Raw genomic sequence first — 288,358 nt, forward strand, 5'->3', positions numbered from 1 at the left:
GGCAGTGTTATGTAATATGTTCACATGATTTTATTTTTTCATGGGGCTTTTTAGATCAATGTTTCATGATTGAGCTACATCACTGATTTACTTATTGTGCATCTTGTACTCTTCAGTAGTGTTATGTAATGTGTTCATGTGTTTTCACTTTTTCAGCAGAGTTTTTATTTTCAAAATTTCTTATTCATTGATTAAGTTGTTTTGCTTGTTGCAATCACAATGCAGACTATGTTTTTGTGAGTCCCCTTATAATCATGCACTGAGCAAGGTAACTACACCAGTCTAGTATTGGACTTGTATTTGGGAGGACTTAATTGCCCATCTGGCCATTCTGGCTTGGATTTTCCATGCTTCCCCAAGTTGCCAAGATGAATGGTGAGATAATTCCTTGGCTTAGACCATGGCTAACTTCCTGCCCTATCCTTAACTAATTGTCTCCTAACATTTTATATATGTGCATATTATTTGTGTACTGTATCTTCAAATGTCAGATACTGTTGTATTAAATAATCTATGGGCGAATAAATAAACAAATAAAATGGAATGGCATCAAAACTGCCGCTGTGCCAAGGTATCAGTATAATTTGTTGTGGATGATGTGAAAACCAAACAAATTCTCAAGACAGCTAGTCATCACAAAGGTCACAGTGTTTCCTCATGCACCAGGAAGTGTTAACCTGCAGATTAGTAATGTCACAGAGAATCATTTCTAGAAGCTCTAGAGAATTCTGTACTCAATAAAAAGCCTGTAACCAGACTCCAAGATGGGAGAGCTGCCACTTTTTGTTCCCCCTTGCTGTTACCTGTGTCAGAGTACATAACTCCTCTCCGAACCCAAGACACATAAGGCAAAGTCTGTGTGACAATTATTTTCTATCTGGTAACGTGGTTATGTAAATTGAAGTTCAACTGAAACTTAATTTTTTTGTAACTAAAACTACTAAGAGGAGTTAGTGCAAGTATCCCAAGATCCTCAAAAGGTCTTCTACAAGATTAAGGTTACCTACTTTATACAATATTGTCTGTGTCCACTCTGCTGGATAAACACTATATTTACCTGAGGTGCACTGCCCAGGAAGAAAATTCTGTATGAGTGAAAGGAATGAAAATATGCAGTATAAGCCAATAAACTATTGTTTAGGCCAAGACAATAAGAGATGCTTCTAGGAGCAAATCATACTCAATTGTACGTCTTGAGCAGTTTATTTATATGTTTACTCAGTTTTAACTTGTTACCAAAAAGGACTCAAAAGAAAAATCAGGAGGGTCTTGGCATGTAATTACAAACTAATACCCCACTGTTGGATATCTTAATAACCTCACTCATAACAACATTGTATAACACTAATAATTTTGGTCTGAGGTAGTCAGAAAAACAAATGGTAGTGAAATGCGCTCCCACACTTTATGTTGCCCATTTATACGAGGGCGGTTCAGAAAGTAACCTCCGATTGGTCACAGTGCGGGTTGTGGGGGGATTAGCGACGCCATCTGTGCGTTCACGCACTCAACAGGTCAGTCGGCATCAAGCCGTGGTCGAGTGAACGTCGTACCTGCGCTAGTTTAGTTTTTGTGGCAGTTTGAAATGTGTGCTGCAATAGAAAACCCCGCCAAATGTGAAGTGCGTGCTGTCATAAGGTTTTTTACAGCCAAAGGATATTCTGCAGCAGCTATTCATCGTGAGATTTGTGCCGTGTATGGACCAAGAGTTATGAGTGAAGGAGTTGTCTGTGAATGGGTACGTTTATTTAAAAGTGGACGAGAAAACGTTCATGATGAAGAGAGGAGTGGTAGACCATCATTGGTGACGGACGAACTCGTTCAGACAGTTGATACAAAAGTTCGTGAAAATCGACGTTTCTCAATGTCGGAGTTGTCTACTGGTTTTCCACAGATTTCTAAGACTCTCTTGTACGAGATAGTGACAGCAAGATTGGGTTACCGTAAGTTCTGTGCACGATGGGTGCCCAAAATTCTTACCGACCACCACAAAACTCAAAGAATGGCCTCTGCATTAGACTTTCTGTCACATTATGAGGACGAAGGAGAACCATTGTTAAACAGAATCGTGACCGGTGACGAAACCTGGATTAAGTACGTGAACCCTGAGACAAAAGAACAATCAAAGATGTGGGCACATTCAAATTCGCCTACCAAACCAAGAAAAGCCTCGCAAGATTTTTCTGCCAGAAAACTGATGGCAATGGTGTTTTGGGATGCCAAAGGGGTGTTGTTGGTTGAATTCATGGAACGTGGTATGACCATTAATCAAGACATGTACTGTGAAACAATAAAAAAGTTACGATGGGCTATACAGAACACATGCCGTGGTATGCTGACTTCCGGTATCGTTTTTTTGCACGATAAGGCCCGTCCTCACTCTGCTCGCAGAACAACGGCCCTTCTTGAATCCTTCAAGTGGGACGTTATCAACCATCCACCTTACAGCCCAGACCTGGCGCCAAGTGATTATCACCTCTTCATGCATTTGAAGAAATGGCTCGGGTCACAGTGGTTTGATGACGACGAAGAGCTCAAAGATGCGGTCCAGGCACAAGCGGGTGATTTTTAAGCAGAAGGAATTTCAAAGCTTGTGAAGAGATACGATAAGTGCCTCAATCGCTATGGAGACTATGTAGAAAAATAGTGCAAAGATGTAGTTGTAAGATGTACATATTAAAATATTTTTATTTAACTTGGTGTATTTTTTTAAATCAACCGGAGGTTACTTTCTGAACGGCCCTTGTATATTTTTTTTTATATAATATACCCCAGCAACTCATGAAGCTTTTAACTGAATAGCTTTTTCAGAGCCTCCCAGCAACTGCTGTAACACCACCTAAATATCCAGTCTTGCTTAGTATGCATACAATATCATAATTTCATTTAAACTTAACAACCTCCTATACTGTGACTTACAGAAATATATCATGTTACGGGAAAGGTGGAAGGAATAAATAGAAAAGGGAAAACAACTTGAAAGCAATATTTTAGAAAGAATGGGGATGTAGATGAAGATGAACTGGAGATGCTACACTTTGACAAGAATCTGGCAGAACTATTTATTTATTTATTTATTTATTTATTTCTTGTTCCATAGATCCAGTTAGTGAGTCAATCACAAGGATATGGAACGTGTCAAATTGTACAGGTTTCAATTTAAACTTACAATAAATACAAGGGCATTTCAATGGCAAATTGTACATAGTTTAAGTAAGACATACTATAAATACAGTAACAGATACAATGTCAGCTAGATAACATAACTACCATTTGACAGAAAAAGGAGCTTCAAATAAAGGTTAAAGATAAGAGCACAAAGTTAAATCAGATATTAGGCCTACAAGAGTAAATACATGTACAGCCATGTTACAAAAAGTGTGCTAATGCCCAAATGCACAATAAAATCAATTGAACTACTTCTAGACATAATACGTTTAGTGATGGTATACATTTTCTTTCAGGTATTCATCCACAGTATAATGAGATTTCTCTGTCAGGTAATCTTTGAGAACTTGTTCAAATTTTGGCAGTTCTGTATGAACACATTTGATATGTAGTGGTAGAGCATTGAACAGCTTAATGCTGCAGTAGTAAACTCCTTTTTGTACCAGAGTGAGACGTTTCATTTCTAAATGTAGATTGTTTTTGTTTCTGGTGTTATAACCATGGAATTTATTGTTGTCTTGGTAGATGGAATAATTTTTGCACACAAAGGTAAGCAAGGAAAAAATATACTGTGAGGCAGTTGTTAGGATACCTATCTTCCGAAACAAGTGCCTGCAAGAGTGTCTTTGATGGACCCCACACATTATTCTGATTGCTTTTTTTTGGATGGTGAAAACTTTTTTTGCAAGTGGTTGGTTCCCCCAGAATATGATAGCATATGACATCAATGAGTGGAAGTAGCCAAAGTAGGCAACCTTAATAGTGTCAACTTCAGCCACTGAAGAAATTACCCGTAATGCAAATGTTGCCGAGCTAAGTTTTTCTACATAGATGAAGAATGTGAACTGACCAATTACATTTACTGTCTATGCAAGCACCCAGGAATTTTGTGTCTTCAACTTTCTGTATTGGTTGATCTCTACATTTTATGTTAATTTCATCGGGATTACTTTGTGATGTATGGAACCTCATATAATGAGTTTTATCTGCATTGAGCGAGAACCATTTGAGGAGAACCAATTTAAGATGTCATTAAAAACAGTATTTGTAGTTTTTTCAAGATCATGATCAATCAAATCGTCAATTAGAATTGTGGTATCATCGGCAAACAGGGTAAATTTGCTGTTAGTCTCAGAACAAAGAGGAAGATCATTAATAAAGATGAGGAAAAGCAGTGGGCCCAAAACGGAGCCTTGAGGCACACCACACGTTATCGTGCCCCATTCAGACGAGGCAGGTTCTCCAGAAGAGTCATTTAGCATTACAGTCTGCTTCCGATCCTGTAGATATGATTGCAGCCACAAGCCAACAGTACCACCTAAACCATAGTATTCTGCCTTTTTCCAAAGAATTTGGTGGTTTACACAGTCGAAGGCTTTCGTAAGATCACAAAAAATACCCACTGGAGACATTTTTTTGTTAATGGCTTCCAAAACTTGGTTGCTGAAAGAGAATATTGCCTGTTCAGTATAAAGACCGGCACGAAACCCAAACTGATTCTAGCTTAAGATACTGTGGAAGTTGAGATGGTCTACAATCCTCCAGTGCGTGAGTTTTTCTAGAATTTTCGAGAAGGTAGTTAATAGGGATATTGGGCGATAGTTTGTAACAATGCTTTTATCCCCTTTTTTAAAGAGAGGAATCACTACAGCCAACTTAAGTCTGTCAGGGACAATCCCATCTTGTAGGGATGCATTGTATATGTTGCATAAGACGGGACTAACAAATTTATAACAGTGTTTCAGTATTTTACTAGAAATATTGTCCACACCAGCAGAATTTTTATTTTTTAATGATCTAATTACTCTTATGACTTCGCTTACAGTAACTGGAGGTAAGGATATCTGTGGGATTCTGTTACTAATAGCTTTCTGTAGGAGGGACAATGATTCTTCCATAGAACCATTACAGCCTGTCTTCTCTGCTGCTCTCAAAAAGTGGTTATTAAATATTTCTGCAACCAACTCAGGTTTCTTTATGATACTGTCCCCTGTATTAATCTCTACCTGAGACATGTTCCCTGTTGTCCTGCCAGTTTCCCTCTTTATTACATTCCATATAGTTTTAATTTTATTTTCTGAGCTTTCAATTTCTGATTTTATGCACATACTTTTAGATTTATTTATAACATTCTTGAGAATGCTACAGTAAAGTTTGTAGTGTTGTCGTTTCTTTGGATCATTACAAGTCCTGAGAGAACTGTATAACATCCTCTTTGTTCTACAAGATGTTATTATCCCTGTAGTGATCCAAGACTTCTTGGCATTGCCTATATGACTATTTCTAACTACTTTTTTGGGAAAGATGGACTCAAATACAGACATGAATTCATTTAAAAATGAATTGTACTTTTTGTTTACATCTGTTTCCCTATAAACTCGGCTCCAGTCTATCTCTTTTAGGCTATCATTGAATTTTTTAAGGCCCTGTTCATTTATTATCCTAAAAGATTTCCAAGAATGCTCGGAACTGTTGCACACACTGATGTAATTGAGCCTAAGCAATTGACCACCATGATCAGAAAGGCCAAGGATTGGATGTACAGTGATCTCATTGCATTTAGACTTATCTATAAATATATTATCTATCAGACTTTTACTGTTAACAGTAATCCTAGTTGGGAAATCTACTATTGCCATCAGATTATAAGACTCCATTAAATGTACTAAATCAGCTTTACTATTGCTCTCATTTAGGAAATCAACATTAAAGTCACCAGTAATTATCAAGTTCTTGGACTTTGAGTACAGTATGGATAATAAAGAATCTAAGTGCTTAAGAAATACATTCAAATTCCCTAAGGGAGATCTATACAGTGCTAACACTACAGCCGTGAAGTCATTTACAGTAATCTCAACACCACATACTTCAATTTGTTGCTCTATACAATGGCTCTTTAAATCTAATGCATTGTAAGATATGTTGTTTTTTACATAAATTACCACTCCACCTTTTTCCATTATGGTTCTAGAGTAATGCGCTGCCTGACAGTAACCACTTAGCTGTAACCTTTCAATATCTTTCACATGATGTTCACTAAAACATAATACATCAGTATCTTTTATTCCTTGTGGTTCCTCTAACAGAACAGTAATGTCATTTACTTTATTACCAAGTCCTCCCACATTTTGGTGAAAAATCGTCATTTCTTTGGAATTAGAGACAGATCTAAACTTTTGCCTAAAAAATTATCGGTAGCTACAGACACAGTACGTTCAATACTAACAATTTCCTGAAACATTTGAGTTTGAAACCGAGTCTGACTTGATGGTTGGAGCCATTCAAGTGCTATTGGTTCCAACTTTGGGGTACATTTGTGGGCTTCTTCCAATATTTTTGTTTTTAAGAGGGTACCTAATGCTTTTTTTCCTGATCTGTTCAGGTGCATACCGTGTCTTGTAAGTAATTCTCGTCCAAAACTGCTTACATCTACAACACAAGTATTTTTAAAATGCTTACACAACTTTGCTAACTTAGAGTTCATTTGTGAGATAGCCTCATTTACACAGGACTGTGGAATTAAGTCATGTCTCTTTGGAATGTTCACAACAAATACCTTAGACTGATGAAGCGCCGATATTTTCTTCCTGAGCGACTGTATGGCATCATTCCCTTCATTGCAGGCAACGTTGTTTGAGCCACCTATTAAGATCACACACTCGTATTTTACTTTTTCAGGATCACACCCCGCTACAACTTCTTGAAGTTTAGCACCCGGCTTCACAATTCCACAAACATCGGCAGCATTAAAACTGCTTTTCACTATATCAGCCATGCCTCTACCATGACTATCAGCGAAAATGTGAAAACGATTTGTTGATGTTTCACTCACAGCAGACTGGATCACACCACTGCCACTTTCATTGCTGTTAACTGAACGTTGTGGCTTTGGAAAATCAAACCTAACCTTTTTCCGATAGTTTATCGGCACACTCTTCGTACGATTGTTTTCACTTTTAGTGAGACTATTACTAGAACAAAGTACATCAAAATTGTTTACATTCTCGAACCTCGAAACATTTGCTGTACACGAATTTTTAGTGCCGATTGTTTGGCGCTTGTTGTGTACTACCTTCCATTCTGATGATTTATCAGCGTCATTTTGCATCAATGTAGCCATGTTCTCGCGAAAGTTTTTGTCCTTCTGTCTGTCTTGAAGCAATGGATCCATGTTTCGCTTCGACTTCAGTTCCATATTTTTGGACTTCAGGCTGTCGATTTCTATTCTTAGACTGCTGATTACACATTGTAAACTAGCAATACGCTCATTATACTTTAATAATTAACTTTTGCAACTTACACACGAATTTTTAACGGCTTCACTGTAACTTATTTTTGGAGTAAAATCGCGGATATCTACACACGCCGCCATCTTGAGAAACCAAAAATGAAACATGACACCTGCAGTGGACAACATTTCTTGGGACAGCCAGCCATGACAAAGCTGTTTCACCTGGTGTGCAAAACATATGAGACAAGGCAAACCCTTCAGACTTTAAGCAGAGTGTAATAATTTCAATTCCAAAGAAGGCAGATGCTAACAGGTGTGAATACTATCAAACCATCAATTTCATAAGTCATGATTGCAAAATATTAACATAATTATTTAGAGAAGAATGGAGAAACTGGTAGATGGTGACCTCAGTAAATGTCTGTTACAGATATGAAAAAAGGTAGGAACACATGAAGCAATAATCTTCCTATGACTTATCCAAAAAGACAGGTTGGAGGAAGCACACGTAAGTTCATAGTACTTGTAGATTTTGAGAAATCTTTTGACGATATGAACTGGAATATACTCTATGAATTTATGAAGGTGCCAGAGATAAGATACAGGGAGCAAAAGGTTATTCACAATTTATACAAAACCAAACTGCAGCTATAGGAGTCAAAGGACTTGGAAGAGAAGCAATAACTGAGAAGGGAGTTAGACAGGGTTGTAGCTTATCCACAATGTTATTCAACCCATATGGTGAGAAGACTGAAAGGAAACCAAGGAGAAATTTGAAAAGAGAATTTAAGTTTTGGGAGAAGAAATAAAAAATTCAAGGTTTTCCAATGACACTGTCATCCAATCAGAGACAGAAAAGGACCTGGTGAGCAGTTGAATGCATGAACACCCACAGAAATATTTCCAGTGAGTGGGGGGTAGGGGAGGTCAAGACTCTAAAATTGTCGTTCTTTATAATAATGAGCTGGTCAGTTTTGATTCATGTCATGCCATAAAAACTAATTTTTATGGGTGGTGCAAAATAACTTACTATATCCCAAAGAGTTCGTTTATCCAATCAATGTATGAATAAAACCTCTGGATCCAGATCCATGGGGGAAGGGGGGTTTGGGGGGCAGTACATGCCCCCTCTTACCCCCTTTGCAGATGCCTATGGTGAACATAATGGATAACATCTTGAACAGAGATTATAAGATGAATATCAACAAGGGTAATAGACTGCAGCTGAGTTATATCAGGAGATGCTGAAGGAATTAGATTAGGAAACGAGAAACTAAAAGTGGTAAATGAGTTTTGTTGTTTGGACAGCAAAATAACTGATAATGGCTGAAGTAGAGAGGAAACATAATGCAGACTTGCTATAGCATGACAAAGATTTTTGAAAAATTGGAATTTGTTAGCCTCAATATAAATTTAAGAGTCAGTAGTATTTTGTGAAGGTAGTTCTCGGGAGTGTGGCTTTCTACTGAAATGAAACGTGGATGATAAACAGTTATGGCATGAAAAGAATAGAAGCCTTTAAAATACGGGGCTGCTGAAGAATGCTGAATACTATATTGGTAGACCAATCTAATTAAGGAGATACTCAAAGAGATTGGGGAGAAAAGGAATCTATGGCTCAACTTGAGTAAAAGAAGGTATTGGTTGGTAGCACACATACTGAGCTTCCAAGGAAGCATCAGTTTGGTTGTGGAAGGTGGTGTGAGTGGTTAAAATTGTAGAGGGAGACCAGGAGATGAATACAATAAGCAGCTTGAAATGGTAGTAAGTACAGTAGATATTCACGGATGAAGAGGCTTGCACAGAATTAGACTAGTGTAAAGACTTGCATCAAACCAGTCTTCAGATGGAAGACCACAACAACAAAGTCTCATTTTTCCTTGCATTAGAAGTGAGTTTCACTGTCTCTAACTGATATAGCAGGATTTGATAAACATGCCTTGAGAGATCGTTGTTTTCACAGTTTTTGTATTTGCTGCTGTTTTGGTGGTCAGTAAGTATATTGAACTCTTCTTTAAAATGTTGTTGTTGTTTATCTATACTTTGATACTACATAAAAGTCAACTAAATACATTTCCTAGATAATGTTCAGTCATTACTAAAAACTCTACATAGATATTCTAAATATGTAAAATATACCTGGTAAAGCATTGGCCTATGAATTTAGAGAACAGCCATTGACCTCCTTAATCTTGCTGTTGTAATAGGTATATGTAGCCACAAGAGAATAATGAAATTATTTTAACTATGTTTAGCTATATTTTTAATTATATTTGGTGTCTGCATCTCTGAAACACAATTAAGGTATATTTATAAGCTGATCACTTGTGTTGTGCTGTGCATTCATAGAAGTGCAATCGCTGTATGTAAGACACGGTCACTGCCTTCTCGAGCACTGTGTGCCAATTCTCCAGCACATAATAGATCAAAGTGCTTACAGGAGGTGGGAGGGTGGGGGGCACAGGAGATGCAGCAGTCATACTGCAGGAGTCGATGGAGCCAATCAGGATGTAACCCCACGTGATTATGTCAGGCTGTTATGGCCTCAAAGGGGAGTCATCTGGTGGACCTCCTGGAGTATGGAGCAGATCTTCTCTCAGTCATGAGGTTGTTACTGTGATAGTGTTTAGAGGAGACAAACTTTTGCTACAGACATGGATACAAGTCATTACACTGAGTTATGTTTCACCTTGTTTTCAGAATAAATTTTCTAAGTTGTAATTAATTCTGACTTTCGATTTAGTAATTTGTACCTGGGACACAACGACTTGTTGTTCTTATTTCATTAAAATTTGTATCTTTAGTTCAGAAAAGTCGAAAAAGATTCAATTAATAACTCTGCAACAATGTTTATTTCAACTTGTGTCTCCTGCAATTACTGTCATGTGGAAACCAGTCCAGGGGCAGCAGTGTAGATGTAGTAAGTGAAGTGGCATTCAGCAATATTTTTTTCTTGCAACACTTTTAAAAAGTTTATTTATCTACTATGCATGCTGGTTTTTACTCCAAACATATGTCCTTGTTTGTATGCATGGAACTCTCTTGTAGCAATAAGAGGCTATCCCCTCTCATGACCCAGCCTCATGGCTGGAACCACAGGTCATACATGTGTGGTATGCTGTGGCTATTGTGAGCTATTGTGACATCACCTGCTTGACTTTGTCTGTGGAGGGGTCATGCAGTGAGATAGATAGAAATTTTATTCCCAGCTACTTCTGGTTCCAGATGGTAGACTGTAAAGCAGTGGCTGGTGCTTCCATTTGTAGAGTGTTTAGTGCTGTATGTTTTAAATATGAATCCTGCTATACCCGGGCCACTGAAACATGTGACTTGAAGGTCACTTCCCAAGCGCCATAGAGTTGGTAGTATAGCTAACAAACAAGTGAGGAATGGGAGGCGCCGTGTCTTCTGAAGCAATAACAGTACGGAACAATAGCCAGTTCCAGCATCAACACTACCACGTTGCCGGCTTCCGTGTAAACATTGTATGTTAGTGTGCGAACACCTGCTGTTGCGTTGTGTTACCGCCTGGATTACAGTTTTTGTTTATTAAACAATGTCACCAAAACAATGTTGTTCACCAAGTGACAATCTGTTGCGCCGTGGAGTGCCATTAAATAGTCAGTCTTTGGAATTGCTTAACCAGCAAGAAAAAGAATTTGTTTCTGTTCATGGGTATGCATCAGTTCCAGGCTATAAAGTTTTAGAGCATACCTCAAAAACTCTAGGACTCAGTGAAAGAACAATTATAAGGAAAGGGGTGCTACTTCAAGACTTACAAGACAGTGAAGTAAACAGTGTGGAAGAAAGCCCCTGTGGAAGAAACAGTTTGTTTTTAAGTACTCCAAGAAAGAAAAAAAAGCAGCCTTGTCCTGTTACAGATATTGATTCTTTTGAATCTGATGCAATTCGTCGACACATATACAGATACTATAAAAGGAAAGAATACCCTACAATAGCAAAGCTGCTAATTTCTTTAAAAGAAAGTGAACTTTTCTCATGGGGGAAAACATCATTTAAAACGATATTAAAAAGTATTGGGTTCCATAAAACTGTTACTAGAAAAAGCTCATGTCATTGCAGCTTGTAGCATTTTCTTACACAAAATTGTAGGAAAGGACATACACTCAGTCACATGGTTAGACGGAACCCGGGTCAATGCTGGAGAATAAGTTAAGAAATGCTGGACAGATGGTACTCCGAATAGCAGTGGTCATCAGCCAACAGGAAGAGGATGCCAATTAATTGTGGCCCAAGCATGATCTTCAAACGGCTTTTAGCTTGAAGGACTTCTAGTTTTTCGATTGAAAAAAACCAGTGACTATCATGAGGATATGGACCACTCACAGTTTCTACAGTGGTTTAAACATTTGTTGCTACAGTTTAGTGTTCTGACAGTTTTTGTGATGGACAATGCATTGTACCATTCAGTGATTTTAGATAAAACTCCGACCACTAGTGACTGTAAAGAAACTATGGTGCAGGTGTTGCAGGCGAGAGACATTGCTATGGACATGACCATGATGAAGCTGCTGTTATACTCGCTCGTGAAACAAAATAATCCTGTGTCACCTAAATACATTGCAGATGAAATTGCCAGCAAAGAGGGTCACTTGGTAATTAGGCTACCACCTTATCACTGCCATTTTAATGCAATTGAATTGGTTTGTAGTGAAGTGAAGGTGTACATTAGAAGCAACAATAAGACTTTTACTATAACAAAAGTGGAATGACTGCTATGTGAAGGAAAAAAACTAGACCATGTTGCTAAACTGATAAGAGAAGCACAGACTTAGATGGTATTATAAATGATTAATGATGTCTCTTAATGATGATGATGATGAAGAAGACAACGGTTTTGGTGCTGATTCCAATGATAGTGAAGGAGAACTAGATGAAACTGTGCCATTGACATTGTAAATTTGTGAGTGTAAATGTATGCAAGTTTTGCTTTATTTATTTTTATGAGTGTGGATAGTGTGTTATTTGGTATGCTTAGATTTACATTATTATATGACGTTTTACATGCAGCTTTACTGTAACAATTTGGAACGACTTGTTGTAGACATTGTCATTAGCTTTGGGTGTTTTTATTTCTCGGTTTCATACACCATCAAATGCCTAGTCTCACCATTCTCTCCATTGTTAGAAAAATGCACTTTGTTGCACTTATGTTAAACGTTGATTGTAGCTTACATTTACAAAATATACTTCGGAGTTGTGGGCTTATAATAGTGTGTCATTTTTTTCCACATTTCAACATAAAAGTGATGAGCTAGACTGTATGTGGGTAGCAGTAAAAGTGAGTGTGTTCAGTGGCCATTTACAAACTGCAGAAAAATTCGTTTTGAAGCATCAGTACTTCAAACAAATTTGCAGGTGGTCAAATGTCTGGTGATAGCAATTAAAGATATACTACCCTCTGACTGCTACGGTAAAAGATTTCCTAGCACAATTTGAAATACTAGTTTACAAAGCCATTAATGAACTTCCTTTATGTAACAGCAGTTGATGACCTAAATATAAATACAGTGAAATTGAGCAGTTGTTGAAAATATTTTGATGATATTGTTAATACACATAACAAGAAGCTGCAACTAAATATCCAACAAGGAGCACTGAATCATCAGACTTGTTAATAGATAATGTTTTTACAAATGTACCTTTAAACAAATTAATGAGACACCTAATTAACAAACTCATTCCAGATCTCCATGGTCAGATAATTGAACTACAAAATAATAAAACCTGGACTGGAAATATGGTTCGAGTGCAAATGCTGACAAATGCTGAAACTCTGAACATATTGGAAATGTATCTCAGAGGACTGGAAGGCTGCATATAACAATGAGGTACATCTACATCTAAATCTATTCTCTGAAGACCACTATAAAATACATCGCAGAGGGCATTTCTCATTCTACCACTTATTAATGGTTTTTCTCATTCCTTCATTTTCAGTTACATTTTTGTTTTCCATTTCCAATTCCCATAGCCTTCTTGATCAAATAACAGTACCTTAATTTCAGCCATGTCCAATTTCACCAACCACACTTTTTGAATGACAATCTTCTTTTTGGTTTGCAACTGGTCCGTACTTTTCTGAATGACAGTCTTTTTTTAAATTTACAATGTCAGACTGCTACCATGTCAAGAATGTTTATTTAGAAAAAAGTAAATGCATATACATCAGTCTTGACACAGTGACCACATTAATACCACAGAACTAACTCAATAACTGTTGTATAGTAAAAAAATAATAATCACTGTTGAGATCCCTATTGACACAGCCAATATTGTCAACATAAATCTACCATGTTCCAACAGGTTAACAAGAATCTGAATATATTTTTGGTAACAATGGTGAACTATGTGACAAAATACGTAAACCAATGTGTAAACAATGTATTAAATGTTTAGATAACAATTTCAGTTAGATAAATTACTCACTGTACTGAATTTTTGTTAATTGTCTTTTCCCACACCTTGCAAAATCACATCACTGAGAAACATACATGCAGAGAACATAGATGACATATCTGCAAAAGTAATTAAACACTGATCACAGTATCCAGCAAAACAACTGGTAATCCTAGCAAACTTGGAAGCATCTGTCCCCCACATGTCTGAATTCAGTCAAAGTAGCATCAGTATATAGAGGCAGTTACATTGGGATCCTGGAAACTATAGATGTACAATGGTTATATCCACCTTATCAAAAATTTTAGAAGCAGCTATTAAAAACAGAGTTATAAAGCTCACAGAAAAATAAACATCCTGGATGAAGCACAGCACTGATTTAGAAGCTGGTCCAATGAAATCATTTGTGGAAAACAGAGGGTAATGTGTAGACTTAAGATACAAAGTAAACAATACCGTGAGAGCCTTTTAACCAAGTTTTAAGGTAGTAAGTTACAGGATAGCACTTGAATCAATACTCAGTCCATAATATCTCCACTTTATGTGAATTATTTCACAGAAACCATGAAAGAAGCTCACTGTAAGTTATAGTTTGTTAAATCATTTAGAAATAATAGCTATCACAGCCACTGAAAGGGCAAACAAAAATTTAAGTGAAAGCAATCTAATTGTACATAAAAAGGAAACAATCTACTTGGAAATACTTGCAAAGAGAAGAAGAAATGAAAAGGAACTAAACATAGGACATCGCAGATCTTGATATTAACTGACAATGGATGGATTTATGGCTTGGGAAAATCAAATGCAAAAGACCTGCTCAAAAGTAAGCAGCAGTATATTTTAAATGAAGAAAATGTCACACACAGTTGATATAGCTGCACCGTCAAAGCTGTACTATTGAAGAACTCATCCAAATTTATTGTATAATATAGTAATACAGGAGAGTGAAGCAAAAGTGCATATCAACAAATTGCTGAAGCTGCAACAAAAGCAGTCAGGTGTACTGGACGACTGTCCTCTCAAAACGTATTACAGGAATTTAAAATTTTAACAGTCCACTCTATGTATGTATATGTGACACTCATGTATATCCAATTAAATTTATGTGTCAGTGTTAAACACAGAACTGCATAATTACAGAACAACAATCAAAGATGATTATTACATCACAGGCATTTGGGGAACAGTAAGCACAAGAGCATTGTGATCAGATAAACCAAGGTCAGTGTTATAGACCTCCACTTCATTGGAATCTATGTTTGAGAATATATTATCTATGAGGGTCTGTGATGTTTGTGTTATTCACGTAGGACGTCCGCCGCTCGTGGTCTCGCGGTAGCGTTCTCGCTTCCCGAGCCCGGGGTCCCGGGTTCGATTCCCGGCGGGGTCAGGGATTTTCACCTGCCTCGAGATGACTGGGTGTTTGTGTTGTCCTCATCATTTCATCATCATCCAGGAAAGTGGCGAAATTGGACTGAGCAAAGATTGGATAATTGTACGGGCGCTGATACCCACGCAGTTGAGCGCCCCACAAACCAAACATCATCATCATCATCTATTCACGTAGGACCTATTACATGGGGTAAAATGTTAAAACTCTGTAAAATATTCAGAAATTTATCTTTAACCGTATTATTGCACATAAGATTTATCTTAAAATCCCCACAAAGAAGCGCAGTAGCTTTTTCATTGTACCCAATGTTTAACATAATTTCTAGTTTTGAAAAAAAAATTTCTATATCTGCACATGGTGACCTGTACACAATCATTACTATCATTTTCCTTTGCTTACCATACAACTCAATAGCAGCTGCTTCAAAATGCTTTTCTAGACTTAACTTTTCAATATCACATCTCCTTTTGAATTTTTGTATAAATACAGACACCAACTTTTGAATTTTTGTATAAATACAGATACTACCACTTCTGGCATTTTCCCTACAGTAAGAGCTAGCTAGTCTAAAAGGGTGTATAATGATGTTATTTAATTCATATTCCGTAAACCAGTGCTGTAAAAGACACAAGTACTCAATGTTAAACTCATCTAAAGCAGCTTCTAGTTCAAGGTATTTATTTCTTAGAGACTGAATATTTAGATTCATAACTTGAAAAGAATTTGATGGGAGCCTTGATTTAGTTACACTTACAGTTTGTTTTATCGAACTGGTTGTAGAGAAGTTGGTTGTCTGCACATTTGTTGAATGTTCTATACTGCAACTATTCCTGTTCTGGGGTAGAAAAAATCCTGGTCCATTCTTGAAGGTCGTTTCGGTCTTAAGCTCATTTTTCCAGTCTTTGGTGTGTCGGTTGTCACTATAGGCTGCACTGATCTTGTTTTTCCGTTATCCTTGCAACTACTTGGAATAGCGGAGTGTTTCCCTGAATTATTGATCTTGCTTTCAGACTTCTGTGTGCTTGTTCCAACAGGAGTGAGCTGTACTGCATTTGTTATTACATTGGTTCTTGAAGCTGTTGGAGTACATAATTTGTTTTGGACTAGTCCTTTAGGCACAGCTTTCATAGCAGAGGTGCCGTGATTGTTACCTTCATATCTATACACATATTAGAGTACTGTGTTGGGTCTTCTGCTTCCATTTGTAATATAATAGGATCATCATCTTTCTTGTCAATAAATTTCCAGATGAACTTTTTTATTTGTGTACAGACATATTGCTTTCACATATTATTCAAATGCATTCCATGTCTGGTATAATGCACTCTTTCTAAGCCGTCAAGTTTTAAAAACAATGTATTGGGGAAGGCTTTGGTAATCTTTTCCAGTTTTCTGTTCATGACTTCAATTTCCTTGTTTACACATGAACTTGGAACTAGATCTTTTCTGACTGGTATGCTTGATAACACTACATTTAGATTTTTTTAAATTATTCAGGGCCCTTCTAGCAGATCTAATGGCTTCTCTGGTATTGTTTTGGTAGACGTCATTTGCACCACCAAATATTAAAACAATGTCCTTTTTAGTTAGTGGGCTTGCTAGTGTTTTGCAGTCCTGTGTGACTTCATTCATTGGAGCACCTGGCTTAACTATACCGGTACCAGTTGCATTAGCTTGTTTGCACTGTTGCTTATATCACCACACTCCATAACACACACACTTGAGTCTATTGCTGTCGTATTTAGGCTTCTGAACCCTTCATTCTGCATTTCTTTTTCACTGTTTACAGTTTCCGTAGGTTTGGTTTTGGATGACCCATGGAATTTCTGGTAACTTAGCAGTTCAGTATTTTCATTTCAAAGTTTTATTATATTACTCTTTAAAGAATGAATTGCTGATTGCATATTTACGATACATTCTTTTAGATGTTCGATATCAGCTACACATTTAGCACATGGCATATTTTTACCTCTTACACCATAGGTATTGTTAAAGAAGGGAAATGTTGAAGTTCAACCCCTAGTTGGGTGAAAAAGGGGATGACATATTTTTTTCAAAATATAGCACTAATAAGGCAATTTTGAAGACAGGCCTATGAAAACTGATATTTGGTTCCTTGGTCAGAAATATAGAAACGTGTTTCAGAATTTTTGGAAATTTAACTTCTATAGGAATAACGTAGTGGGTAAAATGTTTTGTGGGAAATAAATCATTATTAAAGAACTACTATGAAAACAACATCTATGAGAATTGGTATTTGAATTCTCAGTTAGAAATAAAGGAATACTTGTTTCAATGTTTTTGGAAATTCAACCAGTAATATTGAAATGTTTTATGAAACTATTTCATTGTGAAAGCATTTTAAGGCAAAATCTATAAATTTTTAATTTTGCTACTATGTTGGAAATAAAAAAATACACTTTTCACTGTTTTTGGAAATTCAGCCCCTAAGCAGGCGAAACATGGTTTGACCATTTTTAAGAAAATATTTTGTTACATCAAAAATTTTTGAAACCTATTTTATGAAAGTCAGTACATAGCTTCCTGGTTGGATATTAAGAAATATGTGTCAGGGGATGATAGTTTCTATGGAAATATCACTGCAAGAATTCAAAAGGTATGGTTGACAAAAATGTTGGAATCCATCTATTACAGTTACTTTTTGGCCAGAGATGCATTCAGAAAAGACTATGCTTCTAGGCCCTTACGTAGTGTGAAAAGTTTAGAAGGTGTTGCAGTTGTGAATAACATAAAACTTCAACTAAAGAGAAACAAAAATATTTGCAAACCATGCAGTCTACATGAGCAAAGGAGCAGGCAATAAGGTAATTTATACATATAAGTGTATGTAAAACTACTGTAAAATAATATAAGTGCTGAAGTTGCAATTTACCCTGTACCTGTGAACTGTAAATGTGCTCTGCTATATCCATTATCACACTAAACAGTGATCCAATCCTGAATAAAAAAATAAATTTTCAGAAGTGAGTATTAAGAGTGCACAGTGAATAAGACACTGCACAAGTGAAACTCATACGGCTACTTTTGCAACACAACCTTTGTTTGCTGCCAGACCACTTGGAGCACTGTAGATTTATCAGTCCATCATCTCACATACCATTAAGAATAATTGATTTTTAAAATATAATGTAACTGAATTGATAACAAAGCTATTCTGCAAGTGGAAGCAAGACAAAACACATATAAAGGTATTGAAATTTCCAATTTCCTGCCAAACAGGGTTCTTCTTCTGGTAGAAGGGTTGAAGGGGAAGAAAAATGGTTCAAGAAAAAGGTCTGGTGAGATTTAGGGAGAGTTGAGAAAAGTCACTTGAAACCCCAGATCAAAGCACACTTACTGGACAGATTGCAAACCCCAGTCTTTCCTTCTCATCCCATGTGGTTAGTCTCCCCTGACCTGGGCTTCTGGCCAACTTTTCTGATCCCTCCACACATCCTGAAATTCGTCAGTCCTTTTCCTTCAGCCATATTTCATCCCCTTCAACCCATCTGCCAGACAAAGGAGCCAATGGCTTCAAAATCTTGCAAATTTAAATACCTTGCCCTAAAGAACAGACACTATTGTGATGATGCAGCCACTATGAATCAAGCCACAAAGAAATTAGTGTTGACATCAGCTGCAATTGGGCATTGATTTAAATCAATAGGGAAAGGTGAAAATTTGTGCTGGACTGGTATTCGAACCCTGTTTCCTGCTTACTAGGCAGATGTGTTGTAAACTGTAGCATATGGACACAGTGGTCATTGCAACTACAGGGAATACCCTCACACTCACATGCTGTTGATTGTACTCCTTGCCCATTATGCTCATTCCTCATGGCATTTCACTGAATCCTGTAAGCGTTTGAACATGTTGTGCATCTGCACTTTCATTATGTTTGTGGAGTCTGTTCTATTCAACATTTCAGGACTGTCCTGAGATAGAGGTGGGGCCATTACACCCTACCCTTGACTTGTGAAGTGTAGATTTGTTTGATAGACCAAATAAACTTCCATAATATGGACTGAACAAAGACATACTTTAACAAAAGACAAAGAAATCAGAGAAATTAAGTCTATATTGACATAAACTATAACCATCTTGCCTAATGTTATACATGTTAATGCCAGTTACATTAATCAGTGATTTATAAACAAAGCTACTACTTTAAAAATACTGGCACATTGCCAGTTTCATCTCCTACTGGTAGCATAATATTTACTTGGTATCACTAGTGCTTTTAAAGGAAAATAGTTATGTACAGCCGTAACTACTGAGTCCTGCTTGCAGTACACTACTTTTTCACTAGAAAGACTGATATTTGCACTGTGGCAAACAGAACTTATCAGTCCTCGAATCTGGATACTCAGATAATTTGTGGAAGTAGCTAATGAGGAATATTTTCTATCTTATTTTGAACTGGCTGGAATTCCTAGTTGTGAAGTAGCCAGTTTTTTATATTATCAACTTTGAGAATCAGACAATGTGCTATGCCTCAGGAACTAAATTTGACAAGAAGCACACAAAACATATTGTAACTTCAGCAACTGATCATTATTTGTTCTACCATCTACAACATTTTCTTTGCTTTAAAAATACATCTTATCACCTTAATGGCTTTATTTCATGTTTAATGCTCTTTTTATGCTATTTGGCTGACTGAACTGAAATGGAACAAAATGTATTTTGAGAATAACCCTCTTGAGGCTTGGTGACATAAAGCATAATGTAGGACCCACAAACAAGTAGATGAATGTAAGAAATCTTTCAAAACCACCCTCAAGTTGGCCTGTAGTAACTACTATTAACAGCCTATGAGAGAAACTAGTAAGTTCTCATCTCCTCAGATTGTCATGCTATTGCAAACTCAGGACAACTAGAAAGCAAAATTTGTTACTCTTTGACTGCATTTCATGCTGTGTTACAACTTGAAAGGAAAATAAGTTCAATTACTGGAGAGGATATCATTATGACCTTGAAAATTTACACTTTTTTCCTCACTGATGGTGCATAAAATGAGATTTACTGGTTCAACTGAAGCATCTGGACTCATACATTAAGTACAGGTGACTGTGTTCTTAAGAGACCACTGTAATACTTTTGCCATATAAAACTGAAAGTAGAATTTATCAATCAAAATCATATTACACATGCAAGCTTCTAGAGCCAGCAACTCATCCTGATGGCAGAAGGGATAAGGAGAAGGAAGAGTGGTGAAGGAAAAGGACTGGTTAGGTTTAAGAAATGGAGGACAGTTTGGAAAAGTCAGACAGAACTCTGGTTGGGAGAACTTGCTGGATTGGATGAGGAGGAAAGACCATAAGCATGGCATAAGCTTCTTACTCTGTCCAATAAATGTCCCTGACTGGCTTTCTTGTTGACTTCTCCACACTTTGCCTCATTCCCTAAAACTCGCCAGTCCCTTTCCTTCACCCTTCTTCATTGCCCGTCATCCATTCTGTTGGAAGAATGAAACACTGGCTGCAGAGCATTGCTTACATAATACATCATTCATGTGTGTTCTCCTGACATTGCTTGGTAAGTAGGTTTTCTATCTGCCCAGTTGCATTATGAAAGTAGCATTTGCAAAGCATCACTGAGTGTCTTTGTACACAGATGAACAGTAACCTAGTATTGAAATTCTGTTGTGTATCCATGGGAGACAGCATACTTCAAGAAGCTGGGGACAGTCACAAGGCATGCACAGGGCTGCTGTGCTTACGTTTTCCTGGAATCCATACCACAGGGTGTTGGGTCAGTCCATTTCTCAGTTCAAAAAGAGCTGCATGAGGATGAGACAGCAAAAACAGTGGTGATAACATTACAACACTCTCCTGTAGAGATTCACATCCATATTGCCTGCAGATGACACTAGTGTAATAATGGGCGATGTTAATGAATTCCTGCCCAACACAACTGATATAGACCTCAAGTCATTGCAGTTAAGGTTCAGTGCCCATTAGCTGTCCCATAATGTGAAGAAAACAAACTGTATACAATTTGGGAATGTTAATCAAAACCAAGATCTCCTTCTGGTACTGGGTGGAAATGAGTTGGAAAAGCAATGATGCATAAGACTTTGAGGAACGTATGTTGACCAAGACTTAATCTGGAAAGACTATGTAATCAAACTTTTTCAGAAACTCAGTTATGCATGTTTTGCTCTGAGAATTATTTCTAAGGTTTGCTCCTCAATTTGTGCCAGAATGGCTTATTTTGATTACTTTCTGTTTCTTGTAGCTTGTGGAATAGTTTTATGGGGTAAAATCAATAGTCTGTTAAATGAAATTTTTAGATCACAGAAAAGGGCTGCTCAAATCTTGCCACAAAGTTCTGCTAGAGCTCAATGCAAGCCCTTAGTTAAAAGGCCCTTAGTTAAAAAGCTGTGTTTGCTTACGTATATAAATGTGTGTTGATGATGAGACATAGACTTGGTGACCTACAAACTATCTTCGGTTTCCACACTTACAATACTTAAAAGTGTGGGTCACTCCACATAGAACAAGGTAGAACAATCCCCCCCCCCCCCCCCTTCCCCTCAAGTTCATGCAAGCCACTTCCATATCATTCTTCACAATGCACTGCCAACACACATAAAGAGGTTGGAGATGGAAATGGCTTTTAGAGCAAAGTTAAAATCATTTCTTTTAAGAGGTGCCTCTACAGTATAAAAGGAAAATGAAAATGACCATATGGCATTGTTGGCCGTGAGGTCCCTATTTGGGTAAGTTCAGCCACCAAGTGAAAGTCTTATTTCAATCAATGCAACATTGGATGACTTATGCGCTAGAATGAGGATATTATGATGATGAGGACAACATAACATGCAGTCTATGAGCTGAGAAAATCTCCAACCTGGCCAGGAATTGAACCTAGGCCTGCTTGCATGGGAGGCGAGTATGTTACCATCCAGCTAAGCATGTGGAAATATGAAAGAATATTTTAGCTTATAGACATACTAAGCCCTCATTTCTTGTTAAGTTCTTTTGATTCACTTAACTGATGTACTATCTACGTCCCTGCAGAGAATGTTCCACTGTTGCTTTTCTGTGGCCTCTGTTCAGATGCAATGCAGTACACCTTCTCTGAAAGGGAATGTGATGCCAGCGTAGTTGTGGCTGATATAGTGTCAGCAGGTGTATGTGCATTATACTTTCTGTCAGTGTTACATAATGTTTTCAACATATTTTTTTTCCTGGGTATTTTTAGATCAATGTTACATGATTTAGCATCACTGATTTACTTATTGTGCATGTTGCACTTTTCAGCAGTGTTATGTAAAGTGTTAATGTGTTTTCACCGATTTTCAAAATTTCTTGTTCACTGATTTCCTTCTTGTGCATTTCCATTTACAACAGGAGGCAGCTGCATGAGCACTAGTGGTCATGCTCACTTGCTACCTGGGAGGTGAGGGCTCATAGTGAAATGTATCCATCAGACGTCATTATGTAGTGTGGGGGAAGTGCAAAGAGTGCACTGTCTGTAGAAGAATGAGAGTATGTTAAGCCTGCCATAGTTTTATACACAAACCTATAGATAATGGTGCAGTGCTGAAAGTGGAGAGTAGTTCTTTTAAAATGTAATGAAAAGCAGCAGCATGGCCAGGTTAGGAACTTCAAAGTAGAGGTCAGATGCACCAGTGTCACATTATAACAGTTTAGTGCATCTAGCTACAGTTAGAACTTATAGTACTGTATGTGACAGGAAGTTGAGTAATGAGATTCATAAAAGAATAATTCTCATTGACTCTTATAAAAACTTTTTCAACATAAGTTTCCACAACTTCACCAGTTTACAGCTAAATTTATGTCAATGTCAGCCCTTATATGTTTGTGTGAGCAACATTTCCCCCCCATGAAAAGAGTGACATCTGCTCACAGAAGCTCGTTGACAGACTAAACTTAAGAGCTTGTGTTGAAATTAGCAATGCTCAAAAAAGTAGTACCTGACATTAATTCCTTAGTGAAAAGCAAAATAAGCAGTATTCCCTGACAGGAAATGTTTCTATATTTATTGGGTGAATAAAGTAGTAACAAAATGAAGTAGATATCAATTTAAACTTAATCTGAAAATGACATTCATCATACAGCTGACTTAACAAATGTCATATCTAGTATATAGCTGCTCCGTATTCTTTGCCTCACCAATAAAAAGAAATGTAAGTTTCATTTCATTGTAATTTCTCACCAGTACATCAGTTTTAAGATATAAATCTGCAACAAAAGGCATTAATTAGCCACCTAGAAATTGACATCTGCTTAGAACTGTCAGAGATAGTAGGATAGCCTCTTTGACAACAACTTTTTGTGCTGAGCTGCCTACTTCCAATCAATCCTCCCCTCCCCTGCTGTAGCCCTACCAATACTTACTATGAGTCAGCTGGTAGCTCACTACTAAGACAAGAGCATGAGCCTGCTTGCACAAGCAGGTAGGTGAACAGGCCTAATATAGACTATATATTTCTCATCCCCTTTCAATCACGTACCAAGTGAGGTGGCTACACCAGTCTTAATGCACTGGGCTCACATTTCAGCACCAGAGTTTATTCCCTATCTGACAATCCTGACATGTGTTTTCTATGGTTCCCCCTTGTTGCCAAGGCAAACACTGGGAATGGTTCCATTGATGAGGTCATTTGGCTGACTTCCTGCCCTGTTCTCACCTAATACTATCCTACTTTGTTAATGTTTTGTATCTCTACATATATCATAACTGTAATGCATCTGACATGTCTGAGACTTCTGCACTAAGTAGTGTATGGATGAATAAATAAATAAATGAAATGAAATGGAATAGCGCCAAAACTGCCACCATGCCAAGGAGTCAACATAAATTTTTTGTGAATAACATGAAAACTGAAATATACCTAAAACAGGCAGTCATCACTAAAGTCAAAGTATTTTTCATTGTGCCAAGCAGCATTAATCTACACATTAGTAGCTTTGCAGATGCTACTGCCAGAAATTCTAGAGATTTCTGTACTGAATAAAAATCCTTTACACAAATTCTGGGATGGGGCAAGTGCCTTCTCTTGCTCCACTCTGCAGTTGCCTATGCCACAATACGTAACTCACGATTGAACCCAAGGTAAAGTCTAATGAAAATGGGTATTGTCGTGTACTGTGATTAGGTAAATTGGAGTTCACTGGAAATTTTATTTTTATTGGAGACAACAAAATCTATTAAAGAGTGGACCTAAATGTACAGGAAAGTGAGTGTAATTATTCCAAGATTCTCTGAAGGACTTCTACAAGATGTGTAGTTATCTACTTCATATTATATTCTCTCTGCCCATTTCTATTGAATGAAAACTTTATTTACTTGAGGTGCATGCCCCAAAAGATAATTTCATAAGACAAGAAGGAGTGAAAATATGCAGTATAAGTCACACTTTTTCCTTAGACCAAGACAATGATAAATGCCTCTAGGAGCAAAACATTCTGAACTGAATTTCTTGGCAAGTTTGTGTACATGTTTACTCAATTCAAATTTGTTTCCAAACACAATCCTAAGCAAAAGCCCCCAGAGTTTTGGCATAACTCAATTTCATTGACACATATTCTTGGTGTCACAATTTTCTGACGCTGTAGTGTACAATTTTCAACTACTGACAGTGAGAGACTGGCCATAGAAGATTTTATATTCTACAAAATGGAATATGATGTAGTTCTCTAACACTGAAGGGTGAACCTCACACTTATTAGCAAACCATTCCACACTGATGTAATTCTCTGAACAGTCTCCAGAAGGGAAAAATTTGTGACAACATTCTAGAGTACTAAGATCTTTGGTGTGTGGTACTCAGCAAACAAACTTTACTGTAATGTGTTCCAAAATTGCAGCCCATTTGTTCTGCCATTGCTTTTGATACAATATATCATGGCAGTCTATTACAATCTTAACTGAACAGCTTTTTCAGTGACACAATGCAAACCTATAAACAACTCCTATAACATATCTATATATCCAAACTTACTTATGCTGGATACTATACCATAGTTTCATTTAAACTTAGCCAACTCTGATATTTCAAGTCACAGATATGTCTCATGTCAAAGGAAAGATAGAAGGAATAAATAGAAGGGTTATATAAGAGGAATGAAGCTGACAGCAATATTTTAGAAAGAGAAGAGGAAGTAGATGAAGATGAACTGGAAGACACTCTCAGTTCAATTCAATTCAATTTATTATCATCCAATTTATGAGATACATGATATAGGAATTGTCATATAGAAAGAGAGAGAGAGAGAGAGAGAGAGAGGGAGGGGGAGAGAGAGAGAGAGAGAGAGAGAGAGAGAGAGAGAGAGAGAGAGAGAGAGAGAGAGAGAGATAGCATGATTTATATTTTTAACAATTAAGGGAAATAACATTTTCTTAGTTACACTTCACATATTTTGTCTTATTTTTACATGCAAGATGAAAAAAAGATTACAAGCTTTATACAAAAAAAAAAAAAAAAAAAAAAAATCACTAAGGGAAATAACATTTTCTTGATTATATTTTAATGTTTTCTTGATTATACTTTACATATTTTGTCTTCTTTTTACATACAACCTGGAAAAAATGAAAGTTTATGCAGAAAAATCGGAAGAGGAGGACTATCTGTTTAGATAGCAAAGAAATTCATCAACATTATAGAAACTTTGACCTAATAGTAGCCTCTTTAATTCTTTTTTAAATATATGTAAGTTTTGTATGCTTTTTATTTCTTTTGGTAAGGCATTTAGATTAGATTAATTATTCATTCCACAGATCCACAAAAGAGGGAATCCTCCTGGGTGTAGAACATTTCAGATAAACACACTACAAAAGTGTAATTAGAAGAACTTGCGTTTCCTCAGTCAATAAACAGTAAAATTATGTATGTGAATTAAAATTAAACTTCCACTATTTATAGACTTAAGAGTTACATTTGCTTTCCACACATCCATCATTCACACAGTAGGTAGTGACTGTTACAATTAAGTATTGTCAGAAATTAAAGTATAATAATTTTTTATTGAAATGATATACTGCACTTGTTGAGAAATTCATGGATGGAATTGAAGGAGTTTGCCACCGAAAGTTCTTTTAAATTATGTTTAAATTGTGCCTTGTCTGAAACTAAACTCTTAATGGTTGCTGGTAACTTATTGAAAATATGCATTGCTGAATACTGGACTCCTGTCTGGGCAAGAGTAAGTGATTTTAAATCTTTATGTATATTGTTCCTATTCCTAGTATTGATACTGTGTACTAAGCAGTTAGTCAGAAAAAGAGATGTATTATTTACAACAAACTTCATTGAGGAATAAATATACTGAGAAGCTGTGGTTAGTATGGCCAGTTTTTTGAATAGATTCATTAGTATGTCGCTCACAACTGAATTTACTATTAAGTTGTAATCCCAAGAATTTTACACTCTCAACTTCCCCTATTTCCATGTCATCATATTTTATACACACACCAGAAGCAAATCTCTTGGAGGTTCTGAAGTGCATATAGTGGGTCTTTTCAAATTTTAATGGCAGTGAATTGACTATGAACCACTTATTAATGGCGGTAAAAATTTTGTTATCTGCCCTTTCCAAATTTATATTCTATTTACTATTTATTGCAATGTTTGTATCATCTGCAAATAAGACAAATGCGGTATCTGGTAATGTAACAGATGATAGGTTATTAATATACACAAGAAAAAGTAGTGGACCTAGTATGGAATCTTGGGGAACACCACATGTAATTTCTTCCCAGTCAGATCATATCTGATTGCCTGCTGCTGAAGTGTTACATAATGGCACCCTTTGTTTTCTATTATTAAGATATGACTGAAACCACCTTACAGCACTAACAGTGATGCCACAATATTTTAATTTACTTAAGAGAATGCTGTGATTCATACAGTCAAAAGCCTTTGACAGGTCACAGAATTTGCCAGTTGCCTCTAATTTGTGTTGTCTAATGAATTAGACATTTTCACTGTAAGTGTAACTAGCCTTCTCAATATCAGAACCCTTAAAAAAACCCAAACTGTGACTTTTACAGTATGTTATTTTCACTAACGTGCTTAAGTAAGCAGTTGAACATAACCATTTCAAAGATTAAAAAAAAAAAAAAAACTGACAAAAGTGAGATCAGTCAGTAATTTGATGGCATGTCTTTGTATTCTTTCTTGTGGAGAGGTATATTTAAGCCAGTCCGGGAATGTTCCTGTGATAAGTGATTGATTACACAAATAACTTAAGATATGACAAAGCTCACAAGAACACTCTTTTACTAACATTGTTGATATGTTATCATAAGCACTAGAATGCTTTGATTTCAAGGACTTTACAATGGATTCCATTTCTTTGGGTGAAGTAAGTGTCAATTCAATTTTACTGAGATTGTTTGTGTGCACTGGTCTCAGGTATTCCATTGCATTATTTACTGAACCTGACAACCCCATGTTATCAGTAACAGAGACAAAATACTTGTTTAAATGGTTTGCAACACAACATGCATTTGTCACAAGGGTTTCCTTTATTTTTAGAGCTATTTGTCCTCCTCATTTCTGGTCCTTCCTGTCTCTGACTTAACTATACCCATACTGTTTTTATTTTATTGCTGGATGTGTTTATCTTCTTCTCGTAATGCAGGTGTTTAGATTTCTGGATAACATTTTTCAGTATTTTCCAGTAATTTTTGTAATGAGCTATAATGGTAGTATCAAAGGTGTTCCTACATATCAGATAGAGTTTCCTTTTTTTCTCACATGATATCTTTATCCCTTGTGTGATCCATGGTTTCTTATTAGACTTCTGCTTAATTTGAATTACCTTCAGCGGAAAACAAATTTCAGGTAAGGTGCTAACTCTATTCATGAATGTTTTGTGTTTTCCATTTGTGTCTTGGATGCTGTAAACATCCAGTCAATTAATTTCTTTGATAAATCTCCTAAATTTCTCAGTTTTTCACTGTTTTATTGACCTTATGTACACAGTTCTGATAGAATTTTTTACCCTGACAATTTTCAGAATTTAATGTTAGGTGTTGCATGTCATGGTCAGATAGCCATGTGGCTTAGTTGCCTAGAATTGTCTATAAAGATATTATCAGTGGCAGTCTTAGAACATTTGTATGTTCTAGTTGGGGAATTTACAGTAGAAATTAAATTGAATGACAATGTAACTGATTTCAGTAACAGTTCACTGACAGTGTTTTTCAGGACATCTATATTAAAATCACCAGAAACCACTAGTTCTTTGTTTTTTAATTTTAGATGAGATAATAGATCTTCAAGACCATTTTTAAACAGGTTAAAATTTCCTGAAAGTGCTCTGTATATGACTACTATTATAATGGACCTATTATGAGATTCTATCTCTGTTGCACATGTTTGTAAGTGCTGCTCTAAGCTTAATTTATTAATGTCAATATTCTTAATTTAAAACTGTTTTTAACAAATGTGGCAACTCCTCCTTTCTCCATAAATTGCCCACAGAAGTAAGAGGCTAACTTAAATTCTGTAAGGTTTAACATATGCATACCAGTTGTCATATGATGTTCAGAGAGACAGATTGTATCAACTGGGTTCAATGACTCTAATTCATCAATGCACATTAGTAGTTCATTAATTTTACTTCTAAGCCTACGAATACTTTGATACACTAAAGATAGTTAGCATTTCACATTTACTGAGATAAAATTGGGCAGAAATGAAATTTCTGCTGATTGCTGTAAATTTTTAACCAACAGCTGTGTTCACTGATCCAATGTGCAAGGGTTGAACATTATTTTGGGTAGACACATCACACTATTTTGGTACAGGGATTTTGAATGTATGTTTCTATGGAAATCATGCATGTTTCTGGTTTGATAGTCATGTTATTTACTGTTTAGGGAAGAGAATTCTTGATTTGACTTCAGAAAACTTACTTGTTCATCGATGAATGAACTAGGGAGACTCAAAATTTTCAACTCCTTAAAGAGTCCTCTACATGGATCTCTGTAGGCAACACCCTTCAGAATACGAATAGCTGTCTTTTGGAGCTTAAAACAACTTTTAGTGAAACCTGTATTCCCCCAAAATATAATACCATACCTTAGATTGCTATGTATGTAAGAGTAGTAGGCACATAGTACTGTTTCAAAATTGCAGTTTTCTTTAAGTTTTCTTGATATATAACAGTATTTACTAAGTTTTTCATTTCATCGTTCAACATGTTTTTCCCATCTCAAGTTATTGTCCAGCCATACACCTAAAAATTTCGTAAAAGAAGTTTGTTCTGTCAGATATTTCCCAATCTCTACTCTTATGTTATATTTTACTTAGTTCCTTATGTGCCTAAAGTTCATCTGAATGTTTTTTTTTCATTTATAATTAAGTAATCATCCTTGAACCATTCAGCTGCCTCATTCATTGTTGAAGCTATTTTTTCTTGTAGGTCAGCTTCACTAACTCCCTTCATAGAAAGGCTCATATTGTCTGCAAAAAGTACTGATTATGCTCTTGTTAGATTGTTAGGAAAATCATTCATAAAAACTAAGAAGAGCAGAGGGCCCAGAACCCTGGGGTATACCACAGTTGACTTTCAGATATGTTAAGTAATATTTTGTGCCATTATGTATTATTTCTACACTTTGATATTTGTTGCACAATATGATTGGAACCAGCTGTATGCTTTTCCAAGTACTCCATAGCAATACAGTTTCTCTTGCAAAATATCATCGCTGATGAGGTCAAATGCCTTGGATTGATCTAAAAATATTCCACAGATTAAGTCCTCATTATCCATTGCAGTTAAAACCTGTTCCAAGAAGTGATATACAGATGTTTCTATAGACCTATTTTTCCTGAACCCATTCTGTGCATTGGTTAGAATTTTGCATTTGTTTAAGAACTTCAACAGTCTCTCATACATAATCCTCTCAATTACTTTATGGAAACCTGACAGTTGTGACAATGGTCTATAATTTTGTGTGCTATATGCACAGTATTTTTTTAAGTGGCTTTATTATTGGTTTTTAAGTACAGAAGGGAATTCACCAGTTTTAAAAGCTGTATTAGTAATATCAAATAGTTCAGTTATTATTTTGTTTGCACTATGTTTTATGACCTTATCAAGAACACCATCACATCCACAGGACATTTTATTTTTCAGCTTATTAATTGCATTTCTTACTTCTGAATGCGTAACAGGGTACAAAAATATTGTCTTTTCATTTGCTGGAAATTGTGACTTACTACATTTTGAGTTCTACAGGTTCTTGATAAGATTTTGAGCACTGTTAATGTAGTAGTCATTGAACATATTGGCAACACATCAAGGGTCTTCAACAACTTTTCCTTCCTTTTTTTATCATAAGGTTACTGTTTGTCACTTTGAATTTACCAATGTTATGGTTTATGATCTAACAAACTGATTTGGTTTTATTGCTGCCTTTTCTGATAGTTAAATCATTGTTCAGTTTTTTTCTCCATGAATAACCTTTCTGTAGACTTTTTTTGTAGCATCTAAGATATGGTTTTAATGCTGCATTACACTTTGAATGCCAACCCAGGTTTCTTAGAGTACCTGCAGATTTCTTAATTTCTGCGGTTAACAATGGATTAGATTTGAGAGAGAATTTTCCTTTTTTGAGGGTGAAAGCGACATCAAAGCAGAATTTATAATGAGAGAAAAATGACTCATATTTAGTGTCCACAGTTTTGTTTGGGTCTGTGTCCCATTCAATGTTATGCAACACGCTATGAAAATTCCAAAGGCCACTATCATCAATGTACCTTGTTTCTATGTAGTTTCCACTGCCATGTTTCTTCCTAACCATATTTTTTACTAAGAGCATGATTGCCATGTGGTCAGAGTACCCAGTATCTGTTACTTCAACTTCATAACTATAGGTCTCTTTGTTGGGGTTAAAGATATGGGCATTAAAATATACAACCACCTCCCACCAGACATAAAAAACAAGCCAAAACCCAAAAATAATTAGAATTAAACTAAAGGAATTGCTACTAAATCGCTCTCAATTCATTCAATTGATCCTCAAGATATTTTTAAAATAAAGGAGTATTCCCAGAAGGTGACCTATATACACAGACAATTACCAAACCACAGTCAGTCAGTTTGCAGACACAGTATTCAAATTCTTTTTCTATACACTTTACTGTGCTTAACTTTACTTCTTTAGAATTAAGATTGTCTCTAACATAAATACAAACACCTCCAAATCTGTACTTTTCTCTGGAAACACTGCTTATGATTATAAATTTGGGAAGGGCTGCTGTACATATTTGAGAGTTTTGCACTATGAGATGAACATAACTGCAGCTGTAAGAGTCAAAGGACATGGAAGACAAACAGTAAATGAGAAGGGAACTGGACAGGATAGTAGCTTATCCTCAATACTATTCAATCTATATAGTAAGTAAACTGGAGAAGAAACCAAGGAGAAATCTGAAAAAGGAATTTAAGTCCAGGGAGAAGAAATAGAAACCATATCAGAAATAGAAAAGGACCTGAATGCATGGACACCCACAGGAATGTTTCCTGGGAGAGGATTTGGCAAGACTCTAAAATTGACATTTTATATATAAATGAGATATTTGTTAGCCTGAATATAAATTTAAGTGTCAAAAATATTTTCTGAAGGGTGTTCTTAGGAATGTACCTTTGTACTGAAATGAAATCTGGATGAAGAACAGTTCAAGGATGAAAGGAATAGAAGTTTTTAAATTGCACTTCTGCAGAAGAATGACGAATACTAGATCGGTAGATCTAGTAAATATTTGATTTGATGTCATTTGATTTATTATTGGTCCTGTAGACCATACAATTTCTACAGCAAAGCACATCATGATATAGGACAAGTCAATTTGAAACATTATGTTAAGATGGTGTATGACAAGAGATGAGAGTAGTGGCACATAACTCACATGGCAGAATACATATAGGATATATAGACAAAATATAAAGAAGGTGGTGTGTGATGAAAGATGACAGTGGTGCATACTGCACATAGCAGAATACATATAAGAGATACAGACAGCATATGAGTAACAAACAATAATTAAATTATCTTACTAAGTAGAAACATCTACAAGTGAATATGCACCTTATTACAAGTAATTAAAATATTGTGGTACATAGTTCACATATACGAGATACAGACAGAGTATAGATAAGATACAATAATTATCTTAATAAGCAGAAACATCTACAACTAAATAAACAGCTTATTGCAAGTAATTAAAATTTTGTTTCAAGAAATTCATGTACAGAATAGAAACAGTGATTTATTAGCCATTCCTTTAATTTAATTCTCATTATTTTTGGGCTTTTGCTTGTTTTTATGTCTCTTGGGGGGTGGTTGTATATTTTAATGCCCATACATTTAACCCCATTCACATATAATTTTGTGTTGTGGGCTATAATTTGTAATTGTGTTTTGTTTCTGGTGTCATGTGTGTGGCGGTCTGCATTTCTGTTGAGGGCATCCAAGTGCTGTAGTGTAAAACAAGCTAGTTCCAATGTATAGAGGCATTGCAGTGGCAGGATTTTTAGCTGTTGTAATAGTGGTTTACAGTGTTCAGTTCTTTTTTTACATTTCATTATTCTTACCGCTTGTTTTCGTAACTTGAAAATTGTGAGAGAATGAGAGCTCTTTTCCGAGAAGATTAGAGGAAGTATTGAACAGAATTTGGGAGAAAACAAATTTATGTCATAGCTTGAGTAAATAATGAGATTGCTAGATGGTACATGTCCTAAGGTACTCTATTAAGGAATCATCAACTTGCTAATAGAGGGGAGAGTGAGTAGTAAAAGTAAAAATTGTAGAGGGAGACTATGGTTCCAGTTTGGTAAGCAGGTTGAAATGGATATAGGTTGCAGTAGTTATGTCAAGATGAGAAGGCTTGAACAGGACACACTAGTGTGGGGGCCTGCAGCAAACGTCTCCAAACTGAAGACCGCAACAACAATAACAGTGTCTCATTTCTCTCTTGATTAGAAGTGTCTCACTATTCCTGTTGATCCAACAGGATTTGATACACAGGCTTCAGTTTTTTTCTTTTCAAGTTTCCTATCTACTGCCATTTCAGAGGTCTGTAAATATACTGTGTTTTTCATTTGAAATGTTTCATCTGTTATCTATACTTTGATGTGCATAAAATTCAATTAAACCCATTTACTGGATGCTGTCCAATGATTACAAAAAATGCTGAATTGATAGAATATATATGTAAAATATGTATGGAAAAATATTGTTCTATTAACTTAGAGAACAGCCACTGACCTCCTTAAGCTTGCTGTTGTTATGGATTTATGAAGCCATGAATAAGAAATTATACTATTGTAGCTAGGTTGGTTGGTTTGGGGGTGGGGATTAAAGCGACCAGACTGCTATGGTCATCGGTCCCTTGTAGCTGGGTGTTGCTATATTTTTTCTTATGTTTGCTGTTTGTGTGTGTGAAACAGAAATAATGTATGATTATAAACTGATCACTTGTTGTTCTTATTTTATAAAAATTTGTATATTTAATACAGAAAAACTGTAAAAGATTAAACTGAGAATTGTAATATAATTTTTATTGCAGACAGAGTCCCTTGCAATTGCTGTTATGTGGAAACCAGTGCATGAGTGGCTATTCAGATGTAGTGTGTGTGTGTGTAGCTTACAGGTTGGCAGCAGCGAGTTTATCAACATTCAGGTGTAGTAAGTGAAGTGGCATTCAGCAATAGTTTATCATGCCACACTTTAAAAAGGTTTATTTGTCTTACCAGTTGTGCTGCTTTTTACTCCAACCATAATCCCCTTTGTATTGTGCAGAAGTCTGTTGTAGCAGCAAGCATGTGATTCTGACCAAGTAAAGGAAAGTCTCCTTCCTTCCTTGCAGCTCAACCTCATGGATGGAGCCACAGGTCGAGCAACTGTGATGTCACCTGCTTGAGTTTATCTGTGGAGGGGGCATGCAGTGAGATAGATGGAAAATTTATTCCTGACTACTTCTGGTTCCAGATGGCAGAGTGTAAAACAGTGGTTGTTGTGTGAATGGAGCAAGCTTCCATCTGTAGAACATTTAGTGCTGTGTGTTTTAAATATAAAACCTGCTTGTGATATAGTGTGTCTTTTATTAGAAACACCCTTTTCACATTGTATTTAGCCTTATGTTACAAACTTTTGAATGACTTTTTGATGGAAATGTGTGAGAGATTTCATGATAGTCAAAAGATTTAGTTTGCCTTGTTGATACCACATAATTTGAAGAATACCACATGTTTTCCTTCTAGTACACTTGAAATCTTGCAAAATATCTTTGAGCATCTATTCTCCAAAACATAATGCTTCAGAAATGGATTTTCTGTCTTGTATGTTGATGAGAATAAATAAGAATTTCCACCAGAAATTTGTCAGAAATGCTTAATGATAACAAGAACATCTTTAAAGGTCATTATAAACTCTTCTCCTTTATTCTGTCCATCTCTTCGACTGCAGCATTGTCAAATGAAGCTTTTCTTGGCTGAAGGATATAAAAACATACCTGAAAAAGGCAATATTTTCTTCATAAAATATTGCAATTGAGAAAGAATTTATAGCACAGGTAATATAATCAGCCATTCTTTGAAGGCATCACCAACAAATTGGCAGATTAAAAGGACCAAAGGACTGTTTTTAGTGTATGAGAAATAGGGAAGTTCAGTTCTTTCAATAAGCTTATGTAATTATAAGTATATTTCTCTTTTGTGCTAGCTCTTGACTTAACTTCCCAGTTATGAGCCACCACTCATGCAGTTGCAATCTACTGCAAAAGAGCCATATGACAAAAATATATATTTTTATCATATTTATGATCAGGTTTTCCCAAAGACAGATCATGAAACAAATCAATGTTAAAGTAAGTAAATAAAGTTCCACATTCTAGGCCTAGATGGGCCAATTGGACCCAGTCAACTACCTTGTCATCCATTGTCAATGGTGTCAACAGGTGCAGTATGAAGGTGCATATGGTTAACAGACCACTCTCCCAGTCGTTGTGCAGTTTCTTCATTTACATCTACATTGTACTCTACAAGCCTAGATGACAGATGGTACTTCAGGTACCACTAACTGATTTCCCCTTCCTTGTTCCAATTGCAAATGGTGCATGTGAAGAGTGACTGTCAGTAATCCTCTGTATTGGCTCTAATATTTTTCAGTCTTCTCTTCAGGATAATTACATGAGATGTATGTGGGAGGAAGTAATATGCTGGTGAACTGGTCCTTTGGTATTGCATGCATGTCCAAAGGGACTTTGCATCATAATTAGAATAATTCTGGCACTACAATACCATATTTATCTGCTAATAGCGGGCAAGTGACTTTCAAGTAAAACATCTGACCTCTATGGGAATATACATAATGGATGCAAGAGTTCACGCTGTAGACGCATGATTGACAACATATGGAAGTTTGTGTCTGGCCATGAGTTGTACATGGACAGCCAAATGTTATGGTGACCACTCACAATATGTGGGAAACACGGGTTCAAGTCCAAATATGGCAAAAATTTTCATTGTCATCACTCCATTCTCCAGCTTATGGTAGTCATTTGCAATTGTGAATTCATTTGATGTACATATCAGTCCAGGGTCAAATCATTGTCTTCATAACTTATCCCTACCAGTAAAAAACTGTTATTTTGTCTACCCTAATAGTTCAAAACTGAGCTGTTTAATTCAGAGTCATACTGATTGTGAATCAGTAGATGTTACCTGATTTTTGAGCACTCAAATGTTGAAACCTGTAGAGATTTACAGCCAGAAAAAGGAAATTAATGAGGGTAAAGTAAAGAAGGAACAAAAAGTTGTATAAACTGGTGCAGAACAGTCAACAAAGAATGAAGAAATGGGCATGATGAAACTGTGTCTGGACATCCAGCAACTGTCACAGACAATTGGAAGTATCAAGAGAAGAACACAGCTTATGGACTCCACAGCTTATGGAGGTACAAGAAGTGATTTAAATAGTAGAGGTGATTAACAATAATCTTAACAAAAACCATATGCTTTGTAAATGACATAGCTTTGTAAACAAAATATATTTCTGGAATTCAATAGAGCCAAATGGCCTTTAGGTCCCAGATTACCCTCATATATCATCAAAGTGTTCAGTATGCCTTTAAAAAAAGAAGCAGAGGAGATAGAAGCATTACTTGCTGCTGAGGAACTGATTATATTTATAATGACTGGCGACTGGAATGACTGAAAATGAAATAAAGATGTACAGTTTTAAAGCTTACAGTGTGTGTTACAGTTTTACAGATTTGAACATAAAAGTGATGAGATAGATTCTACATGGATAGGCATAAAAGTGAGAATGTTCAGTGTCCAATTACAAACTGTAGAGAAATGTGTTTTGAAGAAAGAGTAATTGAAACAAATTTTCAGTCGTGCAAATGTGTAGTGTAAGGAATATGTTGCTCTCTGAGAGCTAGGACAAAAGATTTCCTAGAAGAATTTGAAATACTACTTGACAAAGCTGTTACTAAATTATCTGGTTTTAGTAGCAGCTGGTAACCTAAATATAAACACATTGAATCAATGGTGGTTGGGGATGGCTCTGTGGACAGCCAACATAGCTCACGTTTCTCTCATGGCCATTGGATTGGCTTCTGTTTTATATATTTGACATGCTCCTCAGTCTGTGTCACCTGCTGTTTCTCCCTTCACAGCCCCCTGATTTATCTGTCACCCTTTTCTACATATGATTAGTACGTAGAGAAATGGGACACATACAAAAATGTCTGTGACAACACTTCTGAGCTTTTGGGATTATTGATGCTATTTTATGTCATGATGTACCTGTCATAGATATTGTCAAGAATGTATCAATTCCTATGTCTGCTCACCCCTTTGTTGAATCCATCTTCTTTAATGTTCTACAAAATATGTGAGCAGTCATACAAAATGTTTTCATGGTGTTGTTAATACACATAAGAGAAACCTGCATGTAAATACTGAACAAGGAGCATTGATTCATCAGACTTGTCAACAGATAATATTTTTGCAGATATGCTTTAAATCAATTGACAGTACATGCAACTATCACACTAATTTCAGAGCATTAAGGTCCAATAATTGAACTACAGAATAAGAAAACTGAAACTGGAAAGGCTGACAAATGCTGAAACTCTCAACCTATTTGAAATGTCACTCAGATCAGAAGACTGGAAGGCTTTATATAACAATGAGGTACACCTACATCTGGATCCATTCTCTGAAAACCACTGTTAAGTACATGGCAGTGGGTATTTCCCATTCTACCACTTATTAGCAGTTCTTCTCATTCAATTCACACATGCAAAGTGAGAAATGTGACTGTTTAAATGCCACTGTGCATGCTGTAGCTATCATAACCTTGTCCACATGATCCTTATGGGAGTGATATGTAGGGGGTTGTAGTATATTCCTGGAATCATAATTTAAAGTTGCTTCTTGTACAGTGACACACACTTGTATTTCCAAAAGGTACATGCGGCAGTGTGCCCCCCCCCCCCCCCCCCAGGTGTGTGTGTGTGTGTGTGTGTGTGTGTGTGTGTGTGTTTATGTGTGTGCGTGTGTGGTATTGCTAGAGCTGTAGGTACACGTAATTGGTTCCTGCTGAGTGTTACTTAAATACTGTGTTTATGTTGTCAGTGCCTCTGTGGAATAAAATGTGTTCAGCCTACTGGTCATTTGTACTTGTACCTAATTACAACATCACTGGCAGTAAGTGTGGTCCCGATCTGTGCACGGATTTCTACACTCGTCATCCTTCATTTATTCTCAAGATGGCTGATGGTGTTACAGAGCACATTTTACATTGGTCAGAAGAATCATTTGCCATTGCACCACTGATCACAGGCACTGGACAATCAAACACAGGTACGTCAATCATTGGTTTCTGTTTTATATATTTGACATGCTCCTCAGTTTGTGTCACCTGCTGTTTCTCCCTCTCCCTTCACAGCCCCCTGATTTATCTGTCTCCCTTTTCTACATATGATTAGTACATAAAAAAATGGGACACATGCAAAAATTTCTGTGACAACACTTCTGAGCTATTGGGATTACTGATGCTATTTTATGCCATGACTTGTTCCTTTCACGGATATCGTCAAGAATGTATCAATTCCTATGTCTACTCGCCCCTTTGTTGAATCTGTCTTCTTTAATGTTCTACAAAATATGTGAACTTCTTTCAAATAACTACTGCAAATATACTACATTAATGCATCTTGGGTTGAGTTTTACTGATTCAAAAGACAACTACATTAATCCTACTGATCATGGGCAGCTTAAGTATTGTGTTCAAATTGTTAATACTTCCATGGAAAAACTTGTTTAGTCTACCTATCATGTTGTACTTTCACCTAATTACGTCATCTTGACACTTTGTAATTAGGCTTTCTCAAGACAGCTTACAACTATCTTTGAAACTGTGCCACTTCAGTTCTTTTAACATATCTGTGACAGTCTCCCATGCACCAAATGAACTTGATCATTCATGTTGCCCTTCTGCATGTTTAATGTCCCCTGCAGGTCCTGTTTGATATGGGTCTCACACACTTGAATATTGTCCTAGGATGTGTCGTAAGCACTCTCCTTTGCAGACTGAGTGCATTTCTCTAGTATTCTACCAATAAACCAAAGTCTGCTACCCAATTGGCCCATGGCTGTGTGCAATGATCATTCCATTTCATATCCCTACAAAGTGATAAACTGATGTATTTGTATGAATTGTCTGACTGATACTGACATCACTGTCATAGGACACAAAATTTATCAAGTGCGCAATTTTACATTGCTGGACATTTACTAGCTACCAATTTTTGTATCACTTTCTAGTCTTTTCAAGATCTGATTGAATATTTATGTAGTTTCTTTTACACTCTACCTCACTGCAGATAACTGCATTATCTATGAAAAGTCTGAGATTCCTGTTAATACTGCTCACAAGGTCATTAGCACACAACATGAACAGAAGGGGTCCAGCACACTTTCCTGTGGCATGTCTGATATTGCTTGTGCATCTGTGAATGACTCTCCAAGTCAGATAACTTGCTATGCCATCCCTACAAAAATTCCTCAGTTCAGTTACTAATTTGGTTTCATATTCCACACAATCATATTTTCAAGTGTAAGAAAACTGTAAGACAGCCCATTGAAGCTATAGTCATCACATTAACATAGCTTGTTGAAATGTCTGCAGAAAGATAAATCTAACAAATAGTAAGACATTAATCACCAAGGAAATCATGAATGCTAGAGAAGATTTAAAAGATCTGTATGGAGGATAATGGAAATGTGATAGACAAAATATTTTGCTTAAAGTGCATTTATGGAGTTCCAGAATCTTCTGCTGTGTGCTGCTTTTAGATATTTATTTTCAACAGTCTTAACCAGTTGATTGATAGCTTACAGTAGTCAATGAAAATCACTGATTTTAATGATATATTTTACATTGAATATCTAAATTGATTTGTTTCTAATTTGCAAAATGGAAGGAAAACTTGATGTTCAGGAAGACTGACCTGTAGTGAAGCCTGAGGCTTAGGTTGGATAGGAATGTCACAATTTGATCATGACATTCTGCATCTACAAAGCAATATAAGAAACCATAATTTTCCAACCTTTCATATTTTAATGTCAAACAATTTGTTTTATACAAATATTGCAGTACTCACAAATCATGCTTATGACTGCGAGTACCATTGTAACAGTTTTGAAATCTACTCAAATAGATCACACTGCAGCTAATATCAGGTTGTGTTCCTGAGCTAATGTACTTAAATCACTATTCAAAACAGACACAAAAGAACATATGGGGAACTATTGCCCAGTCTATCTTCTTCCATCACTGTTGTTTTTGTGGTATACAGTCCTGAGACTGGTTTGATGCAGCTGTCCATGCTACTCTATCCTGTGCAAGCTTCTTCATCTCCCAGTACCTACTGCAGCCTACATCCTTCTGAATCTGCTTAGTGTATTCATCTCTTTGTCTCCCTCTACGATTTTTATCCTCGACGCTGCCCTCCAGTACTAAATTGGCGATCCCTAGATGCCTCAGAACATGTCTTACCAACCGATCCCTTCTTCTGGTCAAGTTGTGCCACAAACTCCTCTTCTCCCCAATTCTATTCAATACCTCTTTATTAATTATATGATCTACCCATCAAATCTTCAGCATTATTCTGTAGCACCATATTTCAAAGCTTTTATTCTCTTCTTGTCCAAACTATTTATCGTCCACGTTTCATTTCCATACATGGCTACACTCCATACAAATACTTTCAGAAACAACTTCCTGACACTTAAATCTTTACTCGATGTTAACAAATTTCTCTTCTTCAGAAACGCTTTCCTAGCCATTGCCATTCTACATCTTATATCCTCTCTACTTCGACCATCATCAGTTATTTTGCTCCCCAAATAGCAAAACTCCTTTACTACATTAAGTGTGTCATTTCCTAATCTAAAACCCTCAGCATCACCTGACTTAATTCAACTACATTCCATTATCCTTGTTTTGCTTTTGTTGATGTTGATCTTATACCCTCCTTTCAAGACACTGTCAATTCTGTTCAACTGCTCTTCCAAGTCCTTTGCTGTCTCTGACAGAATTACGATGTCATCGGCAAACCTCAAAATTTTTATTTCTTCTCCATGGATTTTAATACCTACTCCGAACTTTTCTTTTGTTTCCTTTACTGCTTGCTCATTCTACAGATTGAATAACATTGGGGAGAGGCTACAACCCTCTCTCACTCCCTTCCAAACCACTGCTTTCCTTTCATGTCCCTCAACTCTTATAACTGCCATCTGCTTTCTGTAGAAATTGTAAATAGCCTTTTGCTCCCTGTATTTTACCCCTGCCACCTTCAGAATTTGAAAGAGAGTATTCCAGTCAACATTGAAAGCTTTCTCTAAGTCTACAAACGCTAGAAATGTAGGTTTGCCTTTCCTTAATCTATTTTCTAAGATAAGCCGTAGGGTCAGTATTGCCTCACATGTTCCAACATTTCTATGGAATCCAAATTGATCTTCCCTAAGGTCGGCTTCTACCAGTTTTTCCATTCGTCTGTAAAGAATTCGCGTTAGTATTTTGCTGCTGTGACTAATTAAACTGATAGTTCGGTAATTTTCACATCTCTCAACACCTGCTTTCTTTGGGATTGGAATTATTATATTCTTCTTGAAGTCTGAGGCAATTTTGTTACCTCATACATCCTCCTCACCACATGGTAGAGTTTTTTCAGGACTGTCTCTCACAAGGTGGTCAGTAGTTCTAATGGAATGTTGTCTACTCCCAGGTCTTGTTTTGACTCAGGTCTTTCAGTGCTCTGTCAAACTCTTCACGCAGTATTATATCTCCAATTTCATCTTCATCTACCTGCTCTTCCATTTCCATAATATTGTCCTCAAGAACCTCGCCTCTGTGTAGACCCTCTATATACTCCTTTCACCTTTCTGCTTTCCCTTCTTTCCCTAGAACTGGGTTTCCATCTGAGCTCTTGATGTTCATGCAAGTGGTTCTCTTTTCCCCAAAGGTCACTCTAATTTTCCTGTAGGCAGTATCTATCATGAAACTTCCTGGCAGATTAAAACTGTGTGCCTGACCGAGACTCGAACTCGGGACCTTTGCCTTTCGCGGGCAAGTGCTCTACCATCTGAGCTACCAAAGCACAACTCATGCCCGGTCCTCACAGCTTTACTTCTGCCAGTATCTCATCTCCTACCTTCTAAATTTTACAGAAGCTCTCCTGCGAACCTGGTAGAGCACTTGCCCGCAAAAGGCAAAGGTCCAAAGTTCGAGTCTCGGTCGGGCACACAGTTTTAATCTGCCAGGTAGTTTCATATCAGCGCACACTCTGCTGCAGAGTGAAAATCTCATTGTAGTATATATCTTACCCCTCATGAGATAAGCCTCTACATCCTTACATTTGTCCTCTAGCCATCCCTGCTTAGCCATTTTGCACTGCCTGTCGATCTCATTTTTGAAACATTTGTATTCCTTTCTGCCTGCTTCACTTACTGTGTTTTTGTATTTTCTCCTTTCATCAATTAAATTCAGTATCTCTTATGTTACCCAAGGATTTCTACAAGCCCTCGTCTTTTTACCTACATGATCCTCTGCTGCCTTCACTATTTCATTCCTCAAAGCTACCCATTCTTCTTCTACTGTATTTCTTTCCCCCATTCCTGTCAATTGTTCCCTTATGCTCTCCCTCAAACTTTGTACAGCCTCTGGTTCTTTCAGTTTATCCAGGCCCCATCTCCTTAAATTTCCACCTTTTTGCAGTTTCTTCAGTTTTAATCTACAGTTCATAACCAATAGATCGTGGTCAGAGCCCACATCTGCCCCTGGAAATGTCTTACAATTTAAAACCTGGTTCCTAAATCTCTGTCTGACCATTATATAATCTATCTGAAAGCTTCTAGTATCTCCAGGGTTCTTTCATGTATACAACCTTCTTTCATGATTCTTGAACCAAGTGTTAGCTATGATTAAGTTGTGCTCTGTGCAAAATTCTACCAGGTGGCTTCCTCTTGCATTTCTTAGGCCCAATCCATATTCACCTATTATGTTTCCTTCTCTTCCTTTTCCTACTGTCGAATTCCAGTCACCCATGGATATTAAATTTTCGTCTCCCTTCACTACCTGAATAATTTCTTTTATCTCATCATACATTTCATTGATTTCTTCATCATCTGCAGAGCTAGTTGGCATATAAACTTGTACTACTGTAGTAGGTATGGGCTTCGTGTCTGTTGTGGCCACAATAATGCATTCACTATGCTGTTTGTAGTAGCTTACCCACACTCCTATTTTTTTTATTCATTATTATACCTACTCCTGCATTACCCCTATTTGATTTTGTATTTATAACCCAGTATTCACCTGACCAAAAGTCTTGTTCCTCCTGCCACTGAACTTCACTAATTTCCACTATATCTAACTTTCACCTATCCGTTTCCCTTTTTAAAGTTTCTAACCTACCTGCCAGATTAAGGGATCTGACATTCCATGCTCCGATCCGCAGAATACCAGTTCTCTTTCTCCTGATAACGATGTCCTCTTGAGTAGTCCCCGCCCAGAGATCCGAATGGGGGACTATTTTACCTCCAGAATATTTTACCCAAGAGGACGCCATAATCATTTAATCATGCAGTAAAGCAGCATGCCCTCGGGAAAAATTACGGCTGTAGTTTCTCCTTGCTTTCAGCCGTTTGCAGTACCAGCATAGCAAGGCAGTTTTGGTTAGTGTTACAGGGCCAGGTCAGTCAATCATCCAGACAGTTGCCCCTGCAACTATTGAAAAGTCTGCTGCCCCTCTTCAGGAACCACAAGTTTGTCTGGCCTCTCAACAGATACCCCTCCATTGTGGTTGCACCTACAGTACTGCTATCTGTATCGTTGAGGCACGCAAGCCTCTCCACAAACGGCAAGGTCCATCATTCATGGGGGGCTTCCATCACTATCAGAAATACATGAAAAGGTAGTCACCATACAAATTCACATATCTATCACTGCCAGAGTTAAGTGGAGAAGAGCCTCAAGTAGAGCAACGAGCAGGAAATGTGCAGCACACTTCAACCAAGGCCAAGAAGCCTAGGAATGTACAAAGTGTTAAGAAGAAGCAAGTGCTACTGCTAGGTAATAGCCATGGTTGAGGTGTAGGCCCTCAGTTACAGGAAAGTTTAGGGGCAGTGTACCAGGCCACCAGTATCTTCAAGGCAAATGCAGGGCTAAGTCATGTGATAGAGGACGTAGGGTCCTTATGTAAGAACTATGCAAAAGAGGACCATGTAGTGATAGTGGGTAGGGCAGGAAACAGTTTGGCAGGGATGGGACATGTGACATAGGTGGTGACCTGGACAATGTAGCTTCCCTGACTCGTGGCACCAACGTTCACTTTGTTGAGCTGTTCCGGTGTCATGATCGACCACACCTTGATGGAGCTGTGAGGTGAATCAATGTAGGTTAGGAATGGCTCTGAGGACAGCCAACATTGCTCATGTTTCTCTGGTGCCCATCAGGACTATCAACAGATCGGGTTTGACTAGGCATGGCCTACACCTAAACAGGACTGGGAAGGGAAGTTTGGTACAGCTGATTCATGAAAGTATAGGGGGTGGATCTCAGGCCACACATGGTCAAATATGTCATAGGTAGGAAAAGTAGGTCTTTTTTAGGAAAAATCTAAAGAGTATCTCCGGCACTTTAAAAAATACTGAAACAATTACTCATAAGACAGATTTTAACACCTCAACTATCACGTATATTAGATGTCACAAAGAAAAACAAAGCATTGGAAAGAGTAGCATGGGGCATTTCACAGACTTAACAATCCTCCATCAAAACATGCAATCAATAAAAAATAATATACAACTATTAGAAGTTAAGCTCCAATCTTTGAACTGCACAGTGGTTTTTATTACTGAGCACTGGTGTAGGGACACAGAAATCCAACATGTAGTATTATCATTGTATGAAAAGGCAAACTCTTACTGCAGAACTACTTCAAGGGGTGGAGGATCATGCATTTATATCAGAAAAGGAACACAGTTCAAATCAAGCCATGACCTCAGTACTGTAAGTAAAGAGAAACACTTTGAAATATCAGCTATTGAATTAACAGGGCTTGATATCACCAAGAAATTAATCATTTTGTGTGTTATAGATCTTCAAGTGGTAGTGTGGACACTTTTTTCAATAAGTTAAGAGAAGTTCTAGATAAAGTATCAAGTACAAAGGTCAACATAATTCTGGGTGGGCACATTAACATCAACACTAACATCATAAATGAATCCAGCAGCACCTTCATAAACATCATTCAATGTTTTGACATGTTCCTATTGCTCAATAGTGCAACAAGGGCTATGACAATGACATCAGTAATTGACCATGTGGCTTCAAGTATCGACAGGGAAAAATGTGATGTAGCTGTAAAAGATCTCAGACTATCAGACCATCTTTGCCAAATAACAACAGTAAAGTCAAGCATTGTATCATTCCCTAAACTACAAACCTACAAATGACATCTATCAGAAATCAAAATAAAAGATTTTTCAAAAGAACTAGAAAAACAAAGCTGGGATGAAGTGTATAAGGAAACCAATGTGAATATGAAATTCTCTAAGTTCTCCACATTGTTTAAATTGAACTTTGAAAAGGCATTTCCAAAGGTATGCATGTCTGAATCAACATCTCACAAAAACAGATGGATAACAGCAGGTATTATGAGTCCTCCCAAACGCGTAAACACCTCAGTTCCACGAAAAATATTCCCAATGATCCAGAATTCTTAAATTTCCATCACAGATACAAAAATATCTATAGGAAGGCTGTGATTGCTGCAAAAAAGTCATTTAATGACAAAATAATATCTAATGCAGAGAATAAAAGCAAAGCAGTCTGGGATGTTATACAAAAGGAAACAGTGAGAGGCAAACAAATGCAGAATAACATACTGCTAAGGAAGGGTATAAAGTAATAAATGATCCACAGCACTTAGCAAACTATGTAAACGAACATTTTTCAAATATTGCAGAGAAGTTACAGCAAAAATTCCTTTACACCTGTAAATAATGTTGCACAAAATACAATGATGTTACTTCCACACACAGACAATGAAGTCAGTAAAACAATTAAAAACTAAAAACAAAAAGTAAGTAGGCTTAGATGAGGTACCAATGTGTGTGCTGAAACAAAGCATAGAGATTATACAATGTCCCTTAACAAATGTAATAAAAGAATCTTTCACATCAGGGACATTTCCAATGCAGTTAAAACAGGCAAGAGTTGTATCTTTGCTTAAGAAAGGTAATGCAGAAGACATAGAAAATTACCAGCCCATTTTCCTGCTGTCAGCATTCTCAAAAATAATAGAAGCAATTATGAATGACAAATTAATGAATTACCTGAATAAATACAATCTTTTAAGCGAATCACAGTTTGGTTTCACACATAGTAGAATTCACAAAAGTTGCACTTGTTGCCCTTGATAAAGACGAGTGTGTCGCAGGCATATTTTTGATCTTTATAAGGTGTTTAGTACAGTTGACCACAATATTCTATTAAATAAATTAGAAACATTAGGAATAAAATGGATAACTAATGACTGGTTTTGATCATACCTAACAGATAGGGTACAAAGAGTAGAGATAACACATCCTTCAAATAATTCTAAACATTTAGTAAAACACTTATTAGAACCAAAATACATTAATACAGGGGTTCCACAAGGTAGCATATTAGGACCAATACTGTTTGTTCCTGATATACATAAATGACATTCCCAGTAGTGTTACTCATGGTGAAAAAGTCCTCTTCGCTGATGACAGCAATATTATAGTCACTGAGCAAACAAGAGAAATTCTTGCTGAGAAAGCAAATGAAACTCTCAAGGAAATTTGTGATTGGTCAGTGAGTAATGAAGTGGCATTGAACATAAAGAAAACTACTGCCATGAATTTCAATTTGAAGAGGAAAAATGACAATGTTAAATTAAATGTAGATGGCACCTATATAATACAAAGGTACCTGCAAACAGAATGTCATCAGCATGTTATGCCCTTAGAATCCTATCATCAGTGTGTAACATGCAGTGTCTTTTAGTTACATATTATTCATATGTACACTCAATTCTTAGCTGTGACATTCTTTTTTTGGGGAACAAATGCACAAAACATGAGCACAATTTTCAAACTCCAGAAAAAAGCCATGAGAATAATAACCAAAAACACTTGTTGAGCTCATTGTAAAGATCTGTTGAGAACACTGGAGATTTTAACTACTCCATGTGAATACATTTACCAGTCAGCTGTACACATCAAAATAACATTGGTAATTACTGCACAAACAGCTCTGTCCATGACCACACAACAAGAGATAGACTCAACTTACATTTACAAAGAAAAAAATAAACATAAAACTCAAAACATCATTTTCTATCAAGGATTGGAACTGTACAATAAATTACCAAAAGAGACTGAAGAAATTGCAAAAATACACTTATTTAAGAAGGCAGAAGAAAAGTACCTGTTATGCAATACATTTTATACATTGAAGGATTACTTAGTTAAAACAGAGTAGGGGTTTGATAAAAAAATGTTATACAAATAAATAATAATAATAATCATTATAAAATATCCAACATTCCACATAACACCCTCACTTTATGTTTTTTTTCCTTTCTAGAAATACTTACCCCCAAGCTATGCATAGCACAATGCTAACACCTCTTCCTCTTTCTGAGATCAGCATCTCACTCATTATGGAGGGACGCTGACTCAGCTTTTCAGGATAGCAAATGGGAAGTTGCAATACAGAAAATGGCCCAGAGATCACCAGTGTATGTATGTGTGTGTGTGTGTGTGTGTGTGTGTGTGTGTGTGTGTGTGTGTGTGTGTGTGTATGTGTGTGTGTGTGTGTGTATGTGTATGTAGTGAGTGAACTATTTTGAAACAATGTGTGAATGTGTGTATACAGTGTGCAGTGACCGATTGTGAGATATGAGTGAAAAATGTGGCATTACATTATTTAATAAGTAATTTGTAAAAAAATGTATTGTATACCAGGAGTAGAACTAATGATTGTCTCTAACTAGAAGTCTGTAAAGATATGTGTATGTGAATTAGCTTATTTTAAATTTATCTAAATTTGTAAATACTTTGACATGTCCTATACCCATGTAAAAAGAGATCTACGGATGAATAAATCTACTACTACTATTACTACTACAAATTCACAGTTTCATAGAAAAATTTAAAATAATCACAAAAAATCTGTATGGATTTCAAAAAGGCAAAACCACAGTATCTGCTAAAATAGTTTTGTTGATAAAATTAGCTCATCTCCAGACAGCTCACTGCATGTCACAGGAATTTTTGTGAGCTATCAAAAGTCTTTCATAGTGTGAATCACTCCTTGATACTCTATAAACTGGAAAAGTGTGGTATTAGAATGCTTTAAGTCCTATCTAAGCAACCAAAGACAAAGAGTGGTTATATCATCAGAGAGAGGAGGTTATACTTCAAAATGGAAAACCATTTCTGTATTGACATGAGTGATCTGCCACTTAATATTGAGTGTCAGTCAGTTTTACTTGCAGACGACACATATTTAATCATTGAAACTAACAGTACTGATCAAATTCAACAAACTGTATTAAATACTTTAGAAAAATTAGATAACTGGTTTGATTTAAATGGACTAAAATTAAACATGGAAAAGACTCAGTTAATACAGTTTAAAACAAAACAAAAAAATCAAATGACATTCAGGTCAGTCACAGAAACCAGGATTTGCAGGAAGCTAGCTGTGTGAAATTCCTAGGAATGCAACTAGATAAAAATCTATCATGGGGATCACATATACAGTACCTTGCAAACAAATTAAATACCCTAGCATTTGCAATGAGGATATTGTACAACACTACCAGTGTGGGGATAAGAAAAGTAACACAGTACAGCTACTTTGAGTCAGTAATAATGTATGGTATTTATTTTGGAGTAACTCAAACCATATGTGTTGAATATTAAAACTTCAGAGAACCACCATTAGAAATACGCACAATGCAGGGCAAAGGAAACCATGTCAACCACTCCTAAGAAATGTAAGCATATTAAGTGTTATCTTTGTACACAATAACCCTGATTTATTTGTAGCAAATCATTTTCAACATGATTACAACACCAGAAAACAAAATAACTTTATGGTGCCCCCAATTTAAAAATTTATACTCAATTTCCAACTTATATGGGTGTGAAAATTTATAGAAAAGTGAAAGGAAGTGAATTGATCAGCATAAATTTAGAAACACTGAAAAAGTCCTTATATCAGTAACTAGTGCACAAATGTTACTATTCAGTAGAGGAAGTCATAAATGAAAACCTGAAAATTTGCGCAGGTGGCAAAAAGTACTTAGAACTGAATTTTTACGTTTTTTAGTTTTGAAGAAAAATTATTAATTGCTTAATTAAGTAATTATTCCATTCTGTATATTATATTACTGGTATTATAAGGAAAACTGTAAACTAGTTTTTGTGTTTTGACAAGTCTCTTGTACATTAAGTCAATGGCTTGAAATTGTTTGTTACAAGACAATGAACTTTTATTCTATTCTAGAACCAAAATTTTCATCTTGTGCTATTTCTAGTTTCAAATTTTCTTCAACTGGACTACTGCATAACTATGAATGTTCAATCTGATATTTCCTAGTTACAGATTTATTATAGCTCTCCTGACTCAGTATAATTATAATTAATATTTATCCCAAAGATAATACTTTAATTCATTTAAGCCTTTCATCTGAAGTCACAGGATAACAGAGTTTTGATTTCTAATATTTCCCCCTTACAACAAATTATTTGCAAATCACTAACAACCACAATTATAAAAATAACATAATTTGTAGTCATAAATACATACAGGAATTAATAACATTTACTTCTTTTAAAATCCTGACTTCTTCAAAACTCATCCAACAATCATACTATGCTCCAGGACTTTCCGTCAAGCCATATGATGCTTTCAGTAACTCACAAACACTATTGTTTCAGCCTTATGTACTGGTGGTTGCACCACATAAAGTTATGAGAAAAATAATGCAGACTGTACATCCATTTCTTCTGCAATGAAAGCCTTTTGACAACAGAATGACAAAAGAACTTTCAGTGTTTGTATCAAAGCAAGTGGCAAATAAATATCATTTCTTTTTGCTGTTCTTCTGCCACTGCCCATTAACGCCAAATTTTGACATACTGTTCTGACAGATATATTTTCTGTATGTCCCATATTGCTTTCTGTGGACCCAAATTGTCAGCAAGGCACTGTGTAAACTGGTGGTGGCTCCATAATGATGTGTTCTGTGTTTACATGGAATGGACTGGGTCCTCTGGTCCATCTGGTTATGTTCAGCTACTTGGAGACCATTTGCAGCCATTTGTGAGCTTTATATTCTGAAAGAACAATAGCATTTTTATGGATGACAATACACCAGGCCACAAGGCCACACTTTTTCATCACTGATTTGAAGAACATTCTAGACCATTCGAGGAAATGATTTGCAACACAGATCACCAAACATGAATCCCATCAAACATTTATGGATAATTGAGAAATCAGTTCATGCACACAATCCTGCACTGGCAATACCTTCACAATTATGGATATCTATAGAGGCAGCTTGGCTAAATATTTCTACAGGGGACTTCCAACAATTTGTTGAGTTCATGTAACATCAGGTTGTTGCACGATGCCAGGTATAAGTAGGCCTGACATGATATTGTGAGCCTCAGTGTATATCCACTGGTTCAGTTACTCGTTTTCATATTTTATTCTTATTTAAACATCCAGTTTCCTTACCCAGAGCTCACTTACAAATTTCTGACTCATTACTATTTATTACTTCCTCAAAATTCTCTGGGCTATCAGCACTACAGAAGTTTTCAAAAGAGAGTTACTCATGACACAATCATCAAATCAATCAGGCATCCTGTGTGTTTTAGTTGAGCTTCTCAACCTTTGTTCCTGTTCTTATTTATGATTGCTTGTACAGTTTTTGATACCTCTTGCTTCCATTTGCTCATTTACTGATTCTTTGTATATGCCTCTCGCTCAGAACCACTAAAATATTCACAATCTTATTCAGAGTCCTTAACATCAATATATCTGACATCATCTTCTGCAACATCAACATGTCTGGAAATAATTATCTTTTTTTAAGTCAATACTCTGCTTCCTACATCGCTATACCCTATTAAAATTCCTTAGTCTGCTTTGTAATTCAGAATTGTCTTTCCCAGATGTTGTGGCAAATGTACAAAAACCCTGCTTCAACACTATTCAAGGTGATGATGGAGGGAGGAGAAGGAGAAGGGAAGAGAAGCAACCAATAGACAATGGGACAATGAATGAAAATGTAAGCCAGACTGGGACTTGAATATGAAATTACTATGTAGCTGAATTAGCTGCTGCACCATCTAAGTGCAATGTTTACCAAATATGCATTGACTATTTTGACACACTCCCAGACCAACCCACATTCCCATTTAGTGCCACCTATCCACAGCCCCATCCACTTCCCCTATGCTCACTAATTCAGTATAACTTTAAATGTTTAGCATTAGATTTCTTTTGCAGACAATGTTTCATAAGAAGTTTTCTTTTCTATGGTATTAGCTAAAGTTCTGTTTTTAAGATATGAAACTGCACAAACTACTTCAGGGCAAGTCTCCTGTCTGCTCTTGCTTCAACTAACAGGAGTCCTGATATATCTAAAACTGACATTTTTAGCTTTCAGTTGCACTATTTAATTTGTGTACATAAAGAGGACATGCATTTAAAATGATACCTTTCCCTCTTATAAACTGTTACAGACCTGAATTTTAATATTGGTTCCCATTGTTAAATCTCAATTTGGTAATATTTTTTCCTAGGTAAATTTGCAGTTTCATTAACATATTCCACAAAACAATCACAAACTTGATATTTAGGTTTGAGAGTGTAGACTCTAGCTGCTTTACCATAGTCATCAATAAAAATGAGAAAAATCTTTCACCAAGCGAACCATGAATTGAGTGAGGCCTGCCTATTCAGATCAGTATGAATAACCTCCCATGTTTCTTTTGCTTTGTGGCATTGTTTTCAAAAGATAAATTGCACATTTTGTTTTCACTACAAATTTGATTTCTTAAATTCTGATTCTAAATTTCTTGGCAATCCATCGGCTAACTGATGTTTATGTAATGTATTCAAATAGTTAAAATCTACATGTTGAAGAGCACAATGCCATTTCTCGTTTACAGACATGCTACCCTTACTACTGACACTGTAATGAAGCAAGCTGGGATCTCTTTGCTTCCTCTCTTGTTTTGCCATCTGCCTCCATAAATTCATTTTTTTCATTTTTAACTAATTAGCAATAACATACATGAGTATAATCTGCATCTCCATAAAAGAGAGAGGTTGGCCCACAGTCTCAAGGAATATAGCAGACTAGGTCTAATTTTGTGCTTAGTTTTGTGTATGTAATTAATTTCCTAATTTATTTTGACCATTCCTAGTTAATATCTTTTCCTACAGATCATTATAGGGTGACATCAGTTGTTATTTCATGACTTAGATTCTACTGTTGGCTTATAAACAAATATATATTCTGTACTAGTTATAAACATTTGAAAGAAGAACAACTAGCCTTCTTAAAATATTTATTTGGGTCTATTCAAAAACACATTAGCAAAGCCAGCCCTTAATTAATTCCAAAATAATTACCAGATTTGTCAAAAGTATTGTTTGTATAACTATATCAGCTAAATTCATTATTTAAACAAATAATTCAGCCTAACCTTTCGGTAGAAGGAACTGTTATAAAGAAGGAATTTTTTGATGTATTCATTTAACTGAATGAGTGACATTTTAATTGTAATTTCTGTAACTTAAACATCAAACAATATATAGTTTTAGTGCCTATTATTGTGAGGATATATAAAGGACCAGTTTTGTCCAGAGACAGTCAGTCCATGGCTGATTTTCAGAAGTGACACATTTATTGGTTAGATTAACAACAATGCATCAACTTAAAAGTGGAATAAGTGTAACACAAATAGGCCACATGTTAGAACAACCAGTGACAATGTCTGCTAAATTTATTTGAAAAATAGTGTCACATCTATCATATTATTCTGCAAGAACTGCAAACTGTGTGGTTAGGTTTTTACTGTTCATAGATGTTCAACAACAAACTAATGTAGCACTGTCCTGATGTTGCCTGCAACCTATTAATGACGCTTATCAACATTTACCAATCAATGAATCTTTGGCCAAGATTATGGTTGCAGGCATTACAAGTGTTGAATGCAGCAGCCATTCTCGAATGAATCCCATTGGAGCAGTCATTATGAAGGACAGCTGCAGCAGCCAACCAGGAATCAAGCTTGTTGGAGCAGCCGCAGCAGGCAATCAGGCTGCCAACTGGACTCAACTCACCTGATATAAACAAATGGATTCTGGATGAGTGGGAGTAACTGAAGCAGCACTGGGAGACAAGTGAATAAAAATAAGGTAATTAATAGCAAAAGCCATTTTATATTAAATGTTACATAATGAGTGGCCTTAAAAAGCAAGACAGTGTGATGGGGGAGAATGGACAACAGAGGTTAAGTTTTTAAGTGAAGAGAAAGACTTAATGGGGACTGATTTTTTAGATGATAGTGGTCATAAATCAGACATGAATGTAACTTTGAATGATGGGGACGAAGGTCATATTGTAGATGTGATGATAGAAGTATCATCTACATTGTGTGGTGATGTGAGCAAAAATGATGTAAACAGTGCTGAAGTGGGTGAAATTGTTAAGGCTGAGGAGGAAGAATCTAGTATCTAAAGCCAGCAAACGCAGTAGTTTATGGCAGGCAGAAAATTAGAAGCTATGTTAAGGCAAATTATGAGTAGTTTGAGTAGTATGACTATGAGAGAAGACAATAGTAGGGTGCAAAATGAAACTGATAGCATTAAAACTGACCTGTCTAGCTTAAAGGATGAATTGAAGAAAAAATTCAAAAGGAAATTAAGGTATTCAGCTCTAATCTTTCAGAAGTATATAAGAAAGTTTTGGTTGTAGTGAAAGATTGTGATGAAAGGGTAAAGAGAACAGTACAGAATACTAATCAGAAATTAACATTAATGAGTAGTAAATGTATAGAAGAGAGAAAGAAACATTGAGAAGGCTAAAGTAGGTGGATGGAGGCTTTTGAGAAACAGTGTAAAGATGAAGTCACAGCAGCCAGGAAATTTTGTGCTGAAACTTGGTTTGAACTTTAGAACCAAATCGAAGACATAAAAAATGTTTTAGAAATAGAGGTATAAACCAAGTGTTCAGTAGTGGTAGAGGAAAAACTAGTAAAAGTAAATAAAAACGAAGATTCAAAATTGGTTGAAATGGAGAAAAAGGTGGAAGAGGTACAAATTCTATAGCATAGAGTGTGTAGTGTCTCAAACATGCCTTCACTTGTTAGTTGCAAGAAATTTAATAATTTGGATCATATGGGGAATTGCATCCATTGGATTTCATTAGAGAATTTGATGATTTGCCTGAAACATGAAATGACCAAGAAAAAGCATCATTTGTGAGAGGCCTTTTGAAAGGGGAAGCTTATGGATGGGCAGCTCAGGTAGCTGACAGTTGTACTTTGTGTCACAGCTTTTAGAAAATATTTTTAGATGAATATTGGTCCAAAGAGATGCAACAGAGAATTTTGAGGAGGAGAGAGATTTAGCTCTAGGAAGGGTAGTGTGAAAGGTTTCTTTCAGTTTTGGATAAGCAAACTGAAATATGTGGACAAAGAGCTAGGTGGTGAATCAGTAATTATGGAGTTAGAAACTAAGTTGCCTCAAAAAGTTAGGGAATTGTTTGTACTTGCCCCTAGGGGTAATATTAGTGATGTTTTGAATTGTGTTGATAAAATGGAGAGGGTGAAGCTCTCAGTGGAAGATTGTAGGAGGAATTTTGAAGATAATAATCAATCAGGGAGAGCATTTCAGGTAAATAGGATGAACAGAACTAATTCTAGTAGAAATTGGAGGTATAGAAATGGAGGAGAAGATGGAAATTGTGGATCAAACCATTTAAACTAGGTAATGCTCCAGTTTCAGATCACACTAGAGCAGGTAGTCATGAAGAGCCACATGTGTATAAATGTGGTGTAATCGCAGTCAAGGGTAATGTAAATGATAGTAGTAAGACAAGAGTAATTTCTAATTCTAGTGAGATGTTGAATGATGGTGCATGTAACTATGTTTATCCTGTAAAAGGAGAGGAGCAAGGTTCTATAATAAAACTAAGTGATGAAACAGAGTGCGTGCTGTTGCTCAGGATGCCCAAAGTATAAAAATGGATGGTAAATTTTTAAGAGACATGAGAAATTCAGGTGTTTTGCTTTGTGGTCCAATAATGGAATCAAGGATCAACTAATTAGCCAAGTATTTGAGGAGAACAAAAGTGACAGTATGTCTGGTTCTGACAGTAGCTGTAATGATGATAGTAGAGATAAATCCAGCAGTGATGAGGATGAGGTATTTGAATTTATAATTATGGCAATGTGTTAAGTAAAAAAGAATAAAGGAGGATAATATTAGGCTTAATGAAGAGTTAGAGTTTGAGAGTGGTAATGAGGATGAGGTCCATGCTATCTGTCATTTTACTGTGTCTGATAATTGTTTTGGTAAGCAGGATGATAGTTTTTCCAGGAAAAGAATTAATGAGAATTTCTTGTACACATGGAAAATTAAAAGGAAGTGTGGCACACTGTAATAACAGCAAGTGTAAAAAGTATGCATGTTAAGCATTTACTGGACAGTGGTAGTGACTTGAATGGCATTTCACAGGCATTTTTTGAATCTATTAAGAACACAGAGGTTATAGTGGTGATGCATGTTTCTGAAATAAAAATTATTAATGCAACTGGTAAGCTATCAAAGAGCGTGAAATTATAGGTACAATTAACAGGAATAGGCAGGACAGCTGTAAGCTGTAGGAGTGCAATTACTTGATGATTCAAAATTTCAGCGTTGATGTAATTTTTTTTTTTTTTTTCATCAGTCTACTGACTGGTTTGATGCGGCCTGCCATGAATTCCTTTCCTGTGCTAACATCTTCATCTCAGAGTAGCACTTGCAACCTACGTCCTCTATTATTTGCTTGACGTATTCCAATCTCCGTCTTCCTCTACAGTTTTTGCCCTCTACAGCTCCCTCTCGTACCAAGGAAGTCATTCCCTCATGTCTTAGCAGATGTCCTATCATCCTGTCCCTTCTCCTTATCAGTGTTTTCCACATATTCCTTTCCTCTCCGATTCTGCGTAGAACCTACTCATTCCTTACCTTATCAGGCAACATAATTTTCAACATTCGTCTATAGCACCACACCTCAAATGCTTCGATTCTCTTCTGTTCCGGTTTTCCCACAGTCCATGTTTCACTATCATACAATGCTGTACTCCAGACGTACATCCTCAGAAATTTCTTCCTCAAATTATGGCCGGTATTTGATATTAGTAGACTTCTCTTGGCCAGAAATGCCTTTTTTTGCCATAGCGAGTCTGCTCTTGATGTCCTCCTTGCTCCGTCCGTCATTGGTTATTTTACTGCCTAGGTAGCAGAATTCCTTAACTTCATTGACTTCGTGACCATAAATCCTGATGTTAAGTTTCTCGCTGTTCTCATTTCTACTACTTCTCATTACCTTCATCTTTCTCCGATTTACTCTCAAACCATACTGTGTACTCATTACACTGTTCATTCCGTTCAGCAGATAATTTAATTCTTCTTCACTTTCACTCAGAATAGCAATGTTAACAGCGAATCGTATCATTGATATCCTGTCACCTTGTATTTTAATTCCACTCCTGAACCTTTCTTTTATTTCCATCATTGCTTCCTTGATGTGCAGATTGAAGAGTAGGGGCGAAAGGCTACAGCCTTGTCTTACACCCTTCTTAATACAAGCACTTCGTTCTTTATCGTCCACTCTTATTATTCCCTCTTGGTTGTTGTACATATTGTATATGACCCGTCTCTCCCTATAGCTTACCCCTACTTTTTTCAGAATCTTGAACAGCTTGCACCATTTTATATTGTCAAACGCTTTTTCTAGGTCGACAAATCCTATGAAAGTGTCTTGATTTTTCTTTAGCCTTGTTTCCATTATTAGCCGTAATGTCAGAATTGCCTCTCTCGTCCCTTTACTTTTCCTAAAGCCAAACTGATCGTCACCTAGCGCATTCTCAATTTTCTTTCCATTCTTCTGTATATTATTCTTGTAAGCAGCTTCGATGCATGAGCTGTTAAGCTGATTGTGGGATAATTCTCACACTTGTCAGCTCTTGCTGTCTTCGGAATTGTGTGGATGATGCTTTTCTGAAAGTCAGATGGTATGTCGCCAGACTCATATATTCTACACACCAACGTGAATAGTCGTTTTGTTGCCATTTCCCCCAATGATTTTAGAAATTCTGATGGAATGTTATTTATCCCTTCTGCCTTATTTGACTGTAAGTCCTCCAAAGCTCTTTTAAACTCCGATTCTAATACTGGATCCCCTATCTCTTCTAAATCGACTCCTGTTTCTTCTTCTATCACATCAGACAAATCTTCACCCTCATAGAGGCTTTCAATGTATTCTTTCCACCTATCTGCTCTCTCCTCTGCATTTAACAGTGGAATTCCCGTTGCACTCTTAATGTTACCACCGTTGCTTTTAATGTCACCAAAGGTCGTTTTGGACTTTCCTGTATGCTGAGTCTGTCCTTCTGACAATCATATCTTTTTCGATGTCTTCACATTTTTCCTGCAGCCATTTCATCTTAGCTTCCCTGCACTTCCTATTTATTTCATTCCTCAGTGACTTGTATTTCTGTATTCCTGATTTTCCCGGAACATGTTTGTACTTCCTCCTTTCATCAATCAACTGAAGTATTTCTTCTGTTACCCATGGTTCCTTCACAGCTACCTTCTTTGTACCTATGTTTTCCTTCCCAACTTCTGTGATGGCCCTTTTTAGAGATGTCCATTCCTCTTCAACTGTACTGTACTGTAAAGAAGAAGAATGGTGGTGTCAGGTTGGTTCTGGATGCCAGGAACCTAAATGAAATCATTATAGGGTCGAGTGATTGACCAGCCAACATAGATGACATTTTGCAAAAGTTCCATGAATGTAAGTTTCAGACTTCTTTTGATGTGACTTGTGGCTATTGGAATATCAGTTTGGCCAAGGAATCTAGGCCATGTACAGCATTTTTATATGAAGGTAAGTGTTACCAATACTGTGTGAAGCCATTTGGTCTGAACTTGTCTGTGTGTGTGTTTATCAGAGCTATTGACAAGGTGCTAGGTGAGATATTAACCAATGAAATAACAGTCTATGTAGATACTATCCTAATAGTGAGTGCAGAATGTTTCAAGCACTGTAAGATTCTGAATGAAGTACTGAGGGCTATGTATAGAGGAAGCATGAAACTAAAATTAAGTAAATCTGAATTTGTGAATAAGGAAATTTCATTTTTGGGTCACAGGATTAATGAGAAAGGTATACAGCCTGATGCAGAAAAGTTTGCTGCCATTGCAGGTTTCCCACACCCCCAAAACAAGAAGGATCTTAAAGCTATGATTTGCTTGTTTGGCTTCTACCGAAAGTTCACATCAGATAAGTCATTTAACTATCCTTGTCTTGGTAATTTGTTGAGAAAGAATGTGGTATGGAATTGGACAGAGGAGTGTGAAGATGCATTTCATAGTTTGAAAAACGAATTAGTAAATAACAAGATGCTAGGACTTCCAAATGTTTCACTGACTTTTTCTATGTGTACTGATGCAAGTTTTTTTGGTTTGGGGGTAGAAATTTTCCAATTAGTACCTACTGAGATGGAGGCTGAACACAAAACTATTGCTTTTGCTAGTAGAACATTACAGCCACATGAAATGAACTATTCCATTTCAGAATTAGAGGCTTTGGCAATTAAATTTGGATTTCAAAAGTTTGAGTGCTATTTGCTTGGACATAAGACCATAGTGTATATACATCACAAGGCTTTGAGTTACCTTCAGAAGAGCAGGGTGAAACACACCAGGTTAACTAGGTGGGCTTTGTAATTCCAACAATTTGATTTGGAGGTAAGGTATGTAAGACAATATTGTGCCTGATGTGTTATCTAGGATGCCAACAGGGGAGAAGGATACTGACAGTAGTGAGAACCATGAAGAACGAGTACGGTTGCTTTATTTGCAGAGAGTGAAGGACAAGAAAATTAGGAAAATTTGCAAACCAATGAGATGGTAGCAGAATGAGGATACAAATTTAAGGTTGGTTAAGCAGTATTAAAACATTCCAAAGGTGAAACAGTACTATAATATACACAAAGGGTTGTTTTAGGAGGAAAAATGTGAATGATCAGGACTAGAAGTTATGCTTCCCTACCAACATGTTGATAAATTTATTGACTACTGGCATGAGAGTTATGGACATTATGGGATCAGGAGAATAGTAGCTAAGATACAGGAAACAGTAATATTTAACAACTTGTGGAGAAGGGTTAAGCAGAGACTGGAAAAGTGTGATAAATGTCAGAGAGTAAAGACAACTGTTGTGCTATCAAAAGGCTTAATGCAGTCTGACCGTCCTAACGAACCTAAAGAGATTATAGCAGGTGACCTTGTAGGAGCATTGCCTGCATCTACAGGAGGTTGTAAGTATATTTTCATTGTTTTGGACACATTCTCAAAATATGTAAAACTGTATCCAATTAAGAAGGCAAATACTAACACTATAATGGAGAAGTTGACATCTGATTACTTCTGCAATGTAGTGGTACCAAAATCACTTTTGTCTGACAATGGCCCACAATTTGTTGCAGAGAGTTTTGAACACTGTATGGCAATACAAAAGATAAAACACAAAAATTTCTACCTATTTTCCACAAGGTAACATGAGTTAAAGGGTTATGAAGGAAATTAATAGACTGTGCAGCACTTATTGTAGTAAGAAACACTGCTTGGGCAGGTCATATTTGGCATTTTGAAAATATTATCCACATTTTATGGGACAAGTCAACAGAATATACCCCATATGCACTTATGGTCGATGAGAGACCCAGCAACATCATCAGAGCAGAAGTGGATTTCCCTTGGGTAAGATGAAAAGATCAAATTGGCTAAACAGATGATGACAAAGAAAGCAGCAGGAAGGAAGAGAAAGCATGGCAAAGGGGGGAATCCAGTGTGTTTCAGAATAGGTGACCTTGTCCTCATCAAAACCAAAGAAAAATATAACAAAGTAATCCGGGTTGTTCTTTTCCAAATAACAGGAACATTTGCATAATCAAAAACTAGCCTCCATCTGACAAAGATCAGGAGCCGACCAGAAGACGGATGTCTTTGACCACTTTTGTGTTTCCTGTGGCAAAGCTGTGCCAAACTGGGAACACAACATTCTAGTGTGAAAAAAAAAAAAATCTTTGTTATATACACACAAAGATGAGGTGACTTACCGAACGAAAGCGCTGGCAGGTCGATAGACACACAAGCAAACACAAACATACACACAAAGTTCTAGCTTTCGCAACCAACGGTTGCCTCATCAGGAAAGAGGGAAGGAGAGGGAAAGATGAAAGGATGTGGGTTTTAAGGGAGAGGGTAAGGAGTCATTCCAATCCCGGGAGCGGGAAGACTTACCTTAGTGGGAAAAAAGGACAGGTATACACTCGCACACACACACATATCCATCCACACATACAGACACAAGCAGACATATTTAAAGATATGTCTTATACAACCTTCATTTTCACCCCATTGAAGTCCGATATTAACAGTAAGTAAACGATATGGGTCTGTAAGATTAGTTCTCGATGCTGGAGGTAGCAATATGATTTTAGTACTAGTGTGCATAAGACCAGACAACTTGGACGAATGTTTTCTAAAGTTGTACAATACTAAATATTTCAGTATACTTGATCTCGAGGCATTCTGCTGACCAATATAGCCACAAGATGAAAGCCAAAAAAGTACAGCATTTGTTTGTGGTGGCAGAAGTTACAAATTCCATGTTCTACTTTTGGATTGAACATATGTTTATATCTGCACTGGACAAGGTGTTAGGACCACAATTGCATACCAAAGTCACTGTTTATGTAGAGGAAATGCTAATAGCGACACCCACTTGGTTAAACATACCAGGCTGATAGAAGAGGTACTTCAACGATTTTCAGATTATCGAGTAAAAGCCAATTTAAAAGTCTAGTTTTGGTAAGGAGCAAGTCAAATTTTTAGGACATGTTGTGTCAGAATAAGGTATATTACCTGATTCATAAAAACTTGATGCCATATGTAATTGTCCAGCTCCAAGGAATAAAAAACAACTAAAGCCTTTTGTAGGACTAACATCCTTATTTCGTAAATTCGTACCACAGCAGCTGATGAACAGTGACGCATTACTCAACTTGTCACAAAAAAATAGGCCGTGATTGTGGGAAGTTAAGTGTCACGAGGACTTTAACAATATTAGGCAGGTATTAGTCAGGGCAAACATTCTTAGGCACCCTGACATGTCCAAGGATTTTTGTCTATACACAGATGCCTCATTTCAGAGGCTGGGGCATTCTTGTTCCAGATGCAAGAAGAAGAAGGTAAAGAAGTACCTAAGGTCATCTGTTTTGCTAGTCACACATTATCAGAAGCAGAAAGCATTTACTCTGTGTCAGAATTGGAAAGCTTAGCTATAATATGGGCATTTAAAAATTCTGAATATTTTTTGTGGGGCAAGAATGCCAAAGTTTGCTGTGACCATCAGTCACTGTCATTTCTTCTAACATGTAAACTGTTGCACCGTAGATTAGCTAGGTCCTGTCTATATTTACAAGAATTCAATTTTGGGATCATTTATATCAAAGGAAATCAGAATGTTATGGCAGATGCCTTATCTAGGTTACTGCAAGGTTTAGAGGAATTTGGTGGATTAGCAGAGTAAGATGCAGAAATCAAAACGTTATTGATGAAAGGTACAACATAAAAACCTGATTACCATAAGTTTTGTAATCAAATGAAAATTATACAACAGCAAGATCGCAGATGGAGTAAAGTCATGCAAAACCTTAAGCAGGATGAAGGTCCCGCGCCTGTGTTCCCGGGTTCGATTCCCGGCGGGGTCAGGGATTTTCTCTGCCTTGTGATGACTGGGTGTTGTGTGCTGTCCTTAGGCTAGTTAGGTTTAAGTAGTTCTAAGTTCTAGGGGACTGATGACCATAGATGTTAAGTCCCATAGTGCTCAGAGACATTTGAACCATTGGAACCAGGATGAAGGTGGAAAGGTAAGTCAATGGTATGAGAAGTACAAGGGCGTTTTGTTTAATAGAAAACATGAAAAATCTGATCAATGGTGTGTGTGTGTGTGTGTATTCCTGGCGATTATATCAACGAATTTATAAGACACACGCATGAAGTATGGGGCCATTATGGAGTAGGCAAATCTACTGAAAAATTGCAACACTTTGTTACTTTCCAAATTTGAGAAGGCAAAAGGCAAGCCTATTAAGAAAGTGTGCAATATGTCAAAAATCAGAACAGTCCAGTGTGTCAAAATATACTGATCTACACCCAGTTCTCACAAAAGAACCCTCTAGATATGGTATGCCTGGACATAGCTGGTCCATATCCAAGGAGTAAAGGAGAAGTAAGGTATGTAGTAGCACTATACGATATTTTCTCGAAAGATATTGAAATGTGTGCTATTAAAAATGCAAAAGCCACAAACATCAGAAAAACAATTGAGGGACACTATTTGAGAAGAGTAGATAAACCAAAATGATAATGCTTCATATTTCGTTGGGCAAAAGTGGAAACAATTTACAACCTCACATGGCATAGAACATATATTAGCAAGCTTTTTTCACCCAGAAGCAAGCCCAGTAGAACGACTCTTTAAAGAATTTAACCAGTTCATTAGGACATACACCCCTCACAAACACACATGATGGGTAGAATACATAACTCCTTTCATGCAAGTTGTCTATAACCTTCCACATTCTTCAACAGGTTTCACAACTAACGAATTGATGTTCCGGACAAAACAAAGAAATGAGTGGGAATCGCCAATACCAATGATACCCACAACAGAAATGACACTACAAGAGAAAATCAAACAAGCCATGGTTACACTAGAAAATAGGGCCGAGTATAGGAAGAAAACTTATAATGAGAAACGGAAACGTGTTACACAGTTTTTTGAAGGGCAACAAGTCCTCTTATGAACACACCCTAAATCGACCAAATTTGGCAAACTGAATAAGAAGTGGCAATTACTCTGTTCGGGACCATATGCAATTTCCAAAATACCATACCCTGGGATGTGCAGATTAGTCTATGAGAAAACAGGGAGAGACAAGTGTTTCCACTATTACAAAGATATAAAAGCCTTTATAGAATGATGAAACTAGGCAGTATTGTTTCTGTCTATCACAATATAATTGTACTTAGTGAACATAACTCTAAGTATAATTTTTCTTCTGGATTTTATTTTAATATAAAGTAACGTGTATAGGCCTTATGGCTCAGTTGCATGCACTCAACAATATGCGACAGGCTGACAGAAGGCACAAACAAATAGGAATGCGATGTGTACAAGTACCTAACTTAAATTCAAAGTAATTAAATACTAAGCAATTGCTTATACTGTCTAAGAACTAAGGAATCTATTGATTTAATTAAATACTAAGCTATATACAACATATTTAAAAGTAAAATGAAGCATTATGAAAAAATATACGAGACGTGTAAGCTAAGAAGAAATGACAAAATACAGTAAGAAATATCAAGTAATTTTCTTTGCAGGGTAAATGATGATAATAGGTAACAGAATAAACGAATGTCTATGAATTTAAACAAAGTATGGAACTATTTGAGGACAGATGTAATGACAAAATGCTTCAGTGGCCACTGAGCTATGTAATGCAATTAGTTTTAAGTTAGTTTTAAATTTGTCTTTATTTCAGTGACCAGTGTATCATCACAGTGCAGAAGAAGAGAATTACGTTGAGTGTAGCAGGCACCAAATAAAGGAATGGGCTGAATCTCGAGTAATCAATTTAGCTATAAGGATATTTATACAAATGTCATAAGGCAAATGAGAAATGAAAGTATGCATTGTCACAGTATATCCCTGTGACATTTACCAGTACCTGTCCGCTGCAGAGTACACATAAACATTTAAGTATGTGATTTTGCAAAAACCAATTAATTTTTATCGTGTCATATGAAAGCTTAAATAATGACATTTTCAGGTATTCAAGAAGGATAGGTCTATGATGACTGAAACTTCTTGATATTTCACACTAAGCTACGTGTGAATTGAAGTAAACAGCTCCAGCATGTGAAGAAACAACATGATACTATGTGATTGATTAGTGAGTACACATTATTTCCATGAAATAAAAATTCCTTGGCATCTAGTCCATGACTGTACAAGTAACGTTTACTCATAAATCCTTGAACCAGTAGATGAGTATTTCCTTTGTTCCCTCCCAAGCAAAGGAGGCGGCGCCAAGCATAGTTAGGCTACCAGTGGGTTATATTTTAGTCCTATTTCGAATGTTATTCTCCCTCCTCTACCTAAGGAAGAAATGAGCTTCCATAAGTAGTAAAAGCATATCTGTAAAATGATCAGATGCTTGTATTGTATCATAATAATGTGATATGTAATTAATTTGTACATGTGATTTGAATGAAGATAAGTTAAAACTAACAAACAAACCATAGTAACTGAAACCAGTAAATGAAAAATCTGTGACGTTTTGAAACCTAAGAAATTTATGTTCGTAACATAAGTGATGGATGGAATGTCAGCCACCGGTATACGCTATCATGTATGCATATTGTTACGATTCAATACATGTATGAATTTTCATTGGAAACCAAACTCCATGTGAAGGAATGAACTTCAAAGACAAGCAGTTTATACAATATTTTGGTGGGCTACATGTGTCTTTCAACAAGTAGACGGTCAAGTGTGGTGACATTAACATACGTGTGGAACAAAATGATTTCTGAGTATTGTGGCTCACAACTCTTGATACATTAATAAGTGAACTATAGCTGCTCGAGCCAGTACTTACTTCATCGACGGATGCTGTTGGCCAGGGTTCTCTCCGCTGAAAATGCGAGTACGACGGGTAATAATGACGCCCGGGCCATAAATATGGAGATCTTCTGCCACAGCGTCGGATTTTGAACAATAAGCACACACCCACTGCGCCCAGATTGAAGACAAAAGCCACGGCAGTTCTTTAATATGTAATACCCAGTTGAAAGTGTGACACTCAATGTCATATCAACAAAAATAAAACGAGTGCATGCACGTGCGACAGTAGCAGGTAACATGTTGACCGTTAGCGACTAGTGCTTAGGCGTCAAATCTGATAGTGTGCAACTGCAAAACTCACCAGTGAGGCCAAATCAAACTGAACATTATATTCAGCACGCTAAATTCAAATATGTAATGCACTATCATGTTGCTAATATAATCTTTCAATTTCTTGTAGAACTTTAACATACATAGGGTAAGCTGGCATATCCATTCCATTAAATAACAGAGAAGCCATCAAATGAACTGCATCAACCCCTATTGGAAAATGTAAACATGTACAGGCAAAAAAACACCGTACGTCTCCATACCATGTCAACATACAGTGTGCGGGCAATTGTGTAGGTACATGGTGAAAGACCCCTGGATATCGTAAAGATAAAGTTTACTGACAACAAAAAATGAAACTGCGAGCGACCATAAGCGTCGGCAAAGACATTAATTAAGAATGCACGGTGAGGCACAGACAAATGAAAAAAAACCATCATTCATTTTTCTTTGTACATGATTTTGTTTTTCTCACTCTCTTGTATGTAGAAGGATGATGAAGATGTACTGCTTAAAGTATGAACTATTATAAGTGCTAGGTGTTATATGTGTATGTGAAAAAGATAATACTTAACATCAGTATTAAGTACACTACCGGCCATTAAAATTGCTACACCACGAAGATGATGTGCTACTGACGCGAAATTTAACCGACAGGAAGAAGATGCTGTGATATGTAAATGATTAGCTTTCCAGAGCATTCACACAAGGTTGGTGCTGGTGACGAGACCTACAACGTGCTGACATAAGGAAAGTTTCCAACCGATTTCTCATACACAAACAGCAGTTGACCGGCGTTGCCTGGTGAAACGTTGTTGTGATGCCTCGTGTAAGGAGGAGAAATGCGTACCATTACGTTCCCAACTTTGATAAAGGTCGGATTGTAGCCTATCACGATTGCGGTTTATTGTATCGCAACATTGCTGCTCGCGTTGCTTGAGATCCAATGACTGTTAGCAGAATATGGAATCGGTGGGTTCAGGAGGGTAATACGGAATGCTGTGCTGGATACCAACGGCCTCGTATCACTAGTAGTCGAGATGACAGGCACCTTACCCGCATAGCTGTAACGGATCGTGCAGCCACGTCTCGATCCCTGAGTCAACACATGGGGACGTTTGCAAGACAACAACCATCTGCAGGAACATTTGCAGCAGTGCGGACTATCAGCTCGGAGACCATGGCTGCAGTTACCCTTGACGCTGCATCACAGACAGGAGTACCTGCAATGGTGTACTCAATGACGAACTTGGGCGCATGAATGGCAAAATGTCATTTTTTCAGATGAATCCAGGTTCTGTTTACAGCATCATGATGGTCGCAGCTGTGTTTGGCGACATTGCAGTGAACGCACACTGGTAGCATGTATTTGTCATCTCCATACTGGCGTATCACCCGGGGTGATGGGTACACGTCTCGGTCACCTCTTGTTCGCATTGACGGCACTTTGAACATTGGATGTTACATTTCAGATGTGTTACGACCCATGGCTCTACCCTCCATTTGATCCCTGTGGAACCCTACATTTCAGCAGGATAATGCACGATCGCATGTTGCAGGTCCTGTATGGGCCTTTCTGCATACAGAAAATGTTTGACTGCCACCATGGCCAGCACATTCTCCAGATCTCTCACCAATTGAAAACATCTGGTCAATGGTGGCCAAGCAACTGGCTCATCACAATACGCCAGTCACTATTCTTGATGAACTGTGGCGTTGTGTTGAAGCTGCATGGGTAGCTGTACCTGTACACGCCATCCAAGCTGTGTCTGACTCAATGCACAGGTGTATCAAGGCCGTTATTATGGCCAGAGGTGGTTGTTCTGGGTGCTGATTTCTCAGGATCTATGCACCCAAATTGTGTGAAAATGTAATCACATGTCAGTTCTAGTATAATGTATTTGTCCAATGAATACCCGTTTATCATCTGCATTTCTTCTTGGTGTAGCAATTTTAATGGCATGTAGTGCATTTTTATTGAAGTGAAGTGGAACCAAGTAAGGAGGATTTTCTTCATTTTTGGACATGCACTGGTGTCCTTGAAGTTGGCTGGCTGCATCTACAATCGAAATGTAAGAGAAAAAGTCTGACACCCTAAATTCATACAAGCAGAGCATTTCTAATGACGCAATTACATTAGCCTTAAAAAATTTTCCCACTCATATATGCATGTAAAACGTTTCAGCCGGAACACTACGATCACTGACCTATTATCAATATAAACCCATCCAGGCACCAGCAGCATCACCTGGTGAGGAATGACTACTGGTCAGAGACACTAACGGAGCATGTAGTATCAGTGAGCTTGCTATACATGCAGTGAATTGAGAAGGCACACGATCTGTCAGAGTTTGACTAAGGACAGACTGTGATGGCCTGGGGGCTCAACATGAGCATTTCGGAAACTGCACGACTTGCTGGGTGTTTGAGGAGTGCTATGGTGAGTGTCTTCAACACATAGTGAAACCAAGTACAGACATCATGGGGTGGGCAGCCACCCCTCAGTACATATGTTAGACATCGTAGGCTGGGCAGACTGGTAAAACAGGGCGGGTGGAAAACTGTGGTGGAACGATCATTGGGCTTTAATGCAGGGCACAGTGCGAGTGTGTCTGAACACACAGTGCACCAGACACTCCTAATAATAGGACTCCACAGGCGACGACCCATGGTATGCCAATGTTAACACCATGACAGTGGCAAGTGCGATTGAAATGGGCACATGACCATCAGAATCAGACATTGGTGCACTGGCAGAGCATTGCACGATCTGATTAATCCCAACATCTTCTTTATCATGCCAATGGGAAGACATGATTCTGTAGTCTTCCAGAGGAACAGTTTCTTGATACCAGTTCTGTGGGATGCAGACAATCTAGCAGTAGCTCCATTATCCTCTGGGAATATTCACTTGGGCATCCATGGTTCCAGAGGAGCTTATGCAAGCACTGTGACGGCCAAGGAATATCGTACACTGGTTGCATATGTACACCCCTTCATGACAATCATGTTTCTCGATGGCAGAGGCATTTTCAACACGATAATGTGCCATCTCACAACACCAGCCGTGTGCTGGAGGAGTTCGAGGAATGCAGTGGCAGAATTCCAATTGATGTACTGGCATCCTGACTAGCTAAATCTGTACTCAATCGAACATATCTGGGATGAGATTGAAAGTGGCGTCAGAGCTCATCGTCCTTCTCCCTAGAATTTACAGGAATTAGGTGACTTTTGTGTGAATACATCTTGCCAACTCCCTTCAACGAGCTACCAGTGCCTCATTACTTCCAAGCCATGATACATCCCCACTGTTACCCATGCTAAAGGGGAACATACTGTGTATTAGCTAGGTGGTCATAATGTTCTGGCCTATCAGTGTACATGTTAATATCCCAACTCTAGGGAATGGAACACAGCATGAGTTTCTTGGTTTTGCACCACAAATTATTCTTACAGCCTTATTCTGTAACTTTAAAAGCTTATGAAGATTTGCTTCTGTTGTGGCATCTCATATTTCTGTTCCACTCTTTATAACAGAATACATTGACATATGATAAGCACAACACGGTACATGGGTATTGTTTCACTATTTGATCTGCCAATTTATTGAAAATATATTTTAAGCCAGTTTGCTTGCCAGAGAGTGAACATAAGCATCCCAGTATTGTTATACCCAGTATTTTTATATAGTTTTCAAAATCTGTCTTTTGGGGTTAAAGTCCACTACTGCTGTTATCTTGTGCTGACAATAAGATGAGTTTCATTTAAGTACTGAATTATTTGATCTGTAATACAGTTTCATAGTATTTGTAGTTGTTATGATCTTTATGCTTGCATGCAATAGATGCAGCGTCAGCATGCAGAACTATTTGAATTTGGGGAGTAGTACTTTATTTCATTTAGATACATAAACAAAAGAAAGCATCCCAGTAGAAAAGCTTGGGAACCCTGCATTTCATATCAGTAATATTAGATCTTTGTGTGCCATTGCCACTCTTAACAGTAAAAATTGATTTCTCTTAAATAATATTTTATTGGACATGAACAATTATCAGAATAATTACCCAGCCATTTTTTCAGAGTATTTAGTAAATCTCTATACAAGCAATTGATGGAGATTACATAAAAAATATCTATACATGCAGATGGAGGTCTGTCTGTATCTAAAATTGTATATTTTCTTTCCCTTCTATAGTTTATCACAGCTTCAACACATAAAGAACTTACATCTTCGGGGTGCTAGTTATTACCACTTTTGCAAATGTTGAAACATCACCATAAGGCTCGATCTCCCTACTGAAAATTGATCAGAGATTATTTGTTAATGAGTGCATAATAAGATTCTTCTTTGGTATACCAGTGTTCAGTAAGAAGTGAAACATCTGGTTTATTAACGCATGCTATACTGTCCAAACCACTGTGCTTATTTCCTAGGCTTGTAAAGTTTTGGTGGATAATTCTGAAATTGTATTTGGATTGGTGGATCATATATGCTGATTTAACTCCAACCTGTATGTGAACTAATTTTGCTGGTTGCCTTTTTTTTCTTTTTCTTTTTTTTTTTTTTTTTTTTAAAGCCATAAATATCCTCATTGAGCAAGGCAGATGTACTTGTCATACTTAATGTTCATTGATGATTGATGATATTTCTTAACGATCTGGATTCAGGGCCAAGGCACCCTATCCACATTCCTTCAGAACCTCAACACCCTTTCTTCTTTCACAATCTCAGTACTCTTTCTCCTACCTGCTTCACCTGGTCCTCCTCTATACAATGTGCCATCTTCCTGGACGTTGACCTCCACCTCTCTGATGGCTCCATCCACACCTCTGTCTACATCAAACTCACTAACCACCAACAATACCTGCATTTCGACAAATGCCACCCTTCCACACACAAAATTCCCCTACATACAGCTTAACAATTTGTGGCTGACATATCTGCACTGAGGAGAACTCTCTTGCCCTGCATGCTGGAAGGGTCACAAAGATCTTCACAGACAACATCATTCCACAAATTTAGTTCATAAACAAATTTACAGTGCTATATCCTCACAACCCCCCAATCCTCCCACCACCCCCCAAGAATCATCTGAATGGGATGCCCCTTTTCACCCAATATCTGTACTGGAACAAGTGAATCGTGTCACTTACTAGGACCTTATTGCTCTTCCTGTCCTGAAAGAGGTGCATCCTAACCAAGACCAGTCACACCTCTCCTAATGTGGTGTTTCATCGCCTGCCCCACCTGCACATCATCCTAGTCTATCCCTACGCCATTCCCACTCCCGACAGAATGGCACAGGGATCACATACATGTGGCAGACCAAAGTACAAGACATGCTTAATCCACTCACCCAGCATCTACTTCTCTAGTCCTGTCACTGGCTTACCCTACGCCATCAGAGGCAGAGTAACCTAGAAAGAAGCCGTCATATACCAGCTCTGGTGCTATCACTGCATAGCTTTCTGTATTGTATGACTACCAACCAGCTTCCACCAGAATGAATGGCCACCCCCAAACTGTGGCCAAAAGCAAAGAGACCACACTTGTGGCACAACATGCAGTTCAACACAAAATGCTTGATTTCAATAGCTGCTTCACAACCCAGGTCACATGGATCCTCTCCTCCACCACTAGCTTTTCTGAACCACACAGGTGGGAGTCATCCTTACAAAAGATTCTCTGTTTCTGAAATTATCCTGGTGTCAACCTACAGTAATATACTATCCCCACACCCTCCAGCCAACAATTTCTGTCCCCTCAGTCCTATCACCCCTCCCAAGTTAAGTCGCGTTCAGCAAGTGCCTCTTTCTGCTGGCCACTATAAACATGCCAGCCCATATACCTGCCACTCCCCCCTCCCACATTTCTAGCTGGCTACTTACCTCCCACCTCCCTCTCCCTCCACCCACTCCACTTGACACTGCCCCACCACAATCAGTTCACTTGGCACAAAAGCAAAATAGCGCTGACACTGTCAGCCCAGCTGGCACTATGTAGGGACATGCAGAGAGAGATAGATGGAGAGAGAGAGATAGTGTTTTTTTGTTAGTCTAGTTCGTCAAAGGGTAAATATGAAATCTAGCAAGTTTTCTTTCTTTTGTTTGTGCCTATCGACAAGCTTTTTGGAAAATGGTCTCCTTTAATACTAAAGGGTTTATCTTGTTTAAAATAGTCATATGAGCGTCTTTGAGCAGGATTTCACTAGAATTTTTGTTTTGTTTTTTATAATAGATGTCTTCAAAAGATGAACTGTTTTTCATAAAAACCGAAAAATAAAAGATTAAAAAAATTGAATCAAGGTGAGGGGGAGGCAGACGCTTATCCACTAGGGGAGGCAGCTTTTCTGTTTTTCACTACTACATCCAGTATCAGTATTTTCCTAAAGTTTCAAAACCTTATAAATTATTTCCCCCATTTTTCTTAATTTTCCTGATGTTAAGAAAGGCAGTAAGCTACAGGCTACCCATCGCCTGATATTCTTAACTGTTTTTTAAAAAAAATATTATCTCAAAAAAGTAACACACATAAATAACTATCAACTATATTCACTGAGTAACACATATTTATAACTGTGGGTATGGCATGTCATTAACAACATGGCTTAACTCTGTATTAATATTAGCAGGCACAAATCGCTCCATTGCTATCCAAACACCCCCAAAAATTCAAGGTAAGGACATTATCATCCTTTATTTCCCTCAGTCTCCTTCATGAATTGGAGAAGCAAGCTACTTGAGAGTATGCTAACTATCCTTTCCAGCCATAGGTTTTAACAAGTTTTATTTTTATTGCATTTATATCCCTTTTCTTGCAGAAAGAATATAATTTGTTTAGTTCAGTCTTAGAATTTTAAGTTATTACTTTAGATTGTTGTAACAAATTTTACATATACATAATACATATAGCTAAGGATAAGACAAGAACACTGAATTTATAAGCGGTACATGTATAGCTTATGAAAATGTGATAATAAAATGGCAAGTAAACAATGTTATGCCTTAGTGTAGTTCCTCAGGTCCCAGCCTTAGCTGGGACTAATCTTTTCCTTACTAGTATGAAAAAAATGGTCTGCCACTGTGTCTCACAAACAACCCAATCTTTGTTGTTTTTTATCTTCTTCAAAGTTGCTAATATTATGCCAGCCACCCTTTTTAGTGCATTACTTCAGCAATTATCACTATCTCGTAAATCTTCACTGTTCAAGTTGATCTGACTCTATCCTCTCAGGTAGCCTACATCAGTTGTGTTGTGCAGTTGGCCAACATCACCCTTCTGCTTTCCATCTCAGGTCAACCTCTGTGGTCATCCACATGGGATGGCTGTGTCTCTCATGTTGTTGAGAGTGGTCTTTAATTTGGGAGGCTGCCATGACACCCATCTATGCAATGACCTGCATCAGTCATGGCTTTGCTTGTGGTGGTCGGTGGCAGGCTGCTCAGCAGGTGGTAGGTCTCCTTCAGTAGAGAACAGGCTGCTTCCAACTCAGCAGATCGTGTGCTCCTCACAATGAAATTGTATAGCATTCCCTATTCAATATGTCAATGAGTGTGACAATTTCATCATAAATAGGCTGAATCCATGTTCACTTATGGTAACTTTACTAATGAACTAGAAATATGTAGTTTAAAGATGTGTCTTAATTTAACTATTATTCAACAGAACTTTATAAAATCAACACAAGACCATCCCAACACCAAAATGATAGTAGTAATGTAGTTCACAGAAGTTACCACACCCAGTTCAACTACTGTGTATTGTCTCAACACTGTCAGACTATGCCAAAATATTGATACTGATTGGCTAATGTTCATGATGTTATAAGGTAATTTAGCCAATTTGGAATGCTGCTTTTTTTGCAACGACTGCATTCAGCATTTGTAATTGTGAAATTGACTGTAGAATTGGCTGGAATAATGATTTCATTCTGAGAATTTCTATGTATGCTTGATGAATGTGCATAAAGTACAACAGAAGACGTCATTAAGTGCTCCAAGGATGACTACATGTTTTTGGCTTATTTGAGATTACATTGGCAGAAAAGTAAGTTACAGTTGTCCTAGAAAAATGGCTGTATTCCAACTGTGGGATGGTAAGTACCATTGTAAAATAAATAGCCTACAGTGTGCACATTTAAGGTAGTTTTATTTTTCCTATTAACAGGTGAAGAGCAATTCTTGGTACATTTCTTGAGTTTCATCCTTTGAGACCATTATTCTGGTGCATTTTTAAACTCCTGTTGAAATGTGTATATAATGGTTTTTCTTTCCTATAACACTCTAATCTCTGAAGAATTTGCTTATCTTCTAAATTAAGGTCATGAACATACTAATCAATGATGGTTAGTGTAGTGTCTATTCTTGATAGCTGATAACAGTACTCACTGTAATTTGTACAATATTGATAGTATATCTACACATTGTACTGCAATCTTTAAAATTTTTACTGATTTATTATTCAGTTGTGGCAAAGGAAATGCACCGAGAGTAACAATGAGCAAAATGTGGAATTGTAATTGTATTGAACATTACATAATCGAGATTTTATTACTCTACCATTCATTGTCTAATGTTCTAGGTTCAACTTGGTTTGCAGGAACCATGGGCATATTGGATTAGTAACACCACTGACAAAGTACTACCAAAGGATGTGAATATTGCCTTGCGGGATTATCTTGTGCATCTTGCTTCCTGTGTTGAAATATGTATCTAATATTCTTTATTTTGGGAAAGCAATTTCTAAATAGCCAATTTTTAATCAGTGGTTTTGTAACACTGAAATAAAAAAGATCACAAACATACAAATCTGCTAAGAATGATAATATTACCTAGAAAACCTAAATATTAGGAGCCCATAATGATTAAAAATTATTTTCTATTTAATGATTTTTTTTGTATAAAAGTGCTGAAGTCTGCAAGTTATGCAATACCCCAAGTAACATGTACAAGACCATTGTATCCTAGTTTCCTTTGGTCGCAACGCAATTAAAATGAAACCAGTATTTTCTTGGCCAATGTCCTTGCCGCAGTGGTAATGATAGTTTCTGTCAGATCACCGAAGTTAAGAGCTGTTGGGCTTGGCTAGTACTTGAGGCCAATTAAGGAGCTGCTTGACTGAGAAATAGTGACACCAATGACGAAAGCTGACAACAGCTGGGAGAGTGCTGTTCTGACCACATGCCCCTCCGTATCTGCAGCCGGTGATGCCTAAGGGCTGAGGATGACACAGCAGCTGGTCAATACTGTTGGGCCTTCAAGGCCTGTTCAGATAGTGTCTTTTTTAAATATTTTCTTGAACATGCTGGAACCATGTTAGAAATGGTTCTACATCCACTGACTATTTTATCAAATGTTTGTTGATTGTAAATATTAGATCTGAGAATAGGTAATGGAAAATAATAGAGATACAGATGTATATTTGATGCCCTTTAGAGGAAACTCTGACAATTTTTACTGATGCATAAATCCATGAGGACATCACAATGTTACAAGCATTGGCTGTAACTGTAATGGATTTACTCAGGAAACTTGGATATATTTTGTTATAAGTCACAGTTTCCATTACATTTTGTTATAAGGCACAACTTCCATCCATTTGAAACTGCTTACAGTAGTCAAACATTGGTGCGCCTCTGTAATTTTTACCCCACACTGTTCCCTCTAGTACCAAATTGACTTGATGATTCCCCAATGCTTCGAGGTGTGTCCTATCAGTCAGCCTCATCTTTCAGTCAAGTTGTGCTATTAATTTCTCTTCTAACCAACTTGATTCTGTACTACCTATTTAGTCATCCGGTATACCCATACGTTTCCAGCAATTCTCTGTAACACTGCATTTCTGAAACTATTTTCTTACACAAATGAATTTTCAGTTTGTGTAAACAGCTACTTCAAAACATGGTTCTGAGCACTATGGGACTTAACATCTGAGGTCATCAGTCCCCTAGAACTTAGAACTACTTAAACCTAACGAACCTAAGGACATCACACACATCCATGCCCCAGGCAGGATTCGAACCTGCGACCATAGTGGTCGCGTGGTTCCAGACTGAAGCGCCTAGAACCACTCAGCCACACCGTCCGGAAAACAGCTACTTCATCTCCCTAAATGAACACTGACATAACAATGTTGAATAGGCATTTTGGTGTTATGGCTGATCTGCAGAGTAGCCTGAGGACTAGGTTAGGCTGGAAGGTGACAGTTCGGTTGCATGTGGCCAAGCTGAATGTGAAAGCAGAGTGTTAAGAGTCAAATAGTATTGTATGGGTGGGTAAAGTGAAAGTGGTGAGGGTTTCATTGTGTGTACATACTACCCAGTAGGCGGATTCAGTTGAACAGATGAAGTCTACTCAAAAGCAGAACTTCTAAGCTACAGTTAGTGAGTCTGCAAAACATCTTACAGACAGCTCATCCCAGTGCAACTAATAATGTAACTAACTGGAGTGTCTAACAAAAACAACCACCGCAATAGCAGTTAACACAACTGCTGATAGTGGATGACACACACTCCTCAACAGATTACTGGAGACTGAGGTGGTCACTCCTACAGAACAGTAAGGTAGATACACCTGGAGCTGAGAACAAGAGTGACTCTGTGTGGATGCCAAGTTATTTTGAGCTACATGTAACATATTGATTTTAAAGTAGCATGATGCCTATATTCATGCCATATTTAATGCACTTTTTGTTATAAAAATGAACTGCATGGTAAATTTAGAAACCATATACAAAGTAATAAACAAGCACCTTGTGAGTGCATAACATTTATTGTACATAAACTACAAAAAATACAGTGAGAAACTGGCATACAGTCTTTTAACCACAGACAATAAACAGTTGTAGTTTATTTCATGATAAATAGTTGAGAACATCTAACTTGGATTATTACATGACTTCAGTAAAGTTATCTCTGGTTAAAACTTTTACTATTGTAAACAGCAGTGAAAATATTTTAAGTTACTTGATAGATTTGGTAAGGTAGATACCACTCATTGTAAAGACTAGCATTCCAATTTTTCACAAACAAAGTTAAAATCTTGTGGAAATAAATAACTTACAAGATAATTAACATTAAAATTAAGAAGTAGCCACATTTTAGGCAGCAGATTTTGACTCAGTGCATTTAGATTTCATCTTTGGTTGCTATACTTCTGCTACTCCAATTTTTGTGCACAAGGTGGCTTACTTCATTAACTGATTGATCCATTAGTTATGAATTTTGCATAATCTACTTCTTCTGTAGTGGTCAATCCAAGGATTAGTTTGCAACAGCTACAATGGCAGCTTGTCTCCATTCTGTGCATCTTTCAAGTTTTCTCTTCATTTCTTTACAGGTGTTACATCCCACATCTTTCACGATTTGATCCATGTACCTCAGTCGTGGTCTTCCTCTTGGTCTTTTTCCCTCGACATATCCCTCTATGATTGTGTTCAGGAGTCCTTTATGTCTTAATAGATGGCCTGTAAAGTGCACTCTTCTTTTAACAATGAAACTCCAGAAGCTTCTCTTCTCACCTGCTCTTCCCAGAACCACTTCGTTTGTGACCTTGTCGATCCATTTTATTTTGAGCAAGCGTCTATAGCACCACATTTCAAAAGAATTTAGCCTTTGGTCTTCCTCTGTCCCGTGAGTCCATGTTTCACACCCATAGCATGCCACACTCCACACTTATGATTTCAAGAATCTTTTCCTGATTTCAAGGCTGATGCTCTTAGATTTTTCTTCTTGTTAAAAGCAGCCTTTGCATAATCTACTATGATGTTCAATATTGTACTTGTATCCATAAACAGGTACCCTTTCAAAGTCCTACGCTACTACACTTTTTACAAACCAAATTACTGTTGATAATTACAGCCTACCTTGAGTAGCAATTTTACCCTTTGATGTTAAAAAATTGGTCATCATCCAACAGTAGCACCTTGAAGACAATATGTAAAAAGTGAAACCAAAATTGTGGTGGTGTCTACATTTTTCAACAAACACCATCCTGTATTCTTTAAGATTTTCAGCTTTATGACGGCAGACTGTAAAGGGACACCTCCTCTTGCTTGTTAACAAAGTGAACGGAGACAAGGGTAGGAGTGATGTAGAAGTGAAAGCTGTAGAACATAGCCAGGACATGTTTGAGCTGAGTGAAAGCGTATTCAGCAAAGTAACAGTAAAAAATGACATTTTTCATTTAATTTTGGCAAAAATAGAGGAAATGAAGACCGATAACAAAAGCAAATTTAGTGCAGTTAATGATCAGTTAACTGAAATAAGAACAGAAAATGATAGCAAATTTATGTCTCTACTAGGACAATTAAATGACCTAAAAACTGAAAACAATAGTAAAATGGATAGGGTATAATACCAAATAGACCAACTTAGCAATCAAGTTTCAGAACTAAAAAAATGGATTGTCATAGGGATTAAAAAGTCTGACTGGGAAAGTTAATGTTTTACAAAATAAATTTAATGTTTTGGAAAACAGTTAATAATTGAATTGGCAAGACAGATGAAGAATGTTAATGACATCAGGGTTGAACAGAAGGCCATAGTGGAAAAAATGGAACACAACAACACTAGTTTAGACAAAAAGTTTTAAATGTTGAAAACAATATGCAAAATAATGTAAATGTTTTAGACAAAAAATTTCAACAATTCAGGAAAACTGAATTCATAAAAATTTAAATTCAAATAATGGTGGAGTCCAGTACTCCAATCAAAAGTTTTCCATCACACAATTTATATCCAGTGGATTCGGTGCCCCACTGTTGAGATAGTTTTGTGTCAGATATGAGTGGGAATCAAAAAAATAAAATTTATTGTCAGGTGTCTTGAAGGGGAAGCTCTATAATGGGTAAATTTAATTTTACACCAGTGGAAACATGTCAAATTAAAAAAAAAAAATACATTTTGGTCAGAAACAGGGGAGAATTAAAAACAAATTTTTGAATAGTCCTAATTATAGGAATAGGGACAGTATTCAGAAAGAGTTTTGTATGAACCAACTTAAGACATTAACACATCTTGATAACCATTTGATGAAATGACATTGCTTGATGCACTCAACAGGAGATTACCAGAAAGGATGCAGTGAGATTTAGTACTCGGACCTGATGATTGTCTTGAACAATTTTTACGACTTGTTGACAGGCTGGATAGGGCAGTGGAAAGAAGTATCTAACATAACAATCAGAATGATAGAAATCACAATGGGAATAATTACAGAAACATAGATAATGGTAACTTCTATCAGGATTAAAATGTAAACAGAGACAGAAATTTAGAACATCAGCAGGATAGGATTTTATGGGGATAACTATCGGCAATTTAATAGAAGAAATAATCATAGAAGTAACTACTTGGGAACAGCAGTCTGCCTCAATGAAGGTCCACTGCTCTGTGGTGAGAAAACACAACAAGCACAGGACCCACAATTTACACATCCAATTAGACAATAATAACAGTGTGAATGGTGTGGCACAGGTATCTGAAGTTTAACAGAAGGAATATCAGATTTCTCATTTATGTATTGATCAAACGTTTCAGGACACTATGTTTAATTATGGTGAACTAGGTACCAATCACAAAACAGAATGTTACAGCAGTGAGAATTTTTATGTAGGCACTAATGATTTCTGCATGCTCAGAAGAGAGTGTTATTGATGTATGTAAATCAGGTGATGACTGTATTGGATCTGAACTAGGTGATATTTTTGATATAGATGTGAAAGAGAGCTGTGAAATAACTGAGGTTGGTAAGTCTGAGATTGACAGCACATTACAAATGAATGTAGATGAGGTCAGTGACTTTGAGTTGTTAACAACGTTGTTGATGAAGTAATTTTGGAATAATATGATGATGATGATAATGATGGTGATGTTGACAGGTTTCAGGTATTAAGTTATCTGTGAATAATGTCGACAGTACAGTAAGGCAAGTGAGGTATGTGATGATGTGAGTGAGAATCCTGGAATACCAGTCCAGTCAAAGCAGTTTTTCACTACTTACATGCAGAGCAATGATTCAAACAGTAAAGGTGACTTATGTGTAAGCATAGAGAGTAAAGGTGAAAATATTTTGAAGTTTGTTCAGAACCAAATTAATAATAAGGTAGATAAATGTACATTGTGGAATAAGTTAACTGTGGTTAGTCAAAATGTGTATCCATATTGGTGGACTGAGGTAAAAGAAGATCTAAGCTGGAAATATAATTTTGACTGTAATGTATTTTGTGTTCTTTCGGTAATAAGTGATGTTAGTTGTGCTCGTGAATCCATTCATCATTTTCAATCTTTACCTGACAATGTGAGGTTGCTGTAAGTAGTGCTGTAATACCAGTAAAGTTGACAAAACCCTGTAAAGACAGTGTGGATGTAGCAATTGATGAAACTGAAAGCGATCTTTTATGTGAAGTGTCTAATAACAGAGATGAGGATTTAGATTTTGGGTGAAGATTTAGATTTTGAGGATAATGTTTTGGGTAAGACAAAGATTTAGGAACCAGGTTTTAAATTGTAAGACATTTCCAGGGGCAGATGCAGACACTGACCACAATCTATTGGTTATGAACTGTAGATTAAAACTGAAGAAACTGCAGAAAGGTGGGAATTTAAGGAGATGGCACCTGGATGAACTGACTAAACCAGAGGTTGTAGAGAGTTTCAGGGAGAGGGAACAATTGACAGGAATGGGTGAAAGAAATACAGTAGAAGAAGAATGGGTAGCTTTGAGGGATGAAATAGTGAAGGCAGCAGAGGATCAAATAGGTAAAAACACGAGGGCTGGTAGAAATCCTTGGGTAACAGAAGAAATATTGAATTTAATTGATGAAAGGAGAAAATATAAAAATGCAGTAAATGAAGCAGGCAAAATGGAATACAAACATCTCAAAAATGAGATCGACAGGAAGTGCAAAATGGCTAAGCAGGGATGGCTGGAGGACAAATGTAAGGATGTAGAGGCTTATCTCACTTGGGGTAAGATAGATACTGCCTACAAGAAAATTAAAGAGACCTTTGGAGAAAAGAGAACTACTTGCATTAATGTCAAGAGCTCAGATGGAAACCCAGTTCTAAACAAAAAATGAAAAGCAGAAATGAGTTAAGAGTATATAGAGTGTCTACGCAAGGACAATGTACTTCAGGGCAATATTACGGAAATGGAAGAGGATTTAGATGAAGATGAAATGGGAGATACAATACTGCGTGAAGAGTTTGACCGAGCACTGGAAGACCTAAGTCGAAACAAGGCCCGGGAGTAGACAACATTCCATTAGAACTACTGACAGCCTTGGGAGAGCCAGTCCTGATAAAACTCTACCATATGGTGAGAAAAATGTAAGAGACAGGCGAAATACCCTCAGACTTCAAGAAGAATATAATAATTCCAATCCCAAAGAAAGCAGGAGTTGACAGATGTGAAAATTACTGAACTATCAGTTTAATAAGTCACGGCTGCAAATTACTAACATGAATTCTTTACAGATGAATGGAAAAACTGGTAGAAGCCGACCTCGGGGAAGATCAGTTTGGATTCCGTGGAAATATTGGAACATGTGAGACAATACTGACCCTACAACTTATCTTAGAAGCTAGATTAAGAAAAGGCAAAGCTACGTTTATAGCATTTGTAGACTTAGAGAAATGTTAACTGGTGTGCTCTCTTTCAAATTATGAAGGTGGCAGGGGTAAAATACAGGGAGCGGAAGGCTATTTACAATTGGTACAGAAACCAGATGGCAGTTATGAGAGTTGAGGGGCATGAAAGGGAAGCAGTGGTTGGGAAGAGAGTGAGACAGGTCTGTAGCCTATCCCTGATGTTATTCAATCTGTATATTGAGCAAGCAGTAAAGGAAACAAAAGAAAAAATTTGAAGTAGGTATTAAAATCCATGGAGAAGAAATAAAAACTTTGAGGTTAACCAATGACATTGTAATTCTGTCAGAAACAGCAAAGGACTTGGAAGAGCATTGAACAGAATGGATAGTGTCTTGAAAGGAGGGTATAAGATGAACATCAGCAAAAGCAAAACAAGGATAATGGAATGTAGTTGAATTAAATCGGGTGATGCTGAGGGAATTAGATTAGGAAATGACACTTAAAGTAGTAAAGGCTAGCAAAATAACTGTTGATGGTCAAAGTAAAAAGGATATGAAATGTAGACTGGCAATGGCAAGGAAAGCGTTTCTGAAGAAGAGAAATTTGTTAACATCGAGTATAGATTTAAGTGTCAGGAAGTCGTTTCTAAAAGCATTTCTATGGAGTGTAACCATGTGTGGAAGTGAAACATGGACACTTAATTGTTTGAATAAGAAGAGAATAGAAGCTTTCGAAATGTGGTGCTACAGAAGAATGCTAAAGATTAGATGGGTAGATCACATAACTAATGAGAAGGTATTGAATAGAATTGGGGAGAAAAGGAGTTTGTGGCACAACTTGACTAGAAGAAGGGGTCAGTTGGTAGGACATGTTCTGAGGCATCAAGGGATCACAAATTTAGTATTGGAGGGCAGTGTGGAGGGTAAAAATCGTAGAGGGAGACCTAGAGATGAATAAACTAAGCAGGATCAGAAGGGTGTAGGCTGCGGTATGCACCGGGGGATGAAGCAGCTTGCACAGGACAGAGTAGCGTGGAGAGCTGCATCAAACCAGTCTCAGGACTAAAGACCACAACAACAACATACTTTAAGATTGAGACTGTCGAGTGGGGAGGTAAATGTTCGATTGATACACGTAGCCCGATTTGTGGTGTATCTGAATAATTTAGAGACAAGATTGAGTATAGTACGAATTTTGTGGAAATGTCCATTGTGGGTGTAAAGATAAGAGGAGCTACAGGTAAGCAAAGCAAATTCATAAAATCTCAGGTACTTTCAATGTTTAGTATAGTAAACAAAACCTTTGAACATGGATTTTAAGTGACCCCTAGCCTGGAAGAAAATATAATTCTCGATATTGGTTGAATAGTGAAAGTTGTGGCTTATTTTGGATGGAATTCTAAGAAATTGTTTGTTTTGGAACCTAAAAGTAATACTTATGTGAAAACAAATTTCTGTATTTTAAACTGTGGGAAAAGTTGTAACTGTTTGCAAAACATTGTGAACCAAGGTGAGTACCAGGTGTTTGATGAGACTGAGGATCAAGATCTTGAGTGTATAGTAGATTCTTAAGTAAGGGAAGCTGCAACTCTTAATGAACAACAACTTAGGAATTTGTTGTTGGGATTTAGAAATATGCTTAGTAAAAATCCAGGGAAAGTGAATGGCTGTCAGTGAATGCTTTACCTTATAGATCATCAGCCTGTCTTTCTCAAGCCATAAAATATACCATTTTCAAAAAGAAAACTTGTAGGGAAAGAGATTCACAAAATGGAGACATGGGGTGTAATTGAGGGAAGTAGGAGTGATTTCAATAATCATTTACTCGTGATAAGTAAGAGAAATGGTGGAGTAAGAAATGTTTCGTACTCTAGACATCTTATTAAATTTCCTATCAGAGAGAATGGCCATCCTTAGAACATGGATGAGCTGATACAAAATCTGATTATGTAAAATACTAGAGTATCTTGGACTTCAACTCTGGATTTCACCAGATAACACTTGAAATTAATTCTGCAAGGAATACAGCATTTTTGCCTGGTGGTAAGTGTTTTCAATACTGTGTTGTGCCATTTGGGCTAAATGTATCTGCAGCTGAATTCATGAGCTCTGCATTCTGTCTTGGGTAGTGAAGTGAATTAAAAATTAATTGTGCATGCTGATGACATTCTGGTCATAGTAACGACTTGGGAACAATTATTTGGTGGTATGGCTGTACTCTGCTGGACCAGTCAACTTACAAGAGATATTAGATGCTGAGTAATGTACTCATGCATCTCTCAACTACATCAGTGTTGTGACTGAGATTTGTAAATTGTTAGCCAAGACTGCCAAAGGGAGTGTTATTCCACATATATAGACGTTTCTTTTCAAGTAGAGCGACTGACATCCCAATATATTATATAACTTTCAATCAGTATGGTTTTCCCTTTTTTCTTGTTTTTCTTTTTTTACCAGTTGTAAATGATTCTATTAGGCCTTTACATAAGTAGGTTTATTTGTATGAACAACTAGCAAATAGTATGGAAGACATTACAAGTATAGACAATATAACATGATGCAGATATGTCAGCTTTCATACACTGATTTTTGTCCTCAAGCTACTTGATTATGTCATCATTCAGAAGCTAATTATGACTATGTTCACCTGTTTTTTATCCTGAGTACTGCAATATTGTATCTGACTGTAACTTTAATTGTGGGCAAACTCATGCTTAACTCTGTTTCGGGTACCCCTTGTCATCACAACCGTGTGTGTGTATTCAAGGAGAGCATGCAACAATTGATTGAGGCTAGATGCTTCTTACAATTATTCTTTACATATGATTGAAATGATTGTGAAATTTATTCATTTAGTTGTGTCGAAAGATTTTTTGCTGGTTTGTACATGTGTGGCTTGAATTCATGCATTGGTCCCTACATCGTATGCTTGTTGTTGTTGTTGTTGTTGTTGTGGTCTTCAGTCCAGAGACTGGTTAAGCCCTAATATTTTATCATTAATTTGTCCTTCGTGCATCGACATACGAGGGGCGTTTGACAAGTCCATGCAAAAATAAAAACTATTTACATCTGTGGGGTAAACATTTTTTATTTTTCAAAATAGTCTCCTTTTAGACTTATACTCTTCGTCCAACACTGTTCTAATTCGTTGATCCCTTCTGAATAATAGAAATTGTTGAAGTCTGCAAAATAGCTATTAGTTGCTGCAATCACCTCCTCATCTGAATAAAATCTTTGTCCCACCAGTGCTTTCTTCAAATTGAGAAACAAATAGTAGTCTGAGGGACTGGAAAATAGAGGGGATGTGAAACGAGTTGGAATCCTATGTCCATTAATTTTGCGACCACAATGGCTGAGGTGTGTGCTGGGCATTGTCGTGATGGAAAAGGACATTTTTAGCGGTTCAATCGCCGGTGTTTCTCTTGTAGCACGGTTTTCAAATGGTCCAATAACGATGAATAATATGCATATGTAATAGTTTTACCCCTTTCCAGATAGCCAATGAGGATTGTCCCCTGTGAATCCAAAACGACAGTCACCATAACCTTTCCAGCCAAAGGAATGGTCTTCGCATTTTTTGGTTCAGATTCTGCCTTGGTAACCCATTGTTTAGATTGTTCTTTGGTCTCAGGAGTATAGTAATGTATTCATGTTTCATCCACAGTGACGAAAGGGCGCTTAAAGTCCTGCGGATTCTTCCTGAACAGCTGCAAACTATCCTTGCAACACTTCACACGATTCCATTTATTGTCAATCGTGAGCAATCGCGGAACTCATCTTGTGGATAGCTTTCTCATGTCCAAATGTTTATGCAAAATATTATGTATCCATTCATTCAAGATGCCCACAGCACAAGAAATCTCACACATCTTAACACTTCTGTCATCCATCACCATATCATGGATTTTATCAATGATTTCTGTAGTCGTAACCTCCACAGGGCGTCCAGAACATTCAGCATCACTTGTGCCCATATGGCCACTTCGAAAATTTTGAAACCATTAATAAATTGTTCTAAACGAAGGTGCAGAGTCGCCATGATGTTTATCAAGCATCTCTTTAGTCTCCTGAGGCGTTTTGCCTTTCATAAAGTAATGTTTAATCACCACAAAAAATACTTCTTCCCCCATTTTTTGACAATCACTCGACTGCTTTGATTCACAAGAATGCCGAACACAAAGAAATAGACCAATACGGCTGAAACTTGTTGTTCGCTCTTTCCAAAGATACTACTAACTAAACATAACCTCGATACCTGCCGATGATGCCAACTCTTGGACTTTGCATGGACTTTTCAATCGCCCCTCTTATCCTTAAATACTCGGCTTCATGTGGCTGATTGATTTTGTGCTACATTCCTTCTCATGAATGAGTATATTTTTCTGATCTGTACCCGTCATTGTGTTTTTCGAGTCTGCTCACTCGTCTTACAGTTAGGCTCCGAATTTTTTCTCATCTCCTTTGAAGATTTGAAGGTTTGATTTTTATGGATGTAAACTTGAAATTTGTAATTCTAGTAATTTATCTTGTCTCAGTATTTGTTTCTACAGTTTAGTGTTGTAATGTTGTAGTTTTGATTTTGCATTATTTGTCTTGGGGCAGTATGTTCCATAGATCAGAGAATCGGAATACCATATCCTGCTATATGTATAGTAGATATTTCTTTTATGTTTTCTGAAATGTGTTACATATCAGATACTTCTATACAACTGTATTCTGGGGCAGTATGTTCCACAGATCAGAGAATCGGAATACCATATCCTGATATATGTATAGTAGATATTTCTTTTATGTTTTCTGTAATGTGTTACATATCAGATACTTCTATACACCTGTATTCTATCTTTTGACATCATTCTGTCACTGTTTGGCAAACCTTATAGTCCATCACAAAATATTGTAAACACATTGCTTCCACATTTTGTGAGGAGGAAATTGTAAAGGGACACCCTCCTCTAGCATTAGTTTTCAGAACAGAAGTAATCGGTATCAGAAATAATTACATTTTAAACTGGTCAGTATTATCTCAGCTGTTTTCTGAAAGAATTACACATGATTTTGTGCATGTTATGTTATATTTCAGACTAAAATGTGATCAGACATGTTTTAATTTTTGCAATAACAATGTAATTTCTGATTTTGAATTGTAGATTGTAAAGACAGTGAAAATGTAAAAGAATAAGAATTACAGATGCAGAATTTTCTGCTCAGGCAATACTTCAGCATTATTTACATCAATTGGAATCATGAGAACCTACAATGTCAAAAATTTCAGCTTCAGGAATGAGCACCTAGACATGAAGAATTGGAACCAAGTGTGAGCAAACGAGATAAGTAAAAGGGTTATTGTAAGTCTCATTCCTCTCGAAGCTTATTAAAAGAGTTGATTATAAAGTCAGTGACAATCAGCAAATGATGTAATGGAGGAATGAATTACAAGACTGGTGTGCTGCTGAAGAGGCATCACAGAAGAGACTACATTAATCAGGTTGTTAGGGTTACAGTCCTTGGGCATTACAGTGGCCTTGGTGTGGGTGGCAGAAGCATGGAAACAGCAATTGAAGCAGCTGCACTGTTACAGTGAATGTTAAAAATCATAACTATATTTTTGCACTGTACGCCAGACACTAATACTGAAGCATTTGCACAGTCCTGAGAGAAAATTGACTATTTTTTTGCGTAATGAACTAAGGACAGGATATATATTCTTGGTGACATAAATACTGATTTAAGACTAAGGCAATCACACATTTTAGTTTTCTTAAAATGCTAAGATTGGGTAACTTGTACTGAATTAACGATAGTTTGTAACAATTTTTCTGTCATGATCAGTGTTCATCAACAATACTTCTTAGAATGGCAGAGTTATGACTACCTCTCATTTTGTCCTGGGATGAAAAATATTTCCCCTCGCTTAGACCGTCAGTGAGAGCGCACCACGAGTTCCTGCTACTAGTAAGTCGAGTACACCATTCGCTTGTCACATATTTTTACGAGCTTCAGACAGGAGCGACTGCAGTAATGGATAGGAACTGTGATTGTTGTGTACAGATGCGAGCTGAGTTGGCGACCCTTCACTCACAGCTCCAGGCTGCATTGGATTCTGTCACACAGCTTGAGGCTGCTGCCAAGGGGCGTCGCTGTGGGGGATCGAATGCGGGGATGCGAGGGACGTCGAGCACGTCCCGTATGTCCTCTGACTGGTCCACTGCTGTGACCGCCCTGGGTACTGCCTGCACTGAGGTTGGCCCCACACCCATGCTCAAGTGGGAGATCATTCCAAAGTCTGGCAGGAAGCGAGAAACTTCCCAAGGGGCCGATCATAGGGCCTCCCTGATTCGTTTGACGAACAAGTTTTGGGCGTTATCTGTGGCTGACGATGTCTCCAAGTCGGATGCAGTTGTCCACCATGTTCCAGAGGAAGCTTCTCAGCCCGCAAGGTCTGAGCATTCACAGAGGGTGGGATGGCTGGTAGTTGGGAGCTCCAACGTTAGGCTCATAATGGGGTCCCTTAGGAACATACCTGGCAAGGAGGGAAAGGAAGCCAGTGTGCGCTCTGTGTGCATTCCGAGGGGAGTCATTCCGAATGTGGAAAGGGTGCTTCCGGATGCCATGAAGGGTACAGGGTGCAGCCAACTGCAGGTGGTGGCTCATGTTGGTACCAATGATGTGTGTCACCTTGGATCAGAGCAGATTATGTCTGGTTTCAGGCAGCTAGCGGAAATGGTGAATACTGCCAATCTTGCTTCCGAGATTAAGGCGGAGCTCACCATCTGCAGCACTGTTGACTGTGGTCCTTTGGTGCAGAGCCGAGTGGAGGGTCTGAATCAGAGGCTCAGGCGGTTCTGTGACGTGTAGGCTGCAGATTCCTTGACTTGCGCCATCAGGTGGTGTGTTTCCAGGTTCCACTTAATAGGTCAGGAGATCACTACACACAGGAGGCGGCTACACGGGTAGTAGGGGCTGTGTGGAAGGGACTGGGCGGTTTTTTAGGTTAGAGGGTCTCAGGAAACCACAGAAGAGGCGACCGTCTAAAAGTGGGCATGTAAAACACAGTAAGGTAGTTGTAGAAACAATTGGTATTGTAGTTGTAAATTGTCATAGCTGTGTTGGGAAAGAACCAGAGCTTAGAAAGCACTGAAGCTCAAATAGTTGTAGGTACAGAGAGCTGGCTAAAGCTGGAAATAAGTTCAGCCGAAATGTTTTCAAACAATCTAACAGTGTTCAGAAAGGTTAGATTAAATACAGTTGGTGGTGGACTATTTATTGCTGTCAGAGGTAGTTTGCCTTGTAGCGAAACTGAAGTAGATAGTTCGTGTGAAATAGTATGGGGTAGAGGTTATACCTGACAGTCGGACTATAGTATTAACTGTATTGTTTTACCGATCCCACGTCTCAGAAGATATAGTTTCTGAGCGATTCAAAGACAACTTGAGTCTCATTTCAAATAAGTGCCCTGCTCATATAATTAAAGTAGGTGGTGACTTCAATCTACCATCATTATGCTGGAAAAATTATAAGTTTAAAGCCGGCGGAAGGCATAAGACGTCATCCGAAATTGTGTTGAATGCTTTCTCAGAAAATTAATTTGAACAATTGGTCCATGAGCCCACTCGAAGCGTAAATGGTTGCGAAAGCATACTCTACCTTATAGCAACAAATAATCCTGGACAAATAGTGAGTATGGTGACGAATACAGGGATTGGTGACCACAAGGCAGTTACTGCTACGCTTAATACCATAACACCTACAACCATCAAAAAGAAATGCAAAGTATATCGATTTAAAAAGCTGATGAAAATGCTCGTAAAGCCTTTTTAAGAGAGACTTCACTCCTTCCGATCTGATCATGTAAGTGTAGAAAAGTTGTAGAATGTTTTCAAAGAGATAGTTCAAACGGTTCAAATGGCTCTGAGCACTATGGCACTTAACATCTATAGTCATCAGTCCCCTAGAACTGAGAACTACTTAAACCTAACTAACCTAAGGACATCACACACATCCATGCCCATGGCAGGATTCGAACCTGTGACCGTAGCGGTCACGAGGTTCCAGACTGAAGCGCCTAGAACCGCATGGCCAAAGAGATAGTATCGACACCATTTGAGAGATATATACCACATAAATTATTAAGTGATGGTACTGATCCCCCATGGTACACAAAACGGGTCAGATCGTTGTTGCAGAAGCAACGAAAAAAGCATGCTAAATTTAAAAGAACGCAAATTCCCCAAGATTGGCAAAGTTTTACAGAAGTTCGAAATATAGCGCGTTCTTCAATGCGAGATGCTTTTAATAATTTCCACAACGAAATGCTGTCTCAAAATCTGGCAGAAAACTCAAAGAGATTCTGGTCATACACAAATCACACCAGTGGCAAGACGCAATCTATACCTTCACTGCGCGATAACAACGGTGAAGTCACCGAAGACAGTTCCACTAAAGCAGAGTTATTAAACACGGTTTTCCGTAAGTCCTTCACCAAAGAATACGAAGTAAAATATTCCTGAATTCCAATCAAGAACAACTGCCATCTTGATAAACATAGAAGTAGATATCCTCGGTGTAACAAAGCAGCTTAAATCACTTAATAAAGGCAAGGCCTCTGGTCCAGATTGTATACCAGTCAGGTTCCTCTCAGGGTATGCTGATAAAATAACTCCATATTTAGCAATTATGTACAACCACTCGCTCACAGAAAGATCCGTACCTAAAGACTGGAAAATTGTTCAAGTCACACCAATACCCAAAAAGGGAAGTAGGAGTAATTCGCTGAATTACAGGCCTATATAACTAACGTCGATTTGCGGTAGGGTTTTGGAACATATACTGTATTCGAACATTATGAAGTACCTCGAAAAAAACGATTTATTGACACGTAGTCAGCACGGATTCAGAAAATATCGTTTTTGTGAAACACAACTAGCTCTTTATATTCATGAAGTAATAAGTGCTCTTGACAGGGGATGTCAAATTGATTCCATATTTTTAGATTTCCAGAAGGCTTTCGACACCGTTCCTCACAAGCGTCTTGTAACGAAACTGCGTACCTACGGAGTATTGGCTTAGTTGTGCAACTGGATTCGTGATTTCCTGTCAGGCAGCTCACAGTTCGTAGTAATAGAGGAAAGTCATCGAGTAAAACAGAAGTAATTATCCGGCGCTCCCCAAGGAAGTGCTATAGGCCATCTATTATTCCTGATCTATATTAACGACATAGGAGACCATCTGAGTAGCCGTCTTAGATTGTTTGCAGATGATGCTGTAGTTTACCTGTCTTGTAAAGTCATCAGATTATCAAAAAGACTTTCAAAATGATTTAGATAAGATATCTGTTTGGTGCGGGAAGTGGCAATTGACCCTGAATAAAGAAAAGTGCGAAGTTATTCACATGAGTACTAAGAGATATCCGCTAAATTTCGACTAGGCGATAAGTCACACAAATCTGAAGGCTGTAAATTCAAGTAAATACTTAGGGATTACAGTTACAAATAACCTATATTGGAACGATCACATAGATAATTTTGTGTGTAGAGCATACCGAAGATTGCGATTCATTGGCAGAGCACTTAGAATGAGCAACAGGTCTACTAAAGAGACTACTTACACCACGCTTGTCTACCCTATTCTGGAGTATTGGTGTGCGGCGTGGGATCCGCATCAGGTGGGACTGATGGATGACACCGAAAAAGTTCAAAGAAGGGCAGCTCGTTTTGTATTGTCGCGAAGTAGGGAAGATAGTGTGACAAACATATGTGGAGTGGCAATCATTAAAACAAAGGCGTTTTTCGTTGCGGCGGGACCTTCTCGTGAAATTTCAGTCACCATTTTTCTACTCCGATCGCGAAAACATTTTGTTGTACCCACCTGCATAGGGAGAAATGATCATCACGATAAGATAAGAGAAATCATGATCGCAGAGAAAATTTAAGTGCTTGTTTTTCCCGCAAGCCGTTGGAGAGTGGAACGGTTGAGAGACAACTTGAAGGTTGTTAATTGAACTCTCTGCCAAGCACTTTTTTTGTGAACAGCAGAGTAAACACGTAGAGATAGATCCTCCGCATGCCACTTAGGGCGATTAGCGAAGGGTACCCAGTAGCACTGCTAGTCATTTCCTTTCCTGCTCCACTCGCAAACACAGAGTGGGAAAACAACTGTCTGCATGCCCCCGTATGAGCCCTAATTTCTCCTGTCTCATCTTCCTGCCTCCCTCCCTCCTCTTCCTCCGCCCCCCCCCCCCCTCCCGCTGCAATGTATGTTGGCGGCAGTAAAACCGTTCGGCAGCCAGCTTCACATCCCAGTTCTCTAAATTTTTCCAATAGTATTTCTCGAAAAGAACGACACCTTCCTCCAGGTATTGCCATTTGAGTTCCCGAAGCAGCTCCATAACACTTACGTGTTGTTCGAATCTACCCGTAACAAACCTAATAGCCTGGCTCTAAATTGTTTCGATGTCTTCCTTTAATCCGACCTGTTGCGTATCCCGAACACTCCAGCGTTACTCAAGAATAGGTCGCAGCAGCGTCTTATATGTGGTCTCCTTCACAGACGTGCTGTTTGTTGTCGGAGGTTAGGGAAGACACAGACTGATAGGGACTAGATTATTCAAGTTTCTTTTCCTAAATTCCGTACTAAAAAATAGTTACATACAAAGAAATAGATTTGACGACAAAAAATTAATTTTCTTTGGAAGATTTATTTTATTTAGTTTCGTTGTCTGATTTATCTAAAGGTAGTGGATCATCAATCACATCGGTAGGTATCATTGTGCGAAGAGCAACTTAACGTTAGAAATGTGGGTAGATTTGTGAAGAAATAGGTGACTATTTCCGGTTGTTCGTGTTTATCTCTGACCACATACAACTTGCGTTCACCTGCTGGGATACTTAAAAATAAAAACATTGCGGCGTGCTTTTTCTGATGTTTCAAAAGTGAATGTAGGCCTCGTAAAATCAACTATGTTTGCTATCATCGTTGGTTTTATGAACCATTCGTTAAACGATTGATGGGGCAATTGCAGCGATGTTTGTTGACTTTTATGTTTTGATAGGGCGTGGTTTGGATGGGTGGAGATTAATAATTGATGGGACAACTGCGCCGTCCACGTGTGCGCAACGTTTTACTACCCACATAAATGGAGGATGGATGTAATCATCAGAAGAGGTGAGACTACAGTGCGTTTAAAATTAGTTGCGACTTTTGACGTTTGGCTCAGCGGCGGGGATGAGACGCCGTTGCCCAGGTAACAGCTAAGGCAGCCGTCTTTCCCTACCACGCCACCAGCAATTCGGTTGGTAAAGCGCCCCTGTTGTCACGCCGAGCGTAAACATTACGAAGTGGTGTCGTGCATCAGAGGCACCAGTGTTCATTAGCTCTCGTTGTAAAGTGATATCTTCTGGCGTTGAAGTGTTCTATAGTCGCCAGGTATCGTGAATGAGTGTTTTGTGCCGGTGCTGTTTTAATGATAACAGTGCATTACGTCTGAAAACTTACTATTCATAATAAAAATGGACGTTCAAGAAACACATTCACTGGCAGTGAAAATAATGTTCTGCTGCCAAATATGTCTCTGAATTCGACAATAATAATGGATGTTGCGCAATACCACTCTGTTGTCAAGGATAAAGCTACAACAACGCAGTAAATGAAAGCGGATATTTGGTTCCAGGTACAAAGAAATGTTCCACTGTATAAAGTTGAACATAGCATGTACAAGGTGAAGTTAATGGAGCCTTAAATGCTGTACGAGCAGAAAGCCCCACGGTACCAGGTCGACAATCTGGCTGACGCCAAAGGACATAGTTTAATCTTCCTTCATCCGTATCACGCTACTTTAAATGCGACTGAGAATACGCTCAATGAGGCTAAAATGCTGAAAGAAGAAGCCATTGGAAATGTTACACCATAGGACATGTCTCGAGTTGTCAGCCATACCAAGTAGGTAGTTGAGGAGAGATTGATTCACAAAGAACTATAACTTCTCTTGTTGCCTTGTCGTTGTTATAGAGTCGTAAAGTTAAATGAGTGCTGAAAAATCTGCAGTTGAGATACCAGAAATATTCAAGCTAGAGATGAACCTTTATTTATGTTTGTTTGGATCACTAATTTCAGAAGCATTATAGACAGAAAAGTGTAGGTAATGGACTTGTACCACTATTGAAATAAGCCCTTCATATTATATGACGACATGCACATTCAGCATCAGTTATGGTTGGTCAAATACTGCTGTGACTCTGAATGTATTATATTAATAAGAAGCAACATTGCCTTTTTCTCCTGAAAATATCAAGTAACGTAACAAATGTGTTTGATTCTGCTTCCAATATGACAGTTTTGGTTAATACTCCACATGCCTACAGGACTTTGCAATGTTAACACAGCAGAACTCAGACATCTGTATAAGTGTAGAGAAATGAAAACAGTCATATGAATGCCTCACTTTTGTTCCGACACAGTTCAAGACTCGGGAGAAAAGTTTTACACCTGGTGTTCTACATGGCAACTTCACACACAAGAACTTTTTGCCGACACTACTACCACCTACATAAGCAAGCCTTTCCTGTGTCACTTTCAAGTAATGCACTTAAGCTATTCCTGATTTAACTGGAAGATCTGTACTTCCCACTTTCATATCAACAGCCTCAAAATGCATATTGTAGACTTCGGGATATGTTACAGGTCAGTGTCACACCAAGATTGTGGAAAAGGGGGGGGGGGGGGGGTGGCGGCATGTCACTCTCCAACAAGTGTTTACCAATAAATAAGTGGCGGAAAATTACGGGTATAGGACGGCTTAACAGGTGGAAAATGAGATTTTTATTATTCACTCAATGTATTTAACATTTATTATTCCTTTAAAATCGCACAACAACTTCAATAAAACACTTTAATCAGTGACACACTTATTTCATAATTATCTCACTTTTAAACTGCAAATCCTCTAAGAGCTGTCTTGAATCTTCACGAGTCTCTCTCAACAGCCTTGATGTGGATAGATATGTACAGCAACCAGTAATCAGTCAGAACTGCGTCTGCAAAAACACAAGGATTATTAAACGATTTTTGCTGTCACTAATTACTAGCAATATAATTGACAGAGTAGATTGCTAATATTTGCTATATCACATTTGCTAATATTTGCTATATCACATTCGCAAGAACGATCTCACTGAAGCAATTAAGTCCATCAAAACGCTTAGAAACTAACCTGTCGTCTGACGAAAACGGTCTAAAGACTGGCAATTTCTTCAGATCTGTTGACAATGATATTTTGAATTATCACTTTACTGAGTGACTGAAATGTAGTTCAGGTACCTATGAACATAACAATATGTTAGAATTCATTTTCTAAACACGAACTATTACGGTACTGTGCGGCTACTTACATATTAATTACACTATTAATATTTTCACAGTTGTTTCTTTAATACAAAATTAAAGCCAACGGAAGAATAAACGTAAAACATACTTACCAATGACAGGTTTGCTGAGATGCAATTTTCTGTGTGGACAGATGTAACTTTATCATACGGTGGTACGTCGCAGAAATCGCAGGAGTCACAGAAATCGCGGAAGTAGCAGTGGCGGAGGAATAAGCGACTTAGGTTCCTTAACTGCGACAAATCACAGACTAACAGATACTGAAGCGTAGCATTCACAGAAATCACTGATATCGGAAAATCGCAGTTTAGCCCATCACTAGTTCACTATAAAGCTGACGAATTAACATGTTTACATAATTATGCGTGAAACTCATGATAATTTCTATGCAATCGTCGTGCCGTAGAGTAATATCAATAGTATATAATAATTCCAAGCATGTGATTAAACCTTGGCTGTTGGCTCTGTCTATATCAATTTTGGGGCTCATCGGCCCTTTCAAAAATTTCGAACATTCGAGAACGGTGCTTGACGATGTGCCGTGGGAGATTTGCAGTACACACAATTATATATAGACGCAGGATTTGGTGATTTGAATGGGTAGAGATGTTTTCCTGGTTCTTCAGCCACGGTATATGTTTCCGTAATAGTAAATGCAATTAACAATATATATATAAATTATAATTTCCTGTCTTACATTCAGCAATTATTTGCACTTTCTCCGTTTTTAAATTATATATGGCGTTGTAACACTGAGCTACCAGTGGCGCCGCTCAGCGCCGGGAAAGGGATTTACTTCGGCGTCAGATCGATGCGCCGTTCTAATACTGAGCTACCAGTAGCGCCGCTCAGCGGCGGGAATGGGAGTTATTTCGGCGTCAGACCGCAGCGCCGAACCGGGAGTGCAGTTCTGAGGACAGGGCGGATGGTTGCACGATTCTTTCCTACTTACGGACGGAGCTGTGGTCTGACATTCTGACATTGCGAATGTCAACGCTGCCTTGCCTGCAAACATCGCAGTATCTGAGAAGAAACACGCTTCGCGTTCGTTAAGCATGTGAATCCATCTCCGCCTCCTATAATTACTCTCATTAATTAAGTTCCCTCATGCACCCGTGTCCCCCCACCCCAAGCATCATTCACATTCATCACTGACTATATTTCAGATCTTCAAACAAGTTTTGGTATTTTCCACATATGGTTTTTTTTAACGAAAAATCTTCGATTATTATCATCTGCTTTTACGTAAAAATCGTAAGTTTCTAACACCAATGTGGTTTTTACAAAAATCTTTTGTTATCGTCACCTTTTTATGTATTTTAAATATCTTTGAAACGCAGTAAATGCGACCTTTGGCTGAAATGCGGTTTTTATCCGCTGCTAAGCCGCCCTCTTTGTGCGGTAATCAAACTACAATTAGCAAGAGAACACAGAATTCCTAACGTTTCTTCTCTGCACAGTATTTATTCTCACTTGTGTAGGTCATTCACATTTTTAATGGAAGAGACAGGTTGCAATGTGCCAAACCGTTTTCAGCACGAAAAAAGCGCATCACTTGTTTCTATCGTCTCAACTTAGTATCGATTGGTATGTGCTAGAAGAATGAAGGGATTAGAATGTTGTAGATATGTGACACTTGATGGTCGAGAAGAGCTGTGTCCTGTCAAGTCAGCGAGTTTGCAATGCCCAGCCGATTGCTGGATCGCGGCGTGCGGCAGGGATGACAACACATTAATTGTTAAAGAAAGCATTAGAGTGGTTTGTTTGTTCGCAGAGGACGGTTCTAAGCTTATCCTTTTAGCATTTTAGTGGTATTCGAGTAGTATCCGAATATCTTTCGAGTAGTGAGCCTCGAGAGAGATTATCTCAAGTGGGTGATGAGATCGGCTCACACGTACGATACATCAACTAGTCTGCTATGGCGACAGAACTCAAATGTGTTCAAAGCAGTTCTAAGTCGTTTAGAGAGGTATTTTGAGAAGATTATCGGCTTATGAAGGAAATGATTAGTTCGCCTGTTTTTGGTGAGGTGTAGACTCAGGAAAAGCTCCGATTTATTGAAACATGAGATTAGTTTCCCCTAGTTGTGATTAATGGTGCTGAACCATGAATTTACTTTCAAAACTTTTTTTTTTGTTTTTTTTTAGAATTTGCTTTATTTACTAGCGATTCATCAAGAAGATTATCACATTTAATCACACTATGTGAGCGTGGAAGTAGTTGCCAGTGGGTAACTGATGAAAAAAAATCAAATTTGTTTCAAGAAATGGAAATTTTAATCCTAAAAGCCTTTTTTTTTAAAAACAGATTTAAAATTATAATCAGAAAGCACCCTCTAAATATCAAGTTACAATTTATTCAGAGGCAGAAAGAACAATTTTTGACTGTAAGAGCTTTCGGGCTGAGAACCTTGTCGCTCCTTTTTGACACGGCCGTAGTCATGACCGCTCACAACATCTTCTGAAAGATTACACTGGTGCAAATCTGCAACACACCAGATTACTTTAAACTAAAAAATTTAACAACTCACACAAGCACATAAACTATACACCCCGTGGGAGGGATGGAAATGGTACAAAACACTAACACTAAAAGATTAACTTGCCACCGAAGGTGCAACTTGATTAAAAAAAAACTCTTACGGTGGAAGGGTGGCAACTTTATATGCTAAAATGACCATTTAAATAAAAACCTATGAAATGCAGTCTTACATAATATATACAAGGTTGGCCAAACATGCTCTACATTACACATATACCGCCTCTAAAGATGATAGGCAAGATAAAAACATATTTCAGGAATTCGGCCATTACACTTCAAGCAATAAATTCGTTAACACCGAATCCGACAAATATGACAGAGGCAGCTATTAACGTATGGCAGATTGACAGGGAGATTACCGAACAACCCGAACCGCAAGTTGCTCTAACACGCCCCTACTCCACAAGAGAAAAACAGACCCCTAATTCATAAATAACCACCATCCTGCGGGTGGGCAAACGGAGAAGAATGGTGGGACGACCCCAAAACAAAGCGACTGGTGACCTCACCAAGAAAACAAGTAGAATCTAACAAGTAAATGAAACAACATATCTCCAATCACTTAACTTGTAATAAACTGTGATTTCTGGAGAAGACCTGACACAGCACCGCCAAAACGCTCTTCCAGACCGTCCGCTGCCAGCCGCTTCAACGGATGCAGGAAGGCGCGCCGATCTCCCGTCTCACGGCGTCGCAGCTCGCGCCGGCCAAACCGATGTCGTGGGTTGACTCCTGTCGCTCTCATGTCGACCGCGAAACCACTACCCCTGGCAATACGGCGCGGCCCACTGGACTCTCGTGGCGAACTCACATGCGCCGCCGCTCAAGGCGGACAAGTTATCAGTGCGCGATCAACCAACCAATCTATCCAACCGCCAATGACCGTTGCCCGAGCAACTCGAGCAGACTGGCGGCCTAACGCGCAGACTCAGATGCAGGAACTAAGCCCCGACCGAGCGACCACTAGCTGAGTTCTGTTATTGGCGGAGTGGCAAGACTCTCATTTTGCCGGCTTTAAAGTTTGATCCAAACGACAGACATACTAGCACTCCGAACGACAGACAGACACTAACTGCCGCACAAATGCGAACGAGAGACAGACCAGCAACTGGTGACAAGTGACTGACCCAGACTCACTCCGACTGACCAACTGACACTTGGCGAGCTCGTAGTGCCCCTTAAATGCACGTGAACAGGCAACCTTTCCCCTTTCCCACCAGAGGGAGACTCCAAAGCTGCGATTGCCACAGCGGCGTCACCGCCAGAAACGGAGGGCGACTGCTTCGTACAATGCGCTGTGGCGCATTCAAAACATCAATTTTTCTTCCACGGCTCCGGTGCATTCCGCTGTTTCATAGCCTCGCGATGGTATGAAACAGTATTTCAATATTTTTGTGAGATTTTCCGTTGATGCTGTATCTGAAGAGACGTGTTCACTCGAAGTCACTTAGTTCTTTTGTGTCTGAGGATTAAAGCACGCAATAAGGTATAGTCAGGCTGCATTGTATTATTGTGGTTGTATAGGTATAAGCAGGCACTACGGTGTAGTGACTTAGTGATGTTTGGGTTAGGATTTATTGTGTGAGCTTTTCAGTATAGTAAATTCAGTAAATCTCATTGGACGCACTTAATGTGTAGTCTATATTAAAGAGAACCGTCGCCCTACACAATAGTTATTGCGGATGTTCACTGAGAATGTGATAGCTTGCCCCTTTGGCCCTACTCGACAAATTAAGAACCATTTAAAAGAGAATGCGCTAATTCTCTCTGAAAGAGATCATCGAGTACTTTGTTTGGAAATTTAAATGTTAGTGGGTCGCAGAAATCAACGCCTGCAGTGGTTGAGCTTTGTCTGATTATCTGAACTTCACATAGCTGAGAAGCGGCGGTGACATATGGGTTTTTTATTTTATTTTTTATTGTATTTCCGCTTAGTGGGGCTTTGAAGAGACAACCAACACTCATAGAAGAAAACGCTGACTTGGAACTTGTGATATTCGCTATTTTTGACTTCATTAAAACAGCAAATACGAGTAGTTAATACTTTAAGCCAGAAGGCAAATACTTGTTTGTAAATAATGTTTAATGTATAATGAGGCGTCGCATAGCGACGGTGGAATTTTCTAGTGATGTAATTTGTCGTCTTTGGGCGGCAATAAAAACAGAAAAATACGGATAGATATACGATCCTTCACTATTTTGTTCGCTGGAGAACAAATGAAGCCTTGAGCGCTAAGAAGACTTTTACTGTTTTTCTCGAGTAAGACGGACGCAGATTTGTGGCGGTCTGATCTAATTATTTTTACTAAATAAATAAAAACGTGTTCCGTCTAAGTTTTGAGTGAAGTGTAGGAAGAAGAACTGTTGTAACTTACCGTGACGAAGCACGAGCGACTCAAGAGGACAATGGCTATATAAAAGAGCGCTCAATGGACATGATATGGACATAAAAATCTACCGTCATTGTAGTATTAAGCTTAAGGTACGATATATGTTTTAGTTATAATAAATATTTGTTCTGGGAATACTGAATCATTTAGCAGTGCTCATTTCTATTATCTCCTCAGTATTATTTTCATTTTAATTATGCATTTTGCTAATATTACAGACTCCAAGATCAGCAGTCTAATGTGCGTGTTACATTGATAAAAAGAAAACTGTTTTATCGTCTTCTTGCATCAGCTTTAATATCGAATTTCCCTTTTGTGTGATGTTACCGTTGTTTTTGCGCCCTTAAGAACTTTCTGGTCCCTTAGGAAATTTTTTTTGTCATAACAATAACTTCACAACCGGGTATAATCGTATCTACGATCATGAAGTAATTAGAAAGACGATAACGCAACTTCTTAATCAATAGCACGCTAGTTGTGACTGCCTCAAGCCACGCGAAACCGCAAGTAAAAACTATTCACATCTCATAATGCAATATTTTATGACAATGGTCAATCCATGATTCTTACGCCAATTGTGATTGATAAAACAGTTAAATCTCAATTTCCAACTTTCCATTGAATAGCAACATCACTTCTATTTTGTAACATCACACTTGGCGCCCGAACAGGGACTTGACCAAAAATTAGTTCAAATTCTTGGAAAATTTTCTATGTGCTTGTGTTAATAAATGTTCTGTCGTTTCATGTACACATCATCTCTCTGTGAGTAAGGCAGAAAATACGCTGGTCGATAACGCGGTTTAATTACCGAGTGGAAGGAAAAAAAAAAGAGACGTGAATTTGCTGAGACAACATAGCGGTATTCAAGCCATCAAAAAGTAAGTCAGAATTTTGCATACGCAGTGTAGTGCTTCAGTAGCAACGTTGCTTTTCCAAGTCGATCCACATTCTTTCTATCTCCTTCCCGCTATAGAAAATCTGCTTTATTTTATCTTTCAAAGTAAAATTCTTCGTAGTCTGATAATAGAAATTATTTCTCCCCATTGTTAGTATACCTGTATTGCATTTTCAACATGGTGGATAGTGTGCGCAATTTGCAGTGAAGAGCATCTTCATTCATTTGTCTGAAACGGTTAGGTTCCATCTTGTCTTCTCGCCAGATAGAATTTCATTTGTTGCTCACGCGAGAGCGGTGCTCTTAGCGGACTCACCACGTCACTGACAAACGACGAAAGCCTTGCGTAGCACGTGGTTTACTGACGAAAATGACAGATAGTAAACAGAGACAGGTGACAACAGGAGACGGGAGTGAAGACGTTAATAGTATCCCATACCCTTTACGATCGCGAACGGTAGGTTCCCGTGTGGAAACTGAACTAACCATGTCTGTAACAGGGGAAAGTGACCCTGAAGTCCAAACTCGTCCCGCTGCAGCTACAAATGACCTCGGTGCGTTAATGGAAATGCTGAAACAACAGTTTGACGCAGTAAATGAGAATAAAAAAACACAAAATGAGACTATAAAAACACAAAATGAGACTGTTAACGCCCGACTAGATGCTGTAAGCGAATCATTAAAAACAGAGCTAGGCACAATCAAAACAGATCTGCATAAAGAAATTACGGCTGAATTAAATACCCATTTGGGTGAGGTGCAAACTAAGATCAGTGATCAAATTCAGAAAATGCAGAAACAGGTGAAAAGCGAAATAGCTGAAGTATCTGGAACATTAAACACAAAAATTCAGGCAGCTACCAAAGAAATAAACTCAGTTAGAAATGCAGTATCTGACATTGAAGGTGTAGTAGAGGATCTGTCGAGGCAGATAGACTCAATCAATATCGAAGAACAGGTTAAGAGCACCGTGAAAGCACACGCGGAGGCATTGTCGGAACACTACAGTGAATGGATAAAGGGTAAAGATATTTTTATCGAAAAGAAGGTCAGGGAGGAGCTTAGGGAGACTGTCAAGGATGTAACTTATGAAATCTTAGCTGCTCCTGGTAAGTCTGGAGACACAGTGGTTTCTGAATTGGGACAGATTCGGAGGACACTTTCACGGGATCTTCCCGAGTGGAAGCAGCAAGTAGTGGACGAAGTCAGAATGCTGAGAAACTGGGTAGAAAATCCGCACACACATACGCAAACTATAGGGAACAACTCTTTAGACGGTGACGAATGTCAGTCAACTCCTTATCGTTCACCGCCTGATTACATGCAAAACAACAGTCCTGTTGAGTCCCGAGTAGGGAAACTAAATGATCCGCCCACAATTGTGAGTTTAATGCAAGAGGAAAGTGTGATTAAGCATCGCACTTTTCCTGTTTTTCATCCGCAGAAGCGAGAAATACACCCCATCGTGTTCCTAAAGAATTTTTCCGGCATATTTCCCAGGAGCTGGACAGACAGACAGCGTATTCAGTTCGTCACTGGCTTTATTTCTGGTGATGCAGCATTATGGGGAACGGAAATGGTAGACACGTGTAGGAATTATGAAGAGTTTGAGAAAATGTTCTTGGCAAAATTTTGGAGTAATGGGGTACAGCAAAGATTAAGGAAGGAGGTGTATGGTGCGGAAATTTTCAATGAGAAGCATGGAAGTCTCCGGCGATACTTTGAGAAGTATCTAGCAAAAATTAAATTCTGGGATTCTCCGATTTCTTCCAAGGACGTAATTATGATTCTCAAAAGCAAACTCCCTGTGTCTATTAGAGAGAAATTAGTAAATGTGTCCGAAGAAGACACGGATGTATTCCTTTCTGTGCTGGATCCCTTAGATTTAATTAGCGAGGATGTGCGCTCCAAGGTTGGCAGCGGCAAATTCTTCCCTGGCAGCCAGCAGAATCCATCGCACGCGGACAACAATGCGCCCAAGGAGAGAGCGAGCTACTGCGACCGCTGTTACCAACCTGCCAGCCGTTATGAAAACGCAAACGGCAATAACTTTAAACGGAAGCAGAAACCCAATTACAGTAATCAGCAGAGATACCACCCAATTTACAACCACCAGGTACAACATCAGTACGGAAACCCACCCTTTAATTCTGCGCCTGAGCAGTACGGAAATTCTCCACAAACGATTGGTAATTTTTCAAATGGGCCAGTGTACAATCAAAGTTATAGGTCGAAATATTGCAAGTGGCATGGGCAAGGAGGAGGCCACCCAGCACAACATAAGAACAACTATTCACAGGATAGAGGACCGCGGAACAATTTTCAAATGGCACCAAATGCGAACTTTCCTTCACAAGGAAATGGTTCTGCCGGCGACCAAAAGATCGGGTGACAGCCGCCGTCTCAAGTATTTTATTCACAAGTGAATGCACCCAGTGGATTTGACCCCTTTACACCGGCATTTGTACCACATAACCAGCACCAATATGACACGGAACAAACACTTAAGGCCATGAATGACAAACAGGTTAAACATCCTGCGGAAAATTAGAGGCAGCGCCTTTCAGCCTCCTAGAGGTCGCTGCCGGTTCCAGTGGGGGTACTAACGAATACTCTGATTCTGAGTATGTTAATGCGATACGGTACGACCATGAGACCGACTTACGAGATGACCTTGCACCTGACCTAGAAGCTCAAGACATTAATGACAGTTATGATGAACAGGTCCAGGCTTCGATTAAGATTTCTATTACTAACATTCCTGTCACAGCCATTGTTGATACAGGAGCAAACATCAATGTGATGTCATCATGTCTTTTCAGACTGGTGTCTTCTGTTTCAAAAGTTTTATCATTGCCGATTCAGGGTTGCTCCATATCGGGAGCGACTGGTCCATTGAAACAAAGAGTTAGTTTACAGACACAGCCTCAACTGCAGATAGAATATGTTTTGGTTTCTTACCTCTTGCTTACTGGAAATTTCCTTGTATGAACTGTTAATGATAAGTATTGTGTTGAACAGCGCACTGACTACATGGTAACGGCTATTACATGTAAACTTTAAGTATTAAATGCTATGTATGGAAAAATTGTTTATAGTGATGGACATGAACTGATATTTCTTCAACAAGCTGAAGCAGGAAATTGAGGTTGCACCAAGAATTTCAATTTAATTTTAAGTTAGTAATAAGAAAAAAAGTGCTTGCGAGGTGATTGCCCGGAGCTAAATAAAATATGTAAAGGTGAGAAATGGAGGAGGATGCGTAAATAAGCACTTCTCTCAAGGTACAAGAATATTTATAGATTTATTTTTAGTAATGTAAGTACTTGAAGTTCTGTAGTAAAAGCCCAAATTACCTGCTTAAAAAAAAAGGGTACATGTTCAAACAGTCCAGACAGTGGACAGGAGTAGAAGAAATAGCTTAAAGTTCAGTTAAAGCGTGCTGTTAAATGGAAAAACAAGTGGTAACCCACATGTGTTCACGCAAGGAGACAATAAGCTGTAGTAAACTAAGTTAGGTGAAATACAGTACAAATAGAGGCAAACCATGAAGCATCAATAATGTAGCGTAAGTACTCCACGAGGCCACTAATTGCTATGAAAGTAAACTATTTCCCTGTGATCTGAGCCCAATGTAAAGAGTGTATGAGAAATGTTAGCTGACGAATTGATTTCAGTAGAATCGAGGTACTAAATAACCACACAGCAAGCCACCTGTATCATAAATAAGTCCAAGTAAAGATCTTCAGAAGATCTGTAGTGTAATCTAGCGACCATTCAATACCCTAATTGAAGGCTAATCTAAAGAACAAGCAATTGCAGTGATATTTAAACTTAATATTGACTATAACCTGAGTAAGACGTAGAAGTAGCAAAGCATGCTGTAATGAAAGACGTTGAAATTTATATATGTGCCTATGTTTATTATGATAATTTTATTTACATGCAGATTTTATTGTAAAAATGTCTCCTAAGACACTCCTCTTATGAAATCCATTTTCCTTGTGCCCGTTCCTTTTGATCCTGGTTCATTAACCCAGACCAAGGGTCGACTTGTAAAAGGCACGTGTGCTTCGAAGCAAAGCAGTGCTTATGAGAAATGAGACACGTAGCGTGATGAACTTCGCTAGCTTTGGTAATGTTTGTTATGGACCGGTTGCGTAAACCCAGTGAACTGTCGGTAATTCCATTCATGCAAAAAAAAAATAGTAGACACGCGTTACCCTATTTTTTTTTAACAGAGAACGATTGCTGAGTACATGAAGCGAAGAGGGAGAACTATTGTTATCCAGTCTGCCCTCAAATATAAAAAAAATTTGGCAAGCACAAAGGAAAGCACAAAAAAAAAAAAAAAAGATTCAGCGTTAAATGTGTACTCGTTAAGTAGTAGATATGCTGCGTGGCAGTAGAAAATGATCTTGGGTGCACTAAAGAATAAATGCAACGAGTGTTGCGAAACCTGTAGTTTTCATAATGAGGAGATGAGCCCTTAAAAGAAAGTTTGAAAGAATATTTTTAGGTTCGCTAGTGAAAGTAAACCTTGAGATATAAAGAGTCCATTCATAAAGCAGTTGTTCACTGGACTTAACAAAAGGAGTGACCATTAATTGTAAATATTAGCTCGTAAGTGATATTTTGTAAATAGTAGAATATAAGTCTTTCTATACCAGTGGAGGAAACGTGCAAAATTGATTGTTTTGTAAATGAACTCCATCGGCGAAGGAACTAAGCACGAATGCTGTGTGAAGATGCACACTAAAGTGCGACGTGCATAATAAAAATAACTGTTCACTGTATACTAGTGGTAGTGTTGTACTGCAAGTGTAAAAAAGGAAGTCAAGGCTACGACAACAGCTGCAACGCAAAGTTCAGTGTTGTTCTAAGTGCAGCGACAGCTAAAACATTCGTCGTCACTTACCTGTGAGCCTCATGGGAGGCAGTTGACAGAGAAGTATGGAGGCAGCTTCAGTGTCTGGCTCCTCCGATGGAAAACGCGCGCGAGGTGTTTGTATCGATGCACTCGTGTGATACGAAGTTCACAAAAAAAAAAAAAAAAAGGAGCACTCGACGACCAGCAGCTCTGTTACAGCCTGAGTGCGAACGGATACTGAGTGTTGGAGCTCACGCAACACTGTGCAGCCGCTGTGAGTGGCTGACGTGTGGGTGACGAAACAATCCAAACTTTAAACTGCTAACCGCCATGACTTCAATCGTACATACTGGAGGAAAGACATTTGTACACTTGTGTGACTACATTTTCATATGTAAATTAAGCAATTTTCTTGAGTTGAAGTTAAGATGAGTGAGAAGTAGATTGTTAGATTACTCAGGCCTTAAAGCCATTAATACCGGCAGTCCTGAACACTGCTAAAATGAATTATAATCCTGTCTCTTGATGGACAAAGAAAATGAATGTGCACTATAGGAAGACCCTAAACTCCAGACCAGTCCCGATCCTTAACAAATGTATCCAGTAGCTTGTAAGTCATACTAATAATTTTCCACTTCTTCTGTTTCATATTGTAAATAAAAACCCGGGAAGCCACTTGAATTCCTGGCACCACAGTGGAAAGGACAGATGTACTGCATGATTAACGCCGTAGACAGCTAACACAGAAAGTGAAAGCATCACGAAGTGTAGTGCTACGTTATTAAACTGTAATTGAACCACAAGGAGTCAACAGATGCTCGAACATTGTCCACTCTAGTTTAGTGAAAATAAGCACTCACTGTACTTATGTATTAGTTGTTAAGCTCAAGAGAAAGTAATTCCTGAATTCTATCCCCTGAAGTGCGAAATGAACGTTCACTTATTGTTATAAGCAAATATGGACCAAACTTAAAAATGCACATAAATGTTAGTCTTGGTATTATGGAATGAAGTGACTGATGAACAAAGAATGAAAAACTTTATTTTGAAAAATGATAAATATCTGATATATGTTTATAAATGTAATTTCAATTTATGTACAAAGTACGCCAGTAACATTATGTAAATGTCACACCAAAAATCACGAATATCTCATGAGGACATGAGGATCGAGGTAATCCTTCGGCATTCCCTCTCTCCTCATGGGAGGCAATGTGATATTCGCTATTTTTGACTTCATTAAAACAGCAAATACGAGTAGTTAATACTTTCAGCCAGAAGGCAAATACTTGTTTGTAAATAATGTTTAATGTATAATGAGGCGTCGCATAGCGACGGTGGAATTTTCTAGTGATGTAATTTGTCGTCTTTGGGCGGCAATAAAAACAGAAAAATACGGATAGATATACGATCCTTCACTATTTTGTTCGCTGGAGAACAAATGAAGCCTTGAGCGCTAAGAAGACTTTTACTGTTTTTCTCGAGTAAGACGGACGCAGATTTGTGGCGGTCTGATCTAATTATTTTTACTAAATAAATAAAAACGTGTTCCGTCTAAGTTTTGAGTGAAGTGTAGGAAGAAGAACTGTTGTAACTTACCGTGACGAAGCACGAGCGACTCAAGAGGACAATGGCTATATAAAAGAGCGCTCAATGGACATGATATGGACATAAAAATCTACCGTCATTGTAGTATTAAGCTTAAGGTACGATATATGTTTTAGTTATAATAAATATTCGTTCTGGGAATACTGAATCATTTAGCAGTGCTCATTTCTATTATCTCCTCAGTATTATTTTCATTTTAACTATGCATTTTGCTAATATTACAGACTCCAAGATCAGCAGTCTAATGTGCGTGTTACATTGATAAAAAGAAAACTGTTTTATCGTCTTCTTGCATCAGCTTTAATATCGAATTTCCCTTTTGTGTGATGTTACAGTTGTTTTTGCGCCCTTAAGAACTTTCTGGTCCCTTAGGAAATTTTTTTTGTCATAACAATAACTTCACAACCGGGTATGATCGTATCTACGATCATGAAGTAATTAGAAAGACGATAACGCAACTTCTTAATCAATAGCACGCTAGTTGTGACTGCCTCAAGCCACGCGAAACCGCAAGTAAAAACTATTCACATCTCATAATGCAATATTTTATGACAATGGTCAATCCATGATTCTTACGCCAATTGTGATTGATAAAACAGTTAGTTAAATCTCAATTTCCAACTTTCCATTGAATAGCAACATCACTTCTATTTTGTAACATCACAAACTGTAAGTGATTTAATTGCAAGTAGTAAAGAAAACGGTTTTAAACTGACAAAGTCAGTACCCCACTTGTCCTTTATCTACAAACTATACACGAAAAAATAATCAGAGGCTTATTTGAAAACGGACTAATATCTGGAATATATCTTTTCCGAATAAAGTAACTGCAAAAGCCAATAAAGAACTGGAATATTGCTAAAAACAAAGTTGAAGGAAATTAAAGATAAGGTGTGGTATTTTCCATGAAAGACTTGTAAAGAAAAGAAAGATAATTAATCGTTGGCAGGGGAAGCCTCTTATGGAAAGCTGATTAACTATAAATGAAAAGTTATTTCATTTAATTCTGAAAGATTAATATTAACGAAATAGAGTCAAGGATATTGTAGAGGTTATCGTTGATTGACAACGAGACATAAACAGTATACAATTATATCTTTGCCTTGTGAACGTATTCTCCAATATGGGTTGCTGTTATTGGTAGGGTAGAAACATCATTCCTACTCCGCACATAGCCTAGACTCCAGCATTTAGTATTTTTCTGGTGTTTGATGCCAGATTTTGGGGTAGTTCATCTTTCGAACCTAGTGATAGTCAGATGCGTTCTTGTAATTAATATCCAGATAGCTATCACCGACCCGACTATACCGCAGAAAGTGTTTTGTGTCCATCCTTTCGTACATAGTGACGTCGTAGCGGGCGGTAGTGCAGATTTATAGCGCGAACGTAACGTCGTGTTAGTACAGACGATTATTTCGTCACACAGACTATGTCGTTGAGTGTAGGCAGGATGTTGTCAAGACAGTTATTACGAGCTTGAGCTACATTGTCCGACGTTGCTTTTCACATACGTATTACAGGCTGTTTCTACAGTACATGTCCTACGATTAAAATGATGCACAAAGTTGGCGTTAGAGGCATCTAAAGGACGGCGCAGTACAAGGTGCCCCTTTTAATGAACACCGTCCTCTTTTTCAGTCCCTTTTGACTATTCTTTTCTCCTTGTCGTTACACGTTGGTCTTTCCGATTTTAATTTTTAAAAAATGAAAAAAGAAGAAATACAACATTCAACATATTTTATGTAAACAGCATCACCATGACGCAGTTATCTTCTTATACTTCAAAAAGTACTGTTTTTAAGATTTGGGTGGTTAAGTTTCATAGTAATGTCATTATTTACATCGGAAGAGTGGGATATTCAGATGCTGGCTAGCCACACCAGCTCAATTGTGGCGAGTGGGATGAAATAATACTTAAAAGAATTTATTTCGTGACCGTTCATTAGAGAATATACTGTTTAAGATGAGACATCAGAAACTTTCCCTCGGACATTCAACGTAAACCCCAGGACTGCAAGTATTACCTCCAGCCTTTACCTGAAATTGGAAATAGCATCAATAAACGTTGTTCTGTCAAATACGGTTGTCTGTCTCGTTCTCTCACTATTTCAGAGTAATGAAGGAATTTTTTCGAAACTAGTGAGCAAAAAAGGGAAAGAGAGAAAATACAGGGCGAGCACAAGATCTTTCCCTGACTATGAAAATTTTACTTCCTCAGTTAAACTACAATGTGCGAAGCAACCGCACGGAAATGTGGACGTGTGTCGTAGACTACCATTTACAATAAACAGCATTTCCACGTGTGGGATAATTGCTAAGAAATAAATTTTTGTGTTCAGGCAATGACTTCACGCTCTCTTTGTATTATGCTGGTTATTCACGTAATGCTCCCAAGATGAAGCTTGAATAGTTTCTTTGATAAATATGAAATGCTATTCAGAGTTTAGATGAAATGGAAGGAACACTTTGCTAAATCTGTTATTAATATTTGTTTTTGGTTTTTAGGCGGTTTCCCACATATGGGTTTGCCATATCTAGGTGGGATCCCGTCATGGCACTCTGAGATGGGGGCGTAGAAATGAAGTAAAAATTTTATTTAATATAATTATTTTTTATTTAGAACAGAATGACATGGAGCTTGTATCAGAAGTAGTTGGTACACCATATTTTTCGGAAGATTTCACCTTTCTCAGCAAGTCTTTTTTTTTCTTTTACGTACTTATGAAACTCCATGCAAGTCAGTCTGTAGTTAAACTGGTACCTTAAGAATGATTGAACACAGTCCCTGGCAGCAGTCGATTTCTTTCATCAGTCCACTGGTCCGACATCAGCGAAAATATTCTTTTCACAGTGGCGTTGTGTGCGGGAACAGAAAACAAATACACGCACTATTTTAGCAGCTGGCGTCTGCGTTCAGGATTTGCGGTTTCCGTGAGAAAGTAAATCCACCTTTCTTCCACGCAGTGTTTAGACTTCCACTTTTCCAAGTTACGCTTAGTTTCTAAAAAAGCTTTTCAGATACATATATTTATGAAAACAATTGTCGCACGAAATATTCGCACCCTTATTAGTCAGGTATACAATAGTGCTCTCATTCACGACCCAATCTGGGGTTCAAGTAGCCCCATCCAATCAGATACTTCATATTTGCTAAAAGAAATATCTTTTTTCTGCGAGTAATCAAATGCTATGGTATAAAAATCCATTGTGTCCTCCTCAGATTTCGAAATCAAATTAATTATTTCTCGATTAGGGTTCTCATTCTTTCATTTGTTCAAATTCCTCCTGGTTTGCATGCCAATAAAACTGGCAATCTTGCTTTCATTCAGATACCTTTGACGATGAACATATTTCTTACTTCATCTACTGAGACTTTATTCATTTTCCACGCTATGATAAGTTTATTGCACAATAACGCTTTAGTGATCGGAGTACAAGTCAATATAGTCTTCACGCTCTATATGCTCGCAGTAAACACTTCAAACATTACTGACTTGCTCTCGATCTTCGTATTACGTTTAGAAAGAATCGTCAGCTCGCTATATCGCTATTCAAATGGGAACTGCCTGATTCTTGCACGTCACGCTGCTTAAAACAGTTCCAGCCCTGTACTACTGGAGAAGTCTGGTATTTTCTCAAATGATGGTGCTTCATCTAGAACAGCGCTTCCCAACCTTTTCAGCTGGCGGACCCCTTCTTCAGTCGAAAATCCATGGGGGACCCCTAGTCAGTCAAGAGCACAGTAACTTTAAATTTCAGAGCGAAACCCATGGCAACTGAAAGCTTCTTAATGTAAGTGCCATGTTCCCAATGACCCCTCCACCCCCCCCCCCCCCCCCCCCCCGAAGTATCAATAGTCTTTGGTTTAGAGATGACTGAAAACAACTTGAAATTAACGATCCAATTTTAATTCCCAGTTGGTATTTGAAATTTTACACAATGGAGCTGTCTTCCTCCAAGAGCAATCAACGTCACGTCCAAACTGTTCGCTGTTGACAAGCTGCCGCTTATGGTCTGTTCACTTCCACTATTTGGCTACTGCTGTGTAAGGAGCATGCATATGTGTGTGTGTGTGTGTGTGTGTGTGTGTGTGTGTGTGTGTGTGTGTGCGTGTGTGTGTGTGTGTGTGTGTGCGTGGTTTTTCGTGAAATCCGAAGAAAATATTCAAATGTATGTAAAGTCTTCCTTTGGCCGTCCTCCCTCCTCATTCATTTCAACTGGAAACTTCCCTTGTTGTGTAGGCAATGGAGAAACTGCCCCTTCTTCAACGATCCTGACTTCAGCCACTGATCCATCTTAGAAGTAACAAACTGGTCAAAAATCGACTTATGAAATAGGTAGCGCACTGACAAAGCAAGTTTAACATTTAATGATGCCTGGGGCCGCACACGTGCCAGCGAGCGCTGTGATTGGTCGACAAAGCTCGCTCCGCGCATGCGTAAAAGGTTTCAGCGCATCTAGCGCCGTGACATGGGAATGCGACCTGAAGTAAAAGTACACACGTTTTTCACACGAAAAAAAAAAACACAGTGATGAATTTGATTTTCACATTTTTATTCAATAATTTTACTCATTATTTTACACTATTTGGTGAAAGGTGGCCGCGGACCCCCTAGAAAGAGCCGGCGGACCCCTAAGGGGTCCGCGGACCACAGGTTGGGAAGCCCTGAGCTAGAAGATGCTTGTATCGTCGATACAGGATATGCAACATGCAGCGCCATCTGTGGCACGACCTCGTCAACATAAACCTGTTAATAAATAAAACTAACTGACAAGGTAAACTCTCAATCGCACCTCTGGCAGATTTAGTGGTAAGATGACCCAGTGAACAGCCTGTCAAAACTTGGACGCAGATCAAGCATGAGAACAAGGAGAAGGTATACCAATCTTAAGAAAAAAACGCAAAATAGAACTGTTGGACGCTCGAAGGACAAGACATGCAATAGAGAGTAGCTCTGTATTCAAATTTGTCCTGTGTTGTGGTGTAACGCCCGTTTACAACAGTGAGGTGTAAGGAAGGGACCTATAACGACAGCTGATTCTACACAACTACTCTATTAGCAACCGAAACGAAGTGGCTTTCGAATGGGAACCGCAAACCTTTGATGACAAGGCAACAAGTCAACCGAGCCCTCCGCTGCGAAACACATCTGGTATGTCACTCACGTCACTAGTGACAGTACGTGTGTCACATGACAGGAATCTCTTACCGACACACCTAATTTGTACGCCTGGTAAGTGAGTGAGATGTGACTCCTTATCCAGTTTAGGTGTTCATTAGAATGTGAGTGTAATCACTCTCAAGGAAATGATGAAAACACAATAGTTGGTCACATAAACTGCAACAGATGAACGTAACAGTTGCACAATCACACAGTTTCTCTGTGCTCTGTCAAAACAAATATTTTAACATTTTGCCGCGCGGGATTAGCCAAGCGGTATCAGGCACTGCAGTCTTGGACTGTGCGGCTGGTCGCGGTGGAGGTTCGAGTCGTCCCTCAGTCATTGGTGTGTGTGTGTTGTCGAGGTCATCGGTCTCATCGGATTAGGGAAGGACAGAGAAGGAAGTCGGCCGTGCCCTTTGAAAGGAACCATCCCGGCATTTGCCTGGAGCGATTTTGGGAAATCACGGAAAACCTAAATCGGGATGGCCGGACGCGGGATTGAACCGTCGTCCTCCCGAATGCGAGTCCAGTGTGCTAACCACTGCGCCATCTCGCTCGGTGTGTCCTTAGGATAATTTAGGTTAAGTGGTGTGTAAGCTTAGGGACTGACGACCTTAGCAGTTAAGTCCCATAAGATTTCACACACGTTTGAACATTTTTTTAACGTTTTTGAAGTTGCGTTGCGTTTCAAAGCTTTTGGCGGCCGGAGTGGCCGTGCGGTTCTAGGCGCTGCAGTCTGGAACCGAGCGACCGCTACAGTCGCAGGTTCGAATCCTGCCTCGGGCATGGATGTGTGTGATGTCCTTAGGTTAGTTAGGTTTAATTAGTTCTAAGTTCTAGGCGACTGATGACCTCAGAAGTTAAGTCGCATAGTGCTCAGAGCTAATTTGAACCTAGTTAAGACGTAATGCTACCTCCTATGGCACATATTTTTCACGAATTTATCGTGAACTGAAAGTCATAATCTAACATCAATCTAGGAACTTTCACACTAGGCCTAGATTGTAAAGTGACTAAATAATGCTAGAGGCAAAGTTTTTGTAAAGTCGAGCCTGGCTCTGGAGGGCAAGTGCGCAATGTGTGGGCAGATATGACGTGGGACTTACCTCAGATCAGACGAAAATACAATTGTTGCCAGAAACCTGAAGAAAGGTACATATCAGTAAATAGAAATTGGAACTATGTATTTGGTGAAAGAGACTGGTGAAATCCAGCACGAATCAAAATCCAGTTTAGACTGAACTGAATACGTTAGTGCTTGTGTACTAACCGAACAGTTACTTTAAACAGTGTAAAAAACTGTGAATGTGAAACTGTGACTACGGACAGTGAAGTGCAAGTACTGAACGTTCAACAGCGATGAGTACGCCAAACGCCAAAATTATGCACGAAGAACTGTGAGTGGTCTTATAATTGTAAACTGGTAACGTCAAATGAACCCAGAACCAATATTTTCGGGAGAGACTGCATTTTCATTGAATACAACAATGTGAGTTTGGAATGTGATGCGTGGGCTGTTGCAGAAACAGCAACTGCAGAATCATCATCATCAGTGTTCTGCCAAAAGGCAGGTTTTCACATGGTAGTTCTCCAGGCTGTCCGGTCTTCTGCCATCCTCTTCAGGTCTGCATAATTTCCTCTTCCCCTTATGTCGTCTATCATCTTGTATCTCCCTCTTCCTTTAAGTCTTCTCCAACAAACCAGTCCTTCCAAAGCATCTACTAGCAAGCATTCCCTTCTCAATGAATGTCCCAACCAGTTTTTTTTCCTTTCTCTTACAACCTTCAGCAGACATCTTCTCTCACCAACCCATTAGAATACTCTTTCATTACTCACTCTTTACATCCAGCTTATTCTCTCCATTCTCCTCCACATCCACATCTCAAATGCTTCTAACCTTTTTTCACCCTCTCGTCTCAGCGTCCATGTTTCTGCCCCATATAGTGCCACACTCCAGACAAAACGTTTGCAAGCCTTTTCCTTAGTCCTTTATCTAATTGGCACATAAGAGTCTCCTCTTTCTGTTGAATGCCTCCTTCGCTATGGCAATTCGAGTTTTCACCTCCTGGTGACATCTCGAGTCTCCAGTTATTGTGCTTCCAAGATATTTAAAGCACTTACTATTGTAATATTGGACAGCCTGCGTCTTGTACTGATGACCATACTCTTTGTTTTTACTGTGTTTATCTGCATCCCATATTCCACACAAGCTTCATTCAGATCTTTCAGCATGTTATTCACTGTCTGCTCACTTTCTGCCAGTAATACCATGTCATCAGCAAATCTAATACACTCTGTTCTCTTTCCACCAATACATATTCCTCTTTTCCCATCTAAGATTTTCACAATAATCTCTTCAAGGTATACGTTACACAACAGTGGGGAAGGCAACAACCTTGTCTAACATCTCGTCCAAGCTGCTTCCTTCTGTCATTTAATTTCCAATCCTTATCCTTACTTTCTGGTGTAAATATTGATTCTGTATCAGTCGTCTCTCTTTCCAATCTACTCCTTTCCTCTTCAAAATATCCATCAGCTTGTTCCACTGAACTCTGTCAAAAGCCTTTTCTAAATCTGTAAAAACAGCAAAGATATCTCTACCATTTTTCATATATCTTTCCCCTATAGTTCTTAACAGGCCAATAGCATCTCTTGTTCCTTTTCCTCTTATAAATCCGAACTGATCCTCTGCAATCCCTCTATCCAGCTTGCCATATAATATCCATATAAAAACAACTGAAGAAGTAACGAATGTTTCGTGCTGAACTCGTATGTGGACGCCTAAAAGTGCATGCTAGTGCAGTGGAAACATTAAGTGATCTTAACAAAACCAAAAGTGACGTATAACGAAAACTGTGTCGTATCTAAATGGTAATCTAGGAAAAAGATCCGTGTCATGTTGTTCTGCAACACAATGCTAGCTTGACGCTCGGAAACGTGAAAGCTTCACAACTGTCGCATTAATAAACGTTCCTCTCCCGCTAGCCCCAACGTCTGCAGCGGGACGAAAATATTACGTTGTATACGTGTGTGTTTCATGTACGACGCCGGAGATGCGTAGCTGAGCTGAATCCTGTCGCGAGCACAGGGGGAGGGGGGCTGAGAGGGGGGGGGGGGCGGTCCCCATCCCACCCCGTCACGCCCGGCCGCAGACAGACGCGCATCGCCTGCTGCGCGGTCGATCAGCTGATTCTGACGCTGCACGCCGACGGGAGCCACACCTATGCCACAGCGGGCGCTGACCTCTCTGTCGCTGCAGGGACCCACAGTGCAGACACAGGCGTCTAAAGCTAGCGAAATGAGGGATGCTCAACTACCGGACCTACCGATAGATGGCTCTAGCGCGTGCCGGCAAGAGGTTATATAATTGAGTGTCCGCCATATCTGAATTTGGCAAAAAAAGCGAAGTGTCAAAACACGGATAAAAATGTTTTTCGTTCTGCGCCCTCGTAAGTATTTTATATTGGATGTTCTAGATATCTACACATCAACATAATGAAGTGTTTCTAATCTAGCGAGAAAAAACAGTGACAGTTCTGCTATGAAATTCCTACATTCGAGTGTGTTTTGAAAGTTTGACAAGCTGACCTATAAATTGTTTACTATTTTATGAGTGCTTTACTTATTTGCCCGTTTTAAAACACTATTTAAGATTCAATGGAGATCAACAAATTACCTTACTTGCCGAAACTTTTAACTACTGGTATAATTCGGAAAATCAAGTGTGGACAACAGTGAAGACGTCTCTTGAAAAAAAGTTGACATCGTTTGCTGAGGGGTATCTTTACTGACAACAGAAATTACAACTGAACTATTAAAGTATTACGTATAAACAGAAAAAATCATTATTTCTCTTTATCTGAAGTGATGCATTACCGATCTGCATATATGCTGACACTGTAATTGCAACATGCACTTACGAATTTGGCTCTCCCTTTGATCAGTAATTTAAATGCCATGATTTTATTAACGCCTGTACATGACACGGTGTATTTAAACTGAGTGATATGGTAGAAGCACCAGTTTTTAACAGTGCTTCAGTCTTCGATACGAGACAAAAAATACATTTAAATGAGATAAACACAAAGCCCAACGTTAAGGCTCCTCTTAAATGCATGACTTGTATCATTTGGAAGTTAAGTCTGATAATAATATTATATTGGACTGATCCATGATGATGTAGGAACTGAAGGAACTTGTTGAAAATAACCTCGACCACAGCTGTTAATTTTAAGGTTGGCGTGTCTTAAAACTGTAATTTTCCAGTCTGACACCCAAACAATTTTAAAACTGAATTCAAAACATGTCAGTGAGCAAAATTAATTACACTTTGACTTACAACCATAGAATTCTATTTCTGTGAATCTTGGTTCCAGTCTTTGACATGGTGTCAATCACTGGAATGACTGGTTGTCATTATACGGCCCGAGCAAAAAACAAACCTGAAAGTGAAAGCTGCAGAAGCTGGCTAGACAGGCACCCCAATGGCTGCTACAATCTGTGTGAGACAAGGGTGACATTATATTGCAAAATTATTGTAAAAAGCTCCATATTGTCTGAATTTGTCCTATACTGACAGGACAATCTAGTCCAGTCGATTTTCTTATCTGCAAAAGTACACTAGCCAATACCAGTGGCACAAAGGTAGTGCCACATTACAAACTATCTGGTAAAAAACAGAAGTATTGGTGGACAATGTACAGTAAATAATATGCAATAATCTGAGAAATTCAAAATTGGTTTGAAGAAATAGGACAGTATTTGGAAAGAGAGTAACATTTTGAAAATAACAAATGACGCAAGTAGAGTTTTCAGTTATGAAAGCTCGCTTAAATTTTTTTCCCCCCCTCTCTCTCTTCGATTATCATGGGAAAAATGTGATAACATAAAAGTGCAAGAAAGTTGTGTACAATGTTGGAAATGATAAAAAGAAAATCTCACTATGCTTCCTCCTCCATGTGAAGAGTATTCCTGTAATAATAGCTAATAGCATACCAAGAACATGAGGGTGTCACAGTGGAGATTTGTTTTCTGGTACAGACACCTGATACAACTATTCCACAACAAAACGTACTTTCAATAGGTGTGGTACCAGTGCACTCCCATAGGATAACAGAATATTATGTCCTTCAGGAATCACATTGGGTACACCACATACAGCATAAACTGTACAGCAACTACAATGCTTTGTGAGCAAGTAATAACAGTCAGTATCTTTAATTTTAACATAACTCTTGACTCCCATAATTATCTGCTTATACGTGTGCTTGTACTACAGGTTATTGGTAAAGCAAATACTAATTGAATACGTCTTCACACTTTTAATACTTAGCAGAAATTCTGAAAAAAGTAAATTGTTTTATTACTGTATCACCTCTATGGCGAATTAAGAGGTACTGACTGGTTTCTTTGAACATTTAATAGAAGCCTTCCTTTTTACCTGTTATTGATAAAGAGCCATTCCAAGTTCTGTACAGAACAATCTCTCGCATTTTTCATGAGGTTTGTTATTCTGTACACTAATATTTCTTCTTCTAAATGGTAAATAATGCATCCAGACAGTGCTGGTATTAAAGGTAATTCATGAAATAAATTATATTTAAACCAGAAAATTAAAGGTTCCACATGGCACATGAAAAGTACCTTGCTACACACATGTATGTACAGATTCCAAAATGTCTGTGAATTTGAGTTACAAACTTTTTTAAATAGAAATATGAAGATCAAAATACTTTGGGTCTGCAATAACTCAAACGTAAAATACTTTAGTTCCCTATGGGAAACTTTGTTCTTTACGTGACTCGTGCAACTGCTTTCACTCTTAATGGAAAACTAAATGGTTTATGTTAAAGTTAACTAGCATAAAGTGTAACCATTGTTACATAATTTCTGTGAAGTAAGATTCCTTAATGTTATTTCCTTCCTTTGTCGTCATAACTCGATAATTTCAGTTCCGTATGGGACATATGAACTAACAAAATGAAATGCTTTTATTACTATGACCAAACAAAATCTTTTTAACATGTAGTACACAGTTCAAATCAGCAAAAAGTGTAACCGTATAATTAAGGTAAATGTTGATGAAAATTAGGCATGTAACATGAATACTGAAATTTCCTAGATTTCCACGTGTACCTGTAATCACTGTACTCTGTACTTTGTAGTGCTAGAAAGATAATTCTATATGATTATTTGCATTCTCCCCCCCCGCCCCCCCCCTTAACACAGGAAAATATAATAGAAAGACATCCTAATAAAATAAGGACAACATTCAGAAAATTAGGTTTTGCCTGACTCAAGTCCCCATATTCTAGAATGGTTATAAGCTTATGCGCTCTCCAACTTCCATGTACCTATTTTATTTGTCTGACAAACCCTGTTCTCAGGGCTATATTTTATTTGACTAATAAAACTATGCAGATGTTTGTAAAAACGATAAGGACATATCGCTTCATGTTAATGTAATACTGCCGTCTTCTGAAGAAGATAGATTTATATCTATTGAAACCTAGGTAAAGATTACTTTATCCTTTGCAACTGGTCGGCTGCTCTTAATCTAATTTTATTGCTCTTATGTTGCAGAGTATCCACAAGCATTACTGTTTGAAATATAGGGTCACTGCATACTTCATTAGATCACACCCATCCTGTGATTAAACTGTTTTCTTAAAGTGAAAAATTCAAGTTAACATAGTTATTGAGGGACATATTTTCTCACACTGAAAGCCATCTGTCAAATAAGTCTCAGAACATTTTTTCATTAATTTCACAAAAATCACCCGTTTTTAATGCAAGTGCATATTTTGTAACACCAAACATCTTAAAATAAGCTTGTATAATAAACAATTATAATTTTGTTACAATATCTACACAGGATGTAAAGACTTAATTTTACTTCAATGTGATTCATCTTTTGAAGTTCATCATTACACAACAACAAATCTATGGACAAAATAGTTTTAAAAAAGCTGTCAAAATGTCACACCCATCTGCATGGAATGTCCCATTACATAATTTTTCCAATTTGAGCACTATACATGATTAAACAATATGAGTTTATTTAACTTCTGCCTTATACTTGATTTGTTGTTTAAAATTTTCTCAGCAGGCTTTTTTTCCACATGTTTTTAAGCATATGCAGGAGTATAGGGATGCAATCTTACAAACAAGTTGAGTCTGATGTAAGTCCTCAATCCTAATTTCATAACGGTAATCATGACCAAGAGCAGGAAATGGGTAATCTACAAATTTATTTTTAACACAATGCAAAATCTTGGCCTGTATATGTTTCTGTCACATATCCCCAGCAGTCACAAACATCTGAAACAGTTTCTGAGTATTCTACAACAGAGTACACGCAGTCACTTGTTTTAACCAGTTTTCCCCATTTAACAAAATTTACAAATGCATTTTTATTGGCCATATTGGGAAAAGCATAGAGAGAATCACATTCTAATGCAGATTTAACTACTGGTGGCTTCAGTATGTGAAGTGCACACCACTCCTCTACTTCATTTTCTGCAGCACTTTCATCACTTTCTACTACATGCTTTCTTGCATGAAAATCATAAACAGGTGGCAAACAACACACATTAAAATTTGAGCAATTCCCATTCATTGCAGTGACACTGTTACCCAAGAGCAACTTTCTCATGGCACATTTGAGCTGGTATGCATTTGGATTATTGTTCCAACCACATCTGGACCGAATGCAGGGGAAAAAAAGCTCTATGTGGTCTTGTGACAGTTTATATGTTAGCAAATACTTCAAAGGAGATTCAACACGAAGCATACTTGTCAGAGTTATGTGCCTTACTGATTGCACATTGAAAATTATCCCAAAAGCAAAAGTATTTCTTGCATGGAGCAGCAATGGAACACCAATGATTTTTAAGCTTTTGATATAATTTTCAGTGTGTCTGAAAATACCAACGTGTTGACTGGGTGTTGTGTGATGTCCTTAGGTTAGTTAGGTTTAAGTAGTTCTAAGTTCTAGGGGACTGATGACCATAGATGTTAAGTTCCATAGTGCTCAGAGCCATTTGAACCATTTTTTTTAATTTAATTTTTTTTTTAAATACCAAGCCAATATGATTTGTTATCAAGTCTCAGGGGGCTCTTATACCCTTTACCTAATGGATTTCTGGAGTTCAGAATATCAAAAATCCTATAAATATTATACAAAAATTCTACTGTTGCTTCACTTCCTTTAATATTTGGATCACCAACCCTCCTCAAACACTCTATACTATCTGCCACACTAGAACTCAGTCTGTGGAGCTAATGAAACATTCATTTTTCTATTTACGTAACTTATATGTTGTCCTGATAGTTTTTTGGCAAATGTCATACCTTCTTCTTGTTGTACCTTGTTCAATTGCTCAACGAAATGCCATCTAATAATGCCAGTTGGAGATGTTGTACCTTGTTCAATTGCTCAACAAAATGCCATCTAATAATGCCAGTTGGAGACTCAATAGCAGATACTTCTGCTAGAGCATTTCTGGCAAACTTAATCGTATAACATGTCCAAGATACAATAAACATTGTAGCTCTTAAAATCACTCTTGGAAAAATTTAAAGTACAGCCAAGTGTACGTAAAGTGCTTATATTTACCTTGCAGCCATCACATGTAACACACCAAACCCTAATGCCAGAACTATGCAGCCTCTCTAAAGCGGATTTTATCAGTGTGGCCTGATTATTTGCCTGTACACCGTTGATAAAGAAATATGCGATCGGGCATATAAATTTGCCTTTAATAGAGACAAGCATGAAAACCAGAGCCTCAGATGCCTCTATTACTTCTTTTGACTGAGGCACTTCCCCACCAAACTCTAAAAAACCTGTGTATTGCTTAGTTCCTTGGTCCCAAACTACTTGCTTCCTGAGTGCCACATTGTCTACAATTAGACACGAATCGCTGAACTGGTCCTTTACAATTGGGTTCGATTTAACGTAATTAAAAACATCTTTTAAGAAGCCAGTTTCACAGTCGACACTTGCCCCCCTTTTGGAAATCAATGATTTATGAGTCAGAGGCATTAATTTTTGCAGGTATTCATATGCTGCTGGTGAATAAAAGTACACAGTCATCGCAAACATTTTGACATTTGTTGTGTATCTATTACCCTTTGACGAGAGAGAGTTGTCCACTAAATTGCACACTAATTCCACTTGTGTTCCTTTCTGATGATTGAGGAAGTTATATAACTTCTCAGGAAGATGCCCCTTCTCCTTCAATGAACTTATGATGTCATCCATGGAAAACACTTTCTTCTCTCTTCTTCGAAGTTTTTCACGGACACACTTCAGTTTACGTTTTAATTCGTGCACAATGTCTGAGAAAAAATTGCAAGTTTCGGTCGCCTTGTCTTCCATTTCTACTTTCGACTGTATACCACAATCAATTACTTGAGAACCAACTGCACTCTGAAATAAAGAAATAATTTCGTTATATATGACTGAAATAACTCAAGGCTTGATGAAAAAATATTATAAGAAAACTTTGGGGGTGTGAAAACATCCTTATACTAACGATTTCGACACAATTCGTAGCTTCTGCATCGGATAAATGGGTCATGCTTTCCACGCAAGAATTCTCATTGACAACATTCTCCACGCAATCAGTAGCTTCTGCAGAGGGCAAATCAAGCACGGATTCCAGGACAGAACGCTAAAAACAAAAATATGGAACTGTATTACAACATTGCTTAGACCTATGTAGCCCATTTGTGTCCGTACGAAATAAATTCACAAAAGTCAAAACCACACACATAGCAAGGAAATTAACTAGCTACCTCAAATGAAGAAGCATCGTTGTCACTCAAAATCCTAACATGTCGTCGTGGCTGTTTGTTTGGTGGCATCAAATGTGTCGGGAAGTCAAAAATTGATGGCACTGCTTCGGGTCTGAGACGTTTCTTCCACGTTCCAGGGCTCACTACGTAATCATCTTGTCGGAAAAGGTTTCCGCAAAGAAAACTGCAAGACGTAGGTTTAAAATCTTTCCGCTTCACGGAAGTAATCCACTTCTCCAGCAGCTCTGGGTGCTTTAGAGGAAACCTGTTCAAAAACATCGAATTAGCAAACGCACTAAGTCTGTATTGTTGTCGTATTGTATCGGTAGTCCTATTACCTGTGAAATGGTAATTCACTTTCCTTACTCCATCGCTTCGTACAATTGCAAGCGGAACAAGAAATCACCATTTCGATAATCCTTAATTCCTTATACACCGTACAGACCGAGAGAAACCTCTTGGCGGGCAATACAGACGACAGTAATGAGCTGGTAGAGCCATCTATCGGTAGGTCCGGTAGTTGAGCATCCCTCATTTCGCTAGCTTTAGACGCCTGTAGTGCAGACCACACCTACCGGCGCTCCCACGAGCTGAACGCCATGACGTAGAACACCAGCAACACCGCAACAAATAGCTACAGAATCTGTGATACTGTCTCATACACGAGGTTTGTCTGGAAAATACGTATAAAAGTTGAATAATAACTTTACTTTACAATTATTCAGGTATTACAATATGGTCTCCTTCAAAGTACTCGCCCTGAGACGCTATACACTTCTGCCAACCCCGTTTCCACTGTTGATAACATTGCTGAAAGTCTTCAGTTGTGATGTTGTTCAGTTGCCGTGTCGCTTTTGCCTCGATGGCTTCCACATCTCCCAAGTGCAGCCCCCAAAGTACCATTTTGCATTTCCGGAACATGAAGAAGTCACACGGGGCAAAATCTGATGAATAAGGCGGGTGGTCTATCACGGTGATTGAGCTTCGTTCCAAAAACTAGCGCACAACGAGCGACGTGTGAGCGGGCGCATTGTCGTGATGAAGGATCCACCTGCCTCCTTTTGCCATCTCCGGTCGAACTCGGGCCACACGAGCTCTGAGACGTGTCAGAACTTCAACGTAAAAATTTACGTTCACTCTCTGGCCAGGAGGGACAAATTCCTTGTGAACAAGGCCCCTAGAATCAAAGAAAACAATCAGCATTGCCTTCACATTGGACCCCAATTTTCGCGACTTTTTTGTTCTCGGTTCTCCTGTTAGTTTCCTTTCCTTGCTTTGAGTTTTGAGCTCCACATCGAATTCGTAAAACCAGGACTCGTCTCCAGTGATGACTCGGTTGAGAAAGTCCCCTCGTTCCTCTGCTTCCAACCTATCATCACAGCACACGACCTTCTTTGCTTTCTGTTCTGGCGTCAAGAGCTTCAGTACGATTTTCGCACACAGTTTCTTCATTTCAAGTTTTTGTGTCAGGATTTCGTGAACGATTGTTTTGGGGATTGACAGCTCGTCAGCAATCATTCTGACTGTCAATCTACGGTCTTTAAGAACACAAACCCAAATTCGTTCAACATTTGCATCGGAACTCGATGTCGACGGGCGTCCTGGGCGAGGGTCATCGTTCACTTCTTCTCGGCCATCCCGGAACCTATTTAACCACTTGTTCACGGTCGGTTCCTTCAGAGAATTGTCTCCGTAAACCTGTTTCAAAAACTCAAAAATCTCACGGCCATTCTTGCCTAGCTTTGCAAGAAACTTGATGTTGACCTGTTGTTCTTCAATCAGTGAGAGCTCCATGTCGACGGCAGGTGAAAATGGGTAACTGTCAACAAGCTGCCGCACACTCCCACCTTCACGCAGAGTGCTCTGACTCGAACTGGGCGTTGATGGGATTGATTACAGTAGTAGTCCCACCTGGCGGGGACTGCAACCTGTAACATAAAGACATTATTCAACTTTTATACGTATTTTCCGAACAAATCTCGTACAAAAATTCTCTTACGGTGTATCTATTGTCGTTATAATGTCATTTCTTTTGCATACTGTCACAAATAGGTACCCATTAACATATGCTCATTCAAAATTCTGAACTGACATCGTATAAATAATTAATTGACAACAGCCAAAGCGGGTTAGTCTGTCGCTCCACCTAGTTTTACCCTAGGGTTTACCTCAAGCCGCGCCGAATGGGAAGCGAACAGTTATTACTCCTGGGACTGTATAAATATCAGACTAACTCGTAGTTGTGTGCCAACAAATACTGCATAAACTGCAACAGCCAAAATGAGCAGCCAAAACGACAGTGCGACCTTGAGATGAAAACCCAATCTACAAAATGATTAAAATAATATATGATGAATTTCAACTTGATTGTATATTATTTTCATTTAGTTCCTGACTACATTGTAAACAATTGCATACGAAATCAAATCGTTCAAATGACTGAGCACTATGGGACTTAACATCTGTGGTCATCAGTCCCCTAGAACTTAGAACTACTTAAACCTAACTAACCTAAGGACATCACACACATCGTATAGCCGGCCGGTGTGGCCGTGCGGTTCTAGGCGCTTCAGTCTGGAACCGCGCGACCGCTATGGTCGCAGGTTCGAATCCTGCCTTGGGTATTGATGTGTGTGATGTCCTTAGGTTAGTTAGGTTTAAGTAGTTCTAAGTTCTAGGAGACTGATGACCTCAGAAGTTAAGTCCCACAGTGCTAGGAGGCATTTGAACCATTTGTCAACCAACAGTGAAAACAAACGAACAAATTGTAAAAGGAAAAAAAGGAAGACTGTATCCAGTTCCAACAATCGTACTACATGGAATGATGAACTGACCAACTCGGATTACTCGACGTCACTGTGCCATGAAAGAACAACAATGCAGAATAATTTAATTTTATTGTCGCCTGTTTCTCTGTTGTCAGTGAACAGTAGAAGGACCCCTGCCAAATGTAATTTGTCTTGTAAAGAAAATGGGACAGTCCCTTTTTGGCTTCTGTTTCCCGCGTCGCTGGAATTTTAGCTGGGATGCTGAATATTCTTGACACTGCCGTTCTAATTTAAAAAGCAAATAAGTTTTGCAATTTCTTGCAGTGAGGTGTGCTGGATCGACTCTTGTCCCACTTATTCTTTAAACACTTTAGTGCTTTCTGTGGCAAGAGAAGACAGACTACAAAGTTTAAGCAGTGTTGTTGGCAGTTCATGTGGTGTGTTGTCATTTGTGCCAACACTGCTGTTATGTCTACACGCAAATGCACCTATTGTTCCAACATAAAATAAAAGTAACCTTTCCTTGAAGAAAAAAAGCTTAGTTAAGTAGTTTAATATAAAATTTGCAATGCCACGTACTATTCGATTGCACAGAGTGGGAAGTCTGATATTGTGCAGGCTGCAGCACAATAAATGACGCAAACGAAAGTTGGTTCCTTCTTCGTTTTTTGCCAAAACAAGTAACTAAGTAAATAAATAAATAAAATTTTTAAACTGTTATGGAGTCTATTTCACACATTATTACATATTCTGCTTATGTTCTTTTCGTATAAACATGTGTTTAAAAATGTCAAACATTCCCAGCATCAACATGTTTTGTGAAATGGGTGACATTAAATCAAAGCTCACATACTGTAGACCACAGAGTTTTTACATTAATTACAGTAATGGAGGGTCGACTTGATACATCCCCATCATTTCTACAAGAAATTTAAGTAGAGTTGGGTTTTACATACTGAGGTCCACATATGTTACAGTATTTAAGAAACTGCTGATTATCAGAATGAGATTTTCACTCTGCAGTGGAGTGTGCGCTGATATGAAACTTCCTGGCAGATTAAAACTGTGTGCCAGACCGAGACCCGAACTCGGGACCTTTGCATTTTGCAGGCAAGTGCTCTACCACTGAGCTACCCAAGAACAAATCACGCCCAGTCCTCACAGCTTTACTTCTGCCAGTACCTCGTCTCCTACCTTCCAAACTTTACAGAAGCTCTCCTGCGAACCTTGCAGAACTAGCACTCCTGAAAGGAAGGATATTGCGGAGACATGGCTTAGCCACAGCCTGGGGGAGAGAGGATATTAAATATAGACTGGAAATGGCAAGGAAAGCGTTTCTGAAGAAGAGAAATTTGTTAACATCGAGTATAAATTTAAGTGCCAGGAAGTCGTTTCTGAAAGTATTTGTATGGAGTGTAGCCATGTATGGATGTGTAACGTGGACAATAAATAGTTTAGACAAGAAGAGAACAGAAGTTTTCGAAATGTGGTGCTACAGAAGAATGCTGAAGATTAGATGGGTAGGTCACATAACTAATGAAGAGGTATTGAATAGAATTGGGGAGAAGAGGAGTTTGTGGCACAACTTGACCAGACGAAGGGACATGTTCTGAGGCATCAAGGGACCACCAATTTAGTACTGGAGGGCAGCATGGAGGGTAAAAATCATAGAGGGAGACCAAGAGATGAATACACTAAACAGATTCAGAAGGATATAGGTTGCAGTAGGTACTGGGAGATGAAGAAGCTTGCACAGGATAGAGTAGCGTGGAGAGCTGCATCAAACCAGCCTCTGGACTGAAGACCACAACAACAACAACAAAAGGTTCAAATGGGTACAGAGCAAAAACTGTCGCCCCCCTTAAGGTGCCGCCCTTTGGCCTGTGCCTAGTGGGCCTATATGTAAATCCAACACTGGATGAGAGATGCCTGGGACAGGACTGGTGCACGTTGTAGTATGGGTCAGGTTTTGCATCTATTGCAGGGTAAGTCTTCTGGGGCACTTTTTTTTGGAGCTGGGGTGGAATAGGGGCAGACAAGGATGTCGCATAAGTTGGGTAGGCAGCAGAATATCTCTGTGGGAGGTGGACATCTATCTACACATACGTAATTACTCTGCTATTCACTATAAAGTGCCTGGCAGAGGGTTCAATGAACCACTTCCAAGCTGTCTCTACTGTTACACTCTCGAACGGCACGTGGGAAAAACGAGCACTTAAATTTTTCTGTGCGAGCCCTGATTTCTCTTATTTTATCGTGATGATCATTTCCGCCTTCGTAGGTCAGTGCCAACAGAATGTTTTCACAATCGGAGGAGAAAACTGGTAATTGAAATTTCACGAGAAGATCCCGTCGCAACGAAAAACGCCTTTGTTTTAATGATTGCCACTTCAATTCACGTATCATGTCTGTGACACTATCTCCCCTATTTCGCGATAATACAAAACGGGCTCGCCCTTCTTTGTACTTTTTCGATGTCATCCATCAGTCGCACCTGATGCGGATCCCACACCGCACAGCAGTACTCCAGAATAGGGCAGACAAGCATGGTGTAAGCAGTCTCTTTAGTAGACCTGTTGCACCTTGTAAGTGTTCTGCCAATGAAGCGCAGTCTTTGGTTTGCTCTAGCGACAGTATTACCTATGTGATCGTTCCAATTTAGATTATTTGTAATTGTAATCCCTAAATATTTAGCTGAATTTACAGCCTTCAGATTTGTGTGACTTATCGCATAATCGAAATTTAGCTGATTTCTTTTAGTACTCATTCACATGAGTGGGTCAATTGCCATTTTTCTCGCCATACAGATATCTTATCTAAATCATTTTGCAAGTCGTTTTGGTCATCTGATGACTTTACAAGACAGGTAAATTACAGCATCATCTGGAAACAATCTAAGACGGCTACTCAGATTGTCTCCTATGTCTTTAATATAGATCAGGAACAACAGATGGCCTATAACACTTCTTTGGGGAGCGCCGGATATTGCTACTGTTTTACTCGATGACTTTCCGTCTACGAACTGTGACCTGTCTGACAGGAAATCACGAATCCTGTCGTACAACTGAGGCGATATTCCTTAGGCAGGCAGTTTGGTTAGAAGACGCTTCTGAGGAACGGTGTATAAAGCCTGCTGGAAATTCACAAACATGGAATCAGTTTGACATCACCTGTCTATAACACTCATTACTTCGTGAGTATAAGGAGTTAATTGTGTTTCACAAGACCGATATTTTCTGAATTCGTGCTGACTATGTGTCAATAAATCGTTTCCTTTGAGGTAGTCTCACGTGACTTATGGTTATATGAAATATTTTTCTCTTTCTTTTCACATGAATGTCGTTATTACGTGGTGGGCTTTTCTCAAAATTAATTGCTAATTTGGTTATTAGTTTAATTTTGATTTTTCCTTTGATTTGAATTAAATTGCATTTTGTAAGATGGTTTGTTCAATGAAAGTTAACCCTTAGCAAAATCATTAATCACGTTAATAATTGTAAGACACACTGATCTTGTAACACAATACATATAAGTTGAAAAATGGAATAAACTTTTTTAGGCTTTTGCCTCAGCTAAACGTTTCTGCTCAAACATAAGATCTCTGATTATTATTTGCATTTGCCCACACACACGAGAGAGAATAATTTCTCATTTTGTTTCCTAATGCATTGTATCTGAGTCGTGGCTCTGGATCTCGGCTGTTAAACTGAAAACAAAAATCTTAAAGCTATGTCTTCCGTTGAGCGGCTGTCGGCTGTGGAAAAAATGTGCATTATAATTGAAGCGGGCGAATAATTCCTTTCCACTAATTTCATAAATTAAAATTTCCACGTAATGGCGGCTGTGGCTGCAGTTGTTGCGCTGAAAATAACTTGAATTACTGATATTCAAAGGAAGCGGGCATGAGATAGGCCTCACTTAATTGAAGCGGGCGAATAATTCGTTTCCACTAATTTCATAAATTAAAATTTACACGTAATGGCGGCTGTGGCTGCAATTGTTGCGCTGAAAATCACTTGAATTACTGATATTCAAAGGAAGCGGATATTAGATAGGCCTCACTTCTTACAATTAAAACTGAATAACAGCATGGAACTGATATATTACCTGCTTACAAGTAGAATAATGCTTACACGCAACAGCACTCACCAAGATGTCCGGCTACTCGCATCGAAGACAAGAGAGAGAGAGAGAGAGAGAGAGTGTGATAACGGATAAAAGATGACAAAAGATGGTTCCTTTTCCATCTACATGGCCCGTTATTGTCAGAGTGCATCTTTTTTATTCTTTGCACTCGAAAATGACGCACAGAATTTTATATGATAATAATAGTAATACACATGAGAGAACATTACACACTGCCTGAGCGGTTAATGTTCACGTATAATCCAATATTAAACGTTTTTTTGAAGTACCACTTTCAAGTTTTTGTAATATTTCTACTACGGACAATACAATGCCCCCCGAAATCTTTATGACACAAAGTGTACGTATTAGTTCTGTTTTGTCATTAACATTTCCTACTTTACGTCCACAGTGTCCACACACACAGTTTTTACAGGTTTCATTTCACGTGGGTCACATTTTATCATAATGGTCACAATGTTGTTTCACATTAGATTGATACAACAAATAACACAAATGGAGTTATTTACACAAAAGGATTTCGTATAGCCGGCCGGTGTGGCCGTGCGGTTGGTTGACAATTTTGCAAGTGCCTTAACATGAATAACAGTGAAAAAAGCAAGCGTGCAAATTTAAGTGGGGTGGGCGGGCCTTGGTGGCCGAGCGGTTCTAGGCGCTACAGTCTGGAACCGCGCGACCGCTACGGTCGCAGGTTCGAATCCTGCCTCGGGCATGGGTGTGTGTGATGTCCTTAGGTTAGTTAGGTTTAAGTAGTTCTAAGTTCTAGGCGACTGATGACCTCAGCAGTTAAGTCCCATAGTGCTCAGAGCCATTTGATTTAAGTGGGGTGGAATTTCGGAAATTATCGAAGGAAAGGCGAGAACGAGAAGCCATTGTTCTAAAAACGCTTGGCAGAGTAGATAAATTTTTTGTAAAAAATGTTGCTGGTTCGACTTCAAGTTCAACTAGTATGGACGATTATTCTGGCACTGCAGCTGTTGTAAAAGAAGTAAATACAGACGAAACGAAAGTTAAATGTGAAGAAAAGCAAATTGTTCCTGATTTCCAGTTTCTTGAAAAACCAAGTGTCGAGTCAGACATTACAAAAAGAAGTAACCTCGTTAGAGATGTAAATGTAAATACCATGCTGCTAGGGCCTCCTGTTAGGTGGACCGTTCGCCTGGTACAAGTCCTTCGAGTTGACACCACTTCAGCGACTTGCGTGTAGATGGGGATGAAATGATGATTAGGACAACACTATATCCAGTGCCTGAGCAGAGAAAATCTCTGATGCAGCCGGCAATCGAACCCGAGCCATTAGGTACGACATTCCATCGTGCTGACCACTCAGCTACCAGAGGCGGACACCTTGTAGTGATGATCCTGCAGAATGGTGTGTCAATGAATCAACAGTCAACATTCTCTTACAACGTGGCATTAATCAAAATTGTAATGGTGATTTTTCTATTCCAAGAAGATCAATAGGCGATAAAACCAGATATTTGAACAAAAAGGTATTTTACCATAAACTTTTAAATGGTGAATCAACTTTGCGTGATTTTCTAGTATACTCCTGTAGCTCCGTGTAAATCTGCGGAGGTAAGGCCGCAATTGCTACTACTGGTATTGCAGGTTGGAAAAATATTGCTAATATTTTATCTTATCATCAGAAATCACTTGAACACAAAAATTCTGTGTCGTCACTCTTAACAAGAAAAAAGTCACGTGGAACAATAAATAACCATTTCGAGTCATATGTCAAGACAGAAAAAATGCACTGGCACAATGTGTTGAAACGATTGCTTGCAGTAGCGAAGAAACTGACAAGTCATGGACTTCCTCTCCGTGAACACTTTGAAAGATTTCATTCATTACATAACAATCAATTTATGATGTCTCTTGAACTTACAGTCGAGTTTGATCCTTTTCTCGCAGAGCACATTGAACAATGTTGGTAATCCAGGGCAGGGACAAAGAATTTATCTTTCTTCAACAATCTGTGGCGGAATAATAGAGCTCTCTTCTGAACGAATAAAAAGAATTATGATAAGTGAGATAAACAGGCCAAATATTTCCTTATAACAGTAGATTCTACTGCGGACTTTTCACACATTGATCAATTATCTTTCATATTAAGATATGTGAACGAGAATGGTGAAGCTGTTGAACGTTTCCTTCTGTTTTTACGAAACCCAGGACACAAATCCGAAAACGCAAGCAATATGTCAGGAACCTACACTGGTTTGCTGGCACGCATTAAAGAACGAAACCCAAAAGCGCATTATGTGCCTTGTGCAGCACATTCTTTGAATTTAGTCGGCACTTGTGCTACAAATTGTTCTCGGGAAGCATGTTCATTTTTCATTGTATTGCAAAACCTTTATAATGTTTTTTTCTGCTTCTACACAGCGCTGGGATAAACTTCTTTCTATCACGAAACCAGGAAGCATAACGGTAAAAAGTTTATCAAGAACACGTTAGTCAGTAAGAGAGGAAGCGTGTGTAAGTCTATATGAAAACTGGGGGGGCGCTATCAATGCCCTCACACATATTGCCAATAATACGTTTGAAAAAGCGCTTGTGCAAAGTGAGGCTTTAGCCTGATTGAATCAACTCAGGACACTAAAAACAGTATTCATGATGACAGTTTGGAAGGACATACCCCAGAGATTCAATAGTGTAAATCTGAAATTCCAAAGTGTAAATATTGATACTAAAATAGTGCATGAACTATATTAATCACTTGTAGGATTTATTGCATCTATTCGTGGCATGTTCGACCGTTATCAAAATAAATCCATGGAGATTGTGACTGATATAGACTGTGAATGCACCTATAAAAGATCACGAAAACGCAAACTTCATGATGACGAAGAAGCGGACTCTGAAGAAGTTTTTCTGACTGGAAGAGAAAAATTTAGAGTCGAAACATTTCTCCCAGTACGGTACTCGACAACTTGTACGCCGAATTATTGAGGAGGAAGGGAAGCAACAAAGCACTGTTGGACTCCTTCACTGTTTTCAGTAACCTTGAGAACAGTTCGCCTGACGATATTGCTGAATGTGCATCAAAACTCCAAGAGTCACATGACACAGATTTAGAGCCTCCCTTCCCAACTGAATGTGTACATTTTGTGGAGCTTTTGAAATCTTCTGAGATTAGTGATTACCAGTCGAAATGAGTAAATTTTTACGAAAAGATAGGTTACAGTCAATGTTTCCGAATGTTGACATTGCTCTTAGAATATTTCTATAGGTGGCACTTACAAATTGTTCACCAGAACGCTCGTTTTCGCCTCTTAAAAGACTGAAATCGTACGTATATTCTACGTTGTCTGAGGAGAGATTAAACACCTTGGCCATTCTTCACATCGAAGCCGACCTCCAAACTGACAACCATCTGAACTATGAAAATATGATCAACGAGTTATCTGCCGTCAAAGCCAGACGCAAACTTTGTTGATTGGTGTGTTTGCTTATCTATTCATATTAGTTTTAAAAAAGTTAAGATTATAACGTGATTTTTATTATAACTTATAGAACATTCATCGGATTTATAAACTATGTTTACATGTTTATTCTACAATTGCCGATGGTAGAACGCGGCACTAAATCTTGTTTACGTACAGACGTGACTGAAGGCGGCCGACTATACGAAACAATACCCAAATGATCCAGGCCGCACGGCGCTCATACTGATACTGTAGTATACTACAACTGAAGTGTATTCTTGGCATCTGCTTAAATGTATAGTTATCGCGGAAATACACGTTATCGGCGAGTACGCTCATATGAAAAAGTATTAATAAATAACTTGGTTCAGTTCTGTCGATAAATACGTAGAAGCTTTGCTAATACCGTTAGAAAGAGCTGTGGTGAGAGCAGTAGCTGCAGTACAAACCTGTTCAGCCCTTACATGGATTAAAGGTATTGTGTACACTTATTATGCAGCATCTAGCTGCACAGATCCTAATGCTTTACACATGAACTATTAGATCATAAAAAAAATTTATTTTTCCACACTAGTCTGTAAAATTATGTAATAACAAACCTAGTTCTGTGTTTGTTCGTATGTATTTAGTTATTACTTCGTGCACCGAAATCTCTATTTCATTTCCAAATGGTTCAAATGGCTCTAAGCACTATGGGACTTAACATCTGAGGTCATCAGTCCCTTAGACTTAGAACTACTTAAACCTAACTAACCTAAGGACATTACACACATCCACGCGCGAGGCAGGATTCGAACCTGCGACCGTAGCAGCAACATGGTTACGGACTGAAGCGCCTAGAACCGCTTGGCCACAACGGCCGGCTATTTCATTTTCATTTCTTACGTTTTCCTATAGATTCACGTATTAATACCAAACGTGTTTTTTTAATCTGCTACACATTCAAGTTATTAGATCGTAAAAAGACAGTTTAATTTTAATTTTGAACGAATCTCTGTAAAAGTACGTATTAATTTCCAATGTATGACACGTTCGCTTCAACTTTTAGACCGTAACCCAACTTTTTATTTCCATTTGAAACGGTTTCGTGTAAAAGAACATATTGAAAGTGAATGTATAGCAAAAATCCGTTGTCTCCTAGACGCTCTGCTGAATTTTTAGTCAATAAAAGAAAAGTTATTTTCCTTGTGTTCATTTCTGTTGTCTTTCGACAGAAGAATGTGTTAACACAATGCAGTTTCAAGTTTATTTTATCCGCTGCCATACACCAAATACAGATCAGGAACCATATTACATTTTGATTGAGCGTGACTAGACTGCTGACGCGTCCTTCAGAACAACGAACAGCAGAGTACGGGAACATTTCACAGTGCTCCCATCCAAAATGACAATTGTGAAGTGATCGGGTAATAGTTATTATTTAAAACATATTTTTTTGGGGCGGGGTTGGGGGGTGGGGGGCGCATATAGTGTGGTGTGCCTTGGGAGCAAAATTTTTAAATCTGCCACTGCTCTCATCCCATCAAAGGCAGGGACAAATGTATAAACAGTCACGTGCTCTACCAAGTTATCTGCAACCACTTTCTGGCATTCTACATGGACATGACCACTAACAAGTTGTGTGTCTGCATGAATGGCCACCACCAAACTGGCCAAGAGACAGCTGGAACACGTCATTGGTGAGCATGCCACACAGCATGATATGCCTGAATTCAATGACTGCTTCACTGATCTGATTCTTTCCACCCACCCCATCTCCCTCACCTCAACCTTCCCTGTCCCCTTCCCTACTCCCACTCCAGCCCTACAAAACCTTCTACCCCACTGGTGCACTGGAAAAATCCTTTTCCCTTCTCTGCTTACTCCACTCCCCCACAGCCCCAGCATAGCCTCCCAATGCTGCAAGTAGTGGCTCACTATCCTGTCTCTACTATGTCCCAGCAGCTCCCACAGGCAGCACTAGCATCTACTGCCAACTCTACACTGCTACCCTTCCTACTTCCACACCACACCATGCCTCTCTTCTGCGAGCTCATTATCTACTCTCTCTCTCTCTCTCTCACCTGATCAATTTCCTTTTTTCCACTTTCTAGATTCGCCAACGACCCTTAATTATTGTTGTTCACATTTCACAAGTGGGATTTCAAAACGTCTACACCAAAAATTTTTGTCAGTCCTACATGTGTACATAAAATTCACGTTATTTGTTTTTCGTTGTAAGTGTCAGTTACTCATAGTGATATCTGAAACTCACATCATGATTTAATGTATAGTTTACTGCAATAGGGGTGCAATTGTTGCCATTTGTTGCACTGTAGGACTCAGTTTTTGGATTCTGTTGTCCTCATTTGTAAAATCACGGTTCTTCTATTTTGGTCTATGCCATACAGTACTGAGAAGTTCATAATCCATGTTACTTATTCGCTACCAGTATGTTGTAACATTACTTAAAACAAATTTAGGTTACTGCTCTTAAAATACTTTGGCAGGCAGTTGTACCACTTGCATCTATTCATAAATGTTTGTTTGTCTGAAGACATGGTACTGTGATCATTTATCTTACTACACATATTGTACTAATCTTGAGGGTATACACAAAATGAAAAATAACTGTGAAAGGTAATATCTTTTTTATGTTTTCTTGTATTGTGTCTTGACATGAGGTCTTTCCTACATAATTTCATAGCTATTTAAGCCAGAGTTCTTTTTGTAGCTTCTTGTCTGAGGTACCTATCATGAAATATTTACGCTGGATAGTACCTTTGTGGATGTAGATAAGGCGCAACTGTTACTGCTCTCTGTACAACAACAGTATCCTGTTACTGTGAGCACTAACCCAAGGAAATACTATTATTAGAGTGTGCTAGCACTTCGTCAATGTGAGGGAATTATGTTTGATCCATGAACTACACTCCTGGAAATGGAAAAAAGAACACATTGACACCGGGGTGTCAGACCCACCATACTTGCTCCGGACACTGCGAGAGGGCTATACAAGCAATGACCACACGCACGGCACAGCGGACACACCAGGAACCGCGGTGTTGGCCGTCGAATGGCGCTAGCTGCGCAGCATTTGTGCACCACCGCCGTCAGTGTCAGCCAGTTTGCCGTGGCATACGGAGCTCCATCGCAGTCTTTAACACTGGTAGCATGCCGCGACAGCGTGGACGTGAACCGTATGTGCAGTTGACGGACTTTGAGCGAGGGCGTATAGTGGGCATGCGGGAGGCCGGGTGGTCGTACCGCCGAATTGCTCAACACGTGGGGCGTGAGGTCTCCACAGTACATCGATGTTGTCGCCAGTGGTCGGCGGAAGGTGCACGTGCCCGTCGACCTGGGACCGGACCGCAGCGACGCACGGATGCACGCCAAGACCGTAGGATCCTACGCAGTGCCGTAGGGGACCGCACCGCCACTTCCCAGCAAATTAGGGACACTGTTGCTCCTGGGGTATCGGCGAGGACCAGTCGCAACCGTCTCCATGAAGCTGGACTACGGTCCCGCACACCGTTAGGCCGTCTTCCGCTCACGCCCCAACATCGTGCAGCCCGCCTCCAGTGGTGTCGCGACAGGCGTGAATGGAGGGACGAATGGAGACGTGTCGTCTTCAGCGATGAGAGTCGCTTCTGCCTTGGTGCCAATGATGGTCGTATGCGTGTTTGGCGCTGTGCAGGTGAGCGCCACAATCAGGACTGCATACGACCGAGACACAGGGCCAACACCCGGCATCATGGTGTGGGGAGCGATCTCCTACACTGGCCGTACACCACTGGTGATCGTCGAGGGGACACTGAATAGTGCACGGTACATCCAAACCGTCATCGAACCCATTGTTCTACCATTCCTAGACCGGCAAGGGAACTTGCTGTTCCAACAGGACAATGCACGTCCGCATGTATCCCGTGCCACCCAACGTGCTCTAGAAGGTGTAAGTCAACTACCCTGGCCAGCAAGATATCCGGATCTGTCCCCCACTGAGCATGTTTGGGACTGGATGAAGCGTCGTCTCACGCGGTCTGCACGTCCAGCACGAACGCTGGTCCAGCTGAGGCGCCAGGTGGAAATGGCATGGCAAGCCGTTCCACAGGACTACATCCAGCATCTCTACGATCGTCTCCATGGGAGAATAGCAGCCTGCATTGCTGCGAAAGATGGATATACACTGTACTAGTGCCGACATTGTGCATGCTCTGTTGCCTGTGTCTATGTGCCTGTGGTTCTGTCAGTGTGATCATGTGATGTATCTGACCCCAGGAATGTGTCAATAAAGTTTCCCCTTCCTGGGACAATGAATTCACGGTGTTCTTATTTCAATTTCCAGGAGTGTATTATGCTTGTCCTAGAACTAATTAAAAATTTGGTGATTAACACAAACTGAATTCCGTATTATTCATCTGTCAAGACAATTTTAATCCAGAGAATTACATAAATGCAGTGACTGATTTTCTGTACTTTTTTTATTTATTCTATTTGGCCTTCAGCAATACAACACTATTTGACCAAGATTGCCTGTACTTGGGATGTGTTAATTGTTTATGGATTCATCACCTCAACAAGCTCATTGCATTAGTACATGAACCGTTCCATAATTACATTGTAAAGTGTGCATATTAATAATTTGTATATGTATTTAGCCCCCACTCCTAATTTTAGTCTTCCTAAATTTGCTTTGTAGCGGCTCCACCGTTTAAGATAGGCAAAAGTTAGAGTCGGTGCAATATTTCTGAGTGCACAAGTTACACCCAGGTGCAGGCCTGTTGACAGTTGGGGGTTGTTTGGGGAAGGAGACCAGACAGCGAGGTCATCGGTCTCATCGGATTAGAGAAGGATGGGGAAGGAAGTCGGCTGTGCCCTTTCAGAGAAACCATCCCAGCATTTGCCTGGAGTGATTTAGGGAAATCACCCATTTGACAGTAAGATATGCTTAGCAGTGGTTGTGAAGTAGAGTGGAGGCCACAGAGGCCTCGAACCGCTGAAAAGAGTAAACACAGCGGTTTGCATGGCGCAAGTTACAGGCACAAAGGGTCCACTTGCCCAACCTAGGCGTTATAAGTATGTAACACAGAGTGGCGCATCAGCAAAACAGGTGCACAGCTGCATATAAATAGGCGGCAGTTTTCTAACGAGAGTCATTCAAGTGTGGCAGCTCTCCTGGATAGCAGGGCATGTCACACCACCGGCTACACGCAGCAGCAGATGAGGCGCCAGCTTCCAGTCCACGGCAGTTCACTGGTTTGACCCTCTGAGGGCAAAGCGGGGTCCGTAGCCCGCCAGCGGTGGGCCACTCTACAGCTCACTACCGTGGGCAGTGTCGGCTCCCAACACATGCTGGAGGCATCGTAAGGTGAGGGCCACAGATTTGGCTGTCAGATGGTGGGCGCTTGTTGTCACTGCGATCTTAACCACAACAGTGAAGAACACACAGCGGGCCGCCCTGTGGCTCCCAGTGAGCAGCACTGAGGCAATGGGGATGAGGGCAGCTGAGTTCATTGCCGACACATCCTGATGTCATCATAACGCTGCAGCCATATGAGGCCAGCACGCCACAGTACGTTGCACGGATTGCTGAGGTCGCCATTCCCTACCAAGTTGTTTGGCAACCAGCAAAGTGGTATCCTCAGCATTGCGGGACCCTGGGACACAGACCGAGAGGAATGCAGCACGGTAGCTGGGAATAATAGAACACTTGAAGATCTCGGCGAAGTTTTAATACAGCGCATCCTGACAGTTTCCATCCACATCCAACATTCCTCCACCACATGCCAACATCTACATTTGACAGCGACAGCTAGAATTGGTGTCAGAATAGTTGGCGTTGTCTGTACAGTGAGCTGGAAACTGCATCTGATCAGTCGTTGTTGCCAAGGGTGCCACAGCAGGACATTGATCCACCTGCTGCGAGCTTGATTATTCTGTTTTCTGGCAAGGCATCTGAGCACGGCCGTTAATTTGTGGAGGACTTGGAGACTTCAGCTGTGATGAATGGTTGGTCTGATGAACAATTATTACATTAGCCAAGATTAGATTAACGGGTGAAGTGAAACATATGTAAGGTGTTCTCAGGCTTTAAGGAAGGCAGGGACAGTTTAAGCAGTTGAAGGAGGGGATTTAACAGATGTACAAGAAACAGAATAGCGCTCGGTACTTCAGGGAGAGATTGATTACAATGAAGACGAGACAGGGGGAGATGATTGAGACAGAATAAGAGAAATTAACGAGTATACTTACGAGTTGGGTCAGAGCGATGAAGCGAATGGTGTTCTGTTACAGGAGGCTGAGGACATGGCACTTGATATATTTTTGGGGGTATTACCGGTGTATATGTCATGGAAAGTGCATGAAGGGACTCCGAAAGATTTATATTTGGCCATTCTGCTGGCAATCCAATATGGGGAAATAGACGTAGCAATGGGATAAGTGATAGACAAACAGTGTTTACAGCGGGTATAAAATGTTATAAGTTTGACTGTATGGGACATGTGCAGAGGCAATGTAGCCAGTTACCGAGGAATAGAGGAAGGGGTGGAAATCAGCAGCATGAAGGATGGAGAAGTGAAATTAGTAGAGGTGGACAATCATTAAACGGGAGAGGGGGCCCAAGACCCACCTAAGGGAGCTCCCATTTAATCTGAATGCTACAAATAAGTATGCAGAGGTGGAATGTTCAGTGTTAGGATCCATAGCAACTAAAGAGATTAAGATTTTGTTGGACACAGGGGCACAAGTGTCAGTGGCTACTAAGAGTTTAATGGGATGAAGGAAGTTAGACCCACCACGATATAGGTTGCGTGGAGTGGGGGATAAGGAGGTCACACCTTTGGAGTCAGTGACAGTTGACTTTCGCATAGGAACAGTCCGATTTGATGCATGCATGGAGGTAGTACGATGGGTAAGCGAGGGCTACGGCATGATCCTAGGAGTAGATTTCTTGCATCAACATCATGCCAAAATTGACCTTGGACAAAGATATGTGGAACTTGGTGAAATGTTATTTCATCTAGGGGAAACTGTTGTTGATGCAGTGCTGTCACAAGGGGCATTCAACGTAATGAGCAAACCAACTGAACCGCATACATTAGCATTAATGCTGGATTCATATGAGTGTGTGTCTAGTGGCACTGGGAGGTCGCTTTGGGTAAGTGTAGAGTCAAATCTACCTGTGGGTACGGTATGTATTATTGAACCATTGGAGGATAATGAAGTTTTGAATCCATTAGTTTGTTTTGTGAAACGTTGTATTGTACGTGTACATGAGGGAAATGTCGGGCGAGTAGTCCCCGTGAATGGGGATAATTTTAGCGCTGTAGACGCGAATTTGGGAGAAGGAGTTTTAGTAGTGAATTTGGATGTACCAGATGACGGAGAGTGGTGTCCGAGTGATGGGCATAGCGATCAATCACTAACTGCCGATAGAGCTGCATAGTGTGACAAAATTAAGCATTTAAAAGGAGGAGAAAAAGATCATATGGAAGAACGACTGTGGGAATTTAAGGATTTGTTTTTCCAGCGAGGCAATTACCAGCAACTCCATTAGTTCAACATAGGATACTAACAGGGAACGAAGCATCTGTTTAGTGTAAACCATACAGAATACCAAGGTATTTGTTGCCGATTGTGGAGGATTTCATTGATCAGCTGTTTGTGGACGGTATTATAGAGCATAGTAATAGTTGCTGGGGAGCGGGCATTGTCATTGTGCCTAAAAAAATCTATGGATGTAACTAAGAAGTACAGGTTCTGTTGGGACTACCGATACCTAAATAATAGGACAGTAACGGACGCATACGCCACTCCAAACATATTGGAGACTTTGGAACACTTAGGACAGTGACAGTACTTTTCTACGATGGATTCGACAAGTGATTATCATCCGTTGGAGGTGGCTCCTGGGGATTCTCCAAAAACTGCTTTCTCTACTCCTGGAGACCATTACCAGTACATCAGAATGTCATTCGTTTTGAAAAACGCTCCGGAAACGTTGCAGAGGTTCCTAGACGGTATGTTGAGGGGTTTGACAACACAGCAGTGTCTTATCTATTTGGATGACATTACAGATTTTTCAAGTAGTAGGCCTATGGAGCAGCATAGACAGCGGTTAAGGGAAGTCTTTATAAGGTTAAGAGCAGCTCGTTTGACGTTGAGCCTGGAGAAGTGTAATTTCGCATTGGAAGAAGTGGAATATTTAGGTCATATTATCAGTAAGGACGGAGTGCGAAGAGATCCAAGATTGATACAGGCTGTAAGGTATTTTCGGGTGCCAAAAACAGTTAACGAAGTGCAATCATTCGTCGGAATTTGCAATTTATATCGGAATTCCGTGGAGGGTTTTCGAGATTTAGCACAGCCATTGACGCGATTGTTATGGAAGTGTGTGAAATTTGAGTGGTCAGAAGAGCGCCAGAAAGCGTTTGACAAACCGAAAAAAGTGTTAACGTCCAGTCTGGTTCTTGTGTTTCCAGATTTTGAACGGAATTTATTCTAGCGTGCGATGCATCGAATCAAACATTAGGGCGTGTTCTTAGTCAGGAAATTGATGGGAAAGAACGTCCTGTAGCTTATGCGTCTAGGCAGTTGAATGCAGCAGAGAGGAATTACTCAACAACAGAGTGGGAAATGCTTAGCATAATCTATGGAATGACATATTTTAAATGTTATGTATATAGGTGAAGATTTCGGGTAGTGACAGATCGTGCTGCATTGAAGTGGTTGTTGGGGTTGAAGGATCCGTCCACTAGACTCGCTAGGTGGGCTGTGAGGCTAAGTGAATTCGACTACGAGATGGTGCACAAGCCTGGGAAGAAGCACGGTAATGCGAATGCACTGAGTAGAAAGGTGGCAAAAGTAGAAGTCATAGGTTATGAACTACCAGTATGGCAAGAATTACAGGACATGGACAACAACTGTAAATTGTATTGGACACAGGCACAATTTAATATGTACAGCGGTCTTCTGCGCAGGAAAACGAAGTTAGGGCTAAGGGTAGTAGTTCTAGCGAAGCTGAGAGATGAGGTTTTAAAGGAAGCACATGATCACATGTTATCTGGTCATGGTGGGTGCAGAGTGATGAATAGGAGAGTGGCGGAGAGGTATTGGTGGAGATGTAGGAAAGTAGATGTGGATCAGTATGTCAAGAATTGTATACCATGTGAGCAGAGAGCAAATTTGATTCGGAAACAAATACAGCTACAATGATTGCCAGAAACGACATGTCCATTTTCTGTGTTGGGAATTGATGTCTTAGGACCTTTCATTCGAAGACCATCAGGGAACAGACTCATTCTGACAATAATACACCATTTTTGGAGTTATTTGGAGATGGTGACTATGCCAAATCAACAAGCAGCAATAGTCGCGCGAGGTTAATAAACAACTGGATTTTGAAGTTTGGTGTACCAGAGACAATAATTACTGACGAAGGGACCAAACTCATGTCGGATTTAATGAAGGGACTGTGTAAATTGTTGAATGTAAAGAGTTGAGGACAAGCGCATTGCATCCACAGGTGAATGGAAGGACAGAACAGGTACACAGAACAATGGGGAAGATGCTGAGTTTTTATGTGGTTTCTCACCACCGTCAGTGGCACGAGTATTTGATGCATATTGTATGAGCATACAATGCAAAAAGCCACACCAATACCAGTTTGTCTCCGTTTGAGGTAGTATATGGCCGAAAAATGCCATCACTGTTTGATTTACTGAAGCTACAGAAAGGAAAGACCGGTAAATCTGTGCATCAATTCGCGAGGACAATTCGGGATGTTTGGAAACGGGTACAAAAGACGAATATGAAGGCTTTGGAAAGGCAGGAAGACACAGTGAAGCGGAAAGTAAGTTTACCGCGGTATAGAGTAGGGCAGTGGGTAACGCTATCCAGGTCACGAGGTATCAAGGGCCATACCAAGTAATTGAAACCACATTCCACATTAATTTTAAGCTTTAGCTGCTAACTAGAACAACAATAGTACACATTGGGAGGTTACAGCCATTTAAGAGTTGTCCTTATGTGATTCTAAGCATGCCACAGGAAGGAAAGAGGAAGAAAGAGATAGTGAAGAGAAGTTTTAAGCGCAGAGAAAACCAGGAAGATAGAGTGCAGCATGAAGTATCATATGCTTTGCGATCCAGAAAATAGTAGAGTTTTTTAGTTTTTTGGTTTCTTGTTATGTATCATTGGGTTTGCAAAGATTAATTAGCTATTGTATTTTCATTAGTTATATGTGTTTTCGAGTATTGTGAGCCTGGTGGGGACAGCAGTCTTTTTGAAGAGGGATGAAGGGTGATGGCGATACCTGTCCTCAAGTCACTGAAAAGGGGGGCGATGAGCAAGTTTGTAGAAGTAAAAACTGAGGACATATTGCCGTTAAGAGCCTGTACGCCGAGATGACAAGTATTTTTATCCAGGAGGAAAGAAATAGACTGTCCAAGAGACATCATGGGGCCACAATTGAACTTGCAATGGGTTGGGATGAATTGGATCTTTTCCACCTATGAACATCTGATAGTAGTTCAAATGGCTCTGAGCACTATGGGACTTAACATCTTAGGTCACCAGTCCCCTATAACTTAGAACTGCTTAAACCTAACTAACCTAAGGACATCACACACATCCATGCCTGAGGCAGGATTCGAACCTGCGACCGTAGCAGTCCCATGGTTCCGGACTGAAGCGCCTAGAACCGCAGGGCCACTGCGGCAGGCTTGATAGTAGTAGCAAGTTGTTTTGAGCAGGGAGTATTTGCAGAAGCGAAACTTACAGAGCTTGAGGAGAGCGGAATTTTAATCAATGGAACTGTGTGTAGCATAATAGGACCAACCTTCCATCTGTCAGCGTCAATTTTAGGAGTCACGTAATTGAATGTTACACAGCTACAGCTGTACTGGCTAGAAGCAACTTTAGAGTTTTTGCCTAGACAGAATCTGACCTTGTTAGATCAAACTCTGCAGTCAGGTCTGCTGAGATCCGTAAACCAGTTCATTTCAGAGCAAGAGGGGTACATATCAGCCGAACAGCTTGTGCAGCATGTCACTCAATATAGGGAAAGGCAACGGCAAGTTCGTTTTGAGCACCTCTGTGCCAAGTGCCATCACAGCCTTAGCTTTGTTGTGTATTGTTTCCATTCTGATTAGGTGGGGAACCGATTCCAAAAGGGAACCATCAGTAGTCCAAATCCCAGTGGATTGGATAACGAGAGCATAAGACGGGTAGGTAAGGGGTTGATTGGGCATTAAGTGGAGTGGTCATCCAGTAAGGAATTTTTACGTTTTGTCTCATGGCATGTGTTTTAAGATCACTAGAACATGTATAAGTTTTCTAATAGTAGTAGTAAATGTCATAAGTGCATGCCAACCTAAACAAGCTTAAGAGTAATTAGAAGTTGACCCAGGGACCGGGTCTTTCTGATTTAAAAGTTAGATTTGGTGCAATATTTCTGAGTGCACAAGTTGCAGCCTGGCATGGGCCTGTTGACAGTAAGACACAAATGTGAAGTAGAGTGGAGGCCACAGGGATCTCGAACCGCTGAAAAGAGTAAACACAGCAGTTTGCATGGCGTTAGTTACCTAGGTGTTATGAGTATGTCACTCAGGCGGGTCAGCAAAACACAGGCTCACAGCCACATATAAATAGGTGCCGGTTTTCTAACGAGAGTCATTCAAGTGTGGCACCTCTCCTGGACGGTGGGGCATGTCACACCACCAGCTACACACAGCAGCAGACGGAGCACCAGCGTTTCTATCCGCAATGGGTCGCTGCTTTGACCCTCTGAGGCCAACGCGGGGTCCGTAGCCAGCCAGCGGCCGGCCACTCCATGGCTCACTACCGTGGGCAGTCTCGTTGACTCCCAATACACATGGGAGGCATTCTGAGGCGAGGACCACAGATTTGGCTGTTGGATTGCGGGCGCTTGTTGTCGTCGCGACCTTAACCACGGTGGTGAAGAAGCATGCAGCGGGCCACCCTGCAGCTCCCAGCGAGCAGCACTGAGGCAACAGGGATGGGGGCCACTGAGTCGGCTGCCGATGCATCCTGATGTCATCATAACACCGCGGCCGTATGAGGCCGGCACACCACAGTATGTTGCATGGGTCACTGAGGTAGCCATTCCGTGCCAAGCTGCTTTGCAGACAGCAGAGTAGTATCTTCAGCTTTGTGGGATCCTGTGACGCAGGCCGAGAGGAACACGGTACTGTAACTGCGAATAATAAAACACTTGAAGATCTCGGTCGAGTTTTAATATGGTGCATCATGACAGTTTTCATTCACGTCCAACATTCCTCCACTGCACGACAACATCTACATTTGGCAGTGACTGCTACAGCCTGATGAACTTTTAATTGACTTAACAGTAACTCTTATAGGCATATCATGTATATGAAGAATAGAAATCTTTACAAAATTGACTCTTTCCTCATATGATTTGTTCACTTCCTGAAATAGAAACAAACACTTCATGTATCAATGAGCACACTGTACAGTATAGCATTTAGTATTGCAGTTTTGGGCAACTTGTTTTTCCAGTTGGAAAGGAAGCTGCTTACAAAATGCTTTTTTTATGTGCATTCCTCTCTACTTAGTTGTATGAGTAGCCACATTTTATGTTTAGTGCATCATTAGGAAGCTTTTCTTCATCATTGCGGACTCTCCAGTTGCCCAGTGAAAATCTAAACAAACTATGTAACATTACTGACTTGGTTATATTGCTGGTATACTTTGGTAATTCTACACTTTTGAAGTCTCACTCTCTGAAATTGGTGGGGGATGTAATCTAATGTTTCAATGCTTGACATGAAAGCAGTGATTTAAACTTGACATTACTTCACATTTCTTAGTGCCAAAACACATAATGAAGAAGATTAACTTCTGCTATCAATTACTTTTATAGTTCAAATAAACAAAGTGAGCTACTACACTGGATGAACTGTAAACATATTCAAGTCCACCAAAATGTAAATCTTCAGAAAATATCATTTGAAAGAACTCAGTCACTGGAGCTTTACTAACAATTTAACACAGAATAGTTACATGGACGACTACAGCCAGATTTTACAACCAAGTTCATGAAATAATCATACTGAGTGACTGTAACAGTAAGATCTGCTCATATTAGTTACTTTGACATTGAAATGTGGAATGGATGAGTGCACACTATGAATTTTTACATTGAGACATTAAGATGAAAATAGCTAATCATGACTCTGCCATGGAGAAGTTACTGTATCAATTACTAGGATCTAAATTCCTTATGCTATATAAAAAGAACAACATCAAAATTAGTGGCAATGACATAATGAGGAAGCAGGTAATAATTAGGTTTATCTATGTGATAGATGATTGGGAAATAAATAAAGTTGGGTGGATTATTTTATTCATACCATGCACACTGCCATGGGAATTTACTGAAACTCTTGTAAATTCCACAGGATAGTAGTTTTCCTCCTTTCTTAATTGTCAAATTACTCTGATAACCGAAGCTATTTTCCAGTTTAGAAAAATTAGAACAAGAAAATTACAAATAGATTTATGATTTTATAAACATACTGAAAGGTACAAATAATAATATTATTTTATGGGTGGTGGCGACTTTAATTACGAATAACTTTTTAGTTAATGACTTTTCACAAATAATAAAATGTTTACTGAAAGAGTGAAATGAGGGCCTTCAAATAATTTATGTCACTCTGGGAATAAACAATTGTTACCTCACAGTATGTTTCTGACCATATGGCTTCTGAATAAAGTAAATTACAGATTTATCTTAAAAGAACATGTACAGTGAAAAATTAACGATACCATTGCCATTAGCAGAACTCAAATAAACTGATGAATAATTAACTTTACTGAAACATCACCTAAATAAGAATTTGGTGCTTTATGTAAATGTGCTGCACCTTGTAACAGCATAGTATAAAAAAGAAATAAAAACATTATCTGAGGAGCAGAGTTTAGCAAATTGAATTATTCCAACTTCCTAAATTTCAAGTTCCTCATCTGTGCAGTAGAAGCATGTCTTCTGCTGAATCCACCTCAAATAAGTGAGTATAAGGTTCTCAGATCACAAATGGCTCATGTTAATCAGTGTTCATGAAGTTACTGTTGATTGCTTTAGCTCTGCAGATAAGCTAGCTGGATTCCAAAAACATATGAAACTTAGCGAGATCTTTAACCCAGCACACTGCTGCAAGTCTCTGAGAGGAACATGGTATTATAAGAAATAAAATGCTATAAAATAGTAATAGAGCACTTGCGTAAAATGTACACAGATCTACAAAAGCAAACTTAGTAGCAGTGGCATACAAGGGCAGTCAAAATAATATGAAACATCTGAAAAAAAGTAAGTAAACTAGTCATTAATACATAAGCAATGGCCATAGTTGTTAACACATTTATTCCACTGTAAGGCTAGGTAGTCAATGTCTTTGTGGAAAAATGTTTGCAGTTGCCTCCGGAAACATTATTCTATTCAGGCATGCACTTCATTTTCTGAATCAAAAGGTCAGCTATGAATGTCTTTCTTCAGGGGTTTAAAATATGGAAATCACATGAGGAGAGACTGTGACTTTATGGAGAATATGTAAGGGTCTGCCAGCGAAATTTCTGCAGTGTACACCTTGGCAGGTGTTTCGTTGGCAGGTTGCTTCAACTATGCTGCATAGTTTTGTCTGAGAAACCTTCACACAGCCTCCATACAGTCTCAATCTCTCCTCGTGTTATTTCCATATTTTTGAAGCCCTGAAGAAAGAAGTTCTTGGCCATCCATTTGCTTCACACCATAAGGCGCACACATGGGTACAATCGTGGTTCCGTAGGCAACCCCAAACATTTCTCTGTGAAGGGATTGACCATCTTGTCTCACAGTGGCATAAATGTATTCACAACCATGGTGATTACTTTTTAAATAATACACAGTTAACTTACTTCTTCCATTAGTCTTGTTTTCATTTGACTGCCCATTATACATGGGGCTTTCATGTCGTGTACTCAAAATTTTTTATTAATGTAACCGAATATATTATGACAAAAGATGAATGTGACAGGGTTCAGATACCATACAGAGCCAATCAAAAAATATTTTGATTTCATTGATTACTTTGAAATAATTTTTAAATTCTGTTATACTGGTCTATGATAAATCTATACTAGCAGATCCCTCTACCTTGCTGTTCCTCCAACACACAGAAATTCATGAGATCAATTTCTGTTATTAGTCTCTTTGAGTGGTTGTGGTGAGCAAGGACATAACTGATAAAAGACATATAAAACAGGTCATTATAACAAATCCATAATGGAGATGCTGAGTCACAGATAAGTACAACAAAAAGACTGTCAAACAGCCCTTCATCAGAATCAAACACGACACACGCGCACACACACACACACACACACACATACACACACACACACACACACACACACATACACACACGTGTGTGTGTGTGTGTGTGTGTGTGTGTGTGTGTGTGTGTGTGTGTGTGTGTGTGTGTGTGTGTGTGTGTGTGTGTAAACATACCTCACACACAAACACACACATACATGGCCACAGCCTCAGCCAGACTGCAAGCAGCAGTGCATGATGCTCAAAGTCTTGCCTTGGCAGCCACAGACTGTGGCCATATGTGTGTGTGTGTGTGTGTGTGTGTGTGTGTGTGTGTGTGTGTGTGTGTGTGTTGTGTTTGTGTGTGTGCTGTCTGATTCTAATGAAGACCTGATTGGCCAAAAGCTTTGTTTGACAGTCTTTTTGTTATCCCTATATGCGAATCAGCATCTCCACTATGTGGTGAGTGGCAATTATCATCTTCATGATATTATCAAACATGAATCTTCCTGAAACTTCCTGGCAGATTAAAACTGTGTGCCTGACCGAGACTCGAACTCGGGACCTTTGCCTTTCGCGGGCAAGTGCTCTAGTTCTGCAAGGTTCGCAGGAGAGCTTCTGTAAGGTTTGGAAGGTAGGAGACAAGATACCGGTAGAAGTAATGCTGTGAGTACCGGGCGTGAGTCGTGCTTTGGTAGCTCAGTTGGTAGAGCACTTGCCCGTGAAAGGCAAAGGTCTCGACTTCGAGTCTCAGTCGGGCACACAGTTTTAATCTGCCAGGAAGCTTCATATCAGCGCACACTCCGCTGCAGAGTGAAAATCTCATTCATGAATCTTCCTCTTTTATTGCTGTGAGATGACAAAGCAATTCAGGTAAAGTTACTGGTGTCACTATTGCAAAGAAAACAATTGCTTTTGTTGTTATAACCAGTGCTTGATTTGTGATGGTATACCATACCAATACCTCAGATCAAAAAAAGTATTGAAATAATTTTTTAAGACATTAATTTAAAAAAATGCTCTCTGGTAGGTCACAGTACTGGTACCTCTATTTTTTAATTTTTATTTTTTACAAATCAAACACTGATCATAATTGTTGCTACTTCTGCTTGTTTTATTTCTTCAAGATCACATCAAATACAAAAGGTCAAACCAAACTGATCATATCTAGAAGGAACGGTTGTAAATAAGTGTTCATTTTCATAGCCCATTATATACTCTCACAGATTGATCAATCTGAAGTCACAAGCAGAGGAGAAGTGATGTGTGGAAAGAATCAAGGAAAAAGAACTGAACACATGACAAATAAGAAGCTGTGTATCATTAGCTGAATGTGTTATAATTGTCTCATTATACCTTATTCTAAACATAACAATATCATGAAAAGGGGAGTTGCTACTCACCATATAACAGAGATGCAGATAGGCACAACAAAAAGACTGCCACAAATATTCAGCCAAATATACTTCCATATCAAAACGTCCCTTCCACACAGCCTAGCCACTCATGGTAGTTGTATCCTCATTGGTCCCTCTCAAAGCATGCTGAGGGTCTCACTGAAGCCTTCACAAACTGTAATTATCCTCCCAACCTTGCACAAAAACAAATCTCCTGAGCCTTACGTTTCCAGTCTCCCACCACCTCCCAAAGTCCCACCATCCAGCCACAGAGGAGCATTCCCCTCATAATTCAGCACCACCCAGGACTGGAGCAACTGAATTACATCCTCCACCGGGTTTCGACCACCTCTTCTTGTGTCCTGAAATGAGAAATGTTCTGCCCACTATCCTTCCCACCATTCCGAAAGTGGTATTCTGCTGTTCACAGAACCTACACAGTATATTCATCCATCTCTACACAACCTCTTACCTCATGGATCATACCCCTGTAATAGACCTAGATATAAGACCTGTCCTATACATCCTCCCACCACCACTTAAATCAGTCAGGTCACAAACATCAGCTATCCCATCAATGGCAGGGCTACCTGTGAAGCCAGTCATGTGATCTACAAGCTTAGCTGCATTCTATGTGGGAATGATGACCAATAAGCAGTTTGTCTGCGCGAATTGTCACCAACAAACTGTGGCCAAGAAACAAGCACACTGCCAAACATGACATCTTTCATTTTAATGACTACTTCACAGCCTGTGTCATATAGACCTTTCCCACCAAAACCAGCTTTTCTGAATTGTGCAGGTGGGAAATTTCCCTGTAATATATCTATATTCCCATAACCCTCCTAGCCTTAAAGTTAGTCAGTCATTGTCCTCTCCCATCCAACCCCTTCTCTGTTCCCATTCCAACACTACACATCCCTCATTCCTCCATCGCACAGTCTTTTAACTTCTCTCCTTTCCCGCTATCCCTCCCCCACCCTCCTCCCTCTATGCTGCCATCCATCTAACCTCCCAATTACACATAGCTGCCCTACCCTCTATCCACCTCATCCCTGTGCACTCCCCAACCCCAACAGCATGTCACTGTCCATCACCCCCACCCTACTATCCATCCCCCTCCCCACCCCAGCCTTCTCCTTACCCCACCCAGTCACCACCCCCATCATGCACTGGTGCTGCTCCTCACAGTGTGGCCTCAGTTGCTTGAGACATCAGTCATGTGTGTTATTTGCATTTGCATGAGTGTGTATGTGTGTATTTGTCGTCTAATCCTGATGAATGCCTTACTGGCAAAAAGCTTTTTGTTGTGCCTATTTGCAACTCAGCATCTCCACTATATGGTGAGTAGCAACTCTGCTTTTCACAATATTATTACATTCCACATCTGCCCCCAGTAGCTGAATGGTCAGCACGACAGAATGGCAGTCTTCTGGGTCCTGGTTCTATTCCCGGTTGGTCGGAGATTTTCTCTGCTCAGGGACTGATGTTGTGGTGTCCCAATCTTCATCATTTTCTTCCCATCGACGCGAAGGTCACCGAAGTGGCGTCAACTCGAAAGACCTGCACCCATGAACAGTCTACCTGACGGGAGGCCCTAGCCACATGATTTCATTTCATTACATTCCATCCTGGATTTTCCATTTCTTGATTATTCTAAACAGATGCACAGTGAGTCTTTGATGAGTTTTCCAGGACAGATGAATATTCAGTATTTCTTCATCCCATTCACGTTTGGATTGCTTGATATTAACATCTGATGACAAACCCAAAACTAAATGGAATATTTTCTCACAATAAGAGAGAAATGCAGGTTCAAGTCACTATCCGGCAGAAATTTTCATGTGATTCTTCAGTTTCTGCTAGTGTATTTCTTGCTTGAACAGTCCATGGGTGTATTTGAGTCCATAGTGTCCAACAAGCACAATATTTCGCCGATCAGACATGTCAGCAGCCACGGGGGATTAGCCGAGTGGTCTAAGGTGCTGCAGTCATGGACTGTGTGGCTGGTCCCGGCAGAGGTTCAAGTCCTCCCTCGGGCATGGGTGTGTGTGTTTGTCCTAAGGGTAATTTAGGTTAAGTAGTGTGTAAGTTTAGGGACTGATAACCTTAGCAGTTAAGTCCAATAAGATTTCACACACATTTGAACATTTTGAACATGTCGGCATCGTCATGTGTGCTGATGAACTGAGCTCATGAGGGCAGGCGGCCATTTTAAATCCCCTCCCCTCACAAGGCATTCTCTCCATGGTCCCCGCCGGCGCATCAGTGGTTGGTGAGACACTGGCGTTGGCGTCTATGGTGGTGTCGGTGTAATTGCCACGTCTGCCCTAGTCACCTGTTTGTTTCCTTTGCTGAGTGTCTTTTTAATTAGACTCAATGCTGGTTCCCATGCCCTGCAGAGATTGTAGATGCAATCTCGGTTGATGAGTCTCTGCCTGGTATGAATTTCAATAGCCTCTCTAACGATGCTGTCCCAGTATTTAGATGTCTGTGCCAAGATCCTGGTATGTTGGTAGTCCATTTTGTGATTTTCAGATGAACAGTCATGTGACCGCCAACTTGTTGGGGTGCCCAAATCGAGTGTGCCTCTGATGTTCTCGGCAATGATCTTCAATGGTGTGCACTGTATGTCCAATGTAAGTCTTCCCACATTGACACGTAATCTGGTATATGCCAGCCTTCCGCAAACCGAGATCGTCTTTTACGCTTCCCAATAATGCTTGCATTTTATTTGGTGGGCAAAAGACAGTTCCTACTCGGTGTTTCCTCAATATTCATCCTATTTTCCCTGATAGTGCACCATTATACAATATATAGGCAGTGGCTATCTCTTTCTCCGTGACTTCTTCCATCTCCACATGCTGTACTGTAGAGGAAGGGTGGATAGCACATCTGATCTGCCATTCCAAGTACCCGTTTTTCTGGAATACAGTTTTGAGATGTTCCAGTCCTTGGGGCAGACTCTCTGCATCAGAGATGGTGCATGCCCTGTGCACCAGTGTTTTTAGCACCCCATTCCTCTGCACAGGGTGGTGGCAGCTATCCACTTGCAAATACAGATTGGTGTGCGTTTTCTTCCTGTACACCCCGTGGCCCAGGGTGCTATCTGGATGGCAGCAATGTGCTCACTATAATGTCTGACTTTTAGGCACCTCACAACTTTCTCTGGGGTAGTAGGATACGGAAAGGGGAGAGCCAACTGTTACCCTGTCCACCACCCCCACTGATGAACTTCCCACTGATGCTGACAAAGACAACAATAAAAATAATCTGAATGTTTGTTGTGCTGCACTTGCATTTTGTGTGCAGCTGTTGTTCACTCTAAGTATGTGGAATGTTGTATACAACCAACAACCCTGTGATACCAGTTGTTTGTCAGCCACTAAGTTATTATAATAAAATTTTAGAACAAAACATAGTAATCATTTGTCACTCAATCTTCCAAAGGCTCATGAAAGCATTCAACAACAGCCGCAAAGGTTTTCTGTTATTTTCCTACTAATATATTCTGACAGGAGCCAACACAATTTTAAAACTTTAAGGTCCATCCCTTATATATGTGGGACAATGTGAGTGTGATGAATAAAGGTTTCCATAAATTACTGCAACTGGCCACCTTTTGCATTATTTTTTAATCTTTATTTACCATGACTTGTTTTGTATCACCATCATCAGATGGTACATACGTATTGCATGTTTGCAGCATTGTTGGAGTTAGGCATCTGTGGCCAGGTGTGAACTGCACATACTTCTCACCACATTCAATGTGCACATGTTTCGTTCTCCCATCTTGCTATAACTAAAGGATCCACCTACGTAAAATACACCATTTTGATAGAAGCGGACCAATGATCCTTGGAACATAGTATTATTTTTAAGTGTTCAAAACACACACCAACCATATCCGAAAAGCAAAATGAGTCTATATAAAGGGATCTCTGCTGTAACTATTATAAAAGTAAAGTGGCATAACTGAAGGTCATGACTTGAATCACGTTTTTTAAGTAGTAATGTCATCAACGTGGTGTACACATCCATTTCAGAAATGTACAATATGGTGACCACGAAGTCATTACACCAGCGAGCAAACATGAATAACATGTGATATTTAACACCAGCAACAGAATGAAACTGAAAAGGCTAGTGAATGAAGAAGAGGGTTCCTGGTGGGGACAAATGAAATATATGACAGTAAGAACAATGATATCACTACAAAACAAATATTCACCCAATAATCAAGTGCACAAAATCCTTAAAATTTAACACAAATGAATTGCAAAAACGAAAACTATGTGTGTTGTAATTTTTGCATGGTCTATAAATCTCAAATGAAGCCCACAATACCAATAACCCATACACAGCTCAGAAACTTAACACCACAATTTTCACCTGACCTATGTATTTCCAAAAAAGCCCTCCATACCAGGAAAAAACATACAACTCTAAAACATTGTGTTGTGAATTTTACTTCAACCGTATAGCTCAAACAAAGCCCTAGATACTGTGAACTGGCATACAACTTCAAAACTCGATGACACAAATTTCACTTGACCAACATGGCATCAAAATATGAAACCCACTGTACAAAAAACCACATCTCAAATTCTAAAATCCATTATCCACACTTTCACTTACTCTGTCTAAAACAAAGTCCACAATACAACAAATGAAACCATGCTCACATGACTAACTCCAGAAATGATTTCTTACAACGATGGTACATCAATAGCCATGATACCTACCAAACACAATCCAACACAATTATGACACTCTAACAAGGAACACTTGAAAATTATGGAAAGTTGCATCATCACTAATTTACAAATACATCACCAGTTTCAATATACACAAACAACTATAGTCAAGAAACTCATACCATATACAGAATATAAAACAAAAAACACAGAAGTACTTAACCGCCCCCCCCCCCCAAACACACACACACACACACACACACACACACACACACACACACACACACACACACACACACACACAGAGAGAGAGAGAGAGAGAGAGAGAGAAAAGAAGTAAAAATCCAAAACTGTTCACCATCAGTCCAGCTAACTGTAGGAACTCTAACACAACCATCATATAGTCACCCATTGCAACATGCAATCACCTACTCATAAATATCTGTATCTTATACACAAATGAAGAACAAAGAAAAATTTAACTCTGAATCCATCAGCCATACTATGCAAATCCAAAGTAACTCATCAGAATGCCAGCACAAATTCTTCCAATACCTATCTGAAACAATCAGTTCATGTCAAACAACTCACCAACAAACATCCAGCATGAGATAGCGGCACCAAATACTACATCACACCATCTACAAACACAGACAGACTCAAAAACATCCACCCTCACCATGACATTACACACCACATTACAGTTGTGTCATGCATCTCTGCAAATGGGTGTAGTATCAGCATCTGATCTTGTGTGAATAACCTTATGTTAGCCTCAGGCAGTAAATAGTGATGAGACAATGACCGCCAAATAGCAATAAAAGAGGAATTAATTATCTAGAATAAAGTTTAATTACTGTTGGAACATTTGTTCATAGTGTTCGCCTTCTTGGTACAACCTAAAAATGTCAGTACTGCCTGCTTTGCACTTAGAAGTCCTTCTCCCTGTACTGGCCGACAAACAGGACAGACAGCATACTTTTATTCAGTCTGTCCTATAGCATTTTCTTTTTAGGCAGCACACTTAAGATCTAAAATTTTCCATTCTAACACCGAAATTCTTATGCTTACATCCTAAACCCAAGCTCAAATAAACCCAATACAACACTTTACACTAAGCACATACACATAGACTACCAGGGTGACTATCAAACACAACAAGGTGGCATCTACAAACACAACCAACCAATAAACTCCGCGCCGTAATGATGTTACAAACAACACCCTTACGTCACGCGGCAAGGAGGCGGGTGGAATTGGACACTCCATAATCCCACCACCTCAACTGACGATAAAGAGAAACCTGACATCTAAAACTGTAAAACAATCCTATGGCACAGAAGCAGCAATTTCAACTCTCGATATATCAGTGCCAGATTCATATAAATCGTCAACACAGACCTGCTTTGACAATTAAGAAGTTAAATTAAGTCTAGTTATTTGTGTCTAGAAAAAGCTTGTGGAGTATCAGAATGTGCAGATTGCTAGATTCCGTGCAAAGCTATTACAGGACAAGAAAAGTGCCTCTCATTGTAAGTACAGACAGCAACAGAAACTGTATCAGAAGGATCAGGTGAAGGACAAACAAATTTTTAAAACTATAGGGTCCCAGTACTTAAAAAAGAGTTGCCCTTGACTTGTTGTTAAGCCAAATTAGCATGACATAAGCTGTTTTATCTTTCCATCACTTCCATGTGGAAGGGATACAAAGTAAATGTGGGATAAGAGACAATATGTTCCACCTTTTACTGCAGAAGGTACAGCATTTCTGCGATACTGATAAGCTAGCGCAAATGTCACTGGACGAAAAGTCTCTAATGTCAGATTTAAAGTATCGCAGACTTCTGACAGTGTTACTGACCTTGAGGGCTTGGGGTTTACACTCGCAGTATATTTCTCCAATTACTTGGCAGTTACTTGTCCCACTTAGAATAATATAAAGATGAAGGTCGTATACTTGTGGCTACAGGCAACAATGACTGAAACACAGTACGCCTACGGAACGACAAATGGGGCGTCAATCCCTTTTGCATGTAGAGTTGTCTGTGCTTCTTAATGTGTGAATCTATCCACATGGTTCCGGTATTGGTCCAAAGAGCTGCAACAGAGAATTTTGAGCAGGAGAGAGATTTAACTCTAGAAAGGGTAGTGTGAAAGGTTTCTTTCAGTTTTGGATAAGCAAACTGAAATATGTGGACAAAGAGATAGGTGGTGAATTAGTAATTATAGAGTTAGAAACTAAGTTGCCTCAGAAAGTTAGAGAATTGTTTGTACTTGCCCCTAGGGGTAATATTAGTGATTTTTTGAATTGTGTTGATAAAATGGAGAGGGTGAAGCCCTCAGTGGAAGATTGTAGGAGGAATTTTGTAGATAATAATCAATCAGGGAGAGCGTTTCAGGTAAATAGGATGAACAGAACTAGTTCTAGTAGAAATTTGAGGTATAGAAATGGAGGAGAAGATGGCAATTCTGAATCAAACCATTTAAACTATGTAATGCTCCAGTTTCAGATTACACTAGAGCAGGTAGTCATGAAGATCCACATGTATATAAATGTGGTGTAATCACAGTTAAGGGTAATGTAAATGATAGTAGCAAGACAAGAGTAAATTCTAATTCTAGTGAGATGTTGAATGATGGTGCATGTTGCTATGTTTATACTGTAAAAGGAGAGGAGGAAGTTACTATAATAAAACTAAGTGATGAAACAGAGTGCGTTGCTGTTGCTCAGGATGTCCAAAGTATAAAAATGGATGGTAAATTTTTAAGAGAACATGAGAAATTCAGGTGTTTTGCTTTGTGGTCCAATAATGGAAACAAGGGTCAACTAATTAGCCAAGTATTTGAGGAGAACGAAAGTGACAGTGGGTCTGGTTCTGACAGTAGCTGTAATGAAGATAGTAGTGATAAATCCAGCAGTGATGAGGATGAGGTATTTGAATTTATAATTATGGCAATGTGTTAAGTAAAAAAAGAATAAAGGAGGATAATATTAGGCTTAATGAAGAGTTAGAGTTTGAGAGTGGTAATGAGGATGAGACCCATGCTATCTGTCATTTTACTGTGTCTGATAATTGTTTTGGTAAGCAGGATGATAGTTTTTCCAGGGAAAGGACTATTGAGAATTTGTTGTATGAAGAAGATCACATAGTAAGTGAAAAGGAAGTGTGGCACCCTGTGATAACAGCAAGTGTACAATGTATACATGTTAAGTGTTTACTGGACAGTGGTAGTGACTTGAATGGCACTTCACAGGCATTTTTTGGCTCTATTAAGAACACAGAGGGTATAGTAGTGATGCATGTTTCTGGAATAAAAATTATTAATGCAACTGGTAAGCTATCAAGGAGTGTGAAATGATAGGTACAATTAACTAGAATAGGCAGGATAGCTGTAGGAGTGCAATTTCTTGGTGATTTGAAATCTCAGCATTGATGTAATTTTTGGGACTCATTTCTTGTACAAATGGTGCATAAATATTGATTTTGCTAGTGGTAAGTTTAATTTTAAGTGCAATAGAAGTAGGTAGGAAGTATCATTTTGGGAAGGGATGGGCAAGTGTGTGCAATCTGAATTAGATTTGCCATTAGGAGTTTTGACTACTGGGCAGGTTACTGAGGACGACGAGGAGGAGAGAGTAAGGTTGGAAATAATAAAGGGAGTTGAGGATATTGGAGATGTTGCAGATAATCAAAGGGAGGAATTAAAAGCACCAGTAAGGCATTTTCAGACAGCCCATGTTTGGTAAAAGATTTTGAGTGCAAATTAAAATTTAAGGATCATGAACCATTTTTCAGAAAAAAATATATTATTCCATTTTCAGAAAAGGAAGCGGAGAGAAAAGAAATCCAAAAGATGGTCTCATGGGGGATTATTAAAAGGTCAACCAGCTGGTATAATAACCCACATGTGGTTGTAAAGGAGAAGAATGGTGGAGTCAGGTTGGTTCTGGATGCCAACAAGTTACATGAAATCATTGTAGGGGCGAGTGATACACCAGCTAACATAGACGACATTTTGCAAAAGTTCCATGAGTGTAAGTTTCAGACTCCTTTTGATTTGACTTGTGGCTATTGGAATATCAGTTTGGCCAAGGAATCTAGGCCATGTACAGCATTTTTACATGAAGGTAAGTGTTGTACTGAGGGCTATGTATAGATGAAGTACAAAACTAAAATTAAGTAAATCTGAATTTGTAAAGAAGGAAATTTCATTTTTGGGTCACAGGATTAACAAGGAAGGTATACATCCTGATGCAGAAAAGTTTGCTGCCATTGCAGATTTCCCACACCCCAAGAACAAGAAGGATCTTAAAGCTACATATGGCTTGTTTGGCTTCTACCGAAAGTTCACATCAGATGTGATTTAACTATACTTGCCTTGGTGTTTTGTTGAAACAGAATGTGGTGTGGGATTGGACAGAGGAGTCAGAAGATGCATCTCAGAGTTTGAAAAAGGAATTAGTAAATAATAAGATGCTAGGACCTCCAAATTTTTCACTGACTTTCTGTATGCAAGTTTTTGTGGTTTGGGGATAGAAATTTTCCAATTGAGTTGGGGGATGAACACAAAACCATTGCTTTTGTTAGTAGAACATTACGACCACATGGAAAAAAACTATTCCATTTCAGAGTTAGAGGCTTTGGCAATTAAATTTGGATTTCAAAAGTTTGAGTACTATTTACTTAGACATAAGACCATAGCGTATACAGATCATAAGGCTTTGAATTACCTTCAGAAGTGCAGGTAGAAACACACCAGGTTAACTAGGTGGGCTTTGTATTTCCACCAATTTGATTTGGAGGTAAGGTATGTAAAACAATATTGTGCCTGATGTGTTATCTAGGTTGCCAACAGGGAAGAAGGATACTGACAGTAGTGAGAACCATGAAGAACAAGTAAGGTTGCTTTATTTGCAGGGAGTGAAGGACAAGAAACTTAGAAAAATTTGCAAGCAAATGAGAAGGTAGCAGAATGAGGGTACAAATTTAAGGTTGGTTAAACAGTATTACTACATTCCAAAGGTGAAACGGTACTATACTATACACAAAGGGTTGTTTTTTAGGAGGAAAAATTTGAATGATCAGGACTGGAAGTTAAGCTTTCCTGACCAACATGTTGATAAATTTATTGACTACTTGCATGAGAGTTCTGAACATTATGGGATCAGGAAAATAGTAGCTAAGATACAGGAGAAAGTAACATTTAACAACTTGTGGAGAAGGGTTAAGGAGAGACTAGAAAGATGTGATAAATGTCAGAGAGTAAAGACAACTGGTGTGACATCAAAAGGCTTAATGCAGTCTGACCTTCCTAGTGAACCTATAGAGGTTATAGCAGTTGACCTTCTAGGAGCATTGCCTCCATCTACAGGAGGTTGAAAGTATATTTTCGTTGTTTTGGACACATTCTCAAAATATGTAAAACTGTATCGAATTAAGAAGGCAAATACTAATACTGTAATGGAGAAGTTGACATCTGATTACTTTTGCAATGTAGGGGTACCAAAATCAATTTTGTCTGACAATGGCCCACAATTTATTTCAGAGAGGTTTGAACACTGTATGGCAGTACACAAGATAAAACAAAGATTTCTACCTATTTTCCACACGGTAACAAGAGTGAAAGGGTTATGAAGGAAATTAATAGACTGTGAAGGACTTACTGTAGTAAGAAACACACTGCTTGGGCAGTCAAATTCGACATTTTGAAAATATTATCCACATTTTATGGAACAAATCAACAGGATATGCCACATATGAACTTATGCTCAATGAGAAACCCTGCAACATCATGAGAGCAGAAGTGGATTTCCCTCAGGTAAGACAAAAAGATCAAATTGACTAACGAGATGATGAAAAAGAAAGCAGCAGGAAGGAAGAGAAGGAATGACAAAGGAGTGAAACCAGCAAGTTTCAGAATATGCAACCTTGTCCTCATGAAAACCAAAGAAAAATATAGCAAAGTAAATGAGAAGATTAAGAAGTTTTCGCATGTGTATCATGGTCCTTTCAGAGTGGTACGCATTGCCCATGACAACTCTTATGAATTGGCTTACTCAAAGACTAACAGGATTTTTTGATTAAAGAATATTATTGATCTGAAACACTATGTATTGCCAATTAGATGTTTGAGTATTGACCCACAACAGTTTAAACCGTTTCTGAGCTTGGGTAGTATCGATTTTGTTAGGAGAATGGAGTGTGCATTGAGACAAAAGTAAGACCTACAAACAAGTAGAGGGTTCGACACTCTGTGTTGGATTCATTATGTGGTGATAGTGCTTACCCCAGCCTTTTGTCTAATTTTTCGTTTCCTGAGGCAGGAAAACTCTTCTCCTATGATATATGTAGTTGATAAGTGAATCAGAAACATTCTATCTTTGACTTTCATGTGATTTTGTACAGAAGGATACTTTAGTATAGGAATATTTTGGAAAAGGTTTCTCCAGTGTTATCTTTGTATATATTATGTTGTGTTAGTGATAAGTAATGGAATCATAAGAGCAAGGAAGAAAGGGATTCTGGTGTTACAAAATATGTTGAATGTAAATTCGTACCACGGTTAAAGAATTTCTGTCAAAGGGGTAAGGTAAATAGAAAGAAGGTGTCAGCACATGTGGAGGAGAAGGTGCAGATTATCTGAAAACTGTAATTAACATTTGGAGTAATCAGCTTATGTGTGAAGTTAGTATAACTTGGTGCAGCAGCAGAGGCCATATGCAGCATAAACCATCTCGAATACTAGGTCTTAATATTAATTGTGGTATAATAGAAATGTTTGTGTTCAGTGAAGTCAGTGTATTGAGATAACTATCTACTTACAGAAGTGTGTCATGGTACAGCCTTGTCTAACATTAAGGAAATAAAAATTTAAACTTAGTTACCTGGAGTAATGTTTCTGGGGAAAAAAGCAAGATTTGTATGTATATCGCCATTCAGACTAGAATCTCAAGCAATTTGATGGAATACAGTGAAATAATAGTTTTTCTAAGTGATAATCTTGACTGATCAGTAATGGGAGCTTAACAGAAAGAGAAATACATTAGTGACATATTAGTCATATAATGCTGCATCATTGGATCCGTAGCATATCAAAAACTTCTATTTTTTCTTAGGAATTATGAGCTTAAAGTGGAAGTACTCGAATGAAGAAAAGTAATTTTGCTGATTAACTGCTAGAGTGATGTGAATATTATAAAAAGGTCAACAATTTGGTAACATTTTGTGATTTTGTGCAGACTTAATTTTCTGGTTTAATGGCAGTAGTACTCAGAGTTGGGTGGAGAAGTAGGACAATGACTGGATCAAAGAGTTTTCATTTTAGTGGTAGTTAAGTTATGTCATAGTGACTATTCTTTTTCATATTGTAATGATTAGTATCTACTGCACATTTTGAGTTTTTGCTAGAGGTAATGTACGTATTTTGGACATCAAGATGATGAGTCCATAAATGATGTGAATTGCAAACCAGGTCTTGGCCTTTGAGTGAGTTTGTAAATGGAAAAGAAACCCAAATCTTTCATGTTTAAACCATTTTGGACAGATTTATGAGCTAGAGTGATGTTTTGTAGTGTAATATGCACTTAATTTTAAAAGTTTTATTTGTCCCCACCTTTTGTACTATAGTCAATGTTAGTGCTAATTATTGTGATGTTATGAGAACTATGTAATGTATTTAATTATGAAGTAATGACTATCATTTGCCATTAGAGTGAAACATTTTTTTCCTTAGACTTCATTAGAAGTAAAAGTGAATGTACTCAAGTATGGTACTTTGTCTAATTTTTTCATGTACTGTGGCGAGGAGAACCACTTCCAAGGAAGCTGACAGCAGTGCATTTCCTTTCTAACTGTCACTTGGACATGCTGATGGCATGGACAACTTGGTGAGAAAAAGTGTTAAATCTCATTAAAAGAGTGAAAGTGCTTGTACAAAATACTAAACATTGGAAAAGTGAAATTTTCTGTTTGAAAATGAACTGCAAGGTGCAATCCAATTTAACTTTTGCAACCTATTATAAATTATTCATTGAAGCAAGAGAGGACTTTTATAAAATGATATGTATCTTAGAATGTAATGTTTGTTTATATAAACAGAAAACCACTTATGATGATGATGCCTATTTTTATTAAAAATATAATTTGTGGTATTTTGTGCCGATGTACAATACACCATACGTAAATATTTCATATGGGGATTTTCATATGGCCAGTTCATATAAGTTGTTGTTGTTGTTGTGGTCTTCAGTCCTGAGACTGGTTTGACGCAGCTCTCGATGCTACTCTCTCTTTTGTACAGGCTTCTTCATCTCCCAGTAACTACTGCAACCTGCATCCTTCTGAATCTGCTTAGTGTATTCATCTCTTGGTCTCCCTCTATGATATTTACCCTCCACGCTGCCTTCCATTACTAAATTGGTGATCCCTTGATGCCTCAGAACATGTCCTACCAACTTCTAGTCAAGTTGTGCCACAAACTTCTCTTCTCCCCAATCCTATTCAATACCTCCTCATTAGTTATGTGATCTACCCATATAATCTTCAGGATTCTTCTGCAGCACCACATTTCGAAAGCTTCTATTCTCTTCCTGTCTAAACTATTTATCATCCACATTTCACTTCCATACATGGTTACACTCCATACAAACACTCTCAGAAACGACTTCCTGACACTTTCATCTATACTCGATGTTAATGAATTTCTCTTCTTCAGAAACGCTTTCCTTGCCATTGCCAGTCTACATTTTATATCTTCTCTATCTCGACCATCATCAGTTATTTTGCTACCCAAATAGCAAAACTCCTTTACTACTTTAAGCATCTCATTTCCTAATCTAATTCTCTCAGCATCACCCAATTTAATTCAACTACATTCCATTATCCTCGATTTGCTTTTGTTGATGGTCATCTTATATCCTCCTTTCAAGACACTATCCATTCCGTTCAACTGCTCTTCCAAGTCCTTTGCTGTCTCTGACAGAATTAGTGTCATCGGCAAAAGTTTTTATTACTTCTCCATGAATTTTAATACCTACTCCGAATTTTTCTTTTGTTTCCTTCACTGCTTGCTCAATATAGAGATTGAATAACATCGGGGAGAGGCTACAACCCTGTCTCACTTCCTTCCCAACCACTGCTTCCCTTTCATGTCCCTCGACTCTTATAACTGCCATCTGGTTTCTGTACAAATTGTAAATAGCTTTTCGCTCCCTGTATTTTATCCCTGCCACCTTCATAATTTGAAAGAGAGCATTCCAGTCAACATTGTCAAAAGCTTTCTCTAAGTCTACAAGTGCTAGGAACGTAGGTTTGCCTTTCCTTAATCTAGCTTCTAAGAGATGTCGTAGGGTCAGTATTGCCTCACATGTTCCAAAATATCTACGGAATCCAAATTGATCTTCCCTGATGTTGGTCTCTACTAGTTTTTCCATTCGTCTGTAAAGAATTCACATTAGTATTTAGCAGCCGTGACATCAAAGTGATAGTTCGATAATTTTCGCATTTGTCAACACCTGCTTTCTTTGAGATTGGATTTATTATATTCTTCTTGAAGTCTGAGGGTATTTCGCCTGTCTCATACATCTTGCTCACCAGATGGTAGAGTTTTGTCAGGACTGTCTCTCCCAAGGCTGTCAGTAGTTCTAATGGAATGTTGTCTACACCTGGGGCCTTGTTTCGACTCAGGCCTTTCAGTGCTCATCTACATCCTCTTCCATTTTCATAATATTATCCTCAAGATCCTCTATATACTTCTTCCACCTTTCTGCTTTCCCTTCTTTGCTTAGGACTCGGTTTCCATCTGAGCTCTTGATATTCATACAAGTGGTTCTCTTTTCTCCAAAGCTCTCTTTAACTTTCCTGTATCTTACCGCTAGTGAAATACTTTTGTCCTCTAGCCATCCCTGCTTAGCCATTTTGCACTTCCTGTTGATCTCATTTTTGAGACGTTTGTATTCCTTTTTGCCTGCTTCATTTTCTCCTTTCATCAATTAAATTCAATATTTCTTCTGTTACCCAAGGATTTCTACTAGCCCTCGTCTTTTTACCTACTTGATCCTCTGCTGCCTTCACTACTTCATCCCTCAAAGCTACCCATTCTCCTTCTACTGTATTTCTTTCCCCCATTCCTGTCAATTGTTCCCTTATGCTCTCCCTGAAACTCTGTACAACCTCTGGCTCTTTCAGTTTATCCAGGTCCCATCTCCTTAAATGCCCACCTTTTCGCAGTTTCTTCAGATTTAATCTACAGTTCATAACCAATAGATTGTGGTCAGAGTACACATCTGACCCTGGAAATGTTTTACAATTTAAAATCTGGTTCCTAAATCTCTGTCTTACCATTATATAATCTACCTGACAATATCTCCAGGCTTCTTCTCTGTATACAACCTTCTTTAACAATTCTTGAACCAAGTTTTAGCTCTGTGTAAAATTGCAACAGGCTGCTTCCTCTTTTATTTCTTCCCCCCAATCCATATTCACCTACTACATTTCCTACTCTCCCTTTTCCTACTACCGAATTCCAGTCACCCATGACTATTAAATTTTCGTCTCCCTTCACTATCTGAATAATCTCATCATACATTTCTTCAATTTCTTCGTCATCTCCAGATCTAGTTGGAATATAAACTTGTACCACTGTAGTAGGCGTGGGCTTCGTGTCTATCTTGGCCACAAAAATGTGTTCACTATGCTATTTGTAGTAGCTTACCCCCACTCCTATTTTTTATTCATTATTAAACCTACTCCTGCATTATCCCTATTTGATTTTGTATTTATAACCCTGTATTCACCTGACCAGAAGTCTTGTTCCTCCTGCCACCAAACTTCATTAATTCCCACTATACCTAACTTTAACTTATCCATTTCTCTTTTTAAATTTTCTAACCTACCTGCCCTATTAAGGGATCTGACATTCCACACTCCAATCCATAGAACGCCAGTTTTCTTTTTCCTGATAACAACGTCCTCTTGAGTAGTCCCCGCCCGGAGATACGAATGGGGGACTACCTCCGGAACATTTTACCCAAGAGGACGTCATCATCATTTAACCATACAGTAAAGCTACATGCCCTCGGGAAAAAATTATGGCTGTAATTTCCCCTTGCTTTCAGCCGTTTGCAGTACCACAACAGCAAGGCCATTTTGGTTAGTGCTACAAGGCTCTATCAGTCAATCATCCAGACTGTTGCCCCTGCAACTACTGAAAAGGCTGCTGCCCCTCTTCAGGAACCACATGTTTGTCTGGCCTCTCAACAGATACCCCTCCGTTGTGGTTGCACCTACAGTACGGCTATCTGTATCTTTGAGGCATGCAAGCCTCCCCACCATCGGCAAGGTCCATGGTTCATGGGGGGGTTCATGTAAGTATAACATTCTACACACAAAAACATAACATACACACAAAATATTAAATAATAAATCTCCTTATAAAAACTACACCACATATGTTTTTCAATTTCATATAAGTATAAAATTGAAAAACACAAGTAGTGTAGTGTTTTGTAAGGAGATTTATTATGTAATATTTTTTGTGTGTAGAATGTTAAACCCACTTTCTTGGGTCACTTGTGATCATTGAATTGCCCAGATAGTTATTTGCAATATCTATCTAATCAATCCAATGAAGGAATAATGTGACGAAGCAAGCTGGGATCTCTTTACTTGCTCTCTTGTTTTTCCATCTGCCTCCTTAAATTCATTCTTAATTTTTGAATAGTTACTGTTAACATACATGAGTATAATCTGCATTTCCATAAAAGAGAAAGGTTGGTCCTCAGTCTAAAGGAATATAGCTGACCAGGTCTAATTATGTGGTTAGTTTTGTGTATGTAATTAATTTTCTAATTTATTCTGACAAATCCTAGTTAATATCTGTTGCTACAGAACATTATAAGGTGAAATTAATAATTGTTTCAGGACTTGGATTCTACTGTTGACTTACAAACAAATATAAATTTTGTAGTAGTTATAAAAAGAAGAACTAATAGCATTCATAAATATTTGTTTAGGTCTATTCAAAAACATATTAGCAAAGCCAGCCCTTAATTAATTCCAAAATAATTACCAGAGTTGTCAAAAATATTGTTTGTATAACTATATCAGCTAAGTTCATAATTTAAATAAATAATTTGGCCTAACCTTTGTGGTAGAAGGAACTGTTATAAAGAAGGAATTTTTTGATGTATTCAGTTAAATGAATGAGTGACATTTTGATTGTACTTTCTGTAACTTAAACATCAAACAATGTGTAGTTTTAGTGCCTATTATTGTGAGGATATATAAAGGAGTTATTTTTTGTCCTGGAACAGGCAGCCTACGGCTCATCTTTAAACATGAAACATGTACCAGGTAGATTAACAACAATGCATCAACTTAACATTGGAATAAGTGTAGCACAAATAGGCCAAATTTTAGAAAAATCCGTGACAATGTCTGTTTACTTTATTTGAAAAATAGTGTCACGTGTACCATATTATTCTGCAAGAACTGTGAACTGTGTTGTTTGGTTTTTACTGCTCATACTTGTTCAACAGCAAACTATTGTAGCAATATGCATAAGGGAACAATTGACAGGAATGGGGGAAAGAAATACAGTAGAAGGAGAATGGGTAGCTTTGAGGAATGAAATAGTAAAGGCAGCAGAGGATCAAGTAGGTAAAAAGACTAGGGCTAGTAGAAATCCTTGGGTAACAGAGGAGATACTGAATTTAATTGATGAAAGGAGAAAATACAAAAATACAGTTATTGAAGCAGGCAAACAGGAATACAAACTTCTCAAAAATGAGATTGACAGGAAGTGCAAAATCACTAAGCAGGGATGGCTAGAGGATACATGTAAGGATGTAAAGGTCTATCTCAAGAGGGGTAAGAGAGATACTGCCTACAGGAAAATTAAATAGACCTTTGGAGGAAAAAGAACCACTTGCATGAATATCAAGAGCTCAGATGGAAAACCAATTCTAAGCAAAGAAGGGAAAGCAGAAAGGTGGAAGGAGTATGTAGAGGGTCTATACAGGGGTGATGTTCTTGAGGACAATATTATGGATATGGAAGAGGAGGTAGACGAAGATGAAATGGGAGATATCATACTGCGTGAGACTTTGACAGAGCACTGAAAGACCTGAGTCGAAACAAGGCCCCAGGAGTAGACAACATTCCATTAGAACTACTGACAGCCTTCAGAGAGCCAGGCCTAACAAAACTCTACCATCTGGTGAGCAAGATGTATGAGACAGGCGAAATACCCTCAGACTTCAAGAAGAATATAGTAATTCCAATCCCAAAGAATGCAGGTGTTGACAGATGTGAAAATTACCGAACTATCAGTTTAATAAGTCACAGCTGCAAAATACCATTGCGAATTCTTTACAGACGAATGGAGAAACTGGTAGAAGCTGACCTCGGGGAAGATCAGTTTGGATTCCTAGAAATGTTGGAACACATGAGGAAATACTGACCCTACGACTTATCTTAGAAGAAAGATTAAGGGAAGGCAAACCTACATTTCTAGCATTTGTAGACTTAGAGAAAGCTTTTGACAATGTTGATTGGAATACTCTCTTTCAAATTCTAAAGGTGGCAGGGTAAAATGCAGGGAGCGAAAGGCTATTTACAATTTGTACAGAAACCAGATGGCATTTATAAGAGTCGAGGGACATGAAAGGGAAGCAGCCTGCCTAGTTAATATCTCTGTTGACTTTTATTTTCCATCGGTATCTTATCCTTGCTTGTTCTTAATTAAACACTAATTTAGCAGCGTCCTGGGGGGGGGGGGGTCTTATATCATGTTCCTGTACAACTGCCCCACACTGTATGTGGACATGTTATGGTGACATACAGTGTTGTTCTTTTGTTTGTTTACACTTGCCGATAGGTTTCCACATCCTTTATTTGTAGGCTTCCCTTATTTTATTTTTTGGAATGGATATGTCAGCTTATCCTAAAAATTCTACAAGAAATTAAAATATTATACTCATAATATATCAGTTCATTATATATTTTAGTTTTATGTGTTAACAGTAATGTCCAGATTGCTTCATTCTCACTGCCATGTTGTGCACTTGTGCACTGTCTGATTCGGTGGCATGAAACAGTTACCAATGGTCAACATGCGATATGCTACCGTTGCACATGTGTGCACTAGTTTTCTTGGTATTCATGTCATATTGAGTGCTACACTTTCACTTGGTTGCCAGGTATCAAAGAATTGATGTGGCATTCGTCTTCATTCTGTGTGCAGTGAGTGTGTGCTTATTGTTAAAAATCTGACGCTATGGCAGAATGTATCCATTTTTACAGCCCTGGCATCATTACTACCCATTGCACTCGAATTTTCAGCGAAGAGAACCCCGACCATCAGCGTCCGTTGATGAGGTGAGTATCTGCTAAACAACTTTAGTTCACTTCTCCATGTATAAAGCGTTGTGAGCCATGATACTAATTTCATTGCACATGCATGTTCATGTCACCAAACTTGAACGTGCACTTGTTAAAAGACACATATAGCCATCTCTAACACATTGTATAAACCACTTGTCCTTGAAGTTCATTTCTTCATATAGATTTTAGTTTTCAACAAAAATTCATACAAGTATTTACAACAATACACGTAATATGATAGCCTATACCTATGGGTGACATTCCATCCATTAGTTATATTATGAAAATAAAATTTTTCACTAACTACAGTTTGCTTGTTGATTCAACTAATTTTCGATTAAATCACATATACAAATTAATTTCATATCACATTTTTATACCACATTACAAGCATATGATACATTTCTGCTTCATTTCAAAGATAGACTCTTATCACTTATGGGAGCTCATTTCCTTCTTAGTTAGAGGAGGAAAAAGAAAAGAACATTTGAAATAGGACTAAAACATCATGCATTGTTGGCCCAACTACTGGTTCAAGGATTTATGAGGAAAGGTTACTCATAGAATCATAAACTAGTTGCTAAGGAACTTTGGTTCATTGAAATAATGTGTACCGACTAATCATTGACCAAGTGTCATGTTGTTTCTTCACATGTTAGTGCTGTTTACTACAATCCGAGTGTAGCTTAGTGTGAAATCTAATGTTTTCACCATTGTAGACTTATCTTTCTTCAGTACCTGAAACTGTCATTATTCAAGCTTTCAAGACATGATAAAAATTAACTGGTTTTTGTAAAAATCTCCTGCTTAATTGAGTATGTGTACTCTGCAGTGAATAGGTAGTGGCACTTGTCATGGAAACATACTGTGATGATGCGTATTTCAATTTTTCATTCACCTATGACCTTTACTGTAATTATTCTTATAACTAAATTGTTTACTCGATGTGTGGCCAGCCGGCCGGTGTGGCCGTGCGGTTCTAAGCGCTTCAGTTTGGAACCGTGTGACCGCTACGGTCGCAGGTTCGAATCCTTCCTCAGGCATGGATGTGTGTGATGTCCTTAGGTTAGTTAGGTTTAAGTAGTTCTAAGTTCTAGGGGACTGATGACCTCAAAAGTTAAGTCCCATAGTCCTCAGAGCCATTTGATGTGTGACCCATTTCTTCATTTGGAACCTGTTACTCTCGCAATGCAATTTTCTTCTGCACCGTGACGGTGCACTGGTCTCTGAAAGAAAATAATTTAAAACTAATTTAAAATTAATTGCATTTCATAGCTGGGTGGCCAGTGATATATTTAGTCATTGCATACGTCTGCAGATATTTCCATACTTTGCTTCAATTCATAGATTTCATAGATTTTCCTCTATTATGTTACCTATTATGATAATTCATTCTGCAAATAAAGTTATTTGACATTTCTTACAGTATTTTGCCATTAGTCCTTAGCAGAATTTTACGCTTATAAAGAACACTTTCCTGATATATGTCTTTTGCATGAATTTTTCTATAAAATCATCTGTATTTTTTTATTTTGTAGTTATGGACTTGACTGTTTAACACAGAATGTTCATGTCATGCCTTCAGAAAACATATACTTTCATAAAGATAAGTATATGATAGGGTTATGATTTTTAGTTCCTTAAAATTTTTTGCATGTATCGCGAAATATGGGAGAGAATGTCACAGAATTGATACAGGATTTGGGCTGGAAATCATTAAAAGAAAGGCGTTTTTCATTGTGATGGAATCTTCTCACGAAATTCCAATCACCAACTTGCTCCTCCGAATGCGAAAATATTTTGTTGACACTGATCTACATAGGGTGGAATGATCACCACTATAAAATAAGGAAAATCAGAGCACGTACGGAAAGATATAGGTGTTCATTCTTTCTGCTTGCTATACAAGATTGGAAGAATAGAGAATAGTGAAGGTGGTTCGATAAACCCTCTGCCAGGCACTTAAATGTGCTTTGCAGAGTATCCATGTGGATGTAGATTCTTCATGTGTCAACTCTTTTATTATTCTTATTGCTCTCTTCTGATGCATAAATGTGTGTTTTCTCAGACTGTTATTTTCCAAAAAATATGATGGCATATCTTACTGTGCTATACATGAGTGCAAAGTGTGAACATAACACTGTATTAACATTAGGATTTTTTTAGCATTCTGAAAACATAACGACATTTCTGTATGTTTATTCCAGATTAAATTTTCATCTAGCCATACTCTTAAAATTTTGAATGAAGAGTTTTCTCTGTCTTACACTGCCCAAGTAAAGATGGTTAATGCAGAGAACAGCAAAAACTATAGGCCTGTTTCACAACTGTTAGTATTCTCGAAACAAAAAAAAAAACAAATCAATCATGAAAGATATGCCAATGAATTATATAGACTAACTCAACCTTTTAATCAAAGCACAGTGGCTAAATATCACTTTGTAAGTGATCCATGCTACACAGTTAAAGATTACTTAGAGGGCTCAGAGTAGTTGCTCATAAAGTGAGGGACAACTAAATCACCCTGTCACATTACAACACATGACAACAATTAATACTATTACAAGAAAACTATTATTTATAGTGTGTGGCAGTAATGTTTTGCCATTCTCCTGAACTCAGTATCTCACTGATCATGGGGGTTTGGGGGGGAGGGAGGGGGCAGAGCTGTCTCAGTTTTCCAGATGGACTGAAAGGAGGACATAAATACATGCATTGGGCTTCATGGCATGTTTATGAGCCTAGAGTCAGCTTCCTGAACCAAGTGGAGAGAGTGCAAGGGACAAAGCATCATGTTTGTGATCTGAGTCACCAGTGAGTGTGCATTTGTGTGCAGTGATACACTGTTTTATATAGTAAGTTATCTGTTACAAGCAATAATGTAACTGGGTAGATTTAAAAATTGTTCACCAAGTGGCAGCAGGAGAATGCACACATGTGAATTTTAAGGAAATTTGCAAGCTTTCAGAGCCAGTGGCTGCTTCTACTGGGAGAAGGTTTGAAGGGGAAGGAAGAGGGGTGAAGGAAAAGAGCTGTGAGGTTTAGGAAATGGGAAGAGCATGGGAAAATTCACCCAGAACTATGAGTCAGAGGAGACTGACCAGATGGAATGAGAGGGGAAGACTGATTGTTGGGGACTGCACCGGAGGAAATTTGAAAAGCTGGGAGCTTAGAAGTGAAAGATAGGATAACACATGACACAGAGATCACTGACAAAATATCATGCAAGAGCTAATAAGAGTGAAAAACTAAATGCAATTTATGTGGTAGAGGTGGGAGATGGAGAAAAACAGATGGGTCAGAAAATAAAAGAAACAGAAAATTAAAAGGGAGTGAAGAGAGGGATAGTTACTTTGAAGAAGTGCTGAGACTAAAGAAATTAATGTAGATTAAGGTCAGATGGGATGTAATGTGTTGTAATGTTAGTTGCCTCTTGCACAGCTCTGAGAAGCTAGTGTCTGAGGGAAGAATCCATAAAGTAACAAATAACAGATGAAAAACAACATTTTTTCCCTTATGAATACCAGCATCTATGTATATACTTGAAAGTCACTATGAAGTGCATGGCAAAGGATACTTCACATTGTAGCAGTTATTAGGGCTTCTACCCATTTCATTCATGCATATAAAGTGTGAAGGTAGATTATTTCAATACCTCTGTGCAAGCTGTAATTAGTCTAATCTTGTCCTCATCATCCTTCTGGCAGTGATACTTAGACATTGTAGTATATTTCTAGATTCATCACTTAAAGCTGATTCTTGAAACTTTGTGAGAAGCCTTTCTTTGGAGAGTTTGTGTCTATATTTAAGCAACTTTCAGTTCAGCTCATTCTACATCTCTGTGACATTCTCCCATGAGTCAGAATAACCTGTGACCATTTTTGTTGCCCTCTTCTTTATATGTTCAGTGCCTCCTCTTAGTTCTGCTTGTATGGACCCCACACACTTGGGCAACATTCTAGGATTGATCATACAAGTCTTTGCAGACTGGTTGCACTTCTCCTGTATTCTATCAACGAACTGATGTCTGTAACTTGCTTCTACCTATGACTGAGATAATGTCACTGTTCCATTCCTAACCCCTAGAAGTTGTTACATTCATGCCATACATCAGCAGGGCAGTTCCCAGACACATGCAGTGAGGAAAGTGCAGGCATCTCAGAAGAATGATGATTTTCACTGCTTTCTGCAACCACACACTCTCCTAGTGTGCCACTGACCCAGTACATGTGAGATGAAGCTGACTCACAACACGTTCACAGCAGTCCTCCAGAAATCACTGCCAATACTTGCTGGACACACATTTGAACCATGTCAAGGGGGTCACAAGGAACACTATCTGGCCACCTAAAATTGCACACCATAATGTTTGGAGACATATTAGGGCTCACACAGTACTGAGGTATCGAATTCTCAGATGATGTACCCATCTTTGCTTGTAACTTTCTGTGTTTGGTTAGGTATCCAACCAGTTAATTCATTCATTCAGTCATTCAGCCATCATGTTCCATAGACCAAAAAACTGTATGTTCTGTAGACCAAAAGAAGAAGGGGGCTTCACAGGGATATGAAACGAATCAAGGCATACATAAACCAAAGACAAGCAAATCACAGAAATTTGGTCCATATACCACCCTGTACCAACAAAAATTATTACCATACTACCTGACATTACACATGCTAATGCCAGTTAAATTTAGTCATGTAATTCAGAAAGAGAGCTGCTACTTCAAAAATACTGTTGCATCACTAGTTTGATCTCATACTGGTGGCTTAAAATTTACTTGATATCACTGGTGTTTTTCAAAGAAAATAGTTGTATGCAACTGTAAATACTGGGTCCTGTTTTCAGTACATTACTACTTTACTGTGAAGACAGCTACTAGCACTGTAGCAAACAGAAATTTTCAGGCCTTGAATATAGACATTTAGATAAGTTGTACAAGAAGTGGCTAATGAGGTAAGTTCTATCCTTTTGAACTGGCTGGGATTCCCAGTTTTTTGCTTTATGTTAGATGCAAGCTTGTTGAATACTTTTGCGTATCTTCAGATATTTTTCCAATGGGAACAAAATTCTGAAATAGCAAGGTTTTTTATATTAGTAATTCAGTGTGACAGGACACATTTTTTGACTAAGCAACTAAATTTTACAAGAAGTGCACAAAATGTATTATACCTCAAGCAACTGATAGTTATCTAATTAATATTTTTAAGATAAATTACTTTGATATTTTAATGTACTGGTAACAATTCTGAATTATATATCTAAAATACTTTCTTTATCTTATTAATATTAATATGGATGCTCTATTTTGGCTTGACAATCTAAACTTTCAACCTCATATGATTAAATTCAGCATATCCATGAGTTAAAAAACAAAGTTTTAGAATGTATGCAGAACAAGTATTTATAGTTGCACAATGTATGAAATGAAAATTAAAAATCTGGAACATAAAAAATTACAAGAACTGAGAAAACACAGTTGATTATAAAAAATAAATAACATTAATACTCCTGAAAGTGCAAATTTGAAAAAAGGTGCTTTAGGTGTTCTGCCTTCTACAACATTTTCTTTGCTTGCAAAACACATCTGATCACCTTAATGGTTTTATTTCATCACTATCATGCATCTTTTTGTACTGACAGTCTGACAGGACTGAAGTGGAGTAAAGTGTATTTTGATAACTATGCTTTTATGACTTGGAAACATAAAGTGTAATCTAGGGCCTGTAACCGCCTACAGATATCTACCATAGGTTACAGTAAGAAGAGGACCTAACTCAGCTGCATATCCAGTATAGAATCTGAAAGCGATTATATCAGAGCCTGGAGCTTTGTTCAATTTTAAAGATTTCAGCTGTTTGTCAACACCACTGACACTAATTCTTATTTCATTCATCTTTGAAATTGGTGCAATTCTCCTGGGTTTTCCTTTGTAAAGAGACATTTGAAAACAGAGTTAAGAATTTCAGATTTTGCTTTTCTACTCTCAATTTCACTTTTGTTTCATTCAGTATGACCTAGACACTCACTCTGGTGCCAGTGCATATCCATCTGCAACTAACACTATTATGAAAAGGAAGGTTGCCACTCACCATATAGTGGAGATGCTGAGTCACAGATAGGCACAACAAAAAGACTCTCACAAATAAGCTTTCGGCCAGCAAGGCCGTCATCAAAAATAGACTGAAGCACACAATTGCCAGAGACTGCAGTCATGTGTGTGGGAGTTGCATTTGCATTTGTGCGGGAGTGTGTGTTTGTGTGAGTGTGTTTGTGTGTGTGTCTGCGATTTAGCATTTCCACTGCATGCTGAGTGGCAATTTTCCTTTTCATAATATTGTTACATTCCATCCCAGATTTTACACCATACAGTGGATAGCAGAGGTACCCCGCAGCAATACTTGTCATTTACCTTCCTGTTCCTTGCACATAGAGCAAGGAAAAAATTGCTGTCTATAGGCCTCCATATGAGCCCTAATTTCTCATATCTTGTCTTCATAGCCCTTACACACAATGCATGTTGGTGGCCTTTACATGTGACCAGAATTTCCTTGGATTTTGTGAGGGCATCACACACTGCTCTCTTGACAGCCAAATGTGTTTCATTCAGCATCTCTCTATATATAGCCCTACACTTTGTTTTACTGTCCCCTGCTTCCTCAGAAATGCTGTCTCCCATGAATGAACAACAGTATCTCAGTAGCAGATTACTGTTCATCTGTGGAACAAGAAGACTAGTGATATATTTCAAATTTTAATCAGATAGATAAGAAATCTATTCACCATGAGGCAGCAGGAGAACACACATGAAAAAGGTATTACATATGCAATGTTTCATAGCCAATGGCTCCATCTTCCTACTGAATAGTTGATGGGCAAGGAAGACGGGTTAAAGGAAAGGACTGGTGAGGTTTAGGAAAGGAGTTAGAGTTTGGAAAAGTCCCCCAGAACCCCAGATAAGGGAAACTTACTAGACGGAAAGAGAAGCTTATGACATGCTTATGGTTGCAACTTTACCCCTTTTCCTAAACCTAACCAGCTCTTTTCCTTCACCTCTCTTCCCTGCCTAACAACTATTCTGCTGCAAGAAGGAAACACTGGCTCCAAAAGTTCCCACATGTAATGCCTTTTTGTGTGGGTTCTCTTGTCACCACTTGTGAAGAAGATTTTTTATTTATCCTGTTACATTATATTTTCAAAAATTTTATTATTTTTTTTAATAAATTCTACTTTCAATTTTACATGGTAGAGTTATTGCAGTGGTGCCTGAAGATCACAGCCATCTGTACTTAATCTATGACCCCAAATGTTTCAGTTGGAACAGAAAATCTGATTCTAAGTGCTAGTAGTGAGGAAAAAAGTGTAAATTTTCAAGATCATAAAGCTACTGTTTCCAGAGCTTGAAACTTTCTTATTCCAATGCATTTTAACATAGTGTGAAGTACAGTCATACAGCAACAAATTCTACTGTGTAGTTGTCCAGCTTGCACAATAGAATGATGGCCAAGGTTCTGTCCTAGAATCTTAAAAATAGATTGTCCCAGCCAATTTGGCGGTGGTTTTGGCTGATCTTTCATATTCATCTAGTTCAGGTCTTGGAAAAGGGATCGGCTCTCACCTGCCTATAAAATCCACAGGAAGTGAGCCACAAAACTGTCATATAATATACATGACACTGTTTTGTTGTGGAATCATAGAACATGTTCTGAACTAAAATATAATGAGGTTTCTTGCACAGAATGACCTCTTCAGTGCCAACCAGCATGGCAGTGCTCAGCCCAACTCACACTTTTCTCAAATGACATACTGAAAGCTGTGGATCAAGGCAAACTGGTGGGTGCAGTGATTCTTGATTTCAAAAAGAATTTGACTCAGAACTGCTCCTATGCTTAATATCAAAAGTACAATCATATGGGGTATCAAGTGAAATTTGTTACTGGAGTGAGGACTTTTTGGTATGGAGGACTCAACATGTTAACATTTATTTATTTATTTAGCCATCTGTGGAAAATTTAAAATGTATGGATGTTGTCATCATCAGACATAGAAGTAACTTTCGATGTGCCCCCGGTGAGTGTGTTGGGACCCTTGCTGTTCACGTTGTTTATTAATGACCTTGTAGAAAATATTAATAGTAAAATTAGTCTTTTTGCAAATGATGTAGTTACCTATAACTAAGTTGAAAGGGACACCCTCCTCTAACATCACCTTTATGGAACAGAAGTAATCGATATGAAAAATATTTTCGAATATTGTATAGGTTGATAATATCTCAGCTGTTTAACTAAAAGAATTTCACATGATTTTGTATATGTCATACATTTCAGACTAAAACGTATAAAAAAATTACTTTGTTACAAATGATATGTACTAACTGTGTATGTACAGTTAAAATTACTCATCTTTGAAAACATTTGAAATTACAAAATATTTGGCACACTTAAAATTCCTATTATTAATCACACAATCTGACGCTAATTATTAAATTTATTTCTGGATTTATTTACAAAATAATGATACAATTTGGTGAAGATTCTTCTTTTGTCAAGAAAGTTTGTAAACTGTTTTGTTTTGAAAACTTTTTGGAATATCGTTAATACCTCAGAACAAGGTAGTAGCAGGCATGCTTCTGATGTGATCAGAAGTTTATTTTATGTTTGGCAATAACAACATAATTTGTGGAGATATAGAAGTGAAAACTGTAAAGACAGTGTAGTATAGAAGAATGTGACATAATGAAAAAGGGAAAAAAGAGAAATTAGGAGCAGGCTTACTTAAACATTATCATGTCATATGGAAACTGAAATGTCAAAAAATTCAGCCTCATGAATGAACCCCTAGACATAACAAACTGGAGCCAATGACAAGAAAAGAAGATAAGTAAGAAAGTTTATTTGTAAATCTCACTCCTCTCAAAGCTCATGAAATGAGTCAATTATGAAGTGAGTGAAAATCAACTGGTGATGTGAAAAACGGTAAGATTACAAAGTGTGAAGATTTCAATATGGTGCAGAGATTGGCAACTTGCTCTAAATGTTCACAAATGTAAAATTGTGCACTTGAAAAAATGAAAAAAATGTGGTACCCTATGACTATATCAGTGAGTCACTGTTGGAATCAACCAACTCATACAAATACCTGGGTGTAACACTGGGTAGGGACATGAAATGGAATGATCACATAGGTTCAGTTGTGGGTAGAGCAGGTGATAGACTTCAGTTTATTGGGGAAAAGCAATCAGTCTACAAAAGAGACTGCTTGCAAATCACTTGTGTGACCCATCCTAGAATACTGCTGAAGTGTGCATTAATCCAGATAGGATTAACAGGTGATATTGAATGTATACAGAGAAAGGCAGCATGAATGGTCACAGGTTTGTTTAATCCATGAGAGAGTGCCACAGGGATATTGAAGGAACTGAAATTGAAGACTCTTGAAGACAGACATAAACTATCCCAAGAATGTCTGTTAACAAGTTTTGACAATGGGCTATAAATGATTACTCTAGGGATCTACTACAACCCCTTACATTTCATGTGAGTATGAGATTAGGAAATTTACTGAATGCACAGAGGTATTCAAACAATCATTCTTCCCACACTCCATACATGAATGGAACGGGAAGGAACCCTAATAACTGGTTTAATGGGATGTACCCTTTGCCATGCACCTCACAGTGGTTTGCAGAGTATAGATGTAGATGTAGATATAGGCAGATGACAGGCACACATAGGGCTGCCATGATTATGTTTTGCTGGAATCCACACCATAGGGTATTACATCATTTCAGAGAGAGCTGCATGAGGACGGGATAGAGAAAACATTTTTGACACTATTACAGCACTCTTCTGTACAGATTCACATCCATCTTGACTGCAGACGATATTGGTATAATAGTGAGCGATGTTATGGAATCTCTGACCAGTACCTCAAGTGCTCACAGTTAAGGTTCTGTTCCAATAGGCTGACCCTTAATATGAGGAAGACAAACTATATACAATTTTGAAAGATGAATCAAAACCTGGTATTGGATGGAAATGAGTTAGAAAGGGTACGATGCATGAGACTTTGAGGAATGTGTATTGACCAGACAAACTATGAAGACCATGTAACCAAACTTTCTCAGAGGCTCAGTTCTACAAGATTTGCTCCGGGAATTATTTCTAAAGTTTGCTCTCTAGATGGTTCCAGAATGGCTTTTTCGGGTACCTTCAGTCCTTTTAGCTTATGGAATAATTTTCTGGTGTTTAATCAAAAGTCTGTCAAATGAGATTTTTAGATTACAGCAAAGGGCTATTCAGTTCTTATCACATAGCTCTGCCAGTGCTGACACCAAGCCCCTATTTAAAAAGTCCTGTTTGCTTACCCCTCCTTGAACATATACAAATGTATGACGATGCCAGGAGCTGGACTTGGTGACAAAAACTAGCTCTAATTACCACAGTTATAATACTTGTAACTGTGCGTCCATCCACATAGGACAAGGTAGAAGGACCTATGCTCAAAGATATCTGAGCCACTTTTTGTCATTCTTTTTATGCACTGCCAACACATATAAAAATGTTGAGCTGGAAATGGCTATTAGAGCAAAGTTAAAATTGTTTCTTGTTGAGAAGTATCTTTACAATGTCAATTTTTTTTCTTTATTCTGATTTCATTCCCCTGACAATAAGTGACATGAAATGACAACTAATACGAGAATAAAATGTTACACATAAGGTGATAAAAAAGGGGGACATAGAACAGGGTAAGGGGAGATAATGGAGGTAAAAGTACAATGACATGGAGACGTTCATGGGGGGACAATTAAAAAAGTTGACATAAAGTTAAAACACAGAGTTGGTGATTTTTAAAACACAAAGAAGACACTGAAGGCACACACACAGGTTAAAAGTCAGCCACAGTATTAAAACACTCCATAACAACATGTTATAAACCCACTTGGAGCACACACGATGAAGAATAAAACTACCAGGTGGGACCTGCCAAGGGAGAAGCTGGAGAGGATCAAAAAGGAGGGGAGAGCAAGGTGCAGCAGGGGAGGGGGTGGGATGAAAAGAGTAGGGGTGTCAGCAGGTACACTAAGAGGCAGGAGGCTGGTGGGGCAGGAGATGAAGAGGGAAGACAAGGCAGGACAATGTCAATGAATATTTAAGCATGTAGGGATACTAAGCCCTCATTACTTGTTAAGTTCTTTGGATTTTCTTAATTGATGTACTGTCTATGCTGTGTTTTTCCTTCCAAAGAATGTTTCCCTGTTGGTTTTCTGTGGTCCCTGTTCACATGCAATGCAATGCACCTCCTCTGAAAATGGAAGTGGAGCCTGCCCGGTTGTGGTGGATATAGTGTCAGCGGGTTTTTTTGTGTTTGTGCATTATACTTTTTGGCAGTGTTATATAATATGTTCATATGATTTTATTTCTTCATGAGGCTTTTTAGATCAATGTTTCATGATTTAGCTACATCACTGATTTAATTATTGTGCATCTTGTACTTTTCAGTGGTACTACGTAATGTGTTCATGTGTTTTCACTTTTTCAGCAGAGTTTTCATTTTCAAAATTTCTATGTCATTTATTAAGTTCTTTTGCATGTTGCAATCACAATACAGACTATGTTTCTGTGAGTCCCCTTATAATCATGCACTCAGCAAGGTAGCTACACCACTGTGGTATCGGACTTGTATTTGGGAGGACTTAATTGCCCATCTGGCCATTCTGACTTGGATTTTCCATGGTACCCCAAGCTGCCAAGATGAATGGTGAGATAATTCCTTGGCTTAGACCATGGCTAACTTCCTGCCCTATTCTCACCTAATTGTCTTCTAATGTTTTATATATGTACATATTATTTTTGTACTGTATCTTCACATGTCAGATACTGTTGTATTAAATCGTCTATGGATGAATAAATAAATAAATAAAAGGCGATGGCATCAAAACTGCCACTGTTCCAAGGAATCAGTATAATTTGTTGTGGATGATGTGAAAACCAAACATATTCCTAAGACAGCTAGTCGTCACAAAGGTCACAGTATTTCCTCTTGTGCCAGGAAGTGTTAACCTGCAGATTAGTAATGTCACAGAGAATCGTTTATAGAAGCTCTATAGAATTTTTATTGTAACGGAAACTACTAAGAGGAGTTAGTGCAAGTATTCGAAGATCCTCAAAAGGTTTTCTACAAGAAGTACGGTTACCTACTTTATACAATATTGTCTGTGGCCACTCCACTGGATAAACACTATGTTTACCTGAGATGCACTGCCCAGGAAGAGAATTCTGTAGATGTGAAAGGAACAAAAATATGCAGTATAAGCCAATAAACTATTGTTTAGACCAAGACAATAAGAGATGTTTCTAGGAGCAAATCGTACTCAATTGTACATCTTGAGCAGTTTATTTATATGTTTATTCAGTTTTAACTTTTTATCAGAAAGGACTCAAAAGAAAAATTAGGAGGGTCTTGGCATAATTTCATTTCATTCACATGTATCCTTGGAGCTGAAATTTTCTTCAATTGTAATGTACAATTGTCAATTACTGGCAGTAACAGATTGGCTATAGAAGGCCTTACATTCTCCATAATGGAATATGATGTATCTCTGTGGCACTGAGGGGTGAGACTTGACAGGTCTTAGCAGACCATTCCACACATATGTAATTACGAACTAATACCCCACTGTTGGATATCTTAATAACCTCACTCATAACAACAATGTATAACACTAATAATTTTGGTCTGAGGTACTCAGCAAAACAAATGGTAGTGAAATGTGCTCCCACACTTTATGTTGCCGATTTGTGTTGCCAAAACTTTTGAGATAATATACCCCATCAGCTCATGGAGCTTTTAACTGAATAGCAATTTCAGAGCCTTTCAGCAACTGCTGTAACACCACCAAAACATCCAGTCTTGCTTCATATGCACACAATATCATAATTTCATTTAAACTTAACCACCCCTATATTGTAACTTACAGAAATATATCATGTCAAGGGGAAGGTGGAAGAAATAAATAGAAAAGTAAAATGGGAAAACAACTTGAAAGCAATATTTTAGAAACACTGGGGTTGTAGATGAAGATCAACTGGACATGCTACACTGTGACAAGAATCTGGCAGAGCTATGAGAAACCAATAATGAAACATGGCACCTGCAGTGGACAACATTTCTTCAGAGTTACTAAAATTCTTGGGACAGCCAGCCATGACAAATCTGTTTCACCTGGTGTGCAAAACATATGAGACAAGTCAAATCCTTCAGACTTTAAGCAGAGTGTAATAATTTCGATATCAAAGAAGGCAGATGCTAACAGGTGTGAACACTATCAAACCATCAATTTCATGTCATGATTGCAAAATAACATGAATTATTTAGAGAAGAATGGAGAAACTGGTAGATGGTGACCTCAGTAAATGTCTCTTAAAGATATGAGAAAAGGTAGGAACACATGAGGCAATAATCTTCCTATGACTTATCCAAAAAGACAGGTTGGAGGAAGCACACCTATGTTCATAGCATTTGTAGATATTGAGAAATGTTTTGACAATATGAACTGGAATATACTCTATGAATTTATGAAGGTGCCAGAGATAAGATACAGGGAGCAAAAGGTTATTCACAATTTATACAAAACCAAACTGCAGCTATAGGAGTCAAAGGACTTAGAAGAGAAACAATAACTGAGAAGGGAGTTAGACAGGGTTGTAGCTTATCCACAATGTTATTCAACCCATATGGTGAGAAGACTCAGAGGAAACCAAGAAGAAATTTGAAAAGGGAATTGTAAGTTTTGGGAGAAGAAATAAAAACTTCAAGGTTTTCCAATGACACTGTCATCCTATCAGAGACAGAAAAGGACCTGGAGAGCAGTTGAATGCATGGAGACCCACAGAAATTTTTCCAGTGAATGGTGGGCTAGGGGAGGTCAAGACTCTAAATCTGTCGTTCTTTATAATAATGAGCTGGTCAGTTTTGATTAATGTCATGCCATAAAAACTAATTTTTATAGGTGGCACAAAATAACTTATTATATCCCAAAGAGTTCATGTTTATCCAATCAATGTATGAATAAAATCTCTGGATCCAGATCCATGGAGGAAGGGGGGTTTGGGGGGCAGTACATGCCCCCTCTTACCTTTGCAGATGCCTATGGTGAACATAATGGATAACATCTTGAACAGAAATGATAATATGAATATCAACAAGGGTAATAGACTGCAGCTGAGTTATTTCAGGAGATGCTGAAGGAATTAGATTAGGAAATGAGAAACTAAAAGTGGTAAATCAGTTTTGCTGTTTGGGTAGCAAAATAACTGATAATTGCTGAAGTAGAGAGGAAAGATAATGCAGACTTGCTATAGCATGATAAAGATTTTTGAAAAATTCGAATCTGTTAGCCTCAATATAAATTTAAGAGTCAGTGGTATTTTGTGAAGGTAGTTCTTGGGAATGTGGCTTTGTACTGAAATAAAACGTGGATGATAAACAGTTCAGGCATGAAGAGAATAGAAGCTTTTAAAATGTGGGCCTGCTGAATAATGCTGAATACTATATCAGCAGACCAATCTAGTTGAGGAGATACTCAAAGAGACTGGGGAGAAAAGGAATCTATGGCACAAGTTGAGTAAAAGAAGGTATTGGTTGGTAGCACACATACTGAGCTACCAAGGAAGCATCAGTTTGGTAATGGAAGATGGTATGAGTGGTTAAAATTGTAGAGGGAGACCAGGATATGAATACAATAAGCAGCTTGAAATTGTAGTAAGTACAGTAGATATTCACGGATGAAGAGGCTTGCACAGAATTAGACTAGTGTAAAGACTTGCATCAAACCAGGCTTCAGATGGAAGACCACAAAATAAAGTCTCATTTTCTCTCCATTAGAAGTGAGTTTCACTGTCTCTAACTGATATAGCAGGGTTTGATAAACATGCCCTGAGAGATCTTTGTTTCCACAGATTTTGTATATGCTGCTGTTTTGGCGGTCAGTAAGTATATTGAACTCTTCTTTAAAATGTTGCTGCCGTTTATCCATACTTTCATACTACATAAAAGTCAACTAAATACATTTCCTAGATAATGTTTAGTCATTACTAAAAACTCTACATTGACATTCTAAATATGTAAAATATACCTGGAAAAGCATTGGCCTATGAATTTAGAGAACAGCCATTGACCTCTTCATTCTTGCTGATGTAATAGGTATATGTAGCCACAAGAGAATGATTACATTATTTTAACTATGTTTTGCTATATTTGTAATTATATTTGGTGTCTGCATCTCTAAAACACAGTTAAGGTATGCTTACAAACTAATCACTTGAGTTGTGCTGTGCATTCATAGAAGTGCAATCGCTGTATGTAAGACACAGTAACTGCCTTCTCGAGCACTGTGTACCAATTCTCCAGCACAGCATAGATCAAACTGCAAACTGCTCACAGGGGGCAGGGGGGGGGGGGGGGGGGCACAGGAGATGCAGCAGTCATACTGCTGCAGTCAATGGAGCCAATCAGGATGCAACCCCGTGTGATTACATCAGGCTGTCATGGCCTCAAAGGGGAGTCATCTGGTGGACCTCCTGGAGTATGTAGCTGATCTTCTCTCAGTCATGCGGTTGTTACTGTGATAGTGTTTAGAGGAGACCAACTTTTGTTACAGACATGAACGCAAGTCATTAGGCTGAGTTATGTTTCACCTTGTTTTCAGAATAAATTTTCTAAGTTGTAATTAATTCTGACTTTCCATTTAGTAGTTTGTACCTGGGACACAACTAGTTGTTCTTATTTCATTAAAATTTGTATCTTCAATTCAGAAAATTCGAAAAGGATTCAATTAATAACTATACAACAATGTTTATTTCAACTTGTGTCTCCTACATTTACTGTCATGTGAAAACCAGTCCAGGGGCAGCAGTGCAGATGCAGTAAGTGAATTGGCAGTCAGCAATATTTTTTTTTCTTGCAACACTTTAAAAATTTTTATTTATCTGCTATGCATGCTGGTTTTTACTCCAAACATACGTCCTTGTTTGCATGCATGGAACTCTCTTGTAGCAATAAGAGACTATCCCCTCTCATGGCCCAGCCTCATGGCTGGAGCCACAAGCCAAACATGTATGGTATGCTGTGGCTATTGTGACATCACCTGCTTGACTTTGTCTGTGGAGGGGTCATGCAGTGAGATAGATAGAAATTTTATTCCCAGCTACTTCTGGTTCCAGATGGTAGACTGTAAAGCAGTGGCTGGTGCTTCCATCTGTAGAGTGTTTAGCGCTGTATGTTTCAAATATGAATCCTGCTATACCCGGGCCACTGATACATGTGACTTCAAGATCACTTCCCAAGCGCCATAGAGTTGGTAGTATAGCTAACAAAGTGAGGAATGGGAGATGCCATGTCTTCTGAAGCAATAACAGCACGGAACAATAGCCGGTACCACCATCGACGCTACCACGTTGCCGGATTCCGTGTAAACATTGTATGTTAGTGTGTGAACACCTGCTGTTGTGTTGTGTTACCACCTTGATTACAGTTTTTGTTTATTAAACAATGTCACCAAAACAATGTTGTTCACCAAGTGGCAATCTGTTGCGCCGTGGAGTGCCATTAAATAGTCAGGCTTTGGAATTGCTACGGAGGACGCTTTACCAGCAAGAAAAAGAATTTGTTTCTGTTCATGGACATGCATCAGTTCCAGGCTATAAAGTTTTAGAGCATACCTCAAAAACTCTAGGACTCAGTGAAAGAACAGTTATAAGGAAAGGGGTGCTACTTCAAGACTTACAAGACAGTGAAGTAAACAGTGTGGAAGAAAGCCCCTGTGGAAGAAACAGTTTGTTTTTAAGTACTCCAAGCAAGAAAAAAAAGCAGCCTTGTCCTGTTACAGATATTGATTCTTTTGAATCTGATGCAATTCGTCGACACGTATACAGATACTATAAAAGGAAAGAATACCCTACAATAGCAAAGCTGCTAATTTCTTTAAAAGAAAGTGAACTTTTCTCAGGGGGGAAACGTCATTTAAAATGATGTTAAAAAGTATTGGGTTCCATAAAACTGATACTAGGAAAAGCTTATGTCATTGCAGCTTGTAGCATTTTCTTACACAAAATTGTAGGAAAGGACATACACTCAGTCACATGGTTAGACGGAACCTGGGGCAATGCTGGAAAATCAGTTAAGAAATGCTGGACAGATGATACTCTGAAGAGCAGTGGTCATCAGCCAACAGGAAGAAGATGCCTATTAATTGTGGCCCAAGCAGGATCTTCAAACAGCTTTGTGCCTGAAGGACTTCTAGTTTTCCTATCAAACAAAACCAGCGACTATCATGAGGATATGGACCATCCACAGTTTCTACAGTGGTTTAAAAATTTGTTGCTACAATTTAGTGTTCCGACAGTTTTTGTGATGGACAATGCATTGTGCCATTCTGTGATTTTAGATAAAACTCCGACCACTAGTGACTGTAAAGAAACTATGGTGCAGTTGTTGCAGGTGAGAGACATTGCTGTGGACATGAGCATGATGAAGCTGCTGTTATACTCCCTTGTGAAACAAAATAATCCTGTGTCACCTAAATACATTGTAGATGAAATCACCAGCAAACAGGGTCACTTGGTAATTAGGCAACCACCTAATCACTGCCAATTTAATCCAATTGAATTGGTTTGGAGTGAAGTGAAGGCATACATTATAAGTAACAATCAGACTTTTACTATAACAGAAGTGGAATGACTGCTAAGTGAAGGTCTTGCTACTGTAGACGCTACCTCTTGAAGGAAAAAGTGGACCATGTTGCTAAACTGATAAGAGAAGCACAGACTATAGATGGTATTATAAATGAAAATGAACAATTAATGATTTCTCTTAATGATGATGATGATGATGATGACAAAGACAATGGTTTTGGTGCCAATTCCTATGATAATGAAGGAGAACTAGATGGAACTGCGCCATTGACATCATAAATTGGTGAGTGTAAATGTATGCAGAATAAATTCTTTTTCTCTCTTCAATTTGGTAGGCTATGCATGTTTTGCTTTATTTCTTTCTATGAGTGTTGATAGTGTGTTATTTGGTATGCTTATATTTAAATTATTATACAACGATTCTCATGCAGCTTTACTGTGACAATTTGGAATGACTTGTCATATATATTGTCATTAGCTTTGGGTGTTTTTATTTCTCAGTTTCATATACCATCAAACACCTAGTCTCGTCATTCTCTCCATTGTTAGAAACATGTACTTTGTTGCACTTACGTATATACGTTGATTGTAGCTTACATTTACAAAACGTACTTCAGAGTTCTGGGCTTGTGCAGTGGCAGTTACTGCAACCTCACAATCGCAGCGTAGCCAACCACACGTGAGCTGTCAAGTGACATGTTTCACCGACCTGAGTATAATGTGCTAGTATGTATTTTATTAGAAATGAGCTTTTCCTATTGTGTTGAGCTTTGTCAGGAAATTTTGTATCACTTTTGGATGGAAATGTATGAGAGACGTGATCCAGTTCATTTGCATTGCTGATACCATGAAATAATTTAAAGAATATAACACATTTTTCTTCTAGTGCACTAGAAAACTTACAAAATTTCTTTGTACCTGTGTTTTTCAAGACACAATGCTTATGAAATGAACTCCCTAATCATACGTTGATGAGAAGAGAACAAAAATTTCCACCAGAAAGATGTTCAAATTGCTTAATGATATACTATTCTCCTATATTCTGTCCATTTCTTCTATTACAGTATCTATAAAATAAAGCTTTTCCTGCTTGAAGCAAAAACACACCTGAGAAATGTAATTTTAGGAGAGAGACTTCCTTCTTTAGCAAATACTTCAATTCAGAAAGAATTTATGGCACAGCAAGTAAAAAAAGCCATTCCTTAAAACTATCACCAAAAAAACTTGAAGACTTAAAGAACCGAAAGATTGATTTGGTGTACAAGGAATAGCTAAGTTCAATTATTAAGATATGTTTGTGTAAATATAGGTATATTTCTCTTTCCTTCTAGTTCTTCATTTAACTTACTAGACATGGCCACTATGATACACTTATGATGTGTTATGAATGGAACTGGACGACTTTTTTCAAAAAAATTGTAACCTAAAACAAATACAAATGTAATTTGTAATTGTCATTCATCCTCTGCCAATGGCATCAGCAGGTGCAGTATGTGGAAGTATGTGCTTTGCACACCACTCTCCCAGTCATTGTCAGGTTTCTTCATCTACATCTACACTCTACTTCATAAGCCAAGAAATGGTGTGTGGCAGAGGGTACTTCTGGTACCACTAACTGTTCCCCTTTTGCTGTTCCACTTGCTGATGGTGCATGGGAAGAATGATTGTCAGTAATCCTCTGTATTGACTCTAATATCTTCAATCTTTTCATCAGGGTCATTACATGAGATGTATGTGGGAGGAGGTAACATGTTGTCTGACTCTTCCCAGAAAGTGCTCTTTCAGAATTTCAATCTGCAACCCTCTCCATGATTCACAACATCTCTTTTGTAACATCTACCATTGGAGTTTGTTAAACATAACAGTAATGCTCTCATGCTGGCTAAACAATCCCATGCTGAAATGCATCACTCTTTCTTGGCTCTTCTCTCTCTCTCTCTCTCTCTCTCTCTCTCTCTCTCTCTCTCTCTCCCTCCCTCCCTTTCTGTTTCTCTATCTCTCTCTCTCTCTCTCTCTCTCTCTCTCTCTCTCTCTCTCTCTCCCCCTCACTCTCCCTCTCTCCCTCTTTCTCACTTCTATCAGTCCTATCTCCTAAAGGTCTCAGGCTGATGAACAATTCACAGGAACTGGTCAAGGAAGTGCCTTACAATCCACTTCCTCCATGGTTGAGTTACATTTACTTAATATTCTTCCTATGAATCTTGAATGACCTTGAAACCACTACTAATTGGCCTCACTAGGCTGAGTGCATCCCATACCACTTTTCCCACAAAGGAAAAATCACTGGAAGTCTAGCATACAAAATTAAAGGAAAATGAAGCAGCCATTCTTATTGCCAAAATCAGTAGCTGCAGTATAAGAAGATGGAAAGTCACTAAGAACTATGTAAGCTGAAGACATAAAACCTAGAATTATGATGTCTGCAATGTGAAAGAAATAAAAATGTAACACAGAAAAGAAATTGAAACAAATTTTCCTTTCTGGAAATCAGGGTGATCCAGTAAGTAGTGATGTACTGCTCACTACCATTGTACTGACTGATATCAGCCCCTGCTCAAATTATTGATTGGACTGCTTGTCACTTCCAGCCAAACAAGTTGTTATTTTGCCTTCCCTAATGCTTCAAATTTGAACTGTGTAATTCAGAGTTCTTCCAATTGCAAAGCTATAAATGTTACATGATTTTTGAGCACTTGGAAATTGAAACCTGCAGAAATTTACAGCCAGTAAAAGGAAATGTATGCTGGTAGAGTAATGAAGGAACAAAAAATGAGAAAATTTTGTTAAGCAATTCACAAAGAATGAACAAATTTGCATGATGGAACTGGACATCCAATGTTTGTCACAGACAATATGAGGAATCAAGAGAACATCAAAATTGTGCAAGACTCACTTTTGAATAAAGCTCAAAGCTTTTCTGAGTGGGAAACATTTAGGAAATGATACCAAGATAAAAAATGCAGTGTGTAAATGGCTTAATGGACTGACAGCAAATTACTGTGTGATAGGGACTCCACCACTTATGGATGGATAAGAAGAGATTTAAAAATTAGAGGTGATTAAAAAAAGAAGCGAAAACAGACAACAGAAGCAGTACATGCTATTGATGAACCAAATATCTTCATAATAACAGAACATGGACTGGTTGAAAATGAAATACAGATGTACAATTTACAAGCTTATAATAGTGTGTCATTTTTTTTCTGCATTTCAACATAAAAGTGATGAGATAGATTGTATGTGGATAGCAGTAAAAGTGAGTGTGTTCAGTGGCCATGTACAAACTGCAACAAAATTCATTTTGAAGCATCAGTACTTCAAATAAATTTTCTGGTGGTCAAATGTCTGGTGTTAGGGATTAGAGATATATCACCCTCTGACTGCTATGATTAAAGCTTTCCTAGCAGAATTTTAAATACTATTTTACAAAGCTATTAATGAACTTCCTTTATGTAACAGCAGTTGCTGAGCTAAATATAAATACAATGAAACTGAGCAGTTGTAGAAAATATTTTAATGATATTGTTAATACACATAACATGAAGCTGTGATTACGTAGGCTTTTCCTGGCATAATAAGTCTTGAAAGTCTCTTCGGATTTGCTGCCGGATCCTAAAATCGACTTGACTCAATTTTCGGTGATCCAACTGGTCGCCATCTTCAGCAAATGCTGCTTCCGCTGATGAGTCCCCACTGAGAACTGACGCCAGGCTGCAAATCAATGTCTCATATAGGCCACCATTCAGTACATGGCGCATGCGCCGCCCAGCACAGTTGCTGCCCTCCAAGACAGGGAGGTGGTGCTGCCCTTGGCGGAACACTGCTGGCCGCAATATATCGCACTCAGGGCCACACCAAAGAACGTTCAATTTTGATGCCAGATAATACAGGATTCCACGTCTTGCTAAGAGGAAACCCATTGTCTCTGTTGATTAAATTATCAGCCAACCAAATTTCAATCGCCTCTTTATAGACACTGTTCTAAAAACTGTAAATGTTGGCAACTACCACAGTTTCATCAAATTTCATACTGAGTCCCTCATATAAGTCTCGTACGATGGTGATGTTCCACACACCTGTCATGCACTGTGCGAATCGAACGGCCAATGTAAGCTTCCCCACATTGACACGGAATTTTGTACACACCAGGTTTCCTAAGCCCCAAATCATCTTTCACAGAGCTGAGCAGTGCCCTAATCTTAAATGATAAGTGTCCAGCATAAGGAAGAAAGGCTTCCGATCTATGTTCCTCTTCGTACACCTCCGGAGATGGTCCAAACTCCATAGCCCAATGAATCTGCTTCTCGGGTGTACCCATTTTCCTTAAAAACAGCCATCAAATGTGCAAGTTCTTGGGTTAAGCTGTCTGCATTGGAAATGGCATATGCTCTCCGTACCAATGTCCTAAGGACACCACTGTGTAGGTGTGGTGGATGACAACTCTTAGGACGCAGATACCAATCTGTGTTCGTTGGTTTTTGGTGAATACTGTGTCCCAAAGTACCATCTGGTTTTTTATACACCATAATGTCTAATAATGGAAGCATCCCATCATTTTCAAGCTCCATAGTAAATTTGATATGGGGATGAAGACAGTTGAAGTGGTCCAAAAATCTATTAAGAGCATCACATCCATGCGGCCAGATGAAGAAGGTATCGTCCACATACCTCCAGAAGCACGTTTATCACCGATAGTCACCAATTTATTTATGGAGGACTTTGAGGACATGGCAATGTACTGGCAGGCCAACTGCCTGGTACTGACACAACAGTTGCCTTCCACAGTGTTAATCACATTTTCCTCCAAATTTGGTGTCTGAACATTTTGGTACATCCTTCATGATTTCCTGTTTCCTGAAGCGACTGTCTCAGACAAACGGCAAAACATTGTTGCAAACATTGAATGCTCTGGTTGTTGTCAGCATGGATGGGTCTCCTAATACAACCTTGTTGCCTGCCGCCCATTGCCCTTAGCCTTTCTGTAAGTAGACACCTTGTCTAGACAGGGTCCCATATGCCACCAAATTATGCTTCCAGTATTACTGACATGTTAGTGTCTATACAGCCCATGAAACACATAGATAATACCTGTTTTGGTGGAATACCGAACTTTTAAAACCTGTTCCTAATTGTTGACTCTTACTTAATCTGCACACAGCCCCACTGTTTCAAACTGAGTTTCATTCAGTCACTATTTTTGTAAGTAACACTAATGTCACATTTTTTTCTGCATGTAAGCACTCATGACTGAATCCACCCAGCTGATACAACAGAATATATGGTAAACTTGTGCTCAGTTTCAAATGTTTTTCATGTTTTTGGTGCTTCATAACTTCACACTTTGTTTCTGTCTCAAATGTTGTTCACATTAATGTCTCCCATGGCAGAGTCTGGAGTCAGGAAGACAATACCAAAATTAGAAGTTATAAAGCACAGACATGGTTACAATTTCTATTCAAATAGCATACATAAATATCACACAAACCCTTTTAGCAAACATAAATGAATCCTTTACTTCAGGTATTTTTACAGAATACCTAAGTCACACGTGAGTCGTTCCCTTACTATTTATTTATTTAGCATTCTTGTATTTCATTATTGTATGAGAATATAGGGTATGTCATACATGATCTTACATAGATAATGGGGCATGAAAGATTTATAATTGTATGTTAGCTGATAAAATATTCTTACATATAACATGAAGCCATACACATAATGTCATAACATGTTAAATTAGAATAATAAATGAATACAACTTATTTTTCAAATGGGCACTTCATGTCACTATGATGAAAGAAATGTGCTGCTCTATTGTGAATGCTGATGATTCAAGTGTTCTTTGACAGTAGAAAAGCTCTTGTGAATTACCATTTTTTTAGTTCTTTTTTAAATATGTGGAATTCTGATATACTTTTAATTTTCCTTGGTAGTTCATTAAACAGAATTTTAGGCTGATAAAGAACACTTTTCTGATATATGTCTTTTGCATGAATTTTTCTTTGAAAATCATCTGTATTTTTTTATTTTGTAGTTGTGGACTTGACTGTTTAACACAGAATGTTCGTGGCATGCCTTCAGAAAACATATACTTTCATAAATAGAAATATATGATAGGGTTGTGATTTTTAGTTCCTTAAAATTTTTTGCATGTATCACTAAATATGGGAGAGAATGTCACAGAAATGATACAGGATTTGGGCTGGAAATCATTAAAAGAAAGGCGTTTTTTCATTGCGATGGAATCTTCTCACGAAATTCCAATCACCAACTTTCTCCTCCGAATGCGAAAATATTTTGTTGACACTGACCTACATAGGGTGGAACAATCACCACTATAAAATTAGGAAAATCAGAGCACGTACAGAAAGATATAGGTGTTCATTCTTTCCGCGTGCTATACAAGATTGGAATAATAGAGAATTGTGAAGGTGGTTTGATGAACCCTCTGCCAGGCACTTAAATGTGATTTGCAGAGTATCCATGAAGATGTAGATTCTTCATGTGTCAACTCTTTTATTATTCTTATTGCTCTCTTCTGATGTATAAATGTGTGTTTTCTCAGACTGTTATTTTCCAAAAAGTATAATGCCATATCTTACTGTGCTATACATGAGTGCAAAGTGTGAACATAACACTGCAACAACATTAGGATGTTTTTAGCATTCTGAAAACATAACAACATTTCTATATCTTTATTCCAGATTAAATTTTCATCTAGCCATGCTCATAAAAATTTAGTATGGGGAGTTTTCTCTATCTTACACTGCCCAAGTAAAGATGGTTAATGCAGAGAACAGCAAAAACTATAGGTCTGTTTCACAACTGTTAGTATTCTCAAAAAAAAATTATCAATCATGAAAGATATGCCAATGAATCATATAGATGAACTCAACCTTTTAATCAAAGCACAGTGGCTAAAACATACTTTGTAAGTGATGCATGCTAAACAGTTAAAGATTACTTAGAGGGCTCAGAGTAGTTGTTAATAAAGTGAGGGACAACTAAATCACCCTGTCACATTACAACACATGACAACAATGTAATACTATTACAAGAAAACTATTATTTATAATGTGTGACAGTAATGTTTTGTCATTATCCTGAACTCAGTATTTCACTGATCATGGGAGTTTGGGGGGTGGGGGCAGTGCTGTCTCAGTTTTCCAGATGGACTGAAAGGAACACATGAACACATGCATTGGGCTTAGTAGCATGTTTATGAGCCTTGAGTCAGCTTCCTGAACCAAGTGGAGAGAATGCAAGGGGCAAAGCATCACATTTGTGGTCTGAGTCGCCAGTGGGTGTGCATATTGTGTGCAGTGATACGCTGTGTTTTATATAGTAAGTTATCTGTTACAAGCAATAATGTAACTGGGTAGTTTTAAAAATTGTTCACAAAGTGGCAGCAGGAGAATGCACACATGTGAATTTTAAGGAAATTTGCAAGCTTTCAGAGCCAGTGGCTGCTTCTACTGGGAGTAGGTTTGAAGGGGAAGGAAGAGGAGTGAAGAAAAAGAGCTGTTAGGTTTAGGAAATGGGAAGAGCATGGGAAAAGTCACCCAGAACTATGAGTTAGGGGAGACTAACCAGATGGATTGAGAGGAGAAGACTGATTGTTGGGGACTGTACTGGAGGAAATTTGAAAAGCTGGGAGCTTAGAAGTGAAAGACAGGGTAACACATGACGCAGAGATCACTGACAAAATATCATGCAAGAACTAATAAGAGTGAAAAACTAAATGCAATTTATGTGGTAGAGGTGGGAGATGGGGAAAAATAGATGGGTCAGAAAATGGAAGAAACAGTGAATTCAAAGAGAGTGAAGAGAGGGATAGTTACTTTGAAGAAGTGCTGAGACTAAAGGAATACATGTACATTAAGGTCAGATGGGATGTAATGTGTTGTAATGTTTGTTTCCACCTGTGCAGCTCTGAGAAGTTAGTGTCTGAGGGAAGTATCCATAAAGTAACAAATAACAGCTGAAAAACAACATTTTTGTCCTCATGAATACCAGCATCTATGTATTTACTTTGAAAATCACTATGAAGTGCATGGCAAAGGGCACTTCATATTGTAGCAGTTATTAGGGCTTCTACCCATTTCATTCACGTATATAAAGTGGGAAGTTAGATTATTTCAATGCCTCTGTGCGAGCTGTAATTAGTCGAATCTTGTCCTCATTATCCCTGTGGCAGTGATACTTAGTCATTGTAGTATATTTCTAGAGTCATCACTTAAAGCTGATTCTTGAAACTTTGTGAGAAGCCTTTGTTGGGAGAGTTTGTGTCTATATTAAGGCAACTTTCAGTTCAGTTCATTCTACATCTCGTGTGACATCCCTACAAGTTGTTACATTCATGTATATGTATTAGTTGACAGATTCCTGAGGTACAGAACATGGAACTGAGTAACTATTGAAAACATGATGGTTGAATGAGTTGTACAGCAATATGTGTGATCAGAAATGACAATTTTACACCCAGATTAGCTCATGAAGAGCTGTCAAAAAATTGCAAAAAGAAAAAAAAAGGATGCCCGTAAACCTTGTCAATGTCAAGGAGCCTGTTATCAGCTTGTGGGTGAGACTGAATTGATCAAAACTACTAGTGTTCAGAAAATGCGCTTACAGCTGATTTTGTGCATCAATGAGTGAGTGTGTGTCAAGCAGAATGTGATGTGATCAGTGATTGATTTTGTCAACATTAAACTGTACTGTCAAAATTCTAATTCACCTATTGAAGAAATGCAGGTAAAATAAATCATGAAACTGTTGGTTACTCATCAGCTAAACTGAAAAACTGTAAGCAACCCAGATAAGACATTAAAGCCTTCTCCCTAACAATTTAAAGAGAAACTCAGACATTGTACTATGATTTAAAAGCCACACATTAACCACCTCATCATCAGCTATATTAATGGGCTGATCAGCTGGTAAACTAATCCCTACCCTTCTGCATGAATGTGAACTGCAATCGGTTAAAATGTTGTGCACTGAAATATGAATGTATTAAACACTCTAATAACTGCTACAATGTTAAGTACCCTCTACCAGATCAAAAAACAGTGTGTCCTGAGCTCAATCTGTGGACTAATGAAGCAGGCTTCACCTGCCTCAGAAGTAGACAGCAAGAGGTATGACTGTTTCTTTTTGTCTGCCCCTTCCAACTAGTCTTCCTACCACCAAAATGTAACTCTGTACCACAACAGAGAGGACGTATAGGGTACAGCACACTGAGTTGTGGGATCTTGAGCACATGCTTCTTAGGCTGTCACAATTAATAATTCAATTGCCTGAATTAAAAGAGTGAAAGTTTGGACTGGCACTGGATACAACAGATGATGTCCTCTCCTAAGTATCAAGAGAAATTTGAATACCAAAATCTACATTTCTTACTGAGTATTGGAACCAATTTCTGTGACTGAATCCTGGATGTCTTTGCAGACAATTTTCACCTTGTTCTTGTTAATGGGATAAAATTAACAGCTGTAAAATTAACTTTGGGAGTGCCCTGAGCTAGTGTTATAGGAGCATTACACTTTAATCTTGATTTTTGAAGTGCAGATGTAGACATAGATCAGAATAATTAGACAGCCCAAGCAGCTGCTCTACTTGGCAACTGTGGATGCCATACATCAGCAGGGCAGTTACCAGACACATGCAGTGAGGAAAGTGCAGGCATCTCAGAAGAATGATGATTTTCACTGCTTTCTGCAACCACACACTCTCCTCGTGTGCCACTGATTCAGTACATATGAGACAAAGCTGATTCACAACATGTTCACAGCAATCCTCCAGAAATCACTGCCAATACTTGCTGGACACACATTTGAATCATGTCAAGGAGGTCACAAGGAACTCTATCCGTCCACCTACAATTGCACACCATAATGTTTGGAGACACATTAGGGCTCACACAGTACTGAGGTATCGAATTCTCAGATGATGTACCCATCTTTGCTTGTAACTATCTGTGTTTGGTTAGGTATCCAACCAGTTTATTCATTCATTCAGTCATTCATCCATCATGTTCCATAGACCAAAAAACTGTATGTTCCATATACCAAAAGAAGAAGGGGGCTCCACAGGGATATGAAATGAATCAAGGCATACATAAACCAAAGACAAGCAAATCACAGAAATTTGGTCCATATGCCACCCTGTACCAACAATAAATTGTAATCATACTACCTGACATTACACATGCTAAAGCCAGTTAAATTTAGTCACGTAATTCAGAAAGAAAGCTGCTACTTCAAAAATACTGCTGCATCACTAGTTGGATCTCATACTGGTGGCTTAAAATTTACTTGATATCACTGGTGTTTTTCAAAGAAAAGAGTTGCATGCAATTGTAAATACTAGGCCCTGTTTTCAGTACATTACTACTTTACTGTGAAGACTGCTACTAGCACTGTAGCACAAATATTTTCAGGCCTTGAATATAGACATGTAGATAATTTATACAAGAAGTGGCTAATGAGGTAAGTTTTCTATTTTCTTTTGAACTGGCTGGGATTCCCAGTTTCTTGCATTATGTTAGATGCAAGCTTGTTGAATACTTTTGCGTATCTTCAGAAATTTTTCCAAGAGGGAACAAAATTCTGAAATAGCAAGGTTTTTTATATTATTAATTCAGTGAGACAGGAAATGTTTTGTGGCTAAGCAACTAAATTTTACAAGAAGTGCACAGAATTTATTATACCTCAAGCAACTGATAGTTATCTAATTAATATTTTTAAGATAAATTACTTTGATATTTTAATGTACTGGTAACCATTTTGAATTATATATCTAAAATACTTTCTTTATCGTATTAATATTAATATGGATGCTACTTTTTCGATTTGACAATCTAAACTTTCATCCTCATATGCTTAAATTCAGCATATCCATGAGTTAAGAAACAAAGCTTTAGAATGTTTGCAGAACATGTATTTATAGTTGCACAATGTATGAAATGAAAATTAAAAATCTGGAACATAAAAAATTACAAGAACTGAGAAAACACAGTTGAATATAAAAACTAAACAACATTAATACTCCCGAAAGCGCAAATTTGAAAAAAGGCTCTTTAGATGTTCTGCCTTCTACAACATTTTCTTTGCTTGCAAAACACATCTGATAATCTTAATGGTTTTATTTCATCACTGTCACGCTTCTTTTTGTACTGACAGGTTGACAGGATGAAATGGAGCAAAGTGTATTTTGATAACTATGTTTTTATGACTTGGAAACATAAAGTGTAATCTAGGGCCTGTAACCGACTAGAGATATCTACAATAGGTTACAGTAAGAACAGGACCTAACTCAGCTGCATATCCAGTACAGAATCTGAAAGCGATTACATCAGAGCCTGGAGCTTTGTTCAGTTTCAACGATTTCAGCTGTTTGTCAACACCACTGACACTAATTCTTATTTCATTCATCTTTGAAATTGGTGCAATTCTCCTGGGTTTTCCTTGGTAAAGAGACATTTGAAAATAGAGTTAAGAATTTCAGCTTTTGCTTTTCTACTCTCAATTTCAGTTTCTGTCTCATTCACTAGGAACTAGACACTCACTCTGGTGCCAGTGCATATCCATCTACATCTACCACTATTATGAAAAGCAAGGTTGCCACTCACCATATAGTGGAGATGCTGAGTCACACGTAGGCACAACAAAAAGACTGTCACAAATAAGCTTTCAGCCAGCAAGGCCTTCATCAAAAATAGACTGAAGCACACAATTGCCAGAGACTGCAGTCATGTGTGTGGGAGTTGCGTTTGCATTTGTGTGTGAGTGTGTGTGTGTGTGAGTGTGTGTGTGTGTGTGTGTGTGTGTGTGTGTATATGTGTGTGTGTGTGGCCTATTTTTGATGAAAGCCTTGCTGGCAGAAAGTTTACTTGTAATAGTCTTCCTGTTGTGCCTGTCTGCGATTTAGCATTTCCATTACATGGTGAGTGGCAATTTTCCTTTTCATAATATTGTTACATTCCATCCCAGATGTTACATCTTCATCCATATAGATATTCCATATTCCATATGGTGGATAGCAGGAGGTACCCTGCAGCAATACTTGTCATTTGCCTTCCTGTTCTACTTGCAAATAGACCAAGGAAAAAATTGCTGTCTATAGGCCTCCATATGAGCCCTAATTTCTCATATCTTGTCTTCATAGCCCTTACACACAATGCATGTTGGTGGCCTTTACATGTGACCAGGATTTCCTTGGATTTTGTGAGGGCATCACACACTGATCTCTTGACAGCCAAAAGTGTTTTGTTCAGAATCTCTCTATATATATAGCCCTACACTTTCTTTTACTGTCCCCTGCTTCCTCAGAAATGCTATCTCCCATGAATGAACCACAGAATCTCAGTAGCAGATTACTGTTCATCTGTTGAACAAGAAGACTAGTGATACATTTCAAATTCAAATTTCATAATTTAATCGGATAGATAAGAAATCTACTCACCACAAGGCAGCAGGGGAACACTCATAAAAAGTATTACATATGCAAGGTTTCATAGCCAATGGCTCCATCTTCCAACAGTGTATGTCCTTTCCTACAATTTTGTGTAAGAAAATGCTACAAGCTGCAATGACATGAGCTTTTTCTAGTAACAGTTTCATGGAAGCCAATAATTTTTAATATCATCTTAAGTGACGTTTTCCCCCCTGAGAAAAGTTCACTTTTTTTTTTTTAAAGAAATTAGCAACTTCACTATTCTTTCCTTTTATAGTATCTGTATATGTGTCGACAAATTACATCGGATTCAAAGGAATCAATATTTGTAACAGGACAAGGCTGCTTTTCTTTCTTGCCTGGAGTACTTAAAAACAAACTGTTTCTTCCACAGGGGCTTTCTTCCAAACTGTTTACTTCACTGTCTTGTAAGGCTTGAAGTAGCATCCCTTTCCTTAGAACTGTTCTTTCACTGAGTCCTAGAGTTTTTGAGGTATGCTCTAAAACTTTATCGGCTGGATTTGATGCATGCCCGTGAACAGAAACAAATTCTTTTTCTTGCTGGTTAAACATCCACCATAGCAATTCCAAAGCCCGACTATATAAGGGCACTCCATGGTGCAACAGATTGTCACTTGGTGAACAACATTGTTTTGGTGACATTGTTTAATAAACAAAAACTGTAATCAAGGCGGTAACACAACACAACAGCAGGTGTTCGCACGCTAACATACAATGTTTACATGGAAGCCGGCAACGTGGTAGAGTTGATGTATACAGAGAAGGGCAGCATGAATGGTTACAGGTTTGTTTAATCCATGAGACAGTGTCACAGGGATATTGAAGGAACTGAAATTGAAGACTCTTGAAGGCAGATGTAAACTATCCTGAGAATGTCTGTTAACAAAGTTTTGACTATGGGCTTTAAATGATTACTCTAGGGATCTACTACAACCCATTATGTGTCATGTGAGTATGAGATTAGGAAATTTACTGAGTGCACAGAGGTATTCGAACAATCATTCTTCCCACACTCCATACTTGAATGGAACAAGAAGAAGCCCTAATAACTGGTATAATGGGATGTACCCTTTGCCATGCACCTTACAGTGGTTTGCAGAGTATAGATGTAGATGTAGATATAGGCAGATGACAGGCACACATAGGGCTGCCATGATTATGTTTTGCTGGAATCCACACCACAGGGTACTGCGTCGGTTCAGAGAGAGCTGCATGAGGACGGGATACAGAAAATGTTTTTGACACTATTACAGCACTCTTCTGTACAGATTCACATCCATCTTGACTGCAGATGACATTGGTATAATAGTGAGGGATGTTAAGGAATCTCTGCCCACTACAACTGATAACAGACCTCAAGTCCTCGCAGTTAAGGTTCAGTGCCAATAGGCTGACCCCTGATGTGAAGAAAACAAACTATATACAATTTCTAAAGGTGAATCAAAACCAAGCTCTCTCTCTGGTATTGGATGGAAATGAGTTAGAATGGGCATGATGCATAAGACTTTGAGGAATGTGTATTGACCAAGACAAACTATGAAGACCATGTAATCAAACTTTCTCAGAGACTCAGTTCTGCAATATTTGCTATGGGAATTATTTCTAAAGTTTGCTCTCCAGGTGGTTCCAGAATGGCTTTTTTGGGTACCTTCAGCCCATTTAGCTTATGGAATAATTTTATGGTGTTTAATCAATAGTTTGTCAAATGAGATTTTTAGATTACAGAAAAGGGCTATTCAAATCTTATCACACACTGTTCCCTCCTTGAACATATGCAAATGTATGTTGATGCCAAGAGCTAGACTTGGAGACCTGAAAACTAACTCTAATTACCCCATGTGTAATTCTTGTAGCTGTGGGCCCATACACATAGGACAAGGAAGAAGGACCCATGCTCAAAGACATGTGAGGCATTTTTTGTCACTCTTTTTAATGCTCTTTCAATACATATAAAGATGTTGGAGAGGGAAATGGCTATTAAGCAAAATTAAAATCGTTTCGTGTTGAGAAGTGTCTCTACAATGTTAATGAATATTTTTGCTTACAGGGATGCTAAGCCCTCATTACTTGTTGAATTATTTTGATTCTCTTAACTGATGTACTGTCTATGCTGTGTTTTTCCTTCCAAAGAACGTTTCCCTGTTGGTTTTCTGTGGCCCCTGTTCATATGCAATGGAATGCACCTCCTCGGAAAACGGATGTGGTGCCTGCCTAGTTGTGGTGGATATAACGTCAGCACGTTTTTGTGTGTTTGTGCATTATACTTTTCGGCAGTGTTATATAATATGGTCACATGATTTTATTTTTTCATGGAGCTCTTTAGATCAATGTTTCATGATTTAGCTACATCACTGATTTACTTATTGTGCATCTTGTACTTTTCAGTAGAGTTTTATTTTCAAAATTTCTTGTTCATTGATTAGGTTCTTATGCATGTTGCAATCACAATACAGACTATGTTTCTGTGAGTCCCATTATAATCATGCACTGAGCGAGGTAGCTACACCAGTCTAGTATTGGAATTGTGTTTGGGAGGACTTAATTGCCCATCTAGGCAGTCTGGCTTGGATTTACCATGGTTCCCCAAGTTGCCAAGATGAATGGTGAGATAATTAGTTGGCTTAGACCATGGCTAACCTCCTGCCCTATCCGCACCCAATTGTCTTCTAATGTTTTATATATGTACATATTATTTGTGTACTGCATCTTCACATGTCAGATACTGTTGTATTAAATCATCTAGGATGAATAAATAAATAAATAAAATGGAATGACAACAAAACTGCCGCTGTGCCAAGGAATCAGTATAATTTGTTGTGGATGATGTGAAAACCAGACATATTCCCAAGACAGCTAGTCATCACAAAGGTCACAGTATTTCCTCTTGCGCCAGGAAATGTTAACCTGGAGATTAGTAATGCCACAGAGAATCATTTCTAGAAGCTCTAGAGAATTCTGTACTCAATAAAAAGCCTGTACCCTTGTTCCCACTTGCTGTTACCTGTGTCAGAGTACATAACTCCTCTCTGAACCTAAGACACATGAATCAAAGTCTGTGTGGCAATTATTTTCTATCTGGTAATGTTATGTAAATTGCAGGTCAATTGAAACTTAATTTTTATTGTAAAGAAAACTACTAAGAGGAGTTTGTGCAAGTATCCCAAGATCCTCAAAAGGTCTTCTACAAGATGTACGGTTACCTGCTTTATACAATATTGTCTGTGGCCACTCTGCTGGATAAACATTATATTTACCTGAGTTGCACTGCCCAGGAAGAGAATTCTGTAGGAGTGAAAGGAATGAAAATATGCAGTATAAGCCAATAAGCTATTGTTTAGACCAAGACAATAAGAGATGTTTCTAGGAGAAAATCATACTCAATTGTACATCTTGAGCAGTTTATTTATATGTTTACTCAGTTTTAACTTGCTGTCAAAAAGGACTCAAAAGAAAAATCAGGAGGGTCTTGGCATAATTTCATTTCATTCACATGTATCCTTGGAGCTGAAATTTTCTTCAATTGTAATGTACAATTGTCAATTACTGGCAGTGACAGATTGGCTATAGAAGGCCTTACATTCTCCATAATGGAATAGGATGTATCTCTGTGGCACTGAGGGGTGATACTTGACAGGTCTTAGCAAACCATTCCACACATATGTAATTACGAACTAATACCCCACTGTTGGATATCTTAATAACCTCACTCATAACAACAATGTATAACACTAATAATTTTGGTCTGAGGTACTCAGCAAAACAAATGGTAGTGAAATGTGCTCCCACACTTTATGTTACCCATTTGTGTTGCCAAAACTTTTGAGATAATATACCCCAGCAACTCATGAAGCTTTTAACTGAATAGCTTTTTCAGAGCCTTTCAGCAACTGCTGTAACACCACCTGAACATCCAGTCTTGCATAATATGCATACAATATCATAATTTCATTTAAACTTAATCACTCCTGATATTGTAAATGTCTGAAATATCTCATGTTAAGGGAAAGGTGGAAGGAATAAATAGAAAAGGAAAGAGGGAAAACAACTTGAAAGCAGTATTTTAGAAAGACTGGGGATATAGGTGAAGATGAACTGGAGATGCTACGTTGTGACAAGAATCTGGCAGAGCTATGAGAAACCAAAAATGAAACATGGCACCTGTGGTGGACAACATTTCTTCAGAGTTACTAAAATTCTTGGGACAGCCAGCCATGACAAAGCTGTTTCACCTGGTGTGCAAAACATATGAGACAAGGCAAACCCTTCAGACTTTAAGCAGAGTGTAATAATTTCAATTCCAAAGAAGGCAGATGTTAACAGGTGTGAATACTATCAAACCATCAATTTTATAAGTCATAATTGCAAAATATTTACTGTTACAGATATGAAAAAAGGTAGGAACACATGAGGCAATAATCTTCCTATGACTTATCCAAAAAGACAGGTTGGAGGAAGCACACCTATGTTCATTGCATTTCTAGATATTGAGAAATGTTTTGACAATATGAACTGGAATATACTCTATGAATTTATGAAGGTGCCAGAGATAAGATACAGGGAGCAAAAGGTTATTCACAATTTATACAAAACCAAACTGCAGCTATAGGAGTCAAAGGACTTGGAAGAGAAGCAATAACTGAGAAGGGAGTTAGACAGGGTTGTAGCTTATCCACAATGTTATTCAACCCATATGGTGAGAAGACTCAGAGGAAACCAAGAAGAAATTTGAAAAGGGAATTTGCCGGCCGAAGTGGCCGTGCGGTTAAAGGCGCTGCAGTCTGGAACCGCAAGACCGCTACGGTCGCAGGTTCGAATCCTGCCTTGGGCATGGATGTTTGTGATGTCCTTAGGTTAGTTAGGTTTAACTAGTTCTAAGTTCTAGGGGACTAATGACCTCAGCAGTTGAGTCCCATAGTGCTCAGAGCCATTTTTGAAAAGGGAATTTAAGTTTTGGGAGAAGAAATAAAAACTTCAAGGTTTTCCAATGACACTGTCATCCTATCAGAGACAGAAAAGGACCTGGAGAGCAGTTGAATGCATGGACACCCACAGAAATTTTTCCAGTGAATGGGGGGTAGCAGAGGTCAAGACACTAATGTTGTCGTTCTTTATAATAATGAGCTGGTCAGTTTTGATTCACGTCATACCATAAATACTAATTTTTATAGGTGGCACAAAATAACTTATTATATCCCAAAGAGTTCATGTTTGTCCAATCAATGTATGAATAAAATCTCTGGATCCAGATCCATGGAGGAAGGGGGGTTTGGGGGGCAGTACATGCCCCCTCTTACCCCCTTTGCAGATGCCTATGGTGAACATAATGGATAACATCTTGAACAGAGATTATAATATGAATATCAACAAGGGTAATAGACTGCAGCTGAGTTATATCAGGAGATGCTGAAGGAATTAGATTAGGAAATGAGAAACTAAAAGTGGTAAATCAGTTTTGCTGTTTGGGTAGCAAAATAACTGATAATTGCTGAAGTAGAGAGGAAAGATAATGCAGACTTGCTATAGCATGATAAAGATTTTTGAAAAATTGGAATCTGTTAGCCTCAATATAAATTTAAGAGTCAATGGTATTTTGTGAAGGTAGTTCTTGGGAGTGTGGCTTTCTTCTGAAATACAACGTGGATGATAAACAGTTCAGGCATGAAGGGAATAGAAGCTTTTAAAATGTGGGGCTGCTGAAGAATGCTGAATACTATATCGGTAGACCAATCTAGTTGAGGAGATACTCAAAGAGACTGGGGAGAAAAGGAATCTATGGCACAACTTGAGTAAAAGAAGGTATTGGTTGGTAGCACACATACTGAGCTACCAAGGAAGCATCAGTTTGATAATAGAAGGTGCTCTGAGTGGTTAAAATTGTAGAGGGAGACCAGGATATGAATACAACAAGCAGCTTGAAATGGTAATAAGTACAGTAGATATTCATGGATGAAGAGGCTTGCACAGAATTAGACTAGTGTAAAGACTTGCATCAAACCAGGCTTCAAATGGAAGACCGCAAAACAAAGTCTCATTTTTCTCTCCATTAAAAGTGAGTTTCACTGTCTCTAACTGATATAGCAGGGTTTGATAAACATGCCCTGAGAGATATTTGTTTCCACAGATTTTGTATATGCTGCTGTTTTGGTGGTCAGTAAGTATATTGAACTCTTCTTTAAAATGTTGTTGCCATTTATCTATACTTTCATACTACATAAAAGTCAACTAAATACATTTCTTAGATAATGTTCAGTCATTACTAAAAACTCTACATTGATATACTAAATATGTAGCATTGGCCTATGAATTTAGAGAACAGCCATTGACCTCCTTAATCTTGCTGTTGTAATAGGTATATGTAGCCACAACAGAGTAATTTAATTATTTTAACTATGTTTTGCTTTTTTTTGTAATTATATCTGGTGTCTGCATCTCGGAAACACAATTAAGGTATGGTTATAAACTGATCACTTGAGTTGTGCTGTGCATTCATAGAAGTGCAATCGCTGTATGTAAGACACAGTAACTGCCTTCTCGAGCACTGTGTGCCAATTCTCCAGCACAGCATAGATCAAAGTGCTCACAGTAAGACAGGGGGGGGGGGGGGGGGGGGGGAACAGGAGATGCAGCAGTTATACTGGAGCCAATCAGGATGCAATCCCACGTGACTACATCAGGTTTTCATGGCCCCGAAGGGGAGTCATCTGGTGGACCTCCTGGAGTATGTAGCAGATCTTCTCTCAGTCATGCGGTTGTTACTGTGATAGTGTTTAGAGGAGACAAACGTTTGCTACAGACATGAACGCAAGTCATTAGGCTGAGTTATGTTTCACCTTGTTTTCAGAATAAGTTTTCTAAGTTGTAGTTAATTCTGACTTTCCATTTAGTAATTTGTACCTGGGACACAACAACTTGTTGTTATTATTTCATTAAAATTTGTATCTTTAGTTCAGAAAATTGGAAAAAGATTCAATCAATAATTATACAACAATATTTATTTCAACTTGCGTTTCCTACCATTACTGTCATGTGGAAACTAGTCCAGTGGCAGCAGTGCAGATGTAGTAAGTGAAGTGGCAGTCAGCAATATTTTTTTCTTGCAGCACTTTAAAATAGTTTATTTCTCTACTATGCATGCTGGTTTTTCCTCCAAACATATGTCCTTGTTTGTATGCATGGAACTCACTTGTAGCAATAAGAGGCTTTCCTCTCTCATGGCCCAGCCTCATGGTTGGAACCACAGGCCAAACATGTATGGTATGCTATGGCTATTGTGACATCAGCTGCTTGACTTTGTCTGTGGAGGGGTCATGCAGTGAGATAGATAGAAATTTTATTCCCAGCTACTTCGGGTTCCAGATGGCAGATTGTAAAGCAGTGGTTGGTGTGTACTTGGAGCATGCTTCCATCTGTAGAGTGTTTTGTGTTGTATGTTTTAAATATGAATTCTGCTATACCCGGGCCGCTGAAACATGTCACTTCAAGGTCACTCCCCAAGCGCAGTAGAGTTAGTAGTATGACTAACAAACAAGTGAGGAACGGAGGTGCCGTGTCTTCTGAACCAATAACAGCACCGAACAAAAGCCGGTTCCAGTATCGATGCTACCATGATGTTGGCATCCATGTAAACACTGTATGTTAGTGCACGAACACCTGCTGTTGTGTTGTGTTACCACCTTGATTACAGTTATTGTTTATTAAACAATGTCACCAAAATATCGTCGTTCACCAAGTGACAATTTGTTGCGCCGTCGAGTGCCATTAAATAGTCAGGCTTTGGAATTGCTACGGAGGAGGCATAACGGGCAAGGAAAAGAATTTGTTTCTGTTCACGAGCATGTATTAATTCCTGCCAATAAAGTTTTACAGTGTACCTCCAAAACTCTAGGACTCAATGAAAGAACAGTTATAAGGGAAAGGGTGCTACTTCAAGACTTGCAAGACAATGAAGTAAACAGTGTGGGAGAAAGCTCCTGTGGAAGAAAAAGTGTGTTTTTAAGTGCTTCAGGCAAGAAAAAAAAAAAAAAAAAAAACCAGACTTATCCTGTTACAGATATTGATTCTTTCGAATCCGATGCAATTTGTCAACACATATACCAATACTATAGAAGGAAAGAATACCCTACAATAGCGAATTTGCTAATTTCTTTAAAAGAAAGTGAACTTTTCTCAGGGGGGAAAACATCACTTAAGATGATATTAAAAAGTATTGGCTTCCATTTCAAAAAGTTTGATGGATGAAAACTGTTACTAGAAAAAGCTCATGTCATTGCAACTTGTAGCGTTTTCTTACACAAAATTTTAGGAAAGGACATACACTCAGTCACATGGTTAGACGAAACCTGGGTCAATGCTGGAGAATCAGTTAAGAAATGCTGGACAGATGATACTCCGAATAGCAGTGGTCATCAGCCGACCAGAAGAGGATGCCTATTAATTGTGGCCCAAGCAGGATCTTCAAACGGCTTTGTGCCTGAAGGACTTATAGTGTTTTGATCAAACAAAACCTGTGACTATCATGAGGATATGGACCACCCACAGTTTCTACAGTGGTTTAAAAATTTGTTGTACAGTTTAGTGTTCCGACAGTTTTTGTGATGGACAATGCATTGTGCCATTCTGTGATTTTAGATAAAACTCCCACCACTAGTGGCTGTAAAGAAACTATGGTGCAGTGGTTGCAGGTGAGAGACATTGCTGCAGACATGAGTATGACAAAGCTGCTGTTATACTCGCCTGTGAATCAAAATAAGCCTGTGTCACCTGAATACATTGTAGATGAAATTTCCAGAGAACGGAGTCACTTGGTAATTAGGCTACCACCTTATCACTGCCATTTTAATCTAATTGAATTGGTTTGGAGTGAAGTGAACACGTACATTAGAAGCAGCAACAAGACTTTTATTATAACAGAAGTGGAATGACTGCTACGTGAAGTTCTTGCTACTGTAGACACTACCTCATGGAGGAAAAAAGTAGACCATGATGCTAAACTGATAAGAGAAGCACTGACTAAAGATGGTATTATAAATGATTAATGATTTCTATTAATGATGATAATGATGATGATGAAGACAATGATTTTTGTGCTGATTCCAATGATAGTGAAGGAGAACTAGATGGAACTTTGCGATTGACATCGTAAATTGGTGAGTGTAAATGTATACAGAATTAATTCTTTTTCTCTCTGCAATTGGGTAGGCTATGTATGTTTAGCTTTATTTCTTTTCATGAGTGTGGATGGTGTGTTATTTGGTATGCTTAGATTTACATTGTTATATGACATTTTACATGCAGCTTTACTGTAATAATTAGGAATGACTTGTCATATATATTGTCATTAGCTTTGGGTGTTTTTATTTCCCAGTTTCATACACCATCAAACGCCTAGTCTTGGTGTTCTCAGAATTGTTAGAAAAATGTACTTTGTTGCACTTACGTATAAACATTGATTGTAGCTTACATTTACAAAATGTACTTCGGAGTTGTGGGCTTGTGCAGTGGCAGCTACTGCAACCTCACAATCGCAGTGTAGCCAACCACATGCGAGCTGTCAAGTGACATGTTTCACCGACACGAGTATAATGTGCTAGTATGTTTTTTTTATTAGAAATGAGCTTTTCTTTTTGTATTGAGCTATGTCAGGAAATTTTGGATCACTTTTTGATGGAAATGTATGAGAGACATGATTCAGTTTGTTTGCATTGCTGATACCACAAAATAATTTAAACAATACCACACATTTTTCTTGTAGTGCACTTGAAAACTTACAAAATTTCTCTGCGCCTGTGTTTTCCAAGACACAATGCCTATGACATGGACTCCCTATTTCATATGTTGATGAGAAGTAAACAAAAATTTCCACCAGAAAGATGTTCAAATTGCTTAATGGTGATAAGGTCATTTTTACAGATCGTTATATACTATACTCCTTTATTTTGTCCATTTCTTCTATTACAGCAGCTGTCAATTAAAGTTTTTCAAGCCAGAAGCATATAAAAACACACCAAAGAAATGTAATTTTAGAAGAGAGGCTTTCTTCTTTAGCAAATACTCCAATTCAGAAAGAATTTATGGCACAGCAAGTAAAAAAAGCCATTCCTCGAAGGCATCACTGAGAAATTTGCAGCCTTTTTCTTTAAAGGCATCACCAAAAAACTTGCAGACTTAAAGAACCAAAAGATTGGTTTGGTGTACAAGGAACAGCTAAGTTCAATTATTAAGATATGTTTGCGTAAGTGTAGGTATATTTATCTTTCCTTCTAGTTCTTCATTTAACTTACTAGGCATGGGCACTATGATACAGTTATGATGTGTTATGAATGGAACTGGACGACTTTTTTCAAAAAACTTGTATCCTAAAACAAATACAAATGTAATTAAGTAAGCAAAGTTCCATGTTCTGACCCTAGATGGGCCAACTGGTCCCAGTCAATTGTCATTCATCCTCTGCCAGTGGCATCAGCAGGTGCAGTATGTGGGAGTATGTGCTTTGCACACCACTCTCCCAGTCATTGTTAGGTTTCTACATCTACATCTACACTCTACTTCATAAGCCAAGAAATGGTGTGTGGCAGAGGGTACTTCTGGTACCACTAACTGTTCCCCTTTTGCTGTTCCACTTACTGATGTTGCATGGGATGAATGATTGTCAGTAATCCTCTGTATTGACTCTAATATCTTCAATCTTTTCATCAGGGTCATTACATGAGATGTATGTGGGAGGAGGTAACATGTTGTCTGACTCTTCCCAGAAAGTGCTCTTTCAGAATTTCAATCTGCAACCCTCTCCATGATTCACAACACCTCTTTTGTAACATCTACCATTGGAGTTTGTTAAACATAACAGTAATGCTCTCATGCTGGCTAAACAATCCCATGCTGAAATGCTGAAATGCATCACTCTTTCTTGGATCTTCTCTCTCTCTCTCTCTCTCTCTCTCTCTCTCTCTCTCTCTCTCTCTCTCTCTCTCTCTCTCTCCCTCCCTCCCTCCCTTTCTGTTTCTCTATCTCTCTCTCTCTCTCTCTCTCTCTCTCTCTCTCTCTCTCTCTCTCTCTCTCCCTCACTCTCCCTCTCTCCCTCTTTCTCACTTCTATCAGTCCTATCTCCTTAAGGTCTCAGGCTGATGAATAATTCACAGGAACTGGTCAAGGAAGTGCCTTACAATCCACTTCCTCCATGGTTGAGTTACATTTACTTAATATTCTTCCTATGAATCTTGAATGACCTTGAAAGCACTACTAATTGGCCTCACTAGGCTGAGTGCATCCCATACCACTTTTCCCACAAAGGAAAAATCACTGGGAGTCTAGCATACAAAATTAAAGGAAAATGAAGCAGCCATTCTTATTGCCAAAATCAGCAGCTGCAGTATAAGAAGATGGAAAGTCACTAAGAACTATGTAAGCTGAAGACATAAAACCTAGAATTATGATGTCTGCAATGTGAAAGAAATAAAAATGTAACACAGAAAAGAAATTGAAACAAATTTTCCTTTCTGGAAATCAGCGTGATCCAGTAAGTAGTGATGTACTGCTCACTACCATTATATTGACTGATATCAGCCCCTGCTCAAATTATTGATTGGACTGCTTGTCACTTCCAGCCAAACAAGTTGTTATTTTGCCTTCCCTAATGCTTCAAATTTGAACTGTGTAATTCAGAGTTCTTCCAATTGCAAAGCTATAAATGTTACATGATTTTTGAGCACTTGGAAATTGAAACCTGCAGAAATTTACAGCCAGTAAAAGGAAATGTATGCTGGTAGAGTAATGAAGGAACAAAAAATGAGAAAATTTTGTTAAGCAATTCACAAAGAATGAACAAATTTGCATGATGGAACTGGACATCCAATGTTTGTCACAGACAATATGAGGAATCAAGAGAACAACAAAATTGTGCAAGACTCACTTTTGAATAAAGCTCAAAGCTTTTCTGAGTGTGAAACATTTATTAAGTGATACCAAGATAAAAAAATGCAGTGTCTAAATGGCTTAATGGACTGACAGCAAATTACTGTGTGATAGGGACTCCACCACTTATGGATGGACAAGAAGAGATTTAAATATTAGAGGTGATTAAAAAAAGAACCGAAAACAGACAACAGAAGCAGTACATGCTACTGATGAACCAAATATCTTTATAATAACAGAACATGAACTGGTTGAAAATGAAATACAGATGTACAATTTACAAGCTTATAATAGTGCATCATTTTTTCCCATATTTCTACATAAAAGTGATGAGATAGATTGTATGTGGACAGCAGTAAAAGTGAGTGTGTTCAGAGGCCATTTACAAACTGCATAAAAATTCGTTTTGAAGCATCAGTACTTCAAAAAATTTTCTGGTTGTCAAATGTCTGGTGTTAGGGATGAAAGATATATCACCCTCTGACTACTATGATAAAAGATTTCGTAGCAGAATTTTAAATACTATTTTACAAAGCTATTAATGAACTTCCTTTATGTAACAGCAGTTGCTGAGCTAGATATAAATACAATGAAACTGAGCAGTTGTAGAAAATATTTTGATGATATTGTTAATACACATAACATGAAGCTGCAAGTAAATACCCAACAATGAGCACTGAATCATCAGACTTGTTAATAGATAATGATTTTACAAATGTAACTTTACACAAATTAATGGTACACATAATTAACACACTCATTCCAGATCTCCATGGTAAGATAATTGAACTATTGAAGTACAAAATAATAAAAATGGAACTGGAAGTAGAGTTCTAGAGCAAATGCTGACAAATGCTGTAACTCTCCACATATTGGAAATGTCACTCAGAAGACTGGAAGGCTGTACATAACCTCTACATCTAAATCTATTTTCTGAAGACCACTATTAAATACACTGCAGAGGGTATTTCTCATTCTACCACTTATTAATGGGTTTTCTCATTCTATTCACATACACAAAGTGAGAAGTGCGACTGCTTAAATGCCTCTGTGCAAACTGTAGCAAACATAATCTTGTGCTCATAATCCCTATCGGAGTGGTATGTAGGGGGCTGTAGTATATTCCTAGAATCATCATTTAAACCTGCTTCTTGTACAGTTACACATGCTGGTATTTCTGAAATCCAGAGAGGGCATCTCAGACTTGTGTGTGTGTGTGTGTGTGTGTGTGTGTGTAGAGAGAGAGAGAGAGAGAGAGAGAGAGAGAGAGTAGGCCCAGTGTATTTAAGGCTAGCTGCACTACGCTAGACCTCAGTTCTCTATGTGTGTTGCTACAGCTCGTTGTCCATGTAATTGGTTCCTGCTGAATGTTACTTAAACACCGTGTTCAAGTCATCATTGATTCTGTGGAATAAAATGTTTTCAGTCTACTGGTCATGTTGTACTTGTACCTAATTACACCACCATTGGCAGTAAGTGTGACCCAGATCTCTACACAGATTTCTACCTTGGTTCATCTTTGTTGTCTTTAAATATGTCTGCTTGTGTCTGTATATGTGTGGATGGATATGTGTGTGTGTGCGAGTGTATACCCATCCTTTTTTCCCCCTAAAGTAAGTCTTTCCGCTCTCGGGATTGGAATGACTCCTTACCCTGTCCCTTAAATCCCACATCCTTTCGTCTTTTCCCTCTCCTTCCCTCTTTCCTGATGAGGCAACAGTTTGTTGCGAAAGCTTGAATTGTGTGTGTATGTTTGTGTTTGTTTGTGTGTCTGTAGACCTGCCAGCACTTTCATTTGGTAAGTCACATCATCTTTGTTTTTAGATATATATTTCCTACGTGGAATGTTTCCCTCTATTACAACGTGATAAACTGACGCATTTGTTTAAATTGACTAATGTCATCTGTAACTCATTGATATTATGTCATGGGACACAACATTTTTTTTCATTTTATGGAGTGCAAAATCGACATTGCTGAACATTTAAAGCTAGCTGCCAATTTTTGCATCACTTTGTAACTTTTTCAAGTTCTGACTGAATATTTGTGCAGCTTCTTTTATACTGTACCTCATTACAGAAAACTGCATTGTTTATGAAAAACCTGAGGTTACTATTAATATTGACCACAAGGTCATTAATATACAACATGAACACATGGGACCAAATACACTTTCCTGTGGCACACCTGAAGTTGCTTCCACATCTGCCAATGGCGGTCCATTTCAGATAACTAGCTATGCCATCCCTACAAAAATTCCTCAGTTCAGTCACTAATTTTGCTTCATACTCCATGTGGTCATATTTTCACATGGAATAAAGCTGTAAGAAAGTCATTTGAAGCTCAAGTCATCACATAAACATAGTTTGTCCAAAGGTCTGCAGAAAGATAAATGTCAGAAATAGTATGACATTAATTACCAAGGAAATCATGAATGCTAGAGAAGATTTAAAAGATCTGCATGAATGATGTCAGAAATGTGATAGACAAAAAGATCATGAATGTATCAGACATAAGAAGAAAAGATATAGCAGGATGATAAGGAAACCAAAATCTACATATTTTTATTGTTGTTGTGGTCTTCAGTCCAGAGACTGGTTTGATGCAGCTCTCCATGCTATTCTATCCTGTAAAAGCTGCTTCATCTCCCAGTACCTACTGCAACCTTCACCCTTCTGAATCTGCTTAGTGTATTCATCTCTTGGTCTCCCTCTACAATTTTTACATTCCACACTGCCCTCCAATACTAAATTGGTGATCCCTTGATGCCTCAAAACATGTCCTACCAACTGATACCTTCCTCTAGTCAAGTTGTGCCTCAGATTCCTCTTCTCCCCAATTCTATTCAGTATCTCCTCATTACTTACTCAATCTACCCATCTAATCTTCAGCATTCTTCCGTAGCACCACATTTCAAAAGCTTCTATTTTCTTCTTGTCTACACTAATTATCATCTGTGTTTCACTTCCATACATGGCTACACTCCATACAAATAATTTAAGAAAAGACTTCTTGATACTTAAATCTATACTCAATATTAACAAATTTCTCTTCTTCAAAAAGGCTTTCTTTGCCATTGCCAGTCTACATTTTATATCCTCTCTGCTTTGGCCATCATCAGTTATTTTGCTTCCCAAATAGCAAAACACATCTACTAATTTAACTGTATCATTTCCTAATCTAATTCCCTCAGCATCGCCTGATTTGATTTAGATATTTTAAACATAAAATTGGAACCTAATCATATGTTTCTCCTACAGTGCACTTATTGTATGCCAGACTCTTCTGATGTGTGCTGCTTTTAGACATTTGTTTTCATCACTCTTAGCCTACTTGGTTGATAGTTTACAGTAGACAATAAAAACCACTGATTTTAATGATATCTTTTACATGGAATATCTAAATTGATTTGTTTCTAATTTGCAAAATGGAAGGAAAACTTGATGTGCTGGTAGACTGCCTATAGTGAAGCCTGAGGCTTAAGTTAGATTGGAATGCAATAATTTCATTATGACATTCTGCATCTATGAAACAGTTTAAGAAATCACAATTTTCTGATCTTTCATATGTTAACGTCAAACTATTTCTTTGATAGAATACCCGCAAAGTATAAGTATCATTCTAACAGTTTTGAAATCTACTCAAATAGATCACACTGCAGCTAACATCTGGCTGTGTTCCTGAGCTAATGTGTAGGAGAGCACCTATGAACTTTCTGTACTTAGTACCATGACTTTCTTCTTGTGCTGTTTGTAGTTTCAAATTTCTTTCATCTGGAGTACTGTACAACTATGAATGTTCAATCTAATATTTCCTAGCTAGAGATCCATTATAGCTTACCTGACTTGGAGTCACTCTCTTCTTGTATAATTATAATTAATATTTATCCTCAATATAATTCTTATTCATTTAAGCCTTTCATCTTAAATTGTTTGATGATTTTTTGCCTTTACTTTTGGAACAAATTAATTGCAAATCATTAACAAACACAATCTTATGACTTTTTCAAAAGTCATCCAACAATCATACCATATTGTAGGACTTTCCCTCAAGCCATATGATGCCTTCAATAACTAACAAATACTATGTGTTTCATCCTTATACCAGGAGGTCACTTCACATAAACTTCCGAAAAAACTTTAGTATTAAGAAATGAGGTCTGTACTTCCATTTGTTCTGCAAAGCCTTTTGACATCAGAATAACAATAACACTTTCAGTGATTGCATCAAAGCAAATGGCAAATAATTATCATTACTGTTTGCTGTTCTGCTGCCATGGCCCATTGTATGCCAAATTTTGACACACTGTTCTGTATGTCCCACATTGATTTTTGTGGTTACACTACACTGTAGTTACACTTACAACTAATTTTGCTTGATGTGTGTTACCTGATTTTCTTGTAAAGAGCCACTTTACAAGAAGAACATTAACACTGAGCTGACAAACGTCAGTGTTAGTTACCTGTACATCTACAGATGGTGGTGGTATCACATACACAAGGTGTAAAAGAGCAGGGCTTTGATGGAGCTGTCATTTGTACTCAGGCAATCAATACAAACCGATTCCTGACTGATTATGGTGGCACAATGGGAATTAACAGACTTTGAATACAGAATGATAGTTAGAGCCAGGTGCATGGGACTTGCATTTTAGAAATAATTAGGGAATTCATTTTCTAAAATCTACAGTGTTAAGAGTGTGCCAAGAGTATCAATACCTCTCACTGTGGACAGTGTAGTTACTGACAACCTTCACTTAATGGCCAAGAGCAGCAGCCTTTGTGTAGAGCTTTAAGATTAACAGAGAAGCAACACCACATTAAATAACCTCAGAAATCAATGTGGGACACATAACAAGTGTGTCTGTCAGGACAGTGCAGTGAAATTTGGTGCTAATGGGCTATGACAGCAGAAGACTGATGTGTGTGCCTTTGTTACCTAACAGCGTGACATCACTTGCAGCACCTGTTCTGGGTTCATGACCATATTGGTTGAACCATAGATAACTCGAAAACCATGGCCTGCTTATAAGAGTCCTAATTTTAGCTGGTAAGGGCTGATGGTAGGTTTCAAGTGTGGTGTAGACTCCATGAAGCCATGGACTCAAGTTGTCAGCAGGGCACTGTGTAAGTTGGTGGTGGCTCCATAATGATGTGTTCTGTGTTTACATGGAATGGACTGGGTCCTCTGGTTCTTCTGGTTATGTTCAGCTACTTGTAGACCATTTACAGCCATTCTGAAACAACAATGGAATTTTTATGGATGACAATACACCAGGCAACAAGGCCACACTTTTTCATCACTGATTTGAAGAACATTCTGGACAATTAGAGCAAATGTTTTGCTACACAGATCACCAAATGTGAATCCCATCAAATATTTATGGATAATTGAGAACCCAATTGAAGTACATAATCCTGCACTGACAATACCCTCACAACTATGGATATCTATAGAGGCAGCCCGGCTAAATATTTCTGCAGGGGACTTCCAACAATTTGTTGAGCTCATGTCACATCAGGTTGCTGCACTACACCAGGCAAAAGTAGGCCTGACACAATATTGTGAAGTATCCCATGACTGTTGTCACCTCAGTGTATATTCACTGGTGTAGTTACTAGTTTTCAGATTTTATTCTTATTTAAATATCCGATTTACTTACCCAGTGCTCACTTACAAATTTCTGACTCATTACTATTTTTTACCTCCTCAAAATTCTCTGGGCTATCAGCGCTACAGAAGTTTACAAAAGGTACTCATGACACAATCATTAAATCAATCAGGCATCCTATGTTCCTTAGTTGAGCTTCTCCACCTTTGTTCCTGTTCTTGTTTATGATTGCTTGTGCAGCTTTTGATACCTCTTGCTTCCACGTGCTCATTTACTGATTCTTTGTCTATGCCTTTCACTCAGAATCACTAAAATATTCACAAACTTATTTGGACTCCTTAACATCAATATATCTGACATCATCTTCTGCAACATCAAAATGTCTGGAAATGATAATCTTTTTGTATTTATTTATTTATTGTTCCGTGGGACCAAATTAAGGAGAAGTCTCCATGGTCATGGAACGAGTCAATACATGAAATTATAACACGACATTAGAAACAGATAAAATGAAATATAAAGAAACATATTCAGGTGACAAGTCATAAATTTAAATGAAGAAAATCAACAATGTAACACTGGAATTTGCTTAGCTCTTCCAGGAGCTCCTCGACAGGATAGAAGGAGTGAGCCATGAGGAAACTCTTCACTTTAGACTTAAAAGAGTTTGGGCTACTGCTAAGATTTTTGAGTTCTTGTGGTAGCTTATTGAAAATGGATGCAGCAGAATACTGCACTCCTTTCTGCACAAGAGTCAAGGAAGTGCATTCTACATGCACATTTGATTTCTGCCTAGCATTAACTGAGTGAAAGCTGCTAACTCTTGGGAATAGGCTAATATTGCTAACAACAAACGACATTAAAGAAAATATATACTGTGAGGGCAATGTCAGAATTCCCAGATTTTTGAATAGGGGTCGACAAGACGTTCTCGAACTTACACCGCATATAGCTCGAACAGCCCATTTTTGAGCCAAAAATACCCTTTTTGTATCAGAAGAATTACCCCAAAAAATAATACCATACGACATAAGCGTATGAAAATATGCAAAGTAGGCTACTTTTCGTGTTGAAGTGTCACTTATTTCAGATACTGTTCTAATGGTAAATAAAGCAGCATTTAGCTTCTGAACAAGATCCTGGACATGGGCTTTCCACAACAGCTTACTATCTATCCGAATGCCTAGGAACATGAACTGTTCTGTCTCGCTTATAATATGCCTATTCTGTCTGATCAAAATACCGGTTCTTGTTTAATTGTGAGTTAGAAACTGTAAAAACTGAGTCTTACTGTGATTTAGCATCAAATTATTTTCCACAAGCCACGAACGTATTTCATGAACTACATTATTTGTTACTGTTTCAATATTACACACAAGATCCTTCACTATCAAGCAGGTGTCATCAGCAAACAGAAATATTTTTGAATCACCTGTGATACTAGAAGGCATATCATTTATATAAATAAGAAACAGCAGTGGCCCCAGCACCGAACCTTGGGGAATGCCCCACTTAACAGAGCCCCATTGGGACTGAACATCGCTACCACTCTCAATATTGCAGAGAATTACCCTCTGCTTTCTGTTCTTAAAGTAAGAGGCGAACCAATTGTAAGCTACTCCCCTTACTCCATAATGGTCCAACTTCTGCAGTAATATTTTGTGGTCAACACAGTCAAAAGCCTTCGTTAAATCAAAGAAAACATCTAGCATTTGCAACCTTTTATTTAATCCGTCCAAAACCTCACAGAGAAAAGAGAATATAGAATTTTCAGTTGTTAAACCATTTCTAAAACCAAACTGAACATTTGACAGCAAATTATGTGAATTTAAATGCTCCAGTAACCTTGTATATACAACCTTTTCGATAACTTTAGCAAACACTGATGGCATGGAAATAGGTCTAAAATTGTCAACATTATCAATGTCTCCCTTTTTATAAAGTGGCTTCACTACCGAGTACTTTAATCGGTCAGGAAACCGACCACTCCTAAAGGAAAAGTTACAGATATGACTGAGAACTAACATACATAGAACAATACTTCAGTATTCTGCTAGATACCCTGTCATATCCATGAGAGTTCTTGGTCTTTAGTGATTTAGTTATTAACTCAATCTCCCTCTTGTCAGTATCATGGAGGAGCATTTCAGGTAATAGTCTCGGAACACTTTTTTCTAAGAGCACTATATGATTCCCTGTTGGGACTAGGTTTCTATTTAGTTCACCTGCTATATTCAGAAAGTGATTATTAAATACTGTACATATATGCAACTTATCAGTATCACGGACATTTCCACTATGCACTGATTCTATATCCTCGACCTGTCTCTGCAGACCAGCAACTTCCTTTACAACTGACCATATGGTTTTAATTTTATCCAGAGACTTAGCTATTCTATCTGCATACCACATACTTTTTGCCTTCCTAATAACATTTTTAAGCACCTTACAATACTGTTTGTAATGGGCTGCTGCATTTAGATTTTGACTGTTTCTAACATTTTGATATAATTGCCCCTTTGTTCTACAAGATATTCTTATCCCTCTAGTCAGCCACCCAGGCTGCCTGTTTGTGCTAGTACCCTGTTTTAAACGTTCTAACGAAAAGCAACTTTCAAAGAGCATGAGAAAAGTCTTGAGAAAAGCATTATATTTATCATCTACTGTATCAGCGCTATAAATATCTTGGCACTCTTGTTCCTTTACTCTGCTTTCTACATCGCTATACCCAATTAAAATTCCTTAGTCTGCTTTGTAATTCCAAATTGTTTTTCTCCGCTTTTGTGGCAAACATTAAAGACCAGCATCAACACTATTCAAGTTGTTAAAGGAGGGAGAAGAAGCGGTAGGGAAGCAACTAATGATATCAGCTGGACTGGGACAATGAATGAAAATGTAAGCCAGACTGGGACTTGAATGTGAAATCTATTGCTTACTATGTAGCTGCATTAGCTGCTGCACCATCTAAGTGCAGTGTTTACCACAAATGCATTGACTATTTTGACACACTCCCAGACCAACCCACATTCCCATTTAGCGCCACCTATCCGCAGCCCCATCCACTTCCCTATGCTCACTAATTCAGTATAACTTTAAATGTTTAACATTAGGTTTCTTTTGCAGACAATATTTCATAAGAAGTTTCCTTTTCTATAGTATTAGCTAAAGTTCTGTTTTTAAGATATGAAACTGCACAAACTACTTCAGGGCAAGTCTCCTGTCTGCTATTGCTTCAACTAACAGGAATCCTGATATATCTAAAACTGAAATTTTTAGCTTTCAGTTGCACTATTTAATTCGTGTATATAAAGAGGACATGCATCTAAAATGATTCCTTTCTCTCTTATAAACTGTTACAGACCTGAATTTTAATATTTGTTCCCACTGTTAAATCTCAATTTGTTAATATTTTTTCCTAGGTAAATTTGCAGTTTCATTAACATATTCCACAAAACAATCACAAACTTGATATTTAAGTTTGAGCATGTAGACTCTAGCTGCTTTACCATAATCAATAAAAATGAGAAAAATCTTTCACCAAGCAAACCATGAGTTCAGTGAGGCCTATTCAAATCAGTATGAATAACCTGTAATGTTTCTTTTGCTTTGTGGCATTATTTTGAAAACATAAATTGCACATTTTGTTTTCAATACAAAATTTAGATTTCATAAATCCTGATTCTAAATCTGTTGGCAACCCATCAGCTAACTGGTGTTTACACAATGTATTCGAACAGTTAAAATCTACACGTTGAAGAGTACAATGCCATTTCTCCTTTAGTAACATGCTACCCTTACTACCAACACTATTTGCATTAATCTCTTACTTGTAAATTTTACTTGTAATTTGACACAACATATCTTCTTTCAAAGCAGTCACAAGTAGGTTATTGTCTTTATCAAAAACATTTGAGGTATTGCCTACACATAAAATTTTATGTTTTTCTGTCATTTTAGCATAGGTAATCAAATTTCTGTCCATGCCTGTGAAATAAAGTACATTTTTCATTCCAGTTGGAATCATGTCATCATAAAGTGTAAAATGGTATTTAAATTTGTTCTTTTGTAACTTGCAAAACTTTACCATCCACAATTTGTACATTCACAGGTTCTTTTAAAGTTATGCACTCAGAAAAATAAATTATTAACAGCATGATCTGTGCAACCATTATCCAATAACCAATCAGTCCATATGTTGTTACCTGACTCAACATCATTACACACCACTGTATGTTGTGCCTCTGTTACAAAACTGCTTATTCCAGCTCCATTCTGTTGACATCACCTGCATCTTGGGTGATGACTGCCTCCTGAACCATAGCGTTTATTGTGAATTTGTGACCAGTTGCTGTCCCTGCTGCAGTGATCACTCTGCCTATTTTGCCAATTGTTGTGCCCACCTCTTCAATGATGTCTGCCACATGTCCATGAATTGCTGCTTGTTCCTTACTGATGACAGTCCCCCTTGAAATGCCCTGGTTTGCCACATCCATAACACAACTGTTCCTAGTAGTTCATACCAGTCTTGTTTTCAGCATGAAATCCATTGGATTTTACACTTTTACTTCCATCCTAGACTTTCAACTTCATCATCTGAAGTATAGTTTTAACATATTTGATTGCCTGATATTCTTCTTTCAGAACATCATTCAAATTCTGAATATACTTTAAAGATTCAGTCTAGATTCTCAGTGTGTGATTTATCTTCTCCTTTTCCATCACTTTCACATCTGCTAATTTTAATTTGTTCACTGTTTTTTCAAAAATACTGAAGAATGTTGTCATCTCACTATAGCCTTTTAATCTCTTTTTTCTGACTAGCTCCTGCACAAAACTTGTAGTGCTGTTGATTCTTTGGAGTTTAATTTGTCAAAATGTTTCACTATCTCAAATTTTCTTCTCTTATCACTCAGGAATTCTAGTTGCTTCTTGTGTATGGTTCATCATAGTCGTATTGTATTCATCTCAAGTATGTGCTCTGTCTACACTCGTTTTTACTCTTGAAGCCACTGTACAGCATTCCTTCATTTTCAGTTACATTTCTATTTCCCATTTCCAGTTCCCATAGCCTTCTCGATCAAATAACAGTACCTTAATTTCAGCCATGTCCAATTTAACCAACCACACTTTTTGAATGACAATCTTATTTTTTGTTTGCAACTGGTCAGTACTTTTCTGAGTGACAGTCTTCTTTTTTTTTTAAATTTATGATGTTGGACTGATACCATGCCAAGAATGTTTATTTAGAAAAAAGTAAATACAATATATCAGTCTTGGCCCAGTGGCCACATTCATACCACAGAACTAACTCAATAACTATTGTATAATAAAAAAAATAATAATCACTGTTGAGATCCCTATTGTCACAGCCAATATTATCAACATAAATCTACCATGTTCCAACAGTTTAACTATAATCTGAATACATTTTTGGTAACAATGGTGAACTATGTGACAAGATACATAAACCAATGTGTAAACAATGTGTTAAATGATTACCAAATGAGATTCTCACTCTGCAGCAGAGTGTGCGCTGATATGAAACTTCCTGGCAGATTAAAACTGTGTGCTGGACCGAGACTCAAACTCAGGACCTGTCTCCGCAGTATCCTTTCTTTCAGGAGTGCTAGCTCTGCAAGGTTCACAGGAGAGCTTCTGTAAAGTTTGGAAGGTAGGAGACGTGGTACTGACAGAAGTAAAGCTGTGAGGATGGGGCGTGAGTCATGCTTGGGTAGCTCAGTTGGTAGAGGACTTATCTCCGAAAGGCAAAAGTCTAAGTTTGAGTCTCGGTCTGGCACACAGTTTTAATCTGCCAGGAAGTTTCAATGTGTTAAATGTTTAGATAACAATTTCAGTTAGATGTGTTTTGCATTTTTGGTTAACTGTCTTTTCCCACACCTTGCAAAATCACATCACTGAGAAACGTACATGCAGAAGACATAGATGACATATCTGCAAAAGTAATTAAAACACTGCTCACAGTACCCAGAAAAACCCCTGATACTCCTAACAAGCTTGGTAACTGAGAAGCATCTGTCCCCAACATGTCTGAATTCAGTTAGTGTAGCACCTTTTTTATTGATGTGTTTACAAGGGGATCATGGAAACTATAGATCTATAATGAACTGCCATTGGCTTCTGCCTTGGGTCCTTCAGCCGACGTTCATCTAATGATTTTTCTGACGTTTCGCCAGCACGAGTGGCTGGCATTGTCAAAGCTTCACCCTCCATTGCCAGTGGTGAACTGGAGGCGAGCTCGCGGCCACAGACTATATGTACCTGGCGCGCCAACGTCCGAGGGCTTCTCCGCGGTCATTTCTGGTGCGGTGCAGACCACGCACTGAATGAGACCGACCACGTAATAAAATTCGCCGACACGGAAGTTCTGGCTGTAGAGAAGCACTAAGCACTATCACATGCGCTTGTTCAGAGAAGCTGTAGAAATCCAAAAACACGTGAACAGTTTCAACAAGAAAGAGGAAAGGCTTAAGGTAAACGGATCCTGGCTTCCCGTACTGCAGCGAACGACCGTCGCAGGTAGCAAGAGGAGAACTGCACCGGAAATGACCGCGGAGAAGCCCTCGGATGTTGGCGCGCCAGGTACATATAGTCTGCAGCCGCAAGCTCGCCTCCAGTTCACCACCGGCAATGGAGGGTGAAGCTTTGACAATGCCAGCCACTCGTGCTGGCTAAACGTCAGAAAAATCATTAGATGAACGTCGGCCGAAGAACCCGAGACAGAAGCCAATAGGCAGTTTGTCAACAAGTGGCCACGAAAGCCTTAACAATTTTGTAGAACTATAATGGTTATATCCACCTTAACAAAAATTATAGAAGCAGCTATTCAAAACAGAGTTAAAGTCATAGAAAAATAAAATATTCTGGATGAAGCACAGCACTGATTTAGGTAAACAAAGTCCAGAAAAACAACAGTAACAAGTTCGATGGTACACAGAATCAGAGGAATAGGAGAAAGTTTGCAGTTTATTTCTGGATATCTTAAGAGACTTAGACGGTTTATTCCATACTATTTGCTTAGATAAAATGTATAGATAAGATATCAGGTGGAATGCAGCTGGTCTAAGAAAATCATTTGTGGAAGTAGAGGGCAATGTGTAGACTTAAGATACAAAGTGAACAATGTGGTGAGAATGTTTTACCCAAGTTTTAAAGTAGTAAGGTACAACACAGCACTTGACTCAATACTCAGTCCATAATATCTCCACTTTATGTGAATTATTTGACAGAAACCATGAAAGAAGCTCACTATAACTTATAGTTTGTTAAATCTTTTAGAAATAATACCTATCACAGACACTGAATGGGCAAACAAAAATTTAAGTGAAAGCAATCTACTTGCACATAAAAAGGAAACAATCTACTTGGAAATACCTGCAACGAGAAGAAGAAATGAAAAGGAACTAAACATAGGACATCACAGAAGTTGATATTAACTGACAATGGATGGATTTATGGCTTGGGAAAATCATATGAATCAAGAATCAAGAATTTTATTCACCATAGATTATTTTACAATGATATTAGCTTCGTCATACAAGATGTACTAGTACATACAGAATAATAAAATAAACTTCTGTCAATACATTATAGAATACATTTGAAGCACGGCAGTGTACCAAATTACAAAGGATGGCTTTTAAAAGTTAACGCAACAAGCTATCTTATAATCTAATATAATATGCTATTTTATTGTTTATAGTATAAACTTTGTAATTACACACGATTAACCACAGCACAAAATAATATGCTTAACTACAGACAACTTTTAAATGCTTATATTCTCCTCAGGCATCTCAAAGAATTCTTTAATGTCATAGAATGGATGATCTGACAACCAGCTGTACCACTTAATTTTAAAAGAATTTGTATCTATAGACTGAACATGAACTGGCAGTTTATTGAACATTTTGAGTGGGTTAACTTTGTGGGAATTTCCTGTTATCGCTAATCTGTGGTGCGGTATGTCTAAATTATCGTTAGCCCTGGTGTTATGTTCGTGTATTTCCCTTCTGGCAATAAATTCTGAAATATTATTTTTAATATAGAGTACAGACACATAGATGTATAAATTTATAATTGTAAGTATTCTGAATCTGGAAAAGAGAGGACGACGGTGCTCCCTATGACCTCTTTTACGTATTATACGTATGACATTTTTTTGTAATTTCAATACATTTTTGATGTGAGGGGAGTGCCCCCATATAATCAAACCATATGAAATATGAGACTGGAATAGCCCAAAGTATGTTACCCTGAGGTACTCCGAGCTCACTACCTCCCTTAGTTTCAAGAGAAGGTATGCCACCTGAGATATTTTTTCACATACATGATTGACATGTTCCTCCCAATATAGTTTTGAGTCAATGTGAATACCTAAGAGTTTTACCAACTTGTTGCCTACTTCATTTGATGTTCCCATTAAAAGTTGTTGTGTTTTGTCAGGGTTGCATAGTAGCTTATTGGCTGCAAACCAGTCCAGGGCCTTATCTAGTGTTTCTTTTGTTAGGTTATTCAGATCTGAAATGTTCTGATGTGTGGTAAGTAGTGTTGTATCGTCAGCATACCACACAACAGGGTGAGCTATATTTTTAGGTAAATCATTAATAGTGACAATGAAGAAGAAGGGTCCAAGGATAGACCCCTGTGGTACACCTGTACTGATTTCCATGATGGAAGAATTTAAATTTCTGACTGAAACGAATTGTTTTCGATTACTTAAATAAGAATTTATCACAGATAAAGTGCTCCCTCTCATATGCAAAAGACCTGCTCAAAAGTAAGCAACAGTGTATTTTAAATGAAGAAAATGTCACACACAGCTGATATATAGCTGCACTATCAAAGCTGTACTATTGCAGAACTCATCCACATTTATTGTATCATATAGTAATACAGGAGAGTGGAGCAAAAGTGGATATCAACAGATTGCTGAAGCTGCAACAAAAGCAATCAGGTGTATTCGAAGACTGTCCTCTCAAAACTTATTCAAGGAATTTAAATTTTAACAGTCCACTGTATGTACATATATGTGACACTCACGTATATCCAATTAAACTTATGTGTCATTGTTAAACTCAGAACTGCAGAATTACAGACCAACAATCAAAGATAATTATTACATCAACAGCAGCTGACTACAAGTGGCTGATAAGAACCCTTCCAAAGGTAGGTGCTTATTATGCAAGAAATTACCACAGTTAAAAATGTAAAAGCTCTACCAATTTACAAAATGAAACCAAGAGAGTACATGAATGCAACATGTTTATACAGTGCCAAGGAATACATTGAGACTAGTCCAAAACAACTAGAAAGAATTGTGGTAATAAGGCAAAATCCTATAACACGTTATATAGATGGTGCCAGTGAAAAAACACATGGAATTTTTCTTGCATTTAATGAACCATTAAGCATTGGAGCAGAAGCTGAAATTTGATGCCGGTAACTAGTAAATAACATTAGTAACAAGGTTTTTAATTCACCAGTGTTTTCATTTGTTACAGCTATACATAAAAGGCAATGTCCTGAGAGACCTACTCATTTTATTGCTGACTGTGTCAGCATCACCAAGTCCAAACCACTGAGGGTAGGAACTTGAAATTTGTGGTGGGTGTTGATCTTACATTGTAGGTATTGTTAAAGAAGGGAAATGTTGAAGTTCAACCCCTATGTGGATGAAAAAGGGGATGAAATATTTATTCAAAATATAACACTAATAAGGCAATTTTGAAGACAGCCCTATGAAAACTGATATTTGGTTCCTTGGTCAGGAATACAGAAACATGTGTTTCAGATTTTTTAGAAATTGAACTTCTATAGGAATGAAGTAGTGGATGAAATGTTTTTTTTTTTTTTTTTTTTTTTTGGAAATAAATCATTATTAAAGAACTACTATGAAACAACATACCTGAAAATTGGTATTTGAATTCTCAGTTAGAAATACAAGAATACTTGTTTCAGTGTTTTTCGAAATTCAACCCCTAACGTTGAAATGTTTTATGAAACTATCTCATTTTGAAAGCATTTTAAACAAAATCTATAAATTTGTAATTTTGCTAATCTGTTGGAAATAAAAAAATACACATTTCACTGTTTTTAGAAATTCAGCCCCTAAGCAGGTGAAACATGGTATGGCCATTTTTAAGAAAATATTTTGTTACATAAAAATTTTTTGAAGCCTATTTTATGAAAGTCAGTGTATAGCTTCTTGGTTGGATATTAAGAAATATGTGTCAGGGGACGATAGTTTCTATGGAAAAATCACTGCAAGAATTCAAAAGGTATGATTAATGAAAACCTTGGAACTGAGCTACCATAGTCTGTTTTTACCAGAGGTACATTCAGAAAAGACCATGTTCCCATGTCCTTACTTAGTGTAAAAAGTTCAGAAAGTGTTGCGGTTGTGAATAACATAAAAATTCAATTAAAGAGAAACAAAAATCTCTGCCGACCATACAGTGTTCATGAGCAAAGCAACAGGCAATAAGGTAGTTTATACATATATGTGTATGTAAGACAACTGTAAAATAATGTGAGTGCTGAAGTTGCAATGTACCCTGTACCTGTGAACTGTAAATGTCCTCTGCTGTGTCCATTATCACACTAAACAGTGATCCAAAGCTGATTTAAAAAATACAGCTACTTTTGTAACACAACCTTTGTTTGCTGCCAGACCACTTGGAGCACTGCCGGTTTATCAGTCCATCATCTCACATATCACTAAGAATAATTGATTTTTGAAAATATAATGTAACTGAATAGATAAAAAAGCTATTCTGCAAGTGGCAGCAAGACAAAACACATATAAAGGTATTGAAATTTCCAAGCTTTCTGTCCAACTGGCTTCTTTTTCTGGTAGAAGGGTTGAAGGGGAAGAAAAATGGTTCAAGGGAAAGGACTGGTGAGACTTAGGAAATAGGGAGAGTTGAGAAAAGGCACTTTAAACCCCAGGTCAAAGCAGATTTACTGGACATGATGTAAACCCTAGTCTTTCCTTCTCATCCCATGTGGTTAGTCTCCCCTGACCTGGGCTTTCAGCCAACTTTTCTGATTTCTCCACACTTCCTGAAAGTCATCCATTCTTTTCCTTCATCCATATTTCATCCCCTTCAACACATCTGCCAGAGGAAGGAACCAGCGGCTCCAAAAGCTCGCAAATTTAAATACCTTGCCCTAAAGAAAAGACACCGTAGTGATGGTGCAGCCACTTTGAATCAAGCCACAAAAAAATTAGTGTTGACATCAGCTGCCATTGGGCATTGATTTAAATTAATAGGGAAAGCTGAAAATTTGTACTGGACTGGTATTTGAAGCCTGTTACCTGCTAATGAGGCAGATACGCTGAAAACTGTGCCATATAGACACAGTGGTTGTTACAACTGCAGGGAATACTGCCACACACACATGCTGCTGATTGTACTCCTTGCCCATTATCCTTATTCCTCATGGCATTTCACTGCATCCTGTAAGGGTTTGAGCATGCTGTGCATCTGCAAAGAGCAACAAATTTTGCTCTCTAGTTGTCCTGAGTTTGCAATAGAGCGACAATCTGAAGAGATGAGAACTTACTAGTTTCCTCACCTTATATATGTATGTGTAGTTTGTTCTATTCAACATTTCAGGAGCATCCTGAGATAGAGGTGGGGCCATTACACACTACCCTTGACTTGTGAAGTGTAGATTTGTTCCATAGACAGAATAAAGATAGATAAACTTCCATAATATGGAATGAACAAAGATATACATTAACAAAAGACAAAGAAATCAGAGAAATTAAGTCTATACTGACAATGAACTATAACCATCTTGCCTAATGTTATACATGTTAATGCCAGTTACATTAATCAGTGATCTATAAACAAAGCTACTACTTAAAAAATACTGGCACATCACCAGGTTCATCTCCTACTGTTGTCTTAATATTTACTTGGTATCACTAGTGCTTTTAAAGGAAAATAGTTATGTACAGCCCGAACTACTGGGTCCTGCTTGCAGTGCATTACTGCTTCACTAAAAAGACTGATACTTGCACTGTGGAAAACAGAACTTATCAGACCCTGAATCAAGATATTCAAATAATTTGTATGAGAAGTGGCTAATGAGGAATGTTTTCTACGTTCTTTTGAACTGGCTGGGATTCCTAGTTGTGAAATAGCCAGTTTTTTGTATATTTAACTCCACGAATCAGACAATGTGCTGTGCCTCAGGAACTAAATTTGACAAGAAGTACACAAAATTTATTGTAACTTGGGCAACTGATCAGTATTTGTTCTGCCATCTACAACATTTTCTTTGCTTGAAAAACACATCTTATCACCTTAATGGCTTTATTTCATCAGTCTCATGCTCTTTTTATGCTATTTGGCTGACTGAACTGAAACACAACAAAACGTATTTTAAGAATGACCCTCTTGAGGCTTGGTGACATAATGCATAATGTAGGACCCACAACCAAGTAGATGAATGTAAGAAATCTTTCAAAACCACCCTCAAGTGGGCTTGTGGTAACTAGTATTAACAGCCTGTGAGAGAATCTAGTAAGTTCTCATCTCTTCAGATTGTCACACTATTGCAAACTCAGGACAACTAGAAATTTGTTGCTCTTTGACAGCATTTCACACTGTGTTACAAATTGAAGAGAAAAAGTTCAATTACTGGGGAGAACATCTTTATGACCTTGAAAATTTACACTTTTTTCCTCACTGCTGGTGCATAAAATGAAATTTACTGGTTTAACTGAAGCATCTGGACTCATACATTAAGTACAGGTGACTCTGTTCTTCAGAGACCACTGCAATACTTTTGCCATATAAAACGGCAAGTAGAATTTATCAATCAAAATCATATTACACATGCAAGCTTCTAGAGCCAGTAACTCCTCCTAATGACAGAAGGGATAAGGGAAAGGAAGAGTGGTGAAGGAAAGGGCTGATTACGTTTAGGAAATGGAGGACAGTTTGGAAAAGTCAGACAGAACTCTGGTTGGGGGAACTTGCTGGATTGGATGAGAAGGAAAGACCATAAGCATGGCATAAGCTTGTCATAATCCAATAAATGTCCCCTGACTGGCTTTCTTGTTGACTTCTTCACAATTTGTTTCATTCCCTAAAACTCGCCAGTCCCTTTCCTTCACCCTTCTTCATTGCTCACCTACCATTCAGTTGGATGAAGGAAACACTGCCTGCAGAATCTTGTTTCCATAATACCTTATTCATGTGTGTTCTCCTGTCATTGCTTGGTAAGTAGGTTTTTAATCTGTCCAATTGCATTATGAAAGTAGCATTTGCAAAGCATCACTGAGTGTCTTTGTCCACAGATGAACAGTGATCTACTTTTGAAATTCTGTTTTGTATTGATGGGAGACAGCATACTTCAAGAAGCTGGGGACAGACACAAGGCATGCACAGGGCTGCCGTGCTTATGTTTTGCTGGAATCCACACCACAGGGTGTATGGTCAGTCCATTTCTCAGTTCAAAAAGAGCTGCATGAGGATGAGACAGCAAAAACAGTGGTGACAACATTACAGCACTCTCCTGTAGAGATTCGCATCCATATTGGCTGCAGATGACACTAGTGTAATAGTGAGTGATGTTAATGAATCTCTGCCCAACACAACTGCTATAGACCTCAAGTCATTGCAGTTAAGGCTCAATACCCATTAGCTGACCCATAATGTGAAGAAAACAAACTATATACAATTTGGGACAGTTAACCAAAACCAAGATCTCCTTCTGGTACTGGGTGGAAATGAGTTAGAAAAGCAATGATGCATAAAACTTTGAGGAACATATGTTGACCAAGACTTAATCTGGAAAGACTATGTAATCAAACTTTTTCAGAGACTCAGTTCTGCAAGTTTTGCTCTGAGAATTATTCTAAGGCTTGCTCCTCAATTTGTGCCAGAATGGCTTATTTTGATTACTTTCTGTCTCTTGTAGCTTGTGGAATAGTTTTATGGGGTAAAATCAATAGTCTGTTAAATGAAATTTTTAGATTACAGAAAAGGGCTGCTCAAATCTTGTCACAAAGTTCTGCTAGAGCTCAATGCAAGCCCTTAGTTAAAAGGCTCTTAGTTAAAAAGCTGTGTTTGCTTACATATATAAATGTGTGTTGATGATGAGAGGTAGACTTGGTGACCTGCAAACAATCTTCATTTTCCACACTTACAATACTTACAAGTGTGAATCCCTCCATATAGAACAAGGTAGAACAACCCCCCCCCCCCCCACCCTCCCCTCAAGTTCATGCAAGCCACTTCCATATCATTCTTCACAATGCACTGCCAACACACACAAAGAGGTTGGAGATGGAAATGGCTTTTAGAGCAAAGTTAAAATCAGTTCTTTTAAGAGGTGCCTCTACAGTATAAAAGGAAAATGAAAATGACCATATGGCATTGTTGGCCGTGAGGTCCCCATTTGGGTAAGTTCGGCCACCAAGTGAAAGTCTTATTTCAATCGATGCAACACTGGATGACTTACATGCTAGGATGAGGATATTATGATGATGAGGACAACATAACACCCAGTCCATGAGCTGAGAAAATCTCCAACCTGGCCAGGAATTGAACCTGGGCCTGCTTGCATGGGAGGTGAGTATGTTACCACCCAGCTAAGCATGCGGAAATATGAAAGAATATTTTAGCTTATGGACATACTAAGCCCTCATTTCTAGTTGAGTTCTTTTGATTCTCTTAACGGATGTATTATCTATGTCCCTGCAGAGAATGTTCCTCTGTTGCTTTTCTGTGGCCTCTGTTCAGATGCAATGCAGTACACCTTGTCTGAAAAGGAATGTGATGCCAGCCTAGTTGTGTTTGATATAGTGTCAGCAGGTGTATGTGCATTATACTTTCTGGCAGTGTTACATAGTGTTTTCAACATCTTTTTTCCTGGGTATTTTTAGATCAATGTTACATGATTTAGAATCACTGATTTACTTATTGTGCATGTTGCACTTTTCAGCAGTGTTATGTAAAGTGTTAATGTGTTTTCACTGATTTGGTAGATTTTTAATTTTCAAAATTTCTTGGTCACTGATTTACTTCTTGTTCATTTCCATTTACAACAGGAGGCAGCTGCGTGAGCACCAGTGGTCATGGTCACTTGCTACCTGGGAGGTGAGTGCTCATAGTGAAATGTGTCCGTCAGACATCATTATGTAGTGTGGGGGAAGTGCAAAGGGTGCACTGTCTGCAGAAGAATGAGAGTATGTTAAGCCTGCCATAGTTTTATACACAAACCTATAGTTAATGGTGCAGTGCTTAAAGTGGAGAGTAGTTCTTTTAAAATGTAATGAAAAGCAGCAGCATGGCCAGGTTAGGAACTTCAAAGTAGAGGTCAGATGCACCAATGCCATATTATAACAGATTAGTGCAGGATGTCTAGCTACAGTTAGAACTTATAGACCTGCAAGTGACAGGAAGTAGAGTAATAAGATTCATAATAAAATAATTCTTGTTGACTAATATAAAAATTTTCTTCAGCATAAATTTCCACAACATCAAAATTTTGCCGCTGTTATTATGTCAATGTTAGGACTTATATATTTGCACGTGTAACATTTCCCCCCTTGAAAAGAGTGACATCTACTCGCAGAAGCTCATTGACATACTAAACTTAAGAGCTTATGTTCAATTCAGCAGTGCTCAAAAAGTGGTGCCTGACATTAATTCCTTAGTGAAAAGCAAAATAAGCGGTATTCCCTGAAGGCAGTGTTTCCATATTTATTGTGTGAATAAAGTAGTAACAAAACAGAAGTAGATATCAATTTAAACTTCATCTGAAAATGACATTCATCATACAGCTGCATCGGGCTTAACAAATGTCATATCTAGTATATAGCTGCTCCGTGTTCTTTGCCTCACCAATAAGAAGAAATGTAAGTTTCATTTAATTGTAATTCCTCACCAGTACATCAGTTTTAAGATATAAATCTGCAACAAAAGGCATTAATTAGCCACCTAGAAATTGACATCTGCTTAGAACTGTCAGAGATAGTAGGATAGCCTCTTTGACAACAACTTTTTGTGCTGAGCTGCCTACTTCCAATTAATCCTCCCCTCCCCTGCTGTAGCCCTACCAATACTTACTATGAGTCAGCTGGTAGCTCACTACTAAGGCATGAGCTTGAGCCTGCTTGCACAAGCAGGTAGGTGAACAGGCCTAATATAGACTGTATATTTCTCATCCCCTTTCAATCACGTACCAAGTGAGGTGGCTACACCAGTCTTAATGCACTAGATTCACATTTCAGGACCAGAGTTTATTCCCTATCTGACCATCCCTACATGTGTGTTCTACAGTTTCTGCATGTTGCCAATGCAAACACAGGGAATGGTTCCATTGATTAGGCCACTTGGCAGACTTCTTGCCCTGTTCTCACCTAATACTATCCTACTTTGTTAATGTTTTGTATCTCTACATATATCATAACTGTAATGTATCTGACATGTCTGATACTTCTGCACTAAGTAGTCTATGGATGAATAAATAATGAATGAATTGGAATAGTGCCAAAACTGCGAACACAGGGAATGGTTCCATTGATTAGGCCACTTGGCAGACTTCTTGCCCTGTTCTCACCTAATACTATCCTACTTTGTTAATGTTTTGCATCTCTACATATATCATAACTGTAATGTATCTGACATGTCTGATACTTCTGCACTAAGTAGTCTATGGATGAATAAATAATGAATGAATTGGAATAGTGCCAAAACTGCCACCATGCCAAGGAATCAACATAACTTTTTTGTGAACAACATGAAAACCGAACTATGCCTAAAACAGGCTGTCATCGCTAAAACAGCATTAATCTACACATTAGTAGCTTTGCAGATGCTAGTGCCAGAAATTCTAGAGAGTTCTGTACTGAATAAAAATCCTTTACACAGATTCTGGGATGGGGCAAGTGGCTTTCCTTGCTCCACTCTGCAGTTGCCTATGCCACAATACGCAACTCACCATTGGACCCATGGCAAAGTCTAATGAAAATGGGTTTTGTCATGTACTGTGATTAGGTAAATTTGAGTTCATCTGAAATTTTATTTTTATTGGAGACAACAAAATCTATTAAAGAGTAGACCTAAATGTACAGGAAATTGAGTGTAATTATTCCAACATTCTCCGAAAGATGTGTGGTTATCTACTTCATATTATGTTCTCTCTGCCCACTTCTGTTGAATGAACACTTTATTAACTTGAGGTGCATGCCCCAGAAGGTAATTCCATAAGACAAGAAGGAGTGGAAAAATATGCAATATAAGTCAGCACACTTTTTCCTTCGACCAAGACAATGATAAATGCCCCTAGGAGCAAAACATGTTGAACTGAACTTCTTGACAAGTTTGTGTACATGTTTACTCAATTTAAATTTGTTGCCAAACACAACTCTAAGCAAAAGCCCCTGAGTTTTGGCATAACTTCATTTCTTTGACACACATTCTTGGTGTTACAATTTTCTGAAGCTGTAGTCTACAATTGTCAACTGCTGACAGTGAGAGACTGGCCATAGAAGATTTCATATTCTACAAAATGGAATATGATGTAGTTCTGTAGCACTGAAGGCTAAGACCTCACACTTCTTAGCAAACCATTCCACACTGATGTAATTCTCTGAACAGTCCCCAGAAAGGAAAAATTTGTAACAGCATTCTAGAGCACTAAGATCTTTGATGTGAGGTACTTAGCAGACAAATTTTACTGAAATGTGTTCCAAAATTGCAACCCATTTGTGCTGCCAGTACTTTTGATACAATATATCATGGCAGTCTATTACACTCATAACTGAACAGCTTTCTCATTGACACAATGCAAGCCTATAAGCAACTCCTATAACATACCTATATATCCAGTCTTACTTATTCCGAATACTATAAAATAGTTTCATTTAAACTTCGCCAGCTCTGATATTTCAAGTCACAGATATGTCTCATGTCAAAGGAAAGATAGAAGGAATAAATAGAAGAGTTATACAAGAGGAAAGAAGTTGAGTGCAGTATTTTAGAAAGAGAAGATGAACTGGAAGACACTTTCAATTCAATTCAATTTATCACCTTCCATTTTATCATATACGTGATACAGGAATTGTCGTATAGAAAGAGATAGATAGATAGATAGATAGATAGATAGATAGATAGAGAGAGAGAGAGAGAGAGAGAGAGAGAGAGAGAGAGAGAGAGAGAGAGAGAGAGAGCATGATTTATATTTTTAACAATTGAAGGAAATAATATTTTATTAGTTACACTTTACACATTTTGTCTTCTTTTTACATCCAGGGTGAAAAAAAATAAATTTACAAGCTTTATACCAGAAAATCCATTAAGGGAAACAACATTTTCTTAGTTACACTTTAATATTTTCTTAATTACACTCTTCATATTTTGTCCTCTTTTTACACGTAAGCTGGAAAAAGAAAAGGTTTATGCAGAAAAATCAAAGGATGAGCACTATCTGTTTAGATAACAAAGAACTTCATCAATGTTATAGAAACTTTGACCTAATAGTAGCGTCTATAATTCTTTTTTAAATGTATGTAAGTTTTGTATGCTTCTTATTTCTTTTGGTGAGTTATTGAACATTATTTTGGGTAGATACATCACACTATTTCGGTACAGGGATTTTGAATGTATGTTTCTATGGAAATCATGCCTGTTTCTGGTTTGATATTTGTGTACTTCACTGTTTAGAGAAGAGAATTCTTGATTTGACTTCAGGAAACTTACTAATTCGTAGATGAATAAACTAGGGAGGGTCAAAATTTTCAACTCGTTAATGAGTCCTCTACGTGGATCTCTGTAGGCAACACCCTAGCTTTTTTTTTGGAGCTTAAAACAACTTTTTGTGAAACCTGTATTCCCGCATATCTTGGACTACTATTTATGTAAGGGTAGTAGGCACATAGTACTGTTTCAAAATTGCAGTTTTATTTATGTTTTCTTAATATATAACAGTATTTACTAAGTTTTTTATTCAATAGTTCAACATGTTTTTCCCACCTCAAGTTATTGTCCAGGCATACACCTAAAAATTTTGTAAAACAAGTTTGTTCTTTTTATTTATTTCTTTATTTATTTATTTTATTATCCATCTTTAGGCATTAGAAATGCAATTGATGTCATCATTTGTGTACATATACAGTTTACATTACTAACAGAAATAGTGTAATATATTGCAGATCATTTTTGTCTAATAAGATACAAAAATTTGTCCTTGATGCTGCACAACGTATTTGCATCATAATTACATGCATAAGTTTGATCTAAGTGAAACTATATTAGTACCGGTACTTAAGATCATCATCTTTAGTGCACATTATAAACTCTTCTATTGTATAAAAAGCTTTTTATCCAAGCCATTTCTTTGTAACACTTTTAGACTCATTCAGAGACACATTATATGCCTCTATTGGCAACGTGTTAAATAGTTTTACTCCCATGTACCTGGAACTATCTTGAGTTTTCTTTAGTCTAGCAACTGGGATGTCAATTTACTGTTTTATACATGTGTCATGGTGATGGATAGATTGTCATAGTTTGTGACTGTGTTGGTTTTCTTTTGTGTGTATCAGACAACTTAGTATAAAGAGGGCTGCTACTGTTAGTATTTTTCGATTTTTGAAATATGGTCTACAAGACTCGTTATTTCTGACTGCCTTCTTTTGCCAAATGAAAACTTGTTTTGCTCCGGGTGAGTTTTCCCACAACAAAGTGGTATATGTTAAATGGGTGTGGAAAAAGGCATAGTATGCATTGAGTAATAACACATGACCTTAGTTTACCTAACAAATATGTCACACGTGCTAACTTAGTACAAACATAATTGGTATGACTCTTCCACTTTAATTTTGAGTCAAAATGGATCCCAAGTAGTTTAGCTGAGACACAATCAATCTTATCACTCTTAACACACAAGCTAAAGAGAATATTTACAGTTTTATCATGATTTATGTGCAAGTCATTGAGTTGGAACCACTTGATGGCTGCTCTGAATGAGCCTCACTTTCCTCGTTTAATTTTCCTAAGTCTTTCCCTGCTGTAACAAAAGTTGTACGATCTGCATAGAGTGTGGATTTACATAACATGGTGCTGGGCAAGTCATTTACATATATTATAAAAAGTAAAGGTCCAAACACAGAGCCTTGTGGTACACCCTGCATGATATGCAAGACATATGACCTCATGTTGTTAAAATGCACAATTTGTTTTCTGTCGCTCAGATAGGATCTGATCAGAGATAGTTCTGAGCCTCTAATGCCATAGCAGTGCAGTTTTTCTAGTAGTATCCTGTGACTGACAGAGTCAGATGCGTTGCTGAGGTCCACAAGAGTGGCATTAACTGATAATCCTGATTCAGATGATGAGAATATATATGAAACAACATCTTCAACTGCTTTTGCTGTTAACACACCGGACCTGAAGCCATACTGAGAGTCACTAAGAATATTCACAGACAGATGTTGACTGATTTGGAACTGTATGCAATATTCCACTACTTTTGATATGATGAGTACAAGGTAGACTGGACAGTAATTTTTAGGACAAGACTTGTCACCTTTCTTGTGCAGTGGAGTAACTCTTGTGTTATATTTTACTTTGTTTCTTATGGGCCTAAAGTTCATCCAAGTAGTTTTTTTGTCATTTACAATTAAGTAATTGTCCTTGAGCCATTCATTGTTGAAGCTATTTTTTCTTATAGGTCAGTTTCACTAACTCCCTTAATAAAAAGGCTCATATCATCTGCAAAAAGTACTGATTCAGCTCTTGTTAGAGGGTTAAGAAAATCATTATTAAAAACTAAGAAGAGCAGAGGGGCCCAGAACAGAACCCTGTGATTCACCACAGTTGACTTTCAGATATGTTGAGTAATATTTTGTGCCATTATGTATTATTTCAACACTTTGATAGCTGTTGCACAGATACGATTGAAACCAGCTGCAAACTTTTCCATGTACTCCGTAGCAATATAGTTTCTCTAGCAATAGATCATGACTGATGTCAAATGCCTTGGATAGATCCAAACATATTCCACAGTTTAAGTCCTCATTATCCATTGCAGTTAAAACCTGTTCCAAGAAGTGATATACAGCTGTTTCTGTAGACCTGCTATTCCTGAACCCATTCTGCGCATTGGTTAAAATTTTGCATTTGTTTAGGAAACTCAACAGTCTCTCACACATAATCCTCTCAATTACTTTAGCAAAACCTGAAGGTTGTGACAATGGTCTATAATTTTGTATGGTATATGGACAGTCTTTTTTATAAAGTGGCTTTATTATTGATTTTTTAGGTGCAGAATGGAATTCACCACTTTTAAAAGATGTATTAATAATATTAACTCGTTAAGTTATTATTTTGTTTGCACTATGTTTTATGACATCAGGAATACCATCACATCCACAGGACATTTTATTTTTTAGCTTGTTAATTACATTTCTTACTTCTGAATGCGTAAATGAGTACAAAAACATTGTCTTTTCATTTGCTGGAACTTTTGACTTACTACCTTTTGAGTTCCACAGGTTCTTGATACGATTTTGAGCACTGTAATGTAGTAGTCATTGAACATATTGGCAACCTATCAAGGGTCTTCAACAACTTTTCCTGACTTTTTTGTGATAAGTTTATTGTTTGTCACTTTGGATTTACCAATGTTATGGTTTATGACCTAACAAACTGATTTGGTTTTATTGCTGCCTTTTCTGATAATTAAATCATTGTTTAGTTTTTTTCTGTATGAATAACTTTTCTGTAGACTTTTCTGTAGCATGCAAGATATGGTTTTAATGCTGCATTACACTCTGAGTGCCAATCCAGATTTCTAAGAGTACTTGCAGATTTCTTAATTCCCACAGTTAATGATGAATTAAATTTGAGAGATTTTTACTTTTTTAAGGGGGAAAACAACATCAAAGCAGTATTTATAATCAGAGAAAATTGACTCATATTTAGAGTATACAGTTTAGTTTGAGTCTCCGTCCCATTTAACACTATGCAACATGCTATGAAAATCCCAAAGGCTACTTTCATTAATGTATCTTGTTTCTTCATAGTTTCCACAGCCATGATTTTTCCTAACCATACTTTTTACTAATAGCTTGATTGCCATGTGGTCAGAGAAACCAGTATCTGTTACTTCAACCTCATAGGTACAGGTCTCTTTGTTAATAAACACCTGATCAATTGTTGTCTCATGCCCATCTCCACACCTGGTGATATCAGTTACTGTAGCTTGTAAATTATATGAGGTGAAGATATTTAGCAATCGAGCATCACGTGAAATACTATTATTTCTAAAATTGATGTTGAAATCACTCAGTACAACTGTTGATTTTGACCTAAGTCTCAATTCACTCATTAGATCCTCAAGATTTTATAAAAATAAAGCAATATTCCCAGAAGGTGACCTACATATACAGACAATTACCAAACCACAGTCAGTCAGTTCATAGGCACAGTATTCAAATTCTTTTTCTATACACGTTACTTTGCTTAACTTTACTTCTTTAGAATTAAGATTGCCTCTATCATAAATACAAACACCTCCAAATCTATACTTTTCTCTGCAAAGGCTGCTTATGATTTTAAATTTGGGAAGGACTGCTGTACATATTTGAGCCTTTTGTAATGTGAGATGAATTTGACAAAGCCCTGAGAGACCAAAGTTGAAATATGGCACTTGCAGTGGACAACAGTGTTCAGAATTACTAAAATCTTTCTAGCAGCCAGCCATGACAAAACTATTTTACCTGGCATGCAAAACTTATGAGACAAGACAACACTTTCAGACTTTAAGCAAGGTATAATAATCCAGTTTCAAAGAAGGTAGGTGCTCATAGGTGTGAATACTATTGAACCATCAATTTAAAAGTTGCAAAACATTAACCTCAATCATTTACAGATGAATTGAGTAATTTGTAGAAGGTGCCTTAATAAAGGTCAGTTTCAGATATGGAGAAAAAAAAAATAATGACCCTATGCTATATCCATAGCATTTGTAGATCTTGAAAATTCTTGTGTCAATTCAGATGGAATACACTCTTTGAATTTCTGAAGATAGCAGGGATAAGATACAGGCAGCATAAGATTATTTACAATTTGAACAAAAACATAACTACAGCTATAAGAGTCAAGGACATGGAAGACAAGCAGTAAACGAGAAGGGAACTGGACACCACAGTAGCTTATCCACAATACTATTCAATCTATATCGTAAGCAAACTGGGGAAGAAACCAAGTAGAAATCTCAGAAAGGAATTTAAGTTCAGGGAGAAGAAATGAAAACCATATCAGAAATAGAAAAGGACCTGGACAACAGCTGAATGCATGGACACCCACAGAAATTTTTCCTGGAGAAAAAAAAAATAATGACCCTATACCATGAAGATATTTAGCAATCGAGCATAACGTGAAATACTATTATTTCTAAAATTGATGTTGAAATCACTCATTACAACTGTTGATTTTGACCTAAGTCTCAATTTATTCATTAGATCCTCAAGATTTTATAAAAATAAAGCAATATTCCCATTGTCATTTTGTATATAAATGAGATATTTGTTAACCTGAATATAAATTTAAGTATCATGAACATTTTGTGAAGGTAGTTCTTAGGAGTGTACCTTTCTACTGAAATGAAATCTGGATGAAGAACAGTCCAGGTATGAAATGAATAGAAGTTTTTAAATTGCACTTCTGCAGGATTTGATACACCGGCTTCAGTTTTTTTTTCTTTTAAAGTTTCATATCTACTGCCATTTAAGAGGTATGTAAATATACTGTGTTTTTCCTTTAAAATGTTGCATTTGTTTATCTATACTTTGATCTAATTAAATTTCAGTTAAACCCATTTTCTGGCTGATGTCCAATGATTACAAAAAAAGCTGAATTGATAGAATATATATGTAAAATATGTATGGAAAAATGTTGTTCTATGAACTTAGAGAACAGCCACTGACCTCCTTAAGCTTGCTGTTGTAATGGATTTATGAAGCCATGAATAAGAAATTCTACTATTGTAGCTAGGTGTTGCTATATTTTTTCTTATGTTTGTATCTCTGAAAGACAAATAATGTATGATTATAAATTTAAATTGATTACTTCTTGTTCTTATTTTATTAAAATTTGTATATTTAATACAGAAAAATTGTGAAAGATTAAGCTAGTAATTGTAATATCATTTTTGTGTGTGTGTGTGTGTGTGTGTGTGTGTGTGTGTGAGAGAGAGAGAGAGAGAGAGAGAGAGAGAGAGAGAGAGAGAGAGAGTGATTCTGACCAAGTAAAGTAAAGTGGCATTCCTTCCTTGCAGCTCAACCTCATGGATGGAGCCATACGTTGAGCAACTGTTGTGTCACCTGCTTGAGTTTATCTGTGGAGTGGGCATGCAGTGAGATAGATGGAAAATTTATTCAACAAATTTTTTATTGTGCTACACTTTAAAAAATGTTATTTGTCTTACCACTTGTGCTGGTTTTTACTCCAACCATATTTCCCTGTTGTATTGTGCAGAAGTCTGTTGTAGCAGCAAGCGTGTGATTCTGACCAACTAAAGTAAAGTGGCATTCCTTCCTTGCAGCTCAACCTCATGGATGGAGCCATATGATGAGCAACTGTTGTGTCACCTGCTTGAGTTTATCTGTGGATTGGGCATGCAGTGAGATAGATGGAAAATTTATTTCTGACTACTTCTGGTTTTCAGATGGCAGAGTGTAAAACAGTGGTTGTTGTATGAATGGAGCAAGCTTCCATCTGTAGAACGTTTAGTGCTGTGTGTTTTAAATATGAAACCTGCCTGTGATATAGTGTGTACTTTATTAGAAACACCCTTTTGACATTGTATTGAGCCTTCTGTTACAAACTTTTTGATGACTTTTTGATGGAAATGTGTGAGAGATTTCATGATAGTCAAAAGATTTAGTTTGCCTTGTTGATACCACATAATTTGAAGAATACCACATGTTTTCCTTCTAGTACACTTGAAATCTTGCAAAATATCTTTGAGCATCTATTCTCCAAAACATAATGCTTCAGAAATGGATTTTCTGTTTTGTATGTTGATGAGAATAAATAAAAATTTCCACCAGAAATTTGTCAGAAATGCTTAATGATAATAAGGACATCTTTAGAGGTCATTACAAACTGTTCTCCTTTATTCTGTCCATCTCTTCTACTATAGTATTGTCAAATAAAGCTTTTCTTGCCTGAAGCATATAAATACATATCTGAAATAGGCAAACTTTTCTTCATATAATAATTCAATTCATAAAGAATTTATAGCACCAATAATACAAACAGCAATTCTTTGAAGGCATCACCAACGAATTGGCAGACTTAAAGAACCAAATGACAGTTTTAGTGTATGAGAAATAGGGAAGTTCAATTCTTTCAATAAGCTGATGTATTATAAGTATATTTCTCTTTTGTACTAACTCTTCACTTAACTTCCCAGCTATGAGCCACCATTGATGCAGTCTCAATCTATTGAGAAGGAACCAGATGACAAAAATATACATTTTAATCATATTTATGATGAGCTTTTCCCAGAAACAGGTCATGAAAGAAATCAAAGTTAAAATAAGTAAATAAAGTTCCACATTCTAGGCCTAGATGAGCCACCACCGTGTCAGCAGGTGCAGTATGGAGATGTATGTGGTTAAAAGACCACTCTCCCAGTCGTCGTATCGTTTCTTTATTTACATCTACATCGTACTCTACAAGCCACCTAATGGTGTGTGACAGATGGTACTTCAGGTACCACTAACTGATTTCCCCTACCCTGTTCCACTTGCAAATGGTGCATGGGAAGAATAATTGTCAGTAATCCTCTGTATTGGCTCTAATTTTTTCAATCTTCTCTTCAGGGTCATTAGATGAGATGTATGTGGGAGGAAGTAATCTGTTCTCTGACACTTCTGGGAAGACACTGTTTTGAAATTGCAATAGTAAACCTCTCCATGAAGCACAATGCCTCTCTTGTAACTTCTGCCAGTGGAGTTTGTTGGCCATCTCTGTAACACTCTCACACAGAATAAATTCTCCCACTCTTCTTTGGATATTCTCTATCTCTTCTGTCAACCCTAGCTGGTGAACTGGTCCTTTGGTATTGCATGTATGTCCAAAGGAACTTTGCATCATAATTAGAATAACACTGGCACTACAATACCATACTTATCTGCTAATAGCAGACAAGTGACTTTCAAGTACAACATCTGACCTCTATAGGAATATACATAATGGATGCTAGAGTTCACACTGTAGATGCATGATCGACAACATATGGAAATCTGCGTCTGGCCATGAGTTGTGCATGGACAGCCAAATGTTGTGGTGACCACTCACAATATGTGGGAAAACCGCGTTTGAGTCCAAATATGGCAAAAATTTTCATTGTTGTCACTCCATTCTACAGCTTATGGTAGTCCTTATTTGCAATTGTGAATTCATTTGATGTACATATCAGTCCAGGGTCAAATCATTGTCTTCATAACTTGTCCCTACCAGTAAAAAACTGTTATTTTGTCTACCCTAATGGTTCAAAACTGAGCTGTCTAATTCAAAGTCATACTGATTGTGAATCAGTAGATGTTACTTGATTTTTGAGCACTCAAAAATTGAAACCGGCAAAGATTTATGGCCAGAAAAAGGAAATGAATGGTGGTAAAGTAATGAAGGAACAAAAAGTTGTAAAGTGCTGCAGAACAGTCAACAAAGAATGAAGAAATGGGCATGATGAAACTCTGTCTGGACATCCAGCAACTGCCACATACAATTTGAAGTGTCAAGAGAAGAAAACAGCTTATGGACTCCACAGCTTATGGGGGTAGAAGAAGTGATTTAAATAGTAGATGTGATTAACAATAATGTTAACAAAAGCTGTATGATTTGTAAATGACATAGCTTTGTAAACAAAATATATTTCTGGAATTCAATAGAGCCAAATGGCCTTTACTTCCCATATTACCCTCATATATCATCAAAATGTTGAGTATGCCTTGAAAAAAGGAGCAGAGGAGAAAGAAGCATTACTTGCTGCTAAGGAACTGATTATCTTTATAATGACTGGCGAATGGAATGACTGAAAATGAAATAAAGATGTACAGTTTTAAAGCTTACAGTGTGTGTTACAGTTTTACAGATTTGAACATAAAAGAGATGAGATAGATTTAACATGGATAGCAGTATAAGTGAGAATATTCAGTGTCCAATCACAAACTGTAGAGAAATGTGTTTTGAAGAAAGAGCAGTTGAAACAAATTTTCAGAAGCGCAAATGTATAGTGTAAGGAATATGTTGCTCTCTGAGAACTAGAACAAAAGATTTCCTAGCAGAATTTAAAATACTACTTGACAAAGCTGTTACTAAATTATCTGGTTTTAATAGCAGCTGGTAACCTAAATATAAACACATTGAATCAATGGGGGTTAGGGATGGCTCTGTGGACAGCCAACATTGCTCATGTTTCTGTGGTGCCTGTGGGGTTGGCTTCTGTTTTATATATATTTGACATGCTCCTCAGTCTGTGTCACCTTCTGTATCTCCCTGTCCCTTCACAGTCCCCAGATTTATCTGTCTTCATTTTCTACATATGATTAGTACATATAAAAATTGGATACATACAAAAATGTCTGTGACAACACTTCTGAGCTTTTGGGATTACTGATGTTGTTTTATGCCATGACTTGTTCCTTTCATGGATATCGTCAAGAATGTATCAATTCCTATGTCCACTCACCCCTTTGTTGAATCTGATTTCTTCAATGTTCTACAAAATATGTGCACTTCTTTCAAATAACTACTGTATGTGTACTTACATTAATGCATCTTGGGTTGAGTTTTACTGATGCAAAAGACAACCACATTAATCCTATTGACTATGGGCAGCTTAAGTATTGTGTTCAAATCGTTAATACTTCCAGGGAAAAATTTGTTCAGTCTACTTGTCATGTTGCACTTTCACCTAATTACATGATCTTGACACTGTGTAATTTGGCTTTCTCAAGACAGCTTACAACTATCTTTGAAATTGTGCCACTTCAGTTCTTTTAACATTCTGTGACAGCTTCCCATGCACCAAATGAACTTGATCATTCATGTTGCCCTTCTGCATATTTAAAGTCCCCTGCAGGTCATGTTTGATATGGGTCTCACACACTTGAATATTGTCCTAGGATTTGTCGTAAGCACTCTCCTTTGCAGACTGAGTGCATTTCTCTAGTATTCTCTTAATAAACCAAACTCTGCTACCCTATCAGCCCATGGATGTGTGCAATGATCATTCCATTTCATATCTCTACAAAGTGATAAACTGATGTATTTATACGGATTGTCTGACTGATACTGATATCTCTGTCATAGGACACAAAATTTATCAAGTGCACAATTTTACATTGCTGGACATTTACTAGCTACCAATTTTTGTATCACTTTCTAGTCTTTTCAAGATCTGATTGAATATTTATGCAGTTTCTTTTACACTCTACCTCACTGCAGATAACTGCATTATCTATGAAAAGTCTGAGGTTACTGTTAATACTGCTCACAAGATCATTAGAACACAACATGAACAGAAGGGGCCCATCACACTTCCCTGTGGCATGTCTGAAATTGCTTGTGCATCTGTGAATGACTCTCCATGTCAGATAACTTTCTATGCCATCCCTACAAAAATTCCTCAATTCAGTTACTAATTTGGTTTCATATTCCAAACAATCATATTTTCAAGTGTAAGAAAAAAAATTGAAGCTATAGTCATCACATTAACATAGCTTGTTGAAATGTCTGCAAAAAGATAAATCTAACAAATAGTAAGACATTAATCACCAAGGAAATCATGAATGCTAGAGAAGATTTAAAAGATCTGTATGAAGGATAATGGAAATGTGATAGACAAAATATTTTGATTAAAGTGCATTTATGGTGTTCCAGAATCTTCTGCTGTGTGCTGCTTTTAGATATTTATTTTCATCACTCTTAGCAAGTTGATTGATAGCTTACAGTAGTCAATGAAAATCACTGATTTTAATTATATATTTTACATTGAATATCTAAATTGATTTGTTTCTAATTTGCAAAATGGAAGGAAAACTTGATGTACAGGAAGACTGACCTGTAGTGAAGCCTGAGGCTTAGGTTGGATTGGAATGTCACAATTTGACCATGACCTTCTGCATCTACAAAGCAATATAAGAAATCATAATTTTCCAACCTTTCATATTTTAATGTCAAACAATTTGTTTTATACAAATGTTCCAGTACTCGCAAATCATACTTATGACTGTAAGTACAATTGTAACAGTTTTGAAATCTACTCAAATAGATCACACTGCAGCTAATATCAGGTTGTGTTCCTGAGCTAATGTACTTAACCACTATTCAAAACAGACACAAAAGAACATATGGTGGAACTATTGCCCAGTCTATCTTCTTCCATCACTGTTGTTGTTGTTGTGGTCTTCATTCCTAAGACTGGTTTGATGCAGCTCTCCCTGCTACTCTATCCTGTGCAATCTTCTTCATCTCCCAGTACCTACTGCAGCCTACATCCTTCTGAATCTGCTTAGTGCATTCATCTCTTGTTCTCCCTCTACGATTTTTACCCTCCACGCTGCCCTCCAGTACTAAATTGGTGATCCCTTGATGCCTCAGAACATGTCTTACCAACCGATCCCTTCTTCTGGTCAAGTTATATCACAAACTCCTCTTCTCCCCAATTCTATTCAATACTTCTTCATTAATTATGTGATCTACCCATCTAATCTTCAGCATTATTCTATAGCACCACATTTCGAAAGCTTCTATTCTCTTCTTGTCCAAACTATTTATCGTCCATGTTTCACTTCCATACGTGGCTACACTCCATACAAATACTTTCAGAAACAACTTCCTGACACTTGAATCTCTACTGGATGTTAACAAATTTCTCTTCTTCAGAAACGCATTCCTTGCCATTGCCATTCTACATCTTATATCCTCTCTACTTCAACCCTCATCAGTTATTTTGCTCCTCAAATAGCAAAACTCATTTCCTAATCTAAATCACTCAGCATCACCTGACTTAATTCAACCACATTCCATTATCCTTGTTTTGCTTTTGTTGATGTTGATCTTATACCTTCCTTTCAAGACACAGTCCATTCCATTCAACTGCTCTTCCAAGTCCTTTGCTGTCTCTGACAGAATTACAATGTCATCGGCAAACCTCAAAGTTTTTATTTCTTCTCCATGGATTTTAATACGTACTCTGAACTTTTCTTTTGTTTCTTTTACTGCTTGCTCAATATACAGATTGAATAGCATCAGGGAGAGGCTACAACCCTGTCTCACTCCCTTTCCAACCACTGCTTTCCTTTCATGTCCCTCAAATCTTATAACTGCCATCTGCTTTCTGTACAAATTGTAAATAGCCTTTCGCTCCCTGTATTTTACCCCTACCACCTTCAGAATTTGAAAGAGAGTATTCCAGTCAACATTTTCAAAAGCTTTCTCTAAGTCTACAAATGCTAGAAACGTAGGTTTGCCTTTCCTTAATCTCGTTTCTAAGATAAGCCGTAGGGTCAGTATTGCCTCACATGTTCCAACATTTCTATGGAATCCAAACTGATCTTCCCCAAGGTCAGCTTCTACCAGTTTTTCCATTCATCTGTAAAGAATTATCATTAGTATTTTGCTGCTGTGACTAATTAAACCGAAAGTTCGCTAATTTTCACATCTGTCAACACCTGCTTTCTTTGGGATTGGAATTATTATATTCTTCTTGAAGTCTGAGGGAATTTGGCTTGTCTCATACATCCTGCTCACCAAATGGTAGAGTTTTGTCAGGACTGTCTCTCCCAAGGCTTTCAGTAGTTCTAATGGAATGTTGTCTACTCCCAGGGCCTTGTTTTGACTTAGGTCTTTCAGTGCTCTGTCAAACTCTTCACACAGTATCATATCTCCAATTTCATCTTCATCTACCTGCTCTTCCATTTCCATAATATTGTCCTCAAGAACCTTGCCTCTGTGTAGACCCTCTATATACTCCTTCCACCTTTCTGCTTTCCCTTCTTTGCCTAGAACTGGGTTTCCATCTGAGTTCTTGATATTCGTGCAAATGTTTCTCTTTTCTCCAAAGGTTACTCTAATTTTCCTGTAGGCAGTATCTATCTTGAAACTTCCTGGCAGATTAAAACTGTGTACCCGACCGAGACTCGAACTCGGGACCTTTGCCTTTCGCGGGCAAGTGCTCTACCATCTGAGCTGCTGAAGCACGACTCATGCCCAGTCCTCACAGCTTTACTTCTGCCAGTATCTTGTCTCCTACCTTCCAACCTTTACAGAAGCTCTCCTGCGAACCTGGTAGAGCACTTGCCCACGAAAGGCACAGGTCCCGAGTTCGAGTCTCGGTCGGGCACACAGTTTTAATCTGCCAGGAAGTTTCATATCAGTGCACACTCTGCTGCAGAGTGGAAATCTCATTCTAGTATCTATCTTACAACTCATGAGATAAGCCTCTACATCCTTACATTTGTCCTCTAGCCATCCCTGCTTAGCCATTTTGCACTTCCTGTCGATCTCATTTTTGAGACATTTGTAGTCCTTTCTACCCGCTTCACTTACTGCATTTTTGTATTTTCTCCTTTCATCAATTAAATTCAGTATCTCTTCTGTTACCCAAGGATTTCTACTAGCCCTCGTCTTTTTAACTACATGATCCTCTGCTGCCTTCACTATTTCATTCCTCAAAGCTACCCATTCTTCTTCTACTGTATTTATTTCCCCCATTCCTTTCAATTGTTCCCTTATGCTCTCCCTCAAACTTTGTACAACCTCTTGTTCTTCCAGTTTATCCAGGTCCCATCTCCTTAAATTCCCACCTTTTTGCAGTTTCTTCAGTTTTAATGTACAGTTCATAACCAATAGATTGTGGTCAGAGCCCACATCTGCCCCTGGAAACGTCTTACAATTTAAAACCTGGTTTCTAAATCTCTGTCTTATTATATTCTATCTGAAACCTTCTAGTATCTCCAGGGTTCTTCCATGTATACAACCTTCTTTCATGATTCTTGAACCAAGTGTTAGCTATGATTAAGTTATGCTCTGTGCAAAATTTTACCAGGCAGCTTCCTCTTGCATTTCTTAGCCCCAATCCATATTCACCTACTATGTTTCCTTCTCTTCCTTTTCCTACTGTCGAATTTCAGTCACCCATGGATATTAAATTTTCGTCTCCCTTCACTACCTGAATAATTTATTTTATCTCATCATACATTTCATCAATTTCTTCATCATCTGCAGAGCTAGTTGGCATATAAACTTGTACTACTGTAGTAGGTATGGGCTTCATGTCTGTCTTGGTCACAATAATGCATTCACTATGCTGTTTGTAGTAGCTTAACGACACTCCTATTTTTTTATTCATTATTAAACCTACTCCTTCATTACCCCTATTTGATTTTGTATTTATAACCCAGTATTCACCTGACCAAAAGTCTTGTTCCTCCTGTCACCAAACTTCACTGAATTCCACTATATCTAACTTTAACCTATCCTTTTCCCTTTTTAAATTTTCTAACCTACCTGCACGATTAAGGGATCTGACATTCCACACTCTGATCCGCAGAATGCCAGTTTTCTTTCTCCTCATAACGATGTCCTCTTGAGTAGTCCCCGCCCAGAGATCCGAATGTGGGACTATTTTACCTCTGGAATATTTTACCCAAGAGGATGCCATCATCATTTAATAATACAGTAAAGCTGTATGCCCTCGGGAAAAATTACGGCTGTAGTTTCCCCTTGCTTTCAGGCCTTCGCAGTACCAGCACAGAAAGGCCGTTTTGTTTAGTGTTACAAGGCCAGGTCAGTCAATCATCCAGACTGTTGCCCCTGCAAGTACTGAAAAGGCTGCTGCCCCCCTTCAGGAACCACAAGTTTGTCTGGCCTCTCAACAGATACCCCTCCGTTGTGGTTGCACCACTATCTGTATCGTTGAGACACGAAAGTCTCCCCACAAATGGCGAGGTCCATGGTTCATGGGGGGGCTTCCATCACTATCAGAAATGTATGAAAAGGTAGTCACCATACAAATTCATGTATTTATCACTGCCAGAGTTAAGTGGAGAAGAGCCTCAGGTAGAGCGATGAGCAGGAAATGTGCAGCACACTTCAACCAAGGCCAAGAAGCCTAGGAATGTACAAAGTGTTAAGAAGAAGAAAGCGCTACTGCTAGGTAATAGCCATGGTTGAGGTGTAGGCCCTCAGTTACAGGAAAGTTTAGGGGCAGTGTACCAGGCCACCAGTATCTTCAAGCCAATTGCAGGGCTAAGTCATGAGATAGAGGACCTAGGGTCCTTATGCAAGGACTATGCAAAAGAGGACCATGTAGTGATAGTGGGTAGGGCAGGAAACAGTTTGAATGGGGATGGGGTATATGACATAGGTGGTGATCTGGACAATGTATCTTCCCTGACTCGTGGCACCAACGTTCACTTTGTTGAGCTGTTCCGGTGTCATGATCAACCACACCTTGATGGAGCTGTGAGGCGAATCAATGTGGGTTAGGGATGGCTCTGAGGAAAGCCAACATTGCTCATGTTTCTCTGGTGGCCGTCAGGACTATCAACAGATGGGGTTTCACTAGGCATGGCCTACACCTAAACAGGACTGGGAAGGGAATATTGGTACAGCTTATTCATGAAAGTGTAGGGGGTGGATCTTGGGCCACACATGGTCAAATATGTCATAGGTAGGAAAAGTAGGTCTTTTTTAGGAAAAATCTAAAGAGTATCTCCAGCACTTTAAAAAATACTGAAACAATCACTCACAAGACAGATTTTAACACCTCAACTATCATGTATATCAGATGTCACAAAGAAAAACAAAGCATTGGAAAGAGTAGCATGGGGCATTTCACAGACTTAACAATCCTCCATCAAAACATGCAATCAATAAAAAATAAAATACAACTATTAGAAGTTAAACTCCAATCTTTGAACTGCACAGTGGTTTTTATTACTGAGCACTGGTGTAGGGACACAGAAATCCAACATGTAATATTATCATTGTATGGAAAAGCAAACTCTTACTGCAGAACTACTTCAAGGGGTGGAGGATCATGCATTTATATCAGAAAAGGAACACAGTTCAAATCAAGCCATGACCTCAGTACTGTAAGTAAAGGGAAACACTTTGCAATATCAGCTATTGAATTAATAGGGCTTGATATCACCAAGAAATTAATCATTTTGTGTGTTATAGATCTTCAAGTGGTAGTGTGGACACTTTTTTCAATAAGTTAAGAGAAGTTCTAGATAAAGTCTCAAGCACAAAGGTCAACATAATTCTGGGTGGGCACATTAACATCAACACTAACATCATAAATGAATCCAGCAGCACCTTCATAAACATCATTCAATGTTTTGACATGTCCCTATTGGTCAATAGTGCAAGAAGGGTTATGACAATGACATCAGTAACTGGCCATGCAGCTTCAAATATCGACAGGGAAAAATATGAGGTAGCTGTAAAAGATCTCGGACTATCAGACCATCTTTGTCCAATAACAACAGTAAAGTCAAGCATTGTATCATTCCCTAAACTACAAGCCTACAAATGACATCTATCAGAAATCAAAATAAAAGATTTTTCAAAAGAACTAGAAAAACAAAGCAGGGACGAAGTGTATAAGGAAACCAATGTGAATATGAAATTCTCTAAATTCTCCACATTGTTTAAATTGAACTTTGAAAAGGTATTTCCAAAGGTATGCATGTCTGCATCAACATCTCACAAAAACAGATGGATAACAGCAGGTATTATAAGTCCTCCCAAACACTTAAACACCTCAGTTCCACGAAAAAGATTCCCAATGATCCAGAATTCTTAAATTTCCATCACAGATACAAAAATATCTATAGGAAGGTTCTGATTGCTGCAAAAAAGTCATTTAATAACAAAATAAAAACTAATGCAGAGAATAAAAGCAAAGCAGTCTGGGATGTTATACAAAAGGAAACGGGGAGAGGCAAACAAATGCAGAATAACATACCGCTAAGGATGGGTATAAAGTAATAAATGATCCACAGCACTTAGCAAACTATGTAAATGAGCATTTTTCAAATATTGCAGAGAAGTTACAGCAAAAATTCCTCTAAACAAATATAACACCTGTAAATAATGTTGCATAAAATACAATGATGTTACTTCCAACCACAGACAAGAAGTCAGTAAAACAATTAAAAACTAAAAACAAAAAGTAAGTAGGCTTAGATGAGGTACCAATGTGTGTTCTGAAACAAAGCATAGAGATTATACAATGCCCCTTAACAAATGCAATAAATGAATCCTTCACATCAGGGACATTTCCAGTGCAGTTAAAACAGGCAAGATTTGTACCTTTGCTTAAGAAAGGTAATGCAGAAGACATAGAAAATTACCGGCCCATTTTCCTGCTGTCAGCATTCTCAAAAATAATAGAAGCAATTATGAATGACAAATTAATGAATTACCTGAATAAATACAATCTTTTAAGCGAATCACAGTTTGGTTTCCGAAGTGGCAAAAATACAGAGTCACCCATAGTAGAATTCACAAAAGTTGTACTTGATGCCCTCGATAAAGACGAGTGTGTCGCAGGTATATTTTTGGATCTTTCTAAGGTGTTTAGTACAGTTGACCACAACACTCTATTAAATAAATTAGAAACATTAGGAATAAGATGGATAACTAATGACTGGTTTTGATCATACCTAACAGATAGGGTACAAAGAGTAGAGATAACACATCCTTCAAATAGACCTAAACATTTAGTAAAACACTTATCAGAACCAAAATACATTAATACAGGGGTTGCACAAGGTAGCATATTAGGACCAATACTGTTTGTTCCTGATATACATCAATGACATTCCCAGTAGTGTTACTCATGGTGAAAAAGTCCTTTTCGATGATGACAGCAATATTATAGTCACTGAGAAAACAAGAGAAATTCTTGCTGAGAAAGCAAATGAAACTCTCAAGGAAGTTTGTATTTGGTCAATAAGTAGTGAAGTGACATTGAACATAAAGAAAACTAATGCCATGAATTTCACTTTGAAGAGCAAAAATGACAATGTTAAATTAAATGTAGTTGGCACCTCTATAATACAAATGTACCTGCAAACAGAATGTCATCAGCACTCCTTCCCTCTTTCCTGATGAGGCAACAGTTTATTGCGAAAGCTTGAATTTTGTGTGTTTGTTTGTGTTTGTTTGTGTGTCTATCGACCTGCCAGCACTTTCGTTCGGTAAGTCACATCATCTGTGTTTTTAGATATATTTTTCCCACGTGGAATGTTTCCCTCTATTATATTAAAACTTTTAAATACTTTGACATATCCTATGCCCATGTAAAAACAGATCTATGGATGAATAAATCTACTACTACTATTACTACTACAAATTCACAGTTTCATAGAAAAATTTAAAATGATCACTAAAAATCTGTATGGATTTCAAAAAGACAAAACCACAGTGTCTGCTATAAATAGTTTTGTTGATAAAATTAGCTCATCTCCAGACATCTCACTGAAAAGATTGCTCTTTACTCTCCTGGTGGAAAAGTGTTATTATTCTGTCGATGAATTCATTGAGGATAGCTTCACAATCTGAACACAGGGATTGTAATACATTTATTATTTTATGTACATGTGTAGCTGTAACTTAGAAATGTAAAATATAATTTAAACTTTTGTAGTTCTCTTAAAAAAGTGAAAAAAGTTTCTTTTGTAAACCTTGACATGTCTCCTGTACATCAAATCAAATGATTTGAAAATTGTATGTAATGAGATGAATAAACCACATAACACATAACATAACATGTCACAGGAATTTTTGTGAGCTATCAAAAGTTTTTCATAGTGTGAATCACTCCTTGATACTCTATAAACTGGAAAAGTATCGCATTAGAATGCTTTAAGTCCTATCTAAGCAACCAAAGACAAAGAGTGGTTATATCATCAGAGAGAGGAGGTTATACTTCAAAATGGAAAACCATTTCTGTTTTGACATGAGTGATCTGCCACTTAATATTGAGTGTCAGTCAGTTTTACTTGCAGACGACACATCTTTAATCATTGAAACTAACAGTACTGATCAAATTCAACAAACTGTATTAAATACTTTAGAAATATTAGATAACTGGTTTGATTTAAATGGACTAAAATTATACATGGAAAAGACTCAGTTAATACAGTTTTAAAAAAAACAAAAAAAATCAAATGACATTCAGGTCTGTCACAGAAACCAGGATTTGCAGGAAGATAGCTGTGTGAAATTCCTAGGAATGCAACTAGATCAAAATCTATCATGGGGATCACATATACAGTACCTTGCAAACAAATTAAATACCCTGGCATTTGCAATGAGGATATTGTACAACACTACCAGTATGGGGATAAGAAAAGTAACACATTACAGCTACTTTGAGTCAGTAATAATGTATGGTATTTATTTTGGAGTTACTCAAACCGTATGTGTTGACTATTAAAACTTCAGAAAACCATCATTAGAAATATGCACAATGCAGGGCAAAGGAAACCATGTCAACCACTTCTAAGAAATGTAAGCATATTAAGTGTTATCTTTGTACACAATAACCCTGATTTATTTGTAGCAAATCATTTTAAACATGATTACAATACCAGAAAACAAAATAACTTTATGGTGGCCCGATCTAAAAATTTATACTCAAATTCCAAATTATATGGGTATGAAAATTTATAGAAAAGTGAAAGGAAGTGAATTGATCAGCATAAATTTAGTAGCACTGAAAAAGTCCTTATATCAGTAACTAGTGCACAAATGTTACTATTCAGTAGAGGAAGTCATAAATGAAAACTTGAAAATTTGCGCAGGAGGCATAAAGTACTTAGAACTGAATTTTTACAAGTTTTTTAGTTTTGAAGAAAAATTGTTAATTGCTTAATTAAGTAATTATTCCATTCTGTATATTATATTACTGGTGTTATAAGGAAAACTGTGAACTAGTTTTTGTGTTTTGATGAGTCTCTTGTACATTAAGTCAATGGCTTGAAATTGTATATTACAAGACAATGAACTTTTATTCTATTCTAAAACCAAAACTTTCGTCTTGTGCTATTTCTAGTTTCAAATTTTCTTCAACTGGACTACTGCATAACTATGAATATTCAATCTGATATTTCCTAGTTACAGATTTATTATAGCTCTCCTGACTCAGTATAATTATAATTAATATTTATTGTATTGTATTTATTGGTCCAGTAAATCTTACATGTACAGTACAGCACATCAGATATTGGACAGGTCAAAGTATATCTTACAATTAAAACACTTTAGAAACTAGAAAATTATGTTCACAAAATTTTACAGCACTTCATATACTGGGCAAGTCAATGTGTAAGTTATAATTAAACCACATTAGAAACTTGAAGTTTACAACTGAATACATGTATAAGCCAATATTAACAATTAAAGTATTTGCATGATCCTCTCTTAAGCTCTAAGGATTTTTGAGGAACTCTTCTACACTATGAACTGACATGTACACTAGAGAATTACATTCACAGAATTTTACTTCATATACTGGGCAAGTCGCTATACAACTTATACTTGAAACCCATTATAAACTTGAGAATTACATCTGAATGTATTTATAGGCCAATATTAATGGTTACAGTATTTGCATAATCATCACTTAGACTCTCGAGGATTTTGGAGGAACTCTTCCACACTATAAAAGCAATGTGTCAACAGATATTCTTTTAATGCTGCTTTAAAATTTTTTACATCTGTCATTACTTTAATTTCTCTTGGAAATTTATTGTAGATAATTTTTCCATGGTGTAATGTTCCTTTTTGGCACAAACTGGTTTTTGTATGGAGTACATGAAAGTCAGTTTTCTGTCTTGTATTATGATGATGAACATTTTCATTTTTGGGGAGGATACTAGGATTTGTTATTGTATATTTCTTTATAAACATTGCACTTTCAAATAGGAAAATACATGGAAGGGGAAGAATCCCCATCCTTTTAAATAATGGTCTACATGGTTTGTTCCTTTTTATTCCAGCCATGATGCTCACTATTCTTTTTTGCATCCTGAATAGTTTTAGGCAGGATGGCGAGTTACCCCAAAAAGTGATAGCATATTTTAGGACAGAATGTATATTAGAATAGTAAACTGTCATCAGACAGTCCTTATGACAGCAGTTTTCTAGCACTCTCATTAAATAACACATGGTACTTAGCTTCTTTAGTATGTTGTCAATGTGAGTTTCCCATCTAAGATTATCCAGTAGCCAGATCCCCAGAAATTTTGTATTAGGCACACTTGCAATATCCGTGTCTGACATCTGAATTCTTATATCCTCTTCAATGTTTCTCTTGATATTAGGAAAATTTAATGCTACTGTTTTGCTTTTATTTATTATTAGTTTGTTTTGGTTGAACCAGTTTACAACATTTGTTAATGCCTCAGACAGTCTTGTCTGTAGTATCTCTGCAGTCTTCCCACTGACTAATATGCTTGTGTCATCTGCAAACTGGATAGTGCTATGGTACTGGTTGGCTGATGTTAGGTCATTTATATATATCAAAAATAGGATGGGGCCAAGTACCGAGCCCTGTGGTACTCCATATTTTGCTGCTTTATAATCAGAATAATGTCTTGTTGATTTATTCTCTTTGTGAAAATGTATTTCTACTACTTGCTTGCGGTCAGTAAGATATGATCTAAGCCAGCTGTTAGGCATACCTCTGATACCAATTCTTTCAAGCTTCTGCAGCAATAGAGTGTGGTCTATGATGTCAAAAGCCTTAGACAGATCAAGGCATATGCCAGTTACTTTTTGTCCACTATCAATTTTTTCAAGTACTTCACTCAGAAATTCATATATTGCTGTTTCTGTTGATCGGCCTTTCCGGAAGCCATGTTGGGTTGTGGATAATATTTTGCACTTTTCTAGAAAATCTAGCAACCTCTTATGAAAATTTTTTTCTAGTATTTTAGAAAATGTAGATAGCAAGGCAATAGGTCTATAATTGGCTATGTCTTCTTTCTTACCCTTTATGAACAGTGGTTTTAGTTTCACTGTCTTTAAGCAGGAAGGAAAGACTCCATTTGTTAATGAACTGTTGAAAATGTGGGCTAATGGTATTGCAATGAGGTCCCCCACATTTTTAATGACATAATCTGGAATCTCATCCACACCTGTTGAAAATTTTGTTTTTAACTCTCTTATTGATAGTATAATTTCCTTAGGGTTGGTTGGAGTAAGAAATAGGGAGTTGCAGTTTCTATTTTGATTGGATGGTGTTGTAGTAGGATTTTTGTTTGAAGATTTTATGTCAGATAGTAATTTTTCACTAATATTTGCAAAGTATGTATTAAAAGCATTGGCTACTTCTTCTGGATTTGTAATTTTTTTGCCATCTTGGATTACCTGGAGATTTACATTTTGGGAGGTCTCGTTTCCTACTTGTTCTCTGACTATCTTCCACATGGCTTTCACTTTGTTCCTGGCCATTTTTATATGGTGATCATTTGTTGTTTTTTTAGATTCTTTTATGACTTTGTCAAGCACTCTCTTATAATTCTTGAAATGCACCAGAAATTCTTCTGTAACATTTTGTGTTTTTGAGATTTCATAAAGTCTCCTCTTTTCAGCACATGATATTTTAATGCCTTTCGTCAGCCATGTAACATTTCTTTTTTTAGTTTTTAATGTTTGGTTTTTAACTGGAAAAGAAATATTGAAATAATGGGAGAATATTTCCATGAACATGTCAAACTTTTTACATGTGTCCTCATAGTTGTCTATATCATTCCATGTTTCTTTTTTCAGTAAGTGCCTGAAGTGTTCTAGGTTGTGTTTGCTAAAATTTCTACCTTTTCTTGTCATTTGTTGTTCAGTATTTCCTGCAGTGTCTACTGGGAATTCAATAAACTGTGCATAATGATCACTGAAACCTGTATTCATATTTCCAGATTTGTATAAATATGTGTCTGTATTTATTAGTATCTGATCTATAGCACTGCTTGACGATTTGGTGACTCTGGTGGGGGATTTGATAGTTGTATGTATGTTGTAGGTTTTTAATAAGGCCTCAAGGTTTAATCTGTCTTTTGAGTTCTTGTTGAAATCTATATTAAAATCACCACATATGATGGTTGTTTTACTAACTATTTTTATACTGTTAAGTGCCTTCTCAAGATTTTCAACGAAAGTAGTTACGTTTCCATCTGGGCTTCTATATTTGCAAATAACAATTATATTTAAATTTGTCAGTTCTGTAGCAGAAATTTCGAAGTTTTGCTCTTCCCCTAGCTGGTTAGTGAACTTTAAATTTTCGTGTTTGACGTCCTCTCTAACATATATGCATGTTCCTCCATGCATGGAGGTTTTCCAAAAAAAAAAAGATGAAAGGGTAAAGCCCTCTATCCTTGTGTGATGTAACGTATTTTCGGATAACCAGTGCTCACTAACACATATAACAGACACTTCTTTTAGTTCATCTGATAACAATATTTCTATCTCACTAACTTTATTTGATAAGGATTGTACATTTTGGTGCAGGAGCATAAATTTCGACGATGACTTATTTACTAGGTTGTTTTGTCCTACCTTATGTTCGACAGCTGCACATGACATATCATGTTTAACACTTTTACAATTGAAGTTTTCTTTCCAGAGCGATGTTTTAGAAGATGAAATCAACATTTCTCTGGAATCACTTGCCATAAAAAACGTTGTGGTTCTTTCCTGTTTCGTGTTGAGCGAGTTGACTTGTAGTGTGATGGCGTTTCTGCTGTAATTTTTGGAGTTGTAATTTGAGGAACCGCAACCAGGCTAGATGGGGATCCTCTTCTTGCCGCTTCAACACTTCCTGAAGTCATTGGAGTAATATTCTCTTCATTTGAAATTGGTGATTCCGTTGCTGCTGCTGCTGCTGCAATTGGAGGCTGCACTAAGCCTGGCTGATTTCGGTTTAATTGTTTAATTGTATCCTAAAGATAATACTTTAATTCATTTAAGCCTTTCATCTGAAATCACAGGATAACAGATTTTTGATTTCTAATATTTCCCCCTTACAACAAATTATTTGAAAATCATTAGCAACCACAATTATAAAGATAACATAATTTGTAGTCATCAATACATACAGGAATTAATAACATTTACTTCTTTTAAAACCCTGACTTCTTCAAAACTCATCCAACAATTATACTATGCTCCAGGACTTTCCATCAAGCCATATGATGCTTTCAGTAACTCACAAACACTATTGTTTCAGCCTTATGTACTGGTGGTTCCACCACATAAAGTTCTGAGAAAAATAATGCAGACTATACATCCATTTCTTCTGCAATGAAAGCCTTTTGACAACAGAATGACGAAAGAACTTTCAGTGTTTGTATCAAAGCAAGTGGCAAATAAATATCATTTCTTTTTGTTGTTCTTCTGCCACTGCCCATTAACGCCAAATTTTGACACACTGTTCTGACAGATATATTTTCTGTATGTCCCATACTGCTTTCTGTGGACCCAAATTGTCAGCAAGGCACTGTGTAAGCTGGTGGTGGCTCCATAATGGTATGTTCTGTGTTTACATGGAATGGACTGGGTCCTCTGGTCCTTCTGGTTATGTTCAGCTACTTGGAGACCATTAGCAGCCATTTGTGGGTTTGACATTTTGAAACAACAACAGAATTTTTATGGATGACAATACACAAGGCCACACTTTTTCATCACTGATTTGAAGAACATTCTGGACAATTCAAGGAAATGATTTGCTACACAGGTCACCAAACATGAATCCCATCAAACATTTATGGATAATTGAGAAATCAGTTCATGCTCATAATCCTGCACTGGCAATACCTTCACAATTATGGATATCTATAGAGGCAGCTTGGCTAAATATTTCTACAGGGGACTTGCAACAATTATTTGAGTTCATGTAACATCAGGTTGTTGCACTATGCCAGGTGAAAGTAGGCCTGACATGATATTGTGAGGTATCCCATGACTGTTGCCACCTCAGTGTATATTCACTGGTTCAGTTACTCGTTTTCATATTTTATTCTTATTTAAACATCCAGTTTCCTTACCCAGAGCTCACTTACAAATTTCTGACTCATTACTATTTATTACTTCCTCAAAATTCTCTGGGCTATCAGCACTACAGAAGTTTTCAAAAGAGAGTTACTCATGACACAATCATTAAATCAAAAGGTTGAGCTTCTCAACCTTTGTTCCTGTTCTTGTTTATGATCGCTTGTACAGTTTTTGATACCTCTTGCTTCCATTTGCTCATTTACTGATTCTTTGTATATGCCTTTCGCTCAGTACCACTAAAATATTCACAATCTTATTCAAAGTCCTTAACGTAAATATATCTGACATCATCTTCTGCAACATCAACATGTCTGGAAATGATAATCTTTTTGTAAGTCAATATTCTGCTTCCTACATCGCTATACCCTATTAAAATTCCTTAGTCTGCTTTGTAATTCCAAATTGTCTTTCCCAGATGTTGTGGCAAATGTACAAAAACCCTGCTTCAACACTATTCAAGGTGATGATGGAGGGAGGAGAAGGGGAAGGGAAGAGAAGCAACTAATGATATCAGCTGGACTGGGACAATGAATGAAAATGTAAGCCAGACTGGGACTTGAATATGAAATCTATTGATTACTATGTAGCTGCATTAGCTGCTGCACCATCTAAGTGCAATGTTTACCAAAAATGCATCAACTATTTTGACACACTCCCAGGCCAACCCACATTCCCATTTAGCGCCACCAATCCGCAGCCCCATCCACTTCCCTATGCTCACTAATTCAGTATAACTTTAAATGTTTAACATTAGGTTTCTTTTGCAGACAATATCTCATAAGAAGTTTCCTTTCCTATGGTATTAGCTAAAGTTCTGTTTTTAAGATATGAAACTGCATGAACTACTTCAAGGCAAGTCTCCTGTCTGCTCTTGCTTCAACTAACAGGAGTCCTGATATATCTAAAACTGACATTTTTAGCTTTCAGTTGCACTATTTAATTGGTGTACATAAAGAGGGCATGCATTTAAAATGATACCTTTCCCTCTTATAAACTGTTACAGACCTGAATTTTAATATTGGTTCCCATTGTTAAATCTCAATTTGTTAATATTTTTTCCTAGGTAAATTTGCAGTTTCATTAACATATTCCACAAAACAATCACAAACTTGATATTTAAGTTTGAGAGTGTAGGGTGTAGCTGCTTTACCATAGTCAGCGATAAAAATGAGAAAAATCTTTCACCAAGCAAACCATGAATTGAGTGAGGCCTATTCAGATCAGTATGAATAACCTGTAATGTTTCTTTTGCTTTGTGGCATTGTTTTCAAAAGATAAATTGCACATTTTGTTTTCACTACACATTTGATTTCTTAAATTCTGATTCTAAATTTTTTGACGATCCATCAGCTAACTGATGTTTATGTAATGTATTCAAATGGTTAAAATCTACATGTTTGAAGAGCACAATGCCATTTCTCCTTTACAGACACGCTACCCTTACTACTGACACAGTGATGAAGCAAGCTGGGATCTCTTTACTTCCTTTCTTGTTTTTCCATCTGGCTCCTTAAATTCATTTTTTCATTTTTGACAAATTACCATTAACATACATGAGTATAATCTGCATTTCCATAAAAGAGAGAGGTTGGCCCACAATCTCAAGAAATACAGCTCATCAGGTCTAATTTTGTGCTCAGTTTTGTGAATATAATTAATTTTCTGATTTATTTTTACCATTCCTAGTTAATATCTTTTGCTACAGATCATTATAGGGTGAAATCAATAATTGTTTCAGGTCTTGGATTCTATTGCTGACTTCCAAACAAATATAAATTCTGTACTAGTTATAAACTTTTGGAAGAACTGCTAGCATTCTTAAAATATTTATTTATGTCTATTCAAAAACATATTAGCAAAGCAAGCTCTTAATTAATTCCAAAATACCATAATTACCAGATTTGTCAAAAGTATTGTTTGTATAACTATATCAGCTAAGTTCATTATTTAAGTAAATGATTCAGCCTAACCTTTGTGGTAGAAGGAACTGTTATAAAGAAGGGATTTTTTGATGTATTAATTTAACTGAAAGAGTGATATTTTAATTGTAATTTCTGTTACTTAAACATCACACAATGCATAGTTTTAGCGCCTATTATTCTGAGGATATATAAAGGACCAGATTTTGTCCAGAGACAGTCAGTCCATGGCTGATTTACAGATGTGAAACGTTTATTGGTTAGATTAACAACAATGCATCAACTTAAAAGTGGAATAAGTGTAACACAAATTGGCCACATGTTAGAACAACCAGTGACAATGTCTGTTTACTTTATTTGAAAAATAGTGTCACATGTATCATATTATTCTGCAAGAACTGTGAACTGTGTGGTTAGGTTTTTACTGCTCATAGATGTTCAACAACAAAATAATGTAGCACTGTGCTGATGTTGCCTGCAACCTATTAATGAGGCTTATCAACATTTACCAATCAATGAATCTTTGGCCAAGGTTATGGTTGCAAACATTACAAATGTTGAATGCAGCAGCCATTCTCGAATGAATCCCATTGGAGCAGTCATTATGAAGGACAGCTGCAGCAACCAACCAGGAATCAAGCTCATTGGAGCAGCCGCAGCAGGCAATCAGGCTGCCAACTGGACTCAACTCACCTGATATAAACAAGTGGATTATGGATGAGTGGGAGTAACTGAAGCAGCACCAGGAGACAAGTGAATAAAAATAAGGTAATAAATAGCAAAAGCCATTTTATATTAAATGTTACATAAGAATTGGCCTTAAGAAGCAAGACAGTGTGATGGGGGAGAATGGAGAACGGAGGTTAAGTTTTTTAGTGAACAGAAAGACTTAATGGGGACTGATTTGGTAGATGATAGTGGTCATAAATCAGACATGAATGTAACTTTGAATGATGGGGACAAAGGTCATATTGTAGATCTGATGATAAAAGCATCATCTACATTGTGTGGTGATGTGAGCAAAAATGATGTAAACAGTTCTGAAGTGGGTGAAATTGTTAAGGTTGAGGGGGAAGGATCTAGTAGCAAAAGCCAGCAAATGCAGTACCATATTTACTCGAATCTAAGCCACACTCGAATCTAAGCTGCACCTGAAAAATGAGACTCGAAATCAAGGAAAAAAAAATTTCCCTAATCTAAGCCGCACCTGAAATTTGAGACTCAAAATTCAGGAGGAGAGAAAAGTTTTAGGCCGCACCTCCAAATCGAAACAAAGTTGGTTCGTTTTAATATGAGACACAATTTAGGTTGAATGAATGATGATACAGCTACAGTAGTTTGGTTCGAGTCGTAAGCTTAGCAGTTAAGCTTTACCAGGTAGTCATTGCTATGCATCAGGCGCTCTGTCGGTATTTATACGAGTACCCTTCCTCTTTCACGTGCTTCGTCTGGTTTGAATCGATTGCTTATTTTTCTTTGATCTGACAAGTGCCGTTCTCTTTGTTATAAGTGTTTACGTCACTCTAATGAAAATGCATTACTGTATTGTGTCAAACATTGTTTGTCCCATTCTGATAATGAGCATTTACGGTCTGTCACCGCTCGCGGCATGGCTTGCTTATGTGCGCGCTACCGCCGCTTCCAATTTTTTTTTTTAAAAAAAAGAGGAATCGTCTCATTAGTGAAACAATGGCAAGAGACTGCTATTTGTTGTTACTTACACTGCTTCCTTCTTTGATAATGATCAACAAGAACCGAATAATAGACTGCGTTTGATAGAAGATGTTCTGAACGAGAGTTTAGCGAAAAATTTTCTCCGTTTGAAAATCTTTGTAGACTCCTCTTTAGTACATTACATTTTCCACAGAAATTAGTCATCTTAAATTTAAAAATCTAGTCAATTGCCATGCTACATTTCTGACTGTATCTCTATTAGGCATAAGAATAATACGAACATAAACATGACATGATACGTATATTGTTCCACGTTTGCTGTTGTCTCACTCTAGTTTCGTAGTTTACTAGGCAAACAGGATTTAAATGAGATAGCAGCAACCATAAAAGAATACATGGCAAAATGTTTATACTCATATTATTCATGTTGAAGAGAATACTGCATGTGAATCACAATTCATAAAAGTTCCTGTCAGCAACCATCTCTCTTCACAGGTAGGAAAAAATTCAGAATGTAGAGTTGGCCATGTTGACAAAAACCCCAAACAGTCTTGCCAGTCGCATTTTCGTAGTACATTGAAATGCTGCTATATTCGAAGATGAACAATACGGAATTTGTATTTACTTCGCTGGATAATGTACGAAAATGCAGTGGTCGAAACTCGGGACAGAGGAAAAAGTTTGCGTTCCAATTTTTTTTTTTTATTTATTTACTACACAGAGGTTTTGGCGCCAGTATTTATCTTTGTGCCTGCAAAGCAAGCCTTTGTAGCACTACATATATTCAATGGCAGAAGTTAGTTGTGGCAGCACCTACGAACATTTTTCAGAACTTCCGCTTACTTTGCACTCGATTCTAAGCCGCAGGTTGTCTTTTGGATTACAAAAACCGAAACAAGTGCGGCTTAGATTCGAGTAAATACAGTAGTTTATGGCAGGCAGAAAATTAGAAGCTATGTTAAGGCAAATTATGACTAGCTCGAGTAGTATGACTATGAGAGAAGACAATAGTAGGGTGGAAAATAAAACTGATAGCATTAAAACTGACCTGTCTAGCTTAAAGGATGAATTGAAGAAAACATTAAAAAGGAAATTAAGGTATTCAGCTCCAATCTTTCAGAAGTAAATAAGAAAGTTTTGGTGGTAGTGAAAGATTGTGATGAAAGGGTAAAGAAAACAGTACAGAATACTAATCAGATATTAACATTAATGAGTAGTAAATGTATAGAAGAGAGAAAGAAACATTGAGATGGCTAAAGTAGGTGGGTGGAGGCTTTTGAGAAACAGTTTAAAGATGAAGTCACAGCAGCCAGGAAATTTTGTGCCGAAACTAGGTTTGAACTTTAGAACCAAATCGACGAGATTAAAAATGTTTTAGAAATGGAGGTATGAACCAAGTGTTCAGTAGTGGTAGAGGTAAAACTGGTAAAAGTAAATAAAAATGAAGATTCAGAATTGGTTGAAATGGAGAAAAAAGGTAGAAGAGGTACAAATTCTATAGCATAGAGTGTGTAGTGTCCCAAACATGCCTTCACTTGTTAGTTGTAAGAAATTTAATAATTTGGATCATATGGGGAATTGCATTTCATTGGAGAATTTGATGATTTGCCTGAAACATGAAATGACAAGAAAAAGCGTCATTTGTGAGAGGTCTTTTGAAAGGGGAAGTTTATGGATGAGCAGCTCAGGTAGCTGACAGTTGTACTTTGTGGCACAGCTTTAAGAAAGCATTTTTAGATGAATATTGGTCCAAAGAGATGCAACAGAGAATTTTGAGGAGGAGAGAGATTTAACTCTAGGAAGGGTACTGTGAAAGGTTTCTTTCAGATTTGGATAAGCAAACTGAAATATGTGGACAAAGAGCTAGGTGGTGAATCAGTAATTATGGAGTTAGAAACTAAGTTGCCTCAGAAAGTTAGAGAATTGTTGTACTTGCCCCTAGGGATAATATTAGTGATTTTTTGAATTGTGTTGATAAAATGGAGAGGGTGAAGCCCTCAGTGGAAGATTGTAGGAGGAATTGTGAAGATAATAATCAATCAGGGAGAGAGTTTCAGGTAAATAGGATGAACAGAACTAGTTCTAGTAGAAATTTGAGGTATAGAAATGGAGGAGAAGATGGCAATTCTGGATCAAACCATTTAAACTATGTAATGCTCCAGTTTCAGATTACACTAGAGCAGATAGTCATGAAGATCCACATGTATATAAATGTGGTGTAATCACAGTTAAGGGTAATGTAAATGATAGTAGCAAGACAAGAGTAAATTCTAATTCTAGTGAGATGTTGAATGATGGTGCATGTTGCTATGTTTATACTGTAAAAGGAGAGGAGGAAGTTACTATAATAAAACTAAGTGATGAAACAGAGTGCGTTGCTGTTGCTCAGGATGTCCAAAGTATAAAAATGGATGGTAAATTTTTAAGAGAACATGAGAAATTCAGGTGTTTTGCTTTGTGGTCCAATAATGGAAACAAGGGTCAACTAATTAGCCAAGTATTTGAGGAGAATGAAAGTGACAGTGGGTCTGGTTCTGACAGTAGCTGTAATGATGATAGTAGTGACAAATCCAGCAGTGATGAGGATGAGGTATTTGAATTTATAATTATGGCAATGTGTTAAGTAAAAAAAGAATAAAGGAGGATAATATTAGGCTTAATGAAGAGTTAGAGTTTGAGAGTGGTAATGAGGATGAGACCCATGCTATCTGTCATTTTACTGTGTCTGATAATTGTTTTGGTAAGCAGGATGACAGTTTTTCCAGGGAAAGGACTATTGAGAATTTGTTGTATGAAGAAGATCACATAGTAAGTGAAAAGGAAGTGTGGCACCCTGTGATAACAGCAAGTGTACAATGTATACATGTTAAGTGTTTACTGGACAGTGGTAGTGACTTGAATGGCACTTCACGGGCATTTTTTGACTCTATTAAGAACACAGAGGGTGTAATAGTGATGCATGTTTCTGGAATAAAAATTATTAATGCAACTGGTAAGCTATCAAAGAGTGTGAAATGATAGTTGCAATTAACTGGAATAGGCAGGACAGCTGTAGGAGAGCAATTTCTTGGTGGTTTGAAATCTCAGCATTGATGTAATTTTTGGGACTCATTTCTTGTACAAATGGTGCATAAATATTGATTTTGCTAGTGGTAAGTTTAATTTTAAGTGCAATAGAAGTAGGTAGGAAGTATCATTTTGGGAAGGGATGGGCAAGTGTGTGCAATCTGAATTTGATTTGCCATTAGGAGTTTTGACCACTGGGCAGGTTACTGAGGAAGAGGAGGAGGAGGAGAGAGCAAGGTTGGAAATAATAAAGGGAGTTGAGGATTTTGGGGATGTTACAGATAAACAAAGGGAAGAATTAAAAGCACCAGTAAGGCATTTTCAGACAGCCCATGTTTGGTAAAAGATTTTGAGTGCAAATTAAAATTTAAGGATCCTCAACCATTTTTCAGAGAACCTTATATTATACCATTTTCATAAAAGGAAGCAGAGAGAAAAGAAATCCAAAAGATGGTCTCAGGGTGGATTATTGAAATGTCAACTAGCGGGTATAATAACCTACTTGTGGGTGTAAAGAAGAAGAATGGTCATGTCAGGTTGGTTCTGGATGCCAGGAAGTTAAACGAAATCATTATAGGGTCGAGTGATAGACCAGCCAACATAGATGACATTTTGCAAAAGTTCCATGGATGTAAGTTTCGATGTGACTTGTGGCTATTGGAATATCAGTTTGGCCAAGGAATCTAGGCCATGTACAGCATTTTTATATGAAGGTAAGTGTTACCAATACTGTGTGATGCCATTTGGTCAGAACTTGTCTGTGTGTGTGTTTATCAGAGCTATTGACAAGGTGCTAGGTGAGATATTAACCAATGAAATAACAGTCTATGTAGATACTATCCTAGTAGCGAATGCAGAATGTTTCAAGCACTATTAAGATTCTGAATGAAGTACTGAGGCCTATGTATAGAGGAATCACAAAACTAAAATTAAGTAAAGAAGGAAATTTCATTTTTGGGTCACAGGATTAACGAAGAAGGTATACAGCCTGATGCAGAAAACCTTGCTGCCATTGCAGGTTTCCCACACCCCCAAAACAAGAAGGGTCTTAAAGCTATGTTTGGCTTGTTTGGCTTCTACTGAAAGTTCACATCAGATCAGTCATTTAACTATCCTTGTCTTGGTAATTTGTTGAGAAAGAATGTGGTGTGGAATTGGACAGAGGAGTGTTGAAGATGCATTTCAGAGTTTGAAAAACAAATAAGTAAATGATAAGATGCTAGGACTTCGAAATTTTTCACTGACTTTCTGTATGCAAGTTTCTTGGTTTGGGGGTAGAAATTTTGCACATAGTACCTACTGGGATGGGGGCTGAACACAAAACTATTGCTTTTGCTAGTAGAACATTACAGCCACATCAAAAGAACTATTCCATTTCAGAATTAGGCTTTGGCAATTAAATTTGGATTTCAAAAGTTTGAGTATTATTTGCTTAGACATAAGACCATAGTGTATATACATCACAAGGCTTTGAGTTACCTTCAGAAGTGCAGGCTGAAACACACCAGGTTAACTAGGTCAGCTTTGTATTTCCAACAATTTGATTTGGAGGTAAGGTATGTAAGACAATATTGTGCCTGATGTGTTATCTAGGATGCCAGCAGGGAAGAAGGATACTGACAGTAGTGAGAACCATCAAGAACAAGTAAGGTTGCTTTATTTGCAGAGAGTGAAGGACAAGAAAATTAGGAAAATTTGCAAACCAATGAGAAGGTAGCAGAATGAGGATACAAATTTAAGGTTGGTTAAGCAGTGTTACAACATTCCAAAGGTGAAACAGTACTATAATATACACAAAGGGTTGTTATTTAGGAGGAAAAATTTGAATGATCAGGACTGGAAGTTATGCTTTCCTGACCAACATGTTGATAAATTTATTGACTACTTGCATGAGAGTTATGGACATTATGGGATCAGGAAAATAGTAGCTAAGATACAGGAGACAGTAATATTTAACAATTTGTGGAGAAGGGTTAATCAGAGACTAGAAAGGTGTGATAAATGCCAGAGAGTAAAGACAACTGTTGTGCTATCAAAAGGCTTAATGCAGTCTGACCTTCCTAGCGAACCTAAAGAGATTATAGCAGGTGACCTTCTAGGAACATTGCCTGCATCTACAGGAGGTTGTAAGTATATTTTCATTGTTTTGGACACATTCTCAAAATATGTAAAACTGTATCCAATTAAGAAGGCAAATACTAATAGTATAATGGAGACGTTGAAATCTGATTACTTCTGCAATGTAGTGGTACCAAAATCACTTTTGTCTGACAGTGGCCCGCAATTTGTTTCAGAGAGGTTTGAACACTGTATGGCAATACAAAAGATAAAACACAAAGATTTCTACCTATTTTCCACAAAGTAATATGAGTGAAAGGGTTATGAAGGAAATTAATAGACTGTGCAACACTTACTGTAGTAAGAAACACTGCTTGGGTGGGTCATATTCGGCATTTTGAAAATATTATCCACATTTTATGGAACATATCAACAGGATATACCCCATATGCGCTTATGTTCGATGAGAGACCCAGCAACATCACCAGAGCAGAAATGGATTTCCCTTGGGTAAGACGAAAAAATGAAATTGGCTAAGCAGATGATGAAAAAGAAAGCAGCAGGAAGGAAGAGAAAGCATGACAAAGGAGGGAATCCAGTGTGTTTCAGAATAAGTGACCTTGTCCTCATCAAAACCAAAGAAAAATATAACAAAGTAAACGACAAGATTAAGAAGTTTTTGCATGTGTATCATGGTCTTTTCAGAGCGGTACACATTGTCCATGACAACTCTTATGAATTGACTTACTCAATGACTAACAGAATTTTTGGATTAAAGAATATTATTGACCTGAAACTCTATGTATTGCCAATTAGATGTTTGAATATTTTCTCACAACAGATTAAAACGTTTCTGAGCTTGGGTAGTATTGATTTTGTTAGGAGAATGGAGTGTGCATTGAGCCAGAAGTAAGACCTGCTAACAAGTAGAGGGTTCAACACTCTGTGTTGGATTCATTATGTGGTGATAATGCTTACCACAGCTGTCTGTCTAATTTTTTGTTTCCTGATGCAGGAAAACTCGTCTCCTATCATATCTGTAGTTGATAAGTGAATCAGAAACATTCTATCTTTGACTTTCATGTGATTTTGTACAGCTGTCACCTTTATATATATTATGTTTGTTAGTGATAAGTAATGGTATCATAAGAGGATGGAAGAAAAGGATTCTGGTGTTACAAAATATGTTGAATGTAAATTGGTACCACGGTTAAAGAATTTCTGTCAACGAGGTAAGATAAACAGGAAATGAAAGGTGTCAGCATATTTCGAGGAGAAGGTGCAGATTATCTGAAAACTGTAATTAACATTTTGAGTAATCAGCTCATGTGTGAAGTTAGTATAATTTGGTGCAGCAGCAGAGGCCATGTGCAGCATAAACCATCTTGAATACTACGTCTTAATATTAATTGTGGTACAATAGAAGCGTTTGTGCCCAGTGCAATAAGTATATTGAGATAACTATCTACCTACAGTAGTGTGTCATGGTACTGCCTTGTCTAACATTAAGGAAATAAAACTTTAAGCATAGTTGCCTGGAGTAATGTTTGTGGAAAGAAGAAGGAAGATTTGTATGTATATTGCCATTCAGGCTAGAATCTCAAGCAATTTGATGGGATACAGTGAGATAATAGTTTTTCTAAGTGATAATCTTGTCTGATCAGTAATGGGAGTTTAACAGAGAGAGAAATACTTTTGTGAGGTACAAGTCATATAATTCTGCATCATTGGATCTGTATGCTATCCAAAAACTTCTATTTTTTTCTGAGGAATTATGAGCTTAAAGTGGTAGTACTCGAATTAAGAAAAGTAATTTTGCTGATTAACTGATAACTGTGGTGCTAGAGTGATGTGAATATTGTGACAGGTCAACTATTTGGTAATATTTTGTGATTTTCTGGTTTAATGACAGTAGTACTCAGAGTTGGGTGGAGAAGTAGGGCAATGACTTGATCAATGAGTTTTGATTTGAGTGGTAATTAAGTTATGTGATAGTAACTATTCTTTTTTCATAATGTAATGATTAGTATATCTATGCTACTGCACATTTTGAGTTTTTGCTAGAGGTAATGTACATATTTTGGACATTAAGATGGTGAGTCCATAAATGATGTGAATTGCAAACCAGGACTTCGCATTTCAGTGATTTTGTAAATGGAACAGATACCCAAATCTTTCAAGTTTAAACAGTTTTGGACAGAGTTATGACCTAGAGTAATGTTTTGTAGTGTAATATGCACTTGATTTTAAAAGTTTTACTTGTCCCCACCTTTTGTACAATAGTTAATTTTAGTGCTAATTATTGTGATATTATGAGAACTATGTAATGTATTTATCTATGAAGTAAAGACTATCATTTACCATTAGAGTGAAACATTTTTCTTTATACTTACATAGAAGTAAAAGAGAATGTACTCAAGTATGGTATTTTGTCTAATTCTTTCAGGTAGTGTGGTGAGGAGAACCACCTCCAAGGAAGCTGACAGCATTGCATTTCCTTTCTAACTGTCAATTGGACATGTTGATGGCATGGAAAAATTTTTGAGAAAAAGTGTTAAATCTCATTAAAAGAGTGAAAATGCTTGTACAAATTTCTAAGCATTGAAAAAATGAAATTTTCTGTTGGAAAATGAACTGCAAGGCACAATGCAATTTAACTTTTGCAACCCATGATCATTTATTCTTTGAAGCAGGACAGAACTTGTATAAAATGATATGTATCTTAGAATGTAATGTTTGTTATCCAAAAACAAAATCACTTATGACGACGATGCCTATTTTTATTAAAAATATAATTTGTAGATATTTTGTGCCAATATGCAAATATTTTGTATGGGCATTTTCATATGGCCACTTCACATATAAGTATAACATTGAAAAACATATGTTTATGAGATTTGTTATGCAATATTTTTTTGTTGTAGACTGTTAAACCCACTTTCTGGGATCACTTGTGATCATTGAATAGCTATTTGCAATATCTATCTGGTCAATCCAATGAAGGAATAATATAACGAAGCAAGCTGGGATCTCTTTACTTCCTTTCTCGTTTTTCCATCTGGCTCCTTAAATTCATTTTTGATGAATCACCATTAACATACATGAGTATAATCTGCATTTCCATAAAAGAGACAGGTTGGCCCTCAGTCTCAAGAAATACAGCTCATCAGGTCTAATTTTGTGCTCAGTTTTGTGAATATAATTAATTCTTTTATTTATTTTGACCATTCCTAGTTAATATGTTTTGCTACAGATCATTTTAGGGTGAAATCAATAAATGTTTCAAGACTTGGATTCTATTGTTGACTTCCAAACAAATATAAATTTTGTACTAGTTATAAACTTTTGGAAGAACTACTAGCATTCTTAAAATATTTATTTATGTCTATTCAAAAACATATTAGCAAAGCAAGCTCTTAATTAATTCCAAAATACCATAATTACCAGATTTGTCAAAAGTATTGTTTGTATAACTATATCAGCTAAGTTCATTATTTAAGTAAATAATTCAGCCTAACCTTTGTGGCAGAACGAACTGTTATAAAGAAGGAATTTTTTGATAGATTAATTTAACTGAATGAGTGACATTTTAATTGTAATTTCTGTAACTTAAACATCAAACATCAAACAGTGTATAGTTTTAGCGCCTATTATTGTCAGGATGTATAAAGGAGTGATTTTTTGTCGCAAAATAGTCAGCCCTCAGCTGATCTTTAGACATGAAACATGTAGCAGGTAGATTAACAACAATTCATCAGCTTAATAGTTGAATAAGTGTAACAAAAAATAGGCCGCATGTTAGAACAATCTGTGACAATGTCTGTTTACTTTATTTGAAAAATAGTGTCACACGTACCATATTATTCTGCAAGAACTGTGAACTTTGTGGTTAGGTTATTACTGTTCATAGATGTTCAACAGCAAACTATTGTAGCACTATGCTGACGTTGCCTGCAACCTATTAATGATGCTTATCAACATTTACCAATAGTGAACTGTGTAAAATATATATATATATAATAAATGGAAACATTCCACGTAGGAAAAATATATCTAAAAACAAAGATGATGTGACTTACCAAATGAAAGTGCTGGCAGGTCGACAGACACACAAACAAACACAAACATACACACAAAATTCAAGCTTTTGCAACAAACTGTCGCCTCATCAGGAAAGAGGGAAGGAGAGGGAAAGACGAAAGGATGTGGGTTTTAAGGGAGAGGGTAAGAAGTCATTCCAATCCCGGGAGCGGAAAGACTTACCTTAGGGGGGAAAAAAGGAAAAAAGGACGGGTATACACTCGCACACACACACACACACACACACACACACACACACACACACACACACACACACATATCCATCCACACATATACAGACACAAGCAGACGTATTTAAAGACCTAGACAGCGATGTGCATGAAGGTTAGGTGGTTGTGTTGCCGCTAAAACACGTTAAAGGACGGAGAAATTCGGGAAAAATTTTAAAAAACGTGTAAATGTATTAAAAGGAGTGGTGTTGTGGTGAAAGATTACGAAAATGGGGCTAAAAATTGTCTGACGAAGAAATAATGACGTTAAAACCTGTGGGGAGCGGCTAAAAATGATCAGTGACGTGCGAAAAACGGAAGTGGAAATAAAGTGAAAGTTATCAGAACTAGCCGAAATGGTTGTTTAATACGTGAAAGCAGCTGTTATTGAACTAGAAACGGTGGATTTTATAGCAGCGGTAGTGTTGAATGCGGAAAATAAAATTTTTTTGGTTATGGTTTGGAAGTGGGTTACGTATTATTGAGTATATATAGGCGGGATAAAATTGTATTACGGTAAAAAGGGGAAGGTGAATACGAAGTAAGACTACTGGTAAAAACAGAAAGAGAAAATAAAGAGAAAATAAGACGACAGCAAAGATTTCGAAATGCAACAGCGACAATAACAAACGTAATTGTTGGGTTCAAATTAATGATATGGTTATGATAAAGGGAAACATTCCACGTAGGAAAAATATATCTAAAAACAAAGATGATGTGACTTACCAAATAAAAGTGCTGGCAGGTCGACAGACACACAAACAAACACAAACATACACACAAAATTCAAACTTTCGCAACAAACTGTCGCCTCATCAGGAAAGAGGGAAGGAGAGGGAAAGACGAAAGGATGTGGGTTTTAAGGGAGAGGGTAAGAAGTCATTCCAATCCCGGGAGCGGAAAGACTTACCTTAGGGGGGAAAAAAGGAAAAAAGGACGGGTATACACTCGCACACACACACACACACACACACACACACACACACACACACACACACACATATCCATCCACACATATACAGACACAAGCAGACGTATTTAAAGACCTAGACAGCGATGTGCATGAAGGTTAGGTGGTTGTGTTGCCGCTAAAACACGTTAAAGGACGGAAAAATTCGGGAAAATTTCGAAAAAACGTGTAAATGTATTAAAAGGAGTGGTGTTGTGGTGAAAGATTACGAAAATGGGGCTAAAAATTGTCTGACGAAGAAATAATGACGTTAAAACCTGTGGGGAGCGGCTAAAAATGATCAGTGACGTGCGAAAAACAGAAGTGGAAATAAAGTGAAAGTTATCAGAACTAGCCGAAATGGTTGTTTAATACGTGAAAGCAGCTGTTATTGAACTAGAAACGGTGGATTTTATAGCAGCGGTAGTGTTGAATGCGGAAAATAAAATTTTTTTGGTTATGGTTTGGAAGTGGGTTACGTATTATTGAGTATATATAGGCGGGATAAAATTGTATTACGGTAAAAAGGGGAAGGTGAATACGAAGCAAGACTACTGGTAAAAACAGAAAGAGAAAATAAAGAGAAAATAAGACGACAGCAAAGATTTCGAAATGCAACAGCGACAATAACAAACGTAATTGTTGGGTTCAAATTAATGATATGGTTATAATAAAGGGAAACATTCCACGTAGGAAAAATATATCTAAAAACAAAGATGATGTGACTTACCAAATGAAAGTGCTGGCAGGTCGACAGACACACAAACAAACACAAACATACACACAAAATTCAAGCTTTCGCAACAAACTGTCGCCTCATCAGGAAAGAGGGAAGGAGAGGGAAAGACGAAAGGATGTGGGTTTTAAGGGAGAGGGTAAGGAGTCATTCCAATCCCGGGAGCGGAAAGACTTACCTTAGGGGGGAAAAAAGGAAAAAAGGATGGGTATACACTCGCACACACACACACACACACACACACACACACACACACACACACACACACATATCCATCCACACATATACAGACACAAGCTGCTTGTGTCTGTATATGTGTGGATGGATATGTGTGTGTGTGTGCGAGTGTATACCCGTCCTTTTTTCCCCCTAAGGTAAGTCTTTCCGCTCCCGGGATTGGAATGACTCCTTACCCTCTCCCTTAAAACCCACATCCTTTCGTCTTTCCCTCTCCTTCCCTCTTTCCTGATGAGGCAACAGTTTGTTGCGAAAGCTTGAATTTTGTGTGTATGTTTGTGTTTGTTTGTGTGCCTGTCGACCTGCCAGCACTTTCATTTGGTAAGTCACTACATCTTTGTTTATATATATATACTGAATTTGAATATGTGAACATATAATTATAATTGCTTCTGCAAAACCTGTCTGTGCTTAACTTAATATCCTTTGATGCTTGGACTTCGCAAGACATTTGATGATGAAGGCAGCAAAGGACTCCGTGGGCACTGGCACTGGTTGTAATTACACAAAAATCCACTTCACATACTTCCATAAATAAAAATGCTTAGTACTGCTCTTGAACATTACATTCTTCACACTCATATTAAATACATTTAGACTGTAGTACTTTTTGCTCTACAAAATGCACATCCTTCTCTCTTATGAGAAAAACTTTGACTGTCCTCCACAACTAAAACAAAAAACAGTACATCAAAAAATGAACGTGAAAAATTATCTTCGTTTGTCTGCGCCTGCTTAGTTATTGTCTCTACCGAATTTTATTTCCATCAGTATCTTATCCTTGCTTGTTCTTAATTAAATACTAATATAGCAGCATCCTGGGGGGTCTTACATCATGTTCCTGTACAATTGCCCCCATACTGTATGTGGACATGTTATGGACAGTACAGTGTTGTTCTTTTTTAGTTCACACTTGCTGATAGGTGTCGACATCCTTTATTTGTAGGCTTCCCTTACTTTATTTTTTGGAATGGATATGTCAGCTTATCCTAAAAAATTCTACAAGAAATTGAAATATTATACACATAATACATCAGTTCATTACATATTTAAGTTTTATGTGTTAACAATAACGTCCAGATTGCTTCATTCTAACTGCCATGTTGTGCGCTTGCGTACTGGCTGTTTCAATGGCATGAAACAGTTGCCAATGGTCAACATGCGATATGCTACCATTGCACGTGGGTGCACTCGTTTTCTTGGTGTTGATGTCATATCGAATGTTACACTTTCACTTGGTTGCCATGTATTGAAGAATTAATGTGATGTTTCTCTTCATTTTCAGTGCAGTGAGTGTGTGCTTATTGTTCAAAATCTGACACTATGGCAGAAGGTATCTATTTTGGCAGCTCAGGTGTCAATACTACCCATCATAATCCCATTTTCAGCGGAGAGAAGCTTGACCATCAGCATCTGTCGATGAGGTGAGTACCAGCTAAACAACTTTAGTTCACTTGTCCATGTATCAAGCATTGTGAGCCACGGTACTCATTTCATTGCACATGCATGTTCATATCACCACACTTGAACATGCACTTGTTAAAAGACATATATAGCCGTCTAACACATTGTATAAACCACTTGTCCTTGAAGTTCATTTCTTCATATAAAGTTTGGTTTTCAACGAAAATTCAAACAAGTTTTTACAACAATACACATAACATGATAGCTTATACCTATGGGTGACATTCCATCGATTAGTTATATTATGAAAATAAAATTTTTCACTAACTAAAGTTTGCTTGTTTGATTCAACTAATTTTCAATTAAATCACATATACAAAATTAATTCCATATCGCATTTTTATACCACAATACAAACATATGATACATTTCTGCTTCATTTCATAGATAGGCTCTTATCACTTATGGGAGCTCATTTTCTTCTTAGTTAGAGGAGGAAAAAGAAAAGGACATTTGAAATATGACTAAAACATTGTGCATTGTTGGCCCAACTACTGGTTCAAGGATTTATGAGGAAAGGTTACTGATAGAATCATGAACTAGTTGCTAAGGAACTTTCGTTCATTGAAATAATGTATAGCGACTAATCATTGACCAAGTGTCATGTTGTTTCTTCACATGTTAGTGCTGTTTACTACAATTCGAGTGTAGCTTAGTGTGAAATCTAATGTTTTCACCATTGTAGACTTATCTTTCTTCAGTACCTGAAACTGTCATTATTCAAGCTTTCACGGGACATGATAAAAATTAACTGGTTTTTGTAAAAAATCTCCTGCTTCATTAAGTATGTGTACTCTGCAGTGAATAGGTGGCAACACTTCTCATACTGCGATGATGCATCTTTCATTTTTTCATTTGCCTATGACCTTTTCTGTAATTATTCCTATAACTAAATTGTTTACTCGATGTGTGGCCCATTTCTTCATTTGGAACCTGCTTTCTCAACGCAATGGTCTTCTGCACCGTAACAGTGCACTGGTCACTGAAAGAAAATAACTTAAAACTAATTTAAAATTAATTGTATTTCATAGCTGAATGGCCACTGATATATTTAGTCATTGCATATGTCTGCAGATATTTCCATACTTTGCTTCAATTCATAGATTTTCGTTTATTCTGTTACCTATTATGATAATTCATTCTGCAAAGAAAGTTATTTGACTTTTCTTACGGCATTTTGTCATTAGTCCTTAGCTCACACATCTTGTACAGTTTCTCATAACACTTCCCTTTGGTTGTAAATATTGTTGTATATGGCTTAGTATTTAATTAGATCTATGTGTACAAGTAGCAATGGGTTCCTTAGTTCTTAGACAGTAGGTGTATTTGCATAGTAATTCCGTTTACTTTATATTTAAGTTAAGTATACTTTCCATTCCTATTTTGTTTGCACCTTCAGCCAAACTGTCATGCATGCCCACAGGTCAGTGCCTGCCCCCCCCCCCCCCCCCATCAGCATGTATTGTTGAGCCATAAGCTAATTTTTTTTATACTTTTGCTTCTCATGAAGCGGCGTGTTACTTCTCATTGCTGATAAGTTTTATGCCTACATGTACAAATAAAGAGAGTCACTTATGCCTAAACACATTACATTATCTTAAATTATTATCTAGAAGAAAAATTAGACTTAGAATTATGTACACTATGTACAAATGTACAATTGTCTTGTAATACAAAAATGTTACCTAGCTTCACTATTCTATAAAGGCTTTTATATCTTTGTGAGGGTAGAGACCATTGTCGATTTAGGGTGCATCCGTAAAAGGACTCGTTACCCTACAAAGAATTCTGTAGCATGTTTCAGCTTATAAATTTTCTTTCTATACTGAGCCCTGTTTTCTAGAGTAACTATGGCTTGTTTGAATTTTTTCTGTACTGCCATTTCTGTGGTGGGCGCCTTTGGTATGGATGACTCCCACTTATTCGTTTGTTTTGTCTGGAACATAGATTCATTAGGTGTGAAAGCTGTTGAAGAATGTGGAAGGTTATTGACAACTTGCATGAAAGGAGTAACATATTCTACCCATCAAGTGTGTGTGTCTGGAGTGTATGTCCTAATAAACTGGTTAAATTCCTTAAAGACTCGTTCAGCTGGGCTTGCTTCTGGGTGAAAAAAGCTTACTAACATGTGCTTTATGCCTTGTGATTTCATAAATTGTTTCCACTTTTGCCCAACAAAATATGAAGCATTACCAGTTAGTAGTACCTTTGGTTTACGTACTCTTCTCAAATAGTCTCCCTCCATTCTTTTCTTGATATATGTGGCTGTTGCATTTTTAATGGCATACATTTTGACATGTTTCGAAAAAAAATTGTATAGTGCTACTATGTATTTTAGTCCTCTTTCACTTCATGGATATGGACCAACTATGTTTAGGGATACCATATCTAGAGGGTTTTTTGTGAGTGTTGGGTGTAGCTCAGTATATTTTGACACATTTGACTGTTTTGATTTTTGACATACTGCACACTTTCTTAATACCTGTAGGACCCCTCAAATTTGGAAAATAGCAAAGTGTTGCAGTTTTTTAGAACATTTGCCTACTCCATAATGTCCCTTGTACTCCTGATACCATTTATTTACCTTTCCACTTCCATCTTGCTTAAGGTTTTGCATGGCTTTCCTCCATCTGCAGTCTTGCTGCTGTATAATTTTCATCTGCTTACAAAACTTATGATAGTCAGAATGTTGTGTCATACTTTGCATTAATAGCATTTTGATTTCTGCATCTGGCTCTGTTAACTCACCAAATTCCTCTACACCTAGTGCCCGCCTAGTCAAGGCATCTGCAATAATGTTCTGACTTCCTTTGACATAATCTCAAAATTGAATTCTTGTAAATGTAGGCACCACCTAGCTAATATACAGTGCAATAGTTTATATGTTAAAAGAAATGACAGTGACTGGTGGTCACAGTACACTTTGGTATACCTGCCCCTCAAAAATTATTCAAACTTTTTAAATGCCGATATTAACGCTAAACTTTCCAATTCTGACACAGACAATGTGCTTCTGATAATGGGCGACTAGCAAAACTGATGACCTTGGGTACTTCTTTACCTTCTTCTTCTTGCATCTGGAATAAGCATGCCCCCAGCTCTTGAGATGAGACATCTGTGCATAGACAAAAATTCTTGGACATATCCGAGTGGCTAAGAAGGTTTGCATTTACCAATAGCTGTTTAATGTTATTAAAGTCCTCTTGACACTTATCATTCCATAACCAAAGCCTATTCTTTCATACCGTAATAGACTGAGCAATGCATCACCGTTCATTAGTTGTTGTGGTACAGATTTACGAAATTTAGTTGTTTTTTATTCCTTGGAGCTGGAAAATTGCATATGGCATCAACCTTTTTTCAGATCAGGTAATATACCTTGTTCTGACACAACATGTCCTAAAAATTTGACTTGCTCCTTACAAAAACTAGACTTTTTTAAATTGGCTGTTACTTTGTAATCTGCAAATCATTGAAGCACCTGTTCAATGAGCCTGATATGTTCTGCCCAAGTAGGTGTGGCTATTAGCAGGTCATGTACATAGACAGTGACTTTGCTACGCAATTCTGTCCTAAAACCTTGTCCAATGCAGATGTAAGCACAGCCCTGCGCCAATGTCCAGTCCAAAAGGTAGAACACAAAATTCGTAACTTCTGCCCCCACGAACAAGTGCAGTACAGTATATTTTCAACTTTCTTCATGGAGCTTTATTTGCCAGTAGGATATTTTAGGATCAAGTATACTGAAATATTTTGTATTGTAAAACTGTAGAAGCTGTTTGTCCAAGCTGTCTGGCCTTATGTGTACTGGTACCATAATCTCATTGATAACTCTGGCATTGAGAACTAATCTTACAGAACCATCTGGTTTGCTTGCTGGTAATCTAGGACTACAATAGGGTGAAAATGAAGGTTGTACAATTCCTCATTTAATCATACGATTGATCTCTTCCTTTGCTACCTTTCGTTTTGCCCGTGGAATAGGATATGACATTACACAAAATGTTTCATGTGGATGGACTACAAATTTTTATTCATAGTCTTTGATTACTCCTGCCTCCTAACTGAAAACACTAGCATACTCAACTAAGTTCTCATCATTGCATCTCATTTAGTACTTGTGATTCACTTAGTTTCTGCATTACCGATTCATAACTAACCTCAGTGTTCACTTCTTGTTCAGTATCAATTTTGTTGGTGAAATACAAAGCTGCAAAGGAATACTGTACTACGACATTTGACACTGGTTTGTTTTGGTTAATTTCATCAGGTGCTTTGACTAAATCAATAAAAAAGATCTGATTCCTTACATAAAAGTGGCATTTACCATTACCTATCTCAATCTGTGTTTTGCACATTCTAAATGTGTCCAAGCCAATAAGACAATTAACAATAAGTTTGCCACTTATAAGAAGGTTGCACTTCACAATGAAATGTTCAATTTGTACTGGAATAAGCGCTTGATGCTTAGCCAATTTAGTCTTATCGCCTGTAGCAGTTTGCAATTTTGTACAGGAAATATTGGGAACTTACCTCTCTTGTTCAGTTCACAAAAAAATGCATTTGACATTAGGTTAGTGGTTAAACCTGAATCTAAAATTAGCTGTGTGACAATATTAGATATTTTCACCTTAATGATTGCTTGTAGTTGATCTTCCTTGACCTTATCTACTATATCTAACTCATGCTGATACAAATTATCCTTGATGTCATCTCGTTTGTCAAATCTTATGAAACATGTTTGTAGTTCTGCCTTGCCTGAGAGGTCAATAGCCTTGGACTCTATTATGACCGGTTGGTGTTTTCCGACGGCATAGTGTGACTTAGTTCATTACCTGGAGAAATCTCAGTGATTTGCACTGTGTGTGTACTTAGCCAATTTATATCTTTAGCTGCTGTGCAGTTATTTTGCTGCCCAAAAGTTGGCTGTAGTTCTAGTATGACAAAAGAAAAAAAAGGTCAAATATATTTCAGTTTTTCCATTTTAATCTGATAATTATATATATATATATATATATATATATATATATATATATATATATATATATATATATATATATATATATATATATTGTGTTTCACACTAGATTGTTGTGGTCCCAGTTTGGCACAGCTTTGCAACAGGAAACACGAAAGTGGTTGAAGACGTCCATCTTCTGGTCAGCTCCTGATCTTTATCAGATGGAGGCTAGTTTTTGATTACGCAAATGTTTCTATTATTTGGAAAAGAACAACATGGATTACTTTGTTATATTTTTCTTTGGTTTTGATGAGGACAAGGTCACCTATTCTGAAACACACTGGATTCCCTCCTTTGTCATGCTTTCCCTTCCTTCCTGCTGCTTTCTTTTTCATCATCTGTTTAGCCAATTTCATCTTTTCGTCTTACCTGAGGGAAATCCATTTCTGCTCTGGTGATGTTGCTGGGTCTCTCATCGAACATAAGCGCATATGGGGTATATGCTGTCGATATGTTACATAAAATGTGGATAATATTTTCAAAATGCCGAATATGACCCACCCAAGCAGTGTTTCTTACTACAGTAAGTGTTGCACAGTCTATTAATTTCCTTCATAACCCTTTCACTCATGTTACTTTGTGGAAAATAGGTAGAAATCTTTGTGTTTTATCTTTTGTATTGCCATACAGTGTTCAAACCTCTCTGAAACAAATTGTGGGCCATTGTCAGACAAAAGTGATTTTGGTACCACTACATTGCAGAAGTATTCAGATTTCAACTTCTCCATTATACTATTAGTATTTGCCTTCTTAATTGGATACAGTTTTACATATTTTGAGAATGTGTCCAAAACAATGAAAATATACTTACAACCTCCTGTAGATGCAGGCAATGTTCCTAGAAGGTCACCTGCTATAATCTCTTTAGGTTCGCTAGGAAGGTCAGACTGCATTAAGCCTTTTGATAGCACAACAGTTGTCTTTACTCTCTGGCATTTATCACACCTTTCTAGTCTCTGATTAACCCTTCTCCACAAATTGTTAAATATTACTGTCTCCTGTATCTTAGCTACTATTTTCCTGATCCCATAATGTCCATAACTCTCATGCAAGTAGTCAATAAATTTATCAACATGTTGGTCAGGAAAGCATAACTTCCAGTCCTGATCATTCAAATTTTTCCTCCTAAATAACAACCCTTTGTGTATATTATAGTACTGTTTCACCTTTGGAATGTTGTAATACTGCTTAACCAACCTTAAATTTGTATCCTCATTCTGCTACCTTCTCATTTGCTTGCAAATTTTCTAAGTTTCTTGTCCTTCACTCTCTGCAAATAAAGCAACCTTACTTGTTCTTGATGGTTCTCACTACTGTCAGTATCCTTCTTCCCTGCTGGCATCCTAGATAACACATCAGGCACAATATTGTCTTACATACCTTACCTCCAAATCAAATTGTTGGAAATACAAAGCTGACCTAGTTAACCTGGTGTGTTTCAGCCTGCACTTCTGAAGGTAACTCAAAGCCTTGTGATGTATATACACTATGGTCTTATGTCTAAGCAAATAATACTCAAACTTTTGAAATCCAAATTTAATTGCCAAAGCCTAATTCTGAAATGGAATAGTTCTTTTGGTGTGGCTGTAATGTTCTACTAGCAAAAGGGATAGTTTTGTGTTCAGATCCCATCCCAGTACGTACTAATTGGAAAATGTCTACCCCCAAACCAAGAAACTTGCATACAGAAAGTCAGTGAAAAATTTCGAAGTCTTAGCATCTTATTATTTACTAATTTGTTTTTCAAACTCTGAAATGCATCTTCACACTCCTCTGTCCAATTCCACACCACATTCTTTCTCAACAAAATACCAAGACAAGGATAGTTAAATGACTAATCTGATGCAAACTTTTGGTAGAAGCCAAACAAGCTTTAAGATCCTTCTTGTTTTGGGGGTGTGGGAAACCTGCAATGGCAGCAAGGTTTTCTGCATCAGGCTGTATACCTTCCTCGTTAATCCTGTGACCCAAAAATGAAATTTCCTTCCTTACAAATTCAGATTTACTTAATTTTAGTTTTGTGCTTCCTCTCTACATAGCCCTCAGTACTTCATTCAGAATCTTACAGTGCTTGAAACATTCTGCACTCACTACTAGGATAGTATCTACATAGACTGTTATTTCATTGGTTAATATCTCACCTAGCACCTTGTCAATAGCTCTGATAATCACATACACAGAAAAGTTCTGACCAAATGGCGTCACACAGTATTGGTAACACTTACCTTCATATAAAAATGCTGTACATGGCATAGATTCCTTGCCCAAACTGATATTCCAATAGCCACAAGTCACATCGAAACTTACATCCATGGAACTTTTGCAAAATGTCATCTATGTTGGCTGGTCTATCACTTGACCCTATAATAATTTCATTTAACCTCCTGGCATCCAGAACCAACCTGACACCACCATTCTTCTTCTTTACAACCACAAGTAGGTTATTATACCTGCTAGTTGACATTTCAATAATCCCCCCTGAGACCATCTTTTGGATTTGTTTTCTCTCTGCTTCCTTTTTTGGAAACGGAATAATATAAGGTTTTCTGAAAAATGGTTGAGGATCCTTAAATTTTAATTTGCACTCAAAATCTTTTACCAAACATGGGCTGTCTGAAAATGCCTTACTGGTGCTTTTAATTCTTCCCTTTGTTTATCTGTAACATCCCCAAAATCCTCAACTCCCTTTATTATTTCCAACCTTGCTCTCTCCTCCTCCTCCTCTTCCTCAGTAACCTGCCCAGTGGTCAAAACTCCTAATGGCAAATCAAATTCAGATTGCACACACTTGCCCATCCCTTCCCAAAATGATACTTCCTACCTACTTCTATTGCACTTTAAATTAAACTTACCACTAGCAAAATCAATATTTATGCACCATTTGTACAAGAAATGAGTCCCAAAAATTACATCAATGCTGAGATTTCAAATCACCAAGAAATTGCACTCCTACAGCTGTCCTGCCTATTCTAGTTAATTGTACCTATCATTTCACACTCCTTGATAGCTTACCAGTTGCATTAATAATTTTTATTCCAGAAACATGCATCACTACTATACCCTCTGTGTTCTTAATAGAGCCAAAAAATGCCTGTGAAGTGCCATTCAAGTCACTACCACTGTCCAGTAAACACATGTATACATTGTACACTTGCTGTTATCACAGGGTGCCACACTTCCTTTTCACTTACTATGTAATCTTCTTCATACAACAAATTCTCAATAGTCCTTTCCCTGGAAAAACTATCATCCTGCTTACCAAAACAGTTATCAGACACAGTAAAATGACAGATAGCATGGACCTCATCCTCATTACCACTCTCAAACTCTAACTCAGGGTCCCTGGAGTTTATAATATACCCCGTGAGTGTGGAAGCAATTACATAGGTCAGACGATTCATACCGTTTCCGACCACTGCGCAGAACACCAACGCCATATTAAAAATGCAGAATTGGAGAAATCGGCAATTGCGGAGCACAGTCTCACGAATAAACATAAAATATTGTTTTATGAAACTAAAATTCTGTCCCATGCCTACACGTACTGGGATTCTGTTATTAAAGAGGCTGTGGAAATATGAATGAGCCAAAAGAACTTTAACCATGATAGTGGATACCATCACAGCTGTGCGTGGAAATGAGCGCTTGATGCAGAGAAGCAGCAGAGATGTTCCCTCCAAGGTTTACGTTCAAACAGAAGTGGTGGCGCCACCGGCGCACACAGTGACACTGTCTGAGGCAGCAGCTCGTAATCGCCGACCAATCATAAGCCGACCAATCAGAAGCCGTCTTCGGGCTATATAGAGGCTACCATAGCAGCAGTGGAGACAGTCAGCTCCTGACAATGACGATGGAAGTAATCATTGAAAGCTTGAGATTTTATCTAGAACTGACGTGGCAAGAATACCGAGAATGTTTTATGCATAAGTGCCACTGCGAAAAACTTCCTTCTCATCAAATTCTCTAATGAAATCCAATGGATGCAATTCCCCATATGGTTCAAAATTATTAAATTTCTTACAACTATCAAGTGAAGGACTTTTTGGGACACTACACACTCTATGCTGTAGAATTCGTACCTCTTCCACCATTTTATCCATTTCAACCAATTTTGAATCACCATTTTTATTTAGTTTTACCAGATTTTTCTCTACCACTGCTGAACACTTGGTTTCTACCTTCGTTTCTAAAACATTTTTAATCTCGTCAATTTGGTTCTAAAGTTCAAACCTAGTTTTTGCACAAAATTTCCTGGCTGCTGTGACTTCATCTTTACACTGTTTCTCAAAAGCCTCCACTGTCCTACTTTAGCCTTCTCAATGTTTCTTTCTCTCTTCTATACATTTACTACTCATTAATGTTAATTTCTCATTAGTATTCTGTACTGTTTTCTTTACCCTTTCATCACAATCTTTCACTACCGCCATAACTTTCTTATTTACGTCTGAAAGATTAGAGCTGAATATCTTAATTTCCTTTTTAATTTTTTCTTCAATTCATCCTTTAAGCTAGACAGGTCAGTTTTAATGCTATCAGTTTTATTTTCCACCCTACTATTGCTTTCTCTCATAGTCATACTACTCAAACTACTCATAATTTGCCTCAACATTGCTTATAATTTTCTGCCTGCCATAAACTACTGCGTTTGCTGGCTTTTGCTACCAGATTCTTCCTCCTCAGCCTTAACAATTTCACCCACTTCAGCACTGTTTACATCAATTTTTGCTCACATCACCATACAATGTAGATTATGCTTTTATCATCACATCTACAATATTACCTTTGTCCCTATCATTCAAAGTTATATTCATGTCTGATTTATGACCACTATCATCTACCAAATCAGTCCCCATTGAGTCTTTCTGTTCATTTAAAAACTTAACTTCTTTTGTCCAATCTCGCCCACCACACTGTCTTACTCGCTAAGGCCACTCACTATATAACATCTAATATAAAATGGCTTTTGCTATTAATTACCTTATTTTTATTCACTTGTCTCCCGGTGCTGCTTCAGTTACTCCCACTCATCCAGAATCCACTTGTTTATATCAGGTGAGTTGAGTCCAGTTGGCAGCCTTATTGGCTGCTGTGGCTGCTCCAATGAGCTTGATTCCTGGTTGGCTGCTGCAGCTGTCCTTCATAATGACTGCTCCAATTGGCTTCATTCGAGAATGGTTGCTGCATTCAACATTTGTAATGCCTGCAGCCATAACCTTGGCTAAAGATTCATTGACTGATGAATGTTGATAAGCCTCATTAGCAGGTTGCAAGCAACATCAGCATAGTGCTACAATAGTTTGCTGTTGAATATCTATGAGCAGTAACAACCTAACCACAAAGTTCACACTTCTTGCAGGATAATATGGTACATGTGACACTATTTTTCAAATAAAGTAAACAGACATTGTCACAGATTGTTCTAACATGCGGCTTATTTGTGTTACACTTATTCCACTGTTCATCTGATGCATTGTTGTTAATCTGCCTGGAACATGTTTCATGTCTAAAGATCAGCTGCGGGCTGACTGTTTCAGGACAAAAAATCATTCCTTTATATGTACTCACAATAATGGGCAATAAAACTATACATTGTTTGATGCTTAAGTTACAGAAATTATGATTAAAATGTCACTCATTCAGTTAACTGAATACATCAAAAAATTCCTTCTTTATAACAGTTCCTTCTACCACAAAGGTTAGGCTGAATTATTTGTTTAAATAATGAATTTAGCTGATATGGTTATACAAACAATACTTTCAAGAAATCTGGTAATTAATTTTGAATTAATTGCAGACTGGCTTTGCTAATACATTTTTGAATAGACCCAAATAAATATTTTAAGAATGCTAGTAGTTCTTCTTCCAAATGTGTATAACTAACAAAGAATTTATATTTGTTTACAAGTCAACAATACAATCCAAGTCACAAAATAATAACTGATTTCACCCTATAATGATCTGTAGGGAAAGACATTAACTATGAATGGTCAAAATAAATTAGGAAATTAATTACATACACAAAACTGAGCACAAAATTAGACCTTGTCAGCTATATTCCTTGAGACTGAGGGCCAACCATTCTCTTTTATGGAAAATTCAGATTATACTCATGTATGTTATTGGTAGTTAGTCAAAAATGAATTTAAGGAGGCAGATGGCAAAACGAGAGAGGAAGGAAAGCGATCCCAGCTTGCTTATCACAGTGTCAGTAGTAAGGGTAGCATGTCTGTAAAGGAGAAATAGCATTGTACTCTTCAAAATGTAAATTTGAACTATTTGAATACATTGTGTAAACATCAGGTAGCTGATGGATTACCAACAACTTTAGAATCAGAATTTAAGAAATTTGTAGTGAAAACAAAATGTGCAATTTACTTTTTGAAAACAATGCTACAAAGCAAAAGAAACATGAGATGTTATTCATACTCATCTGAAAAGGCCTCACTCAGTTCATAGTTTCGTTGGTGAAAGATTTTTATCATTTTTAGTTATGATTATTGTAAAGCAGTTAGAGTCTACACTCTCAAACTAAAATATCAAGTTTGTGATTGTTTTGTGGAATATGTTAATGGAATTGCAAATTTACCTAGGAAAAACTACTAATATATGAGATTTAACAATGGGAAAGAGTATTAAAATTCAGGTCTGTAGCAGTTTAGAAAACAGAAAAGAATCATTTTAAATGCATGTCCTCTTTATGTACATGAATTAAATGGTACAACTGAAAAATAAAAAAACGTCAGTTTTGGATATATCAGGATGCTTGTTAGCTGAGTAACTCCCTTTTATAAACTTCTGTAGAGTTGACAGTCCAGAAAATTTTGAGGAGGTGATAATTAGCAACAAGTAAGAAATTTATAAGTGAACAGTGGGTAAGGAAATCGGATGTCAAGCCTACTTTTGCCTGGCATAGTGCAGCAACCTGATGTGACATGAGCTCAACAAATTGTTGGAAGTCCCCTGCAGAAATATTTAGCCAAGCTGCCTCTGTGGATAGCCATAATTGTGGAGGTATTGGCAGTGCAGGATTATGTGCATGAATTGATCTCTCAGTTATGTCCCTTAAAAGTTCGATGGGATTCACATTTGTTGATCTGTGTAGCAAATCGTTTGCTCAAATTGTCCAGAATGTTCTTCAAATCAGTGATGAAAAAGTGTGGCTTTGTGGCCTGGTGTATTGTCATCCATAAAAATTTTATTGTTGTTTCAGAATGTGGAGCCTACAAATGGCTGCAAATGGTCTTCAAGTAGCTGAACATAACCAGAAGGACCAGAGGACCCAGTCCATTCCATGTAAACACAGAACACATCATTATGGAGCCACCACCAGCTTACACAGTGCCCTGAAGAAAACTTGGGTCCATGGCTTCATGGGTTCTGAACTACTTTTGAACCAAACCATCAGCTCTTACCAGCTGAAATCAGCCCTCTTACAACCAGGCCATGGTTTCCCAGTTATCTAGAGCCCAACCAATATGGTCACAAGTCCAGGAAAGGAGCTGCAGGTGATGTCATGCTGTTAGTTAGCAAAGGCACTCACATCAGTCATCTGCTGTCATAGCCGATTGACTCCACATTTCACTTCACTGTCCTAACAGACACACTTGCCATAAGTCCCACATCGATTTCTGTGGTTATTTCAAGCAGTGTTGCTTATCTGCTAATTTTAAAGCTCTACACAAACGCTGCTGCTCTTGGTTATTAACTAAAGGCTGTCAGCAACTACACTGCCCATGGTGAGAGGTAACACCTGATATTATGTGTTCTCAGCACACTTTTGACACTTTGGATCTTGGAACATTGAATTCGCTAATGATTTCCATAATGTTATGTCCCTTGCATCTAGCTCCAACTATTGTTCTGCACTCAAAGTCTGTTAATTCCCATTTTGCCACCATAATCATGTCAGAAACCTTTTTTTATGGGTCACCTGAGTACCAATGACAGCCCCATCAATGCCCTGCCCTTTTCTACCTTGTGTGTGTGACACTATCAACATCTGTAGATGTACAAGTCACTATCACATGACTTTTGTCACCTCAGTGTAAATGATTTTCTTGTAAAGTGGCTCTTATAAGAAAATCAGATATCACTTGTAAAGCAAAATTAGTTGTAAGTGTAACCACAGTGTAGCGTTACCACAGAAATCAATATGGGAGATACAGAAAATATATCTGTTAGAACAGTGTCTCAAAATTTGGCGTTAATGTGCAATGGCAGCAGAACAACAAAAAGATTCTACACAGAGTATGCGAAAGAACTTGCCCCCCTTCTAACAGCCGTGTACCGCAAGTCTCTAGAGGAACGGAGGGTTCCAAATGATTGGAAAAGAGCACAGGTAGTCCCAGTCTTCAAGAAGGGTCATCGAGCAGATGCGCAAAACTATAGACCTGTATCTCTGACGTCGATCTGTTGTAGAATTTTAGAACATGTTTTTTGCTCGAGTATCATGTCGTTTTTGGAAACCCAGAATCTACTATGTAGGAATCAACATGGATTCCGGAAACAGCGATCGTGTGAAACCCAACTCGCTTTATTTGTTCATGAGACCCAGAAAATATTAGATACAGGCTCCCAGGAAGA

At 37.9% G+C, this 288,358-nt stretch overlaps 1 long non-coding RNA gene across 3 annotated transcripts; it reads left to right on the plus strand.

Annotated features, from left to right (window-relative positions):
• Positions 1-114,935: 114,935 nt before the first annotated feature.
• LOC126427051 (uncharacterized) lies at positions 114,936-240,286 on the plus strand. Of its 3 annotated transcripts, none has more exons than XR_007576512.1 (6): positions 114,936-115,035; positions 156,966-157,271; positions 157,370-161,030; positions 167,446-167,520; positions 230,304-230,352; positions 239,540-240,286. It is a non-coding gene; the product is annotated as an uncharacterized LOC126427051 (long non-coding RNA). The 3 variants fall into 3 exon arrangements; XR_007576513.1 differs by having other exon boundaries at positions 239,807-240,286; XR_007576511.1 differs by lacking the exons at positions 167,446-167,520; positions 230,304-230,352; positions 239,540-240,286 and having other exon boundaries at positions 157,370-161,182.
• The last annotated feature ends 48,072 nt before the right edge of the window (positions 240,287-288,358 follow it).

The sequence above is a fragment of the Schistocerca serialis genome, chromosome 11 (assembly GCF_023864345.2).
Source record: "Schistocerca serialis cubense isolate TAMUIC-IGC-003099 chromosome 11, iqSchSeri2.2, whole genome shotgun sequence".
Lineage (NCBI taxonomy): Eukaryota > Metazoa > Arthropoda > Insecta > Orthoptera > Acrididae > Schistocerca > Schistocerca serialis.